General features: G+C 40.4%; 3 protein-coding genes across 5 annotated transcripts; 1 reads left to right on the forward strand and 2 right to left on the reverse strand.

The window, feature by feature from the left end:
* Window positions 1–6,039: 6,039 nt before the first annotated feature.
* LOC306960819 (nucleus accumbens-associated protein 1-like) lies at window positions 6,040–38,498 on the reverse strand. 3 transcript variants are annotated; one of them, XM_079553394.1, is made up of 8 exons: window positions 38,405–38,498; window positions 19,487–19,634; window positions 16,798–17,040; window positions 16,516–16,722; window positions 13,890–14,301; window positions 8,565–8,859; window positions 8,341–8,438; window positions 6,040–6,568 (listed from the first exon to the last, which is right to left on the reverse strand). In XM_079553394.1, the coding sequence occupies exons 1-8, from the start codon at window positions 38,443–38,445 to the stop codon at window positions 6,216–6,218; spliced, it is 1,797 nt and encodes a 598-aa protein (XP_079409520.1). In that variant the 5' UTR covers window positions 38,446–38,498; the 3' UTR covers window positions 6,040–6,215. The 3 variants fall into 3 exon arrangements, with proteins under 3 accessions (XP_079409520.1, XP_079409519.1, XP_079409521.1); XM_079553393.1 differs by having other exon boundaries at window positions 8,565–8,862; XM_079553395.1 differs by lacking the exon at window positions 38,405–38,498 and adding an exon at window positions 37,736–37,832 and having other exon boundaries at window positions 8,565–8,862.
* A 56,914-nt stretch (window positions 38,499–95,412) lies between these two features.
* trmt1 (tRNA methyltransferase 1) lies at window positions 95,413–212,018 on the forward strand. Its single transcript, XM_079553386.1, has 15 exons — window positions 95,413–95,704; window positions 101,471–101,657; window positions 188,494–188,681; window positions 190,868–190,983; window positions 191,052–191,164; window positions 193,284–193,432; window positions 194,995–195,078; window positions 196,384–196,453; window positions 197,291–197,425; window positions 197,567–197,652; window positions 201,879–201,987; window positions 202,795–202,871; window positions 203,000–203,119; window positions 205,164–205,272; window positions 211,858–212,018. The coding sequence occupies exons 1-15, from the start codon at window positions 95,421–95,423 to the stop codon at window positions 211,930–211,932; spliced, it is 1,902 nt and encodes a 633-aa protein (XP_079409512.1). The 5' UTR covers window positions 95,413–95,420; the 3' UTR covers window positions 211,933–212,018.
* Window positions 212,019–216,850: 4,832 nt separating this feature from the next.
* Window positions 216,851–232,652, reverse strand: stx10 (syntaxin 10). The gene is made up of 9 exons (XM_079553491.1): window positions 232,555–232,652; window positions 226,909–226,984; window positions 226,312–226,405; window positions 225,106–225,200; window positions 223,563–223,625; window positions 223,369–223,464; window positions 219,474–219,580; window positions 218,442–218,536; window positions 216,851–216,989 (listed from the first exon to the last, which is right to left on the reverse strand). The coding sequence occupies exons 1-9, from the start codon at window positions 232,587–232,589 to the stop codon at window positions 216,913–216,915; spliced, it is 738 nt and encodes a 245-aa protein (XP_079409617.1). The 5' UTR covers window positions 232,590–232,652; the 3' UTR covers window positions 216,851–216,912.
* Window positions 232,653–236,333: the final 3,681 nt, after the last annotated feature.

Here is a 236,333-nt window from a genome sequence, read left to right on the forward strand (position 1 = left end):
TTTAAAAAGAATTAAATTGGATTCAAACCGGCGTCAAATTAAAATTACTGGAGAATCATGACATCGCTCAACAATTTTTATTACGATACAAGTTCATTACAATGTAAACCCTGAAAAAAAACTAATTTTGTGAAGACTTCGTTTTGTAACGTCCGCTCACACTGTGTTCGGGTCTGGCGTCTTGCATAAAGGAAATGACCATGTTTGGATTATAAAGTGTTGTTGGGGGGACTCCGTGTGTGACGTGGATACTAAACATTTTTGTTGAATTTTTGTTGAATTTTTGTTGAATTTTTGTTGAATTTTTGTTGAATTTTTGTTGAATTTTTGTTGAATTTTTGTTGAATTTTCGTCACATTTTTATTGAATTTTTGTTGAATTTTTGTCACATTTTTGTTGAATTTTTGTTGAATTTTTGTCACATTTTTGTCAAATTTTTGTCACTTTTTTGTCGAATTTTTGTCACTTTTTTGTTGAATTTTTGTTGAATTTTTGTCACATTTTTGTCGAATTTTTGTTGAATTTTCATTGAATTTTTGTTGAATTTTTGTCACATTTTTATTGAATTTTTGTTGAATTTTTGTCACATCGTTTGTAACGTCCGCTCACACTGTGTTCGGGTCTGGCGTCTTGCATAAAGGAAATGACCATGTTTGGATTATAAAGGGTTGTTGGGGGGGCTCCGTGTGTGACGTGGATACTAAACATGTCAGTATTTGTGAATGGGAAACATGACGATTTCAGGAATTTCACAATCCCAATACGACAAAAAATAAAGAGAGTAAAGGCAGAGTTTGGTGTTTTTTACCCTGACACTGAGGCCTCGTCCACACGGAGCAGTTTATAAACCCGCCTCTGCCTAGAAAAAAGTCCACACAGCCTCGTTTTTAAAAACTGCATCCACACTTAACCTCGCATATGCGTTTCTTCATCATAAATTGAAATCGCTCCACAGGTTCTGCAGCACATACAGTAGGGCTGCACGATTTTGCAGTGACTTGCGATATGCGATACTGCTGTGCAATATCGCGATAACGGTATAATCGCGATATTCCACTAAACACAATATGTTCCATTTTTTCAGCAAATTGTGTCAAAAGAAGACTTAAAAAACACCCCATCAGGACCAAAACAAGGGTAGAATTTAACAAAGCTAGTAACTGTTAAACTAAAACTGAGCTTTTACACATGACTTGCAAAAAAAATGGGTGGATCTCAGTCAGATGAAGCTACGGTGATGTTGCGATATATTGTGGCTTCTCGCGATACGGATATTGCATCAGCTAATATCGCGATACGATATTTTTCGCGATATATTGTGCAGCCCTAACATACAGTGTGTTTTAGTTCTCTGAGCTGTAAACGCTGTGGTCCCAAAGTCACGTAAAGCTTCACAGACCTGCCAACAACTATGAGACCAACATACAAAGGCTTTTTTACTGCCATTTTTGTAATCTTACATCAGATAAATAGGCGAGTACAGCCAGGAACTTTCTGACAGACTGACCTCTGACTGACCCGCAGCAGGACTGTGGCGTTGGTCTCACCTCCGGGAGGACGACTTTATCTAAGTTCTCCTGCAGAGGCACGTCCGGAGTTACGCCTCAAACTGCCTGACTGCCCAGAAATGCGGTTATTGACGTCCACACTCAAACGTAACCGGAGGATTCACAAATCTTCACTTTGGCCAGAGTTTTAGAAACCTTTGTTTTTACAGACGGATGAGGCCGGATCGTAGGAAAATACTTGGGTTTGTGAGATTCCCTGCCACGTGTAGACGGGCCTAACGCTTAGATGTTATGGGAGAAAACAGGCTAGAAATCTCAAAAACGAAACGACAGAATTAGCAGCTCGTCAGACCCGAGAAGACCGAGTCTCTGCAGAGGACACTGTGGATTCTCTCACTCCCCAGAAACATGAACCTTCTTCTCATGAACACTTCAGTAAACAACATCGTACCTTTCATATAAAACCCGCCGGTCCACGACTCACTTCTGATCTCCGATTATCTAACACTTGTCAGTACCACGAATACAAACGAACTCCTCCAAACCCCCGCGTTACAAAAACAGATTGTTCTCAGTGCATTTATCCTCACAAATCCTCCACAATCATTGGTAAAAAACAAAAAAACAAAACAAAAAGGAAGTTCCGCACTACCAGCTTCTCAAAACAACGAAAGAACATTCTCTCCGACCACAAAAGGTGCAAGTTTAGTCTAAAGTTTTCAGTTTTTCAGATCCCGCCGTGTCCGAGATCGCCCTGGTCCTCGAGGCGACAGTGCACGGAGGCCGTTAGTGCAAATAAACGGTTTGTTTGGGCTGATGGTGGATTTACTGCACGTGCTCAGTTCTCTTTCCTCTTCTGTACGAACGAGAGGCGAGAGCGACGGGTCTGGGCTGTAGTGCGGTGGTTCTCAACTGGTGAGGACCCCCCAGGATGACAGACAACCCAAATGCAACTAACAACACTGCCCGACCCTCAGATAAATCAGTTCATGTTGACGTATTATATATAGTTAAAGGTTCTGAATAATCCTGGAGCTCTGTTGTCGGGGTCTCCAGGGCAAACAGGTCCTATAGGTGACGGGTCAGACTCAGAGCGGGTCAGAAGCCCCTCATGAGAGACCACAGGCCCGGTCAGAACCATGAGCCGTCCTTCTGTGGACCCACCACCTGCAGGGGGCGCCATTGGGGGCTGGTGTAATGTGATTTTGCACCAGCCACGATGGATGGATGTTTTATCAAGGTTCTCTGCTCCATGTTTCTTCTTCCACAAGAACAAACCTGTTTCTTTGGCAGTGAATTTAGACGCCTATGGAGGTTTTCAGCTCTTCTTTTCATTTTGTCGTGTTTTTTGTCCACATTTGAATCATAAACAACTTTTTTAACTTAGTTTCAGTCTAATTTTAGTCTGCAAAAATATTACTTTGACTAAAATCATGACGAAAAGCCATCAGCCCCTCCCTCACTCACTCACATGAAGTTGGTGAGGACAACTTGGCAATCCTGAAATATCGCAAACCTAGATCGAGCAGAGCAAAGGCCTCGTCTATGGTTAACCTCTGAACTCCCGCCTGAACCCAGAGGATCTTTGTCCTCACGTCACCACATTTTTTTACCCATCATTTTTTTGTTGGGTTTTCAACTCATTTTTGTAACTTTTTTTTGTCACTTTTTTCGTCACATTTTGTCATTTTTTTGTCCATTTTTTTTTTTTTCGTCAAATTTTTATCAAATTTTTATCAATTTTTTGTCATTTTTTAATCAATTTTTTGTCATTTTTTGGTCACATTTTTTGTCAATTTTTCGTCATTTTTTCGTAAATTTTTTGTCAATTTTTATCACATTTTGATCACATTTTTGTCATTTTTTAATCAATTTTTTGTCATTTTTTGGTCACATTTTTGTCAATTTTTCGTCATTTTTTCGTCAATTTTTATCACATTTTTTTCCTTTTTTTAATCATTTTTTTGTCTTTTTTTGTCATTTTTTCGTCAATTTTTTGTCAATTCCTTATGACATTTTCGTGACATTTTTGCCACTTTTTCATCAATTTTTCGTCACTTTTTTCTCACATTTCCATCATTCTTTTCGTCTCAGTTTTGTCGCTATTTTCTCCCCTTTTTCCCAGAACCTTTTGGATTGGGGTAAAGCCAAACTGGAGAAAACGTGCTCGGTTCAGGCGGGAGTTAAGGGGTTAATGTACTTTTTGAAAAACAAAAAGCCTCATTATTGACCTTTGTTTTCTGTTGGGCTTAAGTGTGACAAGCCTCGCTCATAACCTTCTCGTTTGGTCGGGCAGTGTATCGTTTGTGTGGAGTTTAAAGTCGTTTATATCGTCATTTCTGCGTCATTACATCACAAATCACAGTGTTTGCCTTCAGGAAACCCAGGGCGACTTCAGGACACGGACGTTCTTTCCTTTTTTTTTACAGCTAAAGACTCCATTTCCCAGCATGCTTTGCGGCCCTCGTCTCGCGGGAGCCGTCTTCAGGTCGACGACGCTGAGCCGTAAAGCCATTTCCAAAACAAATACAAATACAAACTCTGTGCAATTTCTCACTTCTCGATTCTTACATTCAGTATCAAAATCAGCAGTGTTTCCTTTCAGTCGAAAAACCCTCTGTTAGATGCCCCTCCCCTCCACCCGTGGGAATGTTTAACCGTTAGGGAAATGAACGAAAAAACAGTGAAATAAAGTGGAACTGAAGAGGCGGGGGGGCCTCTCGGTGTCGTACGTACAATAAACTATATATAAAGATGGACACGTGGGTACAAAGGCCGGGGTAAGGTGCATTTAAGGACATTTTTTGGCGTTTGTTTTTCACGATTGTTCGGTTTTTGTATTTCATCCGATGGGTTTTCTGTACGCGATGTGTCATAGCAACGTCACGCTAACAACTTCACGCTATTCCTTTGGAGCGTTAGCTAAACACAGCCCGTTTAAACAGTACGTGGCGGAAAACAAGCCGCTTTTGGGTAATCGCTTGTTAAAAAACGTGCTCACCGGAGACTCCCGCGTTCAGAACTGTGGCCGTTTTAGCCCCGGAGCTAAAAGGCTAACGCTAACTTGTCGCTAAAAAAAAACTATAAAATCAGCACCGTTCATAAAAATCTGAACTCATTTTTATGAAACACTCCCGGCTCGACATTAATTTAAGTTTTCTTCTGTTTTTGAAATCTTTAAATTATGTTTTAATTAAAATACGGGACAGGAAGTGGTCTTTTCCCGCCACTGGCAAACAGGAAGTCCGCCAAACACATAGATACAGACGGCATCTCGTCATAGAAGGGGGCGTGGCCTCAACGAGGGGGAAAATAGAATCTTTAGAGAAACACAATTTTTCCTCTTTTTTGCCATTTTCTGGTGGAATATGAACTTATTTATTACATGAATAAAGTCAGGTGTAAATCAGGCCCATATGGATATTTTCTCACAGCAGATTGTTCAGTAGAAGTGAAAAAACGGCAGTTGTAGCAAGCGCTAGCTAACCATTAGCATTAGCCCGATGCTAACATGTAGCATCAGGTTAGCATTCTCCGTTATTCATGTATTTATGGGCTGTTGAACCACTTTGCTCCTCCCCATGTCTTTGTATCTTTATTTAGTAGAAACTATATTCATGATTCAGCGTTTGTTACAGTAGTTTTTGAATAATTAGAGAAAATTTACATTTTTTCAAAATTGTTTTCCCCCTTAACTGTTTTCAAACATGACCATATATGGGCGATTCCAGAGATGCCGTCTGTATCTATTGCGTGTGCACAGAGCCTATACTGTACGGGGCGAAAGTAGTTCCGCCAGAATCTAAACTATATTTTATTTGATTTTTTTTTTAACAATTTCACATTTTGTTTCGAGTGATGTAAGATTAGCAGCGTTGCCATGACAACAAAGTTCAGAAACTGTCAGGATCTCCGTGGAGAGAGAGGAGAAGCGGCGTTCCATCCGAGTGTATGCGGACAGTTAGCAAAACGGCCGTTAGCCTGCTCAGTGTGTTTCTCCTATAGCCGTTAGCATTAGCCTTTGAGCATCACGCTTTATGAAACAGCCAGATGTTTTCAGCTGGTGTCGACCACGTTTAGGCGAGGTCAAGGCCTAGTTACAAATCACTACAAGGAGATTTTTACTCGAGAATAGAATTAGGCCCTCCAGGCTAAATGCTAAATGCTAAATATGGAGCCGAACACACATGTTAATGCCACTAAACCTCCTCTTTTATGACGCTGAGGATGGAGAAACCGCAGGAGATTGAATTGGCGGGAGGACGCTCGATTCGCACACGTCCTGGAAGCTAATGGCCGTTTGCTAACCGATAGCTAACGCCGTTTCTTGACGGGGATAAGGGAAACGCAGACTTGCTTTGTAGTTAGCGCCTGGATTCCGCTTTCTTGTCGCCAAAGCGCTGCTGGTTTGGACGGGGGGAGGGACTCGCAGCTCAACTACGAGCCCGGCAAACGGCTCTGGAGACGCCGAAGCGCCTCGTGTGTAAAGGTTTCTGTGACTGAAGCTAAAGGCTAGATAAAAAAAGCAGTTGTCCATCTTTATATATAGCGATGTTTAGACAATCAAATCGCCATGGAAGCATTTCAGAAGCACGAATACAGTTCAGGACGTCGATCATCTCCAAAAAAGAATAAAAAGGGGAACGTTTCCATCGTCCGCGTCGTCCCGGAGACAAACCTGTTCGTCTCCTTCGGGCCTCGAGTCTCTCAGAACAAAGTGCTGCCGTCGTTGGCCCCGCCCCCGAGAGCGTCCGATTGGCCGGCCGCCCCCACCGCCTCGCCGCTGTTGGCCACGGCGGCGTCCAGGGAGGCGGGGTCGAAGGCCGCGTTCGGGTCGCTGCCCAGGGAGACGGCGGCGGCGGCGGCGGCGGCGGCGGCGTCCATCTTGGCGCCGCCGTCGTTGAGGAACGCGGAGTACGCCATGTCGGAGTCGGCCATCAGCAGCTTGAGTTTGGGGATCCAGGACTTGCGCACGACTCGCCGCGCGTTGGTGCACATGTCCGCCGCGATGGCGTTCATCTCGCTCTCCTTGAAGCTCGGAGCGAAGTTCTGGCAGTAAACTGTGGAGGAGGCAAAGCGGCGGCGTCAGCGGGGGGGGGGGCCCAGGGGGGGGGGCTCATTTTAGGTTAGCGCTAGATCGTCTGCTCCGGAGGGACGGTCTGCTGTGAGTTTGTATAGATCTATGAGTTGGTTTGTCTAAAAATACAAATAATCCTAATCCTTAAGGTTTTACCCCTTAACTCCCGCCTGAACCGAGCACAGTTTCTCCAGTTTGGCTTTACCCCAATCCAAAAGCTTCTGGAAAAAAGCAACAAAACTGAGACGAAAACAATGATGGAAATGTGACAAAAAAAGTGACAAAAATTGATTAAAAAAAGGACAAAAATGTGACAAAAAAATGACAAAAAATTGATTAAAAAATGACAAAAAATGACAAAAAATTGATTAAAAAAAGGACAAAAATGTGACAAAAAATGGATTCAAAATTGACGAAAAAATGACAAAAAATTGATTTAAAAAATGACAAAAATGTGACAAAAAAAAGACAAAAAATTGATTCAAAATTGACGAAAAAATGACAAAAATGTGACAAAAAAGTGACAAAAAATTGATTTAAAAAATGACAAAAAATTTATTAAAAAATTGACAAAAAATGTGACAAAATGTGACAAAAAAATGACAAAAATGAGTTGAATACCCAACAAAAAATGTTGGGAAAAAAAAAATCTGCTGACGTGAGGAAAAAGCTCCTCTCGGTTCAGGCGGGAGTTCAGAGGTTAACCATTTCCCTGGCCCTAACCTTCATTTGTGTCATGATATCTCACGTTTTCACAGCAGACTGTCCCTCCGGAGCAGACCATCTAGCACTAACCCTCATTTTAGGGCGGGACCGGGGCCCGACTGAAGGGTCACAGTCAGAGCTGGATTTGTGAGAGATGCAGATGGATTCTCCAAACACAAACACCTTTAAGGCCGTCGTACAAAAACAGTTTGAAATACTGGGAGTCCAAAGTCCGGTTCATTCCAGTTTGCATGTGGTATTGGTATTGTGGTTTAGTCGCTCAGTCCTTGTCCAGTCCTGGTTAGTTAAGGTTAGTCCTGGTTAGTAAAGGTTAGTCCTGTCAAGCCCTGGTTAGTTAAAGGGATATTTCAGGATTTTTGACATAGGGCCTCATTTCCTAGTGTCATTTTTGCTGTTCTTCTGTTTGGAGAGTTTCGTGGTGCTAGGCTAGTGCAAGTCTATGGTATCAGCTAGCCTGCATTAAAAACAGTGTGACCCGCTCCACAGAGCACCTGAGTCACTTATAACACCAGACTAACCATAAACATGTCTGTGTCGATAACTGACCTGCATCACATGAATGATCGCATTTTGAGGGACTATTTTCTCGCAGATCACTCCGCCGCCGCGTAGCTTATACAACCACGAAGCTGATGCTGCTCAAATATAAGTTATTTAAAATGACTCTATGGACACAGACGTTTATATGGTTAGTCTGGTGTTATCAGTGATTTGCCTCAGGTGCTCTGTGGAGCGGGTCACACTGTCTTTAATGCAGGCTAGCTGATACCATAGACATGCACTAGCCTTGCATTAGCCTAGCACCACGAAACTCTTCAAATATAAGAACTGCATGAATTACAAAGAAAATATCTCCAGAAATCAGCAACACTCTGGATAACGAGGACATGAGGCCCTATCCCTTTAAGGTTAGTCCTGGTTTGTCCGGGTTAGTCCAGGTTTGTCCGGGTTAGTCCTGGTTTGTCCGGGATAGTCCAGGTTTGTCCGGGTTTGTCCGGGTTAGTCCGGGTTAGTCCAGGTGAGACTCACATTTGACTGCATGCAGGACTCTGTTGTCCAGAGGTTTGCGGCTTGGATCGTTGGTGGACGAGCGGATCCCGGTGCCACAGCTGTTCGCCAGCGTGCTCCTGCGACAGACACGCAGAGAGCATCAGCGCTGCCCTCACATATATACACTTCCTTATATACACTTCCTTATATACACTTCCTTATATACACTTCCTTATATACACGTGTTTGTATAAACCTCTCACCTGTCAAAGAAAGCGGCCAGGAGCCTCCGCAGCAGCACCTTGTGCCTGGTGCCGGCGCTCACGTGGCAGTTCATGAGCTGCGCTCTGGAGATGAACACGCTGGTGCCGCTGACCAGCTCCAGCCGCTCGGCCGGGTCGCCCTCCTCGTAAAGCCGCGGGTGGCACCGCTGCCCAATCTGAGCCACCAGCTCCGGAGGCAGACAGGCCAGCTCCGAGCGAGGCCGACCCCCACGAGAGCCCCTGCCCTGGGCCGAGTCCGGGGGAAGGTCTGGGAGAGCCTCCACTCGCTCTGCTACTACTGAGAGAGAGGTCACGGGTTAAATCACAGTTTAGTCCAATGACTTTCAGTCTGCCAACGGCAACGATTGTTTTCTTATTATTATTATACAAAATGACAAGACACACAAAATTTTTGAGAGATCCTTGTGTAGTGGAGCTGAGCAGAATCAAGCCCATGGCCTGTTATAGCAGTAATATTAGCGCTCACCTGCGGCGTTAGCCTGTTATAGAGGTGATATTAGCGCTCACCTGCGGCGTTAGCCTGTTATAGCAGTAATATTAGCGCTCACCTGTGGCGTTAGCCTGTTATAGCAGTAATATTAGCGCTCACCTGTGGCGTTAGCCTGTTATAGCAGTAATATTAGCGCTCACCTGCGGCATTAGCCTGTTATAGCGGTAATATTAGCGCTCACCTGCGGCGTTAGCCTGTTATAGCGGTAATATTAGCGCTCACCTGCGGCGTTGGCCTGTTATAGCAGTGATATTAGTGCTCACCTGTGGCATTAGCCTGTTATAGCAGTAATATTAGCGCTCACCTGCGGCATTAGCCTGTTATAGCGGTAATATTAGCGCTCACCTGCGGCGTTAGCCTGTTATAGCGGTAATATTAGCGCTCACCTGCGGCGTTGGCCTGTTATAGCAGTGATATTAGTGCTCACCTGTGGCGTTAGCCTGTTATAGCAGTAATATTAGCGCTCACCTGCGGCATTAGCCTGTTATAGCGGTAATATTAGCGCTCACCTGCGGCGTTAGCCTGTTATAGCGGTAATATTAGCGCTCACCTGCGGCGTCGGCCTGTTATAGCAGTAATATTAGCGCTCACCTGCGGCGTTAACCTGTTTTAGCGGTGATATTAGCGCTCACCTGCGGCGTTAGCCTGTTTTAGCGGTAATATTAGCGCTCACCTGCGGCGTTAGCCTGTTATAGCAGTAATATTAGCACTCACCTGCGGCGTTAGCCTGTTATAGAGGTGATATTAGCGCTCACCTGTGGCGTTAGCCTGTTATAGCAGTAATATTAGCGCTCACCTGTGGCGTTAGCCTGTTATAGCAGTAATATTAGCGCTCACCTGCGGCATTAGCCTGTTATAGCGGTAATATTAGCGCTCACCTGCGGCGTTAGCCTGTTATAGCGGTAATATTAGCGCTCACCTGCGGCGTTGGCCTGTTATAGCAGTGATATTAGTGCTCACCTGCGGCGTCGGCCTGTTATAGCGGTAATATTAGCACTCACCTGCGGCGTTAACCTGTTATAGCGGTAATATTAGCGCTCACCTGCGGCGTCGGCCTGTTATAGCAGTAATATTAGCGCTCACCTGCGGCGTTAACCTGTTTTAGCGGTGATATTAGCGCTCACCTGCGGCGTTAGCCTGTTTTAGCGGTAATATTAGCGCTCACCTGCGGCGTTAGCCTGTTATAGCAGTAATATTAGCACTCACCTGCGGCGTTAGCCTGTTATAGCAGTGATATTAGCGCTCACCTGCGGCGTTAGTCTGTTATAGCAGTAATATTAGCGCTCACCTGCGGCGTTAGCCTGTTATAGCAGTAATATTAGCGCTCACCTGCGGCGTTAGCCTGTTATAGCAGTAATATTAGCGCTCACCTGCGGCGTTAGCCTGTTATAGCAGTAATATTAGCGCTCACCTGCGGCGTTAGCCTGTTATAGCGGTAATATTAGCGCTCACCTGCGGCGTTAGCCTGTTATAGCAGTATTATTAGCGCTCACCTGCGGCGTTAGCCTGTTATAGCAGTAATATTAGCACTCACCTGCGGCGTTGGCCTGTTATAGCAGTAATATTAGCGCTCACCTGCGGCGTTAGCCTGTTATAGCAGTAATATTAGCGCTCACCTGCGGCGTTAGCCTGTTATAGTGGTGATATTAGCGCTCACCTGCGGCGTTAGCCTGTTATAGCAGTAATATTAGCGCTCACCTGCGGCGTTAGCCTGTTATAGCAGTAATATTAGCGCTCACCTGCGGCGTTAGCCCGTTATAGCAGTAATATTAGCACTCACCTGCGGCGTAGGCCTGTTATAGCAGTAATATTAGCGCTCACCTGCGGCGTTAGCCTGTTATAGCAGTGATATTAGCGCTCACCTGCGGCGTTAGCCTGTTATAGCAGTGATATTAGCGCTCACCTGCGGCGTTAGCCTGTTATAGCAGTAATATTAGCGCTCACCTGCGGCGTTAGCCTGTTATAGCAGTAATATTAGCGCTCACCTGCGGCGCTAGCCTGTTATAGCAGTAATATTATCGCTCACCTGCGGCGTTAGCCTGTTATAGCAGTGATATTAGCGCTCACCTGCGGCGTTAGCCTGTTATAGCAGTAATATTAGCGCTCACCTGCGCCGTTAGCCTGTTATAGCAGTAATATTAGCGCTCACCTGCGGTGTTAGCCTATTATAGTGGTGATATTAGCGCTCACCTGCGGCGTTAGCCTGTTATAGCAGTAATATTAGCACTCACCTGCGGCCCTAGCCTGTTATAGCAGTAATATTAGCGCTCACCTGCGCCGTTAGCCTGTTATAGCGGTGATATTAGCGCTCACCTGCGGCGTTAGCCTGTTATAGCAGTAATATTAGCGCTCACCTGCGGCCCTAGCCTGTTATAGCAGTAATATTAGCGCTCACCTGCGGCCCTAGCCTGTTATAGCAGTAATATTAGCGCTCACCTGCGGCCCTAGCCTGTTATAGCAGTAATATTAGCGCTCACCTGCGCCGTTAGCCTGTTATAGCAGTAATATTAGCGCTCACCTGCGGCCCTAGCCTGTTATAGCAGTAATATTAGCGCTCACCTGCGGCGTTAGCCTGTTATAGCGGTGATATTAGCACTCACCTGCGGCGCTAGCCTGTTATAGCGGTAGTATTAGCGCTCACCTGCGGCGTTAGCCTGTTATAGCAGTAATATTAGCGCTCACCTGCGGCGTTAGCCTGTTATAGCGGTGATATTAGAGCTCACCTGCGGCGTTAGTCTGTTATAGCAGTAATATTAGCGCTCACCTGCGGCGTTAGCCTGTTATAGCAGTAATATTAGCGCTCACCTGCGGCGTTAGCCTGTTATAGCAGTAATATTAGCTCTCACCTGCGGCGTTAGCCTGTTATAGCAGTAATATTAGCGCTCACCTGCGGCGTTAGCCTGTTATAGCGGTAATATTAGCGCTCACCTGCGGCGTTAGCCTGTTATAGCAGTAATATTAGCACTCACCTGCGGCGTTGGCCTGTTATAGCAGTAATATTAGCGCTCACCTGCGGCGTTAGCCTGTTATAGCAGTAATATTAGCGCTCACCTGCGGCGTTAGCCTGTTATAGTGGTGATATTAGCGCTCACCTGCGGCGTTAGCCTGTTATAGTAGTAATATTAGCGCTCACCTGCGGCGTTAGCCTGTTATATTGGTGATATTAGCGCTCACCTGCGGCGTTAGCCTGTTATAGCAGTAATATTAGCGCTCACCTGCGGCGTTAGCCTGTTATAGCAGTAATATTAGCGCTCACCTGCGGCGTTAGCCTGTTATAGTAGTAATATTAGCGCTCACCTGCGGCGTTAGCCCGTTATAGCAGTAATATTAGCACTCACCTGCGGCGTAGGCCTGTTATAGCAGTAATATTAGCGCTCACCTGCGGCGTTAGCCTGTTATAGCAGTGATATTAGCGCTCACCTGCGGCGTTAGCCTGTTATAGCAGTGATATTAGCGCTCACCTGCGGCGTTAGCCTGTTATAGCAGTAATATTAGCGCTCACCTGCGGCGTTAGCCTGTTATAGCAGTAATATTAGCGCTCACCTGCGGCGCTAGCCTGTTATAGCAGTAATATTATCGCTCACCTGCGGCGTTAGCCTGTTATAGCAGTGATATTAGCGCTCACCTGCGGCGTTAGCCTGTTATAGCAGTAATATTAGCGCTCACCTGCGCCGTTAGCCTGTTATAGCGGTGATATTAGCGCTCACCTGCGGCGTTAGCCTGTTATAGCAGTAATATTAGCACTCACCTGCGGCCCTAGCCTGTTATAGCAGTAATATTAGCGCTCACCTGCGCCGTTAGCCTGTTATAGCGGTGATATTAGCGCTCACCTGCGGCGTTAGCCTGTTATAGCAGTAATATTAGCGCTCACCTGCGGCCCTAGCCTGTTATAGCAGTAATATTAGCGCTCACCTGCGGCCCTAGCCTGTTATAGCAGTAATATTAGCGCTCACCTGCGGCCCTAGCCTGTTATAGCAGTAATATTAGCGCTCACCTGCGCCGTTAGCCTGTTATAGCAGTAATATTAGCGCTCACCTGCGGCCCTAGCCTGTTATAGCAGTAATATTAGCGCTCACCTGCGGCGTTAGCCTGTTATAGCGGTGATATTAGCGCTCACCTGCGGCGCTAGCCTGTTATAGCGGTAGTATTAGCGCTCACCTGCGGCGTTAGCCTGTTATAGCAGTAATATTAGCGCTCACCTGCGGCGTTAGCCTGTTATAGCGGTGATATTAGCGCTCACCTGCGGCGTTAGCCTGTTATTGCGGTGATATTAGCGCTCACCTGCGGCGCTAGCCTGTTATAGCGGTGATATTAGCGCTCACTTGCGCTGTTAGGCTGTTATAGCGGTGATATTAGCGCTCACCTGCGGCGTTAGCCTGTTATAGCGGTAGTATTAGCGCTCACCTGCGCCGTTAGCCTGTTATAGCGGTGATATTAGCGCTCACCTGCAGCGCTGGCCTGTTATAGCAGTAATATTAGCGCTCACCTGCGGCGCTAGCCTGTTATAGCGGTAGTATTAGCGCTCACCTGCGCCGTTAGCCTGTTATAGCAGTAATATTAGCGCTCACCTGCGGCGTTAGCCTGTTATAGCGGTGATATTAGCGCTCACTTGCGCTGTTAGGCTGTTATAGCGGTGATATTAGCGCTCACCTGCGGCGTTAGCCTGTTATAGCGGTGATATTAGCGCTCACCTGCGGCATTAGCCTGTTATAGCGGTAGTATTAGCGCTCACCTGCGGCGTTAGCCTGTTATAGCGGTGATATTAGCGCTCACCTGCGGCGTTAGCCTGTTATAGTGGTGATATTAGCGCTCACCTGCGGCGTTAGCGTTGAGCATGCTGTACATGCTGTACATGTTGCAGATCTGGCGGTATTGCTCCTCGCTGTCCTCCACTTCCTCCTCCTCCTCTTCTTCGTGGAAACTGTTGGGCGAGTCGCAGGACGGGCTGGCGTACAGGCTGAGGGTGGTGGGACTGGCGCCCTCTGGTGTTCCCCCGCTGCTGCCGTTGTTGTTGGTGGAGGAAGGGGCGGGGCCTCTCATTGACCCCGCCTCCTGGTTCATGGCGTTAGTGGAAGCTGAAGAGGAATAACGCGCCGCTTTCCGGGCTCCGCCTCCTCCGCCTGACACCCCGCCCACTCCGCCTGTCGCCCCGCCCCCTCCGTCTCTGGGCCCCTCCCACAGACGCTTGGCCACCGGGGCGCACACCACGGAGAACAGCGACCCCTCCTGGACACACGGGCGACAAAGAGGGTCTGAGGTGACATTGACATTTTTATCAGTGTTTCACCCTCTGAATCGTTCTTTTTATTGATTTTAATGAACATTTGTGAGGGAAAACCATGACAAAGGCTTTTCTTATCAAACACACGACTCGCTGGACTTTGGGAACGGCTGACAGAGAATATTCAAACATTATCGAAGAACCCAGAGTGTCCCTTCAAAGTCTCAGCGGCTCCTTTTGCAAACCCGTGACTGTCTGAACAGAAAGAGCTCTGTCACTCTCTCAGTCAGACGCTGCTAAAATTAGGACCGTGTTATTTTAACGATATGCAGATCACATTCGCACCATCACATGACAAACTTAGTCCGCGGCGAGGAGCGCTGAAGACGTCTGAACTTGGACTGAACCGGGACTGAACCAGGACGAAGCACAAACGGATGATTAACTAATGACTGGCTTTAAAATCCCAGCACATGTTGATATTTTGATTTAAAACCATCTTCCTCTCAACAAATCTGAGCGTTGATCAACCAGCGCAGTCATACATATCGGGCTGGTCCTGCACGATTAGTCTTCATCACATTGAAACTGAGGCTTGAGCCGCTGTGGTGACCTCACCTCAAGGGGCTGAGGTTTCCTTTTTTATTCTTGCCTTACGCGCGTCTCATTGTATTTACCGTTTTAGGATTTACTGTCAATTATTACAGTATATATTATAGTAGTATCATAGTAATATATGCTACATATATTTCTACCACACTAGTGCCCAATGACATACCATCTTCTTTTGACTCCAATATGCAAACTGTTAAATTTTCATCGGTCTGTCGATATGCCACAGGGTCTAAACAAACTATACTCTGGTTTAATTCATATTTTCATCATAGGTATCAGTGTGTTTCACATCTAGGATATAGTTCTGACTTTAAAGGAATAGGCCACCGTTTTTACATACTGAGATATGTTCTTACCTAACCTTAGCAGAGTTAATATATCCCCGTCTGGTCTTTGTCCGTGCGCTCACACATACGCAGCCTCTCCCACATGTCACATAGCTCCAAAAAAGCTCACGATCGAAGCTACCAAGCTCTTCCACGTGTTCCCTATTTAAATAAAGTTACGTGAAGTGTTTTCATGCCAAGTATATTTACACAGAAATGTAACATGTGGATTTTATAAGCAAATAAAAAGGGGGACTATATTGTGAGGCGTAATGATACAGGAGCACAGCGTCCGCGCAGTAACTCCTAAAGACTTCCCCGCTCACTTCAATCGGGGGCCTATTCCTTTAAGCTCATTGATAAAGGGGAACCTCAGGGTCGGGTTGGTCCATATCACAGCGTGCACGGTAATACTGGTATAGATTTTGGACCCCGGTGTAACTTTGATACCGCGGTAGATGAGATCATTTGTGCAGCTCATGTCAGAACCTCACGGAGACGCTGCTCAGAGTCAAAGCAGCAGAAACATGACTGTGGAGCTTCAGGGGCAGCGCTTAAACAATCATATTTAGAGGAAAGGGCTCAGGATTTGCGTCTTGGATCCGGAGAGTTGTAGCATCACCTAGCTCGCTAGCTAACTTTCTGGCGCTAACAACAACAAAGACAACCACGTATCTGATCTTCTGTGTTTTTTAGAGATTTAGGTGAATTTAGATGAATAAAAAGAAAAAAATAGCTGTAAATGAAGTTTCCCCGTCGGCGAAAGGCTTTGATTTTATGTATGTATATATGTGTAAATGATTTCGCCAAACACACCGTTATCATGATATTTCTTTTTCATACGTGATGTAAATGTTTGGCCACATCGCCCTGCCCTTCCTCAGGGCTCTTCTCGAGGGCCACTGTTATTTTAGATCTTCATTATTGATCTATTAAAATATGTCACGCTTATACTTCATGCATTCATTCATTCATATATATATATTTAAAATGTTTTTTAGAACATCATAATATACAATTGTCTATAAAGCGCAATGATGGCTGAAGTTTTCTTTTTTCTTTTTATTGGTTTATTTGGTCGGGACAGTGCATGTTAATGAACATACATGGGTCTCATGCATGTAAACAAGCCACACCAGACTCTCATTCATCCTGGCCTATTGTACATGTTTTAGTTCAATTACATTTGAACCCTCAGTCTGTTTGTAAAAGAAGATTATAATTCTCGACTGGTTTGTCCCGGTGCTGCCCCCTGCTGTCCTGGCTGTATTCTTGTACCTGCGGCTGCGGCGTGGAGGCGCTTTGCTCCGTCTTCACCTTTGACACCAGAGGGAGGGGCGTCTGGCAGGAGGTGGGCCGTCCCGTGACCCCGCCCACGCCCCCACAGGCTCCGCCCCCTGAGGTTTGAGTGACAGGGGACTGCGGCTCCGAGGGCGGGGTCTCCTCCGCGTGCAGCCCCTGGGAGTCGCAGCTCGGCGAGGACACCTGCGGGCCAGAGGGAGGAAGTGAAGGAACATCAGAACATCTGCCGCCATTTTGGAGAAAGTAACTCAGCGGCACCTTGAGGAAGAACTCCGTGCCCTTCTCCATGATCTGCTGGATCTGCAGAAACCCCGCCGTGTACATGAGCAGGAACTGGTCCCCCACGTTCATGCTGAGGCGCCCCGTGTAGCAGAAGGACAGGATCTGCTGGAAGCTCTGCGGCTGCACGGCGGGAGGCAGCTCCACCACCGAGCTCTTCCCGCCGGAGTTAAACAGGTCGCGGAAGTACGAGCTGCTGGCGGCGAGGACGGCGCGGTGAGCCTGGGCAGAGACAGAGGAGGTCACCTGGTGTGAGGTGTCCCGTCTGAGGATGGGGTCAGTCTGTGTTCACCTACAGCCTGGTCCACAGCAGCGTCGACGAACTAACCCCGGCCTTAGCTTTCAAATGAGGCGTTACACTGGCCTAAGCTTTTAGATTTGGGTAAAACTGAACTGAAGAAAATGCGCTCAGTTTCTCCAGTTTGGCTTTACCCCAATCCAAAAGCTTCTGGAAAAAAGGTGAGAAAATAGCAACAAAACTGAGACGAAAACAAGGATGGAAATGTGACAAAAAAGTGCTGTATGTGATGTAAACTTAGACAAAAAACTGACCAAAAAAAATGAAAAAATGACAAAAAAATGTGACAAAAAATTGACTAAAATTTACTATTTGACATAAAATTAACAAAAAAGTTACAATAATGAGTTGAAAACCCCCCAAAAAATGATGGAAAAAAAATCTGATGCTGTGAGGAAAAAGATCCATTTAGATGAGTTTTGTAGGTCTTAGCTTTCAAATGAGGCGTTACACTGGCCTACAGGATTTGGGTAAAGCTGAACTGGAGAAAAAGCTCTCGGTTCAGGCGGGAGTTAAGAGGTTAAGGGATATTTCAGGATTTTTCACACAGGGCCTCATATCCTCGTTATCCAGAGTGTTGCTGATTTCTGGAGATGAGATATATATATTTTAATTAATGCAGTTCTTATATTCAAAGAGTTTAGTGGCGCTAGGCTAGTGCATTTCTATGGTAACTAGTAGCCTGCCTTAAGTAGTAGCCGTTTTTAAGGCAGGCTACGAGTTACCATAGACATGCACTAGCCTAGCACTAGCCTAGCACTAGCCTAGCACTAGCCTAGCGCCACTAAACTCTTCAAATATAAGGACTGCAAGGAATTGACAGTATTTTTCACATTTTCGAGTACTTTACACAAATCAGAGATCAAATGTTAAAGGTATTTGTCATTTGAGGCCAGAGGTTCTTTGCTGGAGGGCCGGAGTTTGCCCCCGGGCCTGACACTGCCTACCCCTGGACTAGCTGGTTCTTTTGTGTGAGGACGTGTTGGTACGGTTACTGTTTAGAGGCAAAGTTTTCTGGACGCCGAGACTGTCCCAATGATGTCGGAGTCTAGTGTCAAACAAACCTTTATTCAACCGCAAAAATACATATGAACACACATACTAGCATGGTGACTTCAGTTAAAGCAGTACTGAGTAACTCTTCCCCCTAGAGGCCATGAGCGCAACTGCAGGTGTCGTAGCAAGTTGCGATTTTTTAAACTTATTAATTGTCTTGGAGAGTAAATACTACGCTGACAGAATAGGCGAAGGGACAGAGGGATACTGGAAATGATTTTTTTCACTCAAACTTTGCTGTAAATACTGTTTAAAGTGACGTTAGCCGCAGTTAGCTTTGCCTGTTAGCATGTTAGCTTCTTCTTCGTGATTCCATTAGTGTGTATTGGTGACTCCAGTCCGGTGGCAGCCAAGTTGCAAACCCTCCAATCATCCCATAAACACCTGTATTACCCCCACAGGGACTACGGAGAGGATTTATTATTATTTATTTATTTTTTCCTTTTTTTTGTGTGCAATTTATGGGTTTGTGCGCTATAAATAAAAAATAATAAAGAATGATATTAAATAAAAACAAACAAAAAGAAACATATGTATATACGTACATACATAAATACACACCCACATACATATACACACATGTGCATGCATGCATTCACAACACATAGGCACATTTATGTACATACACATACAAATAGATACACAAATACATGTACCCATCTGCGTGTACATTCTACATTATTTTATTAACAGTAGGTACAGTATTTATTCCCCCTTTTTTGTTTTTGTTTTTTTCTTTTTTTGGGGGGGGAGGGGGGGTTCCCTCACCACATAATACACTTAGGTAGGGCTGTGCAATTAATCGAAATTCGATTACGATTTCGATTACAACAGTAAACGATTACAAAATTAGCATAATCGCAAAAAATCGATTTTTTTTTTTTTTAATTTTTTTTTTTTCTTTAAAAAAAAAAAAAAAATCAATTTCTTTTTCACATTTTTTAATCTAATTTTTTCTTTTTGGATTTTTGTCTTTTTTCTGCTGGATTTTTGTCACTTTTTTGATGGATTTTTGTCTTTTTTTTGATGGATTTTTTTAAAGGCAAAAAAATAATCGTTTGAATAATCGTGATTTCAATTATGACAAAAATAATCGTGATTATTATTTTTTCAATAATCGAGCAGCCCTACACTTCGGTTAAATACATTTTAGTTTATTTTGGAAAGATATTGTTCCCAAATTTCCCATCTGTTTTCGAATACCTCATTTCCTCACCGGGGAGGGTTTATTAAGGTAAACACGTTAGTGCTGCTTTAAAGCGTGTGTGCGGGCTCTCGGTCGTCCCGTGTTCCCGTGTGCAGCGACGGTCTTACCTTGAAGGCGTGTCCCTTGACGAGCACGGACACATCACAGTACAGGCCCTGCAGCCTCTGCTCGTTCAGACACTCCAGAACACTGTTCCCAAAGTTCGGAATCGCCATCTGCAGCGTCTGAGCCATCACGGCCTCCGAGCGACACGGTCTGCGGAGCGAGAGGGAGGTCAGAGGTCAGGGAGGTCAGAGGTCAGGGAGGTCAGAGGTCAGAGGTCAGAGGTCAGAGGTCAGAGGTCAGGGAGGTCAGAGTCTGAGCTCCATCCAACAGCTGAAAGCTCCACGAGGGCGAATAAACGACTTCAATAAGAGATGGAGGACGTGTGAGTCTCATGTTACGGCCCTGGCTGAGCTCTCACACATCGGACCGATATTGTAAAATGTGCAGATATCGAACCGATACATTGGTCGACCTCTACTTCAAATACTCCACTCAAAGTACATGACAGGCTTTAATGCTTTTGAAAACGGGACTTATTTCCGTTGTGAGTAACAATAATCCTTTTGTTTCAGTGAAGCAGCAATTTAATGAAGAAAAGCTGGACAGAAAAGTTGAATTGATGAGCTGTGGACACGGAAGAGCAGATGGAGGTGAAGTTCCATCGCAGTCTGACAGAACACGGTCGGTTTAAAATGATTTGCCTCGGTCTGTGTCACACCAGGAGGTGAAACTACAAACGTCACAAACATGGTCAAATAGTGCGACTTATACTCTGGAGTAGGGCTGTGCAATTAATCGAAATTCGATTACGATTTCGATTACAACAGTAAACGATTACAAAATTAGCATAATCGCAAAAAATCGATTATAATTTTTTTTCTCACATTTTTTTTTTTTCTTCAATTTTTTTTTTCACATTTTTTTTTTCCACATTTTTAATTTTGGGATATTTGTCACTTTTTTGCTGGATTTTTGTCTTTTTTTTGCTGGATTTTTGTCACTTTTTTGCTGGATTTTTGTCATTTTTTGATGGATTTTTGTCACTTTTTTAATGGATTTTTGTCATTTTTTTGATGGATTTTTGTCACTTTTTTGCTGGATTTTTGTCACTTTTTTGCTGGATTTTTGTCATTTTTTTGCTGGATTTTTGTCACTTTTTTGCTGGATTTTTGTCATTTTTTTATGGATTTTTGTCATTTTTTTTGCTGGATTTTGTCACTTTTTTGCTGGATTTTTGTCACTTTTTTTATGGATTTTTGTCACTTTTTTGCTGGATTTTTGTCTTTTTTTTGCTGGATTTTTGTCACTTTTTTGATGGATTTTTGTCACTTTTTTGATGGATTTTTGTCACTTTTTTGCTGGATTTTTGTCACTTTTTTGATGGATTTTTGTCATTTTTTTGATGGATTTTTGTCACTTTTTTGCTGGATTTTTGTCATTTTTTTGCTGGATTTTTGTCACTTTTTTGCTGGATTTTTGTCACTTTTTTTATGGATTTTTGTCACTTTTTTGATGGATTTTTTTAAAGGCAACAAATAATTGTTTGAATAATCGTGATTTCAATTATGACAAAAATAATCGTGATTATTATTTTTTCAATAATCGAGCAGCCCTACTCTGGAGCGACGTATAGTTCGGATAAACAGTCATTGTAGCAACGTTTGTTTTATCATTGTGTCAAAATGTCATGGTTAAAACCCTGATAAAAACCCTACGTTTTCTTCTCACTGTTTGGCTTTTGCTGTTGATTTGGTTGTAATTCTTCAGTTTGTGCACTAGATGGCGCTAAGACAGGAGTGGAGCCTAATGTTTCAGGTGCACTGATGAGGTGACTGAGCACAGGTGTATCTGCTGTGGGACACGCCCAGTCCGTGCAGGAGAAACTTAAACATGTCGTCCTACACGAGCGATGGCGATGTCGTCACATCCGTTGGCCGTGGTCGCCATTTTACATTTTCATATTTGATAAACATTTTATTAAAATCCTATAATCTGCAAAAACAATGTCCATAAACAGGGCATTGCTTCTCCTGCGCTGAAACAGATCTGTCATTTTATAAAACCGAGTTAGACCTGGTGCATCAGCTGCTGCCGACCATTCACCAAAACAATAACAGCGATCGCTCGTATTCATGAGTGGCTAAAACAGTTACTCCAGGTGTTTATTAAAATGGTAAAATATCAATTTGTTGAACGGAATAAGTTAAAATATGAACCAACAGTTCAAATATACTTTGTTAAAATATGTACATTGGGAAAAAATTGTGAGTAAAAAGCTAAAAACTGCAGCTTTTAAGTTATGTTTTGTTCATGTTGAAAGGTTTTCAACCACGGCTGCAGTAAAAGCTGTGAAGCCGAGTTGGTCCAAGCGTCCTCTGTGTCTGCTGGGTTTTACAGTTGGACCAGCACGAGTACATTTAGCACCTGTGAGTCTGATCCACACAGACCTCATCCTCTCAGACGAGTCCTGACAGAACAAACACAGTACAGATACTGCTGGGTTGGTACAGGAGCAAAAGCCCAAATGTTATTGTTGAAAATAAACAACTTTTGAGGGAAACTGTACAACTTCAGCAACAAATGCAGTTACACTGGACAAAAAGCCCCAAAACCCGGGAAGATACGATAAGATCCAAGTTCATGGATCTGTCAGATATCCAGAGAGTCTCCTGGAAACCCGGGAGGATCTGATCTGTCACAGATCCTGACATATGCAAGTAAGTATCTCTCTGAGAATTTAAAATGTCAGTATTTTTTAATTTGGCAATATTTCATTAAATAATCAGTACGTATGTCCGGGCGTATGTTTGGAGATATTTTTTGGTTTCCCGTGTTAGTGTTACAGACCGTATGTTGTTCATGAGGCATAAAGGATTAGGCAACGTTTTATTTTTTCATGCCTCGTCTTTTAAGTAAGGGATAATGTATAGAACGCTGGTCATTATCGGGAAAATAAGTACCGACAGGGCGAACCGGACCCCGATGTTTCGCCCTGAAGGTGCTTATTTTCCCGATAATAACCAGCGTTCTATACATTATCCCGCTTAGTATTCGGCCATTTGCCAACTGAACACACACAACATGAACGTCGTACACTTTTATGAAGGTCGAAAGGTTTATTTAATGACTTCCGCCACAAATAGTTCCCAAAAGTTTGCGCGTTGCGCTGCAGCGTTTGGCTAGGCTAGAAGCAGCAAGGCTAGTAGCTAGCCTAGCTACTTAGTTGAAGGCGCAGTTGGAGGAATGGTGGTGAATCTCTGGGTAAGTTGAAAGTCAGACTCACGCTAACTTCACGGGCGATTCCCCGACTTCTCTCTCAGTGACGGGACAGATAGTGTCGCTACTACGTACGTGTGGAGTGATATGAAAACACCAACTCCGTTGCCATGGGCAGCGTCATTATTTTTCTCAGACGTCCTTTATCAGAAAATAATGACCGGTAGAACGTTGGGAAATCCCATTCAAATCAACGGAGCTTCTACTTACGTTGTGAAGAGCCGGATAATAATGATATTTAATGCCTTAATTTAGGCCCAGTTCAGTTCATGGCTCAGTGGAAACTCTTTATTACATTCAGATCATGACGTGTTAATGATCGGGCGATATTAAGGCGCCGGCTGCACGTTATGAGTTAAAATATGTTAAAAATGGCCTCAGTCCAAACTCAGACCGTGCGTTTCGGGGCAGACACAGTTACATAAGCTTCTATTTTCACTCCTTTGGATTCTTCAAAAAGTGTGTCCTACTTCACAGTTTACAGTCGTTACGTAAGAGGCTCTGAATCCAGGCTGAAGGAGAGACGAGCCGGGACAGAGACGAGCCTGAGACAGAGACGAGCCTGAGACAGAGACGAGCCGGGACAGAGACGAGCCTGAGACAGAGACGAGCCGGGACAGAGACGAGCCTGAGACAGAGACGAGCCGGGACAGAGACGAGACAGAGACGAGCCGGGACAGAGACGAGCCTGAGACAGAGACGAGCCTGAGACAGAGACGAGCCTGAGACAGAGACGAGCCGGGACAGAGACGAGCCTGAGACAGAGACGAGCCGGGACAGAGACGAGACAGAGACGAGCCGGGACAGAGACGAGCCTGAGACAGAGACGAGCCTGAGACAGAGACGAGCCCGAGACAGAGACGAGCCTGAGACAGAGACGAGCCGGGACAGAGACGAGCCTGAGACAGAGACGAGCCCGAGACAGAGACGAGCCTGAGACAGAGACGAGCCGGGACAGAGACGAGCCCGGGACAGAGACGAGCCCGAGACAGAGACGAGCCGGGACAGAGACGAGCCGGGACAGAGACGAGCCCGGGACAGAGACGAGCCGGGACAGAGACGAGCCTGAGACAGAGACGAGCCTGAGACAGAGACGAGCCGGGACAGAGACGAGCCTGAGACAGAGACGAGCCGGGACAGAGACGAGCCTGAGACAGAGACGAGCCGGGACAGAGACGAGTCCGAGACAGAGACGAGCCGAGACAGAGACGAGCCTGAGACAGAGACGAGCCTGAGACAGAGACGAGCCCGAGACAGAGACGAGCCGAGACAGAGACGAGCCTGAGACAGAGACGAGCCTGAGACAGAGACGAGCCGGGACAGAGACGAGCCTGAGACAGAGACGAGCCGGGACAGAGACGAGCCTGAGACAGAGACGAGCCTGAGACAGAGACGAGCCGGGACAGAGACGAGCCTGAGACAGAGACGAGCCGGGACAGAGACGAGCCTGAGACAGAGACGAGCCTGAGACAGAGACGAGCCGGGACAGAGACGAGCCTGAGACAGAGACGAGCCTGAGACAGAGACGAGCCGGGACAGAGACGAGCCTGAGACAGAGACGAGCCTGAGACAGAGACGAGCCCGAGACAGAGACGAGCCGGGACAGAGACGAGCCGGGACAGAGACGAGCCGGGACAGAGACGAGCCCGAGACAGAGACGAGCCCGAGACAGAGACGAGCCCGAGACAGAGACGAGTCCGAGACAGAGACGAGTCCGAGACAGAGACGAGTCCGAGACAGAGACGAGCCCGAGACAGAGACGAGCCCGAGACAGAGACGAGCCCGAGACAGAGACGAGCCGGGACAGAGACGAGCCGGGACAGAGACGAGCCGGGACAGAGACGAGCCCGAGACAGAGACGAGCCCGAGACAGAGACGAGCCCGAGACAGAGACGAGTCCGAGACAGAGACGAGTCCGAGACAGAGACGAGTCCGAGACAGAGACGAGCCCGAGACAGAGACGAGCCCGAGACAGAGACGAGCCCGAGACAGAGACGAGCCGGGACAGAGACGAGCCGGGACAGAGACGAGCCGGGACAGAGACGAGCCGGGACAGAGACGAGCCGGGACAGAGACGAGCCTGAGACAGAGACGAGCCGGGACAGAGACGAGCCGGGACAGAGACGAGACAAGACAGAGACGAGACAAGACAGAGATGAGTCGAGACAGAGACGAGCCGGGACAGAGACGAGCCGGGACAGAGACGCACTCGAGCAGCTGATATTATCGGCCGATATTAGGATATTTTCAATAGGCGGCGTTCACGATGTAGAATGTGATGATGTCATAATGTCAGATGGAGGGCGGGGCCAATGCAACTCTATGGGAGAAATACAGTTTTTGTAAGAAATCTCCAAAACGAAGATTGACAAATGTTTTTCCTCTTCAGTGTCTGATCGTGATCGGATTCACAAACCTGAGATGTTATTTTTATGTCTGAAAGTCTTTTCTATTGGACAACATCATGGTCATGTTTTCACATATTGTCACCACTTTTTGACATTTTTCAGAGATAATAATTGTACATTAGTTCATATGTGACAGAGGAGATGATGAACTTTGTGACAGTTTTTGTTTCATGTGGATTCCTCCAGTAATGACTGAGATATGAGCCAAAAAACAAAGACATAAAAATATGCATTTTGTCAGTTACCACAGTTACCATAGTTACCGTCAGTTGCTCCACCTCAATGGATACAGACGACAACAGTTCAGGGGGAAAACAATTTTGAAAAACTTTCTCTAATTATTCTAAAACTACTGTAACAAACGCTGAATTATGAAAATAGTTTCAACTAAATAAAGAAACAAAGGCATGGGGAGGAGCAAAGAGGATCAACAGCCCATAAATACAGAAATAACGGAGAATGCTAACATGAAGCTACATGTTAGCATCGGGCTAATGCTAACGGTTAGCTAGCGCTTGCTACAACTGCCGTTTTTTCACTTCTACTGAACAATCTGCTGTGAGCAAATATCCATATGGGCCCGATTTACACTTGACTTTATTTATGTGATAAATAAGTTCATTTTCCACCAGAAAATGGCTAAAAAGTGTGGAAAATTGTGTTTCTCTAAAGATTCTATTTTCCCCCTCGGCGAAGCCACGCCCCCTTCTGTGACGAGATGCGTCTGTGTTAAACTATCGGCTCTTGTTGTGATGTTGTGATGCCGATAAAAAGGCCGACATCCCCGGGACCGAAAGCGACAGAGACTCTAGGCCTCAGAGAAAGTGCAGTGAAAATGGTTTGTACCTATTTTACATGTTTTACTTTATAAACCTTTGTGTATAATTTCGGAGCCATAAGAGATTTACTGTTTTCTGTTTTGGAATCTTCTCAGCCGTGGTTTAGCTTCGTGTTTCAGTCTGACTAACTGGAAAGGGAAGAGATTTAACCTTTAGTAAATGAGTCAGGACTTTCACTGCAGCCTCTGACCTTTAACACGGGGGGGGGGGGGGAACCCACCGTCCTGAGTCAGAGCTGGAGCAGGAACGTCCCAGAGCTTCATCTGCAGAGTCAGTGGGAGGGAAACCAGGTCAGCACATTCACATTTCCACTCACTCACTCACTCACTCAGCGCCGTGAGCTTTAAGATCCATCCAGATCCAAACACCGAGCCCCTCCCACTCCCCTCGCTCCCCTTCACTGAGCTGCTGTTTCAATAAAGGGGGGAAACAGACAAGAAGAGCCGGGTTTTTCTGAGGCCGATGGTGATTTACTCTTTACTATTTCCAAAAGCCTGGTCTATAATCCTGTAAAACAAACACCTGCAGCAGTGGCTTTATTGTATTACTTTAGGTCAGTGGTTCTCAACCTGGGGGTCGCGAGACAAATGTGGGAGGTCGCCAGATCATGTAGATAAAATATAAGTCAGGATAAAACAGCTCGGAGCCGCATTAGAGGGTTCTAACGCTCCACACAGAATATGGGGGATCGAAGAACGAGCCTGTTTAACCCCTTAACCCCCACCTGAACCGAGCACAGTTTCTCCAGTTTGGCTTTACCCCAATCCAAAAGCTTCTGGGAAATAGCAACAAAACTGAGACGAAAACAATGATGGAAATGTGACAAAAAAGGGACGAAAAATTCATGAAAAAGTGGTAAAAATGTCACAAAAATGTCACAAGAAACTGACAAAAAAATTACAAAAATTTAATTAAAAATTGACAAAAAAATGACAAAAAATGTGAGAAAAATGTGACAAAAAATGACAAAAATGTGACAAAAAAATGACAAAAAATGTGAGAAAAATGTGACAAAAAATGACAAAAATGTGACAAAAAAGGACAAAAAATTTATAAAAAATTGACGAAAAAATTACAAAAATGTGATAAAAATTAGAAACAAAAATGACAAAAAAATGTCAAAAATGTGACCAAAAAAATGACAAAAAATTGATAAAAAATTGATAAAAAATTGATTAAAAAATGACAAAAAAATGACAAAAAAATGACAAAAAATTGATAAAAAATTGATTAAAAAATGACAAAAAAATGACAAAAATGTGACATAAATGTGACAAAAAAATGACAAAAATGTGACAAAAAAATGACAAAAAATTGATAAAAAAATTGATAAAAAATTGATTAAAAAATGACAAAAAATGTGACAAAAAAATGACAAAAAATTGATTGAAAATTGATTAAAAAATGACAAAAAATTGATAAAAAAATGACAAAAAAATGTCAAAAATGTGACCAAAAAAATGTCAAAAAATTGATAAAAAATTGACAAAAAAATGACAAAAATGTATTAAAAAAGTGTGGTTACAGCTTTGCTTCTGCATTTGCTGAAGCAGCTCATGAGTTCAGGCGTTTTTAGACTCACTCTGGAGCTTTCCGGTCGGTACCGAGTAGGAACCGTTTAACAGGACCCGGCCCTCGTCAGAGCTAATGCACTATCTGCTGGGGTAGAAGAGGCGACCAGTCTGCGCTGTTCTGTCCTCTTTCGCGCTGCACAACACAAGCCAAACACGTCATGACGCCGTATATGAGGCGACACGTGGAACAGATGTGCAGATGTTCAGCTTTAGTTACATTTTTCCTGCTTTGACACAATTTGCTGAAACAAAAGCCTTTCTCACCGACATACGTTCATCATAATTAAACACAATGATTTCCTTTGTTTTGCACATCGACGCTGATCCGCCTCCTCCCACTCGTCAGACGGAAACTGAAGCCGAGGGAACAATGAGGGGCTTCACGCCGTCGCACCTTCAGTGTTTCTGGACGGGTTTCTGACGGTCAGAGTCACAGAGCCGGAGTTTGGCCGAAAAAACCGCAATTTAGAGACAAAGACTGAGGAAAAACAACCATAACACCTGCCGTCAATCAGCGCGTCAACAAAGCCTCTGTCGGAGAAGCCCACACCACACACACAGAGAGTCAGATTCGCATCAGAATCTGTTCACTCCCACCGCATTCTCTCCAGTTCAGCTTTACCCTAATCTAAAGGCTCATCGACTGGAGCTTGCCGCCTATAGGCCAGAGTAACGCCTCATTTAAAAGTTAGGCCCTACAGAACTGATGGAGACGGATCTTTTTGCTCACGTTGTGACTTTGACATTTTTGTAGTTTTCGTCAGATTTTTGTCTTTTTTCGTCAGATTTTTGTTATTTTTTACTCAAATTTTTGATATTTTTAACTCATATTTTTGTCATTTTTTACTCATATTTTTCACATTCTTTACTCATATTTTTCACATTTTTTACTCATGTTTTTGACATTTTTTACTCATGTTTTTGTCATTTTTTACTCATTTTTACTCATATTTTTACTCATTTTTTTGATATTTTTTACTCATATTTTTGTCATTTTTTACTCATATTTTTGACATTTTTTACTCATATTTTTGTCATTTTTTACTCATATTTTTGTCATTTTTTACTCATATTTTTGTCATTTTTTACTCATATTTTTGTCATTTCTTACTCATATTTTTCACATTTTTTACTCATATTTTTGACATTTTTTACTCATATTTTTGACATTTTTAACTCATATTTTTCACATTTTTTACTCATATTTTTGTCATTTTTTTCTCATATTTTTGTCATTTTTTACTCATATTTTTGTCATTTTTTACTCATATTTTTGTCATTTTTTACTCATATTTTTGTCATTTTTTACTCATATTTTTGTCATTTTTTCGTCGTTTTTTCGTCAGATTTTTGTCATTTTCTGTTCCTCTTTTGTGCTTTTTATGCTGAATTTTGAACGCTCTATTTGTTATTTTTTAAAGGTTTTTCATCCTCGTTTTCTACTTCTTTTTGTCACTTTTTCAAGAAGCTTTTAGATTTTGTTAAAAATCGAAAGGGAAGAAATGTGCTTGGTTAAGGTGGGGGTTATAATGAAGGAGAAACCACCATAGTAAAAAAGCACCACCAGGGGGAGAAGTCCAAACAGAAACAAGGCTGGATTAATGTAATTATAAAAAAAGCACGACTAAAACTAAACCTCTGCTCATTTTGAAGCAGCAAAGATGAATCTGAGTCTGATGAAACCCTTTGTGATAAACAGTGTTTTATAAAGTGATGGCGTGGACAGTATGTGATGGCGTGGACAGTATGAAGCCAGTCTGTGCCGCTCATCGAACCACATTGAGTTTGACGACAGTGAAATTGCCCAGAGATGGATTTTCCCATTAAACGGCCTAATCTCCCGCTCCACAGCCGCCGCCCGGGCCGGAGCTCCTCCAGGTGCGAGTCTGCGAGTCTGCACACTCAGCCAAAAGCCCGCGGTAAATTAAATACGTGCCAGAGCAGCTCCGGGCCCCGGACGAGCGCCCCGGGAGGGGAAACTCATTTAGCGTTTATGGAGGATGATATTTCACTTATTAATAAGACACGAGGAGAGACGGCCGTGTAAAAGGAAGATACAAGATTATTCCCCCATTAAGGCGGAGACGCTGCAGCTGATTTTTACAGAGTTAACGTCTTACTTTAAAACAAGTGAGGCGTAGGTTTCTCTCCAACATGGCGGCGCTCCCTGGCCTTTCATTCACAAATACTCACATGTTTGGTATACATGTGTAGCACGCAGCGGCTAAAGACGAGGGGAATATACTGAGACGCAGGGCTGCTCGATTATTGAAAAAATAATAATCACGATTATTTTTTGTCATAATTGAAATCACGATTATTCAAACGATTATTTGTTGCCTTTAAAAAAATCCATCAAAAATGTGACAAAAATCCATCAAAAAAGTTACAAAAATCCAGCAAAAAAATGACAAAAATCCATTAAAAAAGTGACAAAAATCCAGCAAAAAAATGACAAAAATCCATCAAAAAAGTGACAAAAATCCAGCAAAAAAATGACAAAAATCCATCAAAAAAGTGACAAAAATCCATCAAAAAAATGACAAAAATCCATCAAAAAAATGACAAAAATCCAGCAAAAAAGTGTCAAAAATCCATCACTTTTTTGATGGATTTTTGTATAAATAATCGTTTGAATAATCGTGATTATTATTTTTTCAATAATCGAGCAGCCCTTGTTGGAGGCTCTTGGTGCTGATTCTGCTTCTGATCGGATGAAACACAAACCGATATTCATGAAATTTACAATGTACAAAGTGAACTACACACACTTACTATGAAAACAAAGTAGGTTTTCATCAAAAATACTACATTTTCATGTCATTTTTCCTCTATTTGAGTCTGTGTGAACCAGAAAACGATTAATCGATGACTAAAATAGTTGTCGACTATTTCAATAATCGATTAGTCGTCGATTAATCGATTAGTTGTTTCAGCCCTAGTCATTACAACATGAAGCTCGGAGACGTCCCGAGGGCTCCGAGTTCAGATGAAGACAGTGAGGGCGCCCCCCAGTGGAGAAGTGCAGCTCATGATAAAGTGCAGCAGTAAAGTAATGTTAGTATGTTTTTAATCATATCTGGTGTGAAGAACGTTAGCATCTCATTAGCTAGCTGTTGTAGCGTTAGCCGTGTGGCGGAGACCGGCTGCGAGCTCACATTTACTGACCCGACTGAACACTTTTTAGGGTTTTCTTATTTCCTGTGACTTTAGGGAAACATTACTGACGTTACAAACTGGCTTCTCAACATGATTAGATTTTAATATGACACGGGAACATCGTTTATTCGTGTCAGACGCACTTCGTAGCTTCTCTTACGCTGTTTAAAAAAAGGTTAGCGCTAGATCGTCTGCTCCGGAGGGACAGTCTATCTGCTGGGATTTTGTATAGATCTATGAGTTGGTTTGTCAAAAAAAAACAAATAACCCCAATCCTTAAAGTTAACCCCTTAACTCCCGCCTGAACCGAGCACATTTTCTCCAGTTTGGCTTTACCCCAATCCAAAAGCTTCTGGAAAAAAGGTGTGAAAATAGCAACAAAACTGAGACGAAAACAATGATGGAAATGTGAGAAAAAAGTGACGAAAAATGGATGAAAAAGTGGCAAAAATGTCACAAAAATGTCACAAGAAATTGACATTAAAGTGACGAAAAAATGACAAAAATGTGACAAAAAAAATTACAAAAATGTGACAAAAAATGGATTAAAAATTGACGAAAAAATGACAAAAAAGTGACAAAATGTGATAAAAAAGTGACAAAAATGTGACAAAAAAATTGACGAAAAAATGATAAAAATGTGACAAAATGTAACAAAAATGTGACAAAAAAATGACAAAAATGTCACAAAAAAATTACAAAAAATTAATTAAATTTTTTTTACAAAAAATGGATTAAAAATTGACGAAAAAATGACAAAAATGTGACAAAAAATGACAAAATGTGATAAAAAAATGATAAAAATGTGACAAAATGTAACAAAAATGTGACGAAAAAATGACAAAAATGTGACAAAAAATGACAAAATGTGATAAAAAAGTGATAAAAAACTGACAACAAAGTGACGAAAAATTGATGAAAAAGTGGCAAAATGTCACAAAAATGTCACAAGAAATTGACATTAAAGTGACAAAAAAATGACAAAAATGTCACAAAAAAATTACAAAAAATTGATTAAAAAAAATACAAAAATGTGATAAAAAATGGATTAAAAATTGACGAAAAAATGACAAAAAATGGATTTTAAAAAATTACAAATATGCGACAAAAAATTGATAAAAAATTGACGAAAAAATGACAAAAATGTGACAAAAAATTGATGAAAAATTGATGAAAAATTGATGAAAAATTGACGAAAAAATGACAAAAAAATGAAAAAAAATGAAAAAAAATGAAATAAAATGATTAAAAATGGACGAAAAAATGGACGAAAATGTGATTAAAAATTGATTAAAAATTGACGAAAAAATGACAAAAATGTGACAAAAAATTGATTAAAAATTGATTAAAAATTGACGAAAAAATGACAAAAAAGTTACAAAAATGAGTTGAATCCCCAACAAAAAAATGTTGGAAAAAAAATGTGATGACGTGAGGAAAAAGCTCCTCTGGGTTCAGGCGGGAGTTAAGAGGTTAACCATTTCCCTGGCCCTAACCTTCATTTGTGTCATGATATCTCACGTTTTCACAGCAGACTGTCCCTCCGGAGCAGAACATCTAGCACTAACCTTAAATAAATCCCAAAGTAAATAAAGTTATGAAAGTGTGCTCTCCCAGCCCCCCCCCCCCTCTCTCCCGGCCCCCCCCTCACGTCTGTCCTTCATTATTTAAATCACATTCAGATATTCCACATGAATCTCCGCCCGGAGCCTCGGAGGAACTGACAGGTCACGATTTACTTCCCCGGGTCAAAGGTTAAAGCGACTCTCAGACTAAATAAAGCTGCGGCTAATCGGCGGCACTTAACCTTTGACCTGAGGGGCCTCTTTAGAGCGAGGGGGGGCGGGGGGGGTGCAGAGGGAGAGGAGGGAGGGGCCGCATTAGTTCAAGTGGAGGCGCTCGTGTAATACGGTTCAGTCGCGATCTCTGCCCAGAGGTGGAAAGTAAAATGAGATATTTATAAAAGTTAATTTGAGGCTTTTCCTGCGAGACGCGGCTCGATCCTCTCGGTTTGTGTTTGTGTTTGTGTTTTCAGACGAAGCCGATCTTCAAAAGTGTCTCATTTACTGTGAACGTGTATTTACTTCCACGACGCGGCGCCGCTGACGTGACGGATGTTTCTATAATCAGCGTTTACCGACTGAGGAGGGCGGGGCTTCACTGGTGTTAAAACAGAAACATCCAAACAGTGTGAGGCGGACTGGTTTAAGGCAGGTAACTCTATCAAAAACTAAATAAACATAAAGTTGATATTTGTCCTCCAAATGCTTAGAAAACACTAGAAGGGTGTAGGGAGAAACATTAAGTAAGGATTAAACACCTCGGAGCTGCATTAGTCGGTTCTAACGCCCGACACAGTGTTGTTCCTCCTGCATTCTAATGTCTAACGCGGCTCCTCGTTGTTTAATCCGCTTATACCAGGGTCCCACAAACCTAACATTTATAATAAATGTGTTTTTCATTGACTAAAGTCACTAAATCTGCCAGACTACGGGACTATTTTGTGTGGGTTATTAGCCGGTCACTGAAGGCTGGTCTCAGAGCGAGTCATTCTCCGCAGCTATTACGAGGATCTCAGTCAGGCTCAACGACACAACATCAGCACAGAATCACAACACAACAGGACTAACCCGGAAACACTTTTCCCTGGAAGGAAACACCGATATGCGGCACTCGTGGGCAGGAGTTATTTACCTTTTACATTTTTTTGTGTTTTTTTTTTTTTCATTTTTTTTTGTCATTTTTTTGTCGTTTTTTTGTCGTTTTTTTGTCGTTTTTTTGTCGTTTTTTTGTCATTTTTTTGTCATTTTTTGTCGTTTTTTTTGTCGTTTTTTTGTCATTTTTTGTCGTTTTTTTGGTAGTTTTTTGTCATTTTTGGTCGTTTTTGGTCGTTTTTTTCATTTTTGTTTTATTTTTTCATTTTTTTAATGTTTTTCTTTTTTTTTTCTTTTTTTTTCTTTATTTTCTTTTTTTTCATTTTTTTCATTTTTTCCCCATTTTTTGTCAATTTCTTGACATTTTTGCCACTTTTTCATCAAGTTTTCGGCACTTTTTCTGTCACATTTCCATCATTGTTCCAGTTTTGTTGCTTGTTTCCAATAGAAATGTAAAGCTCATATGTTATTAACAGTAGCTAACCTAGCTGCTCACTCTCCTCTACAAACATTTAGCAAACACTAAATCCATCTCATACGTTCCTGTCAGTCACTAATTACGCCTTTATCTGACTCAGCTGTGTCAGGCGTTGCTATGGCGACGCCACAGCGGAGTGACATCCCAGTGATTTAACTACCGGACTACGTGTGCGGTTACACCAAAATAATGCACCAGCCAATCAGAGTCCAGGATTCACCCAGACCATGGTGTAAAGGGTTATAAAGGGCTGAGCTCAAATATAGAAATGGTTTTCACACACATCACTGACTAACTGTTAAAGCAGCACTAAGTAACTCCTGCCCCTAGAGGCCGTAAGCGCCACTGCAGGTGTCGTAGCATGTTGTGGTTTTTACTCATTAATCGTCCGTGAGAGTAAATCCTGCACTGACAGAAAAGACAAAGATATTGTTCATCCAATCACACAACGGAGATCATTAGTTTCACTCAAACTTGGCTGTAAATACTGTTTAAGTGACGTTAGCCCACAGTTAGCTCTGCCCGTTAGCCTGTTAGCTTTGAGGCAGGAAAGTTGCAAACATGGTTTTCTGGCCAGAGACACCAGGGGAGATGAAAGACCCTCCCCCTAGTATCGCTTTAAATCAGGGGGAGGAAAGTTTGTGTCGTGGCCGAACCTCAACATTGTCCCCAAAGTGTTTTACATCAGTGGTTCATGTTCAGGGCTGTGGGACCACATGACCCTCAGACGACGAGGACCCAAAGAAAACTGTCATGTGTCGTATATCGTATAGAATATTGTATTTTCCACATAAACTGTACATTTCCCTTTAAGGGGAGACACTACAGACAAAACTCAATTTTTCCAGTTTTCAGGTTTTGGGCCAAATCATTGGTCTCTGAACATACAAACTTTCACCCTGAAACAGAAAACATGCCTAATCTTCACAATAACATGTTTAAATGTTGCGCTGATTCAATGTTCCCCCATAGACTTATATGGGAGAACACAATTTCAAGGCCTTTTTCTCAAACCCATGTTTCTGTCATTGTGGCGACACTATGTCCACGTCAGTCGGACCTAAAGACTTCACATTTTCCAGCCTTGGACTGAACAAGATTTGGAAGATTTTTTCAGAGGGATTTTTTATTATTTAAACCCTTAAGCCCCATTTATTGAGTTTTGAATGTCAAAAAATGAGGCGAAAATTAAATTTTTACACATTTTTCCACTAAAAAACAGCTTATTTTAAAACTAAACAAGAAATCCTAAATCCGCTCTGAGAAAGTCTCGGTAACTCATTTATCAATAAAATGAAACCATAACTTTGAATGTAGCTCTGTCCATTATTCAGATTTCGTCGCCGAAAGTATGGGCATTTTTAGGCATTAAACACCTTGTTCTGATATGAAAAGATAAAATGACAGAAAACTTGTATTTTTTCTCACATTTATGCCAGTGATCGACAGCAACAGTTTCAAATTGATATCTGTAAATATACATTTTTTCCCTGTTCACCTGCAGCGTCTCGCTTTAAGACTGAAATGATGATCAAAACAACCCAATAACCTTCATTATCAGACAGTGAGTGTTTCTGTGCAGATTCAGATGGAAAACATTGAATAAAAGTTCCTGTAGACTCACGACCCCCTGAAAATGGTTCCCTGACCCACTTTTGGGTCCCGACCCCCCAGTGTGGAATCACTGTTTAACATTAAACACGCCCGAGCGGGACATTCTTAAAATACTGACACTATTATATATTATACACTAGGGCTGCAACTAACAATTATTTTGGTAATCGATTAATCGACCGATTATTTTTACGATTAATCGATTAATCGCTTGGCTGTGAAAGGTGATGGAAATGGCATTTTTTTCAATTTTTTTATCACATAAAGCTACAGTGGCGCCGCTTGAGGACATGTGGATGGAGTAAACTTAAAGTAAACGTTTGTAGGAGGCTCTTTGTGCTAATTCTGCTTCTGATTGGACGAGACAAAGACAGATATTTATGAAATTTACGATGTACAAAACACTGCAGACCCTCACTTTAAAAATAAAGTAGGTTTTCATCCAAAATACATAATTGTCATGTCTTTTTTGCTCAATTTTAGTCTGTGTTTACTAGAAAATTATTAATCGATTACCGGAATAGTTGACAACTATTTTAGTCATCGATTAGTTGTCGATTAATCGATTAGTTGTTTCAGCCCTATTATACAATAATATTCTCAGATCATCTTGGGGGCCAAAGATTTTATGCTGGAGGGACGGATATGGCCCCCGGGCCTGACGTTGCCGACCCCTGCTTTAAACAATCATTAAGAGTTACACTTAACTCAAATCCATGATGAAAACAGAAGATCCCACATTTACCTCCTCCCTGAACAACCATCACTTAAACCAGTGGTTCTCAACCTGGGCCAGATCATGTAGATATATTATAGGTATATTATAATATTTTACTGTCGCATGTGTTGCTATTTTACCAGACGGCCATTATATGTTCGTAATTTGATGAATTTTATTTTAGCCATTTGTTTTTTTCGTTGTTTTTTTAAGAATGATGTCGGCTAATGTTCCGATTTCTCACGGTGTGACCCGGGCGGGGGGTCACGAACCCCTTTAACTGTTATAATGGGGGTCGCGGCTCCAAAAGGTTGAGAACCACTGACTTAAACTGACAGTGAGGACAGAGTGAGGACAGAGTGAGGACAGTGTGGACAGAGTGAGGACAGTGGGGACAGAGTGTGGACAGAGTGGACAGTGAGGACAGTTTCTTTTCTCTCAAAGTCCAAGAAACAAATCCATAAAATCCGCTTTAAAACCAACAGCAGCATTTCAACCATCACAACCCCCAGAATAAGTTCAAACCGATTGTGAAAGTTCTCCCAACATCACTTGTAGCTGTGATTAAGCAGGATGTAATATATTCAAAAGTCTCTCCTACCTTAAGACAACTTTACATTAATGGTGTTGATTTTCAGAATTACAAATGTAACAACAAACATATAAGAAACTGTTTACTCAACTGTCAAACCAGCTCTCTCTAAAGAGATTATATTCTTAAAGACTTTGGGAAGGAGATTGTAAAAAAGATTAGATGTAAATATTTAAAATTCCCAGTCCCGCTAAAGATGAAAGAAATTAACTAGTAGTTTTTTAAAACAGAGATTTAAAATGGATGTAGGAAACTGTAGCTTTTGTGAAAGTGAACCAGAAGATTTAGATCTTTTTTGTTTGTGTGACGTCGTCCTGGACTTTCAACAATGAATCGTCTCCAAAGGAACTCGGATTATCAATATAACAATTAATGATATAAAATATGGTATTTTTTCGCAATAATCATAATGATTTTGGTCTTAATATTATTATTTTGTTAAGCGAACATTATTTACATAAATGTCGTTCAAGACAAAACCGAACATCACTCACTGGACGAATGAGCTGAAACTTTTTTATAAATCTCTATTATTGCTGAAAAACTGGCTTCTTTTATAGACAATCTTATAGAATGAAATGCCCCTTTACATTTTTTTTATTTTTATTTATTTTTTTGTATATAACCTGCCCCATGTTCTTTTAAAAAAATATATATATATTTTCTTTATTATGTGCACTGAACATAGTGAGGTCTTTACGCTGTACCTTTTTTGTTTGTATTTGAATTTAAAAAAATTAAAAAAACAACAAAAAAAACAATCACAACCAGATCAGTTCCTGCTTCGGGGGGTTAAAGGTCACTGTTAGCATGTAGCAGCTAAAGCTAAAGTTAGCACTGGCTTTTGGGAATCAATTTCATCAACTGTTCTCCGTCTGTGGCACCAAATCAGCCCCAGAAACAGCGACACCGGCGGGGCGGGGGGGTCGGGGGTCCGGGGGGGGGGGCAAAACTTCACAATATCATCCAACATTTCAATCACGTATTTGTGGAGCTCACGTAAAGTGCGGCGGGAGCTTCGTCCGGGGCGGCGGGAGGCAGAGTCGCGACGTGGCGGGCGGAGGCGCGGCGTGAGGCGGCCAGAGCCGGTCTCCAGCGCCCGGGGGGGGGGGGACGGGACTCCTCCTGGGGCGTCTTTAGCGCAGAGACAGGGGACGGGGGGGGGACACACAAAAACCCCCGACGCTTCTCCTCCGTCAATCCCGCGCGACACGGCGACAATCCTGCCCCGAAAACAGCCCCAAAATGGATGGAGTTCAGCGGCGTGATCCCGCCTCGGCTCCCCCCGCGCGCCGCGTCGCTCCGGCCGAGCTGCACGCCTCTCCTCCCGGCGACATTTTGGAGAAGGGAGGGGGGGGTAACAACGTGTGTCTGTCCCGTGTCTGCGCTCGTTTTTCAATGCAGAGTTTTGTCTTGGGGGGGCTCCGGTGCCGAAACCCCCCAGGAATGAAGCAGATCTGTTGCGAAACTGCAGCCTCGCGCGGCGCCACAGAAGTGCAAGAATCGCGTTATCTGGAGTAAAAAAAAAAAAAAAAAAAAAATCTTTGTGGGAGTGTTTGGGTGCGGGACAGTCACGCGCGCGCGGCCCCCTCCCCAAAATGTCGCTCATGGTATAGCCGGGTTTATTTATTTCACTGAGACCGAGCAGCCATTACGCGCCGGTGTTACCGAGGGGGCGGGCGCGTCTGCAGCCGAGTCTGGCGCTCCATCCTCGGCCGACATCAACAGGTCATCCCGGGACACGGAGCCGGAGGGACGGCGGTGCCCGGGGGCTGCGCGCGCGGGGGAGCATGGCGCAGAGGCCGGGGATGGTGAACCCGTGTGGGGCAGGAGGAGGAGGAGGAGGAGGAGGAGGAGTGAAGCGGGCTGTGTGGGGACGGGGGGGGGAGCGCTGGGTTCAAGGGGCCAAGTCAGGTCACTTTTCCGCGACCTGGGGGCCCCCGCGTGCGGGCAGACGCGGCGTGGGCGCGCGTGAGGCTGAAGCGCAGGGAGTCTGGGGGAGTCTGAGGAACTCCAGAGGCGTCAGGGGAGAAACGCCAAGTTGGAACAAAATGTCCGATGTGTGCGCACCTGTGGAGCCGGAGCAGCGCGGGGGGGTTCGACACCGCGCGCGCCCCTCTTTTCTCCACCTGTGACGTCATTAGTAATCAGCTCATGATCCGTAATGGAAATGCAGATGAGAAGCTTTTGTTCCAGAACTTTTATAGTAATGCAGTGTTAACCCCTTAACTCCCGCCTGAGCCGAGAGCGTTTTCTCCTGTTTGGCTTTACCCCAATCCAAAAGCTTCAGGGAAAAAGGTGTGAAAATAGAGACAGAGACGAAAACAATGACGAAAAATTGACAAAAAAATGACAAAAAAATGACAAAAATGTGACAAAAAAATGACAAAAAAATGACAAAAAAATGACAAAAATGTGACAAAAAAAGACAAAAATTTGACAAAAATTTGACAAAAAATGTGACAAAAAAATGACAAAAAAATGACAAAAAAATGACAAAAATGTGACAAAAAAAGACAAAAATTTGACAAAAATTTGACAAAAAATGACAAAAATGTGACAAAAAAATGACAAAAAAACGACAAAAATGTGACAAAAAAATGACAAAAATGTGACAAAAATGTGACAAAAAAGTGACAAAAAATGTGACAAAAAATGTGACAAAAAAATGACAAAAATGTGACAAAAAAATGACAAAAAATGACAAAAAATGTGACAAAAAAATGACAAAAATGTGACAAAAAAAGACAAAAAATTGACAAAAATTGGACAAAAATTTGACAAAAATTTGACAAAAAATGACAAAAATGTGACAAAAAAATGACAAAAAAATGACAAAAAAATGACAAAAATGTGACAAAAAAAGACAAAAATTTGACAAAAATTTGACAAAAAATGACAAAAATGTGACAAAAAAATGACAAAAAAATGACAAAAAAAAGACAAAAATGTGACAAAAAAAGACAAAAATGTGACAAAAAAATGACAAAAAAACGACAAAAATGTGACAAAAAAATGACAAAAATGTGACAAAAATGTGACAAAAATGTGACAAAAAAGTGACAAAAAATGTGACAAAAAATGTGACAAAAAAATGACAAAAATGTGACAAAAAAATGACAAAAAATGACAAAAAATGTGACAAAAAAATGACAAAAATGTGACAAAAATGTGACAAAAAAAGACAAAAAATTGACAAAAATTGGACAAAAATTTGACAAAAATTTGACAAAAAATGACAAAAATGTGACAAAAATGTGACAAAAAAGTGACAAAAAATCGACAAAAATTTGACAAAGTGAAAAAAAAATGAAGAAAAAAAAAGACAAAAAAGTTACAAAAATGACTTAAATACCAAAAAAAAATGATGGAAAAAGAATCTGATGACGTGAGGAAAAAGATCCATTCAGATGAGTTTTGTAGGTCTTAGCTTTCAAATGTTACACTGGCCTACAGGATTTGGGTAAAGCTGACCTGGAGAAAAAGCTCTCGGTTCAGGCGGGAGTTCAGAGGTTAACCGAGCACATTCTCTCCGGTTCAGCTTTACTGGAGCTCACATTTGAAAGCTAAGAACCGGTCCATACGAGGTCAAGCTGGACCAAACGCAAACACACTGTGGATCTTCAGCATCAGGGGTTTCCATGAGCTTCATCTTTTAGTAAACGTCCGTCTTTTTCCTGGTTTTCAGCCGTTTTCAACTTTTCCAAGACCCAGACCAAGACCAAGACCCGAACCAAGACCCAAGACCCGAACCAAGACCCAGACCCGAACCAAGACTAAAACCCAGACTAAAACCCAGACTAAAACCCAGACTAAAACCCAGACTAAAACCCAGACTAAAACCAAGACCCAGACTAAAACCCAGACTAAAACCAAGACTAAAACCCAGACTAAAACCCAGACTAAAACCCAGACTAAAACCAAGACTAAAACCCAGACTAAAACCAAGACTAAAACCCAGACTAAAACCCAGACTAAAACCAAGACTAAAACCCAGACTAAAACCAAGACTAAAACCCAGACTAAAACCCAGACTAAAACCAAGACTAAAACCCAGACTAAAACCCAGACTAAAACCCAGACTAAAACCCAGACTAAAACCAAGACTAAAACCAAGACTAAAACCCAGACTAAAACCCAGACTAAAACCCAGACTAAAACCCAGACTAAAACCAAGACTAAAACCCAGACTAAAACCCAGACTAAAACCAAGACTAAAACCAAGACTAAAACCCAGACCAAGACTAAAACCCAGACTAAAACCCAGACTAAAACCAAGACTAAAACCAAGACTAAAACCCAGACTAAAACCCAGACTAAAACCAAGACTAAAACCCAGACTAAAACCCAGACTAAAACCCAGACTAAAACCAAGACTAAAACCCAGACTAAAACCCAGACTAAAACCAAGACTAAAACCAAGACTAAAACCCAGACCCAGACTAAAACCCAGACTAAAACCAAGACTAAAACCCAGACTAAAACCCAGACTAAAACCCAGACTAAAACCAAGACTAAAACCCAGACCAAGACTAAAACCCAGACTAAAACCCAGACTAAAACCAAGACTAAAACCCAGACTAAAACCCAGACTAAAACCCAGACTAAAACCCAGACTAAAACCCAGACTAAAACCAAGACTAAAACCAAGACTAAAACTCAGACTAAAACCAAGACTAAAACCCAGACTAAAACCCAGACTAAAACCCAGACTAAAACCCAGACTAAAACCAAGACTAAAACCCAGACTAAAACCCAGACTAAAACCAAGACCCAGACTAAAACCCAGACTAAAACCCAGACTAAAACCAAGACTAAAACCCAGACTAAAACCCAGACTAAAACCAAGACTAAAACCCAGACTAAAACCCAGACTAAAACCCAGACTAAAACCAAGACTAAAACCCAGACTAAAACCCAGACTAAAACCCAGACTAAAACCCAGACTAAAACCCAGACTAAAACCAAGACTAAAACCCAGACTAAAACCCAGACTAAAACCAAGACTAAAACCCAGACTAAAACCAAGACTAAAACCCAGACCAAGACTAAAACCAAGACTAAAACCCAGACTAAAACCCAGACTAAAACCAAGACTAAAACCCAGACTAAAACCCAGACTAAAACCCAGACTAAAACCAAGACTAAAACCAAGACTAAAACCCAGACTAAAACCCAGACTAAAACCAAGACTAAAACCCAGACCAAGACTAAAACCCAGACTAAAACCAAGACTAAAACCCAGACTAAAACCCAGACTAAAACCCAGACTAAAACCAAGACTAAAACCCAGACTAAAACCAAGACTAAAACCCAGACTAAAACCAAGACCCAGACTAAAACCCAGACTAAAACCAAGACTAAAACCCAGACTAAAACCCAGACTAAAACCCAGACTAAAACCCAGACTAAAACCCAGACTAAAACCCAGACTAAAACCCAGACTAAAACCAAGACTAAAACCCAGACTAAAACCCAGACTAAAACCAAGACTAAAACCAAGACTAAAACCCAGACTAAAACCCAGACTAAAACCAAGACTAAAACCCAGACTAAAACCAAGACTAAAACCCAGACTAAAACCAAGACTAAAACCAAGACTAAAACCCAGACTAAAACCAAGACTAAAACCCAGACTAAAACCCAGACCAAGACTAAAACCCAGACTAAAACCCAGACTAAAACCCAGACTAAAACCCAGACTAAAACCCAGACTAAAACCAAGACTAAAACCCAGACTAAAACCAAGACTAAAACCCAGACTAAAACCAAGACTAAAACCCAGACTAAAACCAAGACTAAAACCAAGACTAAAACCAAGACTAAAACCCAGACTAAAACCCAGACTAAAACCAAGACTAAAACCCAGACTAAAACCAAGACTAAAACCAAGACTAAAACCAAGACTAAAACCCAGACTAAAACCCAGACCCAGACTAAAACCCAGACTAAAACCCAGACTAAAACCCAGACCAAGACTAAAACCCAGACTAAAACCCAGACCCAGACTAAAACCCAGACTAAAACCCAGACTAAAACCAAGACTAAAACCAAGACTAAAACCCAGACTAAAACCAAGACTAAAACCCAGACTAAAACCAAGACTAAAACCAAGACTAAAACCCAGACTAAAACCAAGACTAAAACCCAGACTAAAACCCAGACCAAGACTAAAACCAAGACTAAAACCCAGACCAAGACTAAAACCCAGACTAAAACCCAGACTAAAACCCAGACTAAAACCAAGACTAAAACCCAGACTAAAACCCAGACTAAAACCCAGACTAAAACCCAGACTAAAACCAAGACTAAAACCCAGACTAAAACCCAGACTAAAACCAAGACTAAAACCAAGACTAAAACCCAGACTAAAACCAAGACTAAAACCAAGACTAAAACCCAGACTAAAACCAAGACTAAAACCCAGACTAAAACCCAGACCAAGACTAAAACCAAGACTAAAACTCAGACTAAAACCAAGACTAAAACCCAGACTAAAACCCAGACTAAAACCCAGACTAAAACCAAGACTAAAACCAAGACTAAAACCCAGACTAAAACCAAGACTAAAACCAAGACCCAGACTAAAACCCAGACTAAAACCAAGACTAAAACCCAGACTAAAACCAAGACTAAAACCCAGACTAAAACCAAGACTAAAACCCAGACCAAGACTAAAACCCAGACTAAAACCCAGACTAAAACCAAGACTAAAACCCAGACTAAAACCCAGACTAAAACCAAGACTAAAACCAAGACCCAGACTAAAACCCAGACTAAAACCAAGACTAAAACCCAGACTAAAACCAAGACTAAAACCCAGACTAAAACCAAGACTAAAACCCAGACCAAGACTAAAACCCAGACTAAAACCAAGACTAAAACCCAGACTAAAACCCAGACTAAAACCCAGACTAAAACCCAGACTAAAACCAAGACTAAAACCCAGACTAAAACCAAGACTAAAACCCAGACTAAAACCAAGACTAAAACCCAGACCAAGACTAAAACCCAGACTAAAACCAAGACTAAAACCCAGACTAAAACCCAGACTAAAACCCAGACTAAAACCCAGACTAAAACCAAGACTAAAACCAAGACTAAAACCAAGACTAAAACCCAGACTAAAACCCAGACTAAAACCAAGACTAAAACCCAGACTAAAACCCAGACTAAAACCCAGACCAAGACTAAAACCAAGACTAAAACCCAGACTAAAACCCAGACTAAAACCAAGACTAAAACCCAGACTAAAACCCAGACTAAAACCAAGACTAAAACCAAGACTAAAACCCAGACCCAGACTAAAACCAAGACTAAAACCAAGACTAAAACCCAGACTAAAACCCAGACTAAAACCCAGACTAAAACCAAGACTAAAACCCAGACTAAAACCCAGACTAAAACCCAGACTAAAACCAAGACTAAAACCCAGACCAAGACTAAAACCCAGACTAAAACCCAGACTAAAACCAAGACTAAAACCCAGACTAAAACCCAGACTAAAACCCAGACTAAAACCCAGACTAAAACCCAGACTAAAACCAAGACTAAAACCAAGACTAAAACTCAGACTAAAACCAAGACTAAAACCCAGACTAAAACCCAGACTAAAACCCAGACTAAAACCAAGACTAAAACCCAGACCAAGACTAAAACCCAGACTAAAACCAAGACTAAAACCCAGACTAAAACCCAGACTAAAACCCAGACTAAAACCAAGACTAAAACCCAGACTAAAACCAAGACTAAAACCCAGACTAAAACCAAGACCCAGACTAAAACCCAGACTAAAACCAAGACTAAAACCCAGACTAAAACCCAGACTAAAACCCAGACTAAAACCAAGACTAAAACCCAGACTAAAACCCAGACTAAAACCAAGACTAAAACCCAGACTAAAACCCAGACTAAAACCCAGACTAAAACCAAGACTAAAACCCAGACTAAAACCCAGACTAAAACCCAGACTAAAACCCAGACTAAAACCCAGACTAAAACCAAGACTAAAACCCAGACTAAAACCCAGACTAAAACCAAGACTAAAACCAAGACTAAAACCCAGACTAAAACCCAGACTAAAACCAAGACTAAAACCCAGACTAAAACCAAGACTAAAACCCAGACTAAAACCCAGACTAAAACCCAGACTAAAACCCAGACTAAAACCCAGACTAAAACCAAGACTAAAACCCAGACTAAAACCAAGACTAAAACCCAGACTAAAACCCAGACCAAGACTAAAACCAAGACTAAAACCCAGACTAAAACCAAGACTAAAACCAAGACTAAAACCCAGACTAAAACCAAGACTAAAACCCAGACTAAAACCCAGACCAAGACTAAAACCCAGACTAAAACCCAGACTAAAACCCAGACTAAAACCCAGACTAAAACCCAGACTAAAACCAAGACTAAAACCCAGACTAAAACCAAGACTAAAACCCAGACTAAAACCAAGACTAAAACCCAGACTAAAACCAAGACTAAAACCAAGACTAAAACCCAGACCAAGACTAAAACCAAGACTAAAACCCAGACTAAAACCAAGACTAAAACCAAGACTAAAACCCAGACTAAAACCAAGACTAAAACCCAGACTAAAACCCAGACCAAGACTAAAACCAAGACTAAAACCCAGACCAAGACTAAAACCCAGACTAAAACCCAGACTAAAACCCAGACTAAAACCAAGACTAAAACCCAGACTAAAACCCAGACTAAAACCCAGACTAAAACCCAGACTAAAACCAAGACTAAAACCCAGACTAAAACCAAGACTAAAACCCAGACTAAAACCAAGACTAAAACCCAGACTAAAACCCAGACTAAAACCAAGACTAAAACCCAGACTAAAACCCAGACCAAGACTAAAACCAAGACTAAAACCCAGACTAAAACCAAGACTAAAACCAAGACTAAAACCCAGACTAAAACCCAGACTAAAACCCAGACTAAAACCAAGACTAAAACCCAGACTAAAACCAAGACTAAAACCCAGACTAAAACCAAGACTAAAACCCAGACCAAGACTAAAACCCAGACTAAAACCCAGACTAAAACCAAGACTAAAACCCAGACTAAAACCAAGACTAAAACCCAGACCAAGACTAAAACCCAGACTAAAACCCAGACTAAAACCAAGACTAAAACCCAGACTAAAACCAAGACTAAAACCAAGACTAAAACCCAGACTAAAACCAAGACTAAAACCAAGACCCAGACTAAAACCCAGACTAAAACCCAGACTAAAACCAAGACTAAAACCAAGACTAAAACTCAGACTAAAACCAAGACTAAAACCCAGACTAAAACCCAGACTAAAACCCAGACTAAAACCCAGACTAAAACCAAGACTAAAACCCAGACTAAAACCCAGACTAAAACCAAGACCCAGACTAAAACCCAGACTAAAACCCAGACTAAAACCAAGACTAAAACCCAGACTAAAACCCAGACTAAAACCAAGACTAAAACCCAGACTAAAACCCAGACTAAAACCCAGACTAAAACCAAGACTAAAACCCAGACTAAAACCCAGACTAAAACCCAGACTAAAACCCAGACTAAAACCCAGACTAAAACCCAGACTAAAACCAAGACTAAAACCAAGACTAAAACTCAGACTAAAACCAAGACTAAAACCCAGACTAAAACCCAGACTAAAACCCAGACTAAAACCCAGACTAAAACCAAGACTAAAACCCAGACTAAAACCCAGACTAAAACCAAGACTAAAACCAAGACTAAAACCCAGACTAAAACCCAGACTAAAACCAAGACTAAAACCCAGACCAAGACTAAAACCCAGACTAAAACCAAGACTAAAACCCAGACTAAAACCCAGACTAAAACCCAGACTAAAACCAAGACTAAAACCCAGACTAAAACCAAGACTAAAACCCAGACTAAAACCAAGACCCAGACTAAAACCCAGACTAAAACCAAGACTAAAACCCAGACTAAAACCCAGACTAAAACCCAGACTAAAACCAAGACTAAAACCCAGACTAAAACCCAGACTAAAACCAAGACTAAAACCCAGACTAAAACCCAGACTAAAACCCAGACTAAAACCAAGACTAAAACCCAGACTAAAACCCAGACTAAAACCCAGACTAAAACCCAGACTAAAACCCAGACTAAAACCCAGACTAAAACCCAGACTAAAACCCAGACTAAAACCAAGACTAAAACCCAGACTAAAACCCAGACTAAAACCAAGACTAAAACCCAGACTAAAACCAAGACTAAAACCCAGACTAAAACCCAGACTAAAACCCAGACTAAAACCCAGACTAAAACCCAGACTAAAACCCAGACTAAAACCCAGACTAAAACCCAGACTAAAACCAAGACTAAAACCAAGACTAAAACCCAGACTAAAACCCAGACCAAGACTAAAACCAAGACTAAAACCCAGACTAAAACCAAGACTAAAACCAAGACTAAAACCCAGACTAAAACCAAGACTAAAACCCAGACTAAAACCCAGACCAAGACTAAAACCCAGACTAAAACCCAGACTAAAACCCAGACTAAAACCCAGACTAAAACCCAGACTAAAACCAAGACTAAAACCCAGACTAAAACCAAGACTAAAACCCAGACTAAAACCAAGACTAAAACCCAGACTAAAACCAAGACTAAAACCAAGACTAAAACCCAGACCAAGACTAAAACCAAGACTAAAACCCAGACTAAAACCCAGACTAAAACCAAGACTAAAACCAAGACTAAAACCCAGACTAAAACCAAGACTAAAACCCAGACTAAAACCCAGACCAAGACTAAAACCAAGACTAAAACCCAGACCAAGACTAAAACCCAGACTAAAACCAAGACTAAAACCCAGACTAAAACCCAGACTAAAACCCAGACTAAAACCCAGACTAAAACCAAGACTAAAACCCAGACTAAAACCAAGACTAAAACCCAGACTAAAACCCAGACTAAAACCAAGACTAAAACCAAGACTAAAACCCAGACTAAAACCAAGACTAAAACCCAGACTAAAACCCAGACTAAAACCCAGACTAAAACCCAGACTAAAACCCAGACTAAAACCAAGACTAAAACCCAGACTAAAACCCAGACTAAAACCCAGACTAAAACCCAGACTAAAACCAAGACTAAAACCCAGACTAAAACCAAGACTAAAACCCAGACTAAAACCCAGACTAAAACCAAGACTAAAACCCAGACTAAAACCCAGACTAAAACCAAGACTAAAACCAAGACTAAAACCCAGACTAAAACCCAGACTAAAACCAAGACTAAAACCAAGACTAAAACCCAGACTAAAACCCAGACCAAGACTAAAACCAAGACTAAAACCCAGACTAAAACCAAGACTAAAACCCAGACTAAAACCAAGACTAAAACCAAGACCCAGACTAAAACCCAGACTAAAACCCAGACTAAAACCCAGACTAAAACCAAGACTAAAACCCAGACCAAGACTAAAACCCAGACTAAAACCCAGACTAAAACCAAGACTAAAACCAAGACTAAAACCCAGACTAAAACCAAGACTAAAACCCAGACTAAAACCAAGACTAAAACCCAGACCAAGACTAAAACCCAGACTAAAACCCAGACTAAAACCCAGACTAAAACCCAGACTAAAACCCAGACTAAAACCAAGACTAAAACCCAGACTAAAACCAAGACTAAAACCCAGACTAAAACCAAGACTAAAACCCAGACCAAGACTAAAACCCAGACTAAAACCCAGACTAAAACCCAGACTAAAACCAAGACTAAAACCCAGACTAAAACCCAGACTAAAACCAAGACTAAAACCAAGACTAAAACCCAGACTAAAACCAAGACTAAAACCAAGACCCAGACTAAAACCCAGACTAAAACCCAGACTAAAACCAAGACTAAAACCCAGACTAAAACCAAGACTAAAACCCAGACTAAAACCAAGACTAAAACCCAGACTAAAACCAAGACTAAAACCCAGACCAAGACTAAAACCCAGACTAAAACCAAGACTAAAACCCAGACTAAAACCCAGACTAAAACCCAGACTAAAACCCAGACTAAAACCCAGACTAAAACCCAGACTAAAACCAAGACTAAAACCCAGACTAAAACCTAGACTAAAACCCAGACTAAAACCAAGACTAAAACCCAGACTAAAACCAAGACCCAAACCAAGATCCGAACCCCAACCCAGACTAAAACCAAGCAAAGACCAAAACCCGAACCAAGACCCAGACTAAAACCAAGACCCAGACTAAAACCAAGATCCAGACTAAAACCAAGACCAAGACTAAAACCAAGACCCAAGACCAAAACCCAAAACAAGATCAGACCAAGACCTGAACAAAGATCAGACCAGGACCAAGACTCGAGCCAATTACCAATCAACGATCAATACCTCAAAAACAAAGTGGCACAAACGAAGCACAAACGAAGCACAAACGAATGACACCATTTTGAAGCAGATCGGACACTATGGGGGGGCGAACTTCACACAAGTGATCCGGTGTATCGTCCATACGAGCCGGCGTTTCAGGCGTTTGTAAAGAAACACTTTCCAAACCAGGTCCCAGAGGAAAGACCTGAAAACGCCGTTTACGATGACATCACAGCTCCAGAGTCTGTGATCCATAACTGACCTGATACTGAGTTTTCCTCATGGATCTGTGATGGTTTGACTCCGCCCCTCTTTGCTCCACCAGCCACAGGTGACGAGTAGAAAAACACGAGTCTGTCTGTGTGTTTGGACTGACAGGAAAAGTCACTGACAGAAGAATAAACTCTGTTCTATTCTCTGTGTGAGCGTCACAGCGCCTCACACAGGCCTGGAGGATGAACCACAGACCTGAGCCGACCCATGTGGACACAGACCTGCAACACTGACCCGACAGTTTTTGTATATTCCACATTTTAGATCTTTATGCTTCAGTGATGGATTTACTGGAGTTGTTTTCCGGGGTTAGACGTAGTTTTTGTCCAATTAAGGTGGATTTTAGCCCCTTTTTGGCCCTGGTTTAGTCACGTTCTTGATCTAAACCTCTTGGAACATTAGGTCGTGAAAGGTTTCAGAACCATTTGTGTCGATTGTATGAAAAGGAAACAGCAGCTCAAGTTGTTTGTTTCGTTTTTAAAAGAGCATCTGGAAAAAGGAACAAATCCTGACACAAAATGAAGAAACACTGCCCCAAATCATGATCCAAAGCCAGAGGCGGAGAGTACGGTTACATTTACTCAAGTACAAGGATCCGAGTGACATTTTGAAGAAGCTGTACTTAGTGGTTATAGTTATACTTGTTTTTTTAACTTCAGTAATATCACAGTAAAGTATCTTTACTCGAACAGTTACTTTGCCACTGTGAGAGTACGGGCTTCACGGCTTAGAAAGTCCCGGGTTCGATTCCCACCTGGACGGAGCCTTTAGTTTGTTCTCCCTGTGTCTGCGCAGATTTCCTCCGGTTTCCCCAACCACTAAAACATATACAATAGGTGACTGCTCCATCTATCTATCTATCTATCTATCTATCTATCTATCTATCTATCTATCTATCTATCTATCTATCTATCTATGCATCTATCTATCTATCTATCTATGCATCTATCTATCTATCTATCTATGCATCTATCTATCTATCTATCTATCTATCTATCCATCCATCCAGGGGCGGACTGGCCATATGTCCATTCTGGAAGAGCACAGGAGGACCACTGGCCTTGACCTCTCACCCCCCGCTTTAACCAAATCTAAGCGCTTAAAAGAAAAGCATCAAAATAGCGACGGAACAAGGATGAAAACGGAACAAAAACGTGCCAGAAAAGCAACAAATAAATGACAAAAAAAGAGAAGAAAACCCAACAACAGAGCAATGAAAAACAAAAGACATGACATCTATCTATCTATCTATCTATCTATCTATCTATCTATCTATCTATCTATCTATCTCTCTATCTCTCTATCTCTCTATCTCTCTATCTCTCTATCTCTCTATCTATCTATCTATCTATGAAACACAAGTCAAACTTTTACTCAGTTACTCCCAGTACTCTAGTAAGACTTACTTGAGTAAATACTGTGGCTCCTCTGCTCAAACCAACCTGTTCACACTGGCTCATTAAGGCTGTGATTCTACCATTAAGTGGAGGAATGCGGGCAGGAGGGATGAAGCCACGGGGCAGAGGAGCTGTCGTGCCCGGGGGGGGGGGGAGGAGGTGCTGCGCAGACGTCGGGGAGAAGAAGTGCTTTTAAAGTTTTTTTTTTTTTTGGTAATGCCCACGAGCCTCTGGAGCGGCCCTTCCCCCCACATCAGCAGCAGCAGCAGCAGCAGCAGCAACTTCAGCTTCCCCAAAAAAAACCCGTGCACCTACCTACAGCTGGGTCGGTCCGCGCGCGAGCCCCATCGACGCGCTCCCCCTCAGAGAAGAAGAAAAGAAACCGGAGAGCGAGTCCGGAGAGCGCGCGGAGAGTCGTGCGGACGCGGAGCCCCTGTGTCCTCGGTGACCCGCGGACTGCGCTCTGGTCCCGGAGGAGGAGGCGGTGGTGCGGCGTGTCTCCCTCCGCCGCGTCACAGCCCGCAGACACCGGCCATTACAGGCTGTGGGCCATTGTCACCGAATGTAAAGCCGCGAGCGCGCACTCCGCCACGCGCGCGCAGACGTCTCTCTGCGGCGCGCGCGTTGTTTAGGCAGTGCGCGGGCACGAGGAGGAGGAGCAGGTTGGGGTTTGTGGTGAAGTAGTGGTTCTGGTGAGCTGTTGTGTCCCGGTGAGGCATTGACCTTTAACCCCCCGCCTTAACCGAGTGCGCGCTCCGGCTTTACCCAAATCTAAAAGGTGGTCAAAGTGTGAGGAAGACTCAATAAAAAAGCCCGAAAAGAGCAACAGAAAAGTGACCCAAAAAGTGAGTTTCCTCGGTCTTAGCTTTCAAATGAGGCGTTACTTCAACTCCAAGTAACTCCACAACTAAAGACAGAGAGTTTACTCGAGTGTCATGTTCAAAATGTAGCGAGAATAATATTAAAAAGTCAGACCTTTTCCTGAAAAACATCATTAAAACTAACTTTTCTTTTGTAATCGTACTGAGTTTGACCTTTCTTTAATCTGAGGTTTTTCCAAGCGCCCCCCCCCCCCCCCCCCCCCGCTCACTGCTCAAGTACCCCCAGGTCCTCGCACCCCTGGTTGGCAAACACATCATGACTCTATCATAACTCTATCATGACTCTATCATAGCTCTATCATAGCTCTATCATAGCTCTATCATAGCTCTATCATAGCTCTATCATAACTCTATCATGACTCTATCATAGCTCTATCATGACTCTATCATAACTCTATCATAGCTCTATCATAACTCTATCATAACTCTATCATGACTCTATCATAACTCTATCATAACTCTATCATGACTCTATCATAGCTCTATCATAACTCTATCATGACTCTATCATAGCTCTATCATAACTCTATCATGACTCTATCATAACTCTAACATGACTCTATCATAACTCTATCATAGCTCTATCATAACTCTATCATAGCTCTATCATAGCTCTATCATAGCTCTATCATAACTCTATCATAACTCTATCATAACTCTATCATGACTCTATCATAGCTCTATCATAGCTCTATCATAGCTCTATCATAACTCTATCATAACTCTATCATAACTCTATCATGACTCTATCATAACTCTATCATAACTCTATCATAACTCTATCATAGCTCTATCATAGCTCTATCATAGCTCTATCATAACTCTATCATAACTCTATCATAACTCTATCATGACTCTATCATAGCTCTATCATAGCTCTATCATAGCTCTATCATAACTCTATCATAACTCTATCATAACTCTATCATAGCTCTATCATAGCTCTATCATAGCTCTATCATAACTCTATCATAACTCTATCATAACTCTATCATGACTCTATCATGACTCTATCATAACTCTATCATAGCTCTATCATAACTCTATCATAACTCTATCATGACTCTATCATGACTCTATCATAACTCTATCATAGCTCTATCATAACTCTATCATAACTCTATCATGACTCTATCATAACTCTATCATAACTCTATCATGACTCTATCATAGCTCTATCATGACTCTATCATAACTCTAACATGACTCTATCATAACTCTATCATAGCTCTATCATAACTCTATCATAACTCTATCATAACTCTATCATAGCTCTATCATAGCTCTATCATAACTCTATCATGACTCTATCATAGCTCTATCATGACTCTATCATAACTCTATCATGACTCTATCATAGCTCTATCATAACTCTATCATGACTCTATCATAGCTCTATCATGACTCTATCATAACTCTATCATAACTCTATCATAGCTCTATCATGACTCTATCATAGCTCTATCATAACTCTATCATGACTCTATCATAGCTCTATCATGACTCTATCATAGCTCTATCATAACTCTATCATAACTCTATCATAGCTCTATCATGACTCTATCATAGCTCTATCATAACTCTATCATGACTCTATCATAGCTCTATCATAACTCTATCATGACTCTATCATAGCTCTATCATAACTCTATCATAACTCTATCATGACTCTATCATAGCTCTATCATAACTCTATCATGACTCTATCATAGCTCTATCATAGCTCTATCATAACTCTATCATGACTCTATCATAGCTCTATCATGACTCTATCATAACTCTATCATAACTCTATCATAGCTCTATCATAGCTCTATCATAACTCTATCATGACTCTATCATAGCTCTATCATGACTCTATCATAACTCTATCATGACTCTATCATAACTCTATCATAACTCTATCATAGCTCTATCATAGCTCTATCATAGCTCTATCATAACTCTATCATAACTCTATCATGACTCTATCATAACTCTATCATAACTCTATCATGACTCTATCATAGCTCTATCATAGCTCTATCATAACTCTATCATGACTCTATCATAGCTCTATCATAACTCTATCATGACTCTATCATAGCTCTATCATAACTCTAACATGACTCTATCATAGCTCTATCATAACTCTATCATAACTCTATCATGACTCTATCATAGCTCTATCATAACTCTATCATGACTCTATCATAGCTCTATCATAACTCTATCATGACTCCATCATAGCTCTATCATAACTCTAACATGACTCTATCATAGCTCTATCATAACTCTATCATAACTCTATCATGACTCTATCATAGCTCTATCATAACTCTATCATGACTCTATCATGACTCTATCATAACTCTATCATAACTCTATCATGACTCTATCATAGCTCTATCATAACTCTATCATGACTCTATCATAGCTCTATCATAACTCTATCATGACTCTATCATAACTCTAACATGACTCTATCATAACTCTATCATAGCTCTATCATAACTCTATCATAACTCTATCATGACTCTATCATAACTCTATCATAACTCTATCATGACTCTATCATAACTCTATCATAACTCTATCATAACTCTATCATAACTCTATCATAACTCTATCATGACTCTATCATAGCTCTATCATGACTCTATCATAACTCTATCATAGCTCTATCATAACTCTATCATAACTCTATCATGACTCTATCATAACTCTATCATAACTCTATCATGACTCTATCATAGCTCTATCATAACTCTATCATGACTCTATCATAGCTCTATCATAACTCTATCATGACTCTATCATAGCTCTATCATAACTCTAACATGACTCTATCATAGCTCTATCATAACTCTATCATAACTCTATCATGACTCTATCATAGCTCTATCATAACTCTATCATGACTCTATCATAGCTCTATCATAACTCTAACATGACTCTATCATAGCTCTATCATAGCTCTATCATAACTCTATCATGACTCTATCATAACTCTATCATAACTCTATCATAGCTCTATCATAACTCTATCATGACTCTATCATAACTCTATCATAACTCTATCATGACTCTATCATAGCTCTATCATAACTCTATCATAACTCTATCATGACTCTATCATAGCTCTATCATAACTCTATCATGACTCTATCATAACTCTATCATAACTCTATCATAGCTCTATCATAACTCTATCATAGCTCTATCATAGCTCTATCATAACTCTATCATAACTCTATCATAACTCTATCATGACTCTATCATAGCTCTATCATAACTCTATCATAACTCTATCATAGCTCTATCATAACTCTATCATAACTCTATCATGACTCTATCATAGCTCTATCATAACTCTAACATGACTCTATCATAACTCTATCATAACTCTATCATAACTCTATCATGACTCTATCATAACTCTATCATGACTCTATCATAACTCTATCATGACTCTAACATAACTCTATCATGACTCTATCATAACTCTATCATGACTCTATCATAGCTCTATCATAACTCTATCATGACTCTATCATAACTCTATCATAACTCTATCATAGCTCTATCATAACTCTATCATAACTCTATCATGACTCTATCATAGCTCTATCATAACTCTATCATAACTCTATCATGACTCTATCATAACTCTATCATAACTCTATCATAACTCTATCATGACTCTATCATAACTCTATCATGACTCTATCATAACTCTAACATAACTCTATCATAGCTCTATCATGACTCTATCATAACTCTATCATGACTCTATCATAGCTCTATCAGAACTCTATCATGACTCTATCATAACTCTATCATAACTCTATCATAGCTCTATCATAACTCTATCATGACTCTATCATAACTCTATCATAGCTCTATCATAACTCTATCATAACTCTATCATAACTCTATCATAGCTCTATCATAACTCTATCATGACTCTATCATAACTCTATCATAACTCTATCATAGCTCTATCATAACTCTATCATGACTCTATCATAACTCTATCATAGCTCTATCATAACTCTATCATGACTCTATCATAACTCTATCATAACTCTATCATAACTCTATCATAACTCTATCATAACTCTATCATAACTCTATCATGACTCTATCATAGCTCTATCATAACTCTATCATGACTCTATCATAACTCTATCATAACTCTATCATAACTCTATCATAACTCTATCATAACTCTATCATGACTCTATCATAGCTCTATCATAACTCTATCATGACTCTATCATAACTCTATCATGACTCTATCATAACTCTATCATAACTCTATCATAACTCTATCATAGCTCTATCATAACTCTATCATGACTCTATCATAGCTCTATCATAACTCTAACATGACTCTATCATAGCTCTATCATGACTCTATCATGACTCTATCATAGCTCTATCATAACTCTAACATGACTCTATCATAGCTCTATCATGACTCTATCATAACTCTAACATGACTCTATCATAACTCTATCATGACTCTATCATAGCTCTATCATAACTCTAACATGACTCTATCATGACTCTATCATAGCTCTATCATAGCTCTATCATGACTCTATCATAACTCTATCATGACTCTATCATAGCTCTATCATGACTCTATCATAGCTCTATTATAACTCTATCATGGCTCTATCATAACTCTATCATAGCTCTATCATAACTCTATCATAGCTCTATCATGACTCTATCATAGCTCTATCATAACTCTATCATGACTCTATCATGACTCTATCATAGCTCTATCATAGCTCTATCATGACTCTATCATAACTCTATCATGACTCTATCATAGCTCTATCATGACTCTATCATAGCTCTATTATAACTCTATCATGGCTCTATCATAACTCTATCATAGCTCTATCATAACTCTATCATAGCTCTATCATGACTCTATCATAGCTCTATCATAACTCTAACATGACTCTATCATGACTCTATCATAGCTCTATCATAGCTCTATCATGACTCTATCATAACTCTATCATGACTCTATCATAACTCTAACATGACTCTATCATAGCTCTATCATGACTCTATCATGGCTCTATCATGACTCTATCATGGCTCTATCATGACTCTATCATGGCTCTATCATAACTCTATCATGACTCTATCATAACTCTAACATGACTCTATCATAACTCTATCATGGCTCTATCATGGCTCTATCATGACTCTATCATAACTCTATCATAGCTCTATCATAACTCTATCATGACTCTATCATAGCTCTATCATGACTCTATCATAACTCTATCATGACTCTATCATAACTCTATCATGACTCTATCATAACTCTAACATGACTCTATCATAGCTCTATCATGACTCTATCATGGCTCTATCATGACTCTATCATGGCTCTATCATGGCTCTATCATGACTCTATCATGGCTCTATCATAACTCTATCATGACTCTATCATGGCTCTATCATAACTCTATCATGACTCTATCATAACTCTAACATGACTCTATCATAGCTCTATCATAGCTCTATCATAGCTCTATCATGACTCTATCATGGCTCTATCATAACTCTATCATGACTCTATCATGGCTCTATCATAGCTCTATCATAGCTCTATCATAGCTCTATCATAGCTCTATCATGGCTCTATCATAACTCTATCATGACTCTATCATGGCTCTATCATAACTCTATCATGGCTCTATCATGACTCTATCATAACTCTATCATAGCTCTATCATGACTCTATCATGGCTCTATCATAGCTCTATCATAGCTCTATCATAGCTCTATCATAGCTCTATCATGGCTCTATCATAACTCTATCATGACTCTATCATGGCTCTATCATAACTCTATCATGGCTCTATCATGACTCTATCATAACTCTATCATGACTCTATCATATGTTTATATATGCACGTACTGTCCATGTACAGGTGTATATAAATATAGAAATGATGGTTCTATATGGGGCAGCATCAGACGGCAGCAACAACCTGTCACCATTCCATTCCATATTTAAGAATGTACTATAAGACAGTATTCCAAACCTGTTTCTGTACCAAAGACAATATAAACTTATTTCCTATGTTATTTCCTATTCTGTACCAAAGACAATGTAAACTTATTTCCTATGTTTGTACCTTAATTGTACCATAATGAGCTGGTCTCAGAGAACAAACCGGAATGTAAAAGAACGGCAGTTGTAAAGTTTGTAAATACGTTTAAAGGGGTAGGCATAAATAAGCATTGTTTGCTTCAGCCTACTCCCTTTTGGGCATTATTGTGTTTCTTTTCTTTTGTAAAAACTTGGAACTTGAAATTGCTCAAATAAACTAAACTAAACTAAACTAAACTCTATCATAACTCTATCATAGCTCTATCATAGCTCTATAATAGCTCTATCATAGCTCTATCATAACTCTATCATAGCTCTATCATAACTCTATCATAACTCTATCATAACTCTATCATAGCTCTATCATAACTCTATCATAACTCTATCATAGCTCTATCATAGCTCTATCATAGCTCTATCATAACTCTATCATAACTCTATCATGACTCTATCATAACTCTATCATAGCTCTATCATAGCTCTATCATAACTCTATCATAACTCTATCATAACTCTATCATAGCTCTATCATAACTCTATCATAGCTCTATCATAGCTCTATCATAACTCTATCATAACTCTATCATAACTCTATCATAGCTCTATCATAGCTCTATCATAACTCTATCATGACTCTATCATAACTCTATCATGACTCTATCATAACTCTATCATAACTCTATCATGACTCTATCATGACTCTATCATAACTCTATCATAACTCTATCATAACTCTATCATAACTATCATAGCTCTATCATAGCTCTATCATAACTCTATCATAACTCTATCATAACTCTATCATAGCTCTATCATGACTCTATCATAGCTCTATCATAGCTCTATCATAGCTCTATCATAACTCTATCATAACTCTATCATAGCTCTATCATAGCTCTATCATGACTCTATCATAACTCTATCATAGCTCTATCATAACTCTATCATAGCTCTATCATAGCTCTATCATAACTCTATCATAGCTCTATCATAGCTCTATCATAACTCTATCATAACTCTATCATAACTCTATCATAGCTCTATCATAACTCTATCATAACTCTATCATAGCTCTATCATAACTATCATAGCTCTATCATAGCTCTATCATGACTCTATCATAACTCTATCATAGCTCTATCATAACTATCATAGCTCTATCATAGCTCTATCATAACTCTATCATAACTCTATCATAGCTCTATCATAGCTCTATAATAGCTCTATCATAGCTCTATCATAACTATCATAGCTCTATCATAGCTCTATCATAGCTCTATCATAGCTCTATCATAACTATCATAGCTCTATCATAGCTCTATCATGACTCTATCATAACTCTATCATAACTCTATCATAACTCTATCATAACTCTATCATAACTCTATCATGACTCTATCATAACTCTATCATAACTCTATCATGACTCTATCATAACTCTATCATAACTCTATCATGACTCTATCATAGCTCTATCATAACTCTATCATAACTCTATCATAACTCTATCATAACTCTATCATGACTCTATCATAACTCTATCATAACTCTATCATGACTCTATCATAGCTCTATCATAACTATCATAGCTCTATCATGACTCTATCATAACTCTATCATAGCTCTATCATAACTATCATAGCTCTATCATAGCTCTATCATAACTCTATCATAGCTCTATCATAACTATCATAGCTCTATCATAGCTCTATCATGACTCTATCATAACTCTATCATAACTCTATCATAACTCTATCATAGCTCTATCATAACTATCATAGCTCTATCATAGCTCTATCATGACTCTATCATAGCTCTATCATAACTATCATAGCTCTATCATAGCTCTATCATAGCTCTATCATGACTCTATCATAACTCTATCATAACTCTATCATAGCTCTATCATAACTATCATAGCTCTATCATAGCTCTATCATAACTATCATAACTCTATCATGACTCTATCATAGCTCTATCATAGCTCTATCATAACTCTATCATAGCTCTATCATAACTATCATAGCTCTATCATAGCTCTATCATAACTCTATCATAGCTCTATCATAGCTCTATCATAACTCTGTCATAACTCTATCATAACTCTATCATAACTCTATCATAGCTCTATCATAACTCTATCATAGCTCTATCATAGCTCTATCATAGCTCTATCATAGCTCTATCATAACTCTATCATAACTCTATCATAACTCTATCAAAGCTCTATCATAGCTCTATCATAGCTCTATCATGACTCTATCATAACTCTATCATAGCTCTATCATAGCTCTATCATAACTCTGTCATAACTCTATCATAACTCTATCATAGCTCTATCATAGCTCTATCATAGCTCTATCATGACTCTATCATAACTCTATCATAGCTCTATCATAGCTCTATCATAGCTCTATCATAACTCTATCATAACTCTATCATAGCTCTATCATAACTATCATAGCTCTATCATAGCTCTATCATGACTCTATCATAGCTCTATCATAACTATCATAGCTCTATCATAACTCTATCATGACTCTATCATAACTCTATCAAAACTCTATCATAACTCTATCATAACTCTATCATAGCTCTATCATAGCTCTATAATAGCTCTATCATAGCTCTATCATAACTATCATAGCTCTATCATAGCTCTATCATAACTCTATCATAGCTCTATCATAGCTCTATCATAGCTCTATCATAACTCTATCATAGTTCTATCATAGCTCTATCATAGCTCTATCATAACTCTGTCATAACTCTATCATAACTCTATCATAACTCTATCATAGCTCTATCATAACTCTATCATAGCTCTATCATAGCTCTATCATAGCTCTATCATAGCTCTATCATAACTCTATCATAACTCTATCATAACTCTATCATAGCTCTATCATAGCTCTATCATAGCTCTATCATGACTCTATCATAACTCTATCATAGCTCTATCATAGCTCTATCATAACTCTGTCATAACTCTATCATAACTCTATCATAGCTCTATCATAGCTCTATCATAGCTCTATCATGACTCTATCATAACTCTATCATAGCTCTATCATAGCTCTATCATAACTCTGTCATAACTCTATCATAACTCTATCATAACTCTATCATAGCTCTATCATAACTCTATCATAGCTCTATCATAGCTCTATCATAACTCTATCATAACTCTATCATGACTCTATCATAACTCTATCATAGCTTTATCATAGCTCTATCATAGCTCTATCATGACTCTATCATAACTCTATCATAGCTCTATCATAACTCTATCATAACTCTATCATAACTCTATCATGACTCTATCATAACTCTATCATAGCTTTATCATAGCTCTATCATAACTCTATCATAACTCTATCATAACTCTATCATAACTCTATCATAACTCTATCATAACTCTATCATAGCTCTATCATAACTCTATCATAGCTCTATCATAGCTCTATCATAACTCTATCATAGCTCTATCATAACTCTATCATAGCTCTATCATAACTCTATCATGACTCTATCATAGCTCTATCATAGCTCTATCATAGCTCTATCATAGCTCTATCATAGCTCTATCATGACTCTATCATAACTCTATCATAGCTCTATCATAACTCTATCATAACTCTATCATAGCTCTATCATAGCTCTATCATAACTCTATCATAGCTCTATCATAACTCTATCATAACTCTATCATAGCTCTATCATAGCTCTATCATAGCTCTATCATAGCTCTATCATGACTCTATCATAACTCTATCATAACTCTATCATAACTCTATCATAGCTCTATCATAACTCTATCATAGCTCTATCATAGCTCTATCATAGCTCTATCATAACTCTATCATAGCTCTATCATAACTCTATCATAGCTCTATCATAGCTCTATCATGACTCTATCATAACTCTATCATAGCTCTATCATAACTCTATCATAACTCTATCATAACTCTATCATTGCTCTATCATAGCTCTATCATAACTCTATCATAGCTCTATCATAGCTCTATCATAGCTCTATCATAGCTCTATCATGACTCTATCATAACTCTATCATAGCTCTATCATAGCTCTATCATAGCTCTATCATAGCTCTATCATAGCTCTATCATGACTCTATCATAACTCAATCATGACTCTATCATAGCTCTATCATAACTCTATCATAGCTCTATCATAGCTCTATCATAGCTCTATCATAGCTCTATCATAGCTCTATCATGACTCTATCATGACTCTATCATAGCTCTATCATAACTCTATCATAGCTCTATCATAGCTCTATCATGACTCTATCATAACTCTATCATGACTCTATCATAGCTCTATCATAGCTCTATCATAGCTCTATCATAGCTCTATCATGACTCTATCATAACTCTATCATAACTCTATCATAGCTCTATCATAACTCTATCATGACTCTATCATAGCTCTATCATAGCTCTATCATAGCTCTATCATAACTCTATCATAACTCTATCATAACTCTATCATAGCTCTATCATAGCTCTATCATAGCTCTATCATAACTCTATCATAGCTCTATCATAGCTCTATCATAGCTCTATCATAACTCTATCATAACTCTATCATAACTCTATCATAACTCTATCATAGCTCTATCATAACTCTATCATAGCTCTATCATAACTCTATCATAGCTCTATCATAGCTCTATCATAACTCTATCATAGCTCTATCATAGCTCTATCATAGCTCTATCATAACTCTATCATAACTCTATCATAGCTCTATCATAACTCTATCATAGCTCTATCATAACTCTATCATAACTCTATCATAGCTCTATCATAGCTCTATCATAACTCTATCATAACTCTATCATAGCTCTATCATAACTCTATCATGACTCTATCATGACTCTATCATAGCTCTATCATAACTCTATCATAGCTCTATCTTAGCTCTATCATAGCTCTATCACAGCTCTATCATAACTCTATCATAGCTCTATCATGACTCTATCATGACTCTATCATAGCTCTATCATAGCTCTATCATAACTCTATCATAGCTCTATCATGACTCTATCATGACTCTATCATAGCTCTATCATAACTCTATCATAACTCTATCATGACTCTATCATAACTCTATCATAACTCTATCATAACTCTATCATGACTCTATCATAGCTCTATCATAGCTCTATCATGACTCTATCATAACTCTAACATAACTCTATCATAACTCTATCATAACTCTATCATGACTCTATCATAACTCTATCATAACTCTATCATAACTCTATCATGACTCTATCATAACTCTATCATGACTCTATCATAGCTCTATCATAACTCTATCATAACTCTATCATAACTCTATCATGACTCTATCATAACTCTATCATGACTCTATCATAACTCTAACATAACTCTATCATAGCTCTATCATGACTCTATCATAACTCTATCATGACTCTATCATAGCTCTATCATAACTCTATCATGACTCTATCATAACTCTATCATAACTCTATCATAGCTCTATCATAACTCTATCATGACTCTATCATAACTCTATCATAGCTCTATCATAACTCTATCATAACTCTATCATAACTCTATCATAGCTCTATCATAACTCTATCATGACTCTATCATAACTCTATCATAACTCTATCATAGCTCTATCATAACTCTATCATGACTCTATCATAACTCTATCATAACTCTATCATAACTCTATCATAACTCTATCATAACTCTATCATGACTCTATCATAGCTCTATCATAACTCTATCATGACTCTATCATAACTCTATCATGACTCTATCATAACTCTATCATAACTCTATCATAACTCTATCATAGCTCTATCATAACTCTATCATGACTCTATCATAGCTCTATCATAACTCTAACATGACTCTATCATAGCTCTATCATGACTCTATCATGACTCTATCATAGCTCTATCATAACTCTAACATGACTCTATCATAGCTCTATCATGACTCTATCATAGCTCTATCATAACTCTAACATGACTCTATCATGACTCTATCATAGCTCTATCATAGCTCTATCATGACTCTATCATAACTCTATCATGACTCTATCATAGCTCTATCATGACTCTATCATAGCTCTATTATAACTCTATCATGGCTCTATCATAACTCTATCATAGCTCTATCATGACTCTATCATAACTCTATCATGACTCTATCATAGCTCTATCATGACTCTATCATAGCTCTATTATAACTCTAACATGACTCTATCATAACTCTATCATGACTCTATCATAGCTCTATCATAACTCTAACATGACTCTATCATGACTCTATCATAGCTCTATCATAGCTCTATCATGACTCTATCATAACTCTATCATGACTCTATCATAGCTCTATCATGACTCTATCATAGCTCTATTATAACTCTATCATGGCTCTATCATAACTCTATCATAGCTCTATCATAACTCTATCATAGCTCTATCATGACTCTATCATAGCTCTATCATAACTCTATCATGACTCTATCATGACTCTATCATAGCTCTATCATAGCTCTATCATGACTCTATCATAACTCTATCATGACTCTATCATAGCTCTATCATGACTCTATCATAGCTCTATTATAACTCTATCATGGCTCTATCAAAACTCTATCATAGCTCTATCATAACTCTATCATAGCTCTATCATGACTCTATCATAGCTCTATCATAACTCTAACATGACTCTATCATGACTCTATCATAGCTCTATCATAGCTCTATCATGACTCTATCATAACTCTATCATGACTCTATCATAACTCTAACATGACTCTATCATAGCTCTATCATGACTCTATCATGGCTCTATCATGACTCTATCATGGCTCTATCATGACTCTATCATGGCTCTATCATAACTCTATCATGACTCTATCATAACTCTAACATGACTCTATCATAACTCTATCATGGCTCTATCATGGCTCTATCATGACTCTATCATAACTCTATCATAGCTCTATCATAACTCTATCATGACTCTATCATAGCTCTATCATGACTCTATCATAACTCTATCATGACTCTATCATAACTCTATCATGACTCTATCATAACTCTAACATGACTCTATCATAGCTCTATCATGACTCTATCATGGCTCTATCATGACTCTATCATGGCTCTATCATGGCTCTATCATGACTCTATCATGGCTCTATCATAACTCTATCATGACTCTATCATGGCTCTATCATAACTCTATCATGACTCTATCATAACTCTAACATGACTCTATCATAGCTCTATCATAGCTCTATCATAGCTCTATCATGACTCTATCATGGCTCTATCATAACTCTATCATGACTCTATCATGGCTCTATCATAGCTCTATCATAGCTCTATCATAGCTCTATCATAGCTCTATCATGGCTCTATCATAACTCTATCATGACTCTATCATGGCTCTATCATAACTCTATCATGGCTCTATCATGACTCTATCATAACTCTATCATGACTCTATCATATGTTTATATATGCACGTACTGTCCATGTACAGGTGTATATAAATATAGAAATGATGGTTCTATATGGGGCAGCATCAGACGGCAGCAACAACCTGTCACCATTCCATTCCATATTTAAGAATGTACTATAAGACAGTATTCCAAACCTGTTTCTGTACCAAAGACAATATAAACTTATTTCCTATGTTATTTCCTATTCTGTACCAAAGACAATGTAAACTTATTTCCTATGTTTGTACCTTAATTGTACCATAATGAGCTGGTCTCAGAGAACAAACCGGAATGTAAAAGAACGGCAGTTGTAAAGTTTGTAAATACGTTTAAAGGGGTAGGCATAAATAAGCATTGTTTGCTTCAGCCTACTCCCTTTTGGGCATTATTGTGTTTCTTTTCTTTTGTAAAAACTTGGAACTTGAAATTGCTCAAATAAACTAAACTAAACTAAACTAAACTCTATCATAACTCTATCATAGCTCTATCATAGCTCTATAATAGCTCTATCATAGCTCTATCATAACTCTATCATAGCTCTATCATAACTCTATCATAACTCTATCATAACTCTATCATAGCTCTATCATAACTCTATCATAACTCTATCATAGCTCTATCATAGCTCTATCATAGCTCTATCATAACTCTATCATAACTCTATCATGACTCTATCATAACTCTATCATAGCTCTATCATAGCTCTATCATAACTCTATCATAACTCTATCATAACTCTATCATAGCTCTATCATAACTCTATCATAGCTCTATCATAGCTCTATCATAACTCTATCATAACTCTATCATAACTCTATCATAGCTCTATCATAGCTCTATCATAACTCTATCATGACTCTATCATAACTCTATCATGACTCTATCATAACTCTATCATAACTCTATCATGACTCTATCATGACTCTATCATAACTCTATCATAACTCTATCATAACTCTATCATAACTATCATAGCTCTATCATAGCTCTATCATAACTCTATCATAACTCTATCATAACTCTATCATAGCTCTATCATGACTCTATCATAGCTCTATCATAGCTCTATCATAGCTCTATCATAACTCTATCATAACTCTATCATAGCTCTATCATAGCTCTATCATGACTCTATCATAACTCTATCATAGCTCTATCATAACTCTATCATAGCTCTATCATAGCTCTATCATAACTCTATCATAGCTCTATCATAGCTCTATCATAACTCTATCATAACTCTATCATAACTCTATCATAGCTCTATCATAACTCTATCATAACTCTATCATAGCTCTATCATAACTATCATAGCTCTATCATAGCTCTATCATGACTCTATCATAACTCTATCATAGCTCTATCATAACTATCATAGCTCTATCATAGCTCTATCATAACTCTATCATAACTCTATCATAGCTCTATCATAGCTCTATAATAGCTCTATCATAGCTCTATCATAACTATCATAGCTCTATCATAGCTCTATCATAGCTCTATCATAGCTCTATCATAACTATCATAGCTCTATCATAGCTCTATCATGACTCTATCATAACTCTATCATAACTCTATCATAACTCTATCATAACTCTATCATAACTCTATCATGACTCTATCATAACTCTATCATAACTCTATCATGACTCTATCATAACTCTATCATAACTCTATCATGACTCTATCATAGCTCTATCATAACTCTATCATAACTCTATCATAACTCTATCATAACTCTATCATGACTCTATCATAACTCTATCATAACTCTATCATGACTCTATCATAGCTCTATCATAACTATCATAGCTCTATCATGACTCTATCATAACTCTATCATAGCTCTATCATAACTATCATAGCTCTATCATAGCTCTATCATAACTCTATCATAGCTCTATCATAACTATCATAGCTCTATCATAGCTCTATCATGACTCTATCATAACTCTATCATAACTCTATCATAACTCTATCATAGCTCTATCATAACTATCATAGCTCTATCATAGCTCTATCATGACTCTATCATAGCTCTATCATAACTATCATAGCTCTATCATAGCTCTATCATAGCTCTATCATGACTCTATCATAACTCTATCATAACTCTATCATAGCTCTATCATAACTATCATAGCTCTATCATAGCTCTATCATAACTATCATAACTCTATCATGACTCTATCATAGCTCTATCATAGCTCTATCATAACTCTATCATAGCTCTATCATAACTATCATAGCTCTATCATAGCTCTATCATAACTCTATCATAGCTCTATCATAGCTCTATCATAACTCTGTCATAACTCTATCATAACTCTATCATAACTCTATCATAGCTCTATCATAACTCTATCATAGCTCTATCATAGCTCTATCATAACTCTATCATAACTCTATCATAACTCTATCAAAGCTCTATCATAGCTCTATCATAGCTCTATCATGACTCTATCATAACTCTATCATAGCTCTATCATAGCTCTATCATAACTCTGTCATAACTCTATCATAACTCTATCATAGCTCTATCATAGCTCTATCATAGCTCTATCATGACTCTATCATAACTCTATCATAGCTCTATCATAGCTCTATCATAGCTCTATCATAACTCTATCATAACTCTATCATAGCTCTATCATAACTATCATAGCTCTATCATAGCTCTATCATGACTCTATCATAGCTCTATCATAACTATCATAGCTCTATCATAACTCTATCATGACTCTATCATAACTCTATCAAAACTCTATCATAACTCTATCATAACTCTATCATAGCTCTATCATAGCTCTATAATAGCTCTATCATAGCTCTATCATAACTATCATAGCTCTATCATAGCTCTATCATAACTCTATCATAGCTCTATCATAGCTCTATCATAGCTCTATCATAACTCTATCATAGTTCTATCATAGCTCTATCATAGCTCTATCATAACTCTGTCATAACTCTATCATAACTCTATCATAACTCTATCATAGCTCTATCATAACTCTATCATAGCTCTATCATAGCTCTATCATAGCTCTATCATAGCTCTATCATAACTCTATCATAACTCTATCATAACTCTATCATAGCTCTATCATAGCTCTATCATAGCTCTATCATGACTCTATCATAACTCTATCATAGCTCTATCATAGCTCTATCATAACTCTGTCATAACTCTATCATAACTCTATCATAGCTCTATCATAGCTCTATCATAGCTCTATCATGACTCTATCATAACTCTATCATAGCTCTATCATAGCTCTATCATAACTCTGTCATAACTCTATCATAACTCTATCATAACTCTATCATAGCTCTATCATAACTCTATCATAGCTCTATCATAGCTCTATCATAACTCTATCATAACTCTATCATGACTCTATCATAACTCTATCATAGCTTTATCATAGCTCTATCATAGCTCTATCATGACTCTATCATAACTCTATCATAGCTCTATCATAACTCTATCATAACTCTATCATAACTCTATCATGACTCTATCATAACTCTATCATAGCTTTATCATAGCTCTATCATAACTCTATCATAACTCTATCATAACTCTATCATAACTCTATCATAACTCTATCATAACTCTATCATAGCTCTATCATAACTCTATCATAGCTCTATCATAGCTCTATCATAACTCTATCATAGCTCTATCATAACTCTATCATAGCTCTATCATAACTCTATCATGACTCTATCATAGCTCTATCATAGCTCTATCATAGCTCTATCATAGCTCTATCATAGCTCTATCATGACTCTATCATAACTCTATCATAGCTCTATCATAACTCTATCATAACTCTATCATAGCTCTATCATAGCTCTATCATAACTCTATCATAGCTCTATCATAACTCTATCATAACTCTATCATAGCTCTATCATAGCTCTATCATAGCTCTATCATAGCTCTATCATGACTCTATCATAACTCTATCATAACTCTATCATAACTCTATCATAGCTCTATCATAACTCTATCATAGCTCTATCATAGCTCTATCATAGCTCTATCATAACTCTATCATAGCTCTATCATAACTCTATCATAGCTCTATCATAGCTCTATCATGACTCTATCATAACTCTATCATAGCTCTATCATAACTCTATCATAACTCTATCATAACTCTATCATTGCTCTATCATAGCTCTATCATAACTCTATCATAGCTCTATCATAGCTCTATCATAGCTCTATCATAGCTCTATCATGACTCTATCATAACTCTATCATAGCTCTATCATAGCTCTATCATAGCTCTATCATAGCTCTATCATAGCTCTATCATGACTCTATCATAACTCTATCATGACTCTATCATAGCTCTATCATAACTCTATCATAGCTCTATCATAGCTCTATCATAGCTCTATCATAGCTCTATCATAGCTCTATCATGACTCTATCATGACTCTATCATAGCTCTATCATAACTCTATCATAGCTCTATCATAGCTCTATCATGACTCTATCATAACTCTATCATGACTCTATCATAGCTCTATCATAGCTCTATCATAGCTCTATCATAGCTCTATCATGACTCTATCATAACTCTATCATAACTCTATCATAGCTCTATCATAACTCTATCATGACTCTATCATAGCTCTATCATAGCTCTATCATAGCTCTATCATAACTCTATCATAACTCTATCATAACTCTATCATAGCTCTATCATAGCTCTATCATAGCTCTATCATAACTCTATCATAGCTCTATCATAGCTCTATCATAGCTCTATCATAACTCTATCATAACTCTATCATAACTCTATCATAACTCTATCATAGCTCTATCATAACTCTATCATAGCTCTATCATAACTCTATCATAGCTCTATCATAGCTCTATCATAACTCTATCATAGCTCTATCATAGCTCTATCATAGCTCTATCATAACTCTATCATAACTCTATCATAGCTCTATCATAACTCTATCATAGCTCTATCATAACTCTATCATAACTCTATCATAGCTCTATCATAGCTCTATCATAACTCTATCATAACTCTATCATAGCTCTATCATAACTCTATCATGACTCTATCATGACTCTATCATAGCTCTATCATAACTCTATCATAGCTCTATCTTAGCTCTATCATAGCTCTATCACAGCTCTATCATAACTCTATCATAGCTCTATCATGACTCTATCATGACTCTATCATAGCTCTATCATAGCTCTATCATAACTCTATCATAGCTCTATCATGACTCTATCATGACTCTATCATAGCTCTATCATAACTCTATCATAGCTCTATCATGACTCTATCATGACTCTATCATAGCTCTATCATAACGCTATCATGACTCTATCATAACTCTATCATGGCTCTATCATAGCTCTATCATGACTCTATCATGGCTCTATCATGACTCTATCATAGCTCTATCATAGCTCTATCATGACTCTATCATGACTCTATCATGACTCTATCATAGCTCTATCATAGCTCTATCATGACTCTATCATGACTCTATCATAACTCTATCATAGCTCTATCATGACTCTATCATAACTCTATCATGACTCTATCATGACTCTATCATAGCTCTATCATAGCTCTATCATGACTCTATCATGACTCTATCATAGCTCTATCATAACTCTATCATAGCTCTATCATAGCTCTATCATGACTCTATCATAACTCTATCATGACTCTATCATAGCTCTATCATAGCTCTATCATAGCTCTATCATAGCTCTATCATGACTCTATCATAACTCTATCATAACTCTATCATAGCTCTATCATAACTCTATCATGACTCTATCATAGCTCTATCATAGCTCTATCATAACTCTATCATAACTCTATCATAGCTCTATCATAGCTCTATCATAGCTCTATCATAACTCTATCATAGCTCTATCATAGCTCTATCATAGCTCTATCATAACTCTATCATAACTCTATCATAACTCTATCATAACTCTATCATAGCTCTATCATAACTCTATCATAGCTCTATCATAACTCTATCATAACTCTATCATAGCTCTATCATAACTCTATCATAGCTCTATCATAGCTCTATCATAGCTCTATCATAGCTCTATCATAGCTCTATCATAACTCTATCATAGCTCTATCATAGCTCTATCATAACTCTATCATAGCTCTATCATAGCTCTATCATAGCTCTATCATAACTCTATCATAACTGTATCATAGCTCTATCATAACTCTATCATAGCTCTATCATAACTCTATCATAACTCTATCATAGCTCTATCATAGCTCTATCATAACTCTATCATAACTCTATCATAGCTCTATCATAACTCTATCATGACTCTATCATGACTCTATCATAACTCTATCATAACTCTATCATAGCTCTATCTTAGCTCTATCATAGCTCTATCACAGCTCTATCATAACTCTATCATAGCTCTATCATGACTCTATCATGACTCTATCATAGCTCTATCATAACTCTATCATGACTCTATCATAACTCTATCATGGCTCTAACATGGCTCTATCATGACTCTATCATAGCTCTATCATAGCTCTATCATGACTCTATCATGACTCTATCATGACTCTATCATAGCTCTATCATAGCTCTATCATGACTCTATCATGACTCTATCATAACTCTATCATAGCTCTATCATGACTCTATCATAACTCTATCATGACTCTATCATGACTCTATCATAGCTCTATCATAGCTCTATCATGACTCTATCATGACTCTATCATAGCTCTATCATAACTCTATCATAACTCTATCATGACTCTATCATAACTCTATCATAGCTCTATCATGACTCTATCATGACTCTATCATAGCTCTATCATAGCTCTATCATAGCTCTATCATGACTCTATCATGACTCTATCATGACTCTATCATAGCTCTATCATAGCTCTATCATGACTCTATCATGACTCTATCATAACACTATCATAGCTCTATCATAACTCTATCATGACTCTATCATGACTCTATCATGACTCTATCATAGCTCTATCATAGCTCTATCATGACTCTATCATGACTCTATCATGACTCTATCATAACTCTATCATAGCTCTATCATGACTCTATCATAGCTCTATCATAACTCTATCATAGCTCTATCATAGCTCTATCATAACTCTATCATAGCTCTATCATGACTCTATCATGACTCTATCATAGCTCTATCATAGCTCTATCATGACTCTATCATGACTCTATCATAACTCTATCATAGCTCTATCATAACTCTATCATAACTCTATCATAACTCTATCATAGCTCTATCATAGCTCTATCATAGCTCTATCATAACTCTATCATGACTCTATCATAGCTCTATCATAGCTCTATCATAGCTCTATCATGACTCTATCATAACTCTATCATAACTCTATCATGACTCTATCATAGCTCTATCATAGCTCTATCATAGCTCTATCATAGCTCTATCATAGCTCTATCATAGCTCTATCATAACTCTATCATAGCTCTATCATAACTCTATCATAACTCTATCATTGCTCTATCATAGCTCTATCATAACTCTATCATAACTCTATCATAGCTCTATCATAGCTCTATCATAGCTCTATCATAACTCTATCATAGCTCTATCATAGCTCTATCATAGCTCTATCATAGCTCTATCATAGCTCTATCATAGCTCTATCATAACTCTATCATAGCTCTATCATAACTCTATCATAGCTCTATCATAATTCTATCATAGCTCTATCATAACTCTATCATAACTCTATCATAACTCTATCATAGCTCTATCATAACTCTATCATAACTCTATCATAGCTCTATCATAACTCTATCATGACTCTATCATAGCTCTATCATAGCTCTATCATAGCTCTATCATAACTCTATCATAGCTCTATCATAGCTCTATCATAACTCTATCATAGCTCTATCATAACTCTATCATGACTCTATCATAGCTCTATCATAGCTCTATCATAGCTCTATCATAACTCTATCATAACTCTATCATAACTCTATCATAGCTCTATCATAACTCTATCATAACTCTATCATAACTCTATCATAGCTCTATCATAGCTCTATCATAGCTCTATCATAACTCTATCATAGCTCTATCATAGCTCTATCATAACTCTATCATAGCTCTATCATAACTCTATCATGACTCTATCATAGCTCTATCATAACTCTATCATAACTCTATCATAGTTCTATCATAGCTCTATCATAACTCTATCATAACTCTATCATAACTCTATCATAACTCTATCATAGCTCTATCATAGCTCGATCATAACTCTATCATAACTCTATCATAACTCTATCATAACTCTATCATAGCTCTATCATAACTCTATCATAACTCTATCATAACTCTATCATAACTCTATAATAACTCTATCATAACTCTATCATAGCTCTATCATAACTCTATCATAACTCTATCATAACTCTATCATAGCTCTATCATAACTCTATCATAACTCTATCATAACTCTATCATAGCTCTATCATAACTCTATCATAACTCTATCATAACTCTATCATAGCTCTATCATAACTCTATCATAACTCTATCATAACTCTATCATAGCTCTATCATGACTCTATCATAGCTCTATCATAGCTCTATCATAACTCTATCATAACTCTATCATAGCTCTATCATAACTCTATCATAACTCTATCATAACTCTATCATAACTCTATCATAACTCTATCATAGCTCTATCATAACTCTATCATAACTCTATCATAGCTCTATCATAACTCTATCATAACTCTATCATAGCTCTATCATAACTCTATCATAACTCTATCATAACTCTATCATAACTCTATCATAGCTCTATCATAACTCTATCATAACTCTATCATAGCTCTATCATAACTCTATCATAACTCTATCATAACTCTATCATAGCTCTATCATAACTCTATCATAACTCTATCATAGCTCTATCATAACTCTATCATAACTCTATCATAGCTCTATCATAACTCTATCATAACTCTATCATAACTCTATCATAGCTCTATCATAACTCTATCATAACTCTATCATAGCTCTATCATAACTCTATCATAACTCTATCATAGCTCTATCATAACTCTATCATAACTCTATCATAACTCTATAATAACTCTATCATAACTCTATCATAGCTCTATCATAACTCTATCATAACTCTATCATAACTCTATCATAGCTCTATCATAACTCTATCATAGCTCTATCGTAGCTCTATCATGACTCTATCATAACTCTATCATAGCTCTATCATAACTCTATCACAGCTCTATCATAGCTCTATCATGACTCTATCATAACTCTATCATAGCTCTATCATAACTCTATCATAGCTCTATCGTAGCTCTATCATAGCTCTATCATAACTCTATCATAACTCTATCATAGCTCTATCATAACTCTATCATAACTCTATCATAGCTCTATCATAGCTCTATCATAGCTCTATCATAGCTCTATCATAACTCTATCATAGCTCTATCATAGCTCTATCATAGCTCTATCATAACTCTATCATAGCTCTATCATAACTCTATCATAACTCTATCATAGCTCTATCATAGCTCTATCATAACACTATCATAACACTATCATAGCTCTATCATAACTCTATCATAGCTCTATCATAGCTCTATCATAGCTCTATCATAGCTCTATCATAACTCTATCATAACTCTATCATAGCTCTATCATAGCTCTATCATAGCTCTATCATAGCTCTATCATAGCTCTATCATAACTCTATCATAGCTCTATCATAACTCTATCATAACTCTATCATAGCTCTATCATAGCTCTATCATAACTCTATCATAACACTATCATAGCTCTATCATAGCTCTATCATAGCTCTATCATAGCTCTATCATAGCTCTATCATAACTCTATCATAGCTCTATCATAACTCTATCATAACTCTATCATAGCTCTATCATAGCTCTATCATAACTCTATCATAGCTCTATCATAGCTCTATCATAGCTCTATCATAGCTCTATCATAGCTCTATCATAACTCTATCATAACTCTATCATAACACTATCATAGCTCTATCATAACTCTATCATAGCTCTATCATAGGTCTATCATAGCTCTATCATAGCTCTATCATAGCTCTATCATAACTCTATCATAACTCTATCATAGCTCTATCATAACTCTATCATAACTCTATCATAACTCTATCATAGCTCTATCATAGCTATATCATAGCTCTATCATAACTCTATCATAGCTCTATCATAGCTCTATCATAGCTCTATCATAACTCTATCATAACTCTATCATAACTCTATCATAACTCTATCATAGCTCTATCATAACTCTATCATAGCTCTATCATAACTCTATCATAGCTCTATCATAGCTCTATCATAACTCTATCATAGCTCTATCATAGCTCTATCATAGCTCTATCATAACTCTATCATAACTCTATCATAGCTCTATCATAACTCTATCATAGCTCTATCATAACTCTATCATAACTCTATCATAGCTCTATCATAGCTCTATCATAACTCTATCATAGCTCTATCATAACTCTATCATGACTCTATCATGACTCTATCATAGCTCTATCATAACTCTATCATAGCTCTATCTTAGCTCTATCATAGCTCTATCACAGCTCTATCATAACTCTATCATAGCTCTATCATGACTCTATCATGACTCTATCATAGCTCTATCATAGCTCTATCATAACTCTATCATAGCTCTATCATGACTCTATCATGACTCTATCATAGCTCTATCATAACTCTATCATAGCTCTATCATGACTCTATCATGACTCTATCATAGCTCTATCATAACTCTATCATGACTCTATCATAACTCTATCATGGCTCTATCATAGCTCTATCATGACTCTATCATGACTCTATCATAGCTCTATCATAACGCTATCATGACTCTATCATAACTCTATCATGGCTCTATCATAGCTCTATCATGACTCTATCATGGCTCTATCATGACTCTATCATAGCTCTATCATAGCTCTATCATGACTCTATCATGACTCTATCATGACTCTATCATAGCTCTATCATAGCTCTATCATAACTCTATCATAGCTCTATCATAGCTCTATCATGACTCTATCATAACTCTATCATAGCTCTATCATAACTCTATCATAGCTCTATCGTAGCTCTATCATAGCTCTATCATAACTCTATCATAACTCTATCATAGCTCTATCATAACTCTATCATAACTCTATCATAGCTCTATCATAACTCTATCATAACTCTATCATAGCTCTATCATAACTCTATCATGACTCTATCATAACTCTATCATAGCTCTATCATAACTCTATCATAGCTCTATCGTAGCTCTATCATAACTCTATCATAGCTCTATCATAGCTCTATCATAGCTCTATCATAACTCTATCATAGCTCTATCGTAGCTCTATCATAACTCTATCATAGCTCTATCATAACTCTATCATAGCTCTATCATAACTCTATCATAACTCTATCATAGCTCTATCATAGCTCTATCATAGCTCTATCATAACTCTATCATAGCTCTATCATAACTCTATCATAACTCTATCATAACTCTATCATAGCTCTATCATAGCTCTATCATAGCTCTATCATAGCTCTATCATAACTCTATCATAACTCTATCATAGCTCTATCATAACTCTATCATAACTCTATAACTCTATCATAGCTCTATCATAGCTCTATCATAGCTCTATCATAACTCTATCATAGCTCTATCATAACTCTATCATAGCTCTATCGTAGCTCTATCATAGCTCTATCATAACTCTATCATAACTCTATCATAGCTCTATCATAACTCTATCATAGCTCTATCGTAGCTCTATCATAGCTCTATCATAACTCTATCATAACTCTATCATAGCTCTATCATAACTCTATCATAACTCTATCATAGCTCTATCATAGCTCTATCATAGCTCTATCATAGCTCTATCATAGCTCTATCATAGCTCTATCATAACACTATCATAGCTCTATCATAACTCTATCATAGCTCTATCATAGCTCTATCATAGCTCTATCATAGCTCTATCATAACTCTATCATAGCTCTATCATAACTCTATCATAACTCTATCATAGCTCTATCATAACTCTATCATAACTCTATCATAACTCTATCATAGCTCTATCATAGCTCTATCATAGCTCTATCATAACTCTATCATAGCTCTATCATAGCTCTATCATAGCTCTATCATAACTCTATCATAACTCTATCATAACTCTATCATAACTCTATCATAGCTCTATCATAACTCTATCATAGCTCTATCATAACTCTATCATAGCTCTATCATAGCTCTATCATAACTCTATCATAGCTCTATCATAGCTCTATCATAGCTCTATCATAACTCTATCATAACTCTATCATAGCTCTATCATAGCTCTATCATAACTCTATCATAATTCTATCATAGCTCTATCATAACTCTATCATGACTCTACCATGACTCCATCATAGCTCTATCATAACTCTATCATAGCTCTATCTTAGCTCTATCATAGCTCTATCACAGCTCTATCATAACTCTATCATAGCTCTATCATGACTCTATCATGACTCTATCATAGCTCTATCATAGCTCTATCATAACTCTATCATAGCTCTATCATGACTCTATCATGACTCTATCATAGCTCTATCATGACTCTATCATGACTCTATCATAGCTCTATCATAACTCTATCATGACTCTATCATAACTCTATCATGGCTCTATCATAGCTCTATCATGACTCTATCATGACTCTATCATAGCTCTATCATAACGCTATCATGACTCTATCATAACTCTATCATGGCTCTATCATAGCTCTATCATGACTCTATCATGGCTCTATCATGACTCTATCATAGCTCTATCATAGCTCTATCATGACTCTATCATGACTCTATCATGACTCTATCATAACTCTATCATAGCTCTATCATGACTCTATCATAACTCTATCATGACTCTATCATGACTCTATCATAGCTCTATCATAACTCTATCATGACTCTATCATGACTCTATCATAACTCTATCATGACTCTATCATGACTCTATCATGACTCTATCATGACTCTATCATAACTCTATCATGACTCTATCATGACTCTATCATAACTCTATCATAACTCTATCATAGCTCTATCTTAGCTCTATCATAGCTCTATCACAGCTCTATCATAACTCTATCATAGCTCTATCATGACTCTATCATGACTCTATCATAGCTCTATCATAACTCTATCATGACTCTATCATAACTCTATCATGGCTCTAACATGGCTCTATCATGACTCTATCATAGCTCTATCATAGCTCTATCATGACTCTATCATGACTCTATCATGACTCTATCATAGCTCTATCATAACTCTATCATAGCTCTATCATGACTCTATCATGACTCTATCATAGCTCTATCATAGCTCTATCATAGCTCTATCATGACTCTATCATGACTCTATCATGACTCTATCATAGCTCTATCATAGCTCTATCATGACTCTATCATGACTCTATCATAACTCTATCATAGCTCTATCATAACTCTATCATGACTCTATCATGACTCTATCATAGCTCTATCATAACTCTATCATAACTCTATCATGACTCTATCATGACTCTATCATAACTCTATCATAGCTCTATCATGACTCTATCATGACTCTATCATGACTCTATCATAGCTCTATCATAGCTCTATCATGACTCTATCATGACTCTATCATGACTCTATCATAGCTCTATCATAGCTCTATCATGACTCTATCATGACTCTATCATAGCTCTATCATAACTCTATCATAACTCTATCATGACTCTATCATAACTCTATCATAGCTCTATCATGACTCTATCATGACTCTATCATAGCTCTATCATAGCTCTATCATAGCTCTATCATGACTCTATCATGACTCTATCATGACTCTATCATAGCTCTATCATAGCTCTATCATGACTCTATCATGACTCTATCATAACTCTATCATAGCTCTATCATAACTCTATCATGACTCTATCATGACTCTATCATGACTCTATCATAGCTCTATCATAGCTCTATCATGACTCTATCATGACTCTATCATGACTCTATCATAGCTCTATCATAGCTCTATCATAGCTCTATCATGACTCTATCATAGCTCTATCATAACTCTATCATGACTCTATCATGACTCTATCATGACTCTATCATAGCTCTATCATAGCTCTATCATAGCTCTATCATAACTCTATCATAGCTCTATTATAACTCTATCATAGCTCTATCATAACTCTATCATAACTCTATCATAGCTCTATCATAGCTCTATCATAGCTCTATCATAGCTCTATCATAACTCTATCATAACTCTATCATAACTCTATCATTGCTCTATCATAACTCTATCATAACTCTATCATAGCTCTATCATAACTCTATCATTGCTCTATCATAACTCTATCATAGCTCTATCATAACTCTATCATAACTCTATCATAACTCTATCATGACTCTATCATAGCTCTATCATGACTCTATCATAGCTCTATCATGACTCTATCATAACTCTATCATAGCTCTATCATAGCTCTATCATGACTCTATCATAGCTCTATCATAGCTCTATCATAACTCTATCATAACTCTATCATAGCTCTATCATAACTCTATCATTGCTCTATCATAGCTCTATCATAGCTCTATCATAGCTCTATCATGACTCTATCATAGCTCTATCATAACTCTATCATAGCTCTATCATAGCTCTATCATAACTCTATCATAACTCTATCATAACTCTATCATTGCTCTATCATAGCTCTATCATAACTCTATCATAACTCTATCATAGCTCTATCATAACTCTATCATAACTCTATCATTGCTCTATCATAGCTCTATCATAGCTCTATCATGACTCTATCATAGCTCTATCATAACTCTATCATAGCTCTATCATAGCTCTATCATAACTCTATCATAGCTCTATCATAACTCTATCATAGCTCTATCATAACTCTATCATAGCTCTATCATAACTCTATCATAGCTCTATCGTAGCTCTATCATAGCTCTATCATAACTCTATCATAACTCTATCATAGCTCTATCATAACTCTATCATAACTCTATCATAGCTCTATCATAGCTCTATCATAGCTCTATCATAGCTCTATCATAGCTCTATCATAGCTCTATCATAACACTATCATAGCTCTATCATAACTCTATCATAGCTCTATCATAGCTCTATCATAGCTCTATCATAGCTCTATCATAGCTCTATCATAGCTCTATCATAACTCTATCATAACTCTATCATAGCTCTATCATAACTCTATCATAACTCTATCATAACTCTATCATAACTCTATCATAGCTCTATCATAACTCTATCATAGCTCTATCATAGCTCTATCATAACTCTATCATAACTCTATCATAACTCTATCATAGCTCTATCATAGCTCTATCATAGCTCTATCATAACTCTATCATAGCTCTATCATAGCTCTATCATAGCTCTATCATAACTCTATCATAACTCTATCATAACTCTATCATAACTCTATCATAGCTCTATCATAACTCTATCATGACTCTATCATAACTCTATCATAACTCTATCATAGCTCTATCATAGCTCTATCATAACTCTATCATAACTCTATCATAACTCTATCATAGCTCTATCATAACTCTATCATGACTCTATCATAACTCTATCATAACTCTATCATAGCTCTATCATAACTCTATCATTGCTCTATCATAGCTCTATCATAACTCTATCATAACTCTATCATAGCTCTATCATAACTCTATCATTGCTCTATCATAGCTCTATCATAGCTCTATCATAGCTCTATCATAGCTCTATCATGACTCTATCATAGCTCTATCATAGCTCTATCATAACTCTATCATAACTCTATCATAGCTCTATCATAACTCTATCATTGCTCTATCATAGCTCTATCATAGCTCTATCATAGCTCTATCATGACTCTATCATAGCTCTATCATAACTCTATCATAGCTCTATCATAGCTCTATCATAACTCTATCATAACTCTATCATAACTCTATCATTGCTCTATCATAGCTCTATCATAACTCTATCATAGCTCTATCATAACTCTATCATGACTCTATCATAACTCTATCATAACTCTATCATAGCTCTATCATAACTCTATCATTGCTCTATCATAGCTCTATCATAGCTCTATCATAACTCTATCATAACTCTATCATAGCTCTATCATGACTCTATCATAACTCTATCATAACTCTATCATAGCTCTATCATAACTCTATCATAACTCTATCATAGCTCTATCATAACTCTATCATAGCTCATGATAGCGTATCCGCCGCCATTGCCAAACTACAACCAGCAAATCTGTGCAAATGCCTGACATCACCTAAGCCCCGCCTCCCCCGCTCACTGAATGGTCGGTAGAAAGTCACCCGATGTAACGGCCACTGAGATCAGACTCGGGCGTACATGTAGGGAAACCCCCAGAGGGACTGCGGAGAGGATTTATTAAGGTAAACAAGTTACTTAGTGCTGCTTTAAAGTGCATGTGACACATTAGACCAGGGGTGCCCAAAGTGGGGCCCGCGGGCCAAATTTGGCCAGAACAATTAGATTGGCCAGAGAGAGTGACCTACTTTTGCGCCGCATCGGGTTAATACTAACTCTCTCCCATTCATTCTCAATGGCAAACATAGATGCAGTTCACTTTTTGGCCACCAGCGTCAAATTGGGGGCGCTGTTTCACTCCTTTTGCAAAGTTAAAGAGGGGGTGTTCTGCTTTAAAGAGGGGGTGTTCTGCTTTAAAGAGGGGGTGTTCTGCTTTAAAGAGGGGGTGTTCTGCTTTAAAGAGGGGTGTTCTGCTTTAAAGAGGGGGTGTTCTGCTTTAAATAGGGCGTGTTCTGCTTTAAAGAGGGGGTGTTCTGCTTTAAAGAGGGGGTGTTCTGCTTTAAAGAGGGGGTGTTCTGCTTTAAAGAGGGGGTGTTCTGCTTTAAATAGGGCATGTTCTGCTTTAAATAGGGCGTGTTCTGCTTTAAATAGGGCGTGTTCTGCTTTAAAGAGGGCGTGTTCTGCTTTAAATAGGGCGTGTTCTGCTTTAAAGAGGGGGTGTTCTGCTTTAAAGAGGGGGTGTTCTGCTTTAAAGAGGGGGTGTTCTGCTTTAAAGAGGGGGTGTTCTGCTTTAAAGAGGGGGTGTTCTGCTTTAAAGAGGGGGTGTTCTGCTTTTGTCAGTCCCACAGCACCAGTCTATATCTCACTACAATGATGACAAACCTTCTGTTGGTCTGTAAATGCAGTAAATTAGAATAACTGCCTTGTATAAAATGTCTCTCTCAAAATGGCTGTAGTGAATGTCTTGAAATAGGCCTCTGTCTCTTTAAGAACCTCTGAGCCTTTAGACACGCCCCCTCCACACGCTGTCTGTGGCATCAGTGGGGAGGGGGTTCTGCTGAGGAGCAGTGGTTGGTTACTCGGCTGGTGACCAAAGCTCGGAGGCGTCTCCAGGAGGTGGGGGCGTTCCTAGGAGGACTCAGGCAAACCTATCCCTAAAATGGCCGCCATCAGAGTTTTTACAGATTACTCAGAAATACGTGAATGTGCCAAGGCAACACTTCAGCCATGTTTTTAATGAGGGAGTGACAGAATAACAGGATGGAAAGCTGGAAAAAGTCCATGTTGCAGAATACTAACACTTTAAGGAAACACTGTTCTGGCGTCTTGTTTGTCAGTAATAGCATCAACTTCCCAACCTTTTCCAAATTTTATTGCAAAGGTCGTTGACATATATGACTTATAGAATTGGTCTAATGTGGCATTTTCTTTGACTTAAAGGGTCTAGATGCAAGTTAACCATTTTATACTCACTACTGCCACCTCAGGTCATACGTGTAACTGCACCTTCTATATTAAGCTCGTGCATGACGGCACTTCAGACCCGAAGTAACACCTTTCTGAGTGACAGGGCAGGATTGTAGAGGCAGTTGTGGTGAACAGGTCTGAGCTCATTCTACACATTAGGACATTGTTGGCACATGTAGGGGGAGGGAAATAGATAATTTTACCATTTTAAAACTCTGTATAGTCCCTTTAAAGACATGAATGAGGTAAAGTCACTGTAGGTAGTGCAGGTACAGGTGGTGTTGATTTTGTTCTACTAAAGCTTGGCTTTTGTTGCAAACTATTTGCATAGATATAATTAAATACAAATGTGGACCAAAAAAGAAAATAAAGTAACAGTTATTAGCTGCAGTTATGTGTGTCTCACGCTGACATCGCCGTGTTTGGCCCACGACCCTGAGGCACTTTTTCATTTTGGCCTCGGAGACAAAAGGTTTGGGCCCCCCTGCATTAGACACCATTTTCTGCTAAACATAGTTAACACACTTATATTTAAAGGGACTATACGAAGTTTAAAGATGTTAAAACCAAGTATTTTCCTCCCCCTACAGGCTCCAGCCATGTCCTGTATGACCTGAGGTGGAAAAGCCGGTTATGAACCTCCGAGCAGAGCAGCGGCTCTACCCCGAGCTCCCCCGTCTCTGTCCTCAGCTCTGTGTGGCGTTTGGTTCCAGATGTTGTTCCCTGTGGTGCAGGTGCAGCAGCTGCAGTGTCGTCCTCATGAACACTGAGGCGGCGTGTCCTCGCGTGGCCTCGCTCACTGCAGACGTGACGCCGTCTCATCAGGCGCTCACCGGACTGCAAATCCAGATCCTGCAGCGCAGCGCGGCGAGCGGGAGGGCGGGAGGGACGGAGGGCGGGAGGGACGGAGGGCGGGAGGGCGGCCGTGCCCGGACCTGGAGAGACAACCACACTGAGAACGCCACAGTATACACATGTGTTTACATAAAGAATCAGAGGAGGATTAAACCACACGGAGAACGCCACATTATACACATGTGTTTAGATAAAGATTTATTACTGTTGTCAGAGAAATGTACATTCACAAACCAATGGTGCAAAGGCACGACGTGGAACATAAACAAGTGATAAATAAATATGTAATAAAGCTATAAAGGAATTTTCGAACGGAGGAACCTGGGTGAACAGAGGAACCTGGGTGAACGGAGGAACCTGCATTCTGGACTCTGAGGACTGGACGGTCTGTGATCTTGGCCCGTCTGCTGAGGGATCCTTCGGCCCTGGGTCTCTATAGCCTGTCCGTCCATGGGAGTGGATCTCTCCTTCTGTGGTTCTCCCCAAGGTTTCTCTTTTCTCCTGCCGGGTTTTTCAGTTTTTCCTTGCCGTACTGGAGAGTCTAAGGCCGCTCGTCGCTGCCTCCTATTGGACATTATATTTGCCTGGATTCACCTGAACTTTAAATTGTCATATTTATTGCTCTGTTTTATTGCCTTAATGTTTGGTGCAGCTGTGAGGCCACTTCTGTTGTGATATTGGGCGATACAAAACCATTAAACTTGAAACTTGAAACTTGAATGCAATAAAACTGGAAGAATTAACTCAACATTGAAACAAAGTATCGACAAAACAAGTGTGAAAGTTGGTGAATTTACAATAAACGGCTGATGTGGGTTTAACCTCTTAACTCCCGCCTGAACCGAGAGGATCTTTTTCCTCACGTCGTCACATTTTTTTTCCATCGTTTTTTTGTTGGGTATTCAACTCATTTTTGTAACTTTTTTGTCAATTTTTTTGTCATTTTTTCGACAATTTTTTCTCACATTTTAGTCACATTTTTGTCATTTTTTTGTCACATTTTTTGTCATTTTTTGTCACATTTTGTCATTTTTTTGGTCATTTTTTCGACAATTTTTTCTCACTTTTTTGTCATTTTTTGTCACATTTTTGTCATTTTTTGTCATTTTTTTAATCAATTTTTTGTCATTTTTTTGTCCATTTTTTATCACATTTTGTCACATTATTGACATTTTTTCGGCATTTTTTTAATAAGATTTTTGTCATTTTTTGTCACATTTGTCATTTTTTCATCAATTTTTCGTCACTTTTCTGTCACATTTCCATCATTGTTTTCGTCTCAGTTTTGTCGCTATTTTCACAGCTTTTTTCCAGAAGCTTTTGGATTGGGGTAAAGCCAGTTAAGGGGTTAACAGGTTCCAGGTTATTTAGTGCTCATGAGTCTGATGGCAGAGGGGGAAAGGTCATGAGGATCTGGATGAACCGTGGTCTCCTCCTGAGGGACAGTGATGTCAGTAACATCTTTACTCTAAAACAGCGAGACGTCAAGGAGAAGAAAAGGCCTCTGGGAACGGTGAGGGACGGTGAACTCTTTGTTTTATTTGGCCTTTATTTACTTTATTTAAGCAGGAAAGTCCAACTGAGATTAAGAATCTCTTTGACAGGGGAGTCCTGGCCCAGAGGGGAATCTATTGTACATGTTGAGAACATCACTGTTTTGTCCAAATTACAATCCTTTCGATGAACACTCCAGACCAGTAGATGGCGCTGTGTGCTGTCCATGTCACTGACACACGACAGGGAGGGGCTTGTGTTGTCAGTGGGCGTCTCTTTGGTCCGCATGGTGTAATACTGCTGTAATATCGCCCCCTTGTGGCATAAAGACACTTTAGCGTCCTCATTGACCTTCCCTTGAGCTGCTGAAAAGGCTCCACAGTTTTTCTTTTGATAAAAACACTGGTATTAGTATATTCTTAACAAAGCTGTTTTTTGTATATTCAAAATAAAAGGCTGAAGCTTAAATCTAATTGGCAGGTGGAGCTCTGTGGGGGCGGGGCTTCCTGCGTTTTTGCCCTTTAAAGGGGGGTATTCTGCAAAATGTACTTTTTCCAGCTTTCCATCATGTTATTCTGTCACTCCCTCATTAAAAACATGGCTGAAGTGTTGCCTTGGCACATTCACGTATTTCTGAGTCATCTGTAAAAACTCTGATGGCGGCCATTTTAGGGACAGGTTTGCCTGAGTCCTCCTAGGAACGCCCCCACCTCCTGGAGACGCCTCCGAGCCGAGTAACCAACCACTGCTCCTCAGCAGAACCCCCTCCCCACTGATGCCACAGACAGCGTGTGGAGGGGGCGTGTCTAAAGGCTCAGAGGTTCTTAAAGAGACAGAGGCCTATTTCAAGACATTCACTGCAGCCATTTTGAGAGAGACATTTTATACAAGGCAGTTATTCTAATTTACTGCATTTACAGACCAGCAGAAGGTTTGTCATCATTGTAGTGAGATATAGACTGGTGCTGTGGGACTGACAAAAGCAGAACACCCCCTCTTTAAAGCAGAACACGCCCTCTTTAAAGCAGAACACCCCCTCTTTAAAGCAGAACACCCCCTCTTTAAAGCAGAACACCCCCTCTTTAAAGGAACAGGCTTTGTAGGAGAAGATTGGGCAGCCATGTTAACTCCACTGCCACTCAGGATCATCACTATGAATGATTCTCTTCTATCTTAAATCTATGGTTTCTGTGCAGCAGATTTGCAGCTCATCATGTTCCGGAGGCTGCAAAGTCATGAATCTCAAAACACAAAGAAACCAGGTCCACATTTGGGCGAACTCTGAGCTGTGTCATGATGTGTGAGGCAGGAGGAGCTAATGGAAGCATGTTTTACTCTCCACAGAAGAACAAAAGGACATTCTTCTTATAAAACATGTCGTCCATGACTGAAATAAAGTCCGTCCCATTTCACCTGCAATGGCCCGACTGGAAAAGCAGCCGAGCCAAAACACCAGAGGCCGAACCTCACCATAGCTCACAGTAAAGCACAGTGTGTATCATGTATGACCTAATGGGTGCTTTTGAAAATACTTTGACAGGACTCTGATTTGTGTAATGAATTTCTCAAAATGGCCTGACGTCGCCAACCCCATTCTGATCATAAAATAAGACATAAATAGTACATTGTCATCAGTCTTCAGCTCCTAAGATGAGCTTCACAGCCAATCAGAGGCAGCGTTCCAAAAGCTGAGCTCTGAGAGAAACTACACTGAAACCCCTGATGTATTTACTTATTTGGTCGGGACAGTGTATGTTAAAGGGACTGGATGCAGGTTTGCCATTTTATCCTCACTGCTGCCACCTCAGGTCTTACGTGTAACTGCAGCTTCTATATTAAGCTCGTGCCTGACGTGGTGGTGAACAGGTCTGGGCTGATTCATTAGGACATGGAGGAACATGTGGAGGAACATGTGGAGGAACATGTGGGGGAACATGTGGAGGAACATGTGGAGGAACATGTGGAGGAACATGTGGAGGAACATGTGGAGGAACATGTGGAGGAACATGTGGAGGAACATGTGGAGGAACATGTGGAGGAACATGTGGGGGAACATGTGGGGGAACATGTGGGGGAACATGTGGAGGAACATGTGGGGGAACATGTGGGGGAACATGTGGAGGAACATGTGGGGGAACATGTGGAGGAACATGTGGAGGAACATGTGGAGGAACATGTGGAGGAACATGTGGAGGAACATGTGGGGGAACATGTGGGGGAACATGTGGGGGAACATGTGGAGGAACATGTGGAGGAACATGTGGAGGAACATGTGGAGGAACATGTGGAGGAACATGTGGAGGAACATGTGGAGGAACATGTGGAGGAACATGTGGAGGAACATGTGGGGGAACATGTGGAGGAACATGTGGGGGAACATGTGGGGGAACATGTGGGGGAACATGTGGAGGAACATGTGGGGGAACATGTGGAGGAACATGTGGGGGAACATGTGGAGGAACATGTGGAGGAACATGTGGAGGAACATGTGGAGGAACATGTGGGGGAACATGTGGAGGAACATGTGGGGGAACATGTGGGGGAACATGTGGAGGAACATGTGGAGGAACATGTGGGGGAACATGTGGGGGAACATGTGGGGGAACATGTGGGGGAACATGTGGAGGAACATGTGGAGGAACATGTGGGGGAACATGTGGGGGAACATGTGGGGGAACATGTGGAGGAACATGTGGGGGAACATGTGGGAGGAACATGTGGGGGAACATGTGGGGGAACATGTGGGGGAACATGTGGGGGAACATGCAAACTCCACAGAAAGGCCCGTCCAGGTGGGAATCGAACCCAGGACCGTCTAGCTGTGACCACTGTGACTTTCTCACACAAACACACTTGATTTATCAGGACGTTTCATGTTTTAATTGAGTAAAATCTTTGGGTGAAGTGGTTTAACTCTGCATATGTGAAGCACCTGTAGCGTTGTTGTTTTGTATAAATAAACATTTAAAGATAAAATCCTTCCTTCATGAACAGACTCGTGAAAGTATTAACCTCTCACCACCCGCCTGAACCCAATGCATTCTGTCCTCTATTATATAGGCCTGTGTAGCACCTCATTTGAAAGCTAAGACCCGCAAAACTGATCTCTTTCCTCGCGTTGTGTCACATTTTTTATGTTTTTTTTTGTCCCTTTTTTGTTCAGTTTCTGTAATTTTTTTGTTGTTGAATTTTTGTTGATTTTTTGTTGATTTTTTGTTGAATTTTTGTTGAATTTTTGATAAATTTTTGTTGATTTTTTGTTAATTTTTTGTCACATTTTTGTTGAATTTTTGTTGAATTTTTGTTGATTTTTTGTTAATTTTTTGTCACATTTTTGTTGAATTTTTGTTGAATTTTTGTTGATTTTTTGTTAATTTTTTGTCACATTTTTGTCACATTTTTGTTGATTTTTTGTTGAATTTTTGTTGAATTTTTGTTGATTTTTTGTTGATTTTTTGTTGATTTTTTGTTGAATTTTTGTTAAATTTTTGTTGAATTTTTGTTGAATTTTTGTTACATTTTTTGTTGAATTTTTGTTGAATTTTTGTTGAATTTTTGTTGAATTTTTGTTAAATTTTTGTTGAATTTTTGTTAAATTTTTTTTTGAATTTTTGTTGAATTTTTGTTGAATTTTTGTTGAATTTTTGTTAAATTTTTGTTGAATTTTTGTTGAATTTTTGTTGAATTTTTGTTAAATTTTTGTTGAATTTTTGTTAAATTTTTTTTTGAATTTTTGTTGAATTTTTGTTGAATTTTTGTTAATTTTTTGTTAAATTTTTGTTGAATTTTTGTTGAATTTTTGTTGATTTTTTGTTGATTTTTTGTTGATTTTTTGTTGATTTTTTGTTGATTTTTTGTTGATTTTTTGTTGATTTTTTGTCACATTTTTGTTGAATTTTGTCACGTTTTTGTTGCGTTTACATCCTTGTTTTTTTCTCATTTTTTGTGGCTGTTTTGGTGTTTTTTCCCCAAGAAGCTTCTTTTTGATTCGGGTAAAGCCAAACTGGAGAAAATGGCATCCGTTCAGAGGTTAACACTCGTGTGGCATAAACGCCGCAGTATTTCACTAAACAATGGTGGTGATAGATTTGAGGCTGATCTGAGCCCGTCCCGCACAGACACACTCGTCACGTCTCTCTCTCTCTGACCTGAATCTACTCGCGTGTCCTCGCCCGGCCTCGCTCGCTCTCGCTCTCGCTCTCGCTCTCTCTCGCTCTCTCTGTGTCTGCCTCCCATCTCTCCATCGCTGCTTCAGTGACGTGACTCGGCTCTTCAGAAGAGAGAAAAGAGCCATGAATCCCCTCGGTGCTGCACGGCTCCTCCTCCTCACCCCTGTCTCTGCAGATGGAGCCGATAACTGGCGTGTGGATCCGTGATCTAGGCCAGCGCCGTGTCCTCACATCACTCCGTTCAGACTCATGGGACCAGGAGGAGGGGGGGGGCTGCAGAGACACGGGAACAGAAGAAAAGAACATTCATGCTGCGGATTACTGTACGTTAAAGCCACGCGGCGGAACATTTCACCCGAGATATGAAGCAGAAGCGTTAGAGGAGCTCGAGTCATCTGTGGAGCTTTCTTTCCACTTTACCTCCGGAAAGAGCACGAGACCAAAGTGGAAATGTTCAGACTCTGAGGTTAAATATCTTAGTTGTGAATGTTTTTACTTCATGAGGACAATAAACGATATCCTCCTCCTAATACTCACAGTTTCATCAGCCCGGAATGTTCTGCAGTGTGGCTTTAAATAGAAGATAAGTCTAAATAACAGAGCACATTTTCTCTGTGCTGATTCTACTGTTTGGACTCATGGCCACTTGATTGATTTTTTGTCCTGTTTGTGACATTTTCTGATGCTTTTTCCGTCGCTTTTTTGTCTTATTCTTATTTCACTTTTTCCATCTAATTTTTGTCATTGTTTTGTGGCCTTTTCTATGGAAGCCCGTTTCCGCCATGTTAAAAAATAAAAGCCCAACGGGAGGTCGAAATTATGAGATTTAAAGTCATAATTTTGTGTTTAAAACACAAAATAACGACTTTAAATCTCGAAATTACGACTTTTAAAACTCAGAATTTCGAGATTTAAACTCGTAATTTGGAGTTTTTCACATCCGTGATCACAGACGTGGGGACGGCGGGACAGCGCTGGTGCAGATGTAAACAAACATGGAGGATTAGCTTCATCGTGTTGTGAACCGGAGCTACAGCAGCTCTGGGACTTTTACAAAGACACAGAAGTGTTTATTTTACCTCAACACCCGGGATTAAAAGCAGTGACAAGAAAACGTATTAAAACTGTCTGTATCCACGAGAGGAATGTGTTTAGGCCTTGATGATGCAGCTAATGCTACGATCGTAGCATCATGAACTTCCATGAACTTCGGATGATCATGATCATGTGACAATGTGAAATATGAATAAAGTCAATAAACCACCGTCTACATAAAGCATCCCTTTAACACTGTCTACATAAAGCATCCCTTTAACACTGTCTACATAAAGCATCCCTTTAACACCCACCATGACTGACTCTACATCAGATCATATAGATATTTCTTCAACCTTCATATATATCAATCATGTGTTTGTTATTGTAATAATTTCTCCTATATTTGTTGTTTTTACCATATTTGAGTTTCAGAATATGATATGACTCTTACCTGCAGCAGAAGCTCCATGACTTCCTTCTTCACTTCTCTGTGACTGAAGAGCAATGAGGCCTCAGCCTTTTTACTGCAAACAAAGAGCTCACTGTATTTAGCCTCATGTTACTGAGACCTAAAGTCTAACTGAAGAAAGTCAGCTCACATTTACACTGAGGAGGGCGCCCCCTTGTGTCCAAGTGCGTCCAAGTGCCCGGAACATGACAGCGGGTCCTTTACGGGCTCAGGTTTTCTACAGGGTTAAGTTTCGATTATGAACGATTATGAATACTTTAAGTTTATTATATATCATTTTCAAATTTGAACAAACTGATCAGTGGATTAAGGACACGTCAATTAAGCTGCTGCTCAGTTTCAGTTTCAGTTTCAGTTTCAGTTTATTCGGTCAAAATTATAACAAAAGATTTACATTCAGTTAAGTAAACTTCTTCATAACATAACATACAAAATGACCGAAAAAGGTACAGGCTGAAGCTAATGCTTATTGTGCCAACCCTTGTTTTTTTAAACTTACAGCACGTGTTTTTGTTAAACTTTCCAACATAACATCAGACATTCAAAAGGATTAAGTTGACAGTCTTAAACAAACTAGTAAACAGAAATAAGGTATTTTTCAAGTATAATACTTTTATACAAGAGAGAGGGACCTCAACCAAGAAGGTCAGTGGAACCCTCTGTGGAACAATCTGAACACTGAAATTAAAACTGCTACATCTTTGATCATTTTTAAAAAGAAATTAAAAATTGAGCTTCTAGGAATATACAATAAACCCTAGTTGGGCCTCTAAACAATAAAAAAATAAAATAAATAGATACATACAAATAAATAATTAAAAACTTGTGTCTGATGGTAGTATGTCCCAATGTGTGTGAGCATACAGTGTGTACTCTTTTAAATTGATGCATTGCTAAAGTACTAAACGTAAGATATGGTAGTTTTAGATTAGAGTAGGTTAGTTATAGGTTTGGAAGGTAATAGGAAACAAAGGTAATGTTTCCTAGGTTGCTAATGTATTAATGTATGTTTGTGCTTTTAATATTGTGTCTTATCTTGGGCCCCAGATATAAGCAAACTGTTTCTTCAAGGGTGTCCCATTTATGAATATGCAATACTCCATGAATGAATGTGTAAATGTTTTTTATTGTATATTCATAATAAACGAAACGAAACGAAACGGAACACTCTGTGGACCAGCGCTTTTCTACCTTTATCAGGCCCAGAGGAACCACTCACCCATTCACCCACTCACCCATTCACTCTCTCATTCATACGCCAGTGTACGCAGACACAAGGACACAAGGACACAAGGACACAAGGACACAAGGACACAAGGACACAAGGACACAAGGACACAAGGACACAAGGACACAAGGACACAAGGACACAAGGACACAACGACAGTGTGCATTTGTGGGAGCCGGGATTCGAACTCACGAGACGACCCGCTCTACCTGTGTCGCAAATAGAAGATAAATCTAAATAATGACCCTCTTAACCAAGTGCATTTTCTCCAGTTCAGCTTTACCCAAATCTACAAAACCTAAACAGATTTTCCTCGTGTTTTTGTCTCTATTTTCACACTTTTTCCCCCACGACACACTTAAATCCGCGTGAAGCCGAACTGAAGAAAACGTGCTCGGTTCAGGCGGGGGTTAACAGGTTAAAACCCATTTCCGTTTGGTTTTATTTATGTATTTATTTATTTATTTCAGTCATGTTAGTTACATGTTTTCACATTTCAACAACTATACATGCTTTTTTTTTTAAATATATATATATTTTTTTAATACATGATTGAAAAGGAGCACGATGAAGACAACGCTTATGCTGAGTGCCCCTTTCTTCAAATACAAAAAGTAGACAAAAAACAAAACATAAACGGTCTGATTCGCAGGTATTTTTACGGCTGCAGGACCGCCCCCGTGCGGCAGGGGGCGGCAGGGACTCCCGACGCGTCACACCGACCCGCGAAGGAGCGCGGGAACATGGCGGCCCTCACGCGCTAACGTGACTTCTGCGAAACTTGTGTGAAAACTGACCTCAGACCCGCCTGTGCCTCCGCGGAGCTGACCCGAGCGGAGCAGAGGCGCCGCGGACGGACCGTGTGACACCGGGACACCGGGACACCGACACCGGGACACCGGGACTCAGGCACGGACACACTTTACTCACTCAGACGGAGCGGCTGGAGCGGCTGGAGCAGGTAAACACCGGAGCTAATGTGAGCCTGAGTGTGACAGAGCAGCGGACTGTGTCACAACACTCACACTATTACTACAACATCCTTCCTTTAAGGCGCGAGGCCTTATTTTGTTTCTAGTAATGGGACTACATTTGCTTTAAAGGGGAGGTATTCTGCAAAATGGACTTTTCCAAGCTTTCCATCCTGTTATTCTGTCACTCCCTCATTAAAAACATGGCTGAAGTGTTGCCTTGGCACATTCACGTATTTCTGAGTAATCTGTAAAAACTCTGATGGCGGCCATTTTAGGGATAGGTTTTTGTCACATTTTTGTTGAATTTTTGTTGATTTTTTGTCACATTTTTGTCAATTTTTTGTTGAATTTTTGTCACATTTTTGTCACATTTTTGTTGAATTTGTGTTGAATTTTTGTCACTTTTTTGCTGATTTTTTGTCACATTTCTGTTAAATTTTTGTTGAGTTTTTGTTGAATTTTTGTCAATTTTTTGTTGAATTTGTGTTGAATTTTGTTGAATTTTTGTCACATTTTTGTCAATTTTTTGTTGAATTTTTGTTGAATGTTTGTCACATTTTTGTTGATTTTTTGTTGAATTTTCGTCACATTTTTGTTGATTTTTTGTTGAATTTTTGTCACATTTTTGTTGAATTTTTGTTGAATTTTTGTCATTTTTTGTTGAATTTTTGTCACATTTTTGTTGGCGGCCATTTTAGGGATAGGTTTGCCTGAGTCCTCCTAGGAACGCCCCCACCTCCTGGAGACGCCTCCGAGCTTTGGTCACCAGCCGAGTAACCAACCACTGCTCCTCAGCAGAACCCCCTCCCCACTGATGCCACAGACAGCGTGTGGAGGGGGCGTGTCTAAAGGCTCAGAGGTTCTTAACCTCTTAACTCCCGCCTGAACCGAGAGCATTTTCTCCAGTTCAGCTTTACCCAAATCCTGTAGGCCAGTGTAACGCCTCATTTGAAAGACCTACAAAACTAAATGGATCTTTTTCCTCACATCATCAGATTTTTTTTCATCACTTTTTTTGATTTTTTTGGTCCATTTTTTTTCACTTTTTTTTCTTCACTTTTTCGTCAAATTATTTGCATTTTTTTGTCAAATTCTTATCCCTTTTTCGTTCATTTTTTCTCAATTTTTCGTCAATTTTTTTAAATTTTTCAGCACATTTCTCCAGCACAGAACCTCTGGCCCTCAGGATGATTTTGAGAAACATTATCACACAAATCAGAGAGAACTTTAACACTATTAGAGTTAAATGGGAGAAACAAAGGTAGAAATACTGTCAATGCACCAACAAGGTCATATATTATAACACTGGCATTAGAAGGAAGTTCACTGGGAAAAGAATCATCGTTTTAAGGAAGAAATGACATAAATCTACTTGAATTAAGAGATTAAATCTAAGGATTGAGTAGATTTGTTCTGGTCTGAGACGAGATAAAACCTCTAGTCGTCGTTATTCTCTTAATTCAGATAATTTTGTGTCATTTCACATTAAAATCAATGATTTGTCTGAATTCAAGAGGGTTTTATTCTTGTTCCGTTGGCGCTAAAACATTTGTATCTTGGATCAGTTCAAACCGACTCAAATTCAACATAAAAGAACTTTAATTCAAGCGATTTTAAGTCATTGATCACATGTAAGATGGTCATGTTTCCAGTGTTTACTTTGGGCGAATAATCAGCGGCTTCGGCCTCGGTTTTTTTACAATAAAGAAAATCGGCCTCAGCCAAGAAAACTTGCCTCCCCCTGCTCTACGGTTTCATTTTTACACCTGCTTTCGATGCTTTTATTTTTCCGATACCGAGCTGGTGTCATTTAACGGACAAAGTGCTTCACCCAGAGGATGGTCTGGGCGTCTGCCGTCCCCACAGCCGTTTCCTCACCAGATGTTGTGTCTCCTCAGGTCTCCTCTGGATGGTCGTTTGGGCAGCGCGTCTGCTCTGCTGCTCCCGCCTCCGTCCGGCCTCCGTCCGGAAGCTCAGCCGTACTTTCAACCCCATGGACGCCCAAAAGGACCCGCCTCCTCCTCCTCCGGACCCCGCCCAGGCCCAGGCCGCCCCCCTGTCCCCGGACACGGGCTCCGAGTCCGGGCTGCTCCCCGGGGAGACGGTGGTGCGCGAGGGGAAGGCGGCCATTCTGTTCCCCAGCGCCAACGAGGTCTTTTACAATCCAGTCCAGGAGTTCAACCGGGACCTGACGTGAGTGTCTCAGAGCCACAACATTTCACTCAGGTTTAAGGCCAGACGCTGCAGGTGGAAACATAGTTATGTAGCTGGTTTTCTCCTTTAACATCTTAGTTTTAGAGTCAGAGTAAAAAACAGACCAGACTCTTCCTAACGTGTTTATTTTAGGACATTTTATCAAGTCAAGCGTCAGAGTTTTCCAGGTAGTAACTCCAACATGGCCGCTGCACTTCCTGGTTCTTCCCCCTTCATTCCCAAACACTGACATGACTGAGATGACCAGAGTCTCCTCGGGGTCTTAAAAAGTCTGAAATTGGGCCTATTTGGTCTTAAATTCAGGGTAAACTGGTCTTAAAAACGTTCAACGACTCAATTATTTGCGCTAGGGCTGTGCAATTAATCGAAATTCGATTACGATTTCGATTACAACAGTAAACGATTACAAAATTAGCATAATCGCAAAAAAACGATTATAATTATTTTTTCTTAATTTTTATTTATTTAAAAAAAAAAAAAAAAATTAATTTTGGGATTTTTGTCACTTTTTTGATGGATTTTTGTCTTTTTTTGATGGATTTTTGTCACTTTTTTGATGGATTTTTGTCACTTTTTTAATGAATTTTTGTCATTTTTTTGTTGGATTTTTGTCTTTTTTTTGATGGATTTTTGTCATTTTTTTGATGAATTTTTGTCATTTTTTGCTGGATTTTTGTCATTTTTTTAATGTATTTTTGTAATTTTTTTGATGGATTTTTGTCACTTTTTTAATGAATTTTTGTCATTTTTTTGATGGATTTTTGTCACTTTTTTGATGAATTTTTGTCATTTTTTTGTTGGATTTTTGTCATTTTTTTGATGGATTTTTGTCTTTTTTTTTTATGGATTTTTGTCATTTTTTTGATGGATTTTTGTCATTTTTTTGATGAATTTTTGTCATTTTTTTGCTGGATTTTTGTCATTTTTTTGATGGATTTTTGTCTTTTTTTTTTAATGGATTTTTGTCATTTTTTTGATGGATTTTTGTCATTTTTTTAATGTATTTTTGTCACTTTTTTGCTGGATTTTTGTCATTTTTTTGATGGATTTTTGTCACTTTTTTGATGGATTTTTGTCACTTTTTTGATGGATTTTTGTCACTTTTTTGATGGATTTTTTTAAAGGCAACAAATAATCGTTTGAATAATCGTGATTTCAATTATGACAAAAATAATCGTGATTATTTTTTCAATAATCGAGCAGCCCTAATTTGCACAATTGAGTTTTAAATGTAGTTTAAAAAGTGGACAAATGGATGGTGATGGATCAGTAACGCTGCTGTCGGGGAAAGAAACGTCCGATATGAAACAACGTGGAGATAATCCTTCACTGTAAATATCCAACTCAAGGTCATGAACGGCTTCATCACAATAAAGTTTGTCCAAATGTTGGGAAACACAAAGCGAACGCTCCTCTGTGAAAGTCCTGTTACTTTAGAAACATCCAAACATCTGACAAACAAGTTTAGGAAACAGGAAACCCAGACTAGATTCTGGCCTAATAATAATATCATTAAAATAATTATGATCATTAATCAGTTGTAAAGTTGACAGTGTTTTGTTCTAGGCAAACGAGTGGAAAAGCTGCTTTTATTTTTAGAAACAGTGAATGTTTTACCAGCTCAAGTATTACAAAGCATTTTAAATACAAAAACTAAATATCTGTTGTTTTCTTTCATTCAGTCGATAATTGTGAGTAATTATTCAATCTCAATATTCTTATTATGGGATAAGGTTGTTCAAACTTGAATGGTTAAAATGCCTAATGTGAAAAAGTAAGTTCTTACATTTGTACCACTGTGAAATCAGAAACAACAGTTTGACTCTTGGATTTTTGTGACAGTGATTTTCTTTACAGTCCATTTATATATCGCGCGTTCAAAAACAGGTCTTATTTTTGAGATTTTGTGTCTTAAAAAGGTCTTAAAAAGTCTTAAATTTGACTTGTCCAGCTCTGCAGATGACGCTGTAATCCAAATATGGTCATTTCCTTTAGGGCTGCTCGATTATTGAAAAAATAATAATCACGATTATTTTTGTCATAATTGAAATCACGATTATTCAAACGATTATTTGTTGCCTTTAAAAAAAACATCAAAAAATGACAAAAATTCAGCAAAAAAGTGACAAAAATCCAGCAAAAAATGACAAAAATTCAGCAAAAAAGTGACAAAAATCCAGCAAAAAAAGACAACAATCCAGCAAAAAAGTGACAAAAATCCAGCAAAAAAGTGACAAAAATCCAGCAAAAAAGTGACAAAAATCCAGCAAAAAAAAGACAAAAATCCATCAAAAAAGTGACAAAAATCCAGCAAAAATGTGACAAAAATCCAGCAAAAAAAAGACAAAAATCCAGCAAAAAAGTGACAAAAATCCAGCAAAAAAATGACAAAAATCCAGCAAAAATGTGACAAAAATCCAGCAAAAAAATGACAAAAATCCAGCAAAAATGTGACAAAAATCCAGCAAAAAAAAGACAAAAATCCAGCAAAAATGTGACAAAAATCCAGCAAAAAAATGACAAAAATCCAGCAAAAAAGTGACAAAAATCCAGCAAAAAAATGACAAAAATCCAGCAAAAATGTGACAAAAATCCAGCAAAAAAATGACAAAAATCCAGCAAAAATGTGACAAAAATCCAGCAAAAAAAAGACAAAAATCCAGCAAAAAAGTGACAAAAATCCAGCAAAAAAATGACAAAAATCCAGCAAAAAAATGACAAAAATCCAGCAAAAAAAAGACAAAAATCCAGCAAAAATGTGACAAAAATCCAGCAAAAAAATGACAAAAATCCAGCAAAAAAGTGACAAAAATCCAGCAAAAAAATGACAAAAATCCAGCAAAAATGTGACAAAAATCCAGCAAAAAAAAGACAAAAATCCAGCAAAAAAGTGACAAAAATCCAGCAAAAAAATGACAAAAATCCAGCAAAAATGTGACAAAAATCCAGCAAAAAAAAAGACAAAAATCCAGCAAAAATGTGACAAAAATCCAGCAAAAAAAAGACAAAAATCCAGCAAAAAAGTGACAAAAATCCAGCAAAAAAATGACAAAAATCCAGCAAAAAAATGACAAAAATCCAGCAAAAATGTGACAAAAATCCAGCAAAAAAGTGACAAAAATCCAGCAAAAAAATGACAAAAATCCAGCAAAAATGTGACAAAAATCCAGCAAAAAAAGTGACAAAAATCCAGCAAAAAAATGACAAAAATCCAGCAAAAAAATGACAAAAATCCAGCAAAAAAATGACAAAAATCCAGCAAAAAAATGACAAAAATCCAGCAAAAAAATTACAAAAATCCAGCAAAAAAGTGACAAAAATCCAGCAAAAAAGTGACAAAAATCCAGCAAAAAAAGTGACAAAAATCCAGCAAAAAAATGACAAAAATCCAGCAAAAAAATGACAAAAATCCAGCAAAAAAATTACAAAAATCCAGCAAAAAAGTGACAAAAATCCAGCAAAAAAGTGACAAAAATCCAGCAAAAAAAATGACAAAAATCCAGCAAAAAAATGACAAAAATCCAGCAAAAAAGTGACAAAAATCCAGCAGAAAAAAGACAAAAATTAAAAATTTGAAAAAAATCATTAAAAAAATAAAATAAAAATAAAAAACATTTAAAAAAAATAAAAATTGAAAAAAAAATTATAATCGATTTTTTGCGATTATGCTAATTTTGTAATCGTTTACTGTTGTAATCGAAATCGTAATCGAATTTCGATTAATTGCACAGCCCTAATTTCCTTTGTGGGGGACGGCAGGAACATACACAGGGCGCATGTGCAGACAAAGACTAAACTTCAGGGCCGTTTTCATTCCACTCTTTAAAGTGCAACTAAACGGGCGTGGCAGAGCCTTTCCCCACCCACAAACAGAAGTCAAAAAGTGCTGAGAAAGGGGTGGTCTCGGAGGCTTTGGGGGAGACGAGGGAGGTGAGTGTGTAGGCGGGGTCTGCTCTGTTGACAGTCTCAGACCAAGCCCCTAGATCTGACAGGACTGACAGATTGCTGTTACCGGTGTCACCACTGTGCGCAAGGTTGATTTTTTCGTAGGAGAGTTGGTACATTCTCATGACTTGAGCAACAAGTGATGCGCGGGTCAGGGTTTTTTTCAACCCGCGGGTCCCGCATTTGGAGCAGGTTCTAACCCGCCCCAGCCCGCCCCACAACGTTGTTCTATTTTTACAACCCGCCCCGCACCCATTAAATATTCCGCGTTACAAATATGATCCGTATGAACAGTACCGGCGTGTCATCGCGCACGCTCTCTCTCTCCCTCCGAAGAGCGCTGGGTAAGAGGGAGAGAGGAAGAGCAGAGATCGGCCTAACCGAAGTCTCACACAGCCGCACATACGGTGGAAAATAGGAGACATGAGCTCCACAAAAGCGTTCTCTGGATCACAAGCTGCAAAACGCTGCTTGTTTTATGAAAATCCGACGTATATTTACGCCAAAAACCTGCTGTAAAGACGACGGTGGAACCCGCAACCCGCGCATCACTAGTAGCAACTATCCTACGAAAAAAAAAAAAAGATCGCCGCTGGTAGACGACTCGCTCGCTGTCAGTGACTGTGAACAGAGAGCGAGCATCGCACAGTAGCTTTTCTAAGGGATTTATTCCTCTACACCACCTCAGCCCAAGTGTGAGCATCGCAGGGGCGCCATCTACTGGTTTGACTCATGAGCTCAGGCGGTGTGTGCGCGACGCGTGTCCTGGTTGCTACGTGACGGAGGCGGAGGAGTGTGTGGGCGGGGCCACAGAGGCACAGAGGCAGAACCAGGGCAGAACTGATGACGTTTTGTGGACGCCGTGGACACACTCTCCTCCAACCACAAAATATCAAATGTAGTTGCTGCGTGAAACCAGTAGGGGCGCTAACCCTGCGGTTTTAGACACAAAAGTGAGATTTTGAACAAGTTTGCACCAAATGTCAACATATTGACTGGGACATGTAGCTAACTCTATTCAACAACCATTTAGACCGTTTATCAGCAAAAAAAAGTGGATTTGGTGTTTAGTTACTCTTTAAAGCAGTACTAAGTAACTCGTGTCCCTGAGGGCAGCCAGGGCAGCCAGGACTGCCCTTCAGTGTTCCTACAGGACCAGTGTGGCACTAATGCATTCACAGTTAACAACAACATTAAACTTAGACTAATTTCACTAATGTGGAACTCAATATTTAACCTCTTAACCCCCGCCTGAACAGAGCACATTTTCTCCAGCTTTACCCCAATCCAAAAGCTTCTGGAAAAAAGGTGTGAAAATAGCAACAAAACTGAGACGAAAACAAGGATGAAAATGTGAAAAAAGTGAGAAAAAATTTAAGAAAAAGCTACAAAAAAATTACAAAAAAAATTGACAAAAAAGTGATAAGAATTTGACAAAAAAAAATTAAATAATTTGATGAAAAGGTGACCAAAAAATGGACAAAAAAATCGAAAAAGTGATGAAAAAAAATCTGATGATGTGAGGAAAAAGTTCCATTTAGATGAGTTTTGTAAGTCTTAGCTTTCAAATGAGGCGTTACACTGGCCTACAGGATTTGGGTAAAGCTGAACTGGAGAAAATGCTCTGGGTTCAGGCGGGAGTTAAGAGGTTCATGAAGGTAAACACGTTACTCAGTGCTGCTTTATCAACATCTACTCTTTAGTTGCTCCTACAGACTCCACACTCTACAGGCTCGCACTTTTAAACCTCGTATTCCTGCCAGATGTTCGGAGTCCGGAGCGTAACCTCTGTGTCCTCAGGTGTGCGGTGATCACGGAGTTTGCGCGGGACGTCCTGGCTCAGCGCGGGGTGAAGGTGGAGGTGCCTGGGGAGAGGGAGCCCGTGGTGGTGTCTCTGTCGGACGAGCAAACGGACGAGAGGGAAGAGACCAACGGCTCAGAGAAGAAGAAGCTCACGGAGACGGCGAGAGTGGGGGAGAGATGTGAGGTAACGGACGCCTCTCATGTCGTTATGTAGCTTCTCCAGTTCGGCTTTACCCAAATCTAACACGTTCTCACCTGGCGCTTACAGCATATTGGCCAGAGGAACGCCTCAAAGACAAGACACACAAAACAGATCCTTTTCCTCACATTGCTGCCTCAGTGTTGTCACTTTTTCACATTTTCATCTCAGATTTGCCAGAGTTTTACACATTTTTATTGTTTTTTTGTCACATTTTTATTTATTTTTTTGTCATTTTTTTTTTGTCACATTTTTATTATTTTTTTGACACATTTTTATTTTATTTTTTTGTCACATTTTTATTATTTTTTGTCACATTTTTTTATTTTTTTGTCACATTTTTATTTATTTTTTGTCACATTTTTATTTATTTTTTGTCACATTTTTATTTATTTTTTTGTCACATTTTTTTTATTTTTTTGTCACATTTTTATTATTTTTTTGACACATTTTTATTTTATTTTTTTGTCACATTTTTATTATTTTTTGTCACATTTTTTTATTTTTTTGTCACATTTTTATTTATTTTTTGTCACATTTTTATTTATTTTTTGTCACATTTTTATTTATTTTTTTGTCACATTTTTTTTTATTTTTTTGTCACATTTTTATTATTTTTTTGACACATTTTTATTTTATTTTTTTGTCACATTTTTTTTTTTTTTTTTTACATTTTCTTTATTTTTTGTCACATTTTTATTATTTTTTGTCACATTTTCTATAAGCCTTTACATTTGGGTAAAACCAAACTGGAGAGAAAGTGCTCTGTTCAGGTGGGGGTTAAGAGGTTAAAGGTGCATTATGACATTTGTGCGTATTTGAGTAAGGCTGCAGCTAACAATTATTTTTCTATCAATTAATCTATAGATTATCTTTCATTTTACCGGAAAAAAATAACAAAAATCCAGCAGAAAAAGTGACAAAAGAGCAGCAAAAAAGTGATAAAGTGACAAAGCACAATAAGGGAAGTGACGACAATGGCAAAGAGGAGAGCAGGCATGTGGTTTGGGCGGGTGGTGAGAGGTTAAGGTGCTCATACTCTTCCATATCAGTCGTCCTTGGACCGATTTTAACCATTTAAACCGAAATGTTCAAATCTCCACTGTTTGAATCTTTCCATGAAAAGCCGCTCTTTGTCAAACGTCTCCAGAGAGCGAGACTTAAAAAAAGAGAAAACAAACGCAATTAAAGCCGCAAGCGGCATCGAACGGCCCTCGCGGGCCGTGCCTCCTTTAGCGCCTCTATTGCCGCGTCTATGTAACCGGACCAAGGGCGCCACACTGCATTTTATTGCCCAAATGTGCCATTAATCTTTGTCAGTAAACATCTAAGCTACATTTTTAGCCTCTCCATGTAAGCAATGGCTCCAGCCTGCAGAGGGCGCTAGCGCGCCCGTAATCTTTGTAATTTCACAAGTGGCATTAGACGACCCTAACGGGCCGTTCTTCCATGACCACTGTCCACAAGCTCCTGACAGGGGGCGCTAACACGCTGTAATTGTGTATAGTGTGATTCATGTGGCAGCCCCATTATAATAACATGGGAAGCCCTGGGCGTCACCATAGCAACAGCGTACAAAATACGATATGGGTCTCATTGGCTTTTTGGATCGGGACGCCATCAACTATTTTTGTGAAAAATTTCATCCATTTCCGACAAACTAATTTTTTTCCCATAATGCAATTTTTATTTTGCACCTGGAGGGGGCGCTATCGCGCCTAATGTCACTTTTTCACACGTGCTGTGTCCAGGGATGAAAGGTTAACAAAATGTATATTTCCGATTTTTTATCGGAGTTTCTTTGTGCAAATGGGAGCAATTTTTAGTTTACGATGAATTGCAAAATTGTTCGCAAAGATTGCGGCTTCGCCGCAAACAAACCGAAAAACATAGGCAAAAAATTTGGATAACTTTTGATGCCCCACATCTCGAGATGAGCTGGAGCGATTTTGAGCTCATTTGGTGAAACGCTCTAGGAGGAGTTCGTTAAAATGCGATGTCAGCGAAAACGCTGACTCAGCATTTTCCAGACTTCCTGTCAAAATGGCGGACTTCCGGTTTGTCAGGGGTCGTGGCCACAAGAATATTTTTTGTTTGTCGTTACATGATGAATATCTGTACCGAATCTCGTCGCTCTACGACAAAGTTGACGTTGGCCCAGATTGGTCCCGCCTCCATAGACGCAATGTATTTTGATTCACCATGGCAACACCGTACAAATTACGATATGGGTCTCATTGGCTTTTTGGATCGGGACGCCAGCAACTATTTTTGTACCGAATTTCATCCATTTCAGACAAACTAATTTTTTTCCCATAATGCATTTTTTCTTCTGCACCTGGAGGGGGCGCTATCGCGCCCAATGTAACTTTTTTACATTTGCTGTGTCCAGGGGTGAAAGGTCAATAAAATGTATATTTCCGATTTTTAATCGGAGTTTGTTTGTGCAAATGGGAGCAATTTTTAGTTTTTGATGAATCGCAAAATTCTTCGTAAAGATTGCGGCTTCGCCGCAAACAAACCGTAAAACTTAGCCAAAAAATTTGGATAACTTTTGATGCCCCACATCTCGAGATGAGCGGGAGCGATTTTGAGCTCATTTGGTCAAACGCCCTAGGAGGAGTTCGTTAAAATGCGACGTCAGCGAAAACGCTGACTCAGCATTCTCCGGGCTTCCTGTCAAAATGGCGGACTTCCCGTTTGTCAGGGGGCGTGGCCACAATAATATTTTTTTTTTGTCGTCACATGACGAATATCTGTACCGAATCTCGTCGCTCTACGACAAAGTTTACTTCGGCCCCTCCCCCATTGGCGCAATGTATTTTGATTTTTGTAGGTGGCGCTGTCGCGCCATTTTTTTTTTCCCCGATATAAAACACACATTTAAATTAATTTTTCACCGGACCTGAATTTTGGGCAAAGTTTGGTGAGTTTTCGACTATGTTCAGGGGGTCAAATTCCTGCTCAAAGAGCAGAAGAAGAAGAAGAAGAAAGAAAGAATTAAAGCCGCAAGCGGCATCGAACGGCCCTCGCGGGCCGTGCCTCCTTTAGCGCCTCTGTTGCCACAACCCTACCAAGGGCGCCAGCGTGGCCACACTGCATTTTATTGCCCCGATGTGCCATTAATCGTTGTCAGTAAACATCAAAACAACATTTTTAGCCTCTCCATGTGAATAATGGCTCCAGCCTTCAGAGGGCGCTAACACGTCTATAATCTTTTTAATTTCACAATTAGCATCAGACGGCCCTAACGGGCCGTACTTCCATGACCACTGTCCACAAGCTCCTGACAGGGGGCGCTAACGCGCTGTAATGTTGTATAATGTGAGATTCATGTGTCAGCCCCATTAGATTAACATGGGAGGCCCTGGGCGTCACCATGGCAACACCGTACAAAATACGATATGGGTCTCATTGGCTTTTTGGATCGGGACGCCATCAACTATTTTTCTACCGAATTTCATCCATTTCCGACAAACTAATTTTTTTCCCATAATGCATTTTTGCTTCTGCACCTGGAGGGGGCGCTATCGCACCCAATGTCACTTTTTCACATTTCTTGTGTCCTGGGGTGAAAGGTCAACAAAATGTATATTTCCGATTTTTAATCGGAGTTTGTTTGCGCAAATGGGAGCGATTTTTAGTTTTTGATGAATCGCAAAATACTTCGTAAAGATTGCGGCTTCGCCGCAAACAAACCGTAAAACATAGGCAAAAAATGTGGATAACTTTTGATGCCCCACATCTGGAGATGAGCTGGAGCGATTTTGAGCTCATTTGGTCAAACACCCTAGGAGGAGTTCGTGAAAATGCGATGTCAGCGAAAACGCTGACTCAGCATTCTCCAGGTTTCCTGTCAAAATGATGGACTTCCGGTTTGTCAGGGGGCGTGGCCACAATGATATTTTTTGTTTGTCGTCACTAGACGAATATCTGTACCGAATCTCGTCGCTCTATGACAAAGTTGACGTTGGCCCCGGTTGGTCCCGCCTCCATAGACGCAATGTATTTTGATTCACCATGGCAACACCGTACAAAATACGATATGGGTCTCATTGGCTTTTTGGATCGGGATGCCGTCAACTATTTTTGTACCGAATTTCATCCATTTCCGACAAACTAATTTTTTTCCCACAATGCATTTTTTCTTCTGCACCTGGAGGGGGCGCTATCGCGCCCAATGTTACTTTTACACATTTGTTGTGTCCAGGGGTGAAAGGTCAATAAAATGTATATTTCCGATTTTTAATCGGAGTTTCTTTGTGCGAATGGGAGCGATTTCTAGTTTTTGATGCATCGCAAAATACTTCGGAAAGATTGCGGCTTCGCCGCAAACAAACCGTAAAACTTAGCCAAAAAATTTGGATAACTTTTGATGCCCCACATCTCGAGATGAGCGGGAGCGATTTTGAGCTTATTTGGTCAAACGCCCTAGGAGGAGTTCGTTAAAATGCGACGTCAGCGAAAACGCTGACTCAGCATTCTCCAGACTTCCTGTCAAAATGGCGGACTTCCGGTTTGTCAGGGGGCGTGGCCACAATAATATGTTTTGTTTGTCGTCACATGACGAATGTCTGTACCGAATTTCGTTGCTCTACGACAAAGTTGACGTTGGCCCCGCCTCCATCGACGCAATGTATTTTGATTCACCATGGCAACACCGTACAAAATACGATATGGGTCTCATTGGCTTTTTGGATCGGGACGCCGTCAACTATTTTTGTACCGAATTTCATCCATTTCCGACAAACTAATTTTTTTCCCATAATGCAATTTTTCTTCTGCACCTGGAGGGGGCGCTATCGCGGCCAATGTTACTAATTCGCATTTGCTGCGTCCAGGGGTGAAAGGTCAATAAAATGTATATTTCCGATTTTTAATCGGAGTTTGTTTGTGCGAATGGGAGCGATTTTTAGTTTTTGATGAATCGCAAAATACTTCGGAAAGATTGCGGCTTCGCCGCAAACAAACCGTAAAAGTTAGCCAAAAAATTTGGATAACTTTTGATGCCCCACATCTCGAGATGAGCGGGAGCGATTTTGAGCTCATTTGGTCAAACGCCCAAGGAGGAGTTCGTTAAAATGCGACGTCAGCGAAAACGCTGACTCAGCATTCTCCGGGCTTCCTGTCAAAATGGCGGACTTCCGGTTTGTCAGGGGGCGTGGCCACAATAATATTTTTTTTTTGTCGTCACATGACGACTATCTGTACCGAATCTCGTCGCTCTACGACAAAGTTTACTTCGGCCCCTCCCCCATTGGCGTAATGTATTTCGATTTTTGTAGGTGGCGCTGTCGCGCCATTTTTTTTTTCCCCGATATGAAACACACATTTTAATTAATTTTTCACCAAAACTGAATTTTGGGCAAAGTTTGGTGAGTTTTCGACTATGTTCAGGGGGTCAAATTCCTGCTCAAAGAGCAGAAGAAAGAAGAAGAAGAAGAAGAAAGAAGAAAGAATTAAAGCCGCAAGCGGCATCGAACGGCCCTCGCGGGCCGTGCCTCCTTTAGCGCCTCTATATATCCGTGCCACAACCCTACCAAGGGCGCCAGCGTGGCCACACTGCATTTTATTGCCCCGATGTGCCATTAATCTTTGTCAGTAAACATCAAAACTACATTTTTAGCCTCTCCATGTGAATAATGGCTCCAGCCTGCAGAGGGCGCTAGCGCGCCCATAATCTTTTTAATTTCACATGTAGCATCAGACGGCCCTAACGGGCCGTTCTTCCATGACCACTGTCCACAAGCTCCTGACAGGGGGCGCTAACGCGCTGTAATGTTGCATAATGTGAGATTCATGTGTCAGCCCCATTAGAATTACATGGGGGGCCCCGGGCGTCACCATGGCAATACCGTACAAAGTGCGATATGGGTCTCATTGGCTTTTTGGATCGGGACGCCATCAACTATTTTTGTGCCGAATTTCATCCATTTCCGACAAACTAATTTTTTTCCCCTAATGCATTTTTTCTTCTGCACCTGGAGGGGGCGCTATCGCGCCCAATGTCACTTTTTCACATTTGTTGCGTCCAGGGGTGAAAGGTCAATAAAATGTATATTTCCGATTTTTAATCGGAGTTTGTTTGTGCAAATGGGAGCAATTTTTCTTTTTTGATGAATCGCAAAATTCTTCGTAAAGATTGCGGCTTCGCCGCAAACAAACCGAAGAACTTAGCCCAAAAATTTGGATAACTTTTGATGCCCCACATCTCGAGATGAGCTGGAGCGATTTTGAGCTCATTTGGTGAAACGCCCTAGGAGGAGTTCGTTAAAATGCGATGTCAGCGAAAACGCTGACTCAGCATTCTCCGGAGCTCCTTTCAAAATGGCGGACTTCCGGTTTGTCAGGGGGCGTGGCCACAATAATATTTTTTTTTTGTCGTCACATGACGAATATCTGTACCGAATCTCGTCGCTCTACGACAAAGTTTACCTCGGCCCCTCCCCCATTGGCGTAATGTATTTTCACTTTTGTAGGTGGCGCTGTCGCGCCATTTTTTTTTTCCCCAATATGAAACACACATTTTAATTAATTTTTCACCGAACCTGAATTTTGGGCAAAATTTGGTGAGTTTTCGACTATGTTCAGGGGGTCAAATTCCTGCTCAAAGAGCAGAAGAAGAAAGAAAGAAGAAAGAAAGAAAGAATAATTAAAGCCGCAAGCGGCATCGAACGGCCCTCGCGGGCCGTGCCTCCTTTAGCGCCTCTGTAACACCACTACATTTTATTGCCCTGATGTACCATTAATCCGTCAGTAAACACAGACAAAAAGTTGCATTTTAGCCTGTCCTTGTGAATAATGGCACCCACCTGAAGAGGGCGCTGGCGCGCCCACTATATTTTATTGCCCTTGAGTGCCATTAATCTTTGTCAGTAAACATGAAAACGGCATTTTTTGCCTCCATGTGAATAATGGCTCCAACATGCAGAGGGCGCTAGCGCGCCCATAATCTATTTAATTTCACAAGCAGCATCGGGCTCTATTTCACTGACCACCGTCTGTGCCTCGATTGTTGCATCTCCATTGCCCTACCCTACCGAGGGCGCTAACGCGCCAACTACATTTTATTGCCCTGATGTGCCATTAATCTTTGTCAAAACTAAATATTTAGCCTGTCCATGCGAATAATGGCTCCAACCTGTAGTGGGCGCTAGCGCGCCCCAAATCTTTTTGGTTTCACAAGCAGCGTTGTACGGCCGTACTTCAATGACCACTGGCCACGAGCTCCTTATAGAGGGCGCTAACGCGCTGTAATGTTGTATAATGTGAGATCTATGTGTCTGTCCCGTCAGAAAAACATGGTGGGCCTCAGTCGTCTCCATGGCAACACCGTACAAAACACCGTGTGGTTCCTATTAGCTTATTTTATCAGGATGCCATCAACTATTATTCTGCCAAATTACATACATTTCCTACAAACTAATTGTTTGACTACCAATGCATTTTTTATTCTCAAACTAGAGGGGGCGCTATCGCGCCCACTGTCATTGGTTTACATTTGTTGTGTCCAGGGGTGAAGGGTCAATATACTGTTTATCTTTTTTTCATGGGAGTATGTTCACTTTTGTAGGTGGCGCTGTCGCGCCTTTTTTATTTCCCACAAATGGAACACATGTTTCAAAAAAATAAAAATCATTTAACATTGGGTAAAACTTTGTGACTACACATACAGAAGGCACCAACGTGCCTGGCATTTCTGACTTTACTTACATTAAGTGTGATTAAATCATGTGAGCGATCAGGCAAACACAGGATCTCATTATGCATCTCCACCTGTCATCAATGAACCACTATTCCACAGATTTAGCTTCTGTGTTGATTTATGTGAGTAAACCCCCCCCCCAAAAAAAAAACGACTTAAATGTTCAATAAATGTCATGCTATTGTTGCAAATGCAAATATGCATTCTCTGGCCACTTTCTGTCCTTTCTTTAAGAGCAAATATTTTCCATCAGTATAATACATGTCTTATTTAATTATTGGAAATCACGTCATCACAGGAGTAAAAGTATATCTGTATAATATCTGTATATAAAGTACAAAGAACTCCCAGTTTAGAAACTACATCTCTCAAACTCCAGTCTGAGTGATTAACCATTGAGCCAAAGAGAAACAGAAATCTACTAAGAATTGTGATCAAATAACTCTCCCCTGATCACACAGCTCTTGTGCAGATATAAGTATCTCAGAAACAAATAATTTCTCCTGTCCTGGTTTATATTTGTAGTCCTTAAACTCACTAAACTAATCATGTCCAAACGGAGGCTGTTTCTGTGTCTCTTTCTGCTCCGCACAGAGCACGTCTCCTCAGCCCCTCCCATCCCTGTGTATTTTCTGCCCAGTAACAGCGCCCCTCCCCTCCCCCACGAGCCCCACCCTCCCCTCCCTCCGCTCTGATTGGTGGAGAGACGGCGCATCTGTGACTCACTGGAGTCTATAAATAGAAGGGGGAGAGGACAGAACGTTCCAGACTTCGGGAGAAGTCACCTGTGGTTGAACCAGCGTTGTCTTCTCAAACCTTGGCTTGCCTTTGCGATCATCGGATCATTGGATTACTGTTTTTTGGTTGTTAGTCTTTTGTAGTCTTTTGTGAGTTTTATCGTCTTTTGTGTGGACTTTTTTTTTGGATTGAGGACATCTTCTTTGGCTGGAGAAAGGACCGTCTGATCGTCTGACTTTCAGCAAAGAGCCACTTTCCCAGGAGAAGGTAAGAAAAAACAATGTTTTACTCTCTTTATTGCTGTTTATTTCAAATGTTGGGGTAAAGTGCTAGCTTTTTTGTGATTAAGTTTAGTTTAGTTTGTTAGCCTATTGTTCTCAGATGCTAATGTTGCTAGCAGGTGGTGTTTGAAGACCTCATGCATTAAGGCTGGCTTTTGTGTGATTTAATTTACTTCTGCTGGATGCTTATTGTTGGCTAAATGTCTATCACGCTGTTGTAGGTTGACGGAGTTCATTAATGTTGGCTTTAGTTTGATTTTCGTTTAGTTGTGGATGGAGGCCTAGTGTTTTCTTCATATGCTAATGCGGCTAGTAGGCTTTTTTCACTGTGCCTTTGAAGTTGCGTCTCATGCTCCGGCGGCCATTACGTCTCTTCCATGTGCTATTATCTGCATAATAGGACACGGGCGGCCATTTTGTGTCTCATGTGTAACAGGGCTCTGTTTTATTGATCCATGTTAACTTTACTGTCGTGTTCTGACCTGGCTCATGGTCCAGTCTCAGTGTGGTACTGGTTCAGATCTAATGTTCCTCCTCGTGAGAGGTGTCTGTGTGATGGAGAGCCGCCATTTTGATTCTGGGACTGTGTTTGCATTAGACCTGCTGGTTCATCTTTTTTCATTCGTCATGTTGTAAATATGTTTTGGAACAGTTTTATAGTGTCACTTAACACCTAATGTTTCTTAAACAAAATAGCATGTTTTTTTAAAAACTGATTTTATGGAGATTAAGTTGGCTTTTCTATCCTTTTCAAATCACTATCTTATTGAAGTTGAATTGTTTTGTTAGTGAGGAACACTCTTATTTCTTGTTTGCATTAGGTGAAATGGTCCAGTTATTAACAGTTAGATCCTCTGTGGTGATGAGTTTTTTTTGTGTTTCTCTGCTGTGAGAGCGTGTGTGATGAGGCTGTTTTATTGTGTGATGTGAAGGTAATGTAATGTAATTGTGTAATGTTCTGACTAAGGTTATGGTTCAGACCTGCTGTGAGGGGGAGGATGCTGCTCCTGTTTGTGTCTCAGATGTTATAGCAGCCAATGCTGTCGACCTGTTGGTTCATGACTTGTCATCTTTCATGATGTGGAACATTCAGATTTATTGCACATGTTCTCTATGAAGATTTCTGCTTTAGTTCTGATGTTCTAGGTTAAGATTGAGTTGGTGTTTTGTGTTTTAAGTTGCATCATGTATTTCTGATTAGTCCGCTTTTTGCAATTGCTTATCTGATCTGTTTGTGAATGTTTGAAATTGGCAATAGTTTTCAGTTGCTCATATAATCTGGAATGTTCCCACTGTGTGGCTTTAAAGTGATGGTCTGTACATTTCAGGCTAGTTTCTCGTTCTGTTAATGTCCTTGTGTCTTACTTAAAGCTTCATTGTGTAACTTTTAGGAGTGTTTTAAAGACCACTGTGATGGAAAGTAAAGGTGCCATGTTGACCACTCATATACAACCGCTGGGTCACTACAAGGTCAAATACACACATTTGATCTGTTTTTACTCTGACACCTCACAAGTAAATCATCATTTAAAACTGATGTGAAGAAGTCTTTGTTCTTGGTTTTGCATTGGGTGAAATTTGGAGCACAGTTAGCCTCTGTGTGGTGGAGTTTTTTGCTGACTCTCTGCTGTGGTAGCGTGTGTGATGTACAGGTGTTTATATTATAATATCTGAAGTGCAGTGCTGTGGGCAGCCATTTCGTCTTTGTAAAAGGTTCATACTGTCTTGTTAGGTTAAGTCTATTCCAGTTTTGTTCTTTTAGTAATACAGAAGGTTTAGTTTACCTGCTTCACTAGTTTCAATCACTTCCTGTGATCTTCCTCTGGAAGGAGGGAGATGAAGAAGATCACAGGAAGCGATCGAAACTAGTGAAGGAGGTAAACTAAACCTTCTGTGTTACTAAAGGAACAAAACTGTAATAGGCAGCCATTTTGTGTCTGCAGGACAGTTGCTCAGGCGGTTTTATTGCAATGTGAATATACATGGGTAACACTTTATTTTACATTACCCTTGATTACTTTGTACCTGCCACATTTAGTACAATGTAATGTTCTATGTTACCATAACACATGGTTACAGAGCAGATTACACTGTACTAAATGTGGCAGGTACAATGTATCAGTGGTAGTGTAAAATAAAGTGTTACCTATAAATGTACTGTTATAGTGATTCATGTCAACATTACTGTAGTGTTCTGGTACTGGTTCAGACCTGATGTAGGGTTTGTACTTGTGAGAGGAGGGACGATGTTCTGTGTGTTTAAGGACAGCCGCCATTTTGTGTCAGATATGATACTGCTAATGTGTTTGCATTAGACTTGTTGGCTCGACTGTGACACTTCACAAATAAATCATCATTTAAAACTATTTTGTTCTAGTAGCTTAACTGTTTGTGGGGAACAAGTCTTTGTTGGTGTAGCCTGTAGTGTTGTGTGAAAATGTCCAGTTTTGATACAGTTGGCATCTATTTGTTTGCTTTTTTTCTGGTTCTCTGTTGTGAGATTGCTTGTGATGAACAGGAGTACATATTCTCTGAAGTGCAGTGCTCTGGGTGGCCATTGTGTGTATTGCAGGTCATTCTGTTTTATTGTGTGATGTTTGGATAGATGCTGTGAGAGCGTGTGTTAAGAACAAGAGTGTTGGCATGGCTGAAGGTTCAGCCTCAGTATGGTGCTCATTCAGACCTGATGTAGTGTTTATCGTTGTGACAGCACATTTGTGTGATAGAGAGCGGCCATTTTGTCTCAGATGTTTTGGTTCATGATTTCTCATCTTTCATGTTGTGGAACAGTTTCATTGTGTCGCGTATTCATGTTTGTTTTGGTGCAGACTTGGTTTGGTTCTGTGTCTTGTTGATTTGATTAATTGTTTTCATTTTAAGCTAATTTTAACTTGATAGATGCCTCTAAGATTTAATCTAAATGAGTTCTGTTCCTGGTGGAACTGTCTACATGTTTTGTATAGTTTGCATTCTGGTCCAAGCTTGGTGCGGATGTTTCAGTTTAAGGTTTGTTTCTCATTCTGTTTGTTAATGTCCTTGTGTCTTACAAGCTGCGTTATGCAACTTTTATGTGGAGAAAAGAGTTGATATTTGTGGGTATTTGACCTTGTATTTGACAGTGGCTTTGTTTTCTTGATTCATGTGATCTTTACTGTCGTGTTCTGACCTAGCTCATGGTCCAGTCTCAGTGTGGTACTGGTTCAGACCTAATGTTCCTCCTCGTGAGAGGTGTCTGTGTGATGGAGAGCCGCCATTTTGATTCTGGGACTGTGTTTGCATTAGACCTGCTGGTTCATCTTTTTTCATTCGTCATGTTGTAAATATGTTTTGGAACAGTTTTATAGTGTCACTTAACACCTAATGTTTCTTAAACAAAATAGCATGTTTTTTTTAAAAACTGATTTTATGGAGATTATTATTTCTATCCTTTTCAAATCACTATCTTATTGAAGTTGAATTGTTTTGTTAGTGAGGAACACTCTTATTTCTTGTTTGCATTAGGTGAAATGGTCCAGTTATTAACAGTTAGATCCTCTGTGGTGATGTGTTTTTTTGTGTTTCTCTGCTGTGAGAGCGTGTGTGATGAGGCTGTTTTATTGTGTGATGTGAAGGTAATGTAATGTAATTGTGTAATGTTCTGACTAAGGTTATGGTTCAGACCTGCTGTGAGGGGGAGGATGCTGCTCCTGTTTGTGTCTCAGATGTTATAGCAGCCAATGCTGTCGACCTGTTGGTTCATGACTTGTCGTCTTTCATGATGTGGAACATTCAGATTTATTGCACATGTTCTCTATGAAGATTTCTGCTTTAGTTCTGATGTTCTAGGTTAAGATTGAGTTGGTGTTTTGTGTTTTAAGTTGCATCGTGTATTTCTGATTAGTCCGCTTTTTGCAATTGCTTATCTGATCTGTTTGTGAATGTTTGAAATTGGCAATAGTTTTCAGTTGCTCATATAATCTGGAATGTTCCCACTGTGTGGCTTTAAAGTGATGGTCTGTACATTTCAGGCTAGTTTCTCGTTCTGTTAATGTCCTTGTGTTTTACTTAAAGCTGCATTGTGTAACTTTTAGGAGTGTTTTAAAGACCACTGTGGTGGAAAGTAAAGGTGCCATGTTGACCACTCATATACAACCGCTGGGTCACTACAAGGTCAAATACACACATTTGATCTGTTTTTACTCTGACACCTCACAAGTAAATTATCATTTAAAACTGTTGTGAAGAAGTCTTTGTTCTTGGTTTTGCCTGTTTGCATTGGGTGAAATTTGGAGCACAGTTAGCCTCTGTGTGGTGGTGTTTTTTGCTGACTCTCTGCTGTGGTAGCGTGTGTGATGTACAGGTGTTTATATTATAATATCTGAAGTGCAGTGCTGTGGGCAGCCATTTCGTCTTTGTAAAAGGTTCATACTGTCTTGTTAGGTTAAGTCTATTCCAGTTTTGTTCTTTTAGTAATACAGAAGGTTTAGTTTACCTGCTTCACTAGTTTCAATCACTTCCTGTGATCTTCCTCTGGAAGGAGGGAGATGAAGAAGATCACAGGAAGCGATCGAAACTAGTGAAGGAGGTAAACTAAACCTTCTGTGTTACTAAAGGAACAAAACTGTAATAGGCAGCCATTTTGTGTCTGCAGGACAGTTGCTCAGGCGGTTTTATTGCAATGTGACTATACATGGGTAACACTTTATTTTACATTACCCTTGATTACTTTGTACCTGCCACATTTAGTACAATGTAATGTTCTATGTTACCATAACACATGGTTACAGAGCAGATTACACTGTACTAAATGTGGCAGGTACAATGTATCAGTGGTAGTGTAAAATAAAGTGTTACCTATAAATGTACTGTTATAGTGATTCATGTCAACATTACTGTAGTGTTCTGGTACTGGTTCAGACCTGATGTAGGGTTTGTACTTGTGAGAGGAGGGACGATGTTCTGTGTGTTTAAGGACAGCCGCCATTTTGTGTCAGATATGATACTGCTAATGTGTTTGCATTAGACTTGTTGGCTCGACTGTGACACTTCACAAATAAATCATCATTTAAAACTATTTTGTTCTAGTAGCTTAACTGTTTGTGGGGAACAAGTCTTTGTTGGTGTAGCCTGTAGTGTTGTGTGAAAATGTCCAGTTTTGACACAGTTGGCATCTATTTGTTTGCTTTTTTCTGGTTCTCTGTTGTGAGATTGCATGTGATGAACAGGAGTACATATTCTCTGAAGTGCCGTGCTCTGGGTTGTCATTGTGTGTATTGCAGGTCATTCTGTTTTATTGTGTGATGTTTGGATAGATGCTGTGAGAGCGTGTGTTAAGAACAGGAGCGTTGGCATGGCTGAAGGTTCAGCCTCAGTATGGTGCTCGTTCAGACCTGATGTAGTGTGTATTGTTGTGACAGCACATCTGTGTGATAGAGAGCGGCCATTTTGTCTCAGATGTTTTGGTTCATGATTTCTCATCTTTCATGTTGTGGAACAGTTTCATTGTGTCGTGTATTCATGTTTGTTTTGGTGCAGACTTGGTTTGGTTCTGTGTCTTGTTGATTTGATTTATTTGTTTTCATTTTAAGCTAACTTGATAGATTCCTCTAAGATTTAATCTAAATGAGTTCTGTTCCTGGTGGAACTGTCTACATGTTTTGTATAGTTTGCATTCTGGTCCAAGCTTGGTGCGGATGTTTCAGTTTAAGGTTTGTTTCTCGTTCTGTTTGTTAATGTCCTTGTGTCTCACTTAAAGCTGCATTATGCAACTTTTATGTGGAGAAAAGAGTTGATATTTGTGGGTATTTGACCTTGTATTTGACAGTGGCTTTGTTTTCTTGATTCATGTGAACTTTACTGTCGTGTTCTGACCTGGCTCATGGTCCAGTCTCAGTGTGGTACTGGTTCAGACCTAATGTTCCTCCTCGTGAGAGGTGTCTGTGTGATGGAGAGCCGCCATTTTGATTCTGGGACTGTTTGCATTAGACCTGCTGGTTCATCTTTCTTCATTCGTCATGTTGTAAATATGTTTTGGAACAGTTTTATAGTGTCACTTAACACCTAATGTTTCTTAAACAAAAAAAAACGCTATTTTGTTTAACTGATTTTATGGAGATTATTTTTTCTATCCTTTTCAAATCACTATCTTATTGAAGTTGAATTGTTTTGTTAGTGACGAACACTCTTATTTCTTGTTTGCATTAGGTGAAATGGTCCAGTTATTAACAGTTAGATCCTCTGTGGTGATGTGTTTTTTTGTGTTTCTCTGCTGTGAGAGCGTGTGTGATGAGGCTGTTTTATTGTGTGATGTGAAGGTAATGTAATGTAATTGTGTAATGTTCTGACTAAGGTTATGGTTCAGACCTGCTGTGAGGGGGAGGATGCTGCTCCTGTTTGTGTCTCAGATGTTATAGCAGCCAATGCTGTCGACCTGTTGGTTCATGACTTGTCGTCTTTCATGATGTGGAACATTCAGATTTATTGCACATGTTCTCTATGAAGATTTCTGCTTTAGTTCTGATGTTCTAGGTTAAGATTCAGTTGGTGTTTTGTGTTGAAGTTGCATCGTGTATTTCTGATTAGTCCGCTTTTTGCAATTGCTTATCTGATCTGTTTGTGAATGTTTGAAATTGACAATAGTTTTCAGTTGCTCATATAATCTGGAATGTTTGCACTGTTTGGCTTTAATGTGATGGTCTTTGTGTTTCTGCCCGTTTACCTTGGATTTGATTATAGCCTGTCTAGTCCAGTTCTAGACACAGTTGGCCTCAGTATAGTGTTGTTTTGCTCGGGTTCTTTGCTGTGAGATTGTGAGTGAACAGGAGTTGTAAGGCTTTGAGCACAATAAGTGTTGACATTATAAAAAGGCATTGTATGTTTATTCTTGTTGTCAAGCTCTGTAGTTTGGTGCTGTGGCGGCCATTTTCTGTGTCACAAGACAGAGGCGGCCATGTTGTGTGTCACAGTGACTGTGTTTTCTTGATTGATGTGATCTTTTTTGTGGTACTGAGCTGATGTAGGGTTTTGTGTCCGTGTGAGGCTGCTAATGTGTTTGCATTACATCTGTTGGTTCATCTGTCTGCTTGTGGAACAGTTTTATTGTGCCATGTGACACCTCACAAGTTCTTGTGTCTTACTTAAAAGTGCATTGTTCATATCTTAGATTGAATCTAAATGAGTTGTGTTGTTGGGAGGACTCTGTTTACATGGTTTGTTTGTAGTTTGTAGAGTTCTGGTCCAAGCTTTGTGCGGATTTTGTTTCAGCGTAAGGCTTGTTTCTCGTTCTGTTTGTTAATGTCCTTGTGTGTTACTTAAAGCTGCATTATGTAACTTTCATGTGGAAAAATAGTTTATATTTGTGGGTATTTGACCTTGTAGTAACCCAGTGGGTGTATGAGTGGTCAGCATGGTGCCTTTACTTTCCATCACAGTGGTCTCTAGGACGCTCCAGGATCAATTGTTTGGAAGGTTATAAATGTAATGTATTGATTCATGTCAACATTACTGGAGTGTTCTGGTACTGGTTCAGACCTGATGTAGGGTTTGTACTTGTGAGAGGAGGGACGATGTTCTGTGTGTTTAAGGACAGCCGCCATTTTGTGTCAGATATGATACTGCTAATGTGTTTGCATTAGACTTGTTGGCTCGACTGTGACACTTCACAAATAAATCATCATTTAAAACTATTTTGTTCTAGTAGCTTAACTGTTTGTGGGGAACAAGTCTTTGTTGGTGTAGCCTGTAGTGTTGTGTGAAAATGTCCAGTTTTGACACAGTTGGCATCTATTTGTTTGCTTTTTTCTGGTTCTCTGTTGTGAGATTGCATGTGATGAACAGGAGTACATATTCTCTGAAGTGCCGTGCTCTGGGTTGTCATTGTGTGTATTGCAGGTCATTTGCTCAGCCTGTTTTATTGTGTGACGTGAGGATAAATGCTATGAGAGCGTGTGTGATGATATAAATGTAATGTTCTGACTAGGGTTATGTTTCACACGTGTTTGTCCTTGTTTGAAGAACACGTCTGTGCTGAGCTGTGTTTGCATTAGACGTTTCAGTTCATGATTTAAACATCTTTAATGTTGTGGACAGTTTTATCAAGTCATGTGAATGTTCATGCAGTGATGATGACAGTCTTGTTGAAGACTTGGTTTAGTTCTGTGTTTTGGGGATCATTTTAATATGGCAGGTCTTCTATTCACAATAAAGTCTGACCCTGGCTCATGGTCCAGTCTCAGTGTGGTACTGGTTCAGACCTAATGTTCCTCCTCGTGAGAGGTGTCTGTGTGATGGAGAGCCGCCATTTTGATTCTGGGACTGTGTTTGCATTAGACCTGCTGGTTCATCTTTTTTCATTCGTCATGTTGTAAATATGTTTTGGAACAGTTTTATAGTGTCACTTAACACCTAATGTTTCTTAAACAAAATAGCATGTTTTTTTTAAAAACTGATTTTATGGAGATTATTATTTCTATCCTTTTCAAATCACTATCTTATTGAAGTTGTTTTGTTAGTGAGGAACACTCTTATTTCTTGTTTGCATTAGGTGAAATGGTCCACTTATTAACAGTTAGATCCTCTGTGGTGATGTGTTTTTTTTGTGTTTCTCTGCTGTGAGAGCGTGTGTGATGAGGCTGTTTTATTGTGTGATGTGAAGGTAATGTAATGTAATTGTGTAATGTTCTGACTAAGGTTATGGTTCAGACCTGCTGTGAGGGGGAGGATGCTGCTCCTGTTTGTGTCTCAGATGTTATAGCAGCCAATGCTGTCGACCTGTTGGTTCATGACTTGTCGTCTTTCATGATGTGGAACATTCAGATTTATTGCACATGTTCTCTATGAAGATTTCTGCTTTAGTTCTGATGTTCTAGGTTAAGATTGAGTTGGTGTTTTGTGTTTTAAGTTGCATCATGTATTTCTGATTAGTCCGCTTTTTGCAATTGCTTATCTGATCTGTTTGTGAATGTTTGAAATTGGCAATAGTTTTCAGTTGCTCATATAATCTGGAATGTTCCCACTGTGTGGCTTTAAAGTGATGGTCTGTACATTTCAGGCTAGTTTCTCGTTCTGTTAATGTCCTTGTGTCTTACTTAAAGCTTCATTGTGTAACTTTTAGGAGTGTTTTAAAGACCACTTTGATGGAAAGTAAAGGTGCCATGTTGACCACTCATATACAACCGCTGGGTCACTACAAGGTCAAATACACACATTTGATCTGTTTTTACTCTGACACCTCACAAGTAAATCATCATTTAAAACTGATGTGAAGAAGTCTTTGTTCTTGGTTTTGCCTGTTTGCATTGGGTGAAATTTGGAGCACAGTTAGCCTCTGTGTGGTGGAGTTTTTTGCTGACTCTCTGCTGTGGTAGCGTGTGTGATGTACAGGTGTTTATATTATAATATCTGAAGTGCAGTGCTGTGGGCAGCCATTTCGTCTTTGTAAAAGGTTCATACTGTCTTGTTAGGTTAAGTCTATTCCAGTTTTGTTCTTTTAGTAATACAGAAGGTTTAGTTTACCTGCTTCACTAGTTTCAATCACTTCCTGTGATCTTCCTCTGGAAGGAGGGAGATGAAGAAGATCACAGGAAGCGATCGAAACTAGTGAAGGAGGTAAACTAAACCTTCTGTGTTACTAAAGGAACAAAACTGTAATAGGCAGCCATTTTGTGTCTGCAGGACAGTTGCTCAGGCGGTTTTATTGCAATGTGAATATACATGGGTAACACTTTATTTTACATTACCCTTGATTACTTTGTACCTGCCACATTTAGTACAATGTAATGTTCTATGTAACCATAACACATGGTTACAGAGCAGATTACACTGTACTAAATGTGGCAGGTACAATGTATCAGTGGTAGTGTAAAATAAAGTGTTACCTATAAATGTACTGTTATAGTGATTCATGTCAACATTACTGTAGTGTTCTGGTACTGGTTCAGACCTGATGTAGGGTTTGTACTTGTGAGAGGAGGTTCTATGTGTTTAAGGACAGCCGCCATTTTGTGTCAGATATGATACTGCTAATGTGTTTGCATTAGACTTGTTGGCTCGATTGTGACACTTCACAAATAAATCATCATTTAAAACTATTTTGTTCTAGTAGCTTAACTGTTTGTGGGGAACAAGTCTTTGTTGGTGTAGCCTGTAGTGTTGTGTGAAAATGTCCAGTTTTGACACAGTTGGCATCTATTTGTTTGCTTTTTTTCTGGTTCTCTGTTGTGAGATTGCATGTGATGAACAGGAGTACATATTCTCTGAAGCGCAGTGCTCTGGGTGGTCATTGTGTGTATTGCAGGTCATTCTGTTTTATTGTGTGAAGTGAGGATAAATGCTGTGACAGCGTGTGTGATGATATAAATGTAATGTTCTGACTAAGGTTAGGTTTCACACGTGTTCATGTTTGAACACGTCTGTGCTGAGCTGTGTTTGCATTAGATGTTTTAGTTCATGATTTAAACATCTTAAATGTTGTGCAGCTGCTGTTTTACCAAGTCATGTGACTATTCATGCAGTGATGATGACAGTCTTGTTGAAGACTTGGTTTAGTTCTGTGTTTTGGGGATCATTTTAATATGGCAGGTCTTCTATTCACAATAATGTCTGACCCTGGTGGGTCTTATTGTTTGTGTAGGCCTTGCAGAGTTCTAGTTCTTGTTTAGTCCTGTAGTGTCACGTTTTTACTGTACAGTTTTGTGCAACAGTTAAGTTGATCTGTTTGTGTATGTTTTGGTTCTCTGTGTGAGATTGTGTGTGATGAACTGGAGTAGTTCTAAGGCTTTGTATTTTAAAAAGGCATTATGTTTACTCTTGTTGTTTCTGTGGTGCTGTGGCCATGTTGTGACTCACAGGACAGTGGTTTTGTTGTATTGATTCATGTGAACTTTCCTGTAGTGTTCTGGTACTTGTGAAAGCGTGTAAGAGGATATAATGTTTGGTTCTCTTTCTGTTTGTTTATGTCCTTGTGTCTTAAAAGTGCATTGTTCATATTTTAGATTTAATCTAAATGAGTTCTGTTCTTGGGAGGACTCTGTTTACATGGTTTGTTTGTAGTTTGTTGAGTTCTGGTCCAAGCTTAGTGCGGATGTTGTTTCAGTGTAAGGTTTGTTAATGTCCTTGTGTCTTAAAGCTGCATTATGTAACTTTTATGTGGAAAAATAGTTTATATTTGTGGGTATTTGACCTTGTAGTAACCCAGTGGGTGTATGAGTGGTCAGCATGGTGCCTTTACTTTCCATCACAGTGGTCTCTAGGATGCTCTAGGATCAATTGTTTAAAAGGTTTTCACTGCTGACTGAGCCTCATCAGAAAACGAAAGTTACGTATGTAACTACGGTTCTATGAATCCCGGATGACCGCCAGAGGCGGTGCTGTAAGCACTGACCGAGAAGCTCTGGCGGTCAGGAGGGATGAAATAGAACGAAAGTTACGTATGTAACTACGGTTCTATGAATCCCGGATGACCGCCAGTCAGAGCTTCTCTGTCAGTGCTTACAGCACCGCCTCTGGCGGTCAGGAGGGAACCTACTTAACAATTGATCCAGGAGTGTTTTAAAGACCACTGTGGTGGAAAGTAAAGGTGCCATGTTGACCACTCGTATACAGCCGCTGGGTCACTACAAGGTCAAATACACACATTTGATCTGTTTTTACTCTGACACCTCACAAGTAAATCATCATTTAAAACTGTTGTAAAGAAGTCTTTGTGCTTGGTTTTGCCTGTTCGCATTGGATGAAATGTCCAGTTTTGAACAGTTAGCACCTATTTGTTTGCTTTTTCTGGTTCTCTGTTGTGAGATTGCTTGTGATGAACAGGAGTACATATTCTCTGAAGTGCAGTGCTCTGGGTGGCCATTGTGTGTATTGCAGGTCATTCTGTTTTATTGTGTGATGTTTGGATTGATGCTGTGAGAGCGTGTGTTAAGAACAGGAGTGTTGGCATGGCTGAAGGTTCAGCCTCAGTATGGTGCTCGTTCAGACCTGATGTAGTGTTTATCGTTGTGACAGCACATCTCTGTGATAGAGAGCGGCCATTTTGTCTCAGATGTTTTGGTTCATGATTTCTCATCTTTCATGTTGTGGAACAGTTTCATTGTGTCGTGTATTCATGTTTGTTTTTGGTGCAGACTTGGTTTTGTTCTGTGTCTTGTTGATTTGATTTATTTGTTTTCATTTTAAGCTAACTTGATAGATTCCTCTAAGATTTAATCTTAATGATTTCTGTTCCTGGTGGGACTGTTTACATGTTTTGTATAGTTTGCATTCTGGTCCAAGCTTGGTGCGGATGTTTCAGTTTAAGGTTTGTTTCTCGTTCTGTTTGTCAATGTCCTTGTGTCTCACTTAAAGCTGCATTATGCAACTTTTATGTGGAGAAAATAGTTGATATTTGTGGGTATTTGACCTTGACCCTGAAGTGCAGTGCTGTGGGTGGCCATTTTGTCTTTGTAAAAGGTTCATACTGTCTTGTTAGGTTAAGTCTATTACAGTTTTGTTATTTTAGTAAGACAGAAGGTTTAGATTACCTGCTTCACTAGTTTTGATCACTTCCTGTGATCTTCCTCTGGAAGGAGGAAGATGAGGAAGATCACAGGAAGCGATCAAAACTAGTGAAGCAGATCAGCTAAACCGTCTGTCTTGCTAAAAGAACAAAACTGTAATAGGCAGCCATTTTGTGTCTTGCAGTACAGTTGCTCAGGCGGTTTTATTGTATGATGTGAATATAAATGGGTGTGTAATAACACATGGTTACATAGAACACATGGCTACAGAGCAGATTACACTGTACTAAATGTGGCAGGTACAATGTATCAGTGGTAGTGTGAAATAAAGTGCTACCTATAAATGTAATGTTATATTGATTCATGTCAACATTACTGTAGTGTTCCGGTACTGGTTCATACCTTATGTAGGGTTTTTTACTTGTGAGAGGAGGGACGATGTTCTGTGTGTTTAAGGACAGCCGCCATTTTGTGTCAGATATGATACTGCTAATGTGTTTGCATTAGACTTGTTGGCTCGACTGTGACACTTCACAAATAAATCATCATTTAAAACTATTTTGTTCTAGTAGCTTAACTGTTTGTGGGGAACAAGTCTTGTTGGTGTAGCCTGTAGTGTTGTGTGAAAATGTCCAGTTTTGATACAGTTGGCATCTATTTGTTTGCTTTTTTTCTGGTTCTCTGTTGTGAGATTGCTTGTGATGAACAGGAGTACATATTCTCTGAAGTGCCGTGCTCTGGGTGGTCATTGTGTGTATTGCAGGTCATTCTGTTTTATTGTGTGATGTTTGGATAGATGCTGTGACAGTGTGTGTTAAGAACAGGAGTGTTGGCATGACTGAAGGTTCAGCCTCAGTATGGTGCTCGTTCAGACCTGATGTAGTGTGTATCGTTGTGACAGCACGTCTGTGTGATAGAGAGCGGCCATTTTGTCTCTGATGTTTTGGATCATGATTTCTCATCTTTTATGTTGAACAGTTTCATTGTGTCGTGTATTCATGTTTGTTTTGGTGCAGACTTGGTTTGGTTCTGTGTCTTGTTGATTTGATTTATTTGTTTTCATTTCAAGCTAACTTGATAGATTCCTCTAAGAATTTAATCTAAATGAGTTCTGTTCCTGGTGGGACTGTTTACATGTTTTGTGTAGAGTTTGTAGATATCTGGTCCAAGCTTGGTGCGGATGTTGTTTCAGTTTAAGGTTTGTTTCTCGTTCTGTTTGTTATTGTCCCTGTGTCTTACTTAAAGCAGTACTAAGTAACGTGTTTACCTTAATAAATCCTTTTCGTAGTCCCTGTGCGGGTAATAGAAGTGTTTATGGGATGATTGGAGGGTCTTTCATCTCCCCCTGGTGTCTCTGGACAGAAAACCATGTTTGCAACTTGACTGCCACCGGTGCGGAGAAAGCAATACACACTAATGAAATCACGAAGAAGAAGCTAACATGCTAACGGGCAAAGCTAACTGCGGGCTAACGTCACTTTAAACAGTATTTACAGCAAAGTTTGAGTGAAAAAAAATATTTCCATTGTATAATTGGATGCACTGTAACCCTCTCTCCCTTCGCCTTTCCTGTTGGCGTAGTATTTACTCTCCAAGACAATTAAGTAAAAAAATCGTAACTTTCTACTACACCTGCAGTTGCGCTTATGGCCTCTAGGGGGAAGAGTTACTTAGTACTGCTTTAAAGCTGCATTATGTAACTTTTATGTGGAAAGAGTTGATATTTGTAGATATTTGACCTTGTATTTGACAGTGGCTCTGTTTTCTTGTGTCATGTGAACCTTACTGTAGTGCTGTAGTACGCAGGTTCTGGTTCAGACCTGATGTCGTGTTCTGGTACTTGTGAGAGCGTGTCATGTAAGAGGATGTAATGTTTGGTTCTTTCTCTTTGTTAATGTCCTTGTGTCTTACTTAAAAGTGCATTGTTCATATTTTAGATTTAATCTAAATGAGTTCTGTTCTTGGGAGGACTCTGTTTACATGGTTTGTTTGTAGTTTGTGGAGTTCTGGTCCAAGCTTAGTGCGGATTTTGTTTCAGTGTAAGGTTTGTTAATGTCCTTGTGTCTTAAAGCTGCATTATGTAACTTTCATGTGGAAAAAGAGTTTATATTTGTGTGTATTTGACCTTGACCCTGAAGTGCAGTGCTCTGGGTGGCCATGGTGTGTATTGCAGGTCATTCTGTTTTATTGTGTGATGTTTGGATAGATGCTGTGACAGCGTGTGTTAAGAACAGGAGTGTTGGCATGGCTGAAGGTTCAGCCTCAGTATGGTGCTCATTCAGACCTGATGTAGTGTGTATTGCTGTGACAGCACATCTGTGTGATAGAGAGCGGCCATTTTGTCTCAGATGTTTTGGTTCATGATTTCTCATCTTTCATGTTGTGGAACAGTTTCATTGTGTCGCGTATTCATGTTTGTTTTGGTGCAGACTTGGTTTGGTTCTGTGTCTTGTTGATTTGATTTATTTGTTTTAATTTTAAGCTAATTTTAACTTGATAGATTCCTCTAAGATTTAATCTAAATGAGTTCTGTTCCTGGTGGAACTGTCTACATGTTTTGTATAGAGTTTGCATTCTGGTCCAAGCTTGGTGCGGATGTTTCAGTTTAAGGTTTGTTTCTCGTTCTGTTTGTTAATGTCCTTGTGTCTCACTTAAAGCTGCATTATGCAACTTTTATGTGGAGAAAAGAGTTGATATTTGTGGGTATTTGACCTTGTGTTTGACAGCGGCTTTTTTCTTGATTCATGTGAACTTTACTGTAATGTTCTGGTCTGGCTTAGGGTTCAGCCTCAGAGTGGTACTGTTTCAGACCTGATGCAGGGTTTGTATTTGTGACATGTCTGTGGTAGGAGGAGGAGCTGCCCTGTGTTTAAAGGCCCTATGTGACTTTGTTGATTGCAAACACAGAAAAGGAAATCACTAAATTAAAATGTTGTTTGTGGGCCAAACTCATTCCTAACTTTCGGAACATATTTGTAGCATCCAAAATTGTCAGTTTAAAGTCAATATATTAGACCTGTTGGTTCTTTCTTGTTGTGGAGCAGCGTCATGTTTTAATGTAGTGATGATAACACTGTTGGTGCAGACTTGGTGTGGCTCTGTGTCTTGTGTATGTCTTTGTTGTTTATTGCCTTATACCTGATGGATCCCACTAATGATGAATTCTACAGTTCAGATGAATTCTACAGTTTAGATCATTTGACTGTTTTGAGTTAATAGTTTTTAGTTGCTTATGTTATGTGGAATGTTTTGATGAAACGGGCCGTAAATGACTGTCTTCTTGGTACAACTGAGATAGTGGCTTAGTACTGCTTGGGATAAGGTCTTTCTTTTGTTACTCTTTGGTGAAAATTTGGGAAGTGGAGCGTTTTCTGTTGTCAGATTTGGAAATGTATTGTCTGTGTCTGGCAGGTTGACTAAATCTCACTTTAGGCTATATTTGGTGTTAAACTAGATACATCTAGGATCATGTGGTTTTGGTTTTGCTGGTTCTGGCTTGGTCCATGTCTGGTCCTGTCTGTGAGGACACTGAGGACAGAAGTTGTTTCACATTAAACCAGAATTAAATCTTTAGCTGTTGACAGTGTGGACTGAGTCATACCAGTCCATGCTGTGGTCGTCTCTGCCTCAGTCCATTGATGCCAGAATGAGGTCAGTACCTTCTACAGCACCATCACAAGACTGAGGCTAGGATGATATGAAGTGTTGTTTCTCTATGCGTTGACTTTAGTTTAAGACATGGCTACTTCGGTTTGATTGTTTGACCATTGTGTTGTTTACTCATTCCACTTTTGTATTTCAGATGCCGCGCGGCAAGGGGTCCAGGCGATCCCTTGCGGCCAAGAGGAGGAGGGAGAAGCAGCTCGCGGGGCAGTGCGCTGTTCCTGAGGAGGAGCTCGCGGGGCAGTCTTCTGTTCCCGTCGAGCTGCTCCCGGGGCAGTGCGCTGTACCTGACGAGCTGCTTGCGGGGCAGTCCGCTCTTCCCGAGGAGGAGCTCGCGGGGCAGTCCCCTGTTCCCGTCGAGCTGCTCCTGGGGGAGTCGTCTGGTCCCGTCGAGCTGCTCCCGGGGCAGTCGGCTGTTCACGAGGAGGAGCTCGCGGGGCAGTCCGCTGTTCCCGTCGAGCTGCTCCCGGGGCAGTCGGCTGTTCCTGAGGAGGAGCTCGATCCCTCTCCTCTTTGGCCCCCCGTCGAGGAACGTAAGTGGATTTCAGAATACTTCCACCTCCTTTTTAATTCTGTTTGATATTACAATGATTTCTCTTGTCTTTGAAGCCCGTGGACCTGGCTACCGACACCGTCCCCAGGTTTGGCCCACTGGAGTGTCCGGGAAGCAGCACCGGCTGGTGCTCCCGCAGGAGTCTCCCGACAAGAAGGCAAGTTCACGAGTTTGAGAAGGAAATAAATGTGTGACTTTTGATGTGCTGACAATCACTAAATACAGATTGTTTCTTTTTTGGTCTTAGTTCATTCTGCTTGTCGGGAACTCCCATCTGCGAGCCATCGTGGACCAGCACGTGCCGATGCAGGAGGGGCACTATTCCTTCGGCTTCAGCGCGACGCCTGGTGGTGGACCCTCGCACATCCACAGGGAGCTGGCTGGGACCACCCTGCCCCGAGGTGGGTACAGTTGTACTAGCAACATTTTTGACTTTAAAAAAAAAAAAAAACATTTTTTTTTTTTTTTTTTTTTGACTTTGTCTCATATTGTTCAGCACGTTTGACCTCTGACCCTTCTCTTGTTGTCAGAGCCAGCGCTTGTCGTTCTGATGGCACCCTGCAACGGACTGACGACGTGCCGGACGTTGGACCAGGCTGCGAGGGAGTTCGGCCAGCTCCTGGCCTACGTCTGTGGACGCTGGCCCAAGGTGTGTACTTCACTTCTATGAGGTCTGAGTACTTCATTATTGTATTTAACTTGTCTAAATTGTAATTTTGTGTTCGTAGGTGTGTGTCGTGGATTTTCCACCTCGGCTTAGCGCTGGGGTGGAGATTCAGACCCTCCTTCGGCAGGCGTACCACCGCATCGCTGTCGGCATGGGTATGTATAAAAAATGCAACTGTCATCACTATTTTCCTTTAGAGTGGCGCATACTTTAACATGTTCTTTTTGTTGCTAACATCTGTTTTAGGGATCCGCTACTTCCGTGTAGCACACAAGTTTCCCCGGAGCAAAGGGCATCTGTGGGCCAGGGATGGTGTAAGTACAGTCTCTCTCTTTAAAGTTGACCATTTTAATGACTGTTGTTTTATTTAACGTGGGTGAATGATGTGTTTCAGACTCACCTGAGCGACGACTTTGGCATGCCCATCCTCGTCCAGCTGCTGTGGCAGGCGTGCTACATGCAGCTGGAGCTGGATGACGCTGCCGCTGTTGCGCCGGTGTCTCCTCCCCCGCCCCGCCCGGTCACCAGGAGGGTTTCCCCAAGAGTGGAGGTGCCCGAGCCGCCGCCCGTGCCACCTCCACCCCCTCCTGAGTGGACCGAGGTTCGACGGGGCAGCAAGGTGAGATACTGTTCCTGTTTTGTTAAAGCATTGTTAACTGAAGTTGCATTATACTGACTGCTTTGTGTTTATCTCTGTCACTCAGCCTGGGGTCTCCCCCGTGAGCCCCAAGGGACTGCTGCAGGCGCAGGAGGTTAGTGTTCTACTCTATAAAGCTATGGTTAGATTGTGAGTGCTGTGACTAAACTGTCTGTTTCCTTTGTTTTGAGGTGGAGAACGTGTTCTCCTTTCCCCTGTCGCCTTGCCTCTTCAGCCCTGCCATGCTGGTGGAGATGGAGCGCTTCTCTCCATCTCACGGCGGCTGTGGCCAGGGCATCGGCTCCTTTCCTTCGGGAAAGAAGGTAAGTATCAGATCTTGTGTGAAATGTTGTTGTTTAATCATGATTTCTGAGCTGGTGAAATAACGTGTCTTTTTTTTGCAGACGTCTCGGACGAGGCGTCGCAAGCGTGCTGCCCCAAAGAGACGCCAGCCCACACGGCAGGTAGGTGTTTTTAAGGCTGTGCTCTTTATACGTTCTAAAGAAATTAATGCATATTTGTTATTTTGTTTATTGTAGGCGCGGGCAGCACAAGAGGTTGTGGCGGTGAGACCCAGCTCATCTGCCAGCTCCGTGTCTACTATGGAGGAGGACCAGGTCAGTGTCGTTTAAAGTGGCTGAATAAGTTTATACATTGTAACTTCTTTGATTATTAACAAACGTTGTCCTCTAGGTGGCGGCAGCTGTCGTGGAGGTGACACCAGGAACGTCACCTACCAGCGTGGTCATCCTGGACGGCTTCCTGGAGGAGGAGGTGTGTGTACTTTTTATTAATTGACATTCTATGATCTGTCATGAAGTAGTATCTAACACGTTATTTTTTTTGCAGCTGGAGTTCGTGGATGTGGGGGTGATTCCAGGAGCATCACTCACCAGTTCCCCCGACGCCCCAGTGGTCTTCTTGGACCAGGTGAGTTGATTTTTATGTGTCATTTTCAAAAGCAGCTACACTGAACAGAGTGAGATCCGCTTTAGTTTGAGAGATGTCTAATGGTTATGTGTTTTCTTTGTGACTTGTAGATGAAGAGGACCAGCCCCCTTTCAGCCAGTCAGCCTTCTCCACGCCGCAGCATTCCACCAGCTGTCCACGGGGAGAGCGCTTCTGACGCCAGGGACCAAGATAAGTCTTGCATTTGTTGTGCACAGTCTGACATAGATGTTAGTGATAGTGAAAGCCTTATCACGTTTGGTAGTAGCGATGTAGAGATGGAGGTTGATAGTCCTGTAGCTTGTGCTGATATAGTTATGGAGGATAGCGTTCCTGTTGGTATTCCGAGTTGCGTTAGGGGTAGTTTTCATCAGGCTGATGACAGGTTCCCGTATGGAGGGGCTCAGTGTGCAGCCATAGCTCTGGTGGCATTAGCTAGGCACACTGTGTCCAGTGTGTTTACATGGCAGCAAAAGGATTTAGACAGGACTTTAGTGATTGGTGATGCTGTTTACACAGAGCTTAGGGATAACGACCTGACTCATGGGCACGAGCTCTTACTAGCTTCTGACTTGCCCAAAGAGTCAGTTATTGATGGTCAACCGTTTGAGTTTGAGTTCAGTCAGCCGGTCGCTGGGGCTGCAAATGTACTAGAGAGTGAGCTTATTGTGTCCGGTACCTGTGTGACCTTAGATGGTGGTTTAGGGGAGATGTTGGCACACTATGATGCATGTCTACTGACGATGTGTGGCAACACTTGTGCAGTCATTAAAGACAGCGGTAGGTACGCAGTGGTGGACTCACACAGTCGTAGTGCGACTGGGATGGTTGACCCTGATGGTAAAAGCGTTGTACTTTACTTTAGCAGCCTGGATGATTTATATGCTCATTTTTGCGCGTTAGCTGACTGTTATGAAGTTGAATATAAGTTGTTTGAGATTACAGGCGTTGTTGTTGTGGTTGTTGGTTTGAAGTGTGAAGCGTCAGAGGTCATTTTGCCTCAGACGCCTGACACTTCTGACCAAAGGCCAAAGCGTAAAAGGTCAGTTAAAGCTAAGTCGTCTGTTCCCAAACGCACACTCACAAGTAAGAGGGTGAAACGTGAACGTGAATGTGACGATTTGGATGTTGTGTGTGCTGATATAGTTATGGAGGATAGTGTTCCAGTTGATAGTCCTGTTGTAGTGTGTTCTGATATAGTTATGGAGGATAGCATTCCCGTTGATATTCCGAGTTGTGTTAGGGGTAGTTTTCATCAGGCTGATAGCAGGTTCCCGTATGGAGGGGCTCAGTGTGCAGCCATAGCTCTGGTGGCATTAGCTAGGCACACTGTGTCCAGTGTGTTTACATGGCAGCAAAAGGATTTAGACAGGACTTTAGAGATTGGTGATGCTATTTACACAGAGCTTAGGGGTAACGACCTGACTAATGGGAATGATAACTTGCTACCTTCTGACTTGCCCAAAGAGTCAGTTATTGATGGTCAACCGTTTGAGTTTGAGTTCAGTCGGCCGGTCGCTGGGGCTGCAAATGTCGTGGAGCATCAGTTTATTGTTTCTGGTTCTTGGGTCACCTTAGATGGTGGTTTAGGGGAGATGTTGGCACACTATGATGCATGTCTACTGACGATGTGTGGCAACACTTGTGCAGTCATTAAAGACAGCGGTAGATACGCGGTGGTGGACTCACACAGTCGTAGTGCGACTGGGATGGTTGACCCTGATGGTAAGAGTGTTGTTGTTTACTTTAGCAGCCTGGATGAAGTGTATGCTCATTTTTGCGCATTAGCTGAGTGTTATGGACTTGAGTATAAGTTGTTTGAGATCACGGGTGTTGTTGTCGTGGTTGTTGGTCTGAAGTGTGACGCGTCTGTGGTCATTTCCCCTCCGAAGCTTGACACTTCTGACCAAAAGCCGAAGCGTAAAAGCTCAGTTAAAGTAACGTTGTCTGTTCCCAAACACACACACACACCTAAAAAGACCAAACATGATCGTGAATGTGATGTTGATTGGGATGTTGTTTGTACCGGTGCCACAGATGATGCTCTTGATTTTATTCCTCTTCAGGAGAATGTTTGTAGGGCACTGTGTGAGAACCTTAACATTGACTATGAGAGACTTGCTGTAGCAGAACCAGAAACAACAGATCCTTTGAGATCGTTAAAGTTAGATGTGCCGTGTACAAATGATAAAATCGTTGCCGACGGTAACTGTTTCTTTCGCTCGATCTCGCAGGCTGTTAGTGGCACACAGAAATATCATAGGAAACTTAGACTTGCGGTCGTTAAACATCTTAAAAGTAATGCATCAAAATACAATAGTCTTTTGCGCGATGGCTGCTCTTCTGTGGCCCAGTATATTAACGATAGTAATATGCATAGAGTTAACACTTGGGCCACTGAGATGGAGATCCAAGCAACAGCAGATCTTTTATGTGTAGATATATTTACGTTTTTGAGTGGACGTTGGCTTAAATATGGTTGTACTACCAGGCCTTTGTCAACCAGCGGCATCTACCTCGAAAATATTAACAATATTCATTATGAAAATGTAACTTGCGTTAAAAACCCTGTGACCCATAGTTGTTACGGAAGCTGCCAAATTAATAGTTCTATTCTTATGGGTTACAACACTAGGTCTAGACAGGTAGATGCCCAATCAGTGGTTAATCCAACCACTGAAACGAATGTACAACACAGTAAATTATCCAAGTACATTCAAAACAAAAAGCATAAACATTTAAAAAGCAAATATGCCACGATTAAAGATAGACTGCGTGAAACATTGAGAAGTAGATATAGGGAAAATGTAGATTTTAGAGAGGGAAAGAAGGCCGCAGACAAACTTAAATATAGAGACGATGTAGATTATAGACAGGGAAAGAAGGCCGCAGACAAACTTAAATATAGAGACGATGTAGATTATAGACAGGGAAAGAAGGCCGCAGACAAACTTAAATATAGAGATGATGTAGATTATAGACAGGGAAAGAAGGCCGCAAATAGAGCTGCAGTCAACCTTCAATATAGAGATAATGTAGATTACAGACAGGCAAAGAAGGCTGCAGTCAATCTTAAATATAGAGATAATGTAAATTACAGACAGAGAAAGAAGGCTGCAGTCAATCTTAAATATAGAGAGAATGTATTTTATAAAGAGGAAAAGAAGGCTGCGGTCAATCTTAAATATAAAGACGATGTAGATTATAGAGAACAAAAAAAAGCTGAGATCAGTGCTGCAGTCAATGTTAAATATAGAGACGATGTAGATTATAGAGAGAAAAGGAAAGTGGCAATCAAGGCAGCAAATAAACATAAATATTGTGCTAATACAGAGTATAGACAAAAGAAAAAGACAGCTAGCATTAAAAAGTATGAAGAGAACTTAAAGCACAAACACGATGTCAGGGCCGCCAGTAAACAGAAGTACAAAGATAGTCCCAAACATAGGCAGAAAGTAAAAATCTATAGTAAAGTGAAATACCACAAAGATGAGCAATACAAAGCTCAAACTCGTGTTGCTTACAGAAATCGTAAAAGGCAAATTAAGCAACAATTGGCCGATAATTTTGATTTGGTTAAGGAACGCTTTTGGCGGGAAGTTGAACACGGTCCTGAACACATTTGTTGCGTGTGCTTTAAATTATTATTTATCAACCAGGTCTTACCTTGTAGAAAGGATGATTTTATGGCTGATCCTAAATGTGCTGCTGTTGCTGAGGCCTGTATCTCAGATGCCTATTTACATACGTGCAGTAAGAGTTGTCCGTCACCGTGTCCGCTGTCTGATTGTAGAGGGAGTTTGTGGATCTGCTACACTTGTAACTCCAAACTCAAAAAGGGTCAAATGCCGGCTGAATGCTCAATAAACAATTTACAGTTAGATGATATTCCTCCTGAACTCGCGTGTTTGAACACTGTCGAACAGCATTTAGTGGCGCTCAATATAGTGTTTATGCAGATGTACGCTCTGCCAAAGGGGGGTCAAGGGGGGACTCACGGTCCGGCCACCTGTGTGCCGTCCAATATTATTGATACCACTAAGCTGTTACCGCGTCGTAGCATGGACGGATGGTTATTACCTGTGAAATTAAAGCGTAAACTTACTTACAAAGGCCATTATGAATATCAATACGTCGACACGGGTCGGATAAAGAGCGCGATAGCCTTTCTTAAAGCTAACAACCAGCATTATTTAGACATAGAGTTTGATGAAGAGTGGGTGAATGAGTTCATGAGGCAGGAAGAGGAAGCTATGGATACGGGAGCGACACCGATGGAACAGGGACAGGCGGCGCAGGGACAGGCGGCGCAGGGACAGATGGGGGCTGCACAGGGACGGGAAGCGCAGGGACAGGCGGCACAGGGAAAGGCGGCACAGGGAAAGGCAACGCAGGGGCAGATGGGGGCTGCGCAGGGACAGGAGGCGCAGGGACAGGAGGCGCAGGGACAGGAGGCGCAGGGACAGGAGGCGCAGGGGCAGATGGGGGCTGCACAGGGACTGGAAGCACAGGGACAATCGGTGCAGGGACAGGAGGCGCAGGGACAGGCAACGCAGGGGCAGATGGGGGCTGCACAGGGACAGGAAGCACAGGGGACAAAGGGGCGACCGACGAAGGGGCGACCAACGAAAGGGCAGCTGTCGAAGGGACGCGCAACGAAGGGACGCATAGCAAAGGGACGCGCAGCAAAGGGACAGGCAGGACAGGAGAAGGGACAGGGGGGAGAGGGACAGGAAGCACAGAGACAGGCAGCACAGGGACGGGAAGGAGAGGGACAAGCAGCACAGGGACAGGCAGCACAGGGACAGGAAGGAGAGGGACAAGCAGCACAGGGACAGGCAGCACAGGGAGAGGATGAAGATTTAGATGATGAGCATCTCCATGACCGTCAGCGTCATTGTATGTTCCAGGACACCTTCTTTATGCCTGCAGATATGGCTCAGGAGGCTCTTGACCACTACTTCCAGGGTGTACTGAATTTGGCTCCGGCGGAGGGGAACAGTCCAGTGAGTTTGCTCACCGATAAGGAAAATGAGGCTAAATGCTTCCCAAAAGAGTTCCCCTTTGGGCGTAATACATTTCACACCCGTAGGCCTGTTCGTATTACTTTGTGCCGGTATTTCATTAACAGGCTATTGCACGCGGACGGTCGTTTCGCGCGCAATCTTAAATTTCTATTCATGGCTCTGTACATGTTGGAAGTAGAGCAGGTTGTATCGAAGGTCTCCATAGCTTTGCGAAAGGGACATGCGTGTCAGGGTTCGGGTAATGCTGCTGCAGATGAAGAATCTTTGGAAAATTTATTACAGTTTGATAGTGGTTATCGTTTTTTAAAGCCTATTAGAGGCACGCCCCCATACTGGCAAGCCACACTCAAAGACTTAATCGCGATGGTGCGCCAGCTGGGTATTCCAACATGGTTTTGTTCATTTAGTTCGGCAGATATGCGTTGGCCAGAAGTCCTCGAGGCCCTGTTAAAAATAGAAGGTAGTACCAGGAGCGTAGAGGACTTAAATTGGGCAGACAGATGTGATCTTTTGCGTCGCCACCCCACAACTGTCGCCCGTATGTTTGATCAGCGGTGGCATAGATTTCAAAATACCGTCCTGAAGTCCCCGGCTCACCCGATAGGCGAAATTATAGATTCCTTTTATCGTGTAGAGTTTCAGCAGCGCGGAAGCCCTCACGTCCATTGTTTATATTGGGTTAGAGACGCTCCCAAGCTTGGAGTTAATACAGACGAGGAGGTAATTGACTTTATTGATAAGTACATTAGTTGTGAATTACCCTCTGATCCAAAATTATTGGAAAAAGTTACTTCAGTGCAGCAGCATTCAAAGCGTCACTCCAAAACTTGTAAAAAGGGAAAAAAGAAGTGTCGCTTTAATTTCCCACGTCCTCCGTCCATGCGTACGTTTATTAAAAAAGTAGACCCGGAGAGCGAACCGATTATGCCTAAAGAGGAAGCTGTGGCGTTTATGACTGCACTTAAAGATGCTATTGTAGATGAGAATGTTCCCATTGATAGTGTGCAGTCATTGTTTGCAGCTGCCGGTTTAACACAGGACTCGTTTGAAATGGTGTACCAGGCTTTAGGCGGTCACACTCATGTAGTTTTAAAGCGGGGGATTAAGGAAGTCTGGATTAATAATTATAATGCGAAATTGTTGGATGCTTGGAATGCGAATATGGATATTCAGTTTGTTGTAGATGCGTGGGCGTGTATAGTTTATATAATTTCATATATTTCTAAAGCAGAGAGGGAGATGGGTTTGCTCTTGGGCGCTGCCCAAAAAGAAGCTTCCAAAGATAATGTTAGTGCAAAAGAGGCATTGAAAAAGTTAGGACGCGTTTATTTGCATAATCGTGATGTCTCTGCGCAGGAAGCTGTTTATCGCGTTACAAACATGCACCTTAAGGAATTCTCACGTAAAGTAGAATTCATTCCGACGGGAAACAACATTGTTAGATTGAGCAAACCTATCAGTCAGTTAGATGGTGATTCGGCTTCGGACGATATTTGGATGACCAACATTATAGATCGCTTTAAGAGTAGGCCAAACGATAGTACTTTTAATGATATGTGTATTGCTTCTTTTGTATCTGAATACCGTGTACTTAGTCAAACAGATACTTGTCAAAAGGCTATTCCTTTACAAAATTCTTTAGGTGCCGTCGCTAAACGGCAGAACACCAAGCCTGCAATTGTTAGGTATGCACGGTTTTCAGAGACAAAAGATTCAGAGTTATTCCATCTAAGCATCCTTCAATTGTTTTTACCGTATCGCGATGAAGCCGACCTTAAGCCGGCTCCATACGAAACATATCAGGACTTTTATGAAAATGGGGAAGTGCGCTATAGTGACGGGTCGGTGCATTCGGTGAAGGCGATAGTTGATGCGAATAGGTGTCGTTTTGAAGTGGAGGCTGAGGATCTGGATGAGATCCAAGAGGCAATGAACTCTGAAGAGCTTTTGGAAGAGGCATGGGCTGATCTCTGCCCAGAGCTGGAAGTTGAAAGGTTGGAGTCGAAGGAGGAGTTTACAGAGATGTTGCAGGAGGTCCTCTCTGAGCATGAGCAAGAGCCCATCCCTGACTTAGCTGTAAGGAACGAGGACATTTGTCATTTGGAGAGGACAAATGTTATGAGTCGTCCAGAGGGTCTTGCACTTGTGCGAAGCCTGAATGAGCAACAGCTGTCCATTTTTTACAAAATACGGCAATGGTGCTTAGAGAAGGTTGCCGGTAACAACCCTGAGCCATTGCACGTATTTATATCAGGTGGAGCTGGCACCGGGAAGAGTCACCTGATTAGGGCTATTCAGTACGAAGCGTCGCGGTTATTGGCTCCTATTTGTCATAGTCCGGATAACATTAGCGTTTTATTAACGGCTCCAACCGGGATAGCAGCGTATAACTTAGAGGCGGCGACAATCCATACGACGTTTTCTATCCCTGCGAATCCTCCAGCAAAGTATGGTAAGCTCGGAGAGGAAAAGCTAAGTACACTGCGCGCTAGATACATCGATGTTGAAATTGTTGTAATCGACGAAATATCGATGGTTGACAAAAGGATTTTTGAGTGGATTGACGGTCGTTTGGGTCAAATTAAACAGACGGATGAGGAGATTAAATTTGGAAACGTTTGCGTTATTGCAGTTGGGGATTTTTATCAGTTAGCTCCTGTTGGGGGGGAGGTTCTGTATAAAGAAAGTGTAGGCGTCGATTTTTTCAACGATTTGTTTAAAGTAGCGGAATTAAAAACTGTTGTTAGACAACAGGATAGTACTTTCGCGGACCTCTTAAACCGGTTAAGAGTGCGCACGAGAGGGACACCCATGCTCCAAAGCGACATAGATATATTGAAGCGTCGTGAAACAGGCGAAGAGCCCGACGTATTGCATATTTTCGCGAGGAGGGTTCATGTTGGGGAATATAACTTAAGAAAGCTTAGTAGCGTTTGTTCAGAGGTGATGACCATAGAGGCGCGTGATTTTGGGATTGATAAGGGCTCCGGTAAAATTAAGGAACTCCATGGTCATCTGTGTTTCCATAAGTCCAAAAAAATGAAACCTAGTTTGGCGGAGGCACTGCATATCGGCGTCAATGCACGCGTTATGCTTTGTAAAAACATAGATCTTTCTGACGGTCTAGTAAATGGGGTATGTGGCATTGTAACTTATATAGTCGAAGATCCCCAGAACAAGAGGTTTCCTTTAGCTATTTACGTGAAATTTGATGACGATAGAGTAGGTGCGAAGACAAGGAAACAGACCCGTACCCCTGCAGACCTGACTGGTTCTACCCGCATAGGACCAGCTGAAGAACAGGTGAATAAACGCACCGAGAGGCGTAGACAGTTTCCGCTTAAACTCGCGTGGGCCTGTACAGTACACAAAGTACAAGGGGTAACTGTAGATGAAGCTGTGGTGTCCCTGAAGAAAATATTTACCGCGGGTCAGGCGTATGTGGCCTTAAGTCGCGTCCGGAGTTTAGAGGGTCTTGTAATTCAAGACTTTTCGGAAAAGGCCATTTACTGCAAGGACAACATTAGAGCCGCGTTAGAGAACCTGCCTCCCTTCGTGGTCGACAGTTTGCCCTGGCACAGACAAGAGGCACATGTTTTGACAGTATTTTTTATGAATGTACAGGGATTAGCCCGACATGTGTCTGACATAGCTTCACGCACACAGCTTTTGCAGCCTAACTGTATCGCTGTGGTAGAGACATGGTTATCTGTAGACTCATCTTTTGATGGTTGTCAAATTGAAGGTTATACCTTCCATAGTCGTCCCCGTAGTATCTCCTACCAGCGCAGTAACCACACAGCGTTGGTTAGTTTACGTGGCCAACAGTACGGTGGAGTTGGCATGTACTGTGAGGAAAACCTTAACTATGAAATCACAGTACGAGATTTCGATTTGGAATGTTTAGTTAATTATTTTGCAGAGCATCAAATCATCATAGCAGTAATTTACCGGCCACCGTCTTATCCCATGTCTCTATTCAAATATAACTTTGACAGGTTATTGAATTGGCTGAGCTCACATTGTGCCACTGTGGCTGTGATGGGAGATTTTAATGACGACGTATTGAAATCTACAAGTCTCTGCAATTTTATGGTAGAAAGAGGATATGTTCAATACGTCACATCTCCCACAACTGAGAGAGGGACATTAATTGATCATTTTTATCTAAAGTCAAGTGAGTACGATATTGACTGTTCAGTCGTGCCAACATACTTTAGCGACCATGAAGGGATCGTCTGTTCTTTTAGGGGGAAGTGCGTTGAGACGCCGTGTTTGGATTAGATTTACTTAAAATGGACAGCTGTTGTTGTGTCGGCTCATCACATTGCTCCTTACATATGACTTGTCTTGTGTCTCTTACAACTTTGTCTTCCCATGCCCTTTCATCATGCCCTAAGCAGTTCATTCCTCTCTTGATTATTGAGCATTCAGGATTGACTCTTTGTCAAAATTGTATATAACATTTTTATAATTGGCAGCAATCATGTATTTTGACTTTTGTGTGTGTTTGTCTTTGGAAACATTTCGAGTGTTGTATATATTTATGTGTTGGTTCGTTTGGATGATAGGCTTTAGATGTTGGATCATGGAAATTCAGTAATGGTGCGTTTTCAAATATTTATTTGCAGAGGTTTTCTCTTTGCTGACAGGTTTTTTGTGAATCATGCAATACAATATTGGTTTTCCTCCTCTCGTCCTCTTTATTAGGTGAAGCTGTGCTCAGTCTTGTAGTTTTCTAATGTTATTTTGTCAGACTGGGAAAACTTGTCTGTGACCATGCAGTTAACGTTTTCCATTTTGTCTGACAAAAGTACATTTGAAGACTACAAGCCTTTACACAGTGACATCATGTGAAGAGGGAGGTTTCTGGAAAACCAAACTTGTAAAGCAGGCGAACAAACAAACCTGTCTGTGAAGAGACTGCTTAGCTTTGGATCATGTGTTTGCTGATTTAGGCGTTGTAGTTTTAGGGCTTTCAGTTGTAATAGTTGTTGCTGTTTTAGCTTTGGCTTTATTGTGTGTTGTACCTTACAGTGATGCGTGCACACATACTGTAAGGTTTGTTGTCTCTGGTCTTGAACCATTCTGACTGGTTCAAAGGGTCCCTCGAATCATTAATTATGTAATGTATATATAAATGCCAAATAATAATGTATGTATTGTATTTATATTGTATATTTTTATGTATTTTTATGTACTTTTATGTATTTTATAATGTATTATTGATGTAAATCATGTATTCGATTGTAATGACACTAATAATGTAAATAAATTTTCCTCTCCTTGAACCACCACCTTATCGTGGTGGAGAGGTTTGAGCGCCTGAAGGATCCTAGGAGCTATGTTGTGAGGGGCTTTATGCCTCTGTAGGGACTCCCAGGGCAAACAGGTTCTAGGTGACAGGCCAGACCAAGAGTGGTTCCGATAATATTAAATTAAACTACAATGAAGTTTTCACTGATTTATCCTCATTTTTTGTTGTTGTGTATGATGTAAATGGGTTTGAATGTATTCACAAGCTTTTTTAAAATGTAGTTATTTTGTAATAATGTGACAGAAATTGAAAATGTTTTGTGTTTGTATTTTAAGCGATGGTTGTTATTGTTTGAAACATGTGTATAAATGTGTTAATGTTGATTTAAAGAAGTATTCAACTCAATAAATGTTTTGTTATACTTGTTATTGATTTTGCTTACATTCAAGGCTTGGTCATTTTTCTGGTGTAGAAATTTTATTATGACAAACTACAAAGGCAGCATTGAAATACTACACCAATTGTCAATTTAGCAATTCAGATGAAAGAATTCAGACATAAAGAGCAGATTAAGTGTTTCAGATACATGACACATGTTTATCTTAAATGGTCAAATACTGTCAGGTCTTTATAATGTTTCCTGCCATTTTAGCTGCAACTTCTGAACACAAAGAAAACAAAAGAGGTCATAATTGATTTTCGGACAAACAGGAAAACACCTCACAGTGGTCTGTGGACTGATGGGGTGGAGGTGGAGAGGGTCTCAGACTTCAGGTTTTTGGGTGTGCAGATCAGTGAGGACCTGACATGGAGTGTAAACACCTGCATTATTAAAGTCCCTATACCTGATATTTTTATTTCAAATAATCTGCACTTTTCACAACTTGCAGGGTCACTTTTCAGGATCACTTTCTCAAAAATGCAGGAAAACCTGCTTGCAAGTTCATGAAATTGTTGCAATTGCTTTAATTAAATGGAAAGTGTCTTTTTCCCCCCACAAACGTATGAGTTTAAACAACTTTCATCCAATAACTTGAAAAAAAATCAGGTACAGCTCCTTTAAGCTAGCTCAGCAGAGGTTTTTCTTCCTTCGGACCCTGCGGAGGAACGGGCTCCCTCAGAAGTAGCTCGTCACCTTCTATCACTGTACCATAGGAAGCATACTAACATACATACTACTGCATATTATGGTATGTGAGCTGCGCTGCTGCTGAGAAGGACCTGCAGCGTGTGATAAGGACAGCAGACAGGATCTTGGGCTCCTCTCTGCCAAACCTGGACAACATCTACGCCACTCGACTGCTCACACGTGCAGCCAACATAGTGCAGGATCCCACTCACCCAGGAAACTCTCTTCACCACTCTCTCCTCAGGCAGACTCAACTCCCAGGGCACACACAAACAGGCTGCATAAAAGGTTTACCCACGATCAGTGGAAACATGGTGCAAAGTGCAATAACAGTTGTGTTTGTAATCCTTTTTCAACTGAAGGTGTACTTTTAAAATAAACTCATGTTTATGATTATTTCTTATGGTATTGGGATAAACGGGGTAGAGACTGAGTGCACTTTAGTGAGCTCCATCAGTGTTCTGGTCTATGGTTCCATTGTATTTTGTACACTGACAATAAAGATCTGTCTTATCTTTTCTACTTATGTTGTTTCTGGAAAGTGACATTTTTTTCATGTTTGGTCACTGGCTGTTTCTCAATTGCAAGGATCCGTCCTCCGTTTGGCCACTTCGTTGACGTCCTCGGTGGTGGCTCCTCCAAAACGGAGCGGTCCTCTCTCCGCCGCCTTTGAGCTCAAATGGAACGGCCTCCGGAGCGGCTGCGTCAGGTCACGTGTCAATCTATGCTCATTAAAACAACTGTTTTATGAATAACAGAGGCCAGGAAACTGTTTATGTGGAACAAAACTTTTGTTAAAGTGAGTTCAAACTAATAAAGTTTTGCGAGAAAAGAAAAAAGAAACTATGTTGCAGTGCATCATGGGTAATTTCAGCTCTCCGAGGCAGCGGAGGATCCACAGCTGTATCCTTCGTAAATGAGCCAAACGGAGGAGTCGAGCTGCGAGGGGGCGAGTGGTCCAGGTGAAATGGAACACCACTTGGCGGCGCTGTGATGACGCGAATGACGTCCGAAGTGGTCGAGACGCCGAGGATCCTGGCAATTGGGAAACAGCCACTGTTTGAGACGATGAGATTACGTATGAATGGGGGACCGTGCCTTTGACCATTCTCAGTAAAATTTTAGCCTCTTCATGTGAGAAAACGGCTCCAACCCACAAGCAAGCATGCCCAAAATCTTTTTCATTTCCCAAGAGAAGTTTTACCTCCATGTCCGCTGTCCTTCAATTATTGCTGTCCACACGCTGCTGACAGAGGAGGTTCCCGGTCGTTCCCATTGCAGCACCTTACAAATTACGGTATGGGTCCCATTGGCTTTCTTGATGCATTTTTTCTCCTGCACCTGGAGGGGGTGCTATCGCGCCCAATGTCACTTTTTCACATTTGTTGTGTCCAACAAATGTAAAGGTCAATAAAATGTATATTTCCGATTTTTAATCGGAGTTTGTTTGAACGACTGGGAGCAATTTTTAGTTTACAATGAATTGCAAAATTCATTGCAATTCATTGCCGCAAACAAACCGTAAAACATAGGCAAAAAAGTTGGATAACTTTTGATGCCCCACATCTCGAGATGAACTGGAGCGATTTTGAGCTCATTTGGTTAAAGGCCCTAGGAGAAGTTCGTGAAAAAGCAACATCAGCGAAAACGCTGACTCAGCATTTTCCAGACTTCTTGTCAAAATGGCGGACTTCCGGTTTGTCAGGGGTCGTGGCCACAATCATATTAGGTGTGTTTAAGATGAGCGAGGCGCTGCAGGCGAGCGGTGCATGCCGGTCAGAATCGCTCTGACGCCACCGGTGCGACGGTGCCATATTCTCGTAAGACCGAGGCGGCTGGAGCGCCTTGGGGAGGCGAGCGAAGTTGCTTTTCTCCGCCTCGCTCGGCTGGCTGAACTACAAAAGCCAAAGGGATTGTGGGAAATGAAGTGCCGTAAACACGTACGCTGACAGGACTGACAGATGATTGGATATGAGTTGTGTTTAGATTGGAGACGTGTTGCCCTGACGCTCCGCAGCCTCCTTCATCCTTTTTACTCATCACCAAGATCTACTTACATCTGCAGAAATGCTTCAGAGTCTTCATATTTGACAGAAAGTGCCAGTATGTTCAACATATGGCCTACATTTTAAATATGCATAAGTTTATTATTCTAATCCTAAACTGTAAGAGGAGAGTCTGTTATTTTTGCTGTAGTGATGGGGCGTCTGTCTGGTGTGTGGGAGAAGCAGAAATGTGTCACAAACTTTTAAAATAGTTTTATTCCCAAACTCTTTCTAACAAACGCGAGACGCTGTGTGACCTGAGGCTCCTCTCTGTTCTCGGGGCTGAGATGTGTCTGACTTGATTAGAGGCGCCTTTCTCCGCCCTCTGACGCCACTGCCAGGTCTCGTCTGGAATCGAGGCGAGGCCACTTCATCTTAAACGCACCTATTTTTTGTTTGTCGTCACATGACGAATGTCTGTACCGAATCCCGTCGCTCTCCGACAAAGTTGACGTTGACCCTGCCCCCATTGGTGCTATGTGTTTTTTCCCTCTCCATGTGAATAATGGTTCCAAACTCCAGAGGGCGCTAGCGCGCCAATGATCTTTTTTATTTCACAAGCAGCATCGGACGGCCCTTACGGGCCTTACTTCAATTACTACTGTCCACACGATGCTGACAGAAGGCGCTAACGCGCCGTGATGGTGTATAATGTGAGATTTATGTGTCCATCCCATTGGAATAATATGGGGGTTCCCGGTCGTTCCCATGGCAAAACCGTAAGAATTACGGTATGGGTCCCATTGGCTTTCTTGTTCGGGATACCATCAACTATTTTTGTACCGAATTTCATCCATTTCCGAGAAACTAATTTTTTTCCCATAATGCATTTTTTCTTCTGCACCTGGAGGGGGCGCTATCGTGCCCAATGTCACTGTTTCACATTTGTTGTGTCCAGGGGTGAAAGGTCAATAAAATGTATATTTCCGATTTTTAATCGGAGTTTGTTTGTGCGAATGGGAGCGATGTTTAGTTTATGATGAATCGCAAAATACTTCGGAAAGATTGCGGCTTCGCCGCAAACAAACCGTAAAACATAGGCACAAAATTTGGATAACTTTTGATGCCCCACATCTCGAGATGAGCTGGAGCAATTTTGAGCTCATTTGGTGAAATGCCCTAGGAGGAGTTCGTTAAAATGCGACGTCAGTGAAAACGCTGACTCAGCATTTTACAGACTTCCTGTCAAAATGACGGACTTCCGGTTTGTCAGGGGGCGTGGCCACAATAATGTTTTTTGCTGGTCGTCACATGACGAATGTCTGTACCTAATCTCGTCGCTCTACGACAAAGTTGACGTTGGCCCCGCCTCCATATACGCAATGTATTTTGATTCACCATGGCAACACCGTACAAAATACGATATGGGTCTCATTGGCTTTTTGGATCGGGATGCCATCAACTACTTTTGTACCGAATTTCATCCATTTCCGACAAACTAATTTTTTTCCCATAATGCATTTTTTCTTCTGTACCTGGAGGGGGCGCTATCGCGCCCAATGTCACTTTTTCACATTTGCTGTGTCCAGGGGTGAAAGGTCAAAAAAATGTATATTTCCGATTTTTAATCGGAGTTTGTTTGTGCAAATGGGAGTGATTTTTAGTTTTTGATGAATCGCAAAATTCTTCGTAAAGATTGCGGCTTCGCCGCAAACAAACCGTAAAACATAGCCAAAAAATTTGGATAACTTTTGATGCCCCACATCTCGAGATGAGCTGGAGCGATTTTGAGCTCATTTGGTGAAACGCCCTAGGAGGAGTTCGTTAAAATGCGACGTCAGCGAAAACGCTGACTCAGCATTCTCCGGGTTTCCTGTCAATATGGCGGACTTCCGGTTTGTCAGGGGGCGTGGCCACAATAATATTTTTTGTTTGTCGTCACATGACGAATATCTGTACCGAATCTCGTCGCTCTACGACAAAGTTTACCTCGGCCCCTCCCCCATTGGCGTAATGTATTTTCACTTTTGTAGGTGGCGCTGTCGCGCCATTTTTTTTTCCCCCAATATGAAACACACATTTTAATTAATTTTTCACCGGACCTGAATTTTGGGCAAAGTTTGGTGAGTTTTCGACAATGTTCAGGGGGTCAAATTCCTGCTCAAAGAGCAGAAGAAGAAGAAGAAAGAAGAAGAAGAAAGAAAGAATAATAATATTTCCGAGAAAAACAATATCGTCGCTTTCGCGACGATGTCATATTATACATTTTTGGAAAGCTTTCAACGATCCGCACGCATCCGTGGGGGTCCTGGGTGGATGACGAGCGCTTCGCGCTCGTCATCCACTATATACCCCCATTCACACTATATACCCCCATTCATTTTAATGCAATAATAAGTATAAAGGGCCCACACCTTCGGTGTGGGCTGTCACTGTTTTACATGGTGAGTTTACGGTTGACATGGGGACAGCGCTTCGCGCTGTTTTTGTGCGCTCCGCGCACTTAGGTTCAGTGCGCTGCGCGCACTGCGCTGTGATTGCGAATACAATAGGCCCTTGCGACGGCAGGCCGCTCGGGCCTAATTAAAGCCGCAAGCGGCATCGAACGGCCCTCGCGGGCCGTGCCTCCTTTAGCGCCTCTATTGCCGCGTCTATGTAACCGTACCAAGGGCGCCACACTGCATTTTATTGCCCAAATGTGCCATTAATCTTTGTCAGTAAACATCTAAGCTACATTTTTAGCCTCTCCATGTAAGAAATGGCTCCAGCCTGCAGAGGGCGCTAGCGCGCCCGTAATCTTTTTAATTTAACAAGTAGCATCAGACGGCCCTAATGTGCCGTACTTCCATGACCACTGTCCACAAGCTCCTGACAGAGGGCGCTAACGCGCTATAATTTTGTATAATGTGAGATTCATGTTTCAGTCCCAATACGATAACATGGGGGGCCCCGGACGTCACCATGGCAACACCGTACAAAGTATGATAGGCGTCTCATTGGCTTTTTGGATCGGGACGCCATCAACTATTTTTGTACCGAATTTCATCAATTTCCGACAAACTAATTTTTTTCCCATAATGCAATTTTTCTTCTGCACCTGGAGGGGGCGCTATCGCGCCCAATGTCACATTTTCACCTGTGTTGTGTCCAGGGGTGAAAGGTCAATAAAATGTATATTTCCGATTTTTAATCGGAGTTTGTTTGTGCGAATGGGAGCGATTTTTAGTTTTTGATGAATGGCAAAATACTTCGGAAAGATTGCGGCTTCGCCGCAAACAAACCGTAAAACTTAGCCAAAAAATGTGGATAACTTTTGATGCCCCACATCTCGAGATGAGCTGGAGCGATTTTGAGCTCATTTGGTGAAACGCCCTGGAGGAGTTCGTTAAAATGCGATGTCAGCGAAAACGCTGACTCAGCATTTTCCAGACTTCTTGTCAAAATGGCGGACTTCCGGTTTGTCAGGGGGCTTGGCCACAATAATATTTTTTGTTTGTCAACACATGACGAATATCTGTACCGAATCTCGTTGCTCTACGACAAAGTTGACGTTGGCCCCGGTTGGTCCCGCCTCCATAGACGCAATGTATTTTGATTCACCATGGCAACACCGTACAAAATACAATATGGGTCTCATTGGCTTTTTGGATCGGGACGCCATCAACTATTTTTGTGCCGAATTTCATTCATTTCCGACAAACTAATTTTTTTCCCATAATGCATTTTTTCTTCTGCACCTGGAGGGGGCGCTATCGCGCCCAATGTCACTTTTTCACATTTGCTGTGTCCAGGGGTGAAAGGTCAATAAAATGTATATTTCCGATTTTTAATCGGAGTTTGTTTGTGCGAATGGGAGCGATTTTTAGTTTTTGATGAATCGCAAAATACTTCGGAAAGATTGCGGCTTCGCCGCAAACAAACCGTAAAACTTAGCCAAAAAATGTGGATAACTTTTGATGCCCCACATCTGGAGATGAGCTGGAGCGATTTTGAGCTCATTTGGTGAAACGCCCTAGGAGGAGTTCGTTAAAATGCGAAGTCAGCGAAAACGCTGACTCAGCATTCTCCGGACTTCCTGTCAAAATGGCGGACTTCCGGTTTGTCAGGGGGCGTGGCCACAATAATATTTTTTTTTTGTCGTCACATGACGAATATCTGTACCGAATCTCGTCGCTCTACGACAAAGTTTACTTCGGCCCCTCCCCCATTGGCGTAATGTATTTTCACTTTTGTAGGTGGCGCTGTCGCGCCATTTTTTTTTTCCCCAATATGAAACACACATTTTAATTAATTTTTCACCGGACCTGAATTTTGGGCAAAGTTTGGTGAGTTTTCGACTATGTTCAGGGGGTCAAATTCCTGCTCAAAGAGCAGAAGAAAGAAGAAAGAAGACGGAAGAAGAAAGAAGAAAGAATTAAAGCCGCAAGCGGCATCGAACGGCCCTCGCGGGCCGTGCCTCCTTTAGCGCCTCTGTTGCCACAACCCTACCAAGGGCGCCAGCGTTGCCACAGTGCATTTTATTGCCCTGATGTGCCATTAATCGTTGTCAGTAAACATCAAAACAACATTTTTAGCCTCTCCATGTGAATAATAGCTCCAGCCTGCAGAGGGCGCTAGCGCGCCCGTAATCTTTTTAATTTCACAATTAGCATCAGACGCCCCTGACGGGCCGTACTTCCATGTCCACTGTCCACAAGCTCCTGACAGAGGGCGCTAACGCGCTGTAATGTTATATAATGTGACATTTATGTGTCAGCCCCATTACAATAACATGGGGGGCCCCGGACGTCACCATGGCAACACCGTACAAAGTACGATAGGCGTCTCATTGGCTTTTTGGATCGGGATGCCGTCAACTATTTTTGTACCGAATTTCATCCATTTCCGACAAACTAATTTTTTTCCCATAATGCAATTTTTCTTCTGCACCTGGAGGGGGCGCTATCGCGCCCAGTGTCACTTTTTCACACTTGCTGTGTCCAGGGGTGAAAGGTCAATAAAATGTGTATTTCCGATTTTTAATCGGAGTTTGTTTGTGCGAATGGGAGCGATTTTTAGTTTTTGATGAATCGCAAAATACTTCGGAAAGATTGCGGCTTCGCCGCAAACAAACCGTAAAACGTAGCCAAAAAATTTGGATAACTTTTGATGCCCCACATCTCGAGATGAGCTGGAGCGATTTTGAGCTCATTTTGTCAAACGCCCTAGGAGGAGTTCGTTAAAATGCGACGTCAGCGAAAACCATGACTCAGCATTCTCCAGGTTTCCAGTCAAAATGGCGGACTTCCAGTTTGTCAGGGGGCGTGGCCACAATAATATTTTTTGTTTGTCGTCAAATGACGAATATCTGTACCGAATCTCGTCGCTCTATGACAAAGTTGACGTTGGCCCCGGTTGGTCCCGCCTCCAGAGACGCAATGTATTTTGATTCACCATGGCAACACCGTACAAAATACGATATGGGTCTCATTGGCTTTTTGGATCGGGATGCCATCAACTTTTTCTGTGCCGAATTTCATCCATTTCCGACAAACTAATTTTTTTCCCATAATGCAATTTTTCTTCTGCACCTGGAGGGGGCGCTATCGCGCCCAGTGTAACTTTTTCACATTTGTTGTGTCCAGGGGTGAAAGGTCAAAAAAATGTATATTTCCGATTTTTAATCGGAGTTTGTTTGTGCGAATGGGAGCGATTTTTAGTTTTTGATGAATCTCAAAATACTTCGGAAAGATTGCGGCTTCGCCGCAAACAAACCGTAAAAGTTAGCCAAAAAATTTGGATAACTTTTGATGCCCCACATCTCGAGATGAGCTGGAGCGATTTTGAGCTCATTTGGTGAAACGCCCTAGGAGGAGTTCGTTAAAATGCGACGTCAGCGAAAACGCTGACTCAGCATTCTCCGGACTTCCTGTCAAAATGGCGGACTTCCGGTTTGTCAGGGGGCGTGGCCACAATAATATTTTTTTTTTGTCGTCACATGACGAATATCTGTACCGAATCTCGTCGCTCTACGACAAAGTTTACTTCGGCCCCTCCCCCATTGGCGTAATGTATTTTCACTTTTGTAGGTGGCGCTGTCGCGCCATTTTTTTTTCCCCCAATATGAAACACACATTTTAATTAATTTTTCACCGGACCTGAATTTTGGGCAAAGTTTGGTGAGTTTTCGACTATGTTCAGGGGGTCAAATTCCTGCTCAAAGAGCAGAAGAAAGAAGACGGAAGACGGAAGAAGAAAGAAGAAAGAATTAAAGCCGCAAGCGGCATCGAACGGCCCTCGCGGGCCGTGCCTCCTTTAGCGCCTCTGTAACACCACTACATTTTATTGCCCTGATGTACCATTAATCCGTCAGTAAACACAGATGAAAAGTTGCATTTTAGCCTGTCCTTGTGAATAAAGGCACCCACCTGAAGAGGGCGCTGGCGCGCCCACTATATTTTATTGCCCTTGAGTGCCATTAATCTTTGTCAGTAAACATGAAAACGGCATTTTTTGCCTCCATGTGAATAATGGCTCCAACATGCAGAGGGCGCTAGCGCGCCCATAATCTGTTTAATTTCACAAGCAGCATCGGGCTCTATTTCACTGACCACCGTCTGTGCCTCGATTGTTGCATCTCCATTGCCGCGCCTCTGTAACCCTACCAAGGGCGCTAACGCGCCAACTACATTTTATTGCCCTGATGTGCCATTAATCTTTGTCAAAACTAAATATTTAGCCTGTCCATGCGAATAATGGCTCCAACCTGTAGTGGGCGCTAGCGCGCCCCAAATCTTTTTTGTTTCACAAGCAGCGTTGTACGGCCGTACTTCAATGACCACTGGCCACAAGCTCCTTATAGAGGGCGCTAACGCGCTTTAATGTTGTATAATGTGAGATCTATGTGTCTGTCCCGTCAGAAAAACATGGTGGGCCTCAGTCGTCTCCATGGCAACACCGTACAAAACACCGTGTGGTTCCTATTAGCTTATTTTATCAGGATGCCATCAACTATTATTCTGCCAAATTACATACATTTCCTACAAACTAATTGTTTGACTACCAATGCATTTTTTCTTCTCAAACTAGAGGGGGCGCTATCGCGCCCACTGTCATTGGTTTACATTTGTTGTGTCCAGGGGTGAAGGGTCAACATACTGTTTATCTTTTTTTCATGGGAGTATTTTCACTTTTGTAGGTGGCGCTGTCGCGCCTTTTTTATTTCCCACAAATGGAACACATGTTTAAAAAAAATAAAAATCATTTTAACATTGAGTAAAACTTTGTGACTACACATACAGAAGGCACCAGCGTGCCTGGCATTTCTGACTTTACTTACATTAAGTGTGATTAAATCATGTGAGCGATCAGGCAAACACAGGATCTCATTATGCATCTCCACCTGTCATCAATGAACCACTATTCCACAGATTTAGCTTCTGTGTTGATTTATTTGAGTAACCCCCCCCCCAAAAAACGACTTAAATGTTCAATAAATGTCATGCTATTGTTGCAAATGCAAATATGCATTCTCTGGCCACTTTCTGTCCTTTCTTTAAGAGCAAATATTTTCCATCAGTATAATACATGTCTTATTTAATTATTGTAAATCACGTCATCACAGGAGTAAAAGTATATCTGTATAATATCTGTATATAAAGTACAAAGAACTCCCAGTTTAGAAACTACATCTCTCAAACTCCAGTCTGAGTGATTAACCATTGAGCCAAAGAGAAACAGAAATCTACTAAGAATTGTGATCAAATAACTCTCCCCTGATCACACAGCTCTTGTGCAGATATAAGTATCTCAGAAACAAATAATCTCTCCTGTCCTGGTTTATATTTGTAGTCCTTAAACTCACTAAACTAATCATGTCCAAACGGAGGCTGTTTCTGTGTCTGTTTCTGCTCCGCACAGGGCACGTCTCCTCAGCCCCTCCCATCCCTGTGTATTTTCTGCCTGGCAACAGCGCCCCTCCCCTCCCCCACGAGCCCCACCCTCCCCTCCCTCCGCTCTGATTGGTGGAGAGACGGCGCTATCTGTGACTCACTGGAGTCTATAAATAGAAGGGGGAGAGGACAGAACGTTCCAGACTTCGGGAGAAGTCACTCGTGGTTGAACCAGATTTGTCTTCTCAAACCTTGGCTTGCCTTTGCGATCATCGGATCATTGGATTACTGTTTTTTGGTTGTTAGTCTTTTGTAGTCTTTTGTGAGTTTTATCGTCTTTTGTGTGGACTTTTTTTTTGGATTGAGGACATCTTCTTCGGCTGGAGAAAGGACCGTCTGATCGTCTGTGACTTTCAGCAAAGAGCCACTTTCCCAGGAGAAGGTAAGAAAAAAAAATGTTTTACTCTCTTTATTGCTGTTTATTTCAAATGTGGGGTAAAGTGCTAGCTTTTTTGTGATTAAGTTTAGTTTAGTTTGTTAGCCTATTGTTCTCAGATGCTAATGTTGCTAGCAGGTGGTGTTTGAAGACCTTGTGCATTAAGGCTGGCTTTTGTGTGATTTAATTTACTTCTGCTGGATGCTTATTGTTGGCTAAATGTCTATCACACTGTTGTAGGTTGACAGAGTTCATTAATGTTGGCTTTAGTTTGATTTTCGTTTAGTTGTGGATGGAGGCCTCGTGTTTTCTTCAAATGCTAATGCAGCTAGCAGGCTTTTTTTCTGTCCCTGTGCCCTGTGCCACATGTTCAGTGATCACATAATAGAGCTAAAATACTGGCATAAAGATGCTAAATGTGCTATCACGCTGTTGTAGGTTTAGTTGTGGATGGAGGCCTCGTGTTTTCTTCATATGCTAATATGGCTAGTAGGCTTTTTTTCTATGTCACTGTGCCTTTGAAGTTGCGTCTCATGCTCCAGCGGCCATTACGTCTCTTCCATGTGCTATTATCTGCATAATAGGACACGGGCGGCCATTTTGTGTCTCATATGTGTAACAGGGCTCTGTTTTATTGATCCATGTTAACTTTACTGTCGTGTTCTGACCTGGCTCATGGTCCAGTCTCAGTGTGGTACTGGTTCAGACCTAATGTTCCTCCTCGTGAGAGATGTCTGTGTGATGGAGAGCCGCCATTTTGATTCTGGGACTGTGTTTGCATTAGACCTGCTGGTTCATCTTTTTTCATTCGTCATGTTGTAAATATGTTTTGGAACAGTTTTATAGTGTCACTTAACACCTAATGTTTCTTAAAAAAAATAGCATGTTTTTTAAAAAACTGATTTTATGGAGATTAAGTTGGCTTTTCTATCCTTTTCAAATCACTATCTTATTGAAGTTGTTTTGTTAGTGAGGAACACTCTTATTTCTTGTTTGCATTAGGTGAAATGGTCCAGTTATTAACAGTTAGATCCTCTGTGGTGATGTGTTTTTTTGTGTTTCTCTGCTGTGAGAGCGTGTGTGATGAGGCTGTTTTATTGTGTGATGTGAAGGTAATGTAATGTAATTGTGTAATGTTCTGACTAAGGTTATGGTTCAGACCTGCTGTGAGGGGGAGGATGCTGCTCCTCTGTTTGTTATTGCAGCCAATGCTGTCGACCTGTTGGTTCATGACTTGTCGTCTTTCATGATGTGGAACATTCAGATTTATTGCACATGTTCTCTATGAAGATTTCTGCTTTAGTTCTGATGTTCTAGGTTAAGATTGAGTTGGTGTTTTGTGTTTTAAGTTGCATCGTGTATTTCTGATTAGTCCACTTTTTGCAATTGCTTATCTGATCTGTTTGTGAATGTTTGAAATTAACAATAGTTTTCAGTTGCTCATATAATCTGGAATGTTCCCACTGTGTGGCTTTAAAGTGATGGTCTGTACATTTCAGGCTAGTTTCTCGTTCTGTTAATGTCCTTGTGTTTTACTTAAAGCTTCATTGTGTAACTTTTAGGAGTGTTTTAAAGACCACTGTGATGGAAAGTAAAGGTGCCATGTTGACCACTCATATACAGCCGCTGGGTCACTACAAGGTCAAATACACACATTTGATCTGTTTTTACTGTGACACCTCACAAGTAAATCATCATTTAAAACTGTTGTGAAGAAGTCTTTGTTCTTGGTTTTGCCTGTTTGCATTGGGTGAAATTTGGAGCACAGTTAGCCTCTGTGTGGTGGTGTTTTTTGCTGACTCTTTGCTGTGGTAGCGTGTGTGATGTACAGGTGTTTATATTATAATATCTGAAGTGCAGTGCTGTGGGCAGCCATTTCGTCTTTGTAAAAGGTTCATACTGTCTTGTTAGGTTAAGTCTATTACAGTTTTGTTATTTTAGTAATACAGAAGGTTTAGTTTACTTGCTTCACTAGTTTCAATCACTTCCTGTGATCTTCCTCTGGAAGGAGGGAGATGAAGAAGATCACAGGAAGCGATCGAAACTAGTGAAGGAGGTAAACTAAACCTTCTGTGTTACTAAAGGAACAAAACTGTAATAGGCAGCCATTTTGTGTCTTGTAGGACAGTTGCTCAGGCGGTTTTATTGTATGTGAATATACATGGGTAACACTTTATTTTACATTACCCTTGATTACTTTCTACCTGCCACATTTAGTACAATGTAATGTTCTATGTAACCATAACACATGGTAACAGAGCAGATTACACTGTACTAAATGTGGCAGGTACAATGTATCAGTGGTAGTGTAAAATAAAGTGTTACCTATAAATGTAATGTATTGATTCATGTCAACATTACTGTAGTGTTCTGGTACTGGTTCAGACCTGATGTAGGGTTTGTACTTGTGAGAGGAGGGACGATGTTCTGTGTGTTTAAGGACAGCCGCCATTTTGTGTCAGATATGATACTGCTAATGTGTTTGCATTAGACTTGTTGGCTCGACTGTGACACTTCACAAATAAATCATCATTTAAAACTATTTTGTTCTAGTAGCTTAACTGTTTGTGGGGAACAAGTCTTTGTTGGTGTAGCCTGTAGTGTGAAAATGTCCAGTTTTGACACAGTTGGCACCTATTTGTTTGCTTTTTTCTGGTTCTCTGTTGTGAGATTGCATGTGATGAACTCTCTGAAGTGCAGTGCTTTGGTAAAGCAGCGTAAGGCTTGTTTCTCGTTCTGTTTGTTAATGTCCTTGTGTCTTAGTTAAAGCTGCATTATGTAACTCTCATGTGGAAAAAAAAGTTTATTTTTGTGGGTATTTGACTTGGTAGTAACCTGGTTCTCTCTTGTGAGATTGCATGTGATGAACAGGAGTACATATTCTCTGAAGCGCAGTGCTCTGGGTGTTCATTGTGTGCATTGCAGGTCATTTGTCCTTGTTTGAACACGTCTGTGCTGAGCTGTGTTTGCATTAGATGTTTTAGTTCATGATTTAAACATCTTAAATGTTGTGCAGCTGCTGTTTTACCAAGTCATGTGAATGTTCATGCAGTGATGATGAGGCTTGTTGAAGACTTGGTTTAGTTCTGTGTTTTGTGGATCATTTTAATATGGCAGGTCTTCTATTCACAATGAAGTCTGACCCTGGTGGGTCTTATTGTTTGTGTAGGCCTTGCAGAGTTCTGGTTCTTGTTTAGTCCTGTAGTGTCACGTTTTTACTGTACAGTTTTGTGCAACAGTTAAGTTGATCTGTTTGTGTATGTTTTACAGTGACAATAGTTTTTAGTTGCTCATATAATCTGAAATGTTCCCACTGTGTGGCTTTAAAGTGATGGTCTGTCCATCTTTGCCTGTTTACCTTATCTGCATTTAATTAAAATCTGTCTATGACCACTTTTAGACAGTTAGCCTCAGTATAGTTCTGGTCCATGCTTAGTGCGGATGTTGTTTCAGTGTAAGGTTTGTTAATGTCCTTGTGTCTTAAAGCTGCATTATGTAACTTTCATGTGGAAAAATAGTTTATATTTGTGGGTATTTGACCTTGTAACCCAGTGGGTGTATGAGTGGTCAGCATGGTGCCTTTACTTTCCATCACAGTGGTCTCTAGGACGCTCCAGGATCAATTGTTTGGAAGGTTTTCACTGCTGACTGAGCCTCTCACCAGAAAACCTCCAAAACAATTGTGTATATATTATAATATCTGAAGTGCAGTGCTGTGGGCAGCCATTTCGTCTATGTAAAAGGTTCGTACTGTCTTGTTAGGTTAAGTCTATTACAGTTTTGTTCCTTTAGTAATACAGAAGGTTTAGTTTACCTGCTTCACTAGTTTCAATCACTTCCTGTGATCTTCCTCTGGAAGGAGGAAGATGAGGAAGATCACAGGAAGCGATCGAAACTAGTGAAGGAGGTAAACTAAACTCTAATAGGCAGCCATTTTGTGTCTTGTAGGACAGTTGCTCAGGCGGTTTTATTGCGATGTGAATATACATGGGTAACACTTTATTTTACATTACCCTTGATTACTTTTTACCTGCCACATTTAGTACAAGGTAATGTTCTATGTAACCATAACACATGGTTACAGAGCAGATTACACTGTACTAAATGTGGCAGGTACAATGTATCAGTGGTAGTGTAAAATAAAGTGTTACCTATAAATGTACTGTTATAGTGATTCATGTCAACATTACTGTAGTGTTCTGGTACTGGTTCAGACCTGATGTAGGGTTTGTACTTGTGAGAGGAGGGACGATGTTCTGTGTGTTTAAGGACAGCCGCCATTTTGTGTCAGATATGATACTGCTAATGTGTTTGCATTAGACTTGTTGGCTCGACTGTGACACTTCACAAATAAATCATCATTTAAAACTATTTTGTTCTAGTAGCTTAACTGTTTGTGGGGAACAAGTCTTTGTTGGTGTAGCCTGTAGTGTTGTGTGAAAATGTCCAGTTTTGACACAGTTGGCATCTATTTGTTTGCATTTTTCTGGTTCTCTGTTGTGAGATTGCATGTGATGAACAGGAGTACATATTCTCTGAAGCGCAGTGCTCTGGGTGGTCATTGTGTGTATTGCAGGTCATTTGCTCAGCCTGTTTTATTGTGTGACGTGAGGATAAATGCTATGAGAGCGTGTGTGATGATATAAATGTAATGTTCTGACTAAGGTTATGTTTCACACGTGTTTGTCCTTGTTTGAAGAACACGTCTGTGCTGAGCTGTGTTTGCATTAGACGTTTCAGTTCATGATTTAAACATCTTTAATGTTGTGGACAGTTTTATCAAGTCATGTGAATGTTCATGCAGTGATGATGACAGTCTTGTTGAAGACTTGGTTTAGTTCTGTGTTTTGGGGATCATTTTAATATGGCAGGTCTTCTATTCACAATAAAGTCTGACCCTGGCTCATGGTCCAGTCTCAGTGTGGTACTGGTTCAGACCTAATGTTCCTCCTCGTGAGAGGTGTCTGTGTGATGGAGAGCCGCCATTTTGATTCTGGGACTGTGTTTGCATTAGACCTGCTGGTTCATCTTTTTTTATTCGTCATGTTGTAAATATGTTTTGGAACAGTTTTATAGTGTCACTTAACACCTAATGTTTCTTAAACAAAATAGCATGTTTTTTTTAAAAACTGATTTTATGGAGATTAAGTTGGCTTTTCTATCCTTTTCAAATCACTATCTTATTGAAGTTGTTTTGTTAGTGAGGAACACTCTTATTTCTTGTTTGCATTAGGTGAAATGGTCCAGTTATTAACAGTTAGATCCTCTGTGGTGATGTGTTTTTTTGTGTTTCTCTGCTGTGAGAGCGTGTGTGATGAGGCTGTTTTATTGTGTGATGTGAAGGTAATGTAATGTAATTGTGTAATGTTCTGACTAAGGTTATGGTTCAGACCTGCTGTGAGGGGGAGGATGCTGCTCCTCTGTTTGTTATTGCAGCCAATGCTGTCGACCTGTTGGTTCATGACTTGTCATCTTTCATGATGTGGAACATTCAGATTTATTGCACATGTTCTCTATGAAGATTTCTGCTTTAGTTCTGATGTTCTAGGTTAAGATTGAGTTGGTGTTTTGTGTTTTAAGTTGCATCGTGTATTTCTGATTAGTCCGCTTTTTGCAATTGCTTATCTGATCTGTTTGTGAATGTTTGAAATTGGCAATAGTTTTCAGTTGCTCATATAATCTGGAATGTTCCCACTGTGTGGCTTTAAAGTGATGGTCTGTACATTTCAGGCTAGTTTCTCGTTCTGTTAATGTCCTTGTGTTTTACTTAAAGCTTCATTGTGTAACTTTTAGGAGTGTTTTAAAGACCACTGTGATGGAAAGTAAAGGTGCCATGTTGACCACTCATATACAACCGCTGGGTCACTACAAGGTCAAATACACACATTTGATCTGTTTTTACTCTGACACCTCACAAGTAAATCATCATTTAAAACTGTTGTGAAGAAGTCTTTGTTCTTGGTTTTGCCTGTTTGCATTGGGTGAAATTTGGAGCACAGTTAGCCTCTGTGTGGTGGTGTTTTTTGCTGACTCTTTGCTGTGGTAGCGTGTGTGATGTACAGGTGTTTATATTATAATATCTGAAGTGCAGTGCTGTGGGCAGCCATTTCGTCTTTGTAAAAGGTTCATACTGTCTTGTTAGGTTAAGTCTATTACAGTTTTGTTATTTTAGTAATACAGAAGGTTTAGTTTACTTGCTTCACTAGTTTCAATCACTTCCTGTGATCTTCCTCTGGAAGGAGGAAGATGAGGAAGATCACAGGAAGCGATCGAAACTAGTGAAGGAGGTAAACTAAACCTTCTGTGTTACTAAAGGAACAAAACTGTAATAGGCAGCCATTTTGTGTCTGCAGGACAGTTGCTCAGGCGGTTTTATTGCGATGTGAATATACATGGGTAACACTTTATTTTACATTACCCTTGATTACTTTTTACCTGCCACATTTAGTACAATGTAATGTTCTATGTAACCATAACACATGGTTACAGAGCAGATTACACTGTACAAAATGTGGCAGGTACAATGTATCAGTGGTAGTGTAAAATAAAGTGTTACCTATAAATGTACTGTTATAGTGATTCATGTCAACATTACTGTAGTGTTCTGGTACTGGTTCAGACCTGATGTAGGGTTTGTACTTGTGAGAGGAGGGAAGATGTTCTGTGTGTTTAAGGACAGCCGCCATTTTGTGTCAGATATGATGCTGCTAATGTGTTTGCATTAGACTTGTTGGCTCGATTTTGACACTTCACAAATAAATCATCATTTAAAACTATTTTGTTCTAGTAGCTTAACTGTTTGTGGGGAACAAGTCTTTGTTGGTGTAGCCTGTAGTGTTGTGTGAAAATGTCCAGTTTTGAACACAGTTGGCATCTATTTGTTTGCTTTTTTCTGGTTCTCTGTTGTGAGATTGCATGTGATGAACAGGAGTACATATTCTCTGAAGCGCAGTGCTCTGGGTGGTCATTGTTTGTATTGCAGGTCATTCTGTTTTATTGTGTGAAGTGAGGATAAATGCTGTGACAGCGTGTGTGATGATATAAATGTAATGTTCTGACTAAGGTTAGGTTTCACACGTGTTCATGTTTGAACACGTCTGTGCTGAGCTGTGTTTGCATTAGACGTTTCAGTTCATGATTTAAACATCTTTAATGTTGTGGACAGTTTCATCAAGTCATGTGACTATTCATGCAGTGATGATGACAGTCTTGTTGAAGACTTGGTTTAGTTCTGTGTTTTGGGGATCATTTTAATATGGCAGGTCTTCTATTCACAATAAAGTCTGACCCTGGCTCATGGTCCAGTCTCAGTGTGGTACTGGTTCAGACCTAATGTTCCTCCTCGTGAGGGGTGTCTGTGTGATGGAGAGCCGCCATTTTGATTCTGGGACTGTGTTTGCATTAGACCTGCTGGTTCATCTTTTTTCATTCGTCATGTTGTAAATATGTTTTAGAACAGTTTTATAGTGTCACTTAACACCTAATGTTTCTTAAACAAAATAGCATGTTTTTTTAAAAACTGATTTTATGGAGATTAAGTTGGCTTTTCTATCCTTTTCAAATCACTATCTTATTGAAGTTGTTTTGTTAGTGAGGAACACTCTTATTTCTTGTTTGCATTAGGTGAAATGGTCCAGTTATTAACAGTTAGATCCTCTGTGGTGATGTGTTTTTTTGTGTTTCTCTGCTGTGAGAGCGTGTGTGATGAGGCTGTTTTATTGTGTGATGTGAAGGTAATGTAATGTAATTGTCTAATGTTCTGACTAAGGTTATGGTTCAGACCTGCTGTGAGGGGGAGGATGCTGCTCCTCTGTTTGTTATTGCAGCCAATGCTGTCGACCTGTTGGTTCATGACTTGTCATCTTTCATGATGTGGAACATTCAGATTTATTGCACATGTTCTCTATGAAGATTTCTGCTTTAGTTCTGATGTTCTAGGTTAAGATTGAGTTGGTGTTTTGTGTTTTAAGTTGCATCGTGTATTTCTGATTAGTCCGCTTTTTGCAATTGCTTATCTGATCTGTTTGTGAATGTTTGAAATTGGCAATAGTTTTCAGTTGCTCATATAATCTGGAATGTTCCCACTGTGTGGCTTTAAAGTGATGGTCTGTACATTTCAGGCTAGTTTCTCGTTCTGTTAATGTCCTTGTGTTTTACTTAAAGCTTCATTGTGTAACTTTTAGGAGTGTTTTAAAGACCACTGTGATGGAAAGTAAAGGTGCCATGTTGACCACTCATATACAACCGCTGGGTCACTACAAGGTCAAATACACACATTTGATCTGTTTTTACTCTGACACCTCACAAGTAAATCATCATTTAAAACTGTTGTGAAGAAGTCTTTGTTCTTGGTTTTGCCTGTTTGCATTGGGTGAAATTTGGAGCACAGTTAGCCTCTGTGTGGTGGTGTTTTTTGCTGACTCTCTGCTGTGGTAGCGTGTGTGATGTACAGGTGTTTATATTATAATATCTGAAGTGCAGTGCTGTGGGCAGCCATTTCGTCTTTGTAAAAGGTTCATACTGTCTTGTTAGGTTAAGTCTATTCCAGTTTTGTTCTTTTAGTAATACAGAAGGTTTAGTTTACCTGCTTCACTAGTTTCAATCACTTCCTGTGATCTTCCTCTGGAAGGAGGGAGATGAAGAAGATCACAGGAAGCGATCGAAACTAGTGAAGGAGGTAAACTAAACCTTCTGTGTTACTAAAGGAACAAAACTGTAATAGGCAGCCATTTTGTGTCTGCAGGACAGTTGCTCAGGCGGTTTTATTGCAATGTGAATATACATGGGTAACACTTTATTTTACATTACCCTTGATTACTTTGTACCTGCCACATTTAGTACAAGGTAATGTTCTATGTAACCATAACACATGGTTACAGAGCAGATTACACTGTACTAAATGTGGCAGGTACAATGTATCAGTGGTAGTGTAAAATAAAGTGTTACCTATAAATGTACTGTTATAGTGATTCATGTCAACATTACTGTAGTGTTCTGGTACTGGTTCAGACCTGATGTAGGGTTTGTACTTGTGAGAGGAGGGACGATGTTCTGTGTGTTTAAGGACAGCCGCCATTTTGTGTCAGATATGATGCTGCTAATGTGTTTGCATTAGACTTGTTGGCTCGATTGTGACACTTCACAAATAAATCATCATTTAAAACTATTTTGTTCTAGTAGCTTAGCTGTTTGTGGGGAACAAGTCTTTGTTGGTGTAGCCTGTAGTGTTGTGTGAAAATGTCCAGTTTTGACACCGTTGGCATCTATTTGTTTGCTTTTTTCTGGTTCTCTGTTGTGAGATTGCATGTGATGAACAGGAGTACATATTCTCTGAAGCGCAGTGCTCTGGGTGGTCATTGTGTGTATTGCAGGTCATTCTGTTTTATTGTGTGAAGTGAGGATAAATGCTGTGACAGCGTGTGTGATGATATAAATGTAATGTTCTGACTAAGGTTAGGTTTCACACGTGTTCATGTTTGAACACGTCTGTGCTGAGCTGTGTTTGCATTAGATGTTTTAGTTCATGATTTAAACATCTTAAATGTTGTGCAGCTGCTGTTTTACCAAGTCATGTGACTATTCATGCAGTGATGATGACAGTCTTGTTGAAGACTTGGTTTAGTTCTGTGTTTTGTGGATCATTTTAATATGGCAGGTCTTCTATTCACAATAATGTCTGACCCTGGTGGGTCTTATTGTTTGTGTAGGCCTTGCAGAGTTCTAGTTCTTGTTTAGTCCTGTAGTGTCACGTTTTTACTGTACAGTTTTGTGCAACAGTTAAGTTGATCTGTTTGTGTATGTTTTGGTTCTCTGTGTGAGATTGTGTGTGATGAACAGGAGTAGTTCTAAGGCTTTGTATTTTAAAAAGGCATTATGTTTACTCTTGTTGTTTCTGTGGTGCTGTGGCCATGTTGTGACTCACAGGACAGTGGTTTTGTTGTATTGATTCATGTGAACTTTCCTGTAGTATTCTGGTACTTGTGAAAGCGTGTAAGAGGATATAATGTTTGGTTCTCTTTCTGTTTGTTTATGTCCTTGTGTCTTAAAAGTGCATTGTTCATATTTTAGATTTAATCTAAATGAGTTCTGTTCTTGGGAGGACTCTGTTTACATGGTTTGTTTGTAGTTTGTTGAGTTCTGGTCCAAGCTTAGTGCGGATGTTGTTTCAGTGTAAGGTTTGTTAATGTCCTTGTGTCTTAAAGCTGCATTATGTAACTTTTATGTGGAAAAATAGTTTATATTTGTGGGTATTTGACCTTGTAGTAACCCAGTGGGTGTATGAGTGGTCAGCATGGTGCCTTTACTTTCCATCACAGTGGTCTCTAGGATGCTCTAGGATCAATTGTTTAAAAGGTTTTCACTGCTGACTGAGCCTCATCAGAAAACGAAAGTTACGTATGTAACTACGGTTCTATGAATCCCGGATGACCGCCAGAGCTTCTCTGTCAGTGCTTACAGCACCGCCTCTGGCGGTCAGGAGGGAACCTACTTAACAATTGATCCAGGAGTGTTTTAAAGACCACTGTGATGGAAAGTAAAGGTGCCATGTTGACCACTCATATACAGCCGCTGGGTCACTACAAGGTCAAATACACACATTTGATCTGTTTTTACTCTGACACCTCACAAGTAAACCATCATTTAAAACTGTTGTGAAGAAGTCTTTGTGCTTGGTTTTGCCTGTTCGCATTGGATGAAATGTCCAGTTTTGAACAGTTAGCACCTATTTGTTTGCTTTTTCTGGTTCTCTGTTGTGAGATTGCTTGTGATGAACAGGAGTACATATTCTCTGAAGTGCAGTGCTCTGGGTGGCCATTGTGTGTATTGCAGGTCATTCTGTTTAATTGTGTGATGTTTGGATAGATGCTGTGAGAGCGTGTGTTAAGAACAGGAGTGTTGGCAGGACTGAAGGTTCAGCCTCAGTATGGTGCTCATTCAGACCTGATGTAGTGTTTATCGTTGTGACAGCACATCTGTGTGATAGAGAGCGGCCATTTTGTCTCAGATGTTTTGGTTCATGATTTCTCATCTTTCATGTTGTGGAACAGTTTCATTGTGTCGTGTATTCATGTTTGTTTTTGGTGCAGACTTGGTTTTGTTCTGTGTCTTGTTGATTTGATTTATTTGTTTTCATTTTAAGCTAACTTGATAGATTCCTCTAAGATTTAATCTTAATGATTTCTGTTCCTGGTGGGACTGTTTACATGTTTTGTATAGAGTTTGCATTCTGGTCCAAGCTTGGTGCGGATGTTTCAGTTTAAGGTTTGTTTCTCGTTCTGTTTGTTAATGTCCTTGTGTCTCACTTAAAGCTGCATTATGCAACTTTTATGTGGAGAAAATAGTTGATATTTGTGGGTATTTGACCTTGACCCTGAAGTGCAGTGCTGTGGGTGGCCATTTTGTCTTTGTAAAAGGTTCATACTGTCTTGTTAGGTTAAGTCTATTACAGTTTTGTTATTTTAGTAAGACAGAAGGTTTAGATTACCTGCTTCACTAGTTTTGATCACTTCCTGTGATCTTCCTCTGGAAGGAGGAAGATGAGGAAGATCACAGGAAGCGATCAAAACTAGTGAAGCAGATCAGCTAAACCGTCTGTCTTGCTAAAAGAACAAAACTGTAATAGGCAGCCATTTTGTGTCTTGCAGTACAGTTGCTCAGGCGGTTTTATTGTATGATGTGAATATAAATGGGTGTGTAATAACTAGTGATGCACGATAATGCCAATTTGAACCGATAACCGATAACCGATAATTCCGCATGTCCCGATACCGATAACCGATAATGACACCGATAATTATGTATATATATTTGCACTTTATTTTTTGACAAGAACTCACTGTAACAGTTCACAGTTCTGCCCAAAATATATTAACTCTACCAAGCAATATACAAGTGTATAAATATAAATCAAATAATGAGTTTTACTTTGGGTTTGGGTCTCCACCTTTTTCTAAAGCTGTTTTTTTACAGTTCCATCATCTGAGCAGGTCTGTCTCTGTTCATCTGTGTCACATCTTATTTAAAAAAAAAAGAAAAAAAAAGAATAATATTACTACTACTACTTAATTCCCAGTATTTTTCTTTTTGTTGACATCATACTAATGAATTCTTATTTACAATGCTGGAATATAATCCTGCATTGGGCTCATTTATGCATTTGTGCCTCGTGTGGTTAAAAAAAAAAAAACACGAGCAGCGTGGCTCATTTCATCAATGTAAAACTTCTCTCGTTCATAGCGCTTTAATCGCGGGGCTATTGTGTTTATTTGATCAGAAATGCTAAGATAATACATGGGTGTTCAGGCCCCGCTGTGTTCCAGTAATGCTCACTTACGTGAGCGGGTCCGCGGTTCGCATTTCCTCGTCTTTTTCTCATTTTGTTGCGGTGCTAATGTTGAAGTTACTTCGATGTAAAAAGTCGAAAAACTCTTCCTTCACGGAGAGCGCCTGCACAGCTGTTTCGCTGGAATACTCGTCGCATTTTTTCAGCTAAAGCCGTGCAAAAGTCGGCCGTGGAGAGCGTATATCTGCTGCTGTAAATGTGCTGTCCTGAGTCTGCAGCAGCTCCGGGCTGCAGGACGTGCGGGGCGGCGCCGCCGAGAGAAAGGCAGCGAGCTGGAGCCGCAGATTCAATGTAATTTGAGTTTATAATTATCGGGCCGAATTATCGGCCGAATTTTTTTTTATCGGCTTTATCGGGGATGGCGCCAAAATGCCGATAAATGCCGATAATTATCGGCGGCCGATATTATCGTGCATCCCTAGTAATAACACATGGTTACATAGAACACATGGTTACAGAGCAGATTACACTGTACTAAATGTGGCAGGTACAATGTATCAGTGGTAGTGTGAAATAAAATGCTACCTATAAATGTACTGTTATATTGATTCATGTCAACATTACTGTAGTGTTCTGGTACTGGTTCATACCTGATGTAGGGTTTGTACTTGTGAGAGGAGGGACGATGTTCTGTGTGTTTAAGGACAGCCGCCATTTTGTGTCAGATATGATACTGCTAATGTGTTTGCATTAGACTTGTTGGCTCGACTGTGACACTTCACAAATAAATCATCATTTAAAACTATTTTGTTCTAGTAGCTTAACTGTTTGTGGGGAACAAGTCTTGTTGGTGTAGCCTGTAGTGTTGTGTGAAAATGTCCAGTTTTGATACAGTTAGCACCTATTTGTTTGCTTTTTTCTGGTTCTCTGTTGTGAGATTGCTTGTGATGAACAGGAGTACATATTCTCTGAAGTGCCGTGCTCTGGGTGGTCATTGTGTGTATTGCAGGTCATTCTGTTTTATTGTGTGATGTTTGGATAGATGCTGTGACAGTGTGTGTTAAGAACAGGAGTGTTGGCATGACTGAAGGTTCAGCCTCAGTATGGTGCTCGTTCAGACCTGATGTAGTGTGTATCGTTGTGACAGCACGTCTGTGTGATAGAGAGCGGCCATTTTGTCTCTGATGTTTTGGATCATGATTTCTCATCTTTTATGTTGAACAGTTTCATTGTGTCGTGTATTCATGTTTGTTTTGGTGCAGACTTGGTTTGGTTCTGTGTCTTGTTGATTTGATTTATTTGTTTTCATTTCAAGCTAACTTGATAGATTCCTCTAAGAATTTAATCTAAATGAGTTCTGTTCCTGGTGGGACTGTTTACATGTTTTGTGTAGAGTTTGTAGATATCTGGTCCAAGCTTGGTGCGGATGTTGTTTCAGTTTAAGGTTTGTTTCTCGTTCTGTTTGTTATTGTCCCTGTGTCTTACTTAAAGCAGTACTAAGTAACGTGTTTACCTTAATAAATCCTTTTCGTAGTCCCTGTGCGGGTAATAGAAGTGTTTATGGGATGATTGGAGGGTCTTTCATCTCCCCCTGGTGTCTCTGGACAGAAAACCATGTTTGCAACTTGACTGCCACCGGTGCGGAGAAAGCAATACACACTAATGAAATCACGAAGAAGAAGCTAACATGCTAACGGGCAAAGCTAACTGCGGGCTAACGTCACTTTAAACAGTATTTACAGCAAAGTTTGAGTGAAAAAAAATATTTCCATTGTATAATTGGATGCACTGTAACCCTCTCTCCCTTCGCCTTTCCTGTTGGCGTAGTATTTACTCTCCAAGACAATTAATAAGTAAAAAAATCGTAACTTTCTACTACACCTGCAGTTGCGCTTATGGACTCTAGGGGGAAGAGTTACTTAGTACTGCTTTAAAGCTGCATTATGTAACTTTTATGTGGAAAGAGTTGATATTTGTAGATATTTGACCTTGTATTTGACAGTGGCTCTGTTTTCTTGTGTCATGTGAACTTTACTGTAGTGCTGTAGTACGCAGGTTCTGGTTCAGACCTGATGTCGTGTTCTGGTACATGTGAGAGCGTGTCATGTAAGAGGATGTAATGTTTGGTTCTTTCTCTTTGTTAATGTCCTTGTGTCTTACTTAAAAGTGCATTGTTCATATTTTAGATTTAATCTAAATGAGTTCTGTTCTTGGGAGGACTCTGTTTACATGGTTTGTTTGTAGTTTGTGGAGTTCTGGTCCAAGCTTAGTGCGGATTTTGTTTCAGTGTAAGGTTTGTTAATGTCCTTGTGTCTTAAAGCTGCATTACGTAACTTTCATGTGGAAAAAGAGTTTATATTTGTGTGTATTTGACCTTGACCCTGAAGTGCAGTGCTCTGGGTGGCCATTGTGTGTATTGCAGGTCATTCTGTTTTATTGTGTGATGTTTGGATAGATGCTGTGAGAGCGTGTGTTAAGAACAGGAGTGTTGGCATGGCTGAAGGTTCAGCCTCAGTATGGTGCTCATTCAGACCTGATGTAGTGTTTATTGTTGTGACAGCACATCTGTGTGATAGAGAGCGGCCATTTTGTCTCAGATGTTTTGGTTCATGATTTCTCATCTTTCATGTTGTGGAACAGTTTCATTGTGTCGCGTATTCATGTTTGTTTTGGTGCAGACTTGGTTTGGTTCTGTGTCTTGTTGATTTGATTTATTTGTTTTCATTTTAAGCTAATTTTAACTTGATAGATTCCTCTAAGATTTAATCTAAATGAGTTCTGTTCCTGGTGGAACTGTCTACATGTTTTGTATAGAGTTTGCATTCTGGTCCAAGCTTGGTGCGGATGTTTCAGTTTAAGGTTTGTTTCTCGTTCTGTTTGTTAATGTCCTTATGTCTCACTTAAAGCTGCGTTATGCAACTTTTATGTGGAGAAAATAGTTGATATTTGTGGGTATTTGACCTTGTATTTGACAGCGGCTGTTTTCTTGATTCATGTGAACTTTACTGTAGTGTTCTGGTCTGGCTTAGGGTTCAGCCTCAGAGTGGTACTGTTTCAGACCTGATGCAGGGTTTGTATTTGTGACATGTCTGTGGTAGGAGGAGGGATGCTGCTGCCCTGTGTTTAAAGGCCCTATGTGACTTTGTTGATTGCAAACACAGAAAAGGAAATCACTAAATTAAAATGTTGTTTGTGGGCCAAACTCATTCCTAACTTTCGGAACATATTTGTAGCATCCAAAATTGTCAGTTTAAAGCCAATATATTAGACCTGTTGGTTCTTTCTTGTTGTGGAGCAGTGGCATGTTTTAATGTAGTGATGATAACACTGTTGGTGCAGACTTGGTGTGGCTCTGTGTCTTGTGTACGTCTTTTTTGTTTATTGCCTTATACCTGATGGGTCCCACTAATGATGAATTCTACAGTTCAGATGTATTCTACAGTTTAGATCATTTGACTGTTTTGAGTTAATAGTTTTTAGTTGCTTATGTTATGTGGAATGTTTTGATGAAACGGGCCGTAAATGACTGTCTTCTTGGTACAACTGAGATAGTGGCTTAGTGCTGCTTGGGATAAGGTCTTTCTTTTGTTACGCTTTGGTGAAAATTTGGGAAGTGGAGCGTTTTCTGTTGTCAGATTTGGAAATGTATTGTCTGTGTCTGGCAGGTTGACTAAATCTCACTTTAGGCTATATTTGGTGTTAAACTAGATACATCTAGGGTCATGTGGTTTTGGTTTTGCTGGTTCTGGCTTGGTCCATGTCTGGTCCTGTCTGTGAGGACACTGAGGACAGAAGTTGTTTCACATTAAACCTGAATTAAATCTTTAGCTGTTGACAGTGTGGACTGAGTCATACCAGTCCATGCTGTGGTCGTCTCTGCCTCAGTCCATTGATGCCAGAATGAGGTCAGTACCTTCTACAGCACCATCACAAGACTGAGGCTAGGATGATATGAAGTGTTGTTTCTCTATGCGTCTGACTTTAGTTTAAGACATGGCTACTTCGGTTTGATTGTTTGACCATTGTGGTGTTTACTCATTCCACTTTTGTATTTCAGATGCCGCGCGGCAAGGGGTCCAGGCGATCCCTTGCGGCCAAGAGGAGGAGGGAGAAGCAGCTCGCGGGGCAGTGCGCTGTTCCTGAGGAGGAGCTCGCGGGGCAGTCTTCTGTTCCCGTCGAGCTGCTCCCGGGGCAGTGCGCTGTACCTGACGAGCTGCTTGCGGGGCAGTCCGCTCTTCCCGAGGAGGAGCTCGCGGGGCAGTCCCCTGTTCCCGTCGAGCTGCTCCTGGGGGAGTCGTCTGGTCCCGTCGAGCTGCTCCCGGGGCAGTCGGCTGTTCACGAGGAGGAGCTCGCGGGGCAGTCCGCTGTTCCCGTCGAGCTGCTCCCGGGGCAGTCGGCTGTTCCTGAGGAGGAGCTCGATCCCTCTCCTCTTTGGCCCCCCGTCGAGGAACGTAAGTGGATTTCAGAATACTTCCACCTCCTTTTTAATTCTGTTTGATATTACAATGATTTCTCTTGTCTTTGAAGCCCGTGGACCCGGCTACCGACACCGTCCCCAGGTTTGGCCCACTGGAGTGTCCGGGAAGCAGCACCGGCTGGTGCTCCCGCAGGAGTCTCCCGACAAGAAGGCAAGTTCATGAGTTTGAGAAGGAAATAAATGTGTGACTTTTGATGTGCTGACAATCACTAAATACAGATTGTTTCTTTTTTGGTCTTAGTTCATTCTGCTTGTCGGGAACTCCCATCTGCGAGCCATCGTGGACCAGCACGTGCCGATGCAGGAGGGGCACTATTCCTTCGGCTTCAGCGCGACGCCTGGTGGTGGACCCTCGCACATCCACAGGGAGCTGGCTGGGACCACCCTGCCCCGAGGTGGGTACAGTTGTACTAGCAACATTTTAGCCTTTGAAATGTCTCATATAGTTCAGCACGTTTGACCTCTGACCCTTCTCTTGTTGTCAGAGCCAGCTCTTGTCGTTCTGATGGCACCCTGCAACGGACTGACGACGTGCCGGACGTTGGACCAGGCTGCGAGGGAGTTCGGCCAGCTCCTGGCCTACGTCTGTGGACGCTGGCCCAAGGTGTGTACTTCACTTCTATGAGGTCTGAGTACTTCATTATTGTATTTAACTTGTCTAAATTGTAATTTTGTGTTCGTAGGTGTGTGTCGTGGATTTTCCACCTCGGCTTAGCGCTGGGGTGGAGATTCAGACCCTCCTTCGGCAGGCGTACCACCGCATCGCTGTTGGCATGGGTATGTATAAAAAATGCAACTGTCATCACTATTTTCCTTAGAGTGGCGCATACTTTAACATGTTCTTTTTGTTGCTAACATCTGTTTTAGGGATCCGCTACTTCCGTGTAGCACACAAGTTTCCCCGGAGCAAAGGGCATCTGTGGGCCAGGGATGGTGTAAGTACAGTCTCTCTCTTTAAAGTTGACCATTTTAATGACTGTTGTTTTATTTAACGTGGGTGAATGATGTGTTTCAGACTCACCTGAGCGACGACTTTGGCATGCCCATCCTCGTCCAGCTGCTGTGGCAGGCGTGCTACATGCAGCTGGAGCTGGATGACGCTGCCGCTGTTGCGCCGGTGTCTCCTCCCCCGCCCCGCCCGGTCACCAGGAGGGTTTCCCCAAGAGTGGAGGTGCCCGAGCCGCCGCCCGTGCCACCTCCACCCCCTCCTGAGTGGACCGAGGTTCGACGGGGCAGCAAGGTGAGATACTGTTCCTGTTTTGTTAAAGCATTGTTAACTGAAGTTGCATTATACTGACTGCTTTGTGTTTATCTCCGTCACTCAGCCTGGGGTCTCCCCCGTGAGCCCCAAGGGACTGCTGCAGGCGCAGGAGGTTAGTGTTCTACTCTATAAAGCTATGGTTAGATTGTGAGTGCTGTGACTAAACTGTCTGTTTCCTTTGTTTTGAGGTGGAGACCGTGTTCTCCTTTCCCCTGTCGCCTTGCCTCTTCAGCCCTGCCATGCTGGTGGAGATGGAGCGGTTCTCTCCATCTCACGGCGGCTGTGGCCAGGGCATCGGCTCCTTTCCTTCGGGAAAGAAGGTAAGTATCAGATCTTGTGTGAAATGTTGTTTTTTAATCTTGATTTCTAAGCTGGTGAAGTAACACGTCTTTTTTTTTTTGCAGACGTCTCGGGCGAGGCGTCGCAAGCGTGCTGCCCCAAAGAGACGCCGGCCCACGCGGCAGGTAGGTGTTTTTAAGGCTGTGCTCATTATACGTTCTAAAGAAACTAATGCATATTTGTTATTTTGTTTATTGTAGGCGCGGGCAGCACAAGAGGTTGTGGCGGTGAGACCCGGCTCATCTGCCAGCTCCGTGTCTACTATGGAGGAGGACCAGGTCAGTGTCGTTTAAAGAGGCTGAAAAAGTTTTTACATTGTAACTTCTTTGATTATTAACAAACGTTGTCCTCTAGGTGGCGGCAGCTGTCGTGGAGGTGACACCAGGAACGTCACCTACCAGCGTGGTCATCCTGGACGGCTTCCTGGAGGAGGAGGTGTGTGTACTTTTTATTAATTGACATTCTATGATCTGTCATGAAGTAGTATCTAACACGTTATTCTTTTTGCAGCTGGAGTTCGTGGATGTGGGGGTGATTCCAGGAGCATCACTCACCAGTTCCCCCGACGCCCCAGTGGTCTTCGTGGACCAGGTGAGATGATGATTTTTATGTATCATTTTCAAAAGCAGGTACACTGAACAGAGTGAGATCTGCTTTAGTTTGAGAGATGTCTAATGGTTATGTGTTTTCTTTGTGACTTGTAGATGAAGAGGACCAGCCCCCTTTCAGCCAGTCAGCCGTCTCCACGCCGCAGCATTCCACCAGCTGTCCACGGGGAGAGCGCTTCTGACGCCAGGGACCAAGATAAGTCTTGCATTTGTTGTGCACAGTCTGACATAGATGTTAGTGATAGTGAAAGCCTTATCACGTTTGGTAGTAGCGATGTAGAGATGGAGGTTGATAGTCCTGTAGCTTGTGCTGATATAGTTATGGAGGATAGCGTTCCTGTTGGTATTCCGAGTTGCGTTAGGGGTAGTTTTCATCAGGCTGATGACAGGTTCCCGTATGGAGGGGCTCAGTGTGCAGCCATAGCTCTGGTGGCATCAGCTAGGCACACTGTGTCCAGTGTGTTTACATGGCAGCAAAAGGATTTAGACAGGACTTTAGAGATTGGTGATGCTATTTACACAGAGCTTAGGGATAACGACCTGACTCATGGGCACGAGCTCTTACTAGCTTCTGACTTGCCCAAAGAGTCAGTTATTGATGGTCAACCGTTTGAGTTTGAGTTCAGTCAGCCGGTCGCTGGGGCTGCAAATGTACTAGAGAGTGAGCTTATTGTTTCCGGTACCTGTGTGACCTTAGATGGTGGTTTAAGAGAGATGTTGGCACACTATGATGCATGTCTACTGACGATGTGTGGCAGCACTTGTGCAGTCATTAAAGACAGCGGTAGATACGCGGTGGTGGACTCACACAGTCGTAGTGCGACTGGGATGGTTGACCCTGATGGTAAAAGCGTTGTACTTTACTTTAGCAGCCTGGATGATTTATATGCTCATTTTTGCGCGTTAGCTGACTGTTATGAAGTTGAATATAAGTTGTTTGAGATTACAGGAGTTGTTGTTGTGGTTGTTGGTTTGAAGTGTGAAGCGTCTGAGGTCATTTTGCCTCAGAAGCCTGACACTTCTGACCAAAGGCCAAAGCGCAAAAGGTCAGTTAAAGCTAAGTCGTCTGTTCCCAAACGCACACTCACAAGTAAGAGGGTGAAACGTGAACGTGAATGTGACGATTTGGATGTTGTGTGTGCTGATATAGTTATGGAGGATAGTGTTCCAGTTGATAGTCCTGTTGTAGTGTGTTCTGATATAGTTATGGAGGATAGCGTTCCCGTTGATATTCCGAGTTGTGTTAGGGGTAGTTTTCATCAGGCTGATAGCAGGTTCCCGTATGGAGGGGTGCAGTGTGCAGCCATAGCTCTGGTGGCATTAGCTAGGCACACTGTGTCCAGTGTGTTTACATGGCAGCAAAAGGATTTAGACAGGACTTTAGAGATTGGTGATGCTATTTACACAGAGCTTAGGGGTAACGACCTGACTAATGGGAATGATAACTTACTAGCGTCTGACTTGCCCAAAGAGTCAGTTATTGATGGTCAACCGTTTGAGTTTGAGTTCAGTCGGCCGGTCGCTGGGGCTGCAAATGTAGTGGAGCATGAGTTGATTGTTTCTGGTTCTTGGGTCACCTTAGATGGTGGTTTAGGGGAGATGTTGGCACACTATGATGCATGTCTACTGACGATGTGTGGCAACACTTGTGCAGTCATTAAAGACAGCGGTAGATACGCGGTGGTGGACTCACACAGTCGTAGTGCGACTGGGATGGTTGACCCTGATGGTAAAAGTGTTGTTGTTTACTTTAGCAGCCTGGATGAGGTGTATGCTCATTTTTGTGCTTTAGCTGAGTGTTATGGACTTGAGTTTAAGTTGTTTGAGATCATGGGCGTTGTTGTCGTGGTGGTTGGTCTGAAGTGTGAAGCGTCTGAGGTCATTTTGCCTCAGAAGCCTGACACTTCTGACCAAAAGCCGAAGCGTAAAAGCTCAGTTAAAGCTAAGTCGTCTGTTCCCAAACACACACACACACCTAAAAAGACAAAACATGATCGTGAATGTGATGTTGATTGGGATGTTGTTTGTACCGGTGCCACAGATGATGCTCTTGACTTTATTCCTCTTCAGGAGAATGTTTGTAGGGCACTGTGTGAGAACCTAAACATTGACTATGAGAGACTCGCTGTAGCAGAACCAGAAACGACAGATCCTTTGAGATCGTTAAAGTTAGATGTGCCGTGTACAAATGATAAAATCGTTGCCGACGGTAACTGTTTCTTTCGCTCGATCTCGCAGGCTGTTAGTGGCACACAGAAACATCATAGGAAACTTAGACTTGCGGTCGTTAAACATCTTAAAAGTAATGCATCAAAATACAGTAGTCTTTTGCGCGATGGCTGCTCTTCTGTGGCCCAGTATATTAACGATAGTAATATGCATAGAGTTAACACGTGGGCCACTGAGATAGAGATCCAAGCAACAGCAGATCTTTTATGTGTAGATATATATACGTTTTTGAGTGGACGTTGGCTTAAATATGGTTGTACTACCAGGCCCTTGTCAACCAGCGGCATCTACCTAGAAAATATTAACAATATTCATTATGAAAATGTAACTTGCGTTAAAAACCCTGTGACCCATAGTTGTTACGGAAGCTGCCAAATTAATAGTTCTATTCTTATGGGTTACAACACTAGGTCTAGACAGGTAGATGCCCAATCAGTGGTTAGTCCAAACACTGAAACGAATGTACAACACAGTAAATTATCCAAGTACATTCAAAATAAAAAGCATAGACATTTAAAAAGCAAATATGCCACAATTAAAGATAGACTGCGTGAAACATTGAGAAGTAGATATAGGGAAAATGTAGATTATAGACAGGGAAAGAAGGCTGCAAATAGAGCTGCAGTCAACCTTAAATATAGAGATGATGTAGATTATAGACAGGGAAAGAAGGCCGCAAATAGAGCTGCAGTCAACCTCAAATATAGAGATGATGTAGATTATAGACAGGGAAAGAAGGCCGCAAATAGAGCTGCAGTCAACCTTAAATATAGAGATGATGTAGATTATAGACAGGGAAAGAAGGCCGCAAATAGAGCTGCAGTCAACCTTAAATATAGAGATGATGTAGATTATAGACAGGCAAAGAAGGCTGCAGTCAATCTTAAATATAGAGACAATGTAGATTATAGAGAACAAAAGAAGGCTGCAAGCAGTGCTGCAGTCAATCTTAAATATAGAGAGAATGTATTTTATAAAGAGGAAAAGAAGGCTGCAAGCAGTGCTGCAGTCAATCTGAAATATAGAGACGATGTAGATTATAGAGAGAAAAGGAAAGTGGCAATCAAGGCAGCAAATAAAGATAAATATTGTGCTAATACAGAGTATAGACAAAAGAAAAAGGTAGCTAGCATTAAAAAGTATGAAGAGAACTTAAAGCACAAACAAGATGTCAGGGCCGCCAGTAAACAGAAGTACAAAGATAGTCCCAAACATAGGCAGAAAGTAAAAACCTATAGTAAAGTGAAATACCACAAAGATGAGCAATACAAAGCTCAAACTCGTGTTGCTTACAGAAATCGTAAACGGCAAATTAAGCAACAATTGGCCGATAATTTTGATTTGGTTAAGGAACGCTTTTGGCGGGAAGTTGAACACGGTCCTGAACACATTTGTTGCGTGTGCTTTAAATTATTATTTATCAACCAGGTCTTACCTTGTAGAAAGGATGATTTTATGGCTGATCCTAAATGTGCTGCTGTTGCTGAGGCCTGTATCTCAGATGCTTATTTACATACGTGCAGTAAGAGTTGTCCGTCACCGTGTCCGCTGTCTGATTGTAGAGGGAGTTTGTGGATCTGCTACACTTGTAACTCTAAGCTCAAAAAGGGTCAAATGCCGGCTGAATGCTCAATAAACAATTTACAATTAGATGATATTCCTCCAGAACTCGCGTGTTTGAACACTGTCGAACAGCATTTAGTGGCGCTCAATATAGTGTTTATGCAGATGTACGCTCTGCCAAAAGGGGGTCAAGGGGGGACTCACGGTCCGGCCACCTGTGTGCCTTCCAATATTATTGATACCACTAAGCTGTTACCGCGTCGTAGCATGGACGGATGGTTATTACCTGTGAAGTTAAAGCGGAAACTTACTTACAAAGGCCATTATGAATATCAATACGTCGACACGGGTCGGATAAAGAGCGCGATAGCATTTCTTAAAGCAAACAACCAACATTATTTGGACATAGAGTTTGATGAAGAGTGGGTGAATGAGTTCATGAGGCAGGAAGAGGAAGCTATGGATACGGGAGCGACACCAATGGAACAGGGACAGGCGGCGCAGGGGCAGATGGGGGCGGCGCAGGCGGCGCAGGGGCAGATGGGGTCGGCGCAGGGACAGGCGGCGCAGGGACAGGCGGCGCAGGGGCAGGCGGCGCAGGGGCAGGCGGCGCAGGGACAGATGGGGGCTGCACAGGTACAGGAAGCACAGGGACAGGCGGCGCAGGGACAGGAAGCACAGGGACAGGCAACGCAGGGGCAGATGGGGGCTGCACAGGTACAGGAAGCACAGGGACAGGGGGTGAAGGGGCGGCCGGCAAAGGGACGCGCAGCGAAGGGACACGCAGTGAAGGGACAGAAGGTGCAGGGACAGGAAGCACAGGGACAGGAAGCACAGGGACAGGGGGGAAAGGGGCGGCCGGCGAAGGGGCGGCCGGCGAAGGGACGCGCAGCGAAGGGACGCGCAGCGAAGGGACAGAAGGGACAGGGACAGGCAGCACAGGGACAGGCAGCACAGGGACAGGCAGCACAGGGACAGGCAGCACAGGGACAGGCAGCACAGGGACAGGCAGCACAGGGACAGGCAGCACAGGGACAGGCAGCACAGGGAGAGGATGAAGATTTAGATGATGAGCATCTCCATGACCGTCAGCGTCATTGTATGTTCCAGGACACCTTCTTTATGCCTGCAGATATGGCTCAGGAGGCTCTTGACCACTACTTCCAGGGTGTACTGAATTTGGCTCCGGCGGAGGGGAACAGTCCAGTTAGTTTGCTCACTGATAAGGAAAATGAGGCTAAATGCTTCCCAAAAGAGTTCCCCTTTGGGCGTAATACGTTTCACACCCGTAGGCCTGTTCGTATTACTTTGTGCCGGTATTTTATTAACAGACTATTGCACGCGGATGGTCGTTTTGCGCGTAATCTTAAATTTCTATTCATGGCTCTGTACATGTTGGAAGTAGAGCAGGTTGTATCGAAGGTCTCCATAGCTTTGCGAAAGGGACATGCGTGTCAGGGTTCGGGTAATGCTGCTGCAGATGAAGAATCTTTGGAAAATTTATTACAATTTGATAGCGGTTATCGTTTTTTAAAGCCTATTAGAGGCACGCCCCCATACTGGCAAGCCACACTGAAAGACTTAATCGCGATGGTGCGCCAGCTCGGTATTCCAACATGGTTTTGTTCATTTAGTTCGGCAGATATGCGTTGGCCAGAAGTCCTCGAGGCCCTGTTAAAAATAGAAGGTAGTACCAGGAGCGTAGAGGACTTAAATTGGGCAGACAGATGTGATCTTTTGCGTCGCCACCCCACAACTGTCGCCCGTATGTTTGATCAGCGGTGGCATAGATTTCAAAATACCGTCCTGAAGTCCCCGGCTCACCCGATAGGCGAAATTATAGATTCCTTTTATCGTGTAGAGTTTCAGCAGCGCGGAAGTCCTCACGTCCATTGTTTATATTGGATTAAAGACGCTCCGAAGCTCGGAGTTAATACAGACGAGGAGGTAATTGACTTTATTGATAAGTACATTAGTTGTGAATTACCCTCTGATCCAAAATTATTGGAAAAAGTTACTTCAGTGCAGCAGCATTCAAAGCGGCACTCAAAAACGTGTAAAAAGGGAAAAAAGAAGTGTCGCTTTAATTTCCCACGTCCTCCGTCCATGCGTACATTTATTAAAAAAGTAGACCCGGAACAGGAACCGATTATGCCTAAAGAGGAAGCTGTGGCGTTTATGACTGCACTTAAAGATGCTATTGTAGATGAGAATGTTCCCATTGATAGTGTGCAGTCATTGTTTGCAGCTGCCGGTTTAACACAGGACTCGTTTGAAATGGTGTACCAGGCTTTAGGCGGTCACACTCATGTAGTTTTAAAGCGGGGGATTAAGGAAGTCTGGATTAATAATTATAACGCAAAATTGTTGGATGCTTGGGATGCGAATATGGATATTCAGTTTGTTGTAGATGCGTGGGCTTGTATAGTTTATATAATTTCATATATTTCTAAGGCAGAGAGGGAGATGGGTTTGCTCTTGGGCGCTGCCCAAAAAGAAGCTTCCAAAGATAATGTTAGTGCAAAAGAGGCATTGAAAAAGTTAGGACGCGTTTATCTGCATAATCGTGATGTCTCTGCGCAGGAAGCTGTTTATCGCGTTACAAACATGCACCTTAAGGAATTCTCACGTAAAGTGGAATTCATTCCGACGGGGAACAACATTGTTAGATTGAGCAAACCCATCAGTCAGTTAGATGGTGATTCGGCTTCGGACGATATTTGGATGACCAACATTATAGATCGCTTTAAGAGTAGGCCAAACGATAGCACTTTTAATGATATGTGTATTGCTTCTTTTGTATCTGAATACCGTGTACTTAGTCAAACAGATACTTGTCAAAAGGCTATTCCTTTACTAAATTCTTTAGGTGCTGTCGCTAAACGGCAGAACACCAAGCCTGCAATTGTTAGGTATGCACGGTTTTCAGAGACAAAAGATTCAGAGTTATTCCATCTAAGCATCCTTCAATTATTTTTACCGTATCGCGATGAAGCCGACCTTAAGCCGGCTCCATACGAAACGTATAAGGACTTTTATGAAAATGGGGAAGTGCGCTATAGTGACGGGTCGGTGCATTCGGTGAAGGCGATCGTTGATGCGAATAGGTGTCGTTTTGAAGTGGAGGCTGAGGATCTCGATGAGATCCAAGAGGCAATGAACTCTGAAGAGCTTTTGGAAGAGGCATGGGCCGATCTCTGCCCAGAGCTGGAAGTTGAAAGGTTGGAGTCGAAGGAGGAGTTTAGAGAGATGTTGCAGGAGGTCCTCTCTGAGCATGAGCAAGAGCCCATCCCTGACTTAGCTGTAAGGAACGAGGACATTTGTCATTTGGAGAGGACAAATGTTATGAGTCGTCCAGAGGGTCTCGCACTTGTGCGAAGCCTGAATGAGCAACAGCTGTCCATTTTTTACAAAATACGGCAATGGTGCTTAGACAAGGTTGCCGGTAACAACCCTGAGCCATTGCACGTATTTATATCAGGTGGAGCTGGCACCGGGAAGAGTCACCTGATTAGGGCTATTCAGTACGAAGCGTCGCGGTTATTGGCTCCTATTTGTCATAGTCCCGATAACATTAGCGTTTTATTAACGGCTCCGACCGGGATAGCAGCGTATAACTTGGAGGCGGCGACAATCCATACAACGTTTTCTATCCCTGCGAATCCTCCAGCAAAGTATGGTAAGCTCGGAGAGGAAAAGCTAAGTACACTGCGCGCTAGATACATCGATGTTGAAATAGTTGTAATCGACGAAATATCGATGGTTGACAAAAGGGTGTTTCAGTGGATTGACGGTCGTTTGGGTCAAATTAAACAGACGGATGAGGAGATTAAATTTGGAAACGTTTGCGTTATTGCAGTTGGGGATTTTTATCAGTTAGCTCCTGTGGGGGGGGAGGTTCTGTATAAAGAAAATTTAGGCGTCGATTTTTTCAACGATTTGTTTAAAGTAGCGGAATTAAAAACTGTTGTTAGACAACAAGATAGTACTTTCGCGGACCTCTTAAACCGGCTAAGAGTGCGCACGAGAGGGACACCCATGCTCCAAAGCGACATAGATATATTGAAGCGTCGTGAAACAGGCGAAGAGCCCGACGTATTGCATATTTTCGCGAGGAGGGTTCATGTTGGGGAATATAACTTAAGAAAGCTTAGTAGCGTTTGTTCAGAGGTGATGACCATAGAGGCGCGTGATTTTGGAATTGATAAGGGCTCCGGTAAAATTAAGGAACTCCATGGTCATCTGTGTTTCCATAAGTCCAAAAAAATGAAACCTAGTTTGGCGGAGGCACTGCATATCGGCGTCAATGCACGCGTTATGCTTTGTAAAAACATAGATCTTTCTGACGGTCTAGTAAATGGGGTATGTGGCATTGTAACCTATATAGTCGAAGATCCCCAGAACAAGAAGTTTCCTTTAGCTATTTACGTGAAATTCGATGACGATAGAGTAGGTGCGAAGACAAGGAAACAGACCCGTACCCCTGCAGACCTGACTGGTTCCACTCGCATAGGACCAGCTGAAGAACAGGTGAATAAACGCACCGAGAGGCGTAGACAGTTTCCGCTTAAACTCGCGTGGGCCTGTACAGTACACAAAGTACAAGGGGTAACTGTAGATGAAGCTGTGGTGTCCCTGAAGAAAATATTTACCGCGGGTCAGGCGTATGTGGCCTTAAGTCGCGTCCGGAGTTTAGAGGGTCTTGTAATTCAAGACTTTTCGGAAAAGGCCATTTACTGCAAGGACAACATTAGAGCCGCGTTAGAGAACCTGCCTCCCTTCGTGGCCGACAGTTTGCCCTGGCACAGACAAGAGGCACATGTTTTGACAGTATTTTTTATGAATGTACAGGGATTAGCCCGACATGTGTCTGACTTAGCTTCACGCACACAGCTTTTGCAGCCTAACTGTATCGCTGTGGTAGAGACATGGTTATCTGTAGGCTCATCTTTTGATGGTTGTCAAATTGAAGGTTATACCTTCCATAGTCGTCCCCGTAGTATCTCCTACCAGCGCAGTAACCACACAGCGTTGGTTAGTTTACGTGGCCAACAGTACGGTGGAGTTGGCATGTACTGTGAGGAAAACCTTAACTATGAAATCACAGTACGAGATTTCGATTTGGAGTGTTTAGTTAACTATTTTGCAGAGCATCAAATCATCATAGCAGTAATTTACCGGCCACCGTCTTATCCCATGTCTCTATTCAAATATAACTTTGACAGGTTATTGAATTGGCTGAGCTCACATTGTGCCACTGTGGCTGTGATGGGAGATTTTAATGACGACGTATTGAAATCTACAAGTCTCTGCAATTTTATGGTAGAAAGAGGATATGTTCAATACGTCACATCTCCCACAACTGAGAGAGGGACATTAATTGATCATTTTTATCTAAAGTCAAGTGATTACGACATTGACTGTTCAGTCGTGCCAACATACTTTAGCGACCATGAAGGGATCGTCTGTTCTTTTAGGGGGAAGTGCGTTGAAATGCCGCGGTTAGATTAGATTTACTTTATAGTTAAAATGGACAGCTGTTGTTTATTGTGTCGGCTCATCACATTGCTCCTTACATATGACTTGTCTTGTGTCTCTTACAACTTTGTCTTCCCATGCCCTTTCATCATGCCCTAAGCAGTTCATTCCTCTCTTGATTATTGAGCATTCAGTGTTTGACCCTTTGTCAAAATTGTACATAACATTTTTATAATTGGCAGTAATCATGTATTTTGACTTTTGTGTGTGTTCGTCTTTGGAAACATTTCGAGTGTTGTATATATTTATGTGTTGGTTCGTTTTGATGATAGGCTTTAGATGTTGGATCATGGAAATTCAGTGATGGAGTATTTTGAGATATTTATTTGCAGAGGTTTTCTCTTTGCTGACAGGTTTTTTGTGAATCGTGCATTACAATATTGGTCTTCCTCCTCTCGTCCTCTTTATTAGGTAAAGCTGTGCTCTGTCTTGTAGTTTTCTAATGTCATTTTGTCAGACTGGGGAAACTTATCTGTTACCATGCAGTTAACGTTTTCCATTTTGTCTGACAAAAGTACATTAGAAGACTACAAGCCTTTACACAGTGACATCATGTTAAGAGGGGGGTTTCTGAGGAAAACCAAACTTGTAAAGCAGGCGAACAAACAAACCTGTCTGTGAAGAGACTGCTTAGCTTTGGATCATGTGTTTGCAGATTTAGGCGTTGTAGTTTTAGGGCTTTCGGTTGTCATTGCTGTTACTGTTTTAGTTTTGGCTTTATTGTGTGTTGTGCCTTACAGTGATGCGTGCACACATACTGTAAGGTTTGTTGTCTCTGGTCTTGAACCATTCTGACTGGTTCAAAGGGTCCCCCGAATAATAAATTAATTATGTAATGTATATATGCATGCCAAATAATAATGTATGTATTGTATTTATATTGTATATTTTTATGTACTGTTATGTATTTTATAATGTATTATTGATAACATAATGTAAATCATGTATTCAATTGTAATGACACTAATAATGTAAATAAATTTTCCTCTCCTTGAACCACCACCTTATCGTGGTGGAGAGGTTTGAGCGCCTGAAGGATCCTAGGAGCTATGTTGTGAGGGGCTTTATGCCTCTGTAGGGACTCCCAGGGCAAACGGGTTCTAGGTGACAGGCCAGACCAAGAGTGGTTCAGATTATATTAAATTAAACTACAATGAAGTTTTCACTGATTTAACCTCTTTTTTTTTTTTTTTTAATGTATGATGTAGATGGGTTTGAATGTATTCACAAGGTTTTTAAAATGTAGTTATTTTGTAATAATGTAACAGAAATTGAAAATGTTTTGTGTTTGTATTTTAAGCGACGGTTGTTAATGTTTGAATCATGTGTATAAATGTTTTGTCAATGTCAATTTAAAGAAGCATTCAACTCAATAAATGTTTTGTTACACTTGTTATTGATTTTGCTTACATTCAAGGCTTAGTCATTTTTCTGGTGTAGAAATTTTATGACAAATTACAAAGGCAGCAGATGAAAGAATTCAGACATATAGAGCAGGTTTAGTGTTTCAGATACATGACACATGTTTATCTTAAATGGTCAAATACTGTCAGGTCTTTTAGAATATTTCCTGCCATTTTAGCTGCAATTTCTGAACACAAAGAAAACAGAGGTCATAATTGATTTTGGGAGAGAACGAGAAAACGCCTCACAGTGGTCTGTGGACTGATGGGGTGGAGGTGGAGAGGGTCTCAGACTTCATGTCAGGTCCTCACTGATCTGCACACCCAAAAACCTGGAGTGTAAACACCTGCATTATAAAAAGTCCCTATATCTGATATTTTTATTTCAAATAATCGGTACTTTTCACAACTTGCAGGGTCACTTTTCAGGATCACTTTCGCCTATCATTTTACCATAGAAAGCATACTGCTTACATACATACTACTGCACAGCATGGTACGCGAGCTGCTGCTGAGAAGGACCTGCAGTGTGTGATAAGGACAGCAGACAGGATCTTGGGCTCCTCTCTGCCAAACCTGGATGACATCTACGACACTCGACTGCTCACACGTGCAACCAACATACTGCAGGATCCCACTCACCCAGGAAACTGCCTCTTCACCACTCTCTCCTCAGGCAGACTCCAAACTCCCAGGGCACACACAAATAGGCTGCAGAGCAGGTTTACAACCACGATCAGTGGAAACATGGCGCAAAGTGCGTTTGTAATCCATTTTCAACTGAAGATGTACTTTTAAAATAAACTCATGTTTATGATTATTTCTTATGGTATTGGGATGAACGGGGTAGAGACTGAGTGCACTTTAGTGAGGTCCATCGGTGTTTTGGTCTATGGTTCCATTGTATAAAGATCTGTCTTATATTTTCTACTTATAAAAAAAAAAATGCATCATTAGGTTGTGTTCTCATGATGTCACAAACAGCCTACAATTTAAAATCAAGTTGGCACAGTTATGAATTTTATTGTGGTAACCATGATTACTATTGGTTTATGGCTGGACCTATCCATATGAAAGAAAACTTGTCCCAAGGTCCAGCGTCTTCTCTCTCAGCACATGAACTAACGTCACATGACTTTCTCATGAAGGCATCCAAAAGTGCTGATATTTTTCATTTGTCTTGATTTTTGGCTAAAATCTGTCACAATGTTCAGGATTTTCTGTAAAACATGTATAAAATTAGGTCAATGTATTTTCCCATAAATGTTCAGAGAAGATTATTGTAAAAAAAAAAAATAAGCTCAACGTGACTGAGTGGCACTTTCCAGCAACAACAATATGTTTGGTCACTGTTTGAGATGAGATTACATATGAATGGGGGACAGTGCATTTTACCTTTCTCAGGTAAAATTTTAGCCTCTCCATGTGAGAAACAGCTCCAACCCAATTTCCGATTTTTAATCGGAGTTTGTTGCGCAAATGGGAGCAATTTTTAGTTTACAATGAATTGCAAAATTGTTCGTTAAGACATAGGCAAAAAAATTGGATAACTTTTGATGCCCCACATCTCGAGATGAGCTGGAGCAATTTTGAGCTCATTTGGTTAAAGGCCCCAGGAGGAGTTCATTAAAATGCGACATCAGCGAAAACGCTGACTCGGCATTTTCCAGACATCCTGTCAAAATGGCGGACTTCCGGTTTATCAGGGGGCGGGCCTCTCCATGTGAATAATTGTTCCAAACTCCAGAGGGCCCTAGCGTGCCCATAATGTTTTTTATTTCACAAGCAGCATTGGACAGCCCTTACGGGCCTTACTTCAATTACTACTGTCCACACGCTGCTGACAGAGGGCGCTAACGCGCGGTGATGGTGTTTAATGTGATATTTATGTGTCCATCCCATTGGAATAATATGGGGGTTCCCTGGCATCACCATGGCAAAACCGTACAAATTACGGTATGGGTCCCATTGGCTTTCTTGAGCGGGATACCATCATCTATGTTTGTACCGAATTTCATCCATTTCCGAGAAACTAATTTTTTTCCCATAATGCATTTTTTCTTCTGCACCTGGAGGGGGCGCTATCGCGCCCAATGTCACTTTTTTCACATTTGTTGTGTCCAGGGGTGAAAGGTCAACAAAATGTATATTTCCAATTTTTAATCGGAGTTTGTTTGAACGAATGGGAGCAATTTTTAGTTTACAATGAATTGCAAAATTGTTCGTAAAGATTGCGGCTTCGCCGCAAACAAACCGTAAAACATAGGCAAAAAAATTGGATAACTTTTGATGCCCCACATCTCGAGATGAGCTGGAGCAATTTTGAGCTCATTTGGTGAAACGCCCTAGGAGGAGTTCATTAAAATGCTATGTCAGCAAAAATGCTGACTCAGCATTCTCCAGACTTCTTGTCAAAATGGCGGACTTCCGGTTTGTCAGGGGGCGTGGCCACAATAATATTTTTTGTTTGTCGTCACATGACGAATGTCTGTACCGAATCTCGTCGCTCTGCGACAAAGTTGACGTTGGCCCCGCCTCCATCGACGCAATGTATTTTGATTCACCATGGCAACACTGTACAAAATACGATATGGGTCTCATTGGCTTTTTGGATCAGGACGCCATCAACTATTTTTGTACCAAATTTCATCCATTTCCGACAAGCTAATTTTTTTCCCACAATGCATTTTTTCTTCGGCACCTGGAGGGGGCGCTATTGCGCCCAATGTCACTTTTTCACATTTGCTGTGTCCAGGGGTGAAAGGTCAATAAAATGTATATTTCCGATTTTTAATCGGAGTTTGTTTGTGCGAATGGGAGCGATTTTCAGTTTTTGATGAATCGCAAAATACTTCGTAAAGATTGCGGCTTCGCCGCACACAAACCGTATAACTTAGCCAAAAAATTTGGATAACTTTTGATGCCCCACATCTCGAGATGAGCTGGAGCGATTTTGAGCTCATTTGGTCAAACGCCCAAGGAGGAGTTCGTTAAAATGCGAAGTCAGCGAAAACGCTGACTCAGCATTCTCCGGTCTTCCTTTCAAAATGGCGGACTTCCGGTTTGTCAGGGGGCGTGGCCACAATAATATTTTTTTTTTGGCGTCACATGACGAAAGTCTGTACCGAATCTCGTCGCTCTACGACAAAGTTTACTTCGGCCCCTCCCCCATTGGCGTAATGTATTTTCACTTTTGTAGGTGGCGCTGTCGCGCCATTTTTTTTTCCCCCAATATGAAACACACATTTTAATTAATTTTTCGCCGGACCTGAATTTTGGGCAAAGTTTGGTGAGTTTTCGACTATGTTCAGGGGGTCAAATTCCTGCTCAAAGAGCAGAAGAAAGAAAGAAAGAAAGAAGAAAGAAAGAAAGAATAATAATATTTTCGACAAAAACAATATTGTCGCTTTCGCGACGATATCATATTATACATTTTTGGAAAGCTTTCAACAATCCGCACGCACCCGTGGGGTTCCTGGGTGGATGACGAGCGCTTCGCGCTCGTCATCCACTATATGCCCCCATTCACACTATATACCCCCATTCATTTTAATGCAATAATAAGTATAAAAGGCCCACACCTCCGGTGTGGGCTTCACTGTTTTACACGGTGAGTTTACGGTTGACATGGGGACAGCGCTTCGCGCTGTTTTTGTGCGCTCCGCGCACTTAGGTTCAGTGCGCTGCGCGCACTGCGCTGTGATTGCGATTACAATAGGCCCTTGCGACGGCAGGCCGCTCGGGCCTAATAATAATATTTCCGAGAAAAACAATATAGTCGCTTTCGCGACGATATCATATTATACATTTTTGAAAAGCTTTCAACGATCCGCACGCATCCGTGGGGGTCCTGGGTGGATGACGAGCGCTTCGCGCTCGTCATCCACTATATACCCCCATTCACACTATATACCCCCATTCATTTTAATGCAATAATAAGTATAAAGGGCCCACACCTCCGGTGTGGGCTTCACTGTTTTACACGGTGAGTTTACGGTTGACATGGGGACAGCGCTTCGCGCTGTTTTTGTGCGCTCCGCGCACTTAGGTTCAGTGCGCTGCGCGCACTGCGCTGTGATTGCGATTACAATAGGCCCTTGCGACGGCAGGCCGCTCGGGCCTAATTAAAGCCGCAAGCGGCATCGAACGGCCCTCGCGGGCCGTGCCTCCTTTACCGCCTCTATCTATCCGTGCCACAACCCACCCAAGGGCGCCACACTGCATTTGATTTCCCTGATGTGCCATTAATCTTGGTCAGTAAACATCTGAGCTACATTTTTAGCCTCTCCATGTAAGCAATGGCTCAAGCCTGCAGAGGGCGCTAGCGCGCCCGTAATCTTTTTAATTTCACAAGTGGCATCAGACGACCCTAACGGGCCGTATTTCCATGACCACTGTCCACAAGCTCCTGACAGGGGGCGCTAACGCGCTGTAATGTTGTATAATGTGAGATGTATGTGTCAGCCCCATTGGATAACATGGGGGGCCCCGGGGGTCACCATGGCAACACCGTACAAAATACGATATGGGTCTCATTGGCTTTTTGGATCGGGACGCCATCAACTATTTTTGTGCCGAATTTGATCCATTTCCGAGAAACTAATTTTTTTCCCATAATGCATTTTTTCTTCTACACCTGGAGGGGGCGCTATCGCGCCCAATGTCACTTTTTCACATTTGCTGCGTCCAAGGGTGAAAGGTCAATAAAATGTATATTTCCGATTTTTAATCGGAGTTTGTTTGTGCGAATGGGAGCGATTTTTAGTTTTTGATGAATCGCAAAATACTTCGGAAAGATTGCGGCTTCGCCGCAAACAAACCATAAAACTTAGCCAAAAAATTTGGATAACTTTTGATGCCCCACATCTTGAGATGAGCTGGAGCGATTTTGAGCTCATTTGGTGAAACGCCCTAGGAGGAGTTCGTTAAAATGCGATGTCAGCGAAAACGCTGACTCAGCATTCTCCGGGCTTCCTGTCAAAATGGCGGACTTCCGGTTTGTCAGGGGGCGTGGCCACAATAATATTTTTTTTTTGTCGTCACATGACGAATATCTGTACCGAATCTCGTCGCTCTACGACAAAGTTTACTTCGGCCCCTCCCCCATTGGCGTAATGTATTTTCACTTTTGTAGGTGGCGCTGTCGCGCCATTTTTTTTTCCCCCAATATGAAACACACATTTTAATTAATTTTTCACCGAACCTGAATTTTGGGCAAAATTTGGTGAGTTTTCGACAATGTTCAGGGGGTCAAATTCCTGCTCAAAGAGCAGAAGAAGACGGAAGAAAGAATAAAGAAAGAATAATAATATTTCCGAGAAAAACAATATCGTCGCTTTCGCGACGATGTCATATTATACATTTTTGGAAAGCTTTCAACGATCCGCACGCACCCGTGGGGTTCCTGGGTGGATGACGAGCGCTTTGCGCTCGTCATCCACTATATACCCCCATTCACACTATATACCCCCATTCATTTTAAAGCAATAATAAGTATAAAGGGCCCACACCTCCGGTGTGGGCTTCACTATTTTACATGGTGAGTTTACGGTTGACATGGGGACAGCGCTTCGCGCTGTTTTTGTGCGCTCCGCGCACTTAGGTTCAGTGCGCTGCGCGCACTGCGCTGTGATTGCGATTACAATAGGCCCTTGCGACGGCAGGCCGCTCGGGCCTAATAATATTTCCGAGAAAAACAATATCGTCGCTTTCGCGACAATGTTATATTATACATTTTTGGAAAGCTTTCAACGATCCGCACGCACCCGTGGGGTTCCTGGGTGGATGACGAGCGCTTCGCGCTCGTCATCCACTATATACCCCCATTCACACTATATACCCCCATTCATTTTAATGCAATAATAAGTATAAAGGGCCCACACCTCCGGTGTGGGCTGTCACTGTTTTACATGGTGAGTTTACGGTTGTCATGGGGACAGCGCTTCGCGCTGTTTTTGTGCGCTCCGCGCACTTAGGTTCAGTGCGCTGCGCGCACTGCGCTGTGATTGCGATTACAATAGGCCCTTGCGACGGCAGGCCGCTCGGGCCTAATAATACATAAAAAATGTCCACATGTGACTTTTCACAAGTTTTTGATCGTCATCTATTCAGTTCTGTTCATCACAGAGTGACCAACCTCACACGCACAATGTATTACAGCGTCTAGTTTCTGAATAATAAGAGTTTTTACGTTTTTGGCACTCAATGTGTTAAAGAGGGGGTGTTCTGCTTTAAAGAGGGGGTGTTCTGCTTTAAAGAGGGGGTGTTCTGCTTTAAAGAGGGAGTGTTCTGCTTTAAAGAGGGGGTGTTCTGCTTTAAAGAGGGGGTGTTCTGCTTTAAAGAGGGCGTGTTCTACTTTAAAGAGGGAGTGTTCTGCTTTAAAGAGGGGGTGTTCTGCTTTAAAGAGGGAGTGTTCTGCTTTAAAGAGGGAGTGTTCTGCTTTAAAGAGGGGGTGTTCTGCTTTAAAGAGGGGGTGTTCTGCTTTAAAGAGGGAGTGTTCTGCTTTAAAGAGGGGGTGTTCTGCTTTAAAGAGGGAGTGTTCTGCTTTAAAGAGGGAGTGTTCTGCTTTAAAGAGGGGGTGTTCTGCTTTAAAGAGGGGGTGTTCTGCTTTAAAGAGGGAGTGTTCTGCTTTAAAGAGGGGGTGTTCTGCTTTAAAGAGGGAGTGTTCTACTTTAAAGAGGGAGTGTTCTGCTTTAAAGAGGGGGTGTTCTGCTTTAAAGAGGGAGTGTTCTGCTTTAAAGAGGGGGTGTTCTGCTTTAAAGAGGGAGTGTTCTGCTTTAAAGAGGGGGTGTTCTGCTTTAAAGAGGGAGTGTTCTGCTTTAAAGAGGGGGTGTTCTGCTTTAAAGAGGGAGTGTTCTGCTTTAAAGAGGGGGTGTTCTGCTTTAAAGAGGGCGTGTTCTGCTTTAAAGAGGGGGTGTTCTGCTTTAAAGAGGGGGTGTTCTGCTTTTGTCAGTCCCATAGCACCAGTCTATATCTCACTACAATGATGACAAACCTTCTGTTGGTCTGTAAATGCAGTAAATTAGAATAACTGCCATGTATAAAATGTCTCTCTCAAAATGGCTGTAGTGAATGTCTTGAAATAGGCCTCTGTCTCTTTAAGAACCTCTGAGCCTTTAGACACGCCCCCTCCACACGCTGTCTGTGGCATCAGTGGGGAGGGGGTTCTGCTGAGGAGCAGTGGTTGGTTACTCGGCTGGTGACCAAAGCTCGGAGGCGTCTCCAGGAGGTGGGGGCGTTCCTAGGAGGACTCAGGAAAACCTATCCCTAAAATGGCCGCCATCAGAGTTTTTACAGATTACTCAGAAATACGTGAATGTGCCAAGGCAACACTTCAGCCATGTTTTTAATGAGGGAGTGACAGAATAACAGGATGGAAAGCTGGAAAAAGTCCATTTTGCAGAACACCCCCCTTTAACATAGAACCTGCAGTTACAGGTAAGACCTGAGGTGGCAGTAGTGAGTATAAAAATGACTAACTATCAGAAGAATCATTCCTCTGATTCCTCTGATTCCTCTGGTTCCTCTGGTTCCTCTGGTTCCTCTGGTTCCTCTGGTTCCTCTGATTCCTCTGATTCCTCTGATTCCTCTGATTCCTCTGGTTCCTCTGGTTCCTCTGGTTCCTCTGGTTCCTCTGATTCCTCTGATTCCTCTGGTTCCTCTGATTCCTCTGGTTCCTCTGGTTCCTCTGGTTCCTCTGGTTCCTCTGGTTCCCGTCCCGGTGCTGCACTGACCTCGCCTCTGTCCACAGCGCGGCCTGCGGGTCCTGGAGGGTCTGGCGGCCTCCGGTTTGCGGTCGGTGCGTTTCGGCCTGGAGGTGCCCGGCCTCCGCAGCGTCACGGCCAACGACTTCTCCGCCAAAGCCGCCGCCCTCATCGCCAGGAACGCACAGCACAACGGCGTCGGCCACCTGGTGGAGGCCAGCTGCAAAGACGCCAGGTACAGAAGAGTCACAAAAATCTCAATCGGCCAAAACGTTTCTCCACATTTCTTGACACTGTTGGAGTTTGAGTTTTCTGTGAAGGGACGACAGAAGAGTTTCTTAATGCAGGCTACTAGTTACCATAGACATGCACTAGCCTAGCACTAGCCTAGCACTAGCCTAGCACTAGCCTAGCACTAGCCAAGCACGAGCCTAGCACTAGCCTAGCACCAGCCTAGCACCAGCTTAGCACTAGCCTAGCACTAGCCTAGCACTAGCCTAGCACTAGCCTAGCACCAGCCTAGCACCAGCTTAGCACTAGCCTTGCACTAGCCTAGCACTGGCCTAGCACTGGCCTAGCACTAGCCTAGCACTAGCCTAGCACCAGCCTAGCACCAGCTTAGCACTAGCCTAGCACTGGCCTAGCACTAGCCTAGCACTAGCCTAGCACTAGCCTAGCACCAGCCTAGCACCAGCTTAGCACTAGCCTTGCACTAGCCTAGCACTGGCCTAGCACTAGCCTAGCACCAGCCTAGCACTGGCCTAGCACTGGCCTAGCACTAGCCTAGCACTGGCCTAGCACTAGCCCAGCACTAGCCCAGCACTAGCCCAGCACTAGCCTAGCACTAGCCTAGCACTAGCCTAGCACTAGCCTAGCACTAGCCTAGCACTAGCCTAGCACCAGCCTAGCACTAGCCTAGCACTAGCCGAGCACTAGCCGAGCACTAGCCGAGCACTAGCCGAGCACTAGCCGAGCACTAGCCGAGCACTAGCCTAGCACCAGCCTAGCACTAGCCCAGCACTAGCCTAGCACTAGCCTAGCACTAGCCTAGCACCAGCCTAGCACGAGCCTAGCACTAGCCTAGCACTAGCCTAGCACTAGCCTAGCACGAGCCTAGCACCAGCCTAGCACCAGCCTAGCACTAGCCTAGCACTAGCCGAGCACCAGCCTAGCACTAGCCTAGCACTAGCCTAGCACCAGCCTAGCACTAGCCGAGCACCAGCCTAGCACTAGCCTAGCACTAGCCTAGCACTAGCCTAGCGCCACTAAACTCTTCAAATATAAGAACTGCATGAATGAAAAAGAAAATATCTTCAGAAATCAACAACACTCTGATAACTAGGAAATGAAAGTAAAGCTGAACTGGAGAACATAAGTCAAGGCGGGGGGTAAGAGGTTAAAATCTGGTTTACTAACGTTTGTTTTGATATTTGATCTTTCCTTTTTTCACTTATAATCGGCTCATTCACACTGCAAAAAGTGGATTCTAAGCAAGTAAAAAATGTCTTACTTTAAGAAATAAGTTAAACTTATTTTTTCTCTAAAAAGTAATAATGTTTTGCTGCAAAGTTTTCTTGAGAAAAAAAATCTTATTTTAGGAAATAAAATCTAGTCATTTCTTGTTGAGATAAATTTGCTAAAAACATGATAATTTTTCTTGTAACAAGAAAGAAAAACTTTTGGAATCTTCAGTTTTAGACAAAGAATATTTGTTCTTATTTTAAGACAAACTCAGATCAACAACTCTTAATGTAAGACCTGCTTCTCACAGAGAGATAATACATTCCATTCTTTAAAGTGGGGGCTCGGTGGCACAGCGGTTAGAGCCTCAGCTCCACAGCTCGAAGGTCCCGGGTTCGATTCCCACCAGGACGGGGCCTTTCTGTGTGGAGCATGTTCTCCCCGTGTCTACCACTAAAAACATGTACAATAGGTGAATCCTCCAGCAGGTGATTCTGACCATCAGCCTGGCTCCACATCATGGAGGCGGGTCTCCGGGCGCGGCAATACTTTCCTTAAATATTAGTATTTATTAAGAACATTTTGCTCAAAAATGTGAGTAATTTAGAACATTTTAATTAAATCAAACAACATTTAAGTCAAATATCCACAATTTTTCACGTTTTCCTTAAATTATTCCATTTTCTGAGGACATTTTGCTTAATTCCAGCTATTTATTTGCTTAAATTTAGTGCTTCTTTCTTGTTTTATGATGAGAAAAATATTTTAGAAATAAGAATTCTTCGCAAGAAATAAATGCTGACCCCACTGGCAGAATTTGTCTTGTTTTAAGATTTTTTTCCTTGTTTTTAGTCGGGTACTTTTTGCTCCAGTGCAGAATCCCGCTTCTCCTTCTGGCCTCTCTGTCCCCCTGCTGTGTCCCTGTGGCAGAGTGGTTAGCCTCTCTCTCTCTCTGCACAGTTTGCTGATGTACGAGAAGCGTGAGAAGCAGGAGCGCTTCGACGTCATCGACCTGGACCCGTACGGGAGCCCGTCTTCGTTCATCGATGCAGCCGTGCAGGCGGTCGGCGAGGGAGGTCAGGCCCGTCCTGTGGTTTCTGCTCCTCCACATGTTCTCATGTAACCCATGTGTCTCCGCCCTCAGGCCTGCTCTGCGTCACCTGCACCGACATGGCGGTGATGGCCGGGAACAGCGGAGAAACCTGCTACAGCAAATACGGCTCGGTGTCCATCAAGTCCAAGTTCTGCCACGAGATGGTGAGTAATAAACTGTTTAACCTCTTAACTCCCGCCTGAACCGAGAGGATCCTTTTCCTCACGTCATCACATTCTTTTTCCATCGTTTTTTTGTTGGGTATTCAACTCATTTTTATCACATTTTTGTCATTTTTTTTGTCACATTTTTGTCACATTTTTGTCATTTTTTTGTCATTTTTTTTCACATTTTTGTCACATTTTTGTCATTTTTGTCATTTTTTTGTCATTTTTTTTTCACATTTTTGTCACATTTTTGTCATTTTTTGTCACATTTTTGTAATTTTTTGTCACATTTTTGTCGTTTTTTTGTCACATTTTTGTCACATTTTTGTCATTTTTGTCACATTTTTGTCACATTTTTGTCATTTTTGTCACATTTTTGTCACATTTTTGTCATTTTTGTCACATTTTTGTCATTTTTTGGTCATTTTTGTCGTTTTTTTGATTTTTTTTGGTCATTTTTTTTGTCACATTTTTGTCTTTTTTGTCGTTTTTTTGTCACATTTTGTTCGGTTTTTTTGTCATTTTTTGTCACATTTTTGTCGTTTTTTTGTCACATTTTTGTCATTTTTTTGTCACATTTTTGTCGTTTTTTTGTCATTTTTTTTCACATTTTTGTCATTTTTTTTTCCACATTTTTGTCATTTTTTGGTCATTTTTTTGTCACATTTTCGTCATTTTTTTGTCCTTTTTTTTTTACATTTTTGTCACATTTTTGTCATTTTTTGGTCATTTTTTTGTCACATTTTTGTCACATTTTTGTCATTTTTTGGTCATTTTTTTGTCACATTTTTGTCATTTTTTTGTCATTTTTTGTCACATTTTTGTCATTTTTTGGTCATTTTTTTGTCACATTTTTGTCATTTTTTGGTCATTTTTTGTCACATTTTTGTCGTTTTTTTGTCACATTTTTGTCATTTTTTAGTCACATTTTTGTCATTTTTTTGTCATTTTTGTCGTTTTTTTGTCACATTTTTTGTCATTTTTTGTCACATTTTTGTCGTTTTTTTGTCACATTTTTGTCATTTTTTAGTCACATTTTTGTCATTTTTTTGTCATTTTTGTCGTTTTTTTGTCACATTTTTGTCATTTTTTTGTCATTTTTGTCGTTTTTTTGTCACATTTTTTGTCATTTTTTGTCACATTTTTTGTCGTTTTTTTGTCACATTTTTGTCGTTTTTTGGTCATTTTTTTGTCACATTTTTGTCGTTTTTTTGTCACATTTTTGTCATTTTTTAGTCACATTTTTGTCATTTTTTTGTCATTTTTGTCGTTTTTTTGTCACATTTTTGTCATTTTTTGGTCATTTTTTTGTCACATTTTTGTCATTTTTTTAGTCACATTTTTGTCATTTTTTTGTCATTTTTTGTCACATTTTTGTCGTTTTTTTGTCACATTTTTGTCATTTTTTGTCACATTTTTGTCGTTTTTTTGTCACATTTTTGTCATTTTTTAGTCACATTTTTGTCGTTTTTTTGTCACATTTTTTGTCATTTTTTGTCACATTTTTGTCGTTTTTTTGTCACATTTTTGTCATTTTTTTTCACATTTTTGTCACATTTTTGTCACATTTTTGTAATTTTTTGTCACATTTTTGTCGTTTTTTTGTCACATTTTTTGTCATTTTTTTTCACATTTTTGTCACATTTTTGTCATTTTTTGGTCATTTTTATTTTCACATTTTTGTCATTTTTTTTCACATTTTTTGTCATTTTTTTTTCACATTTTTGTCATTTTTTGTCACATTTTTGTAATTTTTTGTCACATTTTTGTAATTTTTTGTCACATTTTTGTCACATTTTTGTCACATTTTTGTCATTTTTTTCACATTTTTCTCACATTTTTTTCACATTTTTGTCATTGTTTCGTCATTGTTTTCGTCTCAGTTTTGTTGCCATTTTCACAGCTTTTTTCCAGAAGCTTTTGGATTGGGGTAAAGCCAAACTGGAGAAAATGTGCTCGGTTCAGGTGGGAGTTAAGGGTTTAAAAGTATCAAATGAAAAGGATGAGATCAGACTCACAGCCGCCCCGTGTAAACCGCCCCGTGTAAACCGCCCCGTGTAAACCGCCCCGTGTAAACCTTTCATTGGTAACTCCCCCCCCTCTCTGTCGTCTGCAGGCGCTGCGCATCATCCTGCACAGCCTGGACCAGAGGGCGGGGGTTTACCAGCGCTACATCCAGCCGCTGCTCTCCGTCAGCGTGGACTTCTACATCCGAGTGTTCGTGCGAGTCTTCACCGGCCAGGCCAAGGTCAAGAACTCGGCCAGGTGAGTCCACAGCACGTCCACAGCACGTCCACAAGGGTTCAATCATGAAGAGCCGTCCGTTTTAATGACACTAAGGTCAGGTAGTTCCTCCTCTTTGTATTTTCAGTTTAATAAAACCTGCTGCCCTGAACATCTTAGTTTTACTTATTTGTAGTGATGCCAAAACACTCAGCCTCTTTCAGTAACACCTGGTCACGTGACTGTCTCCACAACGTTGCGTATCTTAAAGCGGGTCCTCGGCTCAGAGCGTCTCACTGAGCTGCCTGAAGCGTATGTTTCCTCGTCCGTATAGTGATGGAAATCATTACTGATGAATAAATGTCCTGTATTTCCCATTGGAGAAAGTGTCTGTGAGCCAGAACACAGTTTGTATTTTCTTATTCTTTTCAAAGTCCTGCTTTTGAACAGATGCTAAAGCAGGAGTGGAGCTGATCAGGCTCACATTAACTACGGTCCGGGTCCGGGTCCGGGTCCGGTCCTGATCCGGTCCGGGTTTGCCCCAAACTGCCGCTCCCAGTGAGTCCGGCTGACACTGTGGCTCCACCGGCTCCGGCCCAGACGCTGCTCCAGGCACAGAAACGGCGCTCGTGAGAACAGAAGTGCCGGGTTTCCCGCTTGGAGCGAGTTTACGTGATGATCAGCCCCGTGTATACGGAGTTTTTGTAACAAAAGCCGTATTTGCCAAAACAACGACTCTCCCAGTGAAGCTTTAACTCACTACTGCCCCCGTGTGGTCATGGAGACACGTTTACATTTAGACGTTACGCGTGTGCAGGTGGAAACCAGACCGGTTTTATTTTGAAATACACCGGATCTTCTTTCCTCACGAGACCTGACTTCCTGCTTGGCTCGTGTTTTTCTGTCAGCTTGATCTGGGGCTCCGGACGGCCTCGGGAGCCGGACCCGGACTTGGCGGAGCAGTGCGAGTCTGCAGCGTTGGGTTGAATGACTTTCTAAGTTCGCGGAGGCCGTGCCGGACCTTAACCGGATTTAATGTGAGCCGGGGGTGAGGAGCATCCACAGCAGACAGAGCCAAGATTAGCTCTGAATGAATGAAGTATAAAGATCGCTCATTGACTGAAGCTCCGCCCACTGGAGCTCCGCCCACAGACCACGTTACACAGAAAATGACTGTTATGTATCGGCCTATGATTGATTTGATCAAACATTAATATCAGGCTGTAATAATAAAACCTCCACACGTCTGTTTGAAACTTCTCTTCACATGATCGTGTCGGTTCAGTCGTGTTTATGAGAAGTCGCGATAATAAAGTTTGTCCACAAGAGGTCAGAGTTCAAACAGAATGAAGCAGCTCAGAGACTTCGAAGCTAAAGACTCAAAGTTACGGCTTCACTCACCGTCACTACTTATTCATTATGTTTTGTCCACAATCAAGTCATAGTTTTGGAAGTAACTACAACTCTTCCACATGTTTGGTGTCCACGTGTAGCACGAAAGGCTGTGACCTGCACCCGAGTGGCTCCTCCAGACTCCACACTATAATAATCTGTTTGTTCCTGAGCCTCACAAACCTCGTGTGCTTTCTGTTTCTGTATTGCAGTAAACAGGCGCTGATCTACAACTGCGTGGGCTGCGGATCCTTCCATTTACAGAGAATGGGACGAAGAACCAGCAACGGAAAACAGTACGAGCCCCCACCCGAAGCATTTCACTCAGTCGGAGAAATCCTCCCTCTGAGGGTAGAGCTCGGCCCAACATGTTCCTTTCTGAGCGACGCAAACATTATGAAGGAGAAACACAGTGGCCGAGTTCTCCACAGGATCTGACCTTTTTCTGAACACTGTCGGTGAAACAAAAGAACTTAAAGAAGCTTAAAGCCGTGTAGAATTTTACCCAATACATACAATTAAAATACAATCATTTATTTTATGACAGATGTTTCCATAATTGAAAAATACCTCATAAATGTACAAACCAATATTTATGAGGCTCAACCCTGATATGACTTTAAACTTTACTGTCTCCAGCTCGTCTCCATGGAGATGTGACCTCTGACCCCCCGCCTAAACCGAATGCATGCTGCCCTCTTTCACTATAGGCCTGTGTAGCACCTCATTTGAAAGCTAAGACCCACAAAACTGATCTCTTTCCTCGTGTTGTTGCTGTGTTGAGTCACCTTTTTTATTTTTTTTTCAATTTTAGTTGCATTTTTGGTTTTTTGTTGATTTTTTGTCACTTTTTAGTTTATTTTTTTTCACTTTTTTGTTGATTTTTTTTCACTTTTTTCTTGATTTTTTTTTCACTTTTTTCTTGATTTTTTTCACTTTTTTGTTGATTTTTTTTCACTTTTTTGTTGATTTTTTTCACTTTTTTGTTGATTTTTTTTCACTTTTTTGTTGATTTTTTTTCACTTTTTTGTTGATTTTTTTTCACTTTTTTGTTGATTTTTTTTCACTTTTTTATTGATTTTTTGTCACTTTTTAGTTGATTTTTTGTCACTTTTTTGTTGATTTTGTTTCACTTTTTTGTTGATTTTTTGTCACTTTTTTTGTTGATTTTTTTCACTTTTTTGGTGAGTTTTTGACTCTTTTTTGTTGCGTTTACATCCTTGTTTTCTTCTCATTTTTTGTGGCTGTTTTGGTGCTTTTTCCCCAAGAAGCTTTTTGATTGGGGTAAAGCCAAACTGGAGAAAATGTGCTCCGTTCAGGCGGGAGTTCAGAGGTTAAACAGGTCAGGTCTTTTATTACACACAGCAGTGACAGTGTTCTCTGTGTCATAAGGAGCAACAGTAAAATCCAAAATGTTACGCAGTGAACCTTTAAGGACGACTGGTATGGGTTCAGTATCGGATCGTTGTAGCCGATATCTTATTTCTCAGTATCGGCTCTGATATCTGATCCCAGCATCGGTGCGTCCCTAATAGTGCTCGCTCCCACACGTGTCTTTACGAGAAACTGCAGGACAAACCAAACTGTGCCCGTTTCCTCAGGATGAAGTACTCGGCCGCCACAGGACCTCCCGTCGGCCCAGACTGCGAACACTGCGGACACCGACACCAGGTCAGACAATGTCACAAGAAATTGACCAAAAAATGACAAAAATTTGACAAAAATGTGATTAAAATTTGACAAAAATGTGAAAAAAATGTGATTAAAATTTGACAAAAAAATGAAAAAAATGTAACAAAAATGTAACAAAAATTTGATTAAAATTTGCCAAAAAAATGACAAAAAAATGACAAAAAAATGACAAAAAAATGACAAAAAAATGGCAAAAAAATGACAAAAATGTGATTAAAATTTGCCAAAAAAATGACAAAAAATGTAACAAAAATGTAACAAAAATTTGATTAAAATTTGCCAAAAAAATGACAAAAAAATGACAAAAAAATGACAAAAAAATGACAAAAAAATGACAAAAAAATTGACAAAAATGTGATTAAAATTTGCCAAAAAAATGACAAAAATGTGACAAAAAAATGACAAAAAAATGACAAAAAAATGACAAAAAAATGACAAAAAATTGATTAAAAAATGACAAAAAAATGACAAAAAAATGACAAAAAAATGACAAAAAAATGACAAAAAAATGACAAAAAAATGACAAAAAAATGACAAAAAATTGACAAAAATGTGATTAAAATTTGCCAAAAAAAATGACAAAAATGTAACAAAAAATTGATTAAAATTTGCCAAAAAAATGACAAAAATTTGACAAAAAAATGACAAAAAATGACAAAAATTTGATTAAAATTTGACAAAAAAATGACAAAAAAATGACAAAAAATCTGCTCCATCTCAGGAGGCTCCATCACGGGGTCTTCATCACACGGAGACTCTTTCTAAATGTGAAATGTTCTGATGTGAATGTGGTTCTCGCCCCCGTCCCGTCCGCAGCTGGGAGGTCCCGTCTGGGCCGAGCCGATCCACGACCGGGAGTTTGTCCAGAAGGTTCTGACCGCCGTGTCCGTGAACCCCTCGCGGTTTGGGACGTCCCGGCGCATCGAGGGCGTCCTCAGCGTGGTCACTGAGGTAAGAGCGTCACACGATCATTCAGAGATCAGATAACAGTCAGTCTGTTCTTAACACGAGGGCCCATAGGGACTTTTGGGGGCCGCATTTGGCCCGCGGGCCGCAAGTTTGTGGTTTCAATATGTTCACTGTGATCTGCAGGAGCTGGAGGACGTGCCTTTGTATTACACTGTGGACCATCTGAGCAGCACCATCCACTGCAACACCCCCCCACTACTGCAGTTCAGGTACTACTACTACTACTACTACTACTGCAACACCCCCCCACTACTGCAGTTCAGGTACTACTACTACTACTACTACTACTACTACTACTGCAACACCCCCCCACTACTGCAGTTCAGGTACTACTACTACTACTACTACTGCAACACCCCCCCACTACTGCAGTTCAGGTACTACTACTACTACTACTACTGCTACTGCAACACCCCCCCACTACTGCAGTTCAGGTACTACTACTACTACTGCTACTGCTACTGCAACACCCCCCCACTACTGCAGTTCAGGTACTACTACTACTACTACTACTACTACTACTACTACTACTACTACTACTGCAACACCCCCCCACTACTGCAGTTCAGGTACTACTACTACTACTACTACTACTACTACTACTACTACTACTACTACTACTACTACTACTGCAACACCCCCCCACTACTGCAGTTCAGGTACTACTACTACTACTACTACTACTACTACTACTACTACTACTACTACTACTACTACTGCAACACCCCCCCACTACTGCAGTTCAGGTACTACTACTACTACTACTACTACTGCTACTACTACTACTACTACTACTACTACTGCTACTGCAACACCCCCCCACTACTGCAGTTCAGGTACTACTACTACTACTACTACTGCTACTACTACTACTACTACTACTACTACTACTACTACTACTACTGCTACTACTACTACTACTACTGCTACTACTACTACTACTACTACTGCAACACCCCCCCACTACTGCAGTTCAGGTACTACTACTACTACTACTACTACTACTACTACTACTACTACTACTACTACTACTACTACTGCAACACCCCCCCACTACTGCAGTTCAGGTACTACTACTACTACTACTACTGCAACACCCCCCCACTACTGCAGTTCAGGTACTACTACTACTACTACTACTGCAACACCCCCCACTACTGCAGTTCAGGTACTACTACTACTACTACTACTACTACTACTGCAACACCCCCCCACTACTGCAGTTCAGGTACTACTACTGCTACTACTACTGCAACACCCCCCCACTACTGCAGTTCAGGTACTACTACTACTACTACTACTGCAACACCCCCCACTACTGCAGTTCAGGTACTACTACTGCTACTACTACTGCAACACCCCCCCACTACTGCAGTTCAGGTACTACTACTACTACTACTACTGCAACACCCCCCCACTACTGCAGTTCAGGTACTACTACTACTACTACTACTGCAACACCCCCCCACTACTGCAGTTCAGGTACTACTACTGCTACTACTACTGCAACACCCCCCCACTACTGCAGTTCAGGTACTACTACTTCTACTACTACTGCAACACCCCCCCACTACTGCAGTTCAGGTACTACTACTACTACTACTACTGCAACACCCCCCCACTACTGCAGTTCAGGTACTACTACTACTACTACTACTGCAACACCCCCCCACTACTGCAGTTCAGGTACTACTACTACTACTACTACTGCTACTACTATTGCAACACCCCCCACTACTGCAGTTCAGGTACTACTACTACTACTACTACTGCTACTGCAACACCCCCCACTACTGCAGTTCAGGTACTACTACTACTACTACTACTACTGCTACTGCAACACCCCCCACTACTGCAGTTCAGGTACTACTACTACTGCAACTACTACTACTACTGCAACACCCCCCACTACTGCAGTTCAGGTACTACTACTACTACTACTACTGCTACTACTACTGCAACACCCCCCCACTACTGCAGTTCAGCTACTACTACTACTACTACTACTACTACTACTACTACTACTACTACTACTACTACTACTACTACTACTACTACTGCTACTGCAACACCCCCCCACTACTGCAGTTCAGGTACTACTACTACTACTACTACTGCAACACCCCCCCACTACTGCAGTTCAGGTACTACTACTACTACTACTACTACTACTACTACTACTACTACTACTACTACTACTACTACTACTACTACTACTACTACTACTACTGCAACTACTACTACTGCAACACCCCCCACTACTGCAGTTCAGGTACTACTACTACTACTACTGCTACTACTACTACTACTACTGCTACTACTACTGCAGTTCAGGTACTACTACTACTACTACTACTACTACTACTACTACTACTACTACTACTACTACTACTGCAACTACTACTACTGCAACACCCCCCACTACTGCAGTTCAGGTACTACTACTACTACTACTACTACTACTACTACTACTACTACTACTACTACTACTACTACTACTACTACTACTACTACTACTGCAACACCCCCCACTACTGCAGTTCAGGTACTACTACTACTACTACTACTACTACTACTACTACTACTACTACTACTACTACTACTACTACTACTACTACTACTACTACTACTACTACTACTGCAACTACTACTACTGCAACACCCCCCACTACTGCAGTTCAGGTACTACTACTACTACTACTGCTACTACTACTACTACTACTGCTACTACTACTGCAGTTCAGGTACTACTACTACTACTACTACTACTACTACTACTACTACTACTACTACTACTACTACTACTACTGCAACTACTACTACTGCAACACCCCCCCACTACTGCAGTTCAGGTACTACTACTACTACTACTACTACTACTACTACTACTACTACTACTACTACTACTACTGCAACTACTACTACTGCAACACCCCCCACTACTGCAGTTCAGGTACTACTACTACTACTACTGCTACTACTACTACTACTACTGCTACTACTACTGCAGTTCAGGTACTACTACTACTACTACTACTACTACTACTACTACTACTACTACTACTACTACTACTACTACTACTGCAACTACTACTACTGCAACACCCCCCCACTACTGCAGTTCAGGTACTACTACTACTACTACTACTACTGCTACTACTACTACTACTACTGCTACTACTACTGCAGTTCAGGTACTACTACTACTACTACTACTACTACTACTACTACTACTACTACTACTACTACTACTACTACTACTGCAACTACTACTACTGCAACACCCCCCCACTACTGCAGTTCAGGTACTACTACTGCTACTACTACTGCAACACCCCCCCACTACTGCAGTTCAGGTACTACTACTGCTACTACTACTGCAACACCCCCCCACTACTGCAGTTCAGGTACTACTACTGCTACTACTACTGCAACACCCCCCCACTACTGCAGTTCAGGTACTACTACTACTACTACTACTGCAACACCCCCCCACTACTGCAGTTCAGGTACTACTACTACTACTGCAACACCCCCCCACTACTGCAGTTCAGGTACTACTACTACTACTACTACTGCAACACCCCCCCACTACTGCAGTTCAGGTACTACTACTACTACTACTACTACTACTACTACTACTACTACTACTACTACTACTACTACTACTGCAACTACTACTACTGCAACACCCCCCACTACTGCAGTTCAGGTACTACTACTACTACTACTACTACTACTACTACTACTACTACTACTACTGCAACTACTACTACTGCAACACCCCCCACTACTGCAGTTCAGGTACTACTACTACTACTACTGCTACTACTACTACTACTACTGCTACTACTACTGCAGTTCAGGTACTACTACTACTACTACTACTACTACTACTACTACTACTACTACTACTACTACTACTACTACTACTGCAACTACTACTACTGCAACACCCCCCCACTACTGCAGTTCAGGTACTACTACTACTACTACTACTACTACTACTGCAACTACTACTACTGCAACACCCCCCCACTACTGCAGTTCAGGTACTACTACTGCTACTACTACTGCAACACCCCCCCACTACTGCAGTTCAGGTACTACTACTGCTACTACTACTGCAACACCCCCCCACTACTGCAGTTCAGGTACTACTACTGCTACTACTACTGCAACACCCCCCCACTACTGCAGTTCAGGTACTACTACTACTACTACTACTGCAACACCCCCCCACTACTGCAGTTCAGGTACTACTACTACTACTACTACTGCAACACCCCCCCACTACTGCAGTTCAGGTACTACTACTACTACTACTACTGCTGGAGGGAGTGTGTAAAAGTAAAACTAATCTAATATGAGGGTCAGGGTTAATCTGTGGAACTTAAGAACATTTATTCTAATGTTTTTATATTTCTGTGTTCAGGTCTGCACTGCTCCACGCCGGCCACCAGGTGTCACTGTCTCACGCCTGTAAAAACGCCATTAAAACAGATGCTCCTCCTAAAGTCCTCTGGGACGTCATGCGCTGCTGGGTAACGCCCACATTCTTCTTCTTTCGTAACTCCCGCCTGAACCGAGCACGAGTTCTCCAGCTTTACCCCAATCCAAAAGCTTCTGGGAAAAAGCTGTGAAAATAGCAACAAAACTGAGACGAAAACAATGATGGAAATGTGACAAAAAAGTGAGAAAACATTGATCAAAAATGTGACGAAAAATTTATGAAAAAGTGGTAAAAATGTCAAGAAAATGTCACAAGAAATTGACAAAAAAAAATGACAAAAATGTGATAATTTGACAAAAAATGACAAAAATTTGATTAAAATTTGCCAAAAATTTGACAAAAATTTGATTAAAATTTGATTAAAATTTGCCAAAAAATGACAAAAAATTGACAAAAATTTGATTAAAATTTGCCAAAAAATGACAAAAAAATTACAAAAAAATTACAAAAAATGACAAAAATGTGACAAAAATTTGATTAAAATTTGCCAAAAAAATGACAAAAATTTGACAAAAATTGGATTAAAATTTGCCAAAAAATGACAAAAATGTGACAAAAATTTGATTAAAATTTGACAAAAAAATGACAAAAAAATGACAAAAAAATGACAAAAAAATAACAAAAATTTGACAAAAAAACCAACAAAAAAAATGATGGAAAAAAAATGTTCAAAATGACGTGAGGATAAAGATCCTCTCGGTTCAGGCGGGAGTTCAGAGGTTAATGACGAAACACTGAATTTCAATTTCAGTTTTTTTCCCATATTTTACCGTTAGTGTTTTAGTTTTAAAGTCAGAGGAAAAAATAAACAACTTTCCTGTCTGTGTTTGACCCTCAGGAGAAGATGAACCCGGTGAAGAGAGAGAAGCTGTCCCTCACCAGCCCGGCCTTTAAGATCCTCTCCACTGATCCCAGGTCAGACTCTTCCCCTCCCACATTTACAAAGCTTTTCTGAGCTGTTCTGAGCTGTTCTGAGCGTTTCTGAGCGTTTCTGAGCTGTTCTGAGCGTTTCTGAGCGTTTCTGAGCTGTTCTTGTCGTCCAGTCTGGAGGCGTGTTTCACCGTGAGAGAAGACGCCAACCCTCAGAGCAGGAAGAAGCACCTGACGCGCTTCCAGGAGAACCCGCAGGCCTTCTGGGGCCCCAAGGCTCGCGCCAGGGCCGGGTACGGACACACACCGACACCAGGCACTTCTTCTACAGGTTTACCCAAATCTACAAAGCTTCTGGACCGGAGCTCAGAGCTGCATTTGAAAGCTAAGGCCGACAAAAGTCATCATAACTTTTTTTGTGTTTTTGTCACTTTTTTTAAGCTTTTAGATTTGAGTAAAGCCAAACGGGAGAAATGTGCTCGGTTAAGGTGACAGAATACTCACCTTCACATGTATTTAAGAATGTATTCCGTTACTTTGTCCAGAGTACTTTTCAGATTTACCCAAAAGATCTGTCTGCGTCTGAAACCATCAACTTATGTCCCAACCCGAGCTCCTGACCTTTGACCTTTCATGGGGTCGACTGTTAGATCTGTGCAGTTAGTGAACCAGAGCTTCAGCTGCATTTGCCCCATTTAACCGTCCTTACCCCGGGGAAGGGGAAGTGACATCACAACAGCTGCGGTTCTTCTTCTGTAAGGTTATTGGCAGACCTCAGGCAAACACAAGCGCACGTCTATTACAGTTATGTTTCTTTTAGTGAGACAGAAGCTTTAGTTTACCTGCTTGACTAGGTCCATCACTTCCTGTGATCTTCCTCAGAAGCGCCCCCTGGTGGTGGAGGTGCCGTGTCATAGTCAGAGCGTACACCTTATCCCACACCCGGGAGGCCGTCCTGGAGAAGGCGCCCGTCAGTAGGGGGCGTAAGCTCTCCCTACGGACTGGAAAACCCATGTAAGCTGCTACAACACGGCACCTCCACCACCAGGGGGCGCTTCTGAGGAAGATCACAGGAAACTAGTCAAGCAGGTAAAACTAAACCCTCTGTCTCACTATAAGAAACAAAACTGTAATAGACCTAACCTAAGAAGACAGTATGAACCGCATGTCGCCACCTACTGTATTGCATGTGCAACAACATGGTTTCCAAATAGAGAAAGAAAAAGAAAAATCCAGATGAGCCGTCACATTTCCCTTTAGCATTTTTTTTTATCTCAAATGATCCATGTGACTTAAGTTTATACTAAATGAAAGCAAAAGCACAAACTGTCTTTTAATCTGTTTCCTGAGTTTCCTCTTTAACTCTAACATGTGACTGAGCAGTGGGGACGACAACATGGATTTATCACTTTTATTCATTTAATTAATTAATTAATTTTATGAATCTTATTATTATTTTTTATTATTAAATGTGCGCCTGTCAATCAACAGTGGTTGTGCATGAATCCCTGAGGGTGGGGGGGGATTGGTGCAGTGGCTTATGGGACGGCACATAGTTCTTAATCACCGGTTAGTTAGCCTCAGAGGTCACTATGCTAAAGTGGCTATGATAGTTAGCACCAGAGGTCCCTATGCTAAAGTGGCTATGATAGTTAGCATCAGAGGTCCCTATGCTAAAGTGGCTATGATAGTTAGCATCAGAGGTCCCTATGCTAAAGTGGCTATGATAGTTAGCATCAGAGGTCTCTATGCTAAAGTGGCTATGATAGTTAGCATCAGAGGTCCCTATGCTAAAGTGGCTATGATAGTTAGCACCAGAGGTCCCTATGCTAAAGTGGCTATGATAGTTAGCATCAGAGGTCTCTATGCTAAAGTGGCTATGATAGTTAGCATCAGAGGTCTCTATGCTAAAGTGGCTATGATAGTTAGCATTGAGGCTCCTCCCCCTAACTCCTCCCTAACTGTCAGCCCAATTTGGAAGCTTCTCATCATGGCGGACGCTGACGCACGTTAGAGCTCTTACCTCTGCCTGAATTCCCTCCGTTCAGCAACACAAAGGGGACAAACTTTCTTCCTTGTTATGAGGCAGTGGCATTGAAGGTACATCTACACAGCGCCACCTACTGTTCTGGAGTGCGCTCTTATTAGGCTTTAAAATAAACAAAACAAATTGAACCTTTTATAGAAATGTCGTGTTATTTTACTTCAGTAAATGTACTTTGTTACTGACTCACACCTCTGTCCAAAAGGTTTTGACCCGTTTGACTCTTTTTGCACATTTGAGCTGCTGATACTTGTAATAAACCCCTGACTCTGAACTGATGCTTCTGTTTGCAGAGGTGGGATCTCGGCGGATCTTCAGGACAAAAGCAGAAAGTTTCAGAACAAAAGAAAGACCCCGGACTCTTCAGAGCTGAAGAACGTCCCCTGCAAGAAGTTCAAACAGGTGGGTTTAAATCAGACCGAGCAGCGGATCGAGAAAACTGAGACTCCGGACTTAAATACGTTACTCAAGCATCAATTAAATCATCTTTATTAACCTCTGAACCCCCACCTGGACATGTTTTCTCCAAAGTCTCCAAACATAAAAGCTTCTTCAAAACAGAGGCAAAAAACGTGAAGAAAATGAGGATGTAAACGCAACAAAAAAAGCTAAAAAGTGACAAAAACACAACAAAAAAGTGACACAAGAGCAACAAAAAAAAGACAAAAATCCAGCAAAAAAAAGACAAAAATCCAGCAAAAAAAAAAGACAAAAATCCAGCAAAAAAGTGACACAAACACAAAAGGGGAAAATAAAGCGACGACAATGGCAAAGAGGAGAGAATGGATTTGGTTTTGGCGGGTGGTAAGAGGTTAAATGATCTTTATTAACCTCTTAACCACCACCTGGACCGAGCACATTATCTCCAGTTTAGCTTTACCCAAATCTCCGTTGGTCGTGGACGCTTCAGTGAAGGTGAAGCCAGAACCTTCTACTATGTTTTTGAATTATTAAAGTCTCCACATCTGGTTTTGTCCCTCGTGCTTTGCCGTTCGTGCTGCGCAATCATTTATCAACAATCCGGAAAAATATACGAATTTCTTTGTGACGTAAACAATTAAAAACGCGACCGGACTCTGAGAAAACGACTCACTCGCCTGAGACGACCACACAGCGTTTGAACGGCAATTTGTTACAATTTACAAGGGCCAGACCGATATATCGGCCGGCCGATATTTGCATATTTTCGATATATCTCAAGAACCGAAAGTTTTCTGCCCTTCAAAAATGGCTCAGTCTGGGCTTTAAAATGACCCTCCCTCAACTTCCTTTGAGGCCGAGGAGGGGGCGGAGAAATATTGCAGAATATATATTTTACGCACTTTATGTTGTCGACTTTTGTATATGAGACTTAAAGATTTGTTTAAATATTAGCCAAATATATCAGTGGTGCATATTGATATTAGCCAATCAAAAATTAGCATCGGCCTCTGAAAAACCCACCTTGGTTGACCTCTATTAGAAATATTTTTATGATTTAAACTTTTAATATAATACTAAATGTTTATCTGTATAGGCTATTTGAAAGATAAAAAACAAACATCGAATGAAATTACTTAAAATATCAGCCAATATATCAGATATCGGCCGTGCCAACCTTGCCTGGCTCTGCCGTACTATTCCCTGTCCATTCCACCCAGAAAAACTTATCTTAACTAAAACATATCTTAACTACAACTTAACTTAACTACAACTTAACTTATCTAAAACATATCTTAACTTAACTTATCTAAAACATATCTTATCTTAACTTATCTAAAACATATCTTAACTTAACTTATCTAAAACATATCTTATCTTAACTTATCTAAAACATATCTTATCTTAACTTATCTAAAACATATCTTAACTTAACTTATCTAAAACATATCTTATCTTAACTTATCTAAAACATATCTTATCTTAACTTATCTAAAACATATCTTAACTTAACTTATCTAAAACATATCTTATCTTAACTTATCTAAAACATATCTTATCTTAACTTATCTAAAACATATCTTAACTTATCTAAAACATATCTTAACTTATCTAAAACATATCTTAACTTATCTAAAACATATCTTATCTTAACTTATCTAAAACATATCTTATCTTAACTTATCTAAAACATATCTTAACTTATCTAAAACATATCTTAACTTATCTGAAACATATCTTAACTTAACTAAAACATATCTTATCTTAACTTATCTAAAACATATCTTAACTTATCTAAAACATATCTTAACTTATCTGAAACATATCTTAACTTAACTAAAACATATCTTAACTTATCTAAAACATATCTTATCTTAACTTATCTAAAACATATCTTAACTTATCTAAAACATATCTTAACTTATCTAAAACATATCTTAACTTATCTAAAACATATCTTAACTTAACTTATCTAAAACATATCTTAACTTAACTTATCTAAAACATATCTTAACTTAACTTATCTAAAACATATCTTAACTTAACTTATCTAAAACATATCTTAACTTAACTTATCTAAAACATATCTTATCTTAACTTATCTAAAACATATCTTAACTTAACTTATCTAAAACATATCTTAACTTATCTAAAACATATCTTAACTTATCTAAAACATATCTTAACTTATCTAAAACATATCTTAACTTATCTTATCTAAAACATATCTTAACTTAACTTATCTAAAACATATCTTAACTTATCTAAAACATATCTTAACTTATCTTATCTAAAACATATCTTAACTTAACTTATCTAAAACATATCTTAACTTAACTTATCTAAAACATATCTTAACTTAACTTATCTAAAACATATCTTAACTTAACTTATCTAAAACATATCTTAACTTATCTAAAACATATCTTAACTTAACTTATCTAAAACATATCTTAACTTAACTTATCTAAAACATATCTTATCTTAACTTATCTAAAACATATCTTAACTTATCTAAAACATATCTTAACTTAACTTATCTAAAACATATCTTAACTTATCTAAAACATATCTTAACTTATCTTATCTAAAACATATCTTAACTTAACTTATCTAAAACATATCTTAACTTAACTTATCTAAAACATATCTTAACTTATCTAAAACATATCTTAACTTATCTAAAACATATCTTAACTTATCTAAAACATATCTTAACTTAACTTATCTAAAACATATCTTAACTTAACTTATCTAAAACATATCTTATCTTATCTTATCTAAAACATATCTTAACTTATCTAAAACATATCTTATCTTATCTAAAACATATCTTAACTTAACTTATCTAAAACATATCTTAACTTAACTTATCTAAAACATATCTTAACTTATCTTATCTTATCTAAAACATATCTTAACTTAACTTATCTAAAACATATCTTAACTTATCTTATCTTATCTAAAACATATCTTAACTTAACTTATCTAAAACATATCTTAACTTAACTTATCTAAAACATATCTTAACTTATCTAAAACATATCTTAACTTAACTTATCTAAAACATATCTTAATTTATCTAAAACATATCTTAACTTAACTTATCTAAAACATATCTTAACTTATCTAAAACATATCTTAACTTATCTAAAACATATCTTAACTTATCTAAAACATATCTTAACTTATCTAAAACATATCTTAACTTATCTAAAACATATCTTAACTTAACTTATCTAAAACATATCTTATCTTATCTAAAACATATCTTAACTTAACTTATCTAAAACATATCTTAACTTATCTAAAACATATCTTAACTTATCTAAAACATATCTTAACTTATCTAAAACATATCTTAACTTAACTTATCTAAAACATATCTTAACTTAACTTATCTAAAACATATCTTATCTTAACTTATCTAAAACATATCTTAACTTATCTAAAACATATCTTAACTTAACTTATCTAAAACATATCTTAACTTATCTAAAACATATCTTAACTTATCTAAAACATATCTTAACTTATCTGAAACATATCTTAACTTATCTAAAACATATCTTAACTTATCTAAAACATATCTTAACTTATCTAAAACATATCTTAACTTATCTAAAACATATCTTAACTTATCTAAAACATATCTTAACTTAACTTATCTAAAACATATCTTAACTTATCTAAAACATATCTTAACTTAACTTATCTAAAACATATCTTAACTTATCTAAAACATATCTTAACTTATCTAAAACATATCTTAACTTAACTTATCTAAAACATATCTTAACTTAACTTATCTAAAACATATCTTAACTTAACTTATCTAAAACATATCTTAACTTAACTTATCTAAAACATATCTTAACTTAACTTATCTGAAACATATCTTAACTTATCTTATCTAAAACATATCTTAACTTAACTTATCTAAAACATATCTTAACTTATCTAAAACATATCTTAACTTATCTAAAACATATCTTAACTTAACTTATCTAAAACATATCTTAACTTAACTTATCTAAAACATATCTTAACTTAACTTATCTAAAACATATCTTAACTTAACTTATCTAAAACATATCTTAACTTAACTTATCTGAAACATATCTTAACTTATCTTATCTAAAACATATCTTATCTTGACTTATCTAAAACATATCTTAACTTATCTAAAACATATCTTAACTTATCTAAAACATATCTTAACTTATCTTATCTAAAACATATCTTAACTTAACTTATCTAAAACATATCTTAACTTAACTTATCTAAAACATATCTTAACTTATCTAAAACATATCTTAACTTATCTAAAACATATCTTAACTTAACTTATCTAAAACATATCTTAACTTAACTTATCTAAAACATATCTTAACTTAACTTATCTAAAACATATCTTAACTTATCTTATCTAAAACATATCTTAACTTAACTTATCTAAAACATATCTTAACTTATCTAAAACATATCTTAACTTATCTAAAACATATCTTAACTTATCTAAAACATATCTTAACTTATCTAAAACATATCTTAACTTATCTAAAACATATCTTAACTTAACTTATCTAAAACATATCTTAACTTATCTAAAACATATCTTAACTTAACTTATCTAAAACATATCTTAACTTATCTAAAACATATCTTAACTTATCTAAAACATATCTTAACTTATCTAAAACATATCTTAACTTATCTAAAACATATCTTAACTTATCTAAAACATATCTTAACTTAACTTATCTAAAACATATCTTATCTTATCTAAAACATATCTTAACTTAACTTATCTAAAACATATCTTAACTTATCTAAAACATATCTTAACCTATCTAAAACATATCTTAACTTATCTAAAACATATCTTAACTTAACTTATCTAAAACATATCTTAACTTAACTTATCTAAAACATATCTTAACTTAACTTATCTAAAACATATCTTAACTTAACTTATCTAAAACATATCTTAACTTATCTAAAACATATCTTAACTTATCTAAAACATATCTTAACTTAACTTATCTAAAACATATCTTATCTTATCTAAAACATATCTTAACTTAACTTATCTAAAACATATCTTAACTTATCTAAAACATATCTTAACTTATCTAAAACATATCTTAACTTAACTTATCTAAAACATATCTTAACTTAACTTATCTAAAACATATCTTAACTTAACTTATCTAAAACATATCTTAACTTAACTTATCTAAAACATATCTTAACTTAACTTATCTAAAACATATCTTAACTTAACTTATCTAAAACATATCTTAACTTATCTAAAACATATCTTAACTTAACTTATCTAAAACATATCTTAACTTAACTTATCTAAAACATATCTTAACTTATCTAAAACATATCTTAACTTAACTAAAACATATCTTAACTTAACTTATCTAAAACATATCTTAACTTAACTTATCTAAAACATAACTTAACTTATCTAAAACATAACTTAACTTATCTAAAACATAACTTAACTTATCTAAAACATATCTTAACTTAACTTATCTAAAACATCTTAACTTATCTTATCTAAAACTTATTCCCTGTCCATTCCACACAGGGAGTTGGTCCGGTCACGGAGCAGTTTGAACGGGCACAGATTGTCAGTGTAATAAACTAATTAGCGAACGTGACGACAGCCGCGTCCAACTCACAAAATATGAACTGAATATAAACTCACGCAAAGAACGTGAGTCAAAATCCTCGACTCCTTCATCCATGATTAGCTTTGGCCGATGTTAATGTTAATTGAACAACATGGTGGTGCAGCGGGTGATGGAATCTTGTCATTTCTCTGTGACGGTCGTGATTGTTTCCGCCTCAGCCGCCAATCAGTGGCCAGACCCGCCTTATCTCGCGCAGAATGAAGGGTGTGGTTTATCAGGCTAATGCCAACCCCCCTTCATATCGGTATCGGACGCCAAAAATCCATATCGGTCAGAACATGTAGATGCTGCTCCGAGTCGAATGCCTTGAATCAGCTCGTCCAGTAAAGTCCTCGGCCTCAGACCAGTTTGGACTTTCTGCAGGACAAACAGTTCGAGAGGACGAAGCATCGTAAAGACTCAGAGCATCCTTTGCATTCAGAGTTTCGATGCTTCCGTCTGGGCGTCGGTTTTTGATGCCGATGAGCCAAACAAACTGTTTAAGAAAAGCTTTGTTCCCGCTGCCCTTTCCTTCATGAACAAGTCGGGATCAAATCACCCCTGACACGGGTTTTTATCTTTGGTACAAAAACAACTGAAGTTTAAGCCACTTGACAGTAACAAAGGCACTTCCTGTTAGTATCTGGAGACTTGCAAGCTTTATATTTTATATGTGTGATGTTTTATCTGTGTATAATGTGTTTTAATGTGTCGACTAGTTCTCAGAATTGCAAAACGAATTTACCCACGGGTACAAATAAATTAACCTAACCTAACCTTTAGAAAAACTCTGCGTTTCGCTCTCTAACTCCTGCGCCATGTGAACCCTTTAAACCTGTGATTCTGGATGAAAATGTGATGTTTTGTTGCTTTCTTGCAGGGCTCGTGTCAGTACGGAGACAAATGCTGTTACTCCCACGACCCGGAGCTGCTGAACCAGAACAAACCGGAGTGAACCCGCTTTTGTTCATTCAAATTCTGCTTTTACAGATATGTGTTTATTTTAAGAAGGGGGAGACATGGACTAAGTGAGACGCCTCCTGTTGGCTGTATATAGTTTCATTTTTTATTTGCTGATTGTTCAGTCCAATAAAGTCCTGATGGCGACTTTAGATGTTTCCCTGGATTTTATTAAAGGGATGATTTGTAAAAGGTTTTGAACTCATTTAAACATAGGGCAGCTCGATTATTGAAAAAGTAATAATCCCGATTATTTTTGTCATAATTGAAATCACGATTATTCAAACGATTATTTGTTGCCTTTAAAAAAATCCATCAAAAAAAGTGACAAAAATCCATGAAAAAAAGGGGAAAAAAACAATAAAAAAAAGACAAAAATCCAGCAAAAAAATGACAAAAATCCATCAAAAAAATGACAAAAATCCAGCAAAAAAATGACAAAAATCCAGCAAAAAAATGACAAAAATCCATAAAAAAGTGACAAAAATCCAGCAAAAAAAGACAAAAATCCAGCAAAAAAAAGACAAAAATCCAGCAAAAAAAAGACAAAAATCCAGCAAAAAAAAGACAAAAATCCAGCAAAAAAAAAGACAAAAATCCAGCAAAAAAATGACAAAAATCCAGCAAAAAAAATGACAAAAATCCATCAAAAACAGACAAAAATCCAGCAAAAAAAAATGACAAAAATCCAGCAAAAAAATGACAAAAATCCAGCAAAAAAATGACAAAAATCCAGCAAAAAAGTGACAAAAATCCAGCAAAAAAATGACAAAAATCCATGAAAAAAATGACAAAAATCCATGAAAAAAATGACAAAAATCCAGCAAAAAAATGACAAAAATCCAGCAAAAAAATGACAAAAATCCATAAAAAAATGACAAAAATCCATAAAAAAAATGACAAAAATCCATCAAAAAAATGACAAAAATCCAGCAAAAAAATGACAAAAATCCAGCAAAAAAATGACAAAAATCCATAAAAAAGTGACAAAAATCCAGCAAAAAAGTGACAAAAATCCAGCAAAAAAAATGACAAAAATCCATCAAAAAAATGACAAAAATCCAGCAAAAAAATGACAAAAATCCAGCAAAAAAATGACAAAAATCCAGCAAAAAAATGACAAAAATCCATAAAAAAGTGACAAAAATCCAGCAAAAAAGTGACAAAAATCCAGCAAAAAAAATGACAAAAATCCAGCAAAAAATGACAAAAATCCAGCAAAAAAATGACAAAAATCCAGCAAAAAAATGACAAAAATCCATAAAAAAGTGACAAAAATCCAGCAAAAAAGTGACAAAAATCCAGCAAAAAAATGACAAAAATCCAAAAATTAAAAATTGGGAAAAAAAAATTGAAAAATAAATAAATTGGAAAACAAAAATTATAATCGATTTATTGCGATTATGCTAATTTTGTAATCGTTTACTATTGTAATTGAAATCGTAATCGAATTTCGATTAATTGCACAGCCCTATTGAAACATCATTTAAATTCTCTGTGAAAGGGACAATCCTGCCCTGTATGTATTGTTGACTAATGTGAGATTTAGTTTACATAAAACTTACATTTATGCTAAATTATATTGTCGTGGGTTTTCTTGACAATTCTCCAATCAAACGTAAAATGATCCTTTTTTCTGGAATCAACTCTTGACACGAGTAACATCATCTCTGAACCTTCCACAGTCACAGCCCATGTTCCCAATGAGGACCAGAAACCAGAGCCGCCCCTGTTTAACTTTAGCTCTTTTCACGGTAATGGGATTTTAACCGGCTCTGGAGCAACGACAAGGATCTTTTTAAACATCTGATCACACAGATCAACTTTCTTTAGTAAAACTTTTGGCATTAATTATCAAATTATGTTTTTAAATACACAAGGAAGGCCTGTTTCAAATGTAAAAACAAATTAAGTTTTCCTGGATAAACATATTATTTGGTGTAAAACAGTTTCGGGCCGTTTCTCTGCTGTTATTTCAGCAGGAGATTCAGATTAAATCATTTTTTGTTGTATTTATGGAACTCTCAACAAAAACACACAAACTTTGTCTTTTCGATCGAAGCAGATACAAAGTAATAGTTCAGTAGTTTGTAAATGACTTAATACACAATAAACAAATACATTCATGTGATAATGTTTTATTTTATCACTTTGCGTCGACACAAAAGCACTTGAACACAACGCTCTCGTAGTTTCCACTTCACAACTGGAACATCTTTCCCAGGGCACTCGAAGGCAGCACCTTTTACTGTCAAAGCCCCAATTCCTCTTGTGGACACAAGGTGTCGCCAAAGTGGACGGTTTAGAGGCAGAGAAAATCTGATCTATCTAAAACATATTTTAACTTGTCTTAACTAAAACATAACTTATCTAAAACATATCTTAACTTATTTTAACTTATAATCATTTTACTGAATCCCTTAACAGAGCTTATTTTCTCCCGTTTGGCTTTACCCCAATCCAAAAGCCAAAATATCAACAAAACTGAGACGAAAACAAGGATGAAAATGTGACAAAAAGTGACAAAAAAGTTGCAAAAAATTCACAAAATCGCTTGATTTGATGTGTTTTAGAGGAAGGAAGGTGTGAATGAACCAATTTATCTCTGATGTTCCCACCGCTTTTATAAACCACCAGGGGGCGCTCATTAAAAGTATCACTTTATGCACCATATCTTTAGCCACAAAGCATAACTGCCTAAGTCATTTTGTTTTGTTAAAATGGCAATAAGAGAAAAACAATGTGTTTCCCATAAAACGTCTTTTTACATGTTTTTCAAAATCAAAACAAAAATGAGTTTGAGATTATGCTACAGTATGTGGCTAACGATATGTAAATCCAATCCTGTTGTTCTGTCAATTGTTGTCGTCTATATTTTACCTCTTATTAATTTTAATGTTCTTCTTCTGCCCCTAAAGCCTTATAGTTCAAAGTTTAGATCTTATTTTTATCTAAACTCTGTGTTTTATAATTCTTATGTTTAAAGTTGCACGTCTCACCAAGAAACATTCCTAGTTTGTGAACCTGTTTAAAAGCAATGGCAACACAAAACGACTCTACTATTGTAGCCACAGCTGCCCTGGGGTCGACTGACAGAAGCGACACGGCACACACGACATTCATACAGGCCTATTGTACATGTTTTTAGTGGTAGGGGAAACTGGAGAAAACCCACACAGACCACCTTGCTGAGAGGAGGTCGAATGAATGAATGAGTGAATAAATGATGCAGAAACCCTGATCATCATGTGTAAGATCCTGCACGATGCGACAGATTTAAAAGTCAGATTTGCAGAACGTTCAAACATCAATAAAAGCGACACAAACGTATAAAAAGAAGGCATTTTAATACATCTTCCCCCACACGATATTAAAGCATTTGGATCCACAGCGTTGTTCTCAAAGTGGCAAACGTACAGTCATTCCATCACAGATCCTGAAAAGTCACTCTGATCTTACACCGTGTTGCATTTCTGACAATCCTTTGGCAAAACACAAGAGTTCACTGAAAAAACTCGTCACAAAGACCAACGGCAGAAGCTTTTTACACGATTATCAGCGCTGAGAAGTCAGTGTTGTACAGGAGCGGCCACTAGAGGACGCTCTAACATTAGGAATAACTCTCCAGCTTCTCCAAAAAACACAAAACAAAAACAAAGCGATTCTAGACTAAAGTTTTGCTGAAACTTAAAATGACGTCGGACATTGTGGATGAAGCAGAGTCTATGTTACAGCAGCCATGGTTTCAGTTCATCGAGGCACGATTCACGACCACTTTACAAAAATGTACAGGATTTAAGGCAACGCTGAAAAGCCCCGCCCCCTCTGGGTCAAACAATGTGGGGATGTTTCTCATTCAGGGGATTTATAAACAAAATACAATGGGTTTGTGTCGAATCTGGTGAAATCAGATTTAAATCCAGCCCATCTCAGTGAAGTCAAAAATATATGAACTTCTTACTTTTCCTCCACTACATTCGAAAGATAAATACAAGACTTTCCACTCACTGCTATTGAAAAAATCATCACAATTACTGTTGTCATAATTGAAATCACGATTATTTGTTGCCTTTAAAAAAAAAGTCTTTACTTTATTTATATATTTATTAATAAAAAAATAAATAAAATGATGCTGTAGTTTATCTGAACTGTTTATGTGACATTAACAAACCGCTCAGCCTGTGCTTCTGTGGTGCGACTTAGAGTCCGGAAAACACGGCACTTTCAAAACAAAATCAGAACTGAGGGAAAATAAACTTAATGTACCATTTAAAAGCAGGACTTTATTACCGGCCTAATGTTTCTGGTTCTAGACGACAAATATTCTAACTATATTGTTCAAGTATCGGTATTGAAAACCCGTAACGAAGTAGATTTACTCCAGTCCTGCACTTTTGAGGGCGTGCACTTGACTTCAGTTAAAGTTAAGGAGTTCTTAATCCTCTACACTTGAGAATGAACCTATTGTACATGTTTTCAGTGGTAGGGGAAACCGGAGAACATGCAAACTCCACACAGACAGGCCCCGTCCAGGTGGGACTCGAACCCGGGACCTTCGAGCACTAACCGCTGAGCCGCACACTCCGGAGCAGCAGGTGGCGCTGTGTAGCCGTACTGTCAATGTAATTATCTCACAACAAAGAGGAAAGCCTGTCCCCGTGGAGGGCGTGTGGAGGGTTTTCCGTAGCACTTAAACCGATTTGTACTTTTTACTTTGAATACTTTAAGTCTGGTATTGCAGTAATATTTGACCAGTTCTCTGAGTGTGAAGTGATTCTCTTAAAAAACGACAAATACCTAAAATAATCGATGCAGTAAAAGTAAAAGTAACTGCGTCGGGGTTTCCGGCTCTCGACTCCAGGGGCGGCGTTCAAAATGGCCGCTCTTCGTCCTTCCTCCTCCGAAAGTCCCCGGGCGGAGTGTCCAATCAGGAGTGTTTTCTGACCCGGGAGAGGGCGGGGCTTAGCGAGAGGGCTCAAAGGGCGAAGAAGAGGATGAGGACGACGACCATGATGGCGACGAGAACTCCGATGGCGCACCACTGTCTCCGGCCTGAAACCACACATTCATTTACAGCAGTTTGTCACTAATAAAGGGCAGGGAAATAAAAAAAACACTTTACAAACTTTCCACCCTCATTTTTTCCAACCATATTTTCCCGCTTTATTTTCCCAAATTTTTGCCACAAATTTCCACATTTTCTCATTTCTTTTTCAACTTTCCCCCTACCTTTTATCTATATTTTTTGTACCAATTTTGCCTATTTTTCTCTCATATTTTTCCACTTTTTTCTGACATTTTCCCACTTTTTCTTCACTCTCTTTTCCACCGTTCTTTCCCCATTTTTGTCCTAAATTTCTCCATTTTCACACTTTTTTCCTTCCTGTTTTTTCCCCTTTCATTTCCAATTTTTTTTTTTTGACCATGTTTTCCCCCATTTTCTCAAATTTCCCCTCCAACTTTTACAGTATGTATATTTTTCAACTTTCATCTGACATTTTTTCCCTTTTTTATCCCAAATTTTCCTCCATTTTCCCCACTTTCCCTTCATTTCTTTCTCCATATTTGGACACAGGTGGACACCGAAAAATTGGGAAAAAAGTAGAAAATTTATGAAACATTTTGGGGGGAAAAAAGGTCTAAAATGAAGACGTGTTTTTTCCGCCCTTTTGTCGTTAAAGGAAGTTTCTTGGTTGTTTCATCAACAAACATGACACAAGAAATCAAATGGAAGAAAAAGGATTAACATTATTTATCTGATTTATGTTTCTAGATGCCAAATATTTTAACATAGGTATCGAAAAAAAAAAAATCGTTCATGTATCCGTATGAAAAAAGTATTGTTTAAAGGGACTACACGAGTTTAAAAATGTTATAATTTAATATTTTTCCTTGTGTTGTTGCTGTGTTGTGTCACCTTTTTATGTTTTTTTTTTTTTTTTCAAATTTGTGTGACTTTTTTGTTGAGTTTTTGTCACTTTTTTGTTGATTTTTTGTCACTTTTTTGTTGAGTTTTTGTCACTTTTTGCTGATTTTTTGTCACTTTTTTGTTGAGTTTTTGTCACTTTTTGCTGATTTTTTGTCACTTTTTTGTTGATTTTTTGTCACTTTTTTGTTGTTTTTTTGTCACTTTTTTGTTGATTTTTTTGTCAAATATTTGTTGAGTTTTTGTCACTTTTTTGTTGATTTTTTGTCAAATATTTGTTGAGTTTTTGTCACTTTTTTATTGATTTTTTGTCAAATATTTGTTGAGTTTTTGTCATTGTTTTGTTGCGTTTACATCCTTGTTGTGGCTGTTTTGGTGTTTTTTCCCAAGAAGCTTTTTGATTGGGGTAAAGCCAAACTGGAGAAAATGTGCTCGGTTCAGGTGGGAGTTAAGAGCTTAACATAGACGGTGCAGTTACATGTATGACCTGAGGTGGCAGTAGTGAGTCTAAACTTGCATCTGGCCCCTGTAAGTCCTGGTATAGAATAGTACTTTATGGAACCAGCTCGATCACTCACTGCTCGTCATGTGAGACACTTTCTCCAACTTCTTCAGCACCGAGTCCATCCGAGACGACGTCTGGTCCATCTCGTCTCCGAAGTCCTCCAGCATCCTGAGCGACAAACCAGAGAAAACAGACACGTCAACAGATTCTGACCACGAGAGAGTGTGTATTACACTGAAATAACGAGGATTTACAACCTCAGAGCGGAAATATCAACAACCACTCAATAAGAACTCAATTTACACTTTTTCATCAATATTTTTTAGTTTCTAGTTTGAACAATACACATTATGGATGATTAAAACAATAGAATCCATCATCAACTGTATTGTTTTCATGTTAAAGCAGCTTAATTTTAGTCGCCCCTTATGGTAGGGCTGTGCAATTAATCGAAATTCGATTACGATTTCGATTACAACAGTAAACGATTACAAAATTAGCAGAGTTTTTACAGATTACTCAGAAATACGTGAATGTGCCAAGGCAACACTTCAGCCATGTTTTTAATGAGGGAGTGACAGAATAACAGGATGGAAAGCTTGAAAAAGTCCATTTTGTATAACACCCCCCCTTTAACACATTTTAAAAAGGCAACAAAAATAGCCACAGTCGCAAACTTGGGCTTAACAATGTTTTGTGGGCCATTGAAGGGATAGGTGGGCCTTAGTTTGTCCACCCATTATAGTATCTAGACAATTTTGCTCATGTTTTATTGTAACTTTGTTTCCTGAGGCCACTTGTCATGAACTGAAACTGAGATAAGACGACTTAGATGTAAAACTCTTTAGAAAATGTGACAGACTTTCTCACTCGTGGGGCAGAATCATCATCGTCATAGATCATATAAAAGTGATCTGTGGACTGGATGACATGAACACACAGTATGTCTCTCCTGCCCATTGGCTGTTGTAATAAATATAATACTAATAATAAACCGATCCGCTGTTTGTAGAACTTGAACCTGGGCTCTCTGCCTGACTTACAGCTGTTTGAACACGTTCCCCTCACAGGTCATGTTTATGTAACGGTCTCACGCTTCACTCACACGGCCTGGTCGTCCAGCTCGTCGCCGATGCGCCCCGACATGTCTTTGAGGACCCGGATACTCCCAGAGACCAGCTCCAGCTGCTCGTCCTGATCCTGGATGATCAACTGGAGCACACGGGACGTCCGGGAGGCCATGAGGGAACAGAGAGAGTGTGGAGATCAGATACTGTTACTGTGGTGCCTCTGTGATGCTCCGGGGAAGGTTTCAGTTCAGGTTTTTATGGAAGGTTTTCTGACTGGAATGTATACGTTACCATGGAGACGGGCACATCAGCAGTGAAAACCTGAAAACCCTAAAGGCAAAGGCGCCGCGGCAGCCGCTCGGTCACTGTGAAGTCAGACACACACATGCACCTTTAACCTCCCTTTAACCTCCCTTTAACCTCCCTTTAACCTCTAAACCCCCACCGGCACCGAGGACTTTTCCTCCAGCGTCCCAACGTCCAAAACACAGTTAAAAAGTAAAAAAGTAGAGCTACAAAGAGCTTCAAGAAACGAATAACACAATAAAAAAGCGTTAAAAAAAAAAGCAAGAGAATTAAAATGATGAAAAACGCAAAAAAAAACATACAAAAACAAGAAAAAAAATCTCATGGACAAAAATAGACAAAAAAAACAGACAAAAACCAGTGTTAATTTTGACAACATATTTTATTTTAGTTTTAGTCTTTTCACTAAAACTAAAAGTGGACTTTGCATTGATAATATTGATTATAAGTAAGGGATAATGTATAGAACGCGAACCGGACCCCGATGTTTTTCCCTGAAGCTGCTTATTTTCCCGATAATGACCAGCGTTCTAAACATTATCCGCTTATTATTCGGCCATTTGCAACTGAACACACAACATAACCTTCGTACACTTTTATGAAGGTCCAAAGGTTTATTTAATGACTTCCGCGACAAATAGTTCCCAAAAGTTTGCACGTTTTGCTAGGCTAGAAGCAGCACGGCTAACAGCTAGCCTAGCTGCTTAGCTGAAGGCGCAGTTGGAGGAGGTGGTGAATCTCTGGGTAAAGTTGAAAGTCAGACTCACGATTCCCCGACTTCTCTCTCAGTGACGGGACAGATAGTGTCGCTGCTACGTACGTGCGGAGTGATATGAAAGCACCGACTCAGAGGAACTTTATCAGGAAATAATGACCGGGAGAACGTTGGGAAATCCCATTCAAATCAACGGAGCTTCTGCTTACGTTGTGAAGAGCCGTATAATAATGATATTTAATAGGGCTGCTCGATTATTGAAAAAATAATAATCACGATTATTTTTGTCATAATTGAAATCACGATTATTCAAACGATTATTTGTTGCCTTTAAAAAAATCCATCAAAAAAAGTGACAAAAAAACACACAAAAAATGACAAAAAAACATCAAAAAAATGACAAAAATCCATCAAAAAAGTGACAAAAAAACATCAAAAAGTGACAAAAAACATCAAAAAAGTGACAAAAATCCAGCAAAAAAATGACAAAAAAACATAAAAAAATGACAAAAATCCATCAAAAAAATGACAAAAATCCAGCAAAAAAATGACAAAAATCCATCAAAAAAGTGACAAAAATCCAGCAAAAAAAGACAAAAATCCAGCAAAAAAATGACAAAAATCCATCAAAAAAGTGACAAAAATCCCAAAATGTAAAATTAGAAAAAAAACGTGAAAAAATAAATAAATAAAAGGTTTGAAAAAAAAAAAAAAAAAACCCTTTGAAAAAAAAAATTATAATCGTTTTTTTGCGATTATGCTAATTTTGTAATCGTTTACTGTTGTAATCGAAATCGTAATCGAATTTCGATTAATTGCACAGCCCTAATATTTAATGTTGTTCCTCTGCTTCATGTTTCTGCTCCACATGAACAAAGCTCAGAGCTGATCCTTTAAACATGATCTGAGGCTCTTTCAGACGCTCAATACAAGTTTGGATGATTTTAGTCTCTCCTTTTCACTTTTATTTAGTCTGATTTTAGTCGACTCAAATATCTGGACATTTTAGTCACAGTTTTAGTCTCATGAGAAACTTTTACTTAAGTTTTAGTCCAATTTTAGTCACAAAAATATCACTTTGACTAAAATTAAGACTAAATATTTTAGTCGACGACTTTAACGCTGACAAAAAGAGACGGAAACACGACAAAAAGGCATAAAAAATGAACAAAAACATCACGATCATGTTTTGTAGGTCGTTCAAATGAGGCGTTACTCTGGCCAGTCCGGAAGCTTTTAGATTTGGGTGAAGCTGAATTGGAGAAAATGTGCTCGGCCAGAACTGCACAGAATCTGAAAATCCGTTTTTTTCTGTATCAGGTGGATTTTCTTGAGACGGAAAAAAAAAAAGCATCAAAAGCGCAAAAAAAAAAGACAAATCAAGCGACAAAAGAGCATAAAAAGTGAAAAGAAGCAACATTAATGAGTGAGAACGCAGCAACAACAAGAGGAAACATCTTAGATCAGCTTTGCAGGTCTTAGGCCAGGTTAACGCCTCATTTGAAAGCTGTGAGCTCCAGCCCAGAAGCTTTTAGATTTGGGAGAACTGGAGGAAATGCGCTCGGTTAAAGGGATGTTTCAGGATGTTTGACATAGGGCCTCATTTCCTAGTTATCCATTCATGCAGTTCTTATATTTGAAGAGTTTCGTGATGCTAGGCTAGTGCTAGGCTAGTGCAAGGCTAGCGCATGTCTATGGTATCAGCTAGCCTGCATTAAACACAGTGTGACCCGCTCCACAGAGCACCTGAGGCAAATCACTGATAACACCAGACTAACCATATACATGTCTGTGTCCATAGAGTCATGTCTGGAATATAACTGACCTGCATCACATGAACGAGCGCATTTTGAGCAGTGTTAATTTCGTCGACTAAAATATTTAGTCTTAATTTGAGTCAAAGTGATATTTTTGTGACTAAAATTGGACTAAAACTAAATGAAAAGTTTCTCATGAGACTAAAACTGTGACTAAAATGTCCAGATATTTGAGTCGACTAAAATCAGACTAAATAAAGATGAAAAGGAGAGACTAAAATCATCCAAACTTGTATTGAGCGTCTGAAAGAGCCTCAGATCATGTTTAAAGGATCAGCTCTGAGCTTTGTTCATGTGGAGCAGAAACATGAAGCAGAGGAACAACATTAAACATGATTAGAATCAATATTATCAATGCAAAGTCCACTCAATTAGACTTAAATTTAGTCGACTAGAACTAGACTAAAATTGAAAAGATTTTTTTGACTAAATCTCGACTAAAACTAAATAAAAAGATGTTGTCAAAATCAACACTGATTCTGAGGGACTATTTTCTAGCAGATCACTCCGCCGCCGCGTAGCTTATACAACCACGAAGCTGATGCTGCTCAAATATAAGTTATTTTAAATGATTCTATGGACACAGACATGTATATGGTTAGTCTGGTGTTATCAGTGACTCAGGTGCTCCGTGGAGCGGGTCACACTGTTCTTAATGCAGGCTAGCTGATACCATAGACATGCACTAGCCTTGCATTAGCCTAGCGCCACGAAACTCTTCAAATATAAGAACTGCATGAATTACAAAAGAAATATCTCCATAAATCAGCAACACTCTGGATAACGAGGAAATGAGGCCCTGTGTCAAACATCCTGAAACATCCCTTTAAGATTCTAAGCTCTTCTTTCTGAACTTTCTAAACATTGTCCCAAACTTTGTCCTCACATTTTTTCCATATTTGTCCACGTTTTCCCTAATCGTTTCTACATTTCCCCACATGTCTGTTCCCCACTCTTGTCCCGCCCCCTCCTCTTTCACCCCGTGCCTTCCTGGACATGACCTCGGTCAGGAGGCCACGTTTGGCCCCCGGGCCGCAGTCCGCCCCGGCCTCCTGCTCTGTGTGTGTGTGAGTTCTGGACGGGTCTCTGCACCTGCTGCTGCTCCTGCTGCTCCTGGAGGTATCTGGAGTTGGCTGAGACCAGGTGAGCCTCCAGTCCCGTGGATCTTTCCCCGGACGAGATCAGAGCCTGCAGGGATTCAAGGGTCAGCATCACAGACGGTTCGAAACACCTGTGAGTGTGTGTGGAGCAGTGAGGAACAGTGTGTGTGGAGCAGTGTGGAGGACCTGTCTGTTCTTCTTCTCAGCCTGAGCCACCGCAGACGGACTCGACAGCTGCTCCTTCATCTCCTGCAAACACACAAAGAACATGAACACGTCCACACTGTGCTCTGTCCTGCTGAGGCCCTGGAGGATCCAACAGTTTCCTCTTCCAGGGAGAAACTCTGATCTGTCTCAGAGCTGAACGATTAATCCATATCAAAACAACATCTCAATTTAATCACTGCAAAAACCAAACCGCAAAAGGCTGAGGTTTTGTTTTGTTTTAGGAGCGACTCCGAGAGGACAGAGGTTCATTATTTTTGGACATAATATTTTGAATACTGTTTTAATGCAGGCTAGCTGATACTATAGACATGCACTAGCCTTGCATTAGCCTAGCATTAGCCTAGCACCACAAAACTAGGAGAACTGCATGAATTACAAAAGAAACATCTCCTTAAATCAGCAACACTCTGGATAACTGGGAAATGAGGCCCTAAGTCAAACATCCTGAAACATCCCTTTAAGCCTTTAGTTTGTCATCGGTCTGTAAAGAATTGACCTTGATTGATTGATTGATTCCCAAATCCTCCGGTGACACAGGCCCTTATCCTCAGCTGCAGCCTGAAACCTCCAGCTTTGGTTCACAATCACCAGTGAAAACGAGGCCAGAGCCACATCTTTAACACACTGCAAAAGTGGATTCTAAGCAAGTAAAAAATGTCTTACTTTAAGAAATAAGTTCTTATTTTTTCCCTAAAAAGTAATAATGTCTCACTGAGCAAAGTTTTCTTGAGAAAAAAAATCTTGTTTTAGGAAATAAAATCCAGCCATTTCTTGTTCAGATAAATTTACTAAAAACATGATCATTTTTCTTGTAACAAGAAAGAAAAACTTTTTTTCTTATTTTAAGACAAACTCAGATCAACAACTCTTAATGTAAGAACTGCTTCTCACAGAGAGATAAAACATTCCATTCTTTAAAGTGGGCGGCTCGGTGGCTCAGCGGTTAGAGCCTCAGCTTCACAGCTCGAAGGTCCTGGGTTCGATTCCCACCAGGACGGGGCCTTTCTGTGTGGAGCATGTTCTCCCCGTGTCTACCACTAAAAACATGTACAATAGGTGAATCCTCCAGCAGGTGATTCTGACCATCAGCCTGGCTCCACATCATGGAGACGGGTCTCCGGGAAATACTTTCCTTAAATATTAGTGTTTATTTAGAACATTTTACTTAAATCAAGCAACATTTAAGTAAAATATCCACAATTTTTCACTAAATAAGAAAGTTTTCCTTAAATTATTCCATTTTCTGAGGACATTTTGCTTAATTCTAGTTATTTGCTTAAATTTAGTGTTTCTTTCTTGTTTTATGATGAGAAAAATATTCTAGAAATAAGAATTCTTAGCAAGAAAAAAATGCTGATCCCATTGGCAGAATGTCTTATTTTAAGATTTTTTTCCCTTGTTTTTAGTAGGGCACTTTTTGCAGTGCACATGTTAATGCCACACAGAGCGACTGAACTCCATTATCGGAGTCTTTGAACAGGAGCCGCTTCATGTCTCGTACCTGCACAGACTCCCTGGTTCGCTCCACAAAGTCCCGTCGCTCCTGGAGCTCATTGTCCCCGAGCCTGAACTTCCCCGGGTTCGACTCCACGATACCTGCGTCTGTCAAGGCTCCAACTTCCTCACATCGAGTTTTATTATCATTTATTTCACCTGTTATGTCATCTGGCAGAGAAATCCTGATCTCCTGCACAGGGATCCTTCCTGGAACTGTGGGGTCAGTGCGTTTGCTCTGAAAATCAGAATTAACTGGTTTACGCCGCGTGGAGGAAAACACAACGAGCTTCACAAAGAAACTCTGTGTCAGTTTTAAAAATAGAGCGAGTCATGTGAAGATCCGGAGGCAGACTTCAAACCAGAGCGAGGTCCTTTTTATGTCAAATTAAAGCAGAACTAAGTAACTCTTGCCCCTAGAGGCCATAAGTGCAACTGCAGGTGTCGTAGCAAGTTACCATTTGTTAAAGAGGGGGTGTTCTGCTTTAAAGAGGGCGTGTTCTGCTTTAAAGAGGGGGTGTTCTGCTTTAAAGAGGGCGTGTTCTGCTTTAAAGAGGGGGTGTTCTGCTTTAAAGAGGGGGTGTTCTGCTTTTGTCAGTCCCACAGCACCAGTCTATATCTCACTACAATGATGACAAACCTTCTGCTGGTCTGTAAATGCAGTAAATTAGAATAACTGCCTTGTATAAAATGTCTCTCTCAAAATGGCTGTAGTGAATGTCTTGAAATTGGCCTCTGTCTCTTTAAGAACCTCTGAGCCTTTAGACACGCCCCCTCCACACGCTGTCTGTGGCATCAGTGGGGAGGGGGTTCTGCTGAGGAGCAGTGGTTGGTTACTCGGCTGGTGACCAAAGCTCGGAGGCGTCTCCAGGAGGTGGGGGCGTTCCTAGGAGGACTCAGGCAAACCTATCCCTAAAATGGCCGCCATCAGAGTTCTGTCAGAGACCCGGCCTCTGTTAGAGACCCGGCCGCTAATGGAACACAGGTCAGTATTAGAGAACTTACGGTCTTCTTATTATTGTGTCTTCCACATAAGTGAGTGCCGTCATGACAAGACACATTTCACAACAGAATTCAGAGGCTGCCAAAGTAAAATCACAGAAACTGTACAATCGGTCATAACAGAACGACAGGGATCGGGATGGGCCAGATGAAGTGTTGTAAAGGCACTTGTGGATGGGATGTGTTGTAAAGTGGTTGTTGTAAAGGATACTGATGGTCTCGCTGAGGTCCTCCAGGTCCCAGTCTATGGCTCGGAGACAGTTCCTCAGCTCGTTGGTGCTCCAGTCCAGCTCGTCCCTGCTCACCTGAAACACAGCGGTTCAAAGGTTTAATGTGAGAGATCCTGAACTCAGAGGCACTGAAGCCAAAACTAAACTGATCACATCACACAGGTGTAGAGGCTTTGTTCTGTCTTTAATAGAAACAGAACAAAGGCCATAACATGAGACATAAACAAACCTACATATAAGACGATTGCACATTACAGAAGAATTTACATCAGGTTTAGTTTTACTATTGACCTGAAAAACGTGTTATTGCATTTTTATTTATTTTTTCATTGGGTTTCCTATTTCCATGTATTGGATCAGAGATAATGCCATATTCTCGTGGGGTTAAAACAATAGAAAACGTTTGAAGGAGTTTGGGAAAAGTCCTAAAGTCAGATGAGGTGTCAGAATGTTGTAAATGTGTTGAGAAAGGGTTTGTTCGTTGCTTTCCCGCTGACGTGTGGTTTGTGTAACTACAGGGTTACACAAACGCCCCGAGCATGTATGAATAAAACATGTGTGAAGCGTCTCGGAGTCACCTGTGTGCCGTCCTGCAGCAGCTCCTCCCAGCGCTCGAACAGCCCATGGGCCCGGGACAGCGCCTTCGTCACCTCCCTACAACACACAGTTTACTTACGTCAAGATACAACACATGCAGGTGATACGAATAACAGACCATATTCTATCAGGGGGATAGAAAAGAGCGGGAGAATTGTGTTTGCACATTTCAAAGATCTTGAATTACAGCTTTAGGCCCAAACCCAATAAATGAGAGAATGTTTTGTGAGTTAATAATATACTGTTTAACCTCTTTACCCCCGCCTGAACCGAGAGGATCGTTTTCCTCACGTCATCAGATCTTTTTTTCATCATTTTTTTTGTTGGGTTTTCAACTCATTTTTGTAACTTTTATGTCATTTTTTTGTCATTTTTTATCACATTTTTTTGTCTATTCTTTTGTCACATTTTTGTCATTTTTTTGGTAAAAAAAATGACACATTTTGTCACATTTTTGTCATTTTTTGTCACATTTTTTGTCACATTTTTGTCACATTTTTGTCACATTTTTTGTCATTTTTTGTCAAATTTTTGTCATTTTTTCGTCAATTTCTTGTGACATTTTTGCCACTTTTTCATCAATTTTTCGTCACTTTTTTGTCACATTTCCATCATTGTTTTCGTCTCAGTTTTGTTGCTTTTTTCCAGAAGCTTTTGGATTGGGGTAAAGCCAAACTGGAGAACATGTGCTGGGTTCAGGTGGGAGTTAAGGGGTTAAACATGTGTAAATGACTCGGCTGCTGATCCACAAACACTCACATTACTCCCAAAGTATCATGATTTGTCATTAGAACGAATATAAAGTTCCCAAAACTTATAAACCAAAACTAAATCAGTGCAAATGGCAGAGGCATTTTAACCTCTTAACCCCCACCTGAACCAAGCACATTTTCTCCAGTTTGGCTTGACCCAAATGTAAAAGCTTCTGGACTGGAGCTGACAGCCTGTAGGCCAGTGTGACGTCTCATTTGAAAGCTAAGACCTACAACACTGATCTAAGCTCTGTCACATTTTGGTCACATTGTTTGGCTTCATCACAGTTACACAAAGAAGCTTAACGTGTCCAAAACTGAACAAAAAAGAGAGGAAATTGTGACAAAAATGCAACAAAAAAAGCCACAAAAACAAATTAAACTTGACAACAACAAAAATAGGAAGAAGCTTGATCAGTTTTGTAGGTCTCAGCTTTCAAATGAGGCTGTGGCTGTGAGCTCCAGTCAAGAAGCTTTTAGGTTTGAGTAAAGTCAAACCAGAGAAAAAGAGCTTGGTTTAACCTCTTAACTCCCACCTGAACGGATCCCATTTTCTCCAGTTTGGCTTTACCCGAATCGAAAAGCTTCTTGGGAAAAAAACAACAAAACAGCCACAAAAAATGAGAAGAAAACAAGGATCTAAAACGCAACAAAAATGTGACAAAAATTGAAAAAAAATAAAAAATAAATTTCAAATGAGGTGCTAACCCTATATAATAACAAAAGAATGCAGAATGCATTTGGTTTAGGCGGGTGGTAAGAGGTTTGGCTTCACACAGGGGTGAAAACGGAACAAAAATGTGACAAAAAGCAGAAAAAAAATGATGAAAAAGGAACAAAACGTACCAGAAAAGCAACAATAATACAACATAACAGTGACGAAAATGTGACGAAACCACAACGAAGAAGCAACAAACATGTGACAAACACGCAGCAACAATCAGTTTTGTAGGCCTTAGCTTTCAAATGAAGCTGTGTGAAACTGTTGCTCATCAGTCCAGAAGCTTTTAGATTTGGGTAATTCCAAACTAGAGAAAATGCACTGGGTTAAGGCCCGTTTGTTTAGAGGAACAGGCCACAGTTCTTCCACACTGAGACATGTTCTTACCTGAGCTTAGACGAGTTGATGTGTACCTGTCTGGTCTTTACTCGTGCCCTCAGTCACGCAAAATGACCTAAGATGTTGTCAGCATTTGGCCTCTCCACGGACGGGTACACATGAACTCGTCTAAGCTCAGGTAAGAACATGTCTCAGCGTGGAAACACTGTGGCCTGTTCCTTTAACTCCTGCTTTAACCGAGCACATTTTCTTCAGCTTTACCCAAATCTAAAGCTTTTTGACTGGAGCATACAGTCTTTTCTCACGTTTTTGCTGCGCTTTCATTCTTGTTTTGGACTCATTTTTTGCTGCTATTTTGACTCTTTTTTAAAGAAGCTTTTAGAACGTGAGAAAAGTCCAAAACTCATGTGTTTATTGTTTTTCTACAGCTGATTATCAGCTGTATTGAGACACGTGGTTTCTGATACGATACACAGATCACATCAAAGGCACAGTGCCATATATATAAGTATATTTAGTCCCAGCCCGACAATGTATCGCACTAAAAACACAGAGAAAATACTAATGTTAACCTGTTTTGTCACTTTCTCAACTGGATTTTTGTCATTTTTTCAACTGGATTTTTGTCTTTTTTTGCTGGATTTTTGTCACTTTTTTGCTGGATTTTTGTCATTTTTTTTGCTGGATTTTTGTCATTTTTTTGCTGGATTTTTGTCTTTTTTTGCTGAATTTTTGTCTTTTTTTTTGCTGGATTTTTGTCTTTTTTTTGCTGGATTTTTGTCTTTTTTTTTGCTGGATTTTTGTCTTTTTTTTGCTGAATTTTTGTCTTTTTTTGCTGCCCTTTTGTCACCTTTTTGTTGAGTTTTTGTCACTTTTGTCGCTTTTTTGGCACTTTTTAGTTGTGTTTACATCCTCATTTTCCTTTTTTATCGCTGTTTTGAAGAAGCTTTTAGATTTGGAGAATTTGGACAACAGGAGAGCGAACATGTTCAGGTGGGAGTTAAACCTCACACTAGACAAACAAAAGGTGAAGAGGAAACACTGCGACACAGAAACAGTACAAACTCTGCTCACAGGAAGTTAATGTTTGAGACTCTCAGAGAGACATTAACACAAAACATTAACTGAGAACATCGGATCGGTCTCTCAACCTTTACAAAGTAGTGTTTCATCACAGAATCTGTTCACCATTTTATTCTCAAAAGTCAACTTCTAAACCCTCACTGCATCAGGATAATTGTCTTCAGTCTTGTGTAGAAACGAGGAGGTGGACGCTGTGGAGAAGGAGGTGGACACTGTGGAGGAGGAGGTGGACCTGAAGAGGGTCTTGTTGTCGTTTGCTGTGATCTTTCAAACTCTCCACATGTTTTGTCGCTCCTGCTAATGCTCGTGTGGAAGATATAAACCTTAGAGCCGACACCGACACCATTCAGCTGCTCAGCTCCACCATCATTAGTTTTGTTCACTCTGTCCACTCACACAACTGAAAACAGCCTAATTAAACCAAACTCCGATGTTTAAATAAAATATAACATTATGTTTCAACCCCTTAACTCCCGCCTGAACCGAGCACATGTTCTCCAGTTTGGTTTTACCCCAATCCAAAAGCTTCTGGAAAAAAGCTGTGGAAATAGCGACAAAACTGAGACGAAAACAATGATGGAAATGTGACAAAAATGATGAAAAAATGATGAAAAAGTGGAAAAAATGTCACAAGAAATTGCCAAAAAAATTGATGAAAAAAAATGACTAAAATGTGACAAAAATGTGATAAAAATGTGACAAAAAAGTGACGAAAAATTGATGGAAAAGTGGAAAAAATGTCACAAGAAATTGACAAAAAAATTCAAAATAAAAGAGAAAAAATGTGACAAAAATGATGAAAAAATGACCCAAAAAATTACCAAAAAGTTACAAATATGAGCTGAATCAATGTTTACTGAAATGTTGATGAAAGAATCAAAGGAAGGGGCGGGACTAAAGACAGATGCTGATTTTGAACTAGAAACTGCTGTAACTTTCTTCATGCTGAACATATACACATGTCAGTGCATATTGTAGAGCAGGGGAGGCAGGTTTTCTTTATTGTAAACAGACCGAGGGCCGAAGGCGCTGATTATTATGATTATTATGATTATTCGCCCAAAGTGAAGCACAATACTGGAACAACGACCATCTTAAATGAGATAAATGGCTTAAAAATGCTTGAATTCATCAAATTCTATGTTGAATTTGAGTCGATTTGAAACAATCCAAGATACAAATGTTTTAGCGCCGACGGAACGAGAATAAAACCCGTTTGAAATCAGGCAAATCATTGTTTTTCACTTGAAATGACACAAAATGATCTGAATGAAGAGAATAACGACTCCGACTCTCATCGAAGACCAGACCAAATCTACTCAAACCAAAGATTTAATCTGTTAATTCAAGTAGATTTATGTCATTTCTTCCTTAAACCGATTATTCTTTTCCCAGTGCACTTCCTTCAAACCACATCGGGTGCATTGACAGTATTTCTACCTTTTTTCTAGGGCTGCTCGATTATTGAAAAAATAATAATCACGATTATTTTTGTCATAATTGAAATCACGATTATTCAAACGATTATTTGTTGCCTTTAAAAAAATCCATCAAAAAAAAAGACAAAAATCCATCAAAAAAAGACAAAAATCCATCAAAAAAAGTGACAAAAATCCATAAAAAAAAAGACAAAAATCCATAAAAAAAAGACAAAAATCCATCAAAAAAAAGACAAAAATTCATCAAAAAAAAAGTGACAAAAATCCATCAAAAAAAGACAAAAATCCATCAAAAAAAGACAAAAATCCATCAAAAAAAGACAAAAATCCATCAAAAAAAAAGACAAAAATTCATCAAAAAAGTGACAAAAATCCATCAAAAAAGTGACAAAAATCCATCAAAAAAAGACAAAAATCCAGCAAAAAAAATTGACAAAAAATCCAAAAATTAAAAATTAGAAAAATAAATATGAAAAAAAAAATATATATATTATATTCGATTTTTTGCGATTATGCTAATTTTGTAATCGTTTACTGTTGTAATCGAAATCGTAATCGAATTTTGATTAATTGCACAGCCCTACTTTTTTCTCCCATTTAACTCTAATAATGTTAGAAGTTCTCTCTGATTTGTGTAATAATGTTTCTCAAAATCATCCTGAGGGCCAGAGGTTCTGCGCTGAGGGGCCGGATTTGTTATTGTTGGGGGGTTTCTGCATCTTTCCACTTAAACTATTTACTTTCCATTGAGTTTGAACATCCACATACCTACTGTAGATCATTGTTTACCCTTTTTTTCAATGAAATTATTTATGATAAAGACCTGAATAAGCTGAACTGTGCCATGACATGCTGCACTGTGTAAATAAATGATCTGGGCCGCATTAAAGGTGAATGTCCCAAAGCTGCAGCAGGTCAGTAAACAAACAGCACCTGTTTTCTACCCAACAAACTTCACTTTATTCAAACAGAGCTGCTCAGATTAAGGTCATGCGGAAACAACACCGTCGCAAACCGCAGGACAACAGATGAAACTGCAGCAAAGTGTGAGGAAAAGTCCGCTGTTGGTGATTAAACCCTCAGTGATTGATGTAAACACAGCTGACACGAGCGCCCTGAGCACAGCTAGCTCCAGGCTAACAGCTAATGCTAACTCTCAGCCAAACCGCGCAGAAACGAGACGCTCTGAGGGAAACACACCGCGACATCCGGAGAAACGCCCGACACGGAGCAGGAGCTCTGTCTGCGCGGAGTGAGAGCGTGATTTACGGGGTTCATTTGGTCCAAACTCACCCTTTCACCACGAAAAACGGGTCCTCCACCGACATGCTGCTGACTTCCGCCTCCACGGTGTGCGCATGCGCGGCGTGAGGACGCAGCGCTCACGTCACACACACCTGGAAAAACACTAATAAATAATAAATAACACAAATGCATAAATGAATCCGTGAATACGATTAATATAAGAAATAAATGATGCCGTTCATGTGGAAAAGAAAAGAAAATACAGAAAAACTAATATTCCAAAGAACAAGAAGCTCAAGACGAACTACATCTATTTTATTGTTGTTGTTTAATGACAAATAAAGCACATTAACCTTAAAATATCAAAAGGAACTTAAGTAAAAGTACAGATACTTCATTATAATTATAATAAAAAGTAGAAATAAAAAGTACTGTGTGATAAAATGACTCTAAGAAGAACATTTAGTTCTGAGTACTATAGTTCTGAGTACTATAGTTCTGAGTACTATAGTTCTGAGTACTATAGTTCTGAGTACTATAGTTCTGAGTACTATAGTTCTGAGTACTATAGTTCTGAGTACTATAGTTCTGAGTACTATAGTTCTGAGTACTATAGTTCTGAGTACTATAGTTCTGAGTACTATAGTTCTGAGAACTATAGTTCTGAGTACTATAGTTCTGAGTACTACAGTACCATCTCGTTCCAGGTCAGGTCTGAGGAGCCGCTCAGAGCAAACACACGTTTGGTAAATGGTCTCAACTTATAAAGCGCTTTTCCACCTACATTAGGCACTCAAAGCGCTTTACAGCAAGAATCCACTCACCCATTCATGCTCTCATTCATACACCAGTGTAGCAGACACTGTTTATGCTCATTTTCAACAACAGAAATCTAATCAATAAATGTACTTTTCATTCTTATTTAGTGAAATGTTACGCGGCGCGACTTTAACTGTTTAAACCAGCTAAACAGTCCTGTATAAGAACATATTACAAATGGACAGTTTGTGAGGCATTTGCTTTTTAAAGGTTAACAAAACTCTAGCTCTTCAGCTAAACCCAAACACCGAGAGCCCCCCCTGCAGCTCGGAGGAGGCGTCACAGGAGGAGCTACAGGAAACTAGGGACAAATGAGGAGATGTGAAAGACTGTTGTGGAGCAGAGGGAGCTGCTCAGGAGGAGGAGCTGACCAGTGCAGGACACCACGCTCTGAAACAGGGACAAACCCAGGAGGCGCTGCACCGTTTCAGAGGAGACTGAGGGCAGATTTCCTCCTGATGCTTCAGTTTCTCTGACCTCCAAGGTCACACAGGTCAGTTGTGACCGGTGGACTTGTGCGTTGTGTAGTTTATGCAGTTTGTGACGTGTTAAGAAGCCACGAGACACAGCGGTAACTTTTGGAGGCGTCTCCGTTTACTCTGGCGAAAATATATACAAAAATACAATCAGCATGTGCCGCTAACAAGATCCAGCCCAGACTAAAGGAGAGAAGACAATGGACGATATTAGCATCTCCCCGCGTTACTTACAACGGACTCTTAAAACATAGGATCACAATAGATGACTGACCTCTTCCCAATATCAGATTTGCAAAGGGAAGAGGCAGGGGTCAAGGGTCAAACCCCGAATATATACGAGGGGCATCTCAAAAGTCAACGAAGAAGAAACAAAAACATAGAAGAAGTGGCTGGAGGACCAAGTCTGCACAGAGTATCAGACGCCAGGTATGGACAAAATTCAAGTAACCAAAAGGACACACAGCGGCTCAGGACTAACACCTGAACAGTATTTCGCTACAGAGTTTGTTTCGAAGAGATGATTTGTTTCTAAGTTGTTTCTCAGCTTGCCTGAAACGCTGCTGACGTCTTCTAGATTTCTTCTTATTTCACTTGAAATGAGTAAATACATCAAATATAAAATGTCCACTTTTCACACCAACAGAGCTGTGGAGTTGCCGATCTATTAATAAATTATAAAACAATCCTAAAATGAGAGAAGATCATTTATTGATCTCACATTCGGCACTTAAGATCATTCAGATCATTCAGGGCAAACAGTTCTGATGTACAATGAGGATAATAATAAAAATAAAAACAAACTAAACATGAGAACAGACTATAAAGAGTAGAATATCGTCAATAAGGGAATAAGTGACGCTGCAAAAATAATCGTGATCCAGCAGAAGAGAAAGTCGCATCCTAAATAATCAATTACTCAAGTAAAAGTAGAAAATAAAAAGTTCTTCGTGGACTCACTACGTACTACGAGTACAGAGTAAATGTATGATCTGTGTCATTTATTTATCAGAACAATTGTAGCTTCTTTAAGCTAACTTCTGTAGTGCTGGAGTGTGAGGGAACACACAGATAAAGATCATCCTGTAAATGAGACGTCATTCTGAAGATCAGATACAAGAAAAGGGCATTTAAATGACTGAAGCTTATTCAGGTCTATTTACGGTGGAAAGTTTCACTCGTGTAAGAGTTCTAAGAGGAGAAAGATGTGCTCGAGTAAATGTTCAATAACCCAGGATCTCAGTCTCCAGTTTTTATAATGGACTCGCTCAATGAAGCCACTATTCAAATCCCACAACAAAATCCATTCCTTTTCAAAAGCCCAGTCACTGAAAACAGATCCTTTCGCCCCGTGTCCGTTTCCACATGTGTCTCTGTAAAGGCCCGAGGCCGGAGACTGAATCGATTCTGTCTCTGATCCTCCACGGACTCAGACCATTAAAAACTCAATACTGCGTCACTAAACGCTCTCAGGCTGATGCACAGGCTGATGCTCCTGCTGCTCCTGATGCTCCTGATGCTCCTGCTGCTCCTGATGCTCCTGATGCTCCTGATGCTCCTGATGCTCCTGATGCTCCTGATGCTCCTGATGCTCCTGATGCTCCTGATGCTCCTGCTGCTCCTGCTGCTCCTGCTGCTCCTGCTGCTCCTGCTGCTCCTGCTGCTCCTGATGCTCCTGCTGCTCCTGCTGCTCCTGCTGCTCCTGCTGCTCCTGCTGCTCCTGCTGCTCCTGATGCTCCTGCTGCTTCTGCTGCTCCTGCTGCTCCTGCTGCTCCTGATGCTCCTGCTGCTCCTGATGCTCCTGCTGCTTCTGCTGCTCCTGCTGCTCCTGCTGCTCCTGATGCTCCTGCTGCTCCTGCTGCTCCTGCTGCTCCTGCTGCTCCTGCTGCTCCTGCTGCTCCTGATGCTCCTGCTGCTCCTGCTGCTCCCGCTGCTCCCGCTGCTCCCGATGCTCCCGCTGCTCCTGATGCTCCTGATGCTCCTGATGCTCCTGCTCCTGCTGCTCCTGATGCTCCTGCTGCTCCTGCTGCTCCTGATGCTCCTGCTGCTCCTGATGCTCCTGCTGCTCCTGCTGCTCCTGATGCTCCTGATGCTCCTGATGCTCCTGATGCTCCTGATGCTCCTGCTGCTCCTGATGCTCCTGATGCTCCTGCTGCTCCTGCTGCTCCTGATGCTCCTGATGCTCCTGATGCTCCTGCTGCTTCTGCTGCTCCTGATGCTCCTGATGCTCCTGATGCTCCTGATGCTCCTGCTGCTCCTGCTGCTCCTGCTGCTCCTGATGCTCCTGCTGCTCCTGATGCTCCTGCTGCTCCTGCTGCTCCTGATGCTCCTGATGCTCCTGATGCTCCTGATGCTCCTGATGCTCCTGCTGCTCCTGATGCTCCTGATGCTCCTGATGCTCCTGATGCTCCTGATGCTCCTGATGCTCCTGCTGCTCCTGCTGCTCCTGATGCTCCTGATGCTCCTGATGCTCCTGATGCTCCTGATGCTCCTGATGCTCCTGATGCTCCTGCTGCTCCTGATGCTCCTGAT

Source organism: Gobius niger (assembly GCF_951799975.1).
Source record: "Gobius niger genome assembly, chromosome: 3".
Classification (NCBI taxonomy): domain Eukaryota; kingdom Metazoa; phylum Chordata; class Actinopteri; order Gobiiformes; family Gobiidae; genus Gobius; species Gobius niger.

Coding starts and splice junctions, on each gene's coding strand:
- LOC306960819 (XM_079553393.1), bottom strand. CDS start 38,445: ATGGAGCGCCAGACTCGGCTGCAGACGCGCCCGCCCCCTCG. Junction 17,041..19,486: donor TCAAGGGACACGCCTTCAAG/GTAAGACCGTCG, acceptor GTCTCTGCCCAG/GCTCACCGCGCCGTCCTCGC. Junction 8,439..8,564: donor CTGGCCGCTTTCTTTGACAG/GTGAGAGGTTTA, acceptor TGTCTGTCGCAG/GAGCACGCTGGCGAACAGCT.
- trmt1 (XM_079553386.1), top strand. CDS start 95,421: ATGGTCGTTTGGGCAGCGCGTCTGCTCTGCTGCTCCCGCCTCCGTCCG. Junction 95,705..101,470: donor GAGTTCAACCGGGACCTGAC/GTGAGTGTCTCA, acceptor CTGTGTCCTCAG/GTGTGCGGTGATCACGGAGT. Junction 202,872..202,999: donor ATCCTCTCCACTGATCCCAG/GTCAGACTCTTC, acceptor CTTGTCGTCCAG/TCTGGAGGCGTGTTTCACCG.
- stx10 (XM_079553491.1), bottom strand. CDS start 232,589: ATGTCGGTGGAGGACCCGTTTTTCGTGGTGAAAGG. Junction 225,201..226,311: donor GGACCTCAGCGAGACCATCA/GTATCCTTTACA, acceptor TGACAGACGCAG/GTATCGTGGAGTCGAACCCG. Junction 216,990..218,441: donor AGTGTCTCACATGACGAGCA/GTGAGTGATCGA, acceptor GTGTGGTTTCAG/GCCGGAGACAGTGGTGCGCC.